The sequence below is a fragment of the Macaca fascicularis genome, chromosome 10 (genome assembly GCF_037993035.2).
Source record: "Macaca fascicularis isolate 582-1 chromosome 10, T2T-MFA8v1.1".
Lineage (NCBI taxonomy): Eukaryota > Metazoa > Chordata > Mammalia > Primates > Cercopithecidae > Macaca > Macaca fascicularis.
This window is the reverse complement of record NC_088384.1, coordinates 88,786,010-89,054,551: the sequence shown is the minus strand read 5'-3', so window position 1 is coordinate 89,054,551 and position 268,542 is coordinate 88,786,010. Positions and strand designations below refer to the sequence as shown.

At 47.4% G+C, this 268,542-nt stretch overlaps 5 protein-coding genes and 2 long non-coding RNA genes across 44 annotated transcripts; 4 read left to right on the top strand and 3 right to left on the bottom strand.

Moving 5' to 3' along the window:
- Positions 1–5,096: 5,096 nt before the first annotated feature.
- On the bottom strand, positions 5,097–104,099 carry EFCAB8 (EF-hand calcium binding domain 8). The gene is made up of 26 exons (XM_015457927.4): positions 104,053–104,099; positions 99,696–99,861; positions 90,689–90,807; positions 87,836–87,939; positions 79,931–80,066; positions 76,155–76,260; positions 73,193–73,277; positions 72,233–72,357; positions 69,148–69,221; positions 67,169–67,299; positions 59,476–59,543; positions 59,129–59,280; positions 57,722–57,859; positions 56,215–56,325; positions 54,135–54,362; positions 52,970–53,040; positions 48,380–48,584; positions 47,310–47,522; positions 45,662–45,799; positions 35,801–36,019; positions 35,084–35,242; positions 22,557–22,725; positions 8,319–8,448; positions 6,895–7,099; positions 6,716–6,814; positions 5,097–5,797 (listed from the first exon to the last, which is right to left on the bottom strand). The coding sequence occupies exons 1-26, from the start codon at positions 104,092–104,094 to the stop codon at positions 5,324–5,326; spliced, it is 3,867 nt and encodes a 1,288-aa protein (XP_015313413.3). The 5' UTR covers positions 104,095–104,099; the 3' UTR covers positions 5,097–5,323.
- Positions 5,936–7,705, top strand: LOC141407912 (uncharacterized). Its single transcript, XR_012419258.1, has 2 exons — positions 5,936–6,070; positions 7,225–7,705. It is a non-coding gene; the product is annotated as an uncharacterized lncRNA (long non-coding RNA).
- On the top strand, positions 95,540–96,171 carry LOC102132133 (small ribosomal subunit protein eS12-like). Its single transcript, XM_065522992.2, has 2 exons — positions 95,540–95,703; positions 95,840–96,171. The coding sequence occupies exons 1-2, from the start codon at positions 95,573–95,575 to the stop codon at positions 96,105–96,107; spliced, it is 399 nt and encodes a 132-aa protein (XP_065379064.1). The 5' UTR covers positions 95,540–95,572; the 3' UTR covers positions 96,108–96,171.
- A 14,541-nt stretch (positions 104,100–118,640) lies between the features above and the next one.
- MAPRE1 (microtubule associated protein RP/EB family member 1) lies at positions 118,641–151,801 on the bottom strand. Of its 3 annotated transcripts, none has more exons than XM_045362749.3 (7): positions 151,726–151,801; positions 145,041–145,164; positions 135,448–135,593; positions 131,841–132,048; positions 128,883–129,004; positions 122,591–122,743; positions 118,641–120,367 (listed from the first exon to the last, which is right to left on the bottom strand). In XM_045362749.3, exons 2-7 carry the CDS (start codon positions 145,159–145,161, stop codon positions 120,311–120,313), a joined length of 807 nt encoding a protein of 268 aa, XP_045218684.1. In that variant the 5' UTR covers positions 145,162–145,164; positions 151,726–151,801; the 3' UTR covers positions 118,641–120,310. The 3 variants fall into 3 exon arrangements, with proteins under 3 accessions (XP_045218684.1, XP_015313112.1, XP_045218686.1); XM_015457626.4 differs by lacking the exon at positions 151,726–151,801 and adding an exon at positions 151,455–151,532; XM_045362751.3 differs by lacking the exon at positions 145,041–145,164.
- A 10,560-nt stretch (positions 151,802–162,361) lies between these two features.
- DNMT3B (DNA methyltransferase 3 beta) lies at positions 162,362–211,135 on the bottom strand. 7 transcript variants are annotated; one of them, XM_045362745.2, is made up of 23 exons: positions 211,028–211,135; positions 192,663–192,810; positions 191,724–191,785; positions 188,152–188,253; positions 185,881–186,006; positions 184,841–185,062; positions 183,791–183,949; positions 180,625–180,732; positions 179,563–179,707; positions 178,726–178,785; positions 176,802–176,927; positions 176,632–176,676; positions 175,461–175,540; positions 175,034–175,146; positions 173,718–173,901; positions 173,031–173,115; positions 171,409–171,554; positions 170,788–170,878; positions 170,282–170,430; positions 169,257–169,342; positions 166,343–166,412; positions 165,421–165,539; positions 162,362–163,974 (listed from the first exon to the last, which is right to left on the bottom strand). In XM_045362745.2, exons 2-23 carry the CDS (start codon positions 192,802–192,804, stop codon positions 163,833–163,835), a joined length of 2,562 nt encoding a protein of 853 aa, XP_045218680.2. In that variant the 5' UTR covers positions 192,805–192,810; positions 211,028–211,135; the 3' UTR covers positions 162,362–163,832. The 7 variants fall into 7 exon arrangements, 5 of the variants coding, with proteins under 5 accessions (XP_045218680.2, XP_045218681.2, XP_045218682.2 ...); XM_045362746.2 differs by lacking the exon at positions 178,726–178,785; XM_045362747.2 differs by lacking the exons at positions 165,421–165,539; positions 166,343–166,412.
- A 12,458-nt stretch (positions 211,136–223,593) lies between these two features.
- On the top strand, positions 223,594–229,548 carry LOC141407911 (uncharacterized). The gene is made up of 3 exons (XR_012419257.1): positions 223,594–223,699; positions 226,032–226,122; positions 229,415–229,548. It is a non-coding gene; the product is annotated as an uncharacterized lncRNA (long non-coding RNA).
- Positions 229,549–230,029: 481 nt separating this feature from the next.
- Positions 230,030–268,207, top strand: COMMD7 (COMM domain containing 7). 30 transcript variants are annotated; one of them, XR_012419255.1, is made up of 11 exons: positions 230,030–230,197; positions 245,242–245,295; positions 245,391–245,493; positions 261,155–261,251; positions 264,258–264,314; positions 264,398–264,435; positions 266,006–266,096; positions 266,408–266,457; positions 266,843–266,891; positions 267,279–267,346; positions 267,445–268,207. XR_012419255.1 is itself a non-coding variant. In XM_074005033.1 (10 exons), exons 1-10 carry the CDS (start codon positions 230,114–230,116, stop codon positions 267,448–267,450), a joined length of 597 nt encoding a protein of 198 aa, XP_073861134.1. In that variant the 5' UTR covers positions 230,030–230,113; the 3' UTR covers positions 267,451–268,207. The 30 variants fall into 30 exon arrangements, 15 of the variants coding, with proteins under 15 accessions (XP_073861134.1, XP_073861133.1, XP_065379059.1 ...); XR_012419248.1 differs by having other exon boundaries at positions 261,131–261,251; XR_012419243.1 differs by lacking the exon at positions 261,155–261,251 and having other exon boundaries at positions 245,245–245,295; positions 266,991–267,346.
- The last annotated feature ends 335 nt before the right edge of the window (positions 268,208–268,542 follow it).

Here is a 268,542-nt window from a genome sequence, read left to right as displayed (position 1 = left end):
CTGCTTTGCCCAACCTGGTTTTGTCCTCATGGCGCAAATAGCACCGGGCAGGGATAGGATGTATTAGGGTCAACTGACCCCTTCAAGCGTGGGTCACAGAATGTTATTGTAATGGGCCTGGGTGCACTGAGGGGAGGTTTGAGGAGTCCCAGAATCGGGGGACTGGGGACAGGTTGGCCTATCCTGGTCCACGCTGTCCAGCCAGGTGGCTCCATGTCAGGATCATGGGTCTCTGAAGGAAACCCTGAATCACCCTCCAGGTCAGGGTTATGCAGAGGCCTCTAAGAAAATTCCCCGAAGCCTGGTAGCTATCACCCCTGTCTCCCCGACTCCCCAGCCCCAGTGTCCTTCCCCCGTGTCCTTCCTCTGGGCAGAGGAGGGGCCAGCCCTAGGCCTGGTCTCAGGCCTTTTCACCAGTTTATCCACACACCTCCCCACTTCCTGAGTTCTCCACCTGAGATGCTGTGCAGAGCACGATGTAATGGAAGGATCGAGGGCTTTAGCTCAGAAAACCCTGGGTTCGAATCCTAGCTCTACCAGTTTCTAGTTGTGAAACCTTACTGCTCGTTGAGCCTCAGTTTGCCCTGTTGTCAAATGGGGCAAACGCCTAAGAAGACTGTTGTCCAGCTCAAGTGAGCTCATGGGCAGGAGAGGGTTTTGGAAATAGAGTCTGGACTGGTGAGAAGCATCTCACTTATCCCCCTCGAGAGAGCCCACGGCCACCCCAGGCCCTGCCTGTCCTGCCTTTCCTTTCCAATCCCAGCTGCACCCCTGCCCGGGCCCACAACTCACTTTCCAAACCTGCACAGACTACACCAGGGCTCCGTGACGGAGGGGCAGGACCCTGAGGCGCTGGCAACTAGGCCTGGGCACATCAGCTGGGCACCTTGGTAAAATGAGGCTGATTTCTGGGATCAGCCAATGAGACTTTGGCAGGGACACTCCCCTCCCACCTCGAGTGGTGGCGAAGGTCACCAAGCCCTTCGCAGGCTGGGCTAAACTGGACAGACACCAGGACAGGACAGTCAGGAGGGACCAGGGGTCCTTCCTTCCCAGGGAGCAAGGCCAGAGCCTAGGACAGGCCCCAAAGCCAACTCCACTGGACATAGCTTTGTGGGGGCTGAGTTATCTGGGACAGCCCAGCAGTTACACTCAAAGCAGCTGAGCCTGGCCAGCGTTCAAACACCGATTCCCCCACTTCCTGGCGTGATCGTGGGCAAGCGACTTCACCTCTCTGAGCCTCTGTTTCTTTCTCTGCAAAATGAGGTAATATCAGCACCCACCTCATGGAATGCTGTGAGGATTAAATGCACTTTTAGTATCTGATTCGGGGCCTGACACTTGGAACGTGTCTAATAAAGGTTATCTCTCACTTCCTTCAACTTTGGGAAAGAAGGAATGCTGGAAATTCCATCCTTTTGCAGAAGGGAAAAAGAGTTCAAGCCCACTCCTTCTGGGATAAGTCAACGAGGGAAATCCGGTGAGGGTGGAAGAGAGGGATCGAGCACAGCCACCCCATTCCGTGCCTGGCTCGGAAACGCCAGTCCCTGGGTCAGTGGGGAGGTGGCAGGTAACTTAGAGTTCATCATTGGTTTGCGGGACTCTAGCTGAAATTTTCTGGGAGAACAACTGGGATTTAAGAGGACAGCATCAGTTACAAAGCTGAAAGAAAGTTCTAGAAACTAGGAAAATCATCCGGGCCTGGTGGCTCATGCCTATAATCCCAGCCCCTTGGGAGGCCAAGGTGGGTGGGTCACCAGAGGTCAGGGGTTCAACACCAGCCTGGCCCACATGGTGAAACCCCATCTCTACTAAAAATACAAAAATTAGCCTGGCATGGTGCTGCATGCCTGTAATCCCAGTTACTTGGGAGGCTGAAGCAGGAGAATCACTTGAACATGGGAGGCGGAGGTTGTAGTGAGCCGAGATCGCACCACTGCCCTCCAGCCTGGGCAAGAGTGAGACTCTATCTCAAAAGTAAAAAAAAGAAAAAAGAAACTGGGAAAATCTTCAGTGTAGCCACACTCTCTTCCGCTCCCCAACCTCGGGGGCTGTTATGGGTTGACCTATGTCCTCCAAAAAGATACGTTGAAGCCCTCAGGCCCAGTAACCCAGAATGTGGCCTGATTTGGAAATAGGGTCGTTGCAGAAGTCATCAGTTAAGATGAAGTCATACTAGAGTAGGGCAGGCCCTTAATCCTATATGCCTGGTGTCCTTATGAGAAGACATTGTGGTCGGGCGCAGTGGCTCATGCCTGTAATCCCAGCACTTTGGGAGTCTGAGGCAGGAGGATCCCTTGAGCCCAGGAGTTTGAGACCAGCCGGGGCAACACAGCAAGATCTAGTATCTACAAAAATATTCATTTATTTTTTTATTTTTTTGAGACAGAGTCTTGCTCTGTTGCCCAGGCTGGAGTGCAGTGGCACAACCTAGGCTCACTGCAACCTCTGCCTCCCAGATTCAAGCAATTCTCCTGTCTCAGCCTCCCGAGTGACTGGGATTACAGGCATGCACTACCACGCCCAACTAATTATTGTATTTTTAGTAGAGACGGGGTTTCGCCATATTGGCCAGGCTGGTCTCAAACTCCTGACCTCAGGTGATCCACCCACCTCAGCCTCCCAGAGTGCTGGGATTACAGGCATGAGCCACTGTGCTCGGCCTCTACAAAAAATTCTAAAAAGTAGCCAGGCATAGTGGTGTGCACCTGTGATCTCAGCTATTTGGGAGGCTGAGGTGGAAGGATCTCTAGAGCCTGGGGGGTTGAGGCTGCAGTAAGCTATGATCATCATACCACTCTACTCCACCTTGGTGACAGAGTGAGACCCTGGCTCAAAGGAAAAAGAGAAGAAGAGGAGGGAGGAAAGAAGAAGAAGAAAGAAGAAAGAAGAAGAAAGGGGAGGAGGAGGGGAAGGGGGAGGAGGAGGAAAAGGGGGAGGAGGAGGAAAAGGGGGAGGAGCAGGGGAAGGGGGAGAAGGAGGGGGTAGGAGGGGGGAGAAGAAGGAGAAGAGGAAGAAGAGGAAGAAGAAGAAGAAGAAGGAGGAGAAGGGGGGGAGAAGGAAGGAAGGGAAGAAGGGAGGGAGGGAGGGTGGGAGGGAGGAAGGGAGGGAGGGCGGGAAAGAGAGAAAGAGGGAGGGACGGATCATGGAGACCCATGACAGAGATGGCCGTGTGACAATGGAGGCAGAGTGAGGAGGGGGATGGGGAATGCATCTCTAAGCCAAGTAACACCAAGCAGGGATTACCAGCAAACACCAGAAGCTGGAAGAGGCAAGGAAGGGTCCTCCCCCACCAGGTTTAAGGTGCCCTGTTGACACCTTGATTTTGGGCTTCTGGCCTCCAGAACTGTGAAAAAATTAATGTCTGGTGCTTGAAGGCCCCTGTGTGTGGTGCTCTGTTACCAACTTCCAGGGGCATCCAGGAGCCCTAGGATGCAAAGGCAGAGGTCTAAAATGAGAAGCCCCTTCCCAGGGGAGGTGGTATGAGGGGAAGGCCACGGCAGGCACTGCGTGGGGTCTGCGTGGCCTGGGTAGGGCCCCTTAACCTGTGCTCCCAACCCGGAGTGCAAAGGTGTCTGATCCCCAGCACCTCCTCCTAGGGACACAGGCCATGATCCTCTGTGGCCCAGACAGCAGCCTCTCCTCAGCCCCAGACAGACGCCTTTTTCAGCTCCGCCGTAAGGAAGAGTTTTCTAGATTAGAAGGCACTTAATAGGTGTTTGCTGTGAAAATGAAAATCAACAAGGGCTGCTGGGCGGGTTTACTGGGAAGCTACTGACACGTAAGCTGCAGCCTCTTCCAAGCCGGCACCTTGACCTCCAGCCTCCAGAGCTGAGACAATAAGTTTCTGTTGTTTTAAGACATCAAGTATGGTACTTTTGTTCCAGCAGCACTAGGAAACGGATAGACAGTAATTGGGATACAACCTGCAGATGGATTTTGGCCTCAAAAATGCCTGGCTCCTGGGTGCCCCTGACTCCTTAATGCAAGAAACAAGCGGGGAGGGCTCAGATCATAGTTTCTTCACACAGGAGAGGATGCAGTGATCCCAGGAAGGAGGCACAGGTGACCCAGAAACTCCCAGCAGACCGGGCGCGGTGGCTCACGCCTGTAATTCCAGCACTTTGGGAGGCCAAAGTGGGCGGATCATTTGGGATCAGGAGTTCAAGACCAGCCTGGCCAACATGGCCAAACCCTGTCTCTACTGAAAATACAAAAATCAGCTGGGCGTGGTGGCATGTGCCTGTAATCCCAGCTACTCGAGAGGCTGAGACAGGAGAATCACTCGAACCTGGGAGGCAGAGGTTGCAGTGAGCCGAGATCGCGCCACTGCACTCCAGCCTGGGTGACAGAGTGAGACTCCTTCTCAGAAACAACGAAAAGAACCAAAACACCTCCCAGCAGAGTGGCGGCGGGCAGCCCGTGTTTCCACCGCTGTGAAGTGTAAAGGGAGAAGGAAGGAGAAAGAGAGAGATGAGAAAGGACACAGGTGCCCCTCAGGGCTGAGCCTCGGACTGGGCAGGAGGGTCTGTGGGGACACTGGGACAGACAGATCCCCCAAGAACCCCAAGCCTATAGCCCACCTCCTCCTTGCTCAGCAGCAGCGGGCAGCCCCGGCTCCCTTCAGGCCGCAGGTGACGTGTCCAGAAGACCCCACATGCCCCAGAATGGGGTCTCCAGCTGCCGAGAGGGCTGACGGCCCAGCAGAGGTCTGGACAGGTGACTCTGGGCCAGAGGGGAAGGACATATGGGACTCCACAGCCAGACAGCGGCAGAGCCACGAGGGGTGCTGCCCACCGTGCTTCCAGCCCTCTCTGCACACAGGACAGAAAAGGGTGCTTGGGATGGAGTGTTTGATGATGAGGGAAGACTGACAGACAGCAGGGGCAGAAGACAAACAGCCATGACCCTCACCAGATGGCTGCCAGGCCTCACTCTTGCAATGAGGCTGAACCAAGTTTCCAAGGCAACCAGCCACGCCCAGGTGTCCTTGGAGAGGGACTCTCCTCTCTGCCTCTGCCAGGGCCAGGGGATGTGAACGGTCTCAGATAAGGAGGGACCTAAGGGGGTAAGGAACACACAGCCCGACCTCATCGCCTGTGGACGCCCACAGCTGAGAACATTTATTTTCTGCCCCAGGGCTCTGTGCGGGGCCAGAGAGAAGATAAGATTAGGAGACAGGTGGACTTCCCCAGAGAGGCAAGTGGGGCGGCCGGGGGAAGGGCCACATCCTCTGGGTCTGGTAGGGAATAAGCCAGGGACATGCAGGCCCGCCATGGGCCTGGTGGCCCTGCTGCTGGACTAGAGAAGATGGCAGAGCACCTCAGAACCTGACGTGGGAGCCCTCCTTCACAGAGGACATGAAGGTGGCCTTCAGAGGCCTTGGGGGCCGCTCGAGGGAGGAGACAATGTGCTTGGGGGTTGCTGACCTCTGCAGGGTGGACTTGGACACCGGGGATGGGACTGAGGGGGTGGAATGGGCTGTGGAGGCCGACTGGGGCCGCAGCAAGAAAGAGAACTGGGGCCTCAGGAAGGCAGGCAAGCTGGAGTCCAGCAGCCTGCAGGCTGAGGCGGTGACAGATAACAAGGAAGATGGGGAGGAGGTGGCTGCAGGCGTGCTGTCCATGGTATCCAGCACAGCCTGCTCCCTGCTGGGCACCAGGTCCTTCTGGACATCGTGGGCTACCAGGCGGATGTGCTGGTCCTGCTGGTCTGGGCTCCTGCTGGTCAGGAAGTCGGGCTGCTGGGTGGGCATCAGATCATTGAAGTGCAGGCTTTGGTAGACCTGAGGCGAGATCTGCAGGGAACAGAGTGGGGAGCGGGAACGGGGCACCAGGTGGAGCCAGGGACACCCAGGATCAGGTGCCCTGAGGTCTTCCCATGCCAAGAAGGCATGTCCAGAGGACCGTGGTTGCCACTAACCACCATTGTCTGCAGACCTATGCATCCACCCTGCACCAGGCCAGGCACCCAGCCCTGCTCTCCACCCAATTATGGTGCTTCTGACGACCCTGTGAGCTGGCGAGGAGACTGTCCGCTTCTGCGAATGAGGCCTCGAGCTGGACGCTGGGTAAGGCCCAGGTGCAAAGAGCTCCTTGGAACAATCCATCTCACACCAGCCTCTCCCCAGCCCGGGACAGGGGGGCCCTGCAGAGACATGGCCTTCAGTGTTATCTCCCATGGCAGATAAGGACAGGGAGGCTGGGAGAGGCTGGGATCTCAAATCTGGAGCTCTAATCTGCTCTTTCGAACATCCCCTGCTCCTTTCTGTCCCCAATGGAGAGCCACTCCTTCCATTTACCCTGTCTCTTACTACGGGCCTGGCACGACACCCTGGTCTGCTGTTTGAGCACCACGGTAGTGGGGACACAGGTGGGAAATATGCTAACCAGCAAATGGACAGCCACAGACCATAGGAAATGCTTGGAGGCTATAGACAGGGGCCCTGCCCAAGGGGGACCTTGTCCCACAGGCCCTTGAGGCTTGTTCTCAAGGACAAAAGCTGCGCCAGTGACCTCAGCCAGGGCATTGGCAAACAAACCAGACACATCAGTCTCATCCCAGAACTGTCTATGGCCCAGAATCCTGTTAAAGGACAAATGCTCCCGTCTACCCCCACTGAAGGGCTGTGTGGGCACAAGGGTGGCTGCCGGTGGACATGGGATTCCCTGGCCCCTGACCCAGCCTCCTGGGGAGCTGCCCCATCCCGCCTCACCTGCTGCTTCATCCAGCCGTACGGCACCCTCATGGACAGGAACCTGGTATTCCGCAAGCGTTCCTTGGGCTTATACGCCGCTCCCAAGACTTTGCTCACCTGCAGGAGCCACGCCCAAGAGTGAAGCCTGCGAGTTGGGGGTCCCCGCACCCCTCCCTGTGCTCCCCTCCCAGCCTTACCTGCTTGTCCCTGGACTCCCACTTGCTCCAGCTGTCCTCAATGTCTTCCAGGGGGCGCTCTCCGGCCCATGGGGACATCAGGGCCATCTTCTGCAGCCTGGCCCAAGCTTCTGTCTCCTTATCTGCCTTCCCATGCAGGAGGGCCATCAGCGCCGCCTGCTCTCGCCGCTGGTATATCAGGGCCTCAGCCAGATCCCGCTGCTCCCTAGTGTGGGAGGCTTTTCTTCACAAGATGTCCCCCCACCACAAGGCAGGGTGACCCTCCCAGAAACCCTGAAAGGCTCTCCCTTCCTGGGCCTGATCCTTTCCAAACTTCCATCCCTCCCCCAGGGCAAATTCCCAGAGCCCACCACTGAGCAAGTATGGAATTTGCAAATCCTGGATCGATGCAGCTGGCCCAGCAAGTCCTGCCACTCTCCCACCACTCTGTCCTCTCCACCATGCAGACCTGACACCCCGTCTGGCTTTATCTGGACCTCCCCTTGTGGACTATTCAAACATGTCTGCCCCCTGCCCCAGGGAAACCCTGCCTTTGCCTTGTTTGATGTCCCTCCACAGCACTGTGAAGATGTATGCCTTGATGGCAGCACTGGAGCCACAAAGATTCTGTGGGTACCTGACAGACTCCTACTTAAATGTCAAAACCCAACTCCAAAATCACCTCTCCTATGCAGCCTTCCTTACTTGATCCACTCAATCACGTAGATTGTCCTCCGAGCCATCCCTGTTCCTAATACTCTCATTACTTATCACATAAAACTGCAGCCATGAGTCTGCATGTCCACCTCCCCGAGTAAACTGTGAGTTCTCTGAAGCAGGACTGTGTCTGGTGTCTTGTATCTCTAGAACCTAGCACAAGGTTTGGCAGTCAGTAGGATCTCAATACACATTTTCTTGAATGAACCAGAATTACTGGAGACTTGGTCAGGAATAAGGATGGAGTGGATGGAGTGGGTTGGAGATGAAACTGCAGGGGGAGGAACAAGTAGCCAGCAGCCTGATGTTCCCTGCAAATCAGGGAAATAACACAAATGTCCACTCAGGATCAGGGCCTTGGGCCTGAGCACTCCTCTGCCAGGGACCTCTGGCCATGCAGCAATGACCTCTGCAGGGAAGTCAGCTCTAGCAAATCTGGGCCTGGCTGGGGGACAGGGCCCCATCCAAGCACTTGGGTTTTTGTATTTTCCCCTTTCACCGCTCAACCTTTCAGCTGAGCTGGGCTAAAACAGGGCCTGGGCTCTCCAGCCATAGCTGCCACTGTGGACTAGAGTTGCCTGCAACTCTCAAACCTCTGGCCTTCTGAGGGTCCTCCTCACCCATGTCTAGCTCTACCCAACCCAGGCAGAGGCTTCCTGGGACCTGGGAAGACTCACAGCCTCTCCCTCCTCAGGCCAGAGAAGATCAAGCAGGCTGTGCTCACTCACTGCAGTTCCAGATGGAAGGCCTTCTGGGTGGTGCCAGTGGAGCTGCCCTCTTCCTCTAAGCTTGCTCTGTTTTCATGAGGACCATCACGGGCATCCTGTAGTCTTTTCCACACACTCAGGCCAAATGTTCCTGTGATTTGATCAGACACTGCTCAGAACCACAACTGGCATACTCCCCTCCTCCAAGCCCTCTGCCCCTTATCCTCTACCTTCAGGGGTCAGCTAGTAACCCCTACCCTCAGCCCCCACACCCACTCAAATGTTGAGTGCCCACCATATGCCAAGCATATGTACTCCACAAATATGTGGATGAGCCAGACAGAAGCCCTAGGACACACTCGGAGCTCAGGCCTAAAGCATCCTGCCCCACATGTGAACTGAGATGGGGAGAGTACTATGGCAGTGACTGAATGATCCTCAGTTGGGCTTCAGGTAGCTTGTGTGTAAAATGGCAATGGCATAAAACGGTCAGACACCCATCAGATATGAGATTGGGGATGGTGGGGGAAGGAATGGGGCTGGAGTAAAAAGTAGATAGTGAAAACAGAATTAAGTCCTGCTCCTGGGCAGAGAATAGTGAGTAGCAGGCCATTCTCCTGCTGCAGGATTTTTAAAGTTAAGAAAAATAAACAGATAGGTACAAAATCATTAAAAACAAAAAAAAATCACTGGAGAGCAATAGAAGCAGAGGGCCAGGTGAACTAAAATGACAGAAAGGGACAAGTTTTTCCAAGAAAAGCTCGGAGTGGGAGCTGCTTTCTTGTCTCGGGGGCGCTCCTGAGTCTACACACAGGCTTAACGAGAATCAGACTTGGCTTAGAGAGACAGAGACCAGCAGAGCTTCTGACATCCACTGTGGCTGGCATGATTAATAAATCTCGCCTGAATGCACAGCTGTTTTTCTTGTTAGGACATTTGCTGAGCACCAGGGAGGCTGGGGTTGTAGGTGCTGGTATAGAAAAGCAGAATGAGATCATTGGGAAACAGAGTCCCACTGAAGGAGGAGCCTGAAACAGACACAGATTTCATCCTTGAGACAACTGAACACAGAGGCAAACTGAGTCCTCCTAAAGCTGCTACTCAGCCCCAACCCAGTTCAATCCCCAACTTGATGGAGATGCTCAGCCCTATACAGAGGAAAGAGCAAATGCTCTGGGGGAAATAATATCAACTAAAGTCTTTACAGTCCATTTATACAAGCCCAGAAAAGTTTTGGATTTTTATTTTATTTTATTTTGTATATATGACATTTGAAAAGGCAAATAAAACCAATAATCAAGAGAAGAAATAGGCATTAGAAGTGGACCCTCCAGAAGATTCAGACATTGGAGTTAGCAGATTAAAACTTTAAATAACTGTTACAAATAATGTTAAATAAAATTAAAGAAAATTGAATAAAATGGTGGAAAAGAAGAATTGCAATCTATAGAAAAGAATCAAATGGACATTCTAAAACTAAAAAAAAAATCTAGCCAGGCGCGGTGGCTCAAGCCTGTAATCCTAGCACTTTGGGAGGCCGAGACGGGCGGATCACGAGGTCAGGAGATTGAGACCATCCTGGCTAACACAGTGAAACCCTGTCTCTACTAAAAAATACAAAAAACTGGCCAGGCGAGGTGGCGGGCGCCTGTAGTCCCAGCTACTCGGGAGGCTGAGGCAGGAGAATGGCGTAAACCTGGGAGGCGGAGCTTGCAGTGAGCTGAGATCCAGCCACTGCACTCCAGCCTCGGCGACAGAGCGAGACTCTGTCTCAAAAAACAAAACAAAACAAAACCAAAAAAATCTAAAATTAAGAACTAATTCAATAGATTTAATAGCAAGCTGCATACAGAAGAGGATAGGGTTCGTGAACTGGAAGGCAGGTCAGCAAAAAAACAGTGTGGAATTCAGAGCTTGAAAAAAAAAATGAAAAAAAAAAAAAAAAGGCATGAGAGACCTACGAGACAAAGTCAAATAGTCTAGCACACATATAGTTAGTACCCCCACAATGAGAGGAGAGAGAATAATGCAGAAGTAATAGTGAAGAGATAATATCTGAATGCTTTTCAAAACTGATGAAAGACATCAACCTCTAGATTTAAAAGATCAGTGAACTCCAAGCAGAATAAATACAAACACTACCACACTTAGGCATATCATAGTCAAACTGCTGAAAACCAAAAGCAGCCAGAGGAAAAAAAGACAAATTACCTTCAAAGAAGCAACTTGCAACTGACTTTTCAACAGAAAATATGAACACCAGAAGACCATTGAATCCGTATGTTAAATGCTGAAAGAAAAGAAACTGCCAGCTGAGAATTCTATACCCAGTAAAATAGTCTTAAATTTTATGGCAAAATAAAGATATTTTCATTGATTGGAAAATTTGATCTGAAAATTATCAATCTGAGAATTTATTAGTGGCAGATAACACTATAAGAAATAGGAAGTTCTTCAGACTAAAGGAAAACAATTGCAGACAGAATCCTAGAATTTCAAGATTGAAGAGCACCAGAAATGGTAAATATGTCAGTAACCATAAAAGGAAATTGACTGCTGAAAGAAATAATAATAACAATGTCTTATAGGAAGACACAACATATGTAGAAATAAAATATATAATAATAACATAAACATGGGGGGGATGTAAGATTCTTGCACAGGGAGTAGCACTAGGTCAAGAATACATATAATGTCTAAGGTAATCACTAAAAGAACAGTACAAAAGATACCATTTAAAGAGCAAACAGAGCACACAAAACAACAATTTTTAAAATATTTGATTAACCCAAAAGAAATAAGAAAAGGAAGAAAAAAGAAACCAAGGATAGGATAAACAGAAAAAAATAAATAGCAAGATGATACACTTCAAACCAACTATGTAAGTAATTGCTGATATTTAAATGAACTAAATATTCAATTAAAAGGTAAAGATTTTCAGGATGAAAAAAATAAGACTCAATTATACACTGTTTAAAAGAGGCACACAAATATAAGAACAGAGATGGGCTGAAAGGGTTCTTTTTAACGAAAAACAGAGAAACAGCATTTTCTCTCCCTTACATGGGCAGGCAGCATTTGCACATGTGAGGCAGGGCCTTTATTCCAGTTGGGTTGGAGGCCACCTATACCTTCGCTCAGGACATGGAACAGAAGATATATGCTTGCTGTTTGGAGGTGGGGAAGGCTCCCAGCCCCCTTCTCAAGCCCTTCTTGGGGTTTCCTCAAGAATAGAACATTTGCTAATCCAAACAGGATGGACTCTCGAATACTGAGAGAGCATGTTTTTTACATCATTTGTTTTATTTTTTTTTTTTTTATTTTTATTTTTTGAGACAGGGTCTTGTTCTATTCCCCAGGCTGGAGTACACCAGCACAGTCATAACTCACTGCAGCCTCGAACTCCTGGGCTCTGGCGATCCTCCTGCCTCAGCCTCCTGAGTCACCGGGACTACAGGTGCGCACTTCCATGCCCAGCTAAGTTTTAAATTTTTTGTAGAGACAGGGTCTCACGTTGTTGCCCATGCTGGTCTCAAACTCCTGTGCTTATGTGATCTTCCCACCTTGGTCTCCCAGAGTACTGGGATTACAGGTGTGAGCCACTGAGCCCAGCAGGGATCACTTGTTATAAATGCACTTGGAGGAGCCATTCTGTTTTTCACTTGTGTTCTTGTCTCTAATGGCCCGCTAGGGTAAGATCCAGGTTTGGCTTTAGGGAAAGGGAGGGGCCTGCCTTAGGCAAAATCATATGGCTCTATCTCCACTTACCAGAAAAATGCTGCATTTTTGAGGCAAAACCAAGAAAACCAAAGTAAAATGGTATTTTGAATTCCCATTGGCCACTCTACTCATGGGAGGATAGATGTCCAGGACCAAGAAAGTTTTAGGCACTCAAGGGTTCCTGGCCATAACACAATAAAGTTCCATTAAGGAGTAAAATAGAATTCAACAATATATTAAAAGAATAATACATCTTGACTAAGTGGGGTTTACTCCAGGAATGCAGGTTTGAATTCAAAATTCAAAAAATGTAATTTACCACATCAACAGGATAAAGGACAAAAGCTATATGATTATCACAGTAGAAGCAGAAAAAACATTTGACAGAATTCAACACCTATTTACGATTTTTTTTTAACTCTCTTGGCTAACTGGAAATAGACAAAACATCCTCTCTATACAACAATCAATTGAAGATAGATCATAGACCTAAATTAAAAGCCAAAATCTCTAGTTTCTAGAGGGAAATCTAAGAGAATATCTTTGTAATTTTAATGTAAGCAAAAATTTCTTAGAGAACAAAAACATCTACTTTCTGATTTTAAAATATATTACAAAGCTACAGTAATCAAGACAGTGTGGTACCGGCATAAAAACAGACATATAAACCAATGGAATAGAATACAAAGCCTCGGCCGGGCGCAGTGGCTCAAGCCTCTAATCCCAGCACTTTGGGAGGCCAAGGCAGGCAGATCATGAGGTCAGGAGATCGAGACCATCCTGGCTAACACGGTGAAACCTTGTCTCTACTAAAAATAAAAATAAAAAAAATAGCCAGGTGTGGTGGCAGGCACCTGTAGTCCCAGCTACTCGGGAGGCTGAGGCAGGAGAATGGTGTGAACCTGTGAGACGGAGCTTGCAGTGAACCAAGATCGCCACTGCACTCTAGCCTGGACGACAGAGCAAGACTCTGTCTCAAAAAAAATAAAATTAAATTAAAAAATAAAGCCTCACATATGTAGCCAAATGATATTCAACAAAAGTGCCAAGACCACTCAATTGGGAAAGACAGTCTCTACAACAAATGGTGCTGGGAAAACCAAATTGCCACATGCAAAAGAGTAAAACTGGACCCTTTTTACACCATATACAAAAATGAACTCAAAATGAATTAAATACCTAAACATAATACCCAAAATTGTAAAAACTCCTAGAAAAAAATATGGAAGGAAAGCTTCATAACATTGGATTAGGCCAATGATATGACACTAAAAAACAGGCAATGAAAGCAAAAATAGACATTAAATGTGAAAACTTCTGTGTTTCAAAAAACATAATCAGGCTGGGTGTGGTGGCTCACACCTATAATCCCAGCACTTTGAAAGGTCAAGGCAGGTCGATCACCTAAGGTCAGCAGTTCAAGACCAGCCTGGACAAAATGATGAAACCCCGTCTCTACTAAACATATAAAATTAGATGGGTGTGGTGGTGGGTGCCTGTAATCCCAGCTACTCGGGAGGCTGAGGCAGGAGAATTGCTTGAACCAGGGAGGTGAAGGTTGCAGTGAGCTGAGATCGCACCATTGCACTCCAGCCTGGGTAACAACAGCGAACCTCCATTTCAAAACAAACAAACAAACAAACAAATAAAAACCACAATCAACAACGAACCCAATGAAAAAGAAGCTTACAGGATGGGAGAAAGTATTTGAAAATCATATCCCTGATAAGAGGTTAATATCCATAATATATAAATAACTCCTACAACTTAAAAACAACACCCAATTTTAAAATGGGCAAAAACTTTAATAAGTGCAAGAAAATATTTCAACATCATTAGTCACTAGAGGAATGCAAATTAAAATCATTAATAAGATACCACTATAAACCTAGTAGGATGACTATTTTTAACAGTTTCATTGAAGTATAACTGACATGCAATAACCGGTTTCTATTTAATATGTACATATCCATCACCTGCAAAAGTTTCTTCCTGCTTCTTTGAGCTCTCACCCTTCCAACCCTCATCAGCCCCTAATCCCCAAACAACCAGTTATCTGCTGTCACACTATAAATTTGTTTGCATTTCCTAAAATTTTATATAAATAGATGCAGATGTAAATGGTTGGGAAAAAATAAATCATACAATATGTACAGGTTTTTGTTTGGCTTCTCTCACTAAGCATAATTATTTTGAAATCCAACCACATTATATAATGAATCAATTCTTCATTCTGTTTTATTGCTGAGTGATATTCCATAAACCATAGTTTATAACTCAACTATTGATGGACATTTGAATTGTTTCTAGTTTGGGGCTGTTACAAAAAAATACCGCTGGCCGGGCGCGGTGGCTCACACCTGTAATCCCAGCACTGTGGGAGGCCGAGACGGGCAGATCATCAGGTCAGGAGATCGAGACCATCCTGGCTAACACAGTGAAACCCCGTCTCTACTAAAAAATACAAAAAACTAGCCGGGCGAGGTGGCGGGCGCCTGTAGCCCAGCTACTTGGGAGGCTGAGGCAGGAGAATGGTGTAAACTCAGGAGGCGGAGCTTGCAGTGAGCTGAGATCCGGCCACTGTACTCCAGCCTGGGCGACAGAGCGAGACTCCGTCTCAAAAATAAATAAATAAATAAATAAATAAAATAAAAAATACTGCTGTGAACATTTATGTATGTAGTCTTTACCCGGGCATATGCTTTCATAGAAGTGGAACAGCTGACTCATATCATAGGGGCACATTTAACTTTATTAAGAAACTGCCAAAACGCTTTCCAAAGCAGTTGTACCATTATACGTTCCCATTAGCCATGCAGGAGAGTTTCAGCTCCTTCATATACCATCTTAGTATGATCAATATTGTTTAATTTCAGCCATTCTAATAAGATAAATGGTATCTTTAGCGGTTTTAATTAGTATGTCTCTTCTAATGAATAAATATTGAGCATTGCTTTCCATGCTTCTATATATTTTCTTTGGTGAATGACAGAGCAGGAGCACCGTCATCGCGGACAAACACCACCACTTTAAGTTCCAGCTCCCTTTCTAGCCTCATGCATTTCAAGGAAATCACTTCTAACTACAAGCAGACAGAAAGAGCAGACAGTAAAACACTGATAAGACACCTCCGGCACAGAGAGAGGTCAGGGGAAAGTCTCTTGGGTAACTGCTAAACTTCACCCTCATACAATGGGCCCCAGTAAAACAGTAGGCCTTAATAAGCACATTCCTTTCCCTTCAGGTGCACTAAGATAGGGAAGCTAAAAGCAGAGGGGATATGCCTGCAGCTGCAGAAAGATGTATGGGAACAGACACACAACTCTCCCTCCCAGATAAGCACAACAAAAAGACACAGAAGCAGTCCAAGCCTCTGATAAACTCTCCCACCCTGAATCCTTAAAAACTCTTAGTCTGTAAGAGAGTGTGGCTCTAACCTAACTCAGCCAGCTGCCCCTCTCAGGTTTATTTAAAATAAACCTGTCCCTGCTGACTGTCGAGCTGTCCTTCGTGTTTCCTCTTTAATTATTACAGTGAAGTTTCTTCAAATTTGTGGTCTATCCAAACCTTTTTCTAATGTTTTTATTGTATTATTTGTTTCCTTATTGAGTTCTGAAAGTTCATATATTCTAAATAGGAGCTTTATCAGATATAGGATTTGCAAATATCTTCTCCCAGTCTGTGGTTTATCTTTCTGTTCTCTTAACAATGTCTTTTGAAGAGCAGAAGTTTTTAAGTTTGATAAACTGTTACTAACTTGATATTTTATTAATTGTGCTCTACTGGTGTTGCATCCAAACAATCTCTGCCTAAACCAAGGTCACAAAGGTTTTCTCCCATGATTTCTTCTAGAAGTTTTAGTTTTAACTTTTGCCTTTAGTTCTATGATCCATTTTGAATTGTTTTTGTTTGTTTTGTTTTTTTGAGATAGAGTCTTGCTTTGTCGCCCAGGCTGTAGTGCAGTGGTGTGATCTTGGCTCACTGCAGCCTCCACCTCCCAGGTTCAAGCAATTCTCATGCTTCAGCCTCCTGGGTAGCTGGGACTGCAGGCCGGCACCACCATGCCTGGCTAATTTTTTGTATGTTTAGCAGATGGGGTCTTCTCATGTTGGTCAGGCTGGTCTCGAACTCCTGGCCTCAAGTGATCTTCCCACCTCAGCCTCCCAAAGTGCTTGGATTACAGGCATGAACCACCATGCACAGCCCATTTTGAGCTGCTTTTTGTATGTGGTGTGAAGTGTGGATCCAAGTTCGTTGCTTTAAGTCTGTCTTTTCTCCACTGAATTGCCTTTGCACCTTTGTCGGAAACAGATGTCCGTATATGTATGGGTGTATCTCTGGACTTTCTGTGCCATTCCATTGATCTATTTGTCTGTCTCTATGCCATTACCACACTGTCTTGATTACCATGGCTTCACAATAAGTCTTGAAATCAGGCAATGTTAGCGCTTCATCTTAGTTTCCTTTGCCAAAGCTATTTTGACTGGTTTATATAAATTTTAGAATCACTGTGTCAATTTCTACAAAAATTCTTCTGGGGTATTGATTGGTATTTCAGTTAACCTACAAATTAATTTGGAAATAATTTTATTCTTAATCAGAGAGTCTTCTACCCATTAACAGTAAATCTTCTACACTTTGTCTCAGCAATATTTTGTAGTACTTTTCTGTGTACTTACATATCTTGGTATTTCATGTTTTATGTTATCGTAAATGTATCTTTTACTTCCATTTCTGACTGTTCATTGCTAGTATATAGAAATACAATTGATTTTTTATACTGATTTTGTATCCTGCAACCTTGTTAAACTCCTTACTAACTCTTTTTAGTAAAATCCACTGGATTTTCTACATAGACAATTAGTCAACTACAAATAAAAAGTTTTATTTCTTCCTTTCCAATCTGAATGCCTTTTTTTTTCCTTCTCTAACTGCCCTCTACACTTCTAGTCTAACTTTGAATCGAAGTGGCATGTCTTATTCCTGGTCAGGGCAAAGTACTCAGCCTTTCACCATTAGGTGTGAAGTTAGTTTTAGGTTTTTTCACAGATGCACTTCCTCAGGTTGAGGAAGTTTTTTTCTATTTTGCTAAATGTTTTTATCAGAAATGGATGTTGAATTTTGTCAAATGACTTTATTATAACAAGATAATCACATAGTTTTTCACTTTAAGTTTATTAATATAATAAATTATATTGATTTTCAAATATTAAACCAACCTTGTATATCTGGGGTAAACCCTATTTGATTATGATATATTACCCTTCTTATATATTGCTGGATTTTATCTGCAAAAGTTTTGTTAAGATATTTTGCATTTATGCTTATGAGGGATATTAATCAATTGTTTCTTTCTTTCTTTCTTTCCTTTTCTTTTTCACTTTCTTCTTATAATGTCTTAGTCAGGTTTTGGTACCAAGTTGCCTCATGAGTTGGGAAGTATTGTATCCTTTTCAACTTTCTGGAACAGTTTCTGTAGAACTTATATTATTTCTCCTTCAAATATTTGGTAAAATTCACCAGGGAAGCCATTTAGGCCTGGAGATATCTTTGTGAAGAGCGTTTTAAACTACAAATTTAATTTCTTTGATATAAGGCTATTTGGGTTATCTGCTTCTTCTTGTGTAAGCTTTAGTAGTTTGTGTCTTTCAAGGAGTTTATTTCATGTAAGTTGCCAAATTTATTGTATAAAGTTGTTTATAGTATTTCATTGTTATCCTTTTAACATCGGTAGAATCAGCAGTGATGTCATCCCACTTATTCCTGATATTGGTAATTTGTGTCTTCTGTCTCTTTTTCCTGCCCAGTCTAGCTGGAGGTTTATCAATTTAATTGATCTTTTCAAAGAACCAGCTTCTGGCTTCATTGATTTTCCCTATTATTTTTTACTTTTCTGTTTCATCGATTTCCATTCTAATCTTTATTATTTCCTTTCTTCTATTTACTTTGGGTTCAACTTGCTCTTTCTTTCTTTCCTTCTTCTTTCCTTCTTTCTTTCTTTCTTTTCTTTCTTTCATTGAGATGGGGTCTCGTTATGTTGCCCAGGCTGGTCTTGAACTCCTGGGTTCAAATGATCCCCCCACCTGCCTCCCAAAGTCGTGAGCCACTGCACCAGGCCTCTTTCTAGTTTCTTAATGTGGAAGTTGAGGCTAGTGATTTGAACTTTTTTCCTTCTAGTATAGGAATTTAGTGTTATAAATTTCCCCCTTACTACTGTTTTTTGTGGCATCTCATAAATTTTGAAATGTTATATTTTCATTTTCATTCAGTTCAAAATGTTTTCTAATTTCCCTCTGGATTTCTTTTTTGGCCCATGGGTTATTTAGAAGTGTGTCATTTATCTTCCAAATATTTAGGGATATTTCAAAGATATTTCTGTTTTTGATTTATAATTCAGTTTCATTGGGATCAGAGAACATACTCTGTATGGCATAAATCCTTTTGAAATTATTGAGATTTGTTTTGTGGCCCAGAATATGGTCTGTTTGAATTAATGTTCTGTGTGCACTTAAAAATAATGTTGGCCAGGCGCGGTGGCTCACGCCTGTAATCCCAGCACTTTGGGAGGCCGAGGCGGGCGGATCATGAGGTCGAGAGATCGAGACCATTCTGGCCAACATGGTGAAATCCTATCTCTACTAAAATTCCAAAAAAAAAATTTATCTGGGTGTGGTGGCGCTCACCTGTAGTCCTAGCAACTCAGGCGGCTGAGGCAAGAGAATGGCGTGAACCTGGGAGGCGGAGGTTGCAGTGAGCTGAGATTGCGCCACTGCACTCCAGCCTGGCGACAGAGCGAGACTCCGTCTCAAAATAATAATAATAATAATAATAATAATGTTTATTTTGTTTATGAATGGAGTGATCTATAAATGTCAATTAAGTAAAATTGTTTGATAGTGTTATTCAAGTATTCTATATCATTAATGATTTTCTGTAGAGTTGTCTTATAAATTATTGAGAGAAGAGTATTGAAATATCATGCTATAATTATAGATTATTAAAATTTAAAATAATAACAGATCAAACACCAAATGTTGATGAAGACGCAGAGGTAGAAATGCAAAACAGTTTGGTCGTTTCTCATAAAGTTTCAATACACTTAACCATACAACCCAGTCGTTCTGCTTCTAAATACTTACCCAACAGAAATGAAAACAATGTTTAAAACAGCTTCATTCATAATCACCCAAAACTGACAATGACCCAAATGTCCTATAACTGGTGAATGGGTTAACAAACTATGACAGAGCCATACAGTGGAATAATACTCAGCAATAAAAAGAACAAACTACTGAAACATTCAACGACACAGATGAATCTAAAATTGATTATGCTAAGTGAAAGTTAGAATTTCACTCAGCTACATGTGTATGTTTCCATTTATGATAATCTGGAAAAGGCAAAACTATAGAGACAAAACAGATCAATGGCTGCCAGGGGTTAGGAGAAGGAAATAGAGTTTATTATGAGGAGACATGAGGTCGCTTTTTGGGGTAATGTCTATATCTTGATTGTGATACTAATTACACAATTCTATGCATTCATGAAACCTCATAGAACTATATACTTTTAAAACGTGCTTTTATCGGATGTAAATTACACTTCAAAAATCTGATTTTTAAAACAATCAAGCTTCTAAAAAAAACACTAGATATTATATTTAGGGGATAGTCAAAGACGTCTTTGAAAGATACAAAAAATGGGTGACATCAGCAAGATGGTAGAATAGGAAGATCCAGCACCTCCTTCCCCTTATGGAGACACTGACTGAACAACAGTACATGGACCAGAAACCAGGACCATTCATCCCAGATGAATGCAAAACAAACAAACAAACACACACACACACACACCAGCTGCACTGAAGCCAGTAGGAAAATTCATGGTGCTCACTTGTAATCCCTCCTCCTGGCTCAGTGAAGCAGATTGGGAAGGAACCCCCAGCTTCCAGCTTCTCCCTGGGAGGGAAAGACTGAGATGTACATCTAACATGCAGACTTTTCAGAGGGCTGCATGATGAACCAGTTTCTGTCTTGCCTGAATCTAAGCACTGACAGGAAGGGGCACCAGACTGGGCTACTAAGAACAAAGGTGACAATTTAGACTAGCATACACTCACTATCAGAGTCCCTCCTGCCGCTCTGAGGAATGAGTAGGGAAAATAACCCAACTTCCAGCTTCTCCCTGAGGAAGCAGATTTGGAGCATATATATCCAGTGTTAGCCTTTGTTAGCCTTTGAGGGGTACCCAAGAGACTGGTTTCTGTCTTGCCTCAGACTATTGAAAGACCTAGCATATTCTAGAGGCCTGGGGGAAGCTTGTAGCAGCTCTAGAGAACTTGCAGTACTCCAAACAGACACCAGAGGGAGCAAGAGATAATGGACTCCTAAAAAAAATAAACTTATGCACGTAAATTGCAAATTTACTGCCGCTAAAGAAATTGAGGTATATGAATTATTTGACAAAGAATTCTAAGTAACCATGATAAAAATGCTCAACAAGCTCAGAAACAATACATGAACAAAATGAGAATACTAGTGAGGACCCAGAAAATATAGAAAAGAACCAAACAGAGGCCAGCCATGGTGGCCCACAACTATAATCCCAACACTTTGGGAAGCTTAGGCGGGCGGATCACTTGAGCTCAGGAATTCAAGGCCAGCCTGGGCAACATGGTGAAACCCTGTCTCTACAAACAATAAAAAAAATTAGCCAGGCGTGATGGCATGCACCTGTAGTCCCAGCTACTCAGGAGGCTGAGGTGGGAAGATCACTTGAGGCTGGGAGGTCAAGGCTTCAGTGAGCTGAATTCGTGCCACTGCACTCAAGCCTGGGTGGCAGAGCAAGACCCCATCTCGAAGAAAGAAAAAAAAAAAAATTCCAGAGCTAAAGATGAAAAATAAAATAATTGAATTCAAAGGTCATCTACAGTAGACTTGATCAAGCAGAAGGAAAAATCAGCAGACTTGAAGATATCCAGTCAAAGAAGCAAAAAGAAAAAAGAATTTTAAAGAGTAAAGAAAGCCTAAGGGATTTATGAGACATCGTCAAATGGACAATATATGCATTATGTAGTACCAGAAGGAGGAGAGAGAGAGAGAGAAAGGGACAAAAAGCTTATTTTAGTAAATAATGGCTGAAAATGTTTCAAATCTTAAAAAGGAAAAGAAACCTATATTTAAGAAGCTCAAGGGATTCCAACTAGGATAAAGTCAAAGTAATCCACAAGGAGACACATTATAAAAAGAACAAAAACTCGGCCAGGTGCAGTGCTGTAATCCCAGCACTTTGGGAGGCTGAGGCAGGCAGATCACGAGATCAGGAGAGCGAGACCATCCTGGCGAACACAGTGAAACCCCATCTCTACTACAAATACAAAAAATTAGCCGGGCGTGGTGGTGGGCGCCTGTAGGCCCAGCTAGTCAGGAGGCTGAGGCAGGAGAATGGCATGAATCCAGGAGGTAGAGCTTGCAGTAAGCCGAGATCACACCACTGTATTCCAGCCTAGGTGACACAGTGAGACTCTGTCACAAAAAAATAAATAAATAAATAATAAAAATAAAAAATAAAAAATAACAAAAACAAAAAAATCTCATCCAAAAATACTATATCCAGGAAAGTTGTCCTTTAAAAATGAAGGAAATATAAAACTTTTCCCAGATAAATAAAAACAAGAGGAGTTCATCACCATTAGACCTGCCTTTAAATAAATGCTAAAGGGACCCCTTCAAGTTGAAACAAAAGAATGCTAGGCAGGAACATGAAAGCATATGAAAATACAAAACTTTCTGATAAATGTACTTAGAAAAATACAGAATGCTGTAATACTGTAATGGTGGTACATAAGTCACCTTTAATTCTTTTTTTTTTTTCTTTTTTTAGACGGAGTCTCACTCTGTTGCCCAGGCTGGAGTGCAGTGGCATGATCTCGGCTCACTGCAACCTCTGCCTACCAGGTTCAAATGATTCTCCTGCCTCAGCCTCTCAAGTAGCTGGGATTACAGGAATGCACCACCATGCCCAGCTAATTTTTGTATTTTTAGTAGAGACAGGGCACTACAAAAAAAAAAAAAGGAAGACAGCACAGGAGGAAAAGGGGACAAAAAAGTGTTGGGATTAGAGGAGTGAGTCATCACACCTGGCCCTAATTGTTTCTTGACATGAACGGTGGCTATGTGGGGATGTGTTTACTTTGTCAAAATTCACCAAGCTGAACCCTTCGGGTTTGTATGGGGTTTTTTTTATATATACAATGCAACAATTAAGTTTATTTTTTAAAAGAGAAAGGAATATGCCTTATCAGATATATGATTTGCAAAATATACATAGGTGAATAATATTGGGTGAATGGGTGAATAGATGGAAGGACCATTTGCTGAACGGACAATTGGGCAGACTGTAATATTATTTAAGCAAAGGCATTTGCTGTGGCCTGAGAGTCCCTCCCCACAGAGTACAAAGTTCATACCAGCTTATGTTCAGACAGGGACAGAGAAAAGAAGGGCCATGGGCATGGCTGAGCTTCAGCAGGACCCATACCAATGGCATCACCGGAGAGTTTCCAAGCCTTGACGTCCCGGTCCTGGCCAGCGCTGATAACCAACTGGAAGTTGTCCACATACAGGATGTCTGCCACACTATCCAAATGGCCCTTCCAGGTAATCAGGAGCGTGGGGGGAACCAGGGAAATGGTATGGCCAGCCACAACCTATAGGGGACAGTACAGGAGAAACACTTACACCAAGACCACTACACAGGCTAATCAGAAGGCACCTAAGACTGCAGGCTGCAGAGCCCAGCTGGAAGGGCCCTGGGACACTGGCTAGGGTTCTAGTTTTAGATGTGTTCCACATGAACTTACTTGTGACCTTACATAGGTCCCGACACTTCTCTAGCCCTCAGTGGCCCCTTAGGTAAAACCATAAAAAGCACTTGCATATGACCACATTGTTTACCAAGTGCCTGTATACATATTATTCCATTTGAACCTCACGACCTTATAGGAAATATATAATTCTCACTGACTTACAGAGGAGAAAAGTGAGAGTCAGACATGTTCAATGACTAGACCAAGCCCACATAGCTAGAAAGTGATGGGGCCAGGGCAAGAGCCTCAGTCTTCTGAAGCTTTTTAGTTGGGCATTGGGAGATGAATAGAATGAGCAATGGGGTGATAAATCACATTACAGTGAGAGAATAAAACTACTGAACTGGAAAATTAGTGAAAATGACCATTTTTAAATAAAACAAGATTAATAAAGGGGGACTTATTCGACCATATTCAAGTATGGAAAGTCAGAAAAATAAACTTTAAATTTTAAACAAAGCAATGGAAGACAATAGAAAGCTCAGAAACCAACCCGAATGTACGTAAAACTTTGGTATATAGTAAGAGTGGTAACAGAAAACATGACGCAATAAACAGTAGTGGGATACCTGATGAACTATAAGAGAAACCTATGTTGTTATCTTTTATCCTACAACAAAATAAATACTAGATGCATTGAAGATTTTATTTTCAATGAAATCATAAAACACCTACAAAAGAATGAATCAATGTTTATCTTTTCTCTAAGAAAGTGATAGGCAAATGAAAATATCACAATGGGAACAAAAACAGACTTGAACACCAAAAAATATATTGTAATTTTTAAATCATCATAAATAAAATTAACAAGCAAGTGACAAATTTGGGGGGATATTTATAATCCATATGATAGACAATGAGTTAATATTTTCAAATATTTTTATTGCTTTTTTTTTTTTTAGAGATGGGGTCTCACTATGTTGCCCAGGCTGGTCTCGAACTCTTAGGCTCAAGCGATCCATCCACCTTGGCCTCCCAGAGAGCTGGGATTACAGGCATGATCCACCATGCCCAGCCTAATATATTTTTAACTAATTATACAACATTTATAAAAGATAGTTACCACAATGGAAAAGTAGGCAAAGGACATGAAGAGACAATTCACAAAGTTATACAAAGCCGACAGAATAAGAAAAGATGTCAATATCAATAATAAACAAAGGCATCTTAATTAAAATCAAAAGAAACCATTTGCACCTAAAAATCAACTAAAAATGTTTTGCTCACTTAGGACATTTATTTATTGAATGTCTTCTGTAAGAAAGACACTCTGATAGATCTAGAGGATCCTCAGACGAATACTACTAATAAATTCTTTAGGTTGTCAAAGATAAAACAAAACAGGCTAATGAAATGCAAAACTGTATAAACCTTCTGGAGTGCAATTTTGTAGCATACATGAAAGGCCTTAAAATGGCTTATGTTCTTTTACATACTCTCTCCTTGGGACAAATTACTAGATGTGCAAATAAACAACTATAAACAACAAAAAAAAAGGTTTGTGAAAAAGAATATTTGCACCATCATTTTTACAGATATCTAAACACAACTATATTGAACATAATTCACATATAATTTACCAATTTAAAGTGCTCATTCAATGGTTTTTGGTATATTCAGAGTTGTGCAACCACCACCACATTCTATTTTAGACCATTTCATCACCCCAGAAAGAAATTCTTTACCCAGGAGTCACCAGCCAATTCCCCCAACTCCCTCCCCCAGCCTCAGGAAACCACTAATCTACTTTCTAACTCTATAGAAAGTATAATGTGGACATTCTGGACATGTCATTTAAGCGGAATCACACAATATGTGGTATTTTGTGGTTGGCTTCTTTCACTTAGCATAGTATTTTCAAGGTTCATCCATGTTGTTGCATGCATCAGTACTTTATTCTTTATTATTAAATAACATTCCATTGTATCACTATACCACACTTTATCCATTTGGAAGTTGACATTTGGGTTGTTTCCACTTCTGTATTATTATAAATAATGCTACTATAAACATTCAAGTACAAGATTTTATGTGAACATGTTTTCATCTCTCTTGGGTATACACTTGGGAGTGGAACTGTTTGATCATATGGTAACTCTACACTTAATTTTTGAGGAACTGCCAGACTGTTCTCCAAAGTGACTGCAGCGTTCTACTTTTTTTTTTTTTTTTTTTTTTTAATGGAATTTGGAGTTTTGCTCTTGTTGCCCAGACTGGAGTGCAATGGTGTGATCTCTGCTCACTGCAACCTCCACCTCCCAGGTTCAAGCGATTCTCCTGCCTCAGCCTCCCAAGTAGCTGGGATTACAGGCACCTGTCACCATGCCCTACTAATTTTTGTATTGTTAGTAGAGACGGGGTTCCACCATGTTGGCTAGGCTGGTCTCAAACTCCTGACCTCATGATCCACCCGCCTCAGCCTCCCAAAGTGCTGGGATTACAGGCGTGAGCCACCGTGCCTGGCCAGCTTTCTACATTCTATCCAGCAATGTGTAAGAGTCCCAGTTTGTCCACATCCCAGCCAACCATTGCTATTATCTATAGTTATCCTGGCAAGTGTAAAGTGGGATCCCATTATAGTTTTGATATGCATTTCCCTGATAGCTAATGATGTTTAGCACCATTTAATATACTTATTAGCCATTTGTACATCTTCTTTGAAGAAATGTTTATTTAGATCCTTTACCCATATTTTAATTCGGTTATTTATCTTTTTTATCAAGTTGCAAGAGTTCTTTATATATTCTGGACACTAGTCCCTTATCAGATACATGATTTGCAAGTATTTTCTCTAAGGTTATCTTTTCACTTTCTTGATGGTATCCTTTGCACTCCAAAAGTTTTTAATTTTGACAAAGTCCAATTTATCTGTTTTTGTCTTTTGTAGCTTGTTTTTGCTGTCATATCTAAGATACACTGTCTAAGGTCACAAATACTTTGCACTTATTTTTTATTTTCTTCTAAAAGTCTTACAATTTCAGCTCTTACATTTAGGTCTATGATCCATTTGGAGTTATTTTTTTGTGTGTGTTATGAAGTAGGAGTCTAACTTCATTCTTCTAATACAGATAAAGTTATCCCTATTGTCCCAGCAGGACATTTTTTTTAAAATATATTATTTCTCCCCATTTGATTGTCTCAGCATTCTTGTCAAAAATCAATTGATCATAAACGTGAGAATTTATTTTTTAACTCTAAATTCTATTCCATTTATTTATACGTCTTTCTTTATGCCAGTATCACATTGTCTTCATTACTTAACTTCATATTCAGTTTTGAACTTGGGAATTGTGAATCCTTCAACTCTGTTCTTTCTTAAGATTTTTTTTATTACTAACTAGATCCTACTATCTCCAAAAAAGAAGGAAGGAAGGAAGGAAGGAAGGAAGGAAGGAAGGAAGGAAGGAAGGAAGGAAGGAAGGAAGGAAGGGAGGGAGGGAGGGAGGGAGGGAGGAAGGGGAGGGAAGGAGGAAGGCAGGCAGGCACAGTGGCTCATACCTGTAATCCTAGCACTTTGGGAGGCTGAGGCGAGTGGATCACCTGAGGTCAGGAGTTCAAGACTAGCCTGGCCAACATGGCAAAACCCCGTCTCTACTGAAAATACAAAAATTAGCCAGGCATGGTGGCAGGCACCTGTAATCCCAGCTACTCGGGAGGTTGAGGCAGGAGAATCGCTTGAATCTGGGAGGTGGAGGTTGCAGTGAACCAAGATGGTGCCACTGCACTCCAGCCTGGGTACCACAGCAAGACTTTGTCAAAGAAAAGAAAGAGAGAGAGAGAAGGAAAGAAGGAATGAGAGAAAGAAAAAGAGAGAGAGAGAGAAGGAAGGGAGGGAGGAAGGGAAGGGGGTAAGGAGGGAGGGAGGGAGAGAGGGAAGGAAGGAAGAAAAAAAGAAAAGAAAGCCAGCCGGCCGGGCGAGGTGGCTCATGCCTGCAATTCAAGCACTTTGAGAGGCCAAGGTGGGCGGACCACGAGGTCAGGAGTTCCAGAGCAGCCTGATCAATACAGTGAAACCCATCTCTACTAAAAATACAAAAAAATTAGTCAGGCACGGTGGCACACGCCTGTAGTCCCAGCTACTCCGGAGGCTGAGGCAGAAGAATCATTTGAACCTGGGAGGCGGAGGTTGCAGTGAGCTGAGATTGCGCCACTGCACTCCAGCTTGGGCAACAGAGTGAGACTGTCAAAAAGAAAGGAAGAGAGAGAGAGAGGAAGGAAGGAAGGAAGGAAGGAAGGAAGGAAGGAAGGAAGGAAGGAAGGAAGGAAGGAAGGAAGGAAGGAAGGGAGGGAGGGAGGGAGGGAGGGAGGGAGGGAGGGAGGGAGGGAGGGAGGGAAGAAGGGAGGGAGGGAAGGAGGGAAGGAGGGAAGAGAGAGAAAGAAAAAAGAAAAGAAAGGAAAAGAAGGAAGGGAGACAGAGAAAAGAAAGAAGGGAGAGAGAGAAAGAAGAAAAGAAAGAAAGAGAAAGAAAGAGAAAGAAAGAAAAGAAAGAAAGAAAGAAAGAAAGAAAGAAAGAAAGAAAGAAAGAAAGAAAGAAAGAAAGAAAGAGGAAGAGGAAAAGGAAAAGAAAAGAAGAGAAAGTAGCTGGGATTTTGATATAAATTGCATTAAATCAATTTGGGGAATATGCTATGTTAACAACATCCAGTCTTCCAGTCAATGAACATGAGATATATTTCAATTTATTTGGGTATTCTTTTATGTCTTTCAATAATGTTATACAATTTTTAGGGATCAAGTTTTGCACTACTTTTCCAAATTTATTCCTAAATTTTTTTGATGCGATTATAAGTGAAATTTTTATTCATTTTCAGATTGTTTATTGCTAGTGTATATAAATATATTGATTTTGTATATTTACCATATCAAGCAACCCTACTGAATTTATTAGTTTTAATAGTTTTTAATAAATTCTTTAGGATTTCTAGATAAAAGATCATATCATCTGCAGATAGAGATAGTTAATTTCTTCCTCCCCAATATAGATATCTTTTATTTCATTTCCTTGCCTAACTGACTTCCCAGTAAAATGTTAAATTGGGGTGACAAGAGTAAGCATTCTTGTTTTATTTCCGATTTTACAGGAAAGTATTTAATATTTCAATATGAAGTTTTATGCTACCTGTGAGTTTTCATAGATGGCTTTTATCAGGTTGAAGGAGTTTCTATTTCTAGTTTATTGGGTGTTTTAATCAGAAAACGGTGTTCAATTTTGTTAAATGCTCTTTCTGCATCTATTGGCATAATCATATGGCTTTTGTTTTTTATTCAGTAAATATGGTGTATTACATTAATTTGTTTCAGATATTAAGCCAACTTTGCATTCCTGGGATAAATCTTACTTGGTCATGGTGTATAATCATTTTCATATGTTGCTGGCTTCAATTTGCTAGTATTTTGAAGATTTTTGTATCTATATTCATAAAAATATTAGGTCTGTAGTTTTATTTTCCTGTGATACCTTTATCTGGTTTTGGTGTCAAGGTAATACTGGCCTCATAGAGAACTCTTTTGGAAGAGTTTGTGAGCAATTGACATTAATTCTTTAGCCAGGCACAGTGGCTCACGCCTGTAATCCCAGCACTTTGGGAGGCCGAGGTGGACAGATCACGAGGTTGGGAGTTCAAGACCAGCCTAGCCAACATAGTGAAACGCTGTCTCTACTAAAAATACAAAAATTAGCCAGGCATGGTGGTGCATGCCTGTAATCCCAGCTACTCAGGAGGCCGAGGCAGGAGAATCACTTGAACCTGGGAGGCAGAGGTTGCAGTGAGCCAAGATCACACCATTGTACTCCAACCTGGGCAATAGAGTGAGACTCTGTCTCAAAAAAAAAAAAAAAAAAAAAAAAAAAAATTCTTTAAATATTTGGTAGAATTTACCAGTGAAACCATCTGAATGTGGACTTCTCTTCGTGGGAAATTTTATTACTAATCCAATCTCCTTACTTATTACATTCAGATTTTTTATATCTTCAGATTTTCTATTTTTTCTTAAGTCAACTTTAGTAGTTTGTGTCTTTCTACGGTTTTGTCCATTTTCTTTTTTGATAATGAAAAGTTAGAAACCATATTAATGTACAAAAATAAGATAACAAGCTAAATAAGTGATAACCTCATAAAATGAAAATTTGTAATTCCATGAGATGAAATATTATTTAATCAATAGAAAGTGTGGTTTTCAGCTGGGTGCAGTGGCTCATGCCTACAATACCAGCAGTTTGGGAGTCCGAGGTAGGCGGATCACCTGAGGTCTGGAGTTCGAGACCAGCCTGACTAACATGGAGAAACCCTGTCTCTACTAAAAATACAAAATTAGCCAGGCATGTGGTAGTAACTAAAATAAAATAAAATACTTAAGGGTAAATTTAACCAAGGAGTTAAAAGATCTGTACACAGGAAACTAAAACATTTTTAAAAACTAAGAAAACACAAATAAATGGAAAGCTATCTTGTGTTGATAAATTAGAAGAATATTATTAAAATATTCATAGTACCCAAAGCAATCTGCAGATTCAGTGCCATCCCTATCAAAATTCCAATGTCATTTCTTATAGAAATAAAATAATCCTTAAATTCACATGCAACCATAAAAGGCCCTGGCTAGCCAATACAATTTTGAGCAAAAAGAACAAAGCTAAAGACATCCAGGCCGGGCGCGGTGGCTCAAGCCTGTAATCCCAGCACTTTGGGAGGCCGAGACGGGCGGATCACAAGGTCAGGAGATTGAGACCATCCTGGCTAACACGGTGAAACCCCGTCTCTACTTAAAAAAATACAAAAAACTAGCCGGGCGAGGTGGCGGGCGCCTGTAGTCCCAGCTACTTGGGAGGCTGAGGCAGGAGAATGGCGTGAACCCGGGAGGCGGAGCTTGCAGTGAGCTGAGATCCGACCACTGCACTCCAGCCTGGGTGACAGAGCGAGACTCCGTCTCAAAAAAAAAAAAAAAAAAAAAAAAAGACATCCAGTCCCTGATTTCAAAATATATTATAAAGCTAATATAATCAGAACAATATGGTGCTGACATAAAAATAGACACATCAACTAATGTAACAGGATAGAAAACCCAGAAATAAACCCATGCATTAATAGTCAATTGATTTTTGACAGAGTTGTTAATAATACATAATGAGGAAAAGACAGTCTTTTCAATAAACTGTACTAGGAAAATTGGATCCTTATCTCACACAGTATAAAAAATCAACTTAAAATGGATTAAAGTCTTAAATATAAGATCTGAGACTGTAAAACAACTACAAGAATACCTAGAGGAAAAGCTCCATGACATTGATCTAAGCAATGGTTATTTAGCTATGACCCCAAAAGCACAGGTAATAAAAGCAAAAATAGGGGCGACGGCTCACACCTATAATCCCAGCACTTTGGGAGGCCGAGGCAGGTGGATTGCCTGAGGTCAAGAGTTCAACACCAGCCTGGTCAACATGGTGAAATCCTGTCTCTAGCAAAAAAATACAAAAATAGCTAGGCATGGTGGCACACGCCTATAATCCCAGCTACTTAGGTGGTTGAGGTAGGAGACTTGCTTGAACTTGGGAGACAGAGATTGCAGTGAGCTGAGATTGCACCACTGCACTCCAGCCTGGGTGACAGAGCAAGACTCCACCTCACAAACATAAAAAATAAAAATATAAATAAATAAATAAATGCAAAAATAGACAAATGGGATTTTAGACAAAATACAAAGCTTTTGGACAGAAAGGAAACAATGAACAAAGTGAAGAGATAACCCATAGAGGGACAGAAAATGTATGTAAATCATACATCTGATAAGGGAGTAACATCTACAATAAATAAGAAACTCAAACAACTCAATAGCCAGAAAATGAATAACCCAATTAGGAAATGGACAAAGTGGGCCGGGCACACTCACTCTTGTAATCTCAGCACTTTGGGAGGCCAAGATGGGCAGATCATCTGAGGTCAGGAGTTCAAGACCAGCCTGACCAACATGGAGAAACCCCATCTCTACTAAAAATACAAAATTAGCTGGGAGTGGTGGCACATGCCTGTAATTCCAGCTACTTGGGAAGGCTGAGATAGGAGAATCGCTTGAACCTGGGAGGCGGAGGTTGTGATGAGCCAAGATCGCGCCATTGCATTCCAGTCTGGGCAATAAGAGCAAAACTCCATCTCAAAATAAAATAACATAAAATAGGCAAAGTGGCCAGGCGCAGTGGCTCACGCCTGTAATCCCAGCAGTTTGGGAGGCCGAGGCAGGCGGATCACTTGAGGTCAGGAGTTCGGGACCAGCCTGACCAACAAGGTGACACCTCATCTCTATCGAAAAATACAAAATTAGCCGGGTGTGGTAGCTTGTGCCTGTAAAGGAAAAAGGAAAGGAAAAGAAAGGAAAGTAAAGGAAGGAAAGGGGCAAAGCATCCGAAGAGACATTTCTCAAAAGAAGACATTCAAATGGCCAACAGGTTCAAGAAAAAAAATGCTGAGTACCACTAATCATTAGGAAAAACAAATTAAACCACAATGAGATATCATCTTACATCTGTTAGATTAGATGTTATCAAAAAGACAAGAAATAAGTGTTGGTGAGGATGCAGAAAGAAGAAAACCCTTGTACAATGCTGGAGGGAATGTAAATTAGTACAACCACTGTATTGGTCTGTTCTCATGCTGCTAATAAAGACATACCTGAGACTAGGTAATTTATAAAGTAAAGAGGTTTAATGGACTCACAGTTCCACATGGCTGGAGAGGCCTCACAATCATGGCAGAAGGTGAAAGAGGAGCAAAGGCACCTCTTACATGGCAGTAGGCAAGAGAGCATGAGCAGGGGAACTGCCCTTTATAAAACCATCTTTTCTTATGAGACTTATTCACTACCATGAGAATGGCATAGGGTGGCCCACAATTCCATTACCTCCCACCAGGTCCCTCCCACAAAACATGGGGATTATGAGAGCTGCAATTCAAGATGAGATTTGTGTGGGGATACAACAAAGCCAAATCAACCACTATGATAAATAGTATGGGGTTTCCTTAAAAAACTAAAATTAGAACTAAACGACTATATTCCACTTCTGGGTATATATCCAAAAGAGATCAATATGTCATATCAGTATGTCAAAAAAAATACCTGCACTCCCATGTTCATTGCAGCACTTTTCACAATAGCCAAGATATGGAATCAACCCAAGGGGCCATCAATGGATGAATGGATAATGAAAATGTGGTGTATATATTTAACGGAATACTATTCAGCCTTAAAAGAGAAAAAAATCCTGCCATTTGGGACAACATAGATAAATCTGGAAGATATTATACTAAGTGAAATAAGCCAGGCATGAAAGAAAAATACTGCATGATCGTATTTATATATGGAATCATAAAAAGTCAAACTCATGGAAGTAGAAAGGGCCGGGCATGGTGGCTCACACCTGTAATCCCAGCACTTTGGGACGCCAAGGCAGAGGATTCCTTGAGCCCAGGAGTTCAAGACCAGCCTGGGCAACATAGTGAGACCTCATCTCTACAAAAAAAAAAAAAAAAAAAATTTTTATTTGATTTGGTTTGATTGATTTTTTGAGACAGACTCACTTTGTTGCCCAGGCTGGAGTGCAGTGGCACAACCTCAGCTCACTGCAACCTCCGCCTGTCAGGTTCAAGAGATTTCATGCCTCAGCCTCTGGAGTAGCTGGGATTATAGGCACGCACCACCATGCCCGGCTAATTTTGTATTTTCAGTAGAGACAGGATTTCACCATGTGGGCCAGGGTGGTCTTGAACTCCTGACCTTAGGTGATCCTCCCGCCTCGGCCTCCCAAAGTACTGGGATTACAGGCATGAGCCACTGCGTCTGGCCAAAAAGAGGTCTTTAAAAAGAAGTAGAAAGGAGAATGATGGTTACCAGAGGCTTAGAGGGTGGGGTGGGGAATGAGGGAGAGAGAAGGGGAAGTTACTGGTCAAAGGGGTTCCAAGTTTCAGTCAGACAAGAGGAGTAAGTTTTGAGATCTACTGCACAGCACAGTGACTATAGCCAATAATATATTGCATACTTCAACATAACTAAAAGGGTAAATTTTAAATCTCTCACCATAAAAATTGTAAGTGAGGTGGTAGATATGTTAACTGGCTTGATTTAATCATTCCACATGTGTACACAGATCAAAACAGCACACTGCACCTCAGAAATGTACACAATTATGATGTATCTATTTGAAACAATATTAATAAAATTTTCAAAGAAAAAAGATTATTTGATGGCATAGGAAATTCCAGTTACATACAACATAATCCCAATTGTTTAAAATATATCATTATAAAGCTAAGAGCAGATGATCAGGAACACAGATTCTGCAGTCAGACAGACTTAGGTTTAGTCTCAGGTCTACACTGGTTGCTACTGGAGCTTAGATGAGCCTCTCAGCTCTTCAGTTTCATTACTTCCTCATCTGAAAAATATCATCTTCCTCATGAGTCATTATGGAGATTAATGAATGCATATATAACCTACCTATCACCATCCCTGGAACATTGCAAGCAGTAAATAAATATTATTATTATAATGATTGTATCCACATTATAAATTCTTCACATACTGATGCTGTGGGTAATCAGTTCCCAAGAGATCTGAATATAATGACATTCTCTTCATACTAAAATGAACTGGCCATAACATACTCACGCAAAGATTCAGGTAGGAATAGTCTTACCTGCCTTTAAGAGGGCTACCAAAACTGCAAATGCATGTAACCCTTTTACTTAGCAATCCCACTTGCAAGAACATCTCTTACAGAAATGCCTTCACATATGTGAAATAACATTCACTATTCACTTTTGTGTAAGATTTTTTTAAAGACAAATGTACCTTAAAATGGGATAGTGTGCTGCTATGCAAAGATCTCCAAGATACATCATACAGCAAGAAAAGCAAGACGAGTACCAGTATAAGTGAGATGATACCTTCAGTGGAAAATAACTTTACACATTGTGTTTGCATAAGTAAATACTGGAGGAATAACAAAAATCAACACATGTGGTTACTTCAGGGAGCATGAACTGTTTGGGGGAACAGGAATGGGACTTAGACTCTTCGCTGTAAGTCTTTTTATGTTACCTGACTTTTTAAAACTTTCATTGATGTATAATATACACATAGAAAATTGTACATAAGTATAGCACTGAATTTTTTTTTTTGAAACAGATTCTCACTCTGTCGCCCAGGCTGGAAGGCAATAGAACAATCTTGGCTCACTGCAACCTCTGCCTCCCGGGTTCAAGCAATTCTTGTGCCTCAGCCTCCCAAGTAGCTGGGATTACAGGCATGCACCACTACACCCAGTTGATTTTTGTATTTTTAGTAGAGATGGGGTTTCAACATGTTAGCCAGGCTGGTCTTGAACTCCTGACCTCAGATGATCCACCAGCCTTGGCCTCCCAAAGTGCTGGGATTACAGGAGCAAGCCACCACGCCTGGCCCACCACTGAATAAATTTTTAGAAACTGAACACAACTGCATGATCAGGCCTGTTAATGAAGCAGAACATTGCCAACCTCCCCAGAAGTCCCCTTCATGATTACTTCCAGCCTCTCCACTTCCCCAACAAAAACAATCATTTCTAATACGTATTCTTCTGTGTCTGACTTCTTTTGCCTAAATCGTTTGAAGAGTTCTCCATTTTGTAGTGAGTAAATTCATTTCTGGTGCCAGATATTACACTGTAATTTATTTGTAATTTATTTTCCAGTCTACGGTGATGGGCATTTGGGTTGTTTCTAATGTGGCACTATTACAAATACTAACCCTTTTTTTTTTTTTTTTTGAGATGAAGTCTTGCTGTGTTGGCCAGGCCGGAGTGCAATGGTGCAATCTCAGCTCACTACAACCTCTGCCTTCTGGGTTCAAGCGATTCTCCTGCCTCAGCCTCCTGAGTAGCTGGGATTAAGGCGCGCACCACCACACCTGGCTAATTTTTATATTTTCACCATGTTGGTCAGGCTGGTCTCAAATTCCTGACCTGGTGATCCACCTGCCTTGGCCTCCCAAAGTGCTGGGGTTACAGGTGTGGGCCACTGTTCCTGGCCACGAATACTAATTCTATCAATATTTTTGCTCTTATCTTTTAGTAAGCGTATTTTTCTTGGGTTTGAGTTAGTCTATGGTCCTAGCTCATTTGTGGGGCTCAAAGGCACTTTCCTGAGCAACCCTCCAGTAATAATCCTCCTACCTCTTTATCCTCCAAGGGAATGTAGTGCGGGAAGCTGGTCCCAAGCTGCTGAGGAATTAATAACCGGAACTTGTTGTATGCTTCAGAGACAACCTTGGCCACATTGGATTGGAATGGCTGTTTATCAATCAACATGCAGTAATCCTTGATGTCCCAGATCTAGACACAACATGTGGGTTAGTGGCCTCACACCCCTTGACCCAGAACCCAACTCACTCTGTGGGCTCCTCCCAGAACATTCCTCTTCATTTGGTGGGGGTGGGGGGTAGTTCTTACATCTCTGAGATGCCTCACCACTAGGGCCAGAAAGGGCCTTAGGGATCTTCTAGGCCAGACTCATGGATTAGCAGGCAGGAAGGGTGTGACCAGCTCAAGGACAGCACACCCCTGCCTCATGTCTTGCCACAAGGCACAAAATCAGCTCCTGAGACAGCTGATCCTAGATTAGCCACACGACTGGGGGATGAGGGAGTTGGAGAAGACAGTGATGGAGCATGGAATTCTCCGGGGAAGGCTTTTTGAACCAAGTCCCTGTCACTGAGCTTAGCAGAGCAGGAGAGGACTCCTAAGGTAACCCACCCTCCTCCCTGCATTGTTTTACAAATGGAACCAGTACCCAGAGGGAGTAGGAACTAGGCAAGGGCCACGTGCAGCGAAGAGGTGGTTGGACACTTGGCTGGCACCAGCTCCTCAATCTTCCTGCCAGTTCTTCCTCACCTTGATGCATCCTTTACAATCCCCCGTGATGAGGATCCAGTCATTTTTATCAGTGGCCATGGCACCCACAACAACATTTTCATTGTCTAGGTCCACAGGGAACTTCCCCAGCAGGCCTCCGCTCCCGTGGAGGGACCAGGCGTAGATGTAGCCATCCATGCAGCTGCTCAGCAGGGCAGCCGTGTATGGCAGGCGAGGCCTGGTCTGCAGGAAGATTATCTGAGGAAGACAGGAGGGCCCAGCTCAGCAGGGCTGTGAGCAAGTGTCACATGGTGCTGAGGGATCCCAGCGAGTCACCACACCCACCTGGTCCCCCAATTTCCTAGATGCCCAGTGAAAGTGGTGATGGTGGTCCCACCCTTCCTACCCGGCTGGTGACAAGGAACATCATACTGGACTATGAACTACTAGAGGGCAGGGATTTTGTGTCTTTTTTGTTCACTACTTTGTCCTTAGTAACCACAATGGTGCCTGACACATAATACATGATCAATAAATGTTTATCAAATGAAGGCTTACAAGTTTGATTCGACATAGGCTCAGACAAGATTTTCACAACCTGTAACTCAATTCAAAGTGATTTGGGGAAGGAACTCATTCCCCTTCATGTACATCTATAGTGAAATACCCATATTTTCCAGCCAATCATCAAGAAAGCATTTTAAACAAATTCTTGTTCAAGACTTGTTTTGATCATATGCCTTTTGCTAATTCCCCACTCTGCTCACTTTTCCCTTACATGTCACTCCTGTGGCTCATGTGGGGGCCACAGTGGGAAGTTAGTCTGCATGGCAACCATGAGAAGAACGTTTCTTGCCTGGCACCCAGTAGGAGGCTGAGAGCATAGCCAGGGTGGTAGAGTGAATCAGGCCAGAAAGGGGAAATTGGAAGCTTCCTCACTCCTGCTAACTCAGAACTTTACAGTGTAATAGCTTATGTGTCCCCAAAGCATGTCACCACCAACAACAAAAATCTGGATTATCAAAAATCTCATTGTGGCTCATGCCTGTAATCCTAGCACTGCAGGAGGCTGAGGCGGTTGAATCACTTGAGCACAGGAGATCGAGACAGCCCGGGCAATATAGTGAGACCCTGTCTCTATTTAAAAAAAAAAAAAAGAAGAAGAAGAAGGGGAGGGGTGGGGAGGGAGAAAACAAAAAGAAAAGAAAAAAATCTCAATTATCCTTATTGTCATAGAAATCCGAAACTAGCTGTTCAAACTGCTTCCCACTAGCCCCGATGCCAGGGTCAAAAACCAGAAGTCACTTGTACCCAAAGCTTGATGGCTTCACTGGTGAATTCTACCAAACATTTAAGGAAGAATGAATACCAATCCTTCTCAAACTTTTCCAGAATACTAAAGAGGAGATAACACTTCCTAACTCATTCTATGAGGCCAGCATTACCCTGATATCAAAGTCAGACAAAGACACTATAAGAAAAAAAAAAAAAACTACAGAGAAATATCCCTTATGAACACTGATATTTAAAAATTCTCAAAAAAAATTAGCAAACTGAATTCAGTAGCATATTAAAAGGATTATATACCATAATCAAGTGATATTTATTCCTGGAATGCAAGGATGATTCAACATACAAAACTCAATAAATATAATATACCACTTCACAGAAAAAAGAAAAAACCCACACGATCATCTTAATGCAGAAAACGATTTGACAAAATTAAAAAAATATATGAATAGAAGGAAATTACCTCAACATAATAAAAGCCATATATGAAAAACCCACAATGAACATCATACTCAGTAGTGAAAGACTGAAAGCTCTTCCTCTGGAATTAGGAACACGGCAAGAATGTCCACTTTTGCCGCTTTTATTCAGCAGAGTACTGGAAGCTCTGCCAGAGCAATTAGGTAAAAAAAGAAATAAAAGGCACCCAAACTGGAAAGAAAGAAGTAAAATTATAAGTTTGCAGATGATATTATATGTAGAAAACGCTAAAGCTCCCACACCAAAAAAAAGGGGGCTAATAAATGAATTCAGCAAAATGGCAGGATACAAAGTCAACACATAAAAATCAGTTGCATTGGCCGAGCATGGTGGCTCACGCCTGTAATCTCAGCACTTTGGGAGGCTGAGGTGGGTGGATCACTTGAAGTCAGGAGTTCGAGACCAGCCTGGCCAACATGGTGAAAGCCCATCTCTACCAAAAAATACAAATATTAGCCAGGTGTGGTGGCAGGCGCCTGTAATCCCAGCTACTTGGGAGGCTGAGGCAGGAGAATCGCTTGAACCTGGGAGGCGGAGGTTGCAGTGAGCCGAGATCGTGCCATTGTACTCCAGCCTGGGCGACAGAGCAAGACTATCTAAAAAAAAAAAAAAAAAAAAAAAAAAAAAAAAAAAAAATCTGTTGCATTTCCGTATACTAACAATGAACAATCTGAAAAGGAAATTACAAAAACAATTCCATTTACAATAGTGTCAAAAAAGAGTAAAATACTTGGAAATTAACCAAAAAGGACATTATGCTAAGTGACATAAGCCAGACAAACATATGATTCCACTTACATGAGGTAGTCAAAATCATAAAGACAGAAAGTAGAAAGGGGGTTTCCAGGGGTTGGAGGGAGAGGGGAGTGGAAGTTACTGTTTAATGGGTATAGTTTCAATTTTACAAGATGAAATGAGTTCTGAGAATGGATGGTGGTGATGGTTGCACATTATGAATATATTTACTACCACTGAACCATACACTTAAAAATGGCTTCGATGGTAAATTTTATGTTATGTGCATTTTACTACAAGAAAAATTTTTCAAAAAAAAGAAAAATAGGAATCCCTGAACCAAAAACAAAGGGCAAGTATTTCCCCCATTTTACACAAGTGCTCACTGTACAAAATGTGGGCAGCAAAGACATATGAAAGGAAATTAAAATCACCCACAAAATCCCAGTACCCAGAAATAATCACCATTAAGATTTTAATGTATTTTGGCCAGGCATGGTGGCTCTCGCCTCTAATCCCATCACTTTTGGAGGCCAAGGTGGGTGGATCACCTGAAGTCAGGAGTTCGAGACTAGCCTGGCCAACATGGTGAAACCCTGTCTCTGCTAAAAATACAAACATCAGCTGGGCATGGTGGCGGGTGCCTGTAATCCCAGCTACTCGGGAGGCCGAGGAAGGAGAATCGCTGGAACTTGGGAGGTGGAGGTTGCAGTGAACCAAGATCGCGTCACTGCCCTCCAGCCTGGGCGATGGAGCGAGACTGTCTCCAAAAAAATTTAAATTACATAAATAAAAAAATAGATCTTGGTGAATCCAAAGAAATACACTGCAGCCAGTGGCAGATTTACTGGTGAAGTTCATGAAGCTCAAGGCTAAGTTCAAGTTTAAGTTCAAGGTTCTAGGAAGAATAGAAAGTTCTAGTGACTTTTGTAATTGTCAGATTTGTAAGTTTTGAAATTTGTTTTCACTTTTTTCTCATTCTAAATAAATATTCACTTTTGTACCTAATTTTTTATAATTTTGTGCATTTTTCTTGCAAAAGTTTCAGGCTCCAAAAAACCTAGATAGGCCCCCATATAAAACTATTAAACAGAATGAAGTGGATAGATTATTACATGCTGAGAGGAAACGTTGTCCACCATGAATTGTGAGGTCTGAAAAAAAAAAGCAAACAGCTAAACAATAGTTTCAAATGTTCTCAGTTTTGTCTGAAAAATCAAAACCATAAAAAAAAAAATTTAAGGTGCACACAACTTTCACAGTAGTCATTAACTGTCATTTTAAAGGATATGTTTTACATTTTGTCATAAGCACATTCCAATGATTAAGTATTTTTCTAAAATGTGGTTCCTCATAACTGCACAGAATTCACCAAAGTGAAGCACCACAAAGGCTTCCCATGTCTGAACTGGGGAAAAGCTGAGGCATCCTTCCTAGCCATTCCTTTGCCAGCCCTGGGACGGTGAGAGCAGGTAGGGTGAAGGTGAATGAGTGCCCAGGACTTCGGCAGGAATGGAGAGGGGCGGCCTGCCGAGAGCACAGGGTCAACTGCATGGCCAGCATCCAGCGCTCACAGTGAGGAAAAGTGCAGTCAGAATGGTGGCCCTAGGCAGGACAGAGCCGTGTGGCTGCAAGGGACAGGTAACCAACACTATTCCTTTTGCATTCTGCATCCAGCTCCCTCCAATACATTGTGCTGCTCATTTTGGAAAGAGCTGCTGGACTAAAGGTGAGCATTTCAGTCTCACTCAGCCCAGGAATCCCAGATAGTTTCTCGACCACGGGGGGTTAACGGCCTCCCTGAGGTTCCCTTCAGAAGAAGCCATGGCAGCTACTCACGGGCTAAACTTCATATAACTTGGAGCAATTTTCTGCTGCCTGCCATCTGGTCCTTCCCTACTAGGGAGATGGCCAGGGGCAAGTGCTTCATCTAAAGACTGTCAGGGGCTGGTCGCCATCACTCACGCCTGTAATCCCAACACTTTGGGAGGCTGAGGCAGGAGGATCACTTGAGGCCAGGAGTTCGAGACCAGCCTGGACAACATGGCAAAACCCCGTCTCCACTACAAACACAAAATTAGCTAGGTGCGGTGGCTCACGCCTGTAATCCCAGCACTTTGGAAGGCTGAGGCAGGAGGATCACTTAAGGTCAGGAGTTCAAGACCAGCCTGGACAACATGGTGAAACCCTGTCTCCATTAAAAACACAAAATTAGCCAGGTGTGGTGGCACACGCCTGTAATGCCAGCTACTCAGGAGGTTGAGGCACAAGAATCACTTGAACCCAGGAGATTGAGGTGGCAGTGAGCTGAGATCACACCACTGCACTCCAGCCTGGGCAACAGAGTGAGACTCCATCTCAAAAATAAATAAATAAGTAAAATTAAAAATAAAAACTGTCAGGGACACAGCTGGGCCTGGATCTGCATCCTGGACTCCTTCCTAGTGCTCTTTCTGCCATGCCTCACAGTCTTCCAGGATGGCCAGACAGAAAAAATGGGAAGGAAGACCCAACAGGTAAGATCCCCGCCCACTCCCCGTCAGGTGTCCTTACCCCAGCCCACCCAAGCCTCTCTTCCACTAAGGAAAGGCTGAGATCAGAGGTGACCCAAGAACTCTGGACCCTCTCCAGGGCACCACACTAAAATGCTTCACTCTGCCCACAAGTGCCCCAGACAGAAGGGACCCTGCTGCTCAAGGAGTGGTGCGGGTGGAAGACTGTACACCTTGAAGCCAGGGGTGAGGGTCAGCGTCCAGAGGGGGCACACACACCACACACACACACACACAGCCCTGCCAGCCACAGTGCCTCAAATTTCACCAACAGATGTTCGATCCTTTGCATGTAATTATCTGGCCAAAAATTCAATCAAGATTCATGATACAAATCCTTATTACATGCAGATCACCAAGCCACATAAAAAAACCCAAGGAATTCCCAACAGTGGCAGCACAAAGAGTTAAAAGAACTTGAACTTCAAAAACAAATAGACCTAGAATCAGGCCCTGGCTCTGTCATTTTCTGGCCACAAGAATCTTGGGCAAGTCACTTCACCTCACTGGGCCTATTTCTTCAGCCATAAAATGGGAATAATAATAATAGTACATTCTTTTCAGATGTATTAAACATTCCTTTCACATTCATTCTTTTCAGATGTATTAAACAAAAATCCCTCATAAATAAATAAATAATAATAGTACATACTTCCCAGGGCTGTTTGATGGACAAAATAAAAACAACACATATAGCTGGGCATGGTGGCTTATGACTGTAATCCCAGCACTTTGGGAGGCCAAGGCAGGAGGACTGCTTGAGCCCAGAAGGTCAAGACCAGCCTGGGCAACATAAGGAGACTCCATCTCTGTAAATAATTTTTTTTTTAACCAGCCAGGCACAGTAGCACACACCTGTGGTCCCAGCTATTAATACTCAAAAGGTTGAGATGGGAGAATTGCTTGAGCCTGGGAAGTGGAGGCCACAGTGAGCCGTGATTGTGCCACTGCACTCCAGCCTTGGCAAGAGAGCTGAGACTCTGTCTCGAAAAACAAAAATAACACATGTAAACCGTTAAGTTCATTGTCTGACAGATACTGAGAGCTCAATAAATACTAGTTATCACTGAAACATAATGCAACACAGCAAAAGCTTTCCAGGACTATGTTTCTAATCCTAGGGCTTTATATCTGGAAATAGACAAGAGGTCCAAAATTTATGTACAAGGATGTTCATTGCAATGATTTCTATAGAGGCAAAACCCGGTCACCTAGCCATCCACCAGTGGCAGCGGATGGCTAGACAGACTCTGTGCAGTGTACCCAGAACATGATGTGACTAGTAAAAGGAATGCCATGGCTCTGTAAACCCCATCATGAAGAGATGCCCATGAGGAGTCAGGTGAAAAACAGCAAGTCCTGGAATAATATATGCAATATGATATTATTCGGTGAAGAATATCTATATTTACATATATACCTTCATACATGTATGTACTTGTATATGCACAGAAAAATTCTAGAAGGCTATAACACGTCTTAACGCAATTACCTCTGAAGGCTAAGAAGGGAGCAGCCATTCTTTTACTTTATACACTCGTATAAAGTTTGAATTTTTTTCATAGGTGGTGGTGGTGGTGGTGGTGGTTGTGGTGGTGGTGGTGGTGTTTTGGAGTCAAGTCTCACTGTGTCACCCAGGCTGGAGTGCAGTGGCACAATATCAGCTCACTGCAACCTCCGCCTCCTGGGTTCAATCAATTCTCCTGCCTCTGCCTCCTGACTAGCTGGGGCTACAGGAGCATGCCGCTACCCCTGGCTAATTTTTTGTATTTTAGTAGAGATGGGGCTTCACTGTGTTGCCCAGGCTGGTTTTGAACTCCTGAGCTCAGGCAATCCGCCCACCTCTGCCTTCCAAAGGGCTAGAATTGCAGGCGTGAGCCATCGCACCCGGTCAGGTTTGTTTGTTTAAGAGACAAGGTCTAGCTGTGTTGCCCAGGCTGGAGTGCAGTGGCACAATCACGGCTCACTGCAGTCTTGACCTCGCAGGCTCAAGTGATTCTCCCAACTCAGCCTCCCAAGGAGCTGGGAGCACTGTGCACACTATCAAACTTGGCTCATTTTTTAAATTTTTTGTAGAGATGAGTTCTCATGTTGCCCAGGCTGGTCTAGAACTCCTGGGCTCAAGCAATCCTCCCACCTTGGCCTCCCAAAGGGCTGGGATTACAGGTGTGAGCCACTGCTCTCTGCCTGAATTTTTTTAGTTTTAATTAAGGACATGTATCACTTTCTAATTAGAGGAAGAAAGTATGAGAGACAGACAGACGCAGAGAGAGAGAGAAGTGCTCATTCTCGAACATTCCATGCCAGCTCTCCCATAAGGGCCTTTGCACCTGCTACCTTCTCTGCCTGCATCACCCTCCTTCCAGATAACTGCAGGCCATGTTTCCTCACTTCCTTCAGGCTCTTTGCAGATGCCACCTCCTCTGTGAAGCCCTCCCTGACTAGCCTATTCATAAAACAGCAATGCCATCTCCTCCCATGTCCGTTCTCCCTGCCCTCTTCCCGGCTTTCTTGCCCTCCATTGTCCTCACTCACTCTGTGACATGCCCTTTATTCTATTTGCTGGTTAATTGTCTATCTCGCCCCAACTATAATGACAGCTCCAGAGGTCAGGGGCTAGATGTCTTTCATTCACTGCTCCTTCCCCAGTGCCTGGCATGTAGCGAATGCTAGTGTCCAGACAGCACTAGGTCACCAGCCTGAAAGATCAAGCTTTGAGCCATCTATCTTGACTTCGCAGATTTAAAGGGATGGGACTGTTGGCAATTCTGCTTCCAAGAATCCATCCTCTCGATATACTCACACTAGTGCCCAGAAATGTACATGCAAGAATGTTCAGTGCAGTCCTGCTCCTAAAAGCTAAAAACTGGAACTAACCCACAGACCTATTCATAGAGGACCAGCTTCATAGTTCCTGATACATCCAAGTTATGCAGCAGCGGGCAGTTGTTAAAAAGAATAAGATGGCCGGGTGCAGTGGCTCAAGCCTGTAATCCCAGCACTTTGGGAAACGGAGGCGGGTGGATCACCTGAGGTCAGGAGTTTGAGACCAGCCTGGCCAACATGGTGAAACCCCGTTTCTACTAAAAATACAAAAAGTAGCTGGCATGGTGGCATGTGCCTGTGGTCCCAGCTACTCCGGAGGCTGAGGCAGGAGAATCACTTGAACTCAGGACACGGAGATGCAGTGAGCTGATATTGCACTCCAGCCTGGGTGACAGAGCAAAACTCCATCTTAAAAAAAGAGTAAGGTAACAAAAGAATAAGATGAATCTAAATCCCTCTTATGAAAGTATATCCATGCTATAGACTTATAGAAAAAAACAAATGGCAGGACGTAGCTATCATTTTATATTACTAGTCAAAAAAAAAAAAAGAACAAAGCTAAAGCCAATCTGCTAGCAGCGACTGCTGCTGTTGAGAGTGAGATGGGATAGGGTGAGTGAGACATAGGAGACTTTTATTTTTATTTTTTCATTTACACACACTTCTTTTTTTATTATAAACTAGTATTATTACTTTTAAAAGTTATTTAAAGTATTTTTTTTTAAAGAGAAGGAAGAGGCGGGGTATAATGGTTCACATCTGTAATCCCAACACTTTGGGAGGCTGAGCCAGGAGGATCACTTGAGCCCAGGAGTTCAAGACCAGCATGGGTAGCATAGTGAGACCCCATCTCTACAAAAAAATACAAAAAAAAAAAAATAGCTTGGCATAATGGTGCATGCCTATAGTCCCAGCTACTCACAAGGCTGAGGTGGGAGGATCACTTCAGCCCAGGAGGCTGAGGCTGTAATGAGCTGTGATCACACCATGGCACTCCCGCCTGGGTGACAGTGAGACCCTGTCTCAAGAAAACAAAAAAAAAAAAAGGAGGAGAGAGAAATAATCAGAACCTGGAGGAGAGTGTGTAGCCACTCCTGCTCTCCCTGCCAACACTGCAAAACCCAGCTCTCAGGGCACTGCCCCCTTGTTCTCAAGTCCTGGTCCCTGGAGCTAGATGATGGGGCAGGCCTCCCACACCCTAGCTCAACTATGATTTGTGTCTTCAGGACGGGCAGTCAGTATCAGTGAGGGGTGTCCAGGGTCAGAAAGGGGAAGGTACAAGAGGAAGAACAAAGATGAATCCATACCCAACTCTTGTTAGGTATAAAACACTCTCCCAGTTAACAGGAGGGCATTCTAACTAGAGTCTGGAGATGTCACTTCTCCTACCTCTCTTCCTCTCTGCCCAGAGAGGACACTGCTACCCCCAGTCCAGAGAGAACACTGCTCACCTCCCTAGGCACCCCAACTCCACCTCCTGGGGAACTGATATGGTTTGGCTGTGTCTGCACTCAAATCTCAACTTGAACTGTGTCTCCCAGAATTCCCCCGTGTTGTGGGAGGGAACAAGAGGGAGGGAACTGAATCATGGGGGCTGGTCTTTCCCATGCCATTCTCATGAGAGTGAGTAAGTCTCACGAGATCTGATGGGTTTATCAGGGGTTTCTGCTTTTGCGTCTTCTCGTTTTCTCTTGCTTCTGCCATGTAAGAAGCACCTTTCGCCTCCCGCCATCATTGTGAGGTCTCCCTAGCCATGTGGAACTGTAAGTCCAGTTAAACCTCTTTTTCTTCCCAGTCTTGGGTATGTCTTTATCAGCTGCATGAAAACAAATTAATACAGGAGCTCTCCCCAGACACTGCAGCCCTGGCTCCAGTATCCCAAGCGGCTCCATCCTCTCCAAGACGCCTTCTGGGCACTGGGGAGAATCAGGCCAGGCCCAGAGCCCAGGCCCCCGAGCCCCATCTTAATGGCCCACTCCCCGGCTCATATCCCACTCCCTGGCTGATCACGGCCAACCTTCTCCACCGAGGCACTGGATTGAAACAACATTTTCTTCTGCAATTCTGCTTTTCTTGTTTCATCCTCTTTGTAAATGGACTGTTTGCTGCGGATCTTGCCTGGCTGCATGGATGTGCCAGCAGCACTGGAAGGTTTCTGGAAAGAAAGATGGGCACCCAAGTCACCATGAGGGCGTTTCCCTTCCCCATGGGGGACCAGAGACCAGAGGAAGATGACAAAAGAGCGGCCCTCCCGAGGCCCCGCAGTAGGCACACTGCCCTGGAAAAAGCAGCACTCAGTGGATCCCGGGAAACCTCCACTTTAAGTTCCCAGCAGTTCTGCTAGAGCAAAATTGGGGCAGAGACTTGAGTTTGCCTTTGGGGAAGACCCTTCCTTTGTCCTGGAAGAGACCATCCTGGTTAAAAATGAGGATAAAGGTCGGGCATGGTGGTTCACACCTGTAATCCCACCACTTTGGGAGGCCGAGGCGGGCAGATAATTTCAGGCCAGGAGTTTGAGACCAGCCTGGCCAACATGGCGAACCCTGTCTCCAATCAAAATACAAAAAATTTAGCCAGGCATGGTTGTGCACACCTGTAATCCCAGCTACTAGGGAGACTGAGGCAGGATAATCGCTTGAACCTGGGAGACAGAGGTTGCGCTAAGCAAAGATCACACCACTGTACTCCAGCCTGGGCGACAGGGTGAGACTCCATCTCAAAAATAAAAAATAAAAATAAAAATAAGGATAGAGGGGCAAATATACCTATACACCCATTTCCCTAGAAGATTTGAAAGCAGTGGTCTAACCTCTGATAACTCAAAGATGGTATGAGCGTCTTATGGTCAAGTGTACACATCTTACGGCAAAATTATATCCCAGCAGACCATGTTGGATCTAGGTCTAGACTGCCTTATGCCTAGCAATTATTGTGTGTTTGGGGAAGGTGGTGTTTCTCACTCAAGCCTCAGCTCCTAGGAATGGAAATCAGACTTTGACTGCAAGAACAATCTCACTGGTTCCTCCTGCCCCATACAAGAGATTATTGCACTGATTGTTGGAATGCTGTACTCACTGCTGAAAGTTCAAAGGCGAGCCATCCCCTACAAGTAGGGAAAGAGTAACTCCTCCTTCTCTTTCTCCCTATTCGCCGCAAAATAGAACTGTCAGTCATTCTTGGAAGGGCTGGTCCTGGGGCAGAGATGAGGCTCAGAGGAGGAGGAAAGTGGTTTGTCTGTATCTGGGTCTCAGACTCTTGCAGCCTGGTCTCCGAGCAGGTGAGGCCCCCATGGCTCCCTCTGCCCCTGGGCCAAGGTCAGGTGACTTGCGCTTGAGGACTGAGAATGCAGTCCAGGATCTAACTTCCAATTTTAGGTTTCCAGGGTTGTGTTCTCTTTGGGTTCTGCCTTTCAGCTTTCAGACTTTTAGGCCTGGTATTAGCCATGCCCTGGAAAGGGACCTAGCCCCAGCTCCGGGTTAGACACAGTGGGACTAAAACCAGAGGGTGCCCTGCCCAGGCCCACAATGTTCGAAACAAGTGAGTTTAGGGACCTAAAGGCACTCTGGAAAAAGTACATCCCAATAAGAAAATACACACACAGCAGGTGTGTGAATGCTGGCAGCTGGAAAGTGAGGGTAGCCTTCTGGTTGGGCTCTTGCTCCCACCTTCCGGGACTCAGGCCTGACTGGCTCCTTGTCTCTCCAGCGCCTCATCACTGGGGGAGCCGACACCAGGCTCCGCCTCAGGTTGGTATTGGCCGCAGACTTGGGGCTGAGACTGCAGAGCTTCCTGGGGGTCTTGTATGCCCACTTCTCCCGCTCCACACAGGGTCTGATGGGCCCGTGGCTCTCAGGCAGGCAGTTGTTCACATCTTTCACCTGTACCAAGGAGAAAGCAGCCCCTAAGGCATTGCAATGTCCTAGAGGTAAATTCTGGGCTGCCCCAGATCAATGCCAACACCACAGGGCCCTCCGGCCCCCCAGGGCTTGCTTCCCAGAAACCTAGCCCCCTTAAAAGCATCAGACCAGAGCTTCTAACCCCATTCCTGGCCAGCTGCAATGCCCTGAGTACCCACAGGCAAGACACTGCTCCCATGAGGAACTCAGTCTCCTCATCTGTAAAATGGACAGTAGTTTCCAAATATTTTTGAGGCTTTCTTTAATCTCAAGGGAAGCTCCTCCGAAGCATAAAATAGACAAAAAGCTGACCTATTCTGGGGGAAACCCCAACAACCAGAGCCCCCCTGCAGTAGCTCCGAAGCATCTCTCTCCAACACATTTGGAAAACCACTGGATGAGGCGGCCCCTAAGGTCCCTTCCTGCTTTGATCTGCTGAGATATGGGAATTTGGAGACTGTATAGGTTTCCTAAGTCCCTACTGGGGAGCCCAGAGTGGTAATGTGTAGTAGCAATGGGAAAGGAGTGAGTAATCTACTAAAGATGGCAGGACCAGCACTGCCAGCCTCTGAAGTCAGACTGCCTGGGTTTGGATCTACTCCTTGGCTGTGTGACCTTAGGCAAGGTGCTTAACCTCCCTGTGCCTCCACTTTCTCATCTGTCCAATGAGGATAATTACAGAAACTAACCACCTACGTAACCAAGCTCCCCACCCCCTCCAGAACAAGTTGCCGTTATTCCTCCTGCTTCCCAGGGTGCTCCCCACCTTCCCTGCCCCACAGGATTCTGGTTCACAGCTGAGAGAAGGGTGGGAGGAGAGTGTGCTTCTGTTAACATACCCTCTTGGGCTGCAAGGGCAAGGGACTCCTAGAGGCATTGAAGTTGAAGATGGGCTTGAGTGTGCCGGTGTTCCAGAAGAGGATGTCCCCACTGTAGGAGGAGGTCCCGAGGAACTGGTTCTGGTACTTGGCCATGCTCAGGATGTCCTCCGTGTGGTAGGTCTGCCAGTGGTAGCATAAGAGCACCGGCTTGGTCTTGTGGAACCTGTGCACATGGCCAGAGGCAGGAGGGCTGAGAGCTCAGCCTTTAATGCTCCATCCACTGGGGAAGCACTGGAGCCTTGAGGATTCTGGGAGCCGACTCAGAGGAGGATACTCCTAGGTGTCAGGGCTAGGCTGAGGCCATGCCCCATTGACCTCATTTACTAAGCGCTTACTACGTGCCTTCTGCAAAGGCCCTGTCGTAGGGGCTTTACATAAACTAATCCTACGGATAATGAATGCGTAACACACCCCCAGTCAGACAACTAGGTAAGGATTAAGGTTTAAAGGGGGGGGAACAGTGGCCTTACAGGGGTCTCTAAAAAGAAAGGGATCTTGAACATAGTGTTCCTTCTGCCTGGAATACTCATCCTATCCTAAAGACTTCACAGAGACCCTTCCTTCTCACGCTTCAGATTGCACTCCAGCCACCACACCTTCACCGAGACTTTCCTGACCACCGCCCCCAAGAAGAAATCAGGTTTCCACGCATTCAACCCTCATAGAAACTCCTACTTTTCCATGGCACTTAATATACTTTATAATTATAAATGAAAGTATTAATATTTGATTAGTACCTGCCTTCTTGATATAGACTGAACATTCATATTCTCCAAAAATTTATGTTAAAACCTAATCCTCAATGTGAGAATATTCACAGGTGTGGCCTTTGGAAGGTTATTAGGATAGATGGGCAAAACCCTCACAAATGGAATCAGTGCCTTCATAAAAGAGGTCCTAAGCTAGGCATGGCGGCTCATGCCTATAATCCCAGCACTTTGAGGGGCCAAGGAAGGAGAATTGTTTGAGGCCAGGAGTTCAAGACCAGCCTGGGCAACAGAGCAAGACCACATCTCTACAAAAAAAAATTTTAATTAGCCAGGCATAGTGACACACACTTGTAGTCCTAGCTATTCAGGAGGCTGAGGCAGAAGGATCACTTGAGCCCAGGAGTTCAAGGCTGCAGTGAGCTGTAATTATGCCACTGCACTCCAGCCTGGGCAATAGAGCAAGATCCTGTCTCTCAAAAAAATAAAACAAAAATAAGAGGCTCAAAGAGATCCCTTGTCCTCTTTACCATGTAAGAAAATGGCCATCTATGAACCAGGAAGTGGCCCTCAGCAGTCACTGAATTTGCCAGTGCTTTGATCTAAGAATTTCCTTCAGAACTGTAAGAAATAATTTTCTGTTGTTATACGCCACCTACTCTATGGTATTCTGTTATAACAGCCTGAGTGAATGAAGACAGAAAATGGTAACAAATACCTAAAAATGTCAGAAGTGGTTTTAGAACCAGGTAATGTCAGCTAGGCAGGGTGGCTCACGCCTGTAATCCCAGCACTTTGGGAACTGAGACAGGTGGATCACTTGAGGCCAGGAGTTCAAGACCAGCTTGGCCAACATGACGAAACCCTGTCTCTACTAAAAATACAAAAAATTAGCCAGCTGTGGTGGCACACACTTATAATCCCAGCTACCTGGGAGGCTGAAGCACGAGAATCACTTGAACCTGGGAGGTGGAGGTTGTAGTGAGCCAAGACTGCACTACTGCACTCCAGCCTGGGCCATAAAGCAAGACTCTGTCTTTAAAAAAAAAAAAAAAAAAAGTAGGTAATAGGTAGAGGATGGAAGGTCCATGCTAGAAAAAGCCTGCATTGCTATGCATAGACCATTAAGGGTGATTTCAGTGAGGGCCTAGAAAGAAAAGAGGACAGATGCAGAGAAAGCCTCAGTATTCTTAAGAGAATACCTAAGTAATCCTGAACAGAATTTTGGTAGAAATATGGATGTTAAAGACCATTCTGGTGAAGTCTTGACAGAAATGAGAAACGTTATTGGAAACTAGAGGAAAGGTCCTACTTGTTACAAAATGGCAAAGAACTTGGCTGAATCATATTTGTGTTCTAGTGTTTTGAGGCAGGTAGAACTTGCAAGATAAGAAATTGGATATTTCACTGAGGAAATTTCTATGTAACATAATGAAGGAGTTGCCTGGTTCCTCCTGACAACTTATAATAAAATGCAACAAGAGAGAAATGGTTTAAAAACCAAACTGTTAATCAAAAAGGAAGCAGAATCCAGGAGCACATGCCTGTAACCCAGTACTTTGGGAGGCCAAGACAGGAGGATTGCTTGAAGCCAGGAGTTTAAGACCACCTTGGGTAACATAGCAAGACCCCATATCTATAAAAAAAATTTTTTTAATTAGCCAGGCATGGTGGTATGTGCCTGTAGTCCTAGCTACCCTGGAGGCTGGGGTGGGAGGAGCTGAGGCTGCTGTGAGCTATAACTGCATGACTACACTCCAGCCTGGGTGACAGGGTGAGACCCCATGTCTTTAAAAAAAAAAAAAAAAAAAAAAAAGGAAGCAGAACTTAAAAGATTCATCCTATCCATATAGAAAGGAATGAGAAAGCCTGTTCAGGACAGAACATTGATATGGTTTGGCTCTGTGTCCCCACCCAAACCTCATCTTGAATTGTAATCCCTATATGTCGAGGGAGGGACCTGGTAGGAGGTGAATGGATCATGGGGGCAGTTTCCCTCATGCTGTTCTCGTGATAGTGAGTGAGTTCTCACAAGATCTGATGGTTTAAAAGTGGCAGTTTCCCTTGCAGTCTCTCCTGCCACCATGTAAAATGTGCCTTGCTTCCCCTTCACTATGATTGTAAGTCTCCTGAGGCCCCCTCCTAGCCATGCAGAACTGTGAGTCAATTAAACCTTTTTTCTTCATAAATTACCCAGTCTCAGGCATTCTTTATAGCAGTGTGAAAACAAACTAATACAATCATTAAAGACATAGCCAAGCACTGTTTGATGAGATTAGTATGGATCAGCCAACCCAACAGAAGCCAGTGCTGTTCTCCAAGACAATGAAAGAATGACCCTGAAGGCAATTCAGAAATCGTTAGGACTGTCCCTCCCATCACCAGAGAGTACAAGGGCCCTGGGGGCAGAATGGTTTCAAGGGAATGGCCACCAGTGCCCATGGGACCACAGTACACTTTACCATCATCGCCTAACTTCACAGGCTCCATTCTTCATGCTCCTTGACCACTCTAGGTGTGGCTCCTGTGGACCATGGTACAGCATGGGTTGCACTCAGCAGAGCTGGGAGGACATGGCTGCCTCCACTACCTAGATTTCAAAGGACAGGGCCTCCCAGCAGAGCCACAGCCTTGGAATTGCAGCCCCACAGGGCCAGGGGGCTCATGCGGGGAAGTGCCACAGGGGCAGGGCCCAGGCATAGAGCCACCAGGGGGGCAAGGCTCCCCAAATCTGTAGGTGTAGGGCTGCCCAGAGTCTTAGGGTTCTGATCACCTGCCTGGCAAAGCTGCAGGGGCAGAACTGCCACCCCAGCAGTCCTGAAGGGCAGGGCAGCAAGCCGAAGAGGATTATCTTTGAGATTTAAGGTCTACTAGTATTTGCCCCGATGGATTTTTGACTTGCTCAGGACCTGTCCCTCCTTTCTCCTTTCCTCTCTCTCCCTTGTATCTATCCTATGCCTGTCCCACCATTCTATTTTGGAAGTACGTAGCATGTTAGTATCACAGGTTCACAGCTAGAGGGGAATCCGCTTCAGAATGAATTGTACCTTGAGACTCACCCATATTTTATTTAGGTGATATTTAGATGATATTTTGGACTTAGACGTTAAAGTTGATACTGGAACAAATTAAGACTTTGGGGGCTACTGGGATGAAATGAATATATTTTGCATGAGAGAAGGACATGAATTTTGGGAAGTCAGGGATGGAATGCCAGAGATTGAATTTTGGTCCCAAAATTCATATACTGAAACCTAATCCCCAAGGTGAGCATATTTGGAGGTGGGGCCTTGGGAGGTGATGAGGTCATGAAAATGGAGCCCTCATGAATGGGATTAGTGCCCTTATAAAGGACACCCCAGAGAGATTTCTTACCCCTTCCACCATGTAAGCTTACAGTAAGAAGACAGCTGTCTATGAATCAGGAAGTGGGCCCTCACCAGGCAGCAAATCTGCTGGCACCTTGTCTGGAACTTCCCCATCTCCAGAACTCTGATAAATAAATTTATGTTGTTTATAAGCAACTCAGTCTATGATATTCTGTTACAGCAGCCCGAATGGACTAAGACATTCCCCCACTGAACTAGATACTCCAAGAGGATAAAGACTCCAACATTCTTGTTTATACCCATCCCAGGCACCTAGCAAAAGGCCAAGAATATATTAGCCTCAATGAATAATGAATGAATGGATGGATGAGCAGATGAAGCAACAGTCATTAACCACCACTAACTTCCTGCATGGTGTTCCAACCACCAGGAAAGCTCGGAATGGAGGAACCCATCTGAAGAGAGAACACGCAGCTACTGGGACCTACTCACCATGCATGCTTTCTACTCACAGAAAATGCGTGATTCTCTTACTCCATCCTGTCACATAGAACACTTTGTTCATATGGATAATCCCACTAATCTGTTGAAAATGAAAGAAAACAGAATTAGAAAACTTCTCAGAGAAAATGGCTCTGGGCCCTAAATGCCTTCCTAAAGGTGCCAGCAAGAAGTCAAACCTCTCAATGATGATGAGAATCGCCTACAGTTGATACCACCATGTATTTTTCATCATGCGCTCACATCCTATTCCCTCATTTGATGGACTTAGGGTAGGCAGATAGGATAGGCATCCACGTCCATTTTTCAGAGAGAATAGCTGGGAAATGGGCAAGTGACCTGGCTAAGGTCAAGTCATTACTGAGTGATAGGATCTGGAGCAGTACTCAACCCCTGGCGTCTTGGCTAAGTACACTTTCTTTTCTTTTCTTTTCTTTTTTTTTAAGATGGAGTTTCACTCTTGCAGCCCAGGCTGGAGTGCAATGGCGCGATCTCGGCTCACTGCAGCCTCCACCTCCCAGTTTGTCCTGCCGCAGCTTCCTGAGTAGCTGGGATTACAGGCAGCCACCACCACGCCTGGCTAATTTTTTTTTTTTTTTGTATTTTTAGTAGAGATGGGGGTTTCACCATATTAGCCAGGCTGGTCTCGAACTCCTGGCTTCAGGTGATCCCCCTGCCTCGACCTCCCAAAGTGCTGAGATTACAGGCATGAGCCACTGCCTGGCCAGCTAAGTACACATTCTGAGTTGGTTAAAGGTCTGTGTCACAAAAGTTAGGGTGGAAATGCTGGCTTTGTCCTATGCCACTCCCATGGACCGGCCCTATAATAATACTGTCAGGCATTTCCCAAATACGGGTGACCATGGGTGGCTGTGAATTAACTGATGCCACTGCTAGAAATGCAATCCAAAGCTCCAGTATGAGGAATGAGAAGTGCTAGCAAATTTAAAGAGCAACAGTAGCTAACCTTAGTGGAAACCCATTAGTCCAGGCACTGTTAGCTGTCTTCATTTCATGCCTGAGACACAGAGGCTCCGGGAGGTTTGAAGCCAGGCCACCTGACTATGATGAACACCCTTTCAGAGAGGTCCAAAAATAGTGCATCCCAGGGTCACAAGAGCTGTGCTTTGCTTCCCAAGAGGCTGTCCCTGGCTCTAGTTAACAAGCAAGACTGACCTCCAGCTGGTCCGGATTGGGAAAGGTCAACAGGCATTTGCCAATGTTGTAGTTCCACATCTTCATTGTGCCATCCCGCAAACCTGTGAGCAGGCACCGCTCTGACTCATCCAGGGCCATGGCGGTCAGCTCCACGTGCTGGCCCCCAGACACAGAGAACTCCATCGTCTTCCTGCCCGTCACAACCTCCCACACACTCACGATGCCGCGCAGGCAGCCACTCACCACCTGTGGAGAGCACACAGCTGGGGGCTGCTGGAGAGGCTGGGGACTCCACTCCCAAGGGTGGTCTCTAGCCTGCCTTGGCCCCTCCCCTCCACCCACTGAAAAAACGGACGTTCAGGGCCCCCTGCTATAGCATAAGCCACTCTTGACAACAGGACCTCCTCTGCCCTGTATCACAGGGCAGTGCAAACTGGAACATTTGGTGAAGACCTGTTAACTCAGAAATGGCACTTACCAGGATCTAGCCAAAGAAAATAATCCCTATGTGGAAAAGACATTACTGAAGCAACATTAATCGTGACCACCCCGTCAAAAAAATAAGAAATAAACTAACTGCTCCTAAGTAGGGAAATGTTGAGAATAAGGATGGTCATGCCACTCAATGAAACATTTTGCCACCATGACCATTGTTATAATGCAAGAATAGCAGGTGAGGCCGGGTGCAGTGGCTCATGCCTGTAATCCTAAAACTTTAGGAGGCCGAGGTGGGTGGATCACTTGAGGTCAGAAGTTTGAGACCAGCCTGGCCAACATGCTGAAACCCTGTCTCTACTAAAAATACAAAAATTAGCCGGGGGTGGTGGTGCATGCCTGTAAGCCCAGCTACTTGGGGGGCTGAGGCAGGAGAATCACTTGAACCCAGGAGGCAGAGGTTGCAGTGAGCCGAGATCCCACTGCACTCCAGCCTGGGCAACAGAGCAAGACCCTGGCAAAAAAAAAAAAAAAAAGTAGCCGGTGAGGTGGTTTTGGACCAACCCTCCCTAATGAGAACATCTAGAAAAGCTGAAAAATTTTTTTTTTTTTTTTTTTTGAGACGGAGTCTCGCTCTGTCGCCCAGGCTGGAGTGCAGTGGCCGGATCTCAGCTCACTGCAAGCTCCGCCTCCCGGGTTTACGCCATTCTCATGCCTCAGCCTCCCAAGTAGCTGGGACTACAGGCGCCCGCCACCTCGCCCGGCTAGTTTTTTGTATTTTTTTTTAGTAGAGATAGGGTTTCACCGTGTTAGCCAGGGTGGGTTTCACCATGTTAGCCAGGGTGGTCTCGATCCCCTGACCTTGTGATCTGCCCGTCTTGGCCTCCCAAAGTGCTGGGATTACAGGCTTGAGCCACCGCGCCCGGCCTTTTTTTTTTTTAATTCTAAAGAAACTTTTTTAAGGTACTGAAGAGCCTAAGCCCTAAGGCAGTGAGAGATGGTGGTGGCAGGAGCCAGGATGGGAGAGAAGCCCAGAATGGGGGGCTCCAAGCTTGTACACCCAATGCAGCGCCCCTGTCCAGAGCCTGGGCCAGACAAGAGGCCCCAGTGGGTGGGAGTGAGCAGAGGGCCTCAGGCAGCAGCCCCTCCTGTCCTCACACCTCAGAAGCAACTCCTCATGCCCAGCTGCCCTGTCCAACCCAGAGACTCCACGCAGGACCAAGGTGCTGCCTGCGCCTGGGCCTCCCTCCCTTCCTACAATGAATAAAGCCAAGTTATGGCTTCCCTGGAAAGAGATGCCCAAGAACAGCACCCACTCTGGGAACCTAGGAAAGCGCCCCACAACTAGCCCTCCGTCTCACACTCCATGGAAAGAAGGCCCGGTCCAGAGCCGACCCAAGGCGCTCTGCCAAGGGCATGAGGCTCAGGAGAGTTAGGCGAGCCCATGGCTAATGGATGGAGCTCCGAGCTGATCCCACGCCAGCCCATCTGCAGAGCTGCTTTCTGTGTCTATCCCACCGCCCCAGCACCACCATCAAGGCTGTAAGAGTTCCCAGTGTGCCATGGGAGCTGACTACAGACCCAGGCACACAGGGAGGTCTGGTCCTCTCCTGTGTCACCTGGTGTTCCTACCAGCCTCAGAGGCGAGCCCTGGGCCACTCACCTGCTTAAAGATCTTGCTGTAGAGGACAGCACACAGGGGTGAGCAATGAGTGGTCCTCTTCCTTGCTTTGATAGGCCCCTGGGCCTCTAAGTACCCTTTTAGGATCCCAATCTGTAGGTGAGGAAAGGGCAGAGAGCTCGTCTGTCAGAAGGGCTCTGCTCACAATGATGGGCCGCCGGGAAAACCTTCCAATAAATCACAACATCAAGACATCCTGACTACACGCAGGCCTGATTCCAGCAGACTCCAGGTTCCTCAGCAGGCCTGCAGATACCCCCACCCTACTCCGTGGCTCCCGCTCCCCGGGACTGAGCCTCCCAAACCCTAGTGTTCCTAGAACCCCAAATTCCAAGTCCAAGGTCCCTTTCACCTTATAACTTCTGAGAAGCTGAAGCCTCGATCAGATGTTCCCTCCGGGAAGCCCTCCCTGCCTCCCCGTTGCTAAGGATTCCTCTGTGTTCCAGAAAGCACTTAGCACACAACTCTACCATAACACACAGCACTTTCTACTGAAATTACCTGTTTTTCTTCTACCCTGTGGGTTCCTAGAGAGATGGGACAGTATCTTTGTCATATATTCTCAGTTCACGACAAAAGGCAGGGGGTTGATAAGGTTTGGTGATCTGAAATGAACTTCAAAGGCCTATTTAATTCAACAAATGCTGACCACCTGTCTGGCACTCAGCAAGGAGATAAAGGAACCCATGACCTTCCTTCTCAAGAAAACTGCCGTCTATGGGAGAGCTAGCCAAGTTCATAAGGATGACAAATGTATCACCAGCCAGGGTGGTTCAGCCCACAGAGCATGGGAGGCCTTCGTGGAGCTCAAGCACCGTGGCCCCCACGTCTCCTTTCTGGACTTCTGCTCCCATTTATGGGCTGTGGCTCAGCCTTGCAGCTCCCCAAGCCTCCATCTTATTGTGGGCGCCCTTACCCCCATCCTCCACAGGAAGCCCCTCGTGCTTGTCCCAATCTTTCCTGTCCTCCAGGGTCAGTACAGACCTCGCAGGGGTTCCAGCTGAGTCCTGAGTCACAGATGGCCTTCCTCTCTGTGACTCAGTTTCCCCCAGGGTCTCTCCTGCAGAGACGCTGCTCAGATGTGGCCCCTGTTTCCCAGAGTTCATGACTTAGCAGGAAAAACAGTCATGTAATAGTGACAGGACAGAGTTATGAGGCTCGTGACTGAGAGAAGGAACGGGGCCAAGAAAACATGGAAGAAGGGCTCCTAACAGGCCTGAGGTTCAGGGTGGCTCCCAGAGGAAGAAGCTGAGTGGGGACAGAGCAGACAGCAGCAGCAGCTGCAGAGACAGTGACAGGCTGGAGGCCTAGAAACAGGATTTCAGGAAATCCCAAGACATGGCCCCTCACAGGCCAGGCCACAGAGTCCAGCCACTTCAGCAGTCCCAGGAGGGACAGGACGCGGCCACCCCTTGGGTGTCTCATGGGATTCAGACCCTGGCCCTCTACCTGTGGCCTCGACCCCACTCCCTCCTGGGACAGCACTCACTGAGTAGGTGCTGCAGATGAGGGTATTGTCCTTCTCGAAGAAGTAGGCACTGGTGATGGGGCAGTTTCCCAGGGCAAAAAACTTCCCGCAGAAGGACTGGAGGCATATGTAGTCCAGCATGTCCCACACACGAATATTCTGGGGGATGGGAAATAGGCAAGAGGCTGAGCATGGGTGCTCGGGATGTAGCTGGCTCCTGAAGCCTTGGGGGTGCCTCCGGCGGACAAGCCCAGGGCACATCGTCCGTCCAAGCACTTCCAACACACACACATGGTGTTGGCACCGTCACACCCAGCAGCAGAGAGGCTACTCTTGTGCTCAGATAACCCAAGCACACAGTGAGTGAGGGCCGGGCACAGCTCCACCCCCCAGCCTGCCCCCAGGCCTCCACCCTGCTGGAGCAGCTGAATTCACTGGCTGGGCACAAAAGCCAAGCCAGGCAGCACATGCTGGCCCCAGGCCCTCCCTTGCTGCCACTCCAGCCTGGGACACAGTCCGACAGTGGCTACCAACATAGTTGCCACAGTGACCTGCCTGTCCCCAGAGGAGCCCCTCCCATTCCTCCCAGGTGAAGGAACCTTCCCTAGAGGGCCCCACAGAAGTCCTTCCAAGACCCTCACTTCTTGGAGGCATCCTCTGCCCGTGGCTGACTGGGGACCTCAGGGAGCCCGTCCCTGTCCCCATGCCCCCAGACTCAGACCCTTCATCAGAGGCGATGATCCCAGCTCCCAGGGCTTCTGGGAAAATTCCAGACAGGAGGGTGTGTGGATATGTTGGAGAGGGTGGTCTGGGTGACCCTGAGGGCCCTGACAATTCATCTCCAGAGTCCCAGAAAACATAACCTGTCCCCTAAAGGAGGGCCCCAAGCACTGCAGGACCACAGCCCAGCAGACTGGGCAGTATCCTGAGCCTACAGCTGCAGAGGAGCACAGTGGCAGGTCCCGAGTGGGAGCCCTGGCATGTGGGAAAGGCCAAGCCCGGCCCTGATGACCAGGCAGCTGAGGAGGGGTCACTAGAGCAGCTGAGAGGTGAAGATCGAGGGCAGGGCAGCACAGGCAAACGGCTGCCATGCATTGCACAACTCCCCTGCGCCGGATGCTGCACTGCTGTTTTGCTGCTGGTTCTCTAAACTACTCAACAGCCCATTCTTTGGATGGGGAGACTGAGGCTCAGAAAAGGGAAGGACTTGCCAGGGTCACAAAGTAAGAAGCCAGGCTGTGCTACCTAGGAACCCAGCTCTGGGGACATGCTCAGAGGCTCATGGCCACCCTCGTCTTCCTTCCACCTGAGGCCCCCTCCTAGGCCTTTGGCCAGATGTGGGGCTGTGGGCAGGGAGGTCATGCCATTCCTCTGGCTAATGTGTTTCCCTGAGGAACAGAAGGAGTCGGGCGGACTGTCGGGGCAGACCTTGTCCTTGGAGACACTGATGAGGATGCTGCTGTTCCTGCTGTCCACGAGGATGTGTGTCACTGAGGTCTGGTGTCCCTTCATCAGCCACACGGGCCTCTTTGAGACAAAGGGGTTCCACAGGCGGATGAAGGCATCGTAGCCACCAGTCACTGGGGTCAAGACGTGGGTGTCAATCCCAGGGGCCTCCACTGGGGACCTTCACCCACTGGTGAAGGTGGTGCCCAGAAGTGGGGACAAGAGCAGCAGGACCAGAAGCTGCGCAGCCCTCTCCTGAGCTCTGGTGGTCCCCCCATCCCCAGCAGCCCTCCCTCCAGCAGCTTCTGGGTGACATGAAGATGACTTACCCAGGAAGTTCCTCTCTGGGCAGTAATCAAAGCAAAGAATCCCTTTCCTTACATGCAGCACTGACAACCTACAATATCAAAGGAGTGAGGGCTGCAGGGCCGGGAGCAGTGGCCCTAAGAGAGCCTCTGAGACTGACCCTGGGGTGGGAGGAGCTGGAGGCAGAGCCTCCCAGGAGGTCTAGGGAGGAGTCACTACCTCTCCATTCTAGGAGAGGAGCAGCCCCAGAGACCACCCAGCATTCCCTCTGCCGCCAGGTCAGGGCTCAGCACCACAGGAAAAGCAGCAGCCTGGTCCCGACCCCAAACCAACAGCCCACAGGGCAGATGCCACTTTCCAGGTATAGACGGCTCCCAGGCAGGAGCTACTCCTGACATTTGTGAAGCATCTGGCATCATGCCAAGGGCAAGTTTGATTTTCACATCAACTGTACTGGGACAGGCATCTTCCCATCCATGATACAAATCAAGAAAAAAGCCGGGGAGGGCCACACTTGCCTTCCCCTAGCCTTCTCTCTGAAGCAGGCCATAGAACACTGATTCCACTGGTGCCCACTCTATACCTATACCTGGGGGAAAGGAATGTCCCTTTTTTTTTTTTTTTTTTTTGAGACAGAGTCTCATTCTGTCGCCCAGGCTGGAGTGCAGTAGTGCAATCTTGGCTCACTGCAACCTCCGCCTCCCAGGTTCAAGTGATTCTCCTCCCTCAGCCTCCCGAGTGGCTGGGACTACAGGTATCTGCCAGCACGCCTGGCTAATTTTTGTATTTTTAGTAGAGACGGGCTTTCACCATGTTGGCCAGGCGGGTCTGGAACTCCTGATCTCAGGTGAGCCGCCCACCATGGCCTCCCAAAGTGCTGGGATTACAGGCACGAGCCACTGAACCCAGCCAGAATGTCCTTATTTCTGAAGACACAGGGACACAGAGAGGGATCTGGACAAAGAGTTTACTGCCATCAGATGGTACTAGTCCAATCATCCTGCATGACTGTCCATTCTTCACCAAACTTCGCATAAAAATACACAGGCGTCCCTGTCTCTCTGTTTTTTTTCCCGGAAGGCTCCCATGTCACATGAAACGTAAATGTGCATGCTTTTCTCTTGTTCATCTGCCTTTTGTTATCAGGGTCTCAGCCATAAACCTTGCAATGGGTGAAGAAAAAATATTACTCCACCCACACAGGGGTCAGGATTCAGACCTAGGGTGGACACGGCAGGAGGTGACAGGAAGTTCAGTAAGCAGTGATCCAGGAGAGCAGAGGCTCATCAGGGCCAGGTGAGGCTCAGAGGGCCAGAGAGGCCCAGACAGGAGTTCCAGGAAGCCCAGGGCCCCGCAGCCCTCACAGGCCTGAGAGCCCCAGATGCTCTGTGCCTATGCCCATGCCCATGCCTCTCATCCACAACATCCTGCCCCGCCCCTTCCTTCTTCTACACTCTTCAAAACCCCATTCTGGCCGGGCACAGTGGCTCACACCTATAATCCCAGCACTTTGGGAGGCCAAGGCGGCCGGATCACCTGAGGTCAGAAGTTCCAGACCAGCCTGACCAACATGGTAAAACCTCATCTCTACTAAAAATACAAAAATTAGCCAGGCATGCTGGTATGTGCCTGTAATCCCAGCTACTCGGGAGGCTGAGGCAGGAGAATCGCTTGGACCTGGGAGGTGGAGATTGCAGTGAGCCAAGATTGCACCACTGCACTCCAGCCTGGGCGACAGAGAAAGACTCAGTACCCCCTGCCCCCACCCCGCAAAAAAAAACAAAAACAAAACAAAAAACAAAACAAAACAAAACTCTATTCAGGTGTGGTGGCTCACACCTGTAATTCCAGCACTTTAGGAGGCCGAGGGAGGAGGACTGCTTGAGCCCAGGAGTTCAAGACCAGCCTGAGCAACATAGTAAGCGCACGCCTCTACAAAAAATAAATTAGCTGGGCTTGGTGGCACGCACCTGTAGTCCCAAATACTTGCAAGGCTGAGGTGGGAGGATTGCTAGAACCCAGGAGGTTGAGGCTGCAGTAAGCTATGATCATGCCACTGCACTCCAGCCTGGGGGACAGGGCAAGAACCTGTCCACGAAAAACACAAAAAGACTCCATTCAGGCCAGACACGGTGGCTCATGCCTGTAATCCCAGCACTTTGGCAGGCCGAGGCAGGAGCATCCCTTGAGGTCAGGAGTTCAAGACCAGCCTGGGCAACACAGCCAGATCCCAACTATACAAAAAAATTAAAAATTAGCTGGGCGTGATGGTACACCTGCAGTCCCAGCTACTTATGAAGGTGAGGCAGGAGGATCGCTTGAGCCTGGGAGTTTGAGGTTACAGTGAGCTCCAGCCTGGGTGACAAAACAAGACCCTGCCTCAGGAAAAAAAAAAACCCAAAAACTCCATTCAAAGGCATCTGTAATAGGGCCCCCGGCCCCCCGACACAGCATGCCCTCCACTGAACTGACCCCTCACCCGGCTCCTCCACCACTCCCGGGGGACCTAAGCCAGGTGCCTGGGCGTCAACCTGGACATCATGGCTCCCATTATCCAGCCTGGCCCCAAGTCCTCCTTACCCATTTCCCTCCGCTCCCATGACCGCTGCTAGCCCAGGCCCCTGACTTTGCCGTATCAGCCTCCCAGCCAGTTCCTTCATCTCCAGCCTTGCTCCCCTTTAAATCATCTCTCCAGAGCCACAAGGATTCCTCTAAAAATCAAAGCTTCAAAGAGAACAGATGGCAGTACACACATTTCATTTATTGCCAAACAAGATATTCCTCCCTCCACAAGTAAATGTGCTGCCAAAAAATGTTCTGGAAAAATGGTCACTAGAATGTTAGTAGAAATTATTTCAGGCCGATTCACATATTCATCAACAAAGATTTCCTGGCTCCTACTCCCGCCAGGATTACCAGGGGCACAGACATGAGGCTTCTGCCACAGGGGGTTTTCCTTCTAGAGGGAAACAGCAGGAGTAAGTGGACACACCAAAGGGAGACGGACATTTACAAATCATGGCAAGTCCTGCAAGGGACATAAGCACATGGCTTTGACGGAGGACAACAGAAGGAGGCTCACTTCTGCCGGCCTCTCTGAGTAGGGTCCAGGGCTGCGGAGACCTGAAGGGTGAGAAGGAGTCGGCCCCAGGGAGCCCAGGGGAGGGGTGAGGCTTCAGTTGGAGGGAGCAGCCTGTGCAAGGCTGGTGTGGTGGGCACCAGGTGGGCCAGGAGGAGAGGGCATGAGAGGACATGGGAGAGGCGGGCAGGGCCGGATCCACAGCCCTGGCCAGGAGCCACCGAAGGCTCCATACAGGGCCCTGGCTGGATCAGATCTGTCAATGGCTGCGGGTCAGGGAACGTGGCCTGAGGGGACGCAGCGAGGCTGCTAAGAGGGCCACGGCAAGCAGTTCAGGTGGGATATGACGGTGGCTTCAACTAGGTGGTGGTGGCAGAAGTGAAGGAAGAGGGGACAGTGGGGGAGACTTCGGGGGTCAGTCCACACACTCAGCACCAGCTCCTGCCACCACACCCGCTCCATCAGATTTGCTCCTGGCTCGAACCATCTGAGAACTCGGGTGAGGCTGGCTGCAGGGAAGCCAGACCCTCAGGCCCACGCTGCCTTGGAGGCTGAGGCTGACTCCATAGGCAGAGGTTGGGGTGCCAATGCCAGGCCCCACCCGCAGAGGCTAAGAAGATGGCATTGCCAAAACGGGAGACCAGCAAGTGGTCAATGGTGCCACCTGCCGGCCTGTACATTGCACTGCATGCAGCCAAGAATGCATGGGTGTGCCACCACTCTCAGCTAATTTTTAAATTTTTTGTATAGATGGGATCTTGCTGTGTTGCCCAGGCCGGTCTTGAACTCCTGGCCTCAAGGGATCCTCCTGCCTTGGCCTCCCTAAGTGCTAGGATTACAGGCGTGAGCCACCGTGTCTGGCCCAAATGGAGTCTTTTGTCTTTTCTGAAGACAGGGTCTTAAGAGCTCTATCACCCAGGCTGAAGGAAGGGAGCATGTGTCTCTGTGTTTGTGTAAATATATTCTCTACCCTACCCCAAAAATACATCCCCAATCCCTTCATCCTATAACACAGCCCAGCTCCAGACCACCATCCTATACAGCCTCAACTATTGCAGTGGCCTCTTCACTGGCGTCCCCACTGCCACCTCTGCCCATGGACACTCTACCTGCAACATACAAGTCAGACCACACTAGTTCTCTGCCCAAAACCATCCCAGAACTGCACTTATATCTACTTCTGAATATTGTAAGAAGATACTCTGAGGTACTTAGGGAAATATTAATGTGGACTAACTACTAAGTGATATGAAAGAATTAATACTATTTTATCTCTTTTTGTGTGTGTTTGAAACTTTTTATAATGAAAATATTAATTTAAAATTAATTAATTTAAAAAACAAGGCTGGGCGCAGTGGCTCACGCCTGTAATCCCAGCACTTTGGGAGGCCAAGGCTGGTGAATCACAAGATCAAGAGATCAAGACCACCCCAAATGGTGAAACCCCGTCTCTACTAAATATACAAATATTAGCCGGGCATGATGGCACGTGCTTGTAATCCCAGCTACTCAGGAGGCTGAGGCAGGAGAATCTCTTGAACCCGGGAGGTGGAGATTGCAGTGAGCTGAGATCACACCACCGCACTGCAGCCTGGGTGTCGCAGCAAGACTCTGTCTCAATCTGTCAATCAATTACAAGAGCATACCACAGACAGCAGAGCTGTGCAAAGGCCCTGGGGCAGGAGCATGCCTGAGCCTGAAGGAGGCCAGTGGAGCTGAGTGGGCAGGTGGAGGCAGTGAGGTCAGGAAGGCAGCAGGCCCAGCCCACGGAAGCCCTCCTGGCCCTGGTGAGGTGACCCCCTGATATCCTCCTGCCACTGGGACTCAATAAAACAAGATCTGAATGAAACACATATCCACCAAGCTTGTCCAGCTCACGGCCCACGGGCCTCATGCAACCCAGGACAGCTCTGAATGTGGCCCAACACAAATTCATACACTTTCTTATAACATTATGAGATTTTTTTGTGATTTTTATTTAGCTCATCAGCTATTGTTAGTGTTAGTGTATTTTATGTGTGACTCAAGACAATTCTTCTTCCAGTGTGACCCAGGGAAGCCAAAAGATTGGCCACCCCTGCTATACACTAAGTGATATCACCACCAGTGCAGACAGATAGCCTCAGCAAACAACTCCAAGCAAACTCCCACCACAAGGCCCCATTCAAAGCACTGAACCCAAGACTGAAACTTCCCCTTCACATCAGACATTCCCGGAGGCCCCCTTTTCCAGCCTGCAGGGAGGTCCAGGACTTGTCTAGAAATGCACACAGTGCACTATTTGGTTAAAAAGGCCAGGCGCGGTGGCTCACGCCTGTAATCCCAGCACTTTGGGAAGCCGAGGTGGGCAAATCACAAAGTCAAGAGATTGAGACCATCCTGGCCAACATGGTGAAACCCCGTATCTACCAAAAATACAAAAATTAGCTGGGCATGGGGGCACACGCCTGTAGTCCCAGCTACTAAGGAGGCTGAGGCAGGAGAATCGCTTGAACCCAGGAGGCGGAGGTTACAGTGAGCTGAGATTGTGCCACTGCACTCCAGCCTGGTGACAGAGCAAGACTCCGTCTCAAAAACAAAAGAAAAAAAGGCATTGGACATATAATACAGGCCCAAGATAAAACTCCAGCTCAAGTGTCTGCTCTAAGACAGTCACTTCCCCTCCCTAAGCTTCGGGTTTCCCATCTGTAAAATGAGGAGTTGGACTAAATTAGCTTTATCATCTCAGGATTGAAATTTCCCCTGAAAAACAACCAGGACAGAAAGGGACAGACAGGGGTCTAAATGGCCCTCGGTCTCTGCCCCAACCCAACCCTGGCCTCACCCAGTCTTTCCCCAATACAGGCCTCAAATCTCCTGCTGTTCCCCAAAAAAGACTCTCCTGGGGCTCATTCTTCAGACTGTGCAGGAGCAAAATGTCACAGCCCCAAAGGCTCAATGAAAAATCTAGGGGCTGGAGGAAAACTATAGGGGCAAGAGCAACCCAGCAGGAAGACTCCACCAGAGAACATACCTGCCAGTTGATCTACCATAAACTGCACAGTAGAAGCCACACAGTAAAAGAACAGAAGTAGGCCAGGTGCAGTGGCTCACGCCTGTAATCCCAGCACTTTGGGAGGCCGAGGTGGGCCTATCACCTGAGGTCAGGAGTTCGAGACCAGCCTGACCAACATAGAGAAACCCTGTCTCAGGCCAGGTGCAGTGGCTCAAGCCTGTAATCCCAGCACTTTAGGAGGCTGAGACGGGTGGATCACGAGGTCAGGAGATCGAGACCATCCTGCCTCACACGGTGAAACCCCGTCTCTACTAAAAAAATACAAAAAAGTAGCCGGGCGAGGTGGCGGGCGCCTGTAGTCCCAGCTACTTGAGAGGCTGAGGCAGGAGAATGGCGTAAACCCGGGAGGCAGAGCTTGCAGTGAGCTGAGATCCGGCCACTGCACTCCAGCCTGGGCGACAGAGCGAGACTTCGTCTCAAAAAAAAAAAAGAGAAACCCTGTTTCTACTAAAAATGCAAAATTAGCCAGGCATGGTGGTGCATGCCTGTAATCCCAGCTACTTGGGAGGCTGAGGCAGAAGAATCGCTTGAACCCGGGAGGCGGAGGTTGTGGCAAGCCGAGATCGCACCATTGCACTCTAGCCTGGGCAACAAGAGCGAAACTCCATCACAAACAAACAAACAAACAAACAAAACAAAACAGAAGTGGTAGCTTCTGATAACTGTGTCAAGGAATGGGGATTGAATAAAGAGGGGGCCCCTCAGGACTCCAACCTTCTTTATAATGTTTTCATTTTTTACATGGACAATGCATTTAATACATTCTTGTGTGATTAACTGGTTTTTCTTTTGTTTTTTTTTTTTGAGACGGAGTCTTGCTCTGTCGCCCAAGCTGGAGTGCAGTGGCGTAATCTCGGCTCACTGCAAGCTCCGCCTCCTGGGTTCGCGCCATTCTCCTGCCTCAGCCTCCAGAGTCGCTGGGACTACAGGTGCCCACCACCATGCCCAGCTAATTTTTTTTTTTTTTTTTTTTTTGGTATTTTTAGTAGAGATGGGGTTTCACCATGTTAGCCAGGATGGTCTCGATCTCCTGACCTTGTGATCCGCCCGCCTCAGCCTCCCAAAGTGCTGGGATTACAGGCGTGAGCCATCACACCTGGTGATTAACTGGTTTTTCAAAAGAAAAGAAAAAACCGCACTCTGGGGTAGAGGAATCTAGACTGAAGGAAACAGATTGGAACCATCTGCAAAGAACCAACGCTGCCAGTTACTGAACACATACCACAGAGGATTCCCTCACACAACCCTTGAAGAAGTGAGGTACACGCTTTCATACCCTTTCACAGATGAGGGAACTGAGGGTCACAGAGGAGGAAGTAACTCACAGTCATCCCTTCATTCAGAAAACATTTCACTGACTGCCACTCACTCTGTGCTGGCTTCTATGTTGAGCTTTGCATATAGATCGAGAGATAAAAGAGACTACTGTGTTCTCACTGTGCTGCTGGTGGCGATGCTGGAAAAACTAAACTCCAGAGTCCATACACCAACCACCATCTGCCACTGTCAGCCCCCACAGTCCACTCACCACCCCCCTTCCTTCCAACCCCACTGCCTTAGCCAGGAGAGAAGCACTTCTTACTTGGGTTTCTCAGAGGCTTTGGCTGGCAATACTGTCAGCACCAGAGAGGACTTCTCGACAGCTGAACAGGAGACCACCAGGTTCATCTGGGGGATGAACTTGACCTGCTGACACCAGTTGGGATGGAGAGCCTGGGAAGACAGTAGCAATGGTGAGAGACTCCACCCAAGGACAACTTTCCAGGCCCAGCCCCCAGAACACGACCAGGTGTTGGGACTGGAGGCGCCCAGATATCACGGAGTCTAATGCCCTTCTCCTCGCGATCACAAAGTGATGTGGCCCCGCAGTCCTGGCCCAGTTCCTAGGACCAGCACTGGCCATCACTTGTCACTGAAAATGTTTAAGAGCACACAAGCGTAGTTTCATTTTAAATCCTGTCAGTTAGAGGATGGGGAGGGTCAGGCCCATACTAATCATCTCCCGCGAGGGGAGAAAGGATGAATTCGAGTCTGTCCAGGCCACAGTCGAGTTATCCACATGGAGCCACCTCTACAGATGGGCTGTGCTCCTGGCCCACTGCCACCCTCCATGTTTGTCATACAGTGGACTGCTCACGGAAGCACAGAGGGCAAGAGAATGTTCATTTCACTGCAACTTGAGCCACAAAAGATGACACGCAGTCGAAGGGGCTGGCTGGGCTCTGAATTCTCTGGCCCCAGCTCTGTGACTTGGACCAGCGCTTGGCCTCCCAATCTAGAGATTTTCCTCTCCGGGACAAGATTGGAAAAGGCAGGTTGGAGACATTGGTTCATCAAATATTTCTTCAGTGCTTTCTACATGCAAGACCCTGAGCTGGGTTTTACACACACTGTCACCAAGCGTCTGTCACAATGAAGGCACTGAATTTAAGACACTTTGGGAGGCCAAGGTAGCTAGACCAGCCTGGGCAACATAGTGAGGCCCCGTCTCAAAAAAAGAATAAAAAGATTAGCTGGGTGTGGTACTTGTATTCCCAGCTACTCGGGGGCTGAGGTGGGAGGATCAGCCCGGGAGGTCAAGGCAGCAGTGAGCCATGATCACACCACTGCATGCCAGCCAGGGCAACAGAGTAAGGCCCTGACTCAAAAAAAAAAAAAAAAAAAAATAGTGCAGGCCTGTTGGACCACCCAGACCGCCCAGAGTGCGTCATTCATTCATTCATTCATTTGTGCAGCAAACGTATTGGGAGCCCACCAAGTGCAGGGTACTATTTTAGGCACTGGAGACAACCGAGAGCACAAAGTCCCTGCCCTCGAGGAGCCATCGATCTCGTGAAGGTGACAGCATGAGGAATCAATGGTCGGACCACACAAAGCTGGGAGCTGGGAAACACTGCGGTGAAGGGATGAAAGCAGAGGCGGGCACAGGGCTGTCCTAGGATGGCTGGTTGGGACCACAAGAAGTAGATAGGGGGAATACAGGTACCTTCGGGGAGAGCCCTGCAGCCTGAAGGCGCAGCACATGCCGAGGCACAGAGGCGGGAAGGGGCTGAGCGCATTCAGGGAACAGCAGAGGAGCCTGTGCCTCTGCAGGAGAGCAAATGGGGAGAAAGAAGGTTGAAAACAAGCCCAGAGCTTGCAAGCAGGGGCCAGATCACCTCATGTCCTGACAGCCGTGGTAAGGACTTGAGATTATGTTCCAAATGTGATGAGAAGCTACCAGGGTGACTCAACTGTATTTCTAACTCATCATTCCTCTGGCCCTGAATGGAGACAGTGCTGCATGAAGAAAGGAAGTGGGGAACCCAGCTAGAGGCCACTGCAGCCATCCAGGAGCGAGGCAGTGTTGGCCAGGACCAGGGCTTAGCCATGGCGGTGGTGAGAGGGGCATGGCCACACTGAGATGTGGTCTGCAGATGCAGCTGGCAGGATCCAACAGCTGCCACAATCTGTCTCCAGAGACTGAACCCAGGGAGTAAATCTACTTTTTGTATTTATTTTGAGTGGTGTGTGTGTACAGATAATTACCATTGTAACAGGCCAAGGAAAGAAACAACTCACCTTCAGCCGGTAGCTTCTATACAAAGAAGACTTCTCATTTAAGAGTTTCCGCATGGAAACTTTGATCCAGTGATCTGACAGGGGAAAAATCAAGGTCCACATCAGCAGCTTTCCCCCTTTGCTCGGCAAGCAAAGCCTCAAAAACGTCTTAAGTTGGCTTGCAACTCCAGTGCTTCTCAAAAGGCTTTTCCACCCAAACCCTCACTGGCGCCTCACTGTGTCCTGGTGAGCTCAGCGGAGTGCCCCCGCCCCAGGAAAAAGACTCAGGCAGATCAATGCTGCCTCGTAGAGTACCCCTGCCAGTGCATGGCAGAACTAGAACCAGACTTCAGGGCACCTCATGCTTCCTAGGTGCTGCAATCTAAACAAGCTGATTCTTTATTAAGGAGCTCCATCTTTGCTGGAGTGGAAAAGGAATTGAGACTCTAGGCTCTTTTTATTCTGACAAGTCATCACTTGGGAGTTCGCCATCATGCCTCAAACTACATGCACTCCTTGTCCAGAAAGCACAGGTTCCAAAAAGTAGAAGTTCCAGGTATGCATCATAAAATAAGCATGTCTGGGCCAAGCGCAGTGGCTCACACTTGTAATCTCAGCCCTTTAGGAGGCCAAGGTGGGAAGGTCACTTGAGGCCAGGAGTTAAGACACCAGCCTGGCCAGCATAGTGAAACCCTGTCTCTACAAAAATACAAAAATTAGCTGGGCATGGTGGCATACACCTGTAATCCCAGCTACTTAGGAGGCTGAGGTGGGAGAATCACTTGAACTCGAAAGGCGAAGGTGGCAGTGAGCCGAGATCGCATCATTGCACTCCAGCCTGGGCGACAGAGCAAGACTCTGCAAAAAAACAAAACAAAACAAAACAAAAACCAGCCTGGACAACACAGTGAGAACCCATCTCTACAAAAAAATCAAAAAAATTAAAAATTAGCCAGAAGTGGTGGTGGCGTGCTTGTGGTCCCAGCTACTTGGGAGGCTGAGGTGGGAGGATCACTTGAGCCCAAGAGATTAAAGCTGTAGTGAGCTATGATCATATCACTACACTCCAGCAACAGAGTATGACCTTGTCTCAAAATTTAAAAAAAAAAAAAACAAAAAAAACACACACACTTAAACAAAACAAGCCTGTCTAGAGGAATTCAGACACGCCAGGTGCAGCCCTCATGGAGCTTAGCATCTCCCGGCCGCTGAAACCATTCAAGGCCAGCAGTTGATGGATCCTCAGGGAAAGCAAAGCCAATCTGACACAGACGAGTGGAGCCAGCACTGTTAGGGACAAACATGGGTCCTCTGTCAGAGTAGTTTAAGGAGGCAGGTCGCAAATGCTGGAGCAGTCTAGGCTCAGGTTCCCTCCCAGGGATGGAGGAGGGAAGAGGCAGCAAGGATGGATCTGGGGGCTCATGCCAAGCATTGTACTGCTGCAAAGTCACCAGCCCCATCTTGCAAGGGCAGGAGGAAGCTTGCAAAGTAAGTCCCAGGGAGGGGTAGAAAGTTGCCCAAGACTGCCAGAGTGGGGCTGGTCGTGCATGCGCACAGGCAGGAGTCAGCTTTATGATGCGCTGTGGTTTAATCATCAGTTTACCTGCCTGTCTCTCCTACTAGGGCTGTGAAGGAGGGCAGGGAAGAAGTCATAGTCACTGTGCACTTACTAGGTGCCTAACGTTCCACGTTTCTTATACCAAAGCTATCAATGAAGTAGGGCCATCCCTATTTGAATAAGGGAACTGAGGCCAGAGAGGTTAAGCAATTGGCTCCAGGTCACACAGAGCTGGGGTGCATACCTGGGTCTGTCCATCTCCTCCCAAGTTCACATACTGGGCCCACCTCATCTTCATGTTTGTCCCCAGCCTTCAATCAGAACTTGGCATGGAAGGACTCCTGCCTAACATTCCAGTGTCATCTGCCTCCCTCAATATCCCATTCACCATGTGGCTCAAAGACCACCACAACCTCCCATGCTAGTTCCCAGGGTAGTACAGAGTGACTAGGCTCAAGCAGCTAAGTGGGCGGCTCAGGGCAGGGCAGGCCCCCGAGGCCGATGAGGCAAGCAGGGTGCCAGCCCACTGCTGTGTCCAGGACAGGATCTGGACACTGCCCCAACAAGCCTGCCAGGGGCCTGTTACCAAGGCCTGGGAACCCCTGGAGTGTCCTGCTTAGTAACTTTGGCTGGAAGAGGGGTCAGTGTCCCTGTATGGGGTCCCTGGTGGCCTGGGCCTCCTGGTGGATGTGAGGCAACCTGGAGAGGCAGCACTGTGCGTGCAAGGCTGGATTCTAGAGGCGCTCCAGTTCAGATGAGTTTCCTAGGCAGCCCTGAGCCGTGTCCTCTGAGGATCTAGCGACCTGGGCAGAACAGCTCCAGTGACTTCCTCCTGCGTTTAATCAGTGTGGGATGCAGCCCAGCAAAAGGCTAAAAGCACAGACTCCAAGGCAGGCGGCTGGACTTCAGACTTAGCCCCCGCTCACCGGGCAGGGGTGTGTGCAGGTGACCTCACCCTTTCTGCCTCTTATGGGCTGCAGCAGCGGCTCCTCCCTCCTGACAGTAGGGGCAGCTATGGGAGATGATGCACGCAAAGCGCTCAGCAAGGGGTGCTCTAGACTCTAGCAGCTGTGCCCACTCACCCACGCCAGCCAGCCAGTGCCCAGGCTCCACAGAGCCCACATCCAGGACAGCCCCTGCCCACCAAAGGCAGCACTAGAGCCAAGGAGAGCACATGCCTCCTCACCACCATCCGAGGAAGTTAGCATCAGCGCTGTCAACCAGGATCAGAGTGGATGAGGGACTTCCCCAGGGTCCCACCACTGGCATTGTGCTGGAGTGAGAAGCGTCCTGCACCCCCAGACCATACCCGCACAGCCTCCCATCCTCAGAGAGGCCGACCCCTCCCCAGCCCCCGTGGTCTTCTGCTGTCCCCCATCGCCTCTCCCTTTGTGCTGAGCTGCATGCATCCTGCGCTCAGAAGCAGATGCCTTCCCAGAGGCTCCAGAGCAGAGGCAGGGAGTGGGGGGCTCAGGGACCAGGATGGGCTCAGCACCCACGTCTAGGCCATGCCCAGGCCTCCGCCCCCTTCCCCAGCATCTTAGCTACCCCACTTGGAGGCCCTGGGGAGAATACGGGGGTTGAACAGCCCACTGGTCACGTTTTCGGAGGTGAAGACAATGACATTGCCTTTGGCGTCCCCATAGCAGAATACACCTCTATGATAGTCAGACCTGCAGAAAGATGGAGAGAAGAGGCTGTGTGGGCCGGGCGCGGTGGCTCACACCTGTAATCCCAGCACTCTGGGAGGCCAAGGCAGCTTAATCACCTGAGGTCAGAAGTTCGAGACCAGCCTGGCCAACATGGTGAAACCTCATCTCTACTAAAAATACAAAAATTAGCCAAACATGGTGGCAGGCACCTGCAATCCCAGCTACTCGGGAGGTAGAGGCTGTAGTGAGCTGAGATGGTGCCACTGCACTCCAGCCTGAGAGACAGAGCAAGACTCTGAGTCAAAAAAAAAAAGAAAAAAAAAAAAAGAGGCTGTGGAGCCTCCACTCCCTCCCTTGCCCCCCAATAGCCTCCCTTCTCCTTGGAAGCAAGGGCAGTTCCAACAAGACTTTCTGGCCTTGCCCAGACACCTGAGGAGCCAACAAACACAGGCAGACCAGGTCCAGCCCATCACTGAACCAGAATTCAATTTTTTTTTTCAACCAAAATAAATGAATCCCTAGTCCTCCAGCTGCCCTTTGTTAAGTCACCCCTCCCGATAGACTGTGATGTCCCCGGACTCCTCAGCCACAGCCAGACAAGCCTCTGCTGGGATTTGATGGCTGTCTTGAGTGGGGAAGTGACAATGACTCCAAGCTCTGAGTGACCATGAGAGTTGACTCTGAGAGAGAAGCAGCCTGGAGGGAGGAAGACACAGGGGCCTTGGAGCCAGAGGGGAGATCTTTCCAGATCTTTCCAAGGAGGCTTTCTGGGGGCCCCAACCCTAGTCAGTGATGTGGCTGCTGCAGGAGGCCTGGGCCTCCTGGTTCATGTGGGGAACACCCAGTGGAGACTCACCAGTAGTCCATGACCAGGGCACAGCTGTCCAGATCAATAAAGGTGAAGGCCGGGACACATTTGCGGTCACTAATATCAAAGAAATCTGGGGGAAAGACAGAAGGCCACATGAAGCCCACAGCCGTGCCTGAGAGGTCTTCAGTCACGGTGAGCAGCCTCATTGCTCTCCCAAGGAATCTCTGGCCCCTTCAGCCCTTTTTCCCCCATGGTAACCACAGACAGCTATTTACAGAGTAAACCCACCCACTGGGAACCCCACTGAAAACCCCTAAAGGCTTCCAACTGCAGCTGGAATAAAATCCCAGGCTGGGTATGGTGGCTCACACCTGTGATCCCAGCACTCAGCGAGGCTAAGGCAAGAGAATTGCTTGAGCCCAGGAGTTTGAAACTGCAGTGAGCAGTGATTGTACCACTGCACTAAAGCCTGGGTGACAGAGCAAGACCCTGTCTCAATTTAAAAAAAAAAAAATTCTGACTCCTTCCAACAGATCAAGCCTCATTTTCAGCCTCTGATGAGCAACAGCCTCGCCATCGTGCTGTCTCCTGCATCTGAATGGCAGCCTGTCGCCCTCCTCTGCCTCTCTATATGGCCGGCCACCCCAGAGGGCTGTGGGTCACAAGAGGAGCGCTGGCTGGACTGGGCTGGGACCACAAAGGGCAGGGATCACACTGGTGGCACTTCCACCCCTGCTTCTGGCCTTGTCTGAGTGCCTCCGAGCAGGTGACAGCTGCTCCATCAGGACAGCAGTGATGACATAATTATCTCTAAAATGGGGTTCTAGGCTGGGTGCAATGGCTTACACCTGTAATGCCAGCACTGTGGGAGGCTGAGGCGGGTGAACCACCTGAGGTCAGGAGATGGAGACCAGCCTGGCCAACATGGTGAAACTCTGTCTCTACTAAAAATACAAAAATCAGCCAGGTGTGGTGGTGTGCGCCTGTATACCCAGACACCTGATGAGCCCACAAACACAGGCCCAGCAGACCAGGTCCAACCCATCATCAAACCAGAATTCAATATTTTTTTTTCAACCAAAATAAATGAATCCCTAGTCCAGCTACTCAGGAGGCTGAGGCAGGAGAATCACTTGAACCCAGCAGGCAGAGGTTGCAGTGAGCCGAGATTGCACCACTGCACTCCAGCCTGGGCGACAGAGTGAGACCGTCTCAAAAAAATAAAAAATAAATGGGGTTCTAATGCCAAATTCTCAGGGTTGTCTGAGGATAAAGGGTGAGAATGTCTGGGACAGCACCGGGTCCCCAGGAAACAGGTGTTGCAATGGAAAGCCCAGGCAGGTCACAGATAGATTAATCTAGCCCTTGCTGATGGCTGACCACTTTCTCTGTATCACACAATTTAGCCTCATAATGATGTCAGTGTTAATTAACTGCCCACTATGTGCCAGGCACTATGCCCACAGCTTCACACACCTAACTACTAAGCCACACTCACCCTCAAGTCATGTATCATTGGCCCCATTTTACCTCTGCGTAAAGTGAGGCACTGGGAGGTCAAGTAATTGCTCAAAGGCAGACATCTACAGAGCAGTGGGACCAGGCTCTGAACCCAGGTCCTTTTTATTCCAAAGTCCCTGTTTATTCCAGAACAGCCACGCTCTCTCCTCCCATTCAGCCTTGCATTGCCAGCTGTCATTTCATGTATTAATTTCTCTTCCTGACCACCTTACGGGTCTGCTCAGTCAGAGGCCTCATTCGTCATCTATCCATTCAATAGTCATCGAGTATCCAGAAGGTACCAGGCACTGAGACACTGAGTTGAGCAGAACAGATGCAGTCCCTGACCTCATGGAGCTTCCAGTTTGGAGGAGGAGACATGCACTAAACAGAAGCACACTAATACATGTGAGATGACACTGAAAGGAGGACCTTGAAGGGAAGAGATACAATCTCATGCGGTCTTTTTAAGAGGATCTTGGAATAGAGAGTCAGGGAGGGATTCCTGGAGGAAGTAACTTCTAAGATGAGAACCAAAAGAAAAGCAGAGGCTGTCGGGGCAGAGAGAGGGGCAGGAGGGATGGCAGGGCACAGAGACCGAGGATCCCGCCTCCATCCTAAGAACACTGGGGTAGGGTGAAGACTTTCTGCAGAGGGTACTGTAAATGCACATCCTGCCTTTGGGGGCATGAGGGAAGCACGGCATGCAGTAGAGGCTTTTTTTTTTTTTTTTTTTAACTGAGTCTCTCTCTGTCGCCCACACTGGAGTGCAGTGGTGTGATCTCAGCTTACTGCAACCTCCACCTCCCAGGTTCAAGCGATTCTCCTGCCTCAGCCTCCCGAGTAGCTGGGATTACAGGCGTGTGCCACCACACCCAGGTAACTTTTGTATTTTCTGTTTTGTTTTCTTCTGTTTTTGAGACAGAGTCTCACTCTGTCACCCAGGCTGGAGTGCAGTGGCAGGATCTCAGCTCACTGCAAGCTCCGCCTCCTGGTTTCACGCCATTCTCCTACCTCAGCCTCCCGAGTAGCTGGGACTATAGGTGCCCGCCACCAAGCCCGGCTAATTTTTTGTACTTTTGGTAGGGACAGGGTTTCACCACGTTGGCCAGGCTGGTCTTGAACTCCTGACCTCAGGTGATCCGCCTCCCAAAGTGCTGGTATTACAGGAGTGAACCACCACACCTAACCAGGAGAGGCTATTTAAGTGAGAGTGAAGGGGGCCTGGACTAGGAGTGGCAAGAGGCAGGAGGTAGAATCAGGACCGGAGCTAGACCAGTTATGGCCTCTGGCTTGTAAATTTCGGTCTGTTCAACATCACTGTATTCATTCGAGCATTCACAGACCACCCCCTGCCTGCTTGGCACTAAGGCCTCTCCACCTGGCAATCCTCCTATGGGGCTCTGATTCATGTTCACAGTTGCTCAGCTAACAGACTTCTCCCAGGCACAAATGCATGGCTCCCAGTGGCTGAGAGCAGGGCTGGGGAGCCCCCAGGGGGACTCACCTATCTTTTGCTTGGTAGACGCCACTGCAATGAGGTTCATATTGTGCAGACATACCATGTCAACGACCCACATCGGCTGGTTGTAGAGCTGCTGGGTCTGGTTAAGCTGGCCAGAGGAAGAGCAGAGGAGATGGGCTGGGAAGCATACTCAGTCCAGCACAGCTCCCCGTGAACCTCTCCTGCTACACGAGGCCCTGGAGCCACCACAGACCTAGCAGGGAGCCCAGCACTACCACTAAGACTAGTGGTGGGGGCCTTGGATAAACAGATAAACTCCCTGGCCTCCCTGGGTCTCAGTTTCCGTATCTGTAAAACGGGCTTGAAGAACACCTTCTTTACAACCCCTTTCTGGAGCAGTCTCACAGTTCTATAAAAGTCTTGGCAGCAGTGAGCCGTGAACACACCACTGCACTCACGCCTAGGCAAGAGTGAGACCTTGTCCCCCCACCCAAAAAAAACCAAAGTCTTGAATATGCATAGATCATGATCCACGGATCTGTTTCCAAGATATTTCTATGAGTGTGTTTGCATCTACTCAAAGGGGACGCTGCAGCTGCTGTTAGAGCAACAGGCCAGAAGCCACCTGGAAAGCAGAGCTGATATCAACCCATACCATGGACACCACCCAGACATTAAGAACAAGGGAGCTGTGCACATGCCAATAAAGAGCTGCCAAGAGATATGATTAAGTAACAAATCAAGGTAAAAAGCAACATTATAATATGCCTCCATTATCACATTTAAAAAGAAAAGGGCACAGTGGCTCATGCCTGTAATCTCAGTACTTTCAGAGGCCAAGGCGGGAGGATCACTTGAGCCCAGGAGTTCAAGACCAGCCTGGGCAACATAGGAAGACCCCATCCCTACAAAATTAACAAAAAAGGCTGGGCGCAGTGGCTCACACCTGTAATCTCAGCACTTTGGGAGGCCGGGGTGGGCAGATCACTAGGTCAGGAGTTCGAGACCAGCCTGGCCAATGTTGAAACCCTGTCTCTACTAAAAATACAAAAATTAGTTGGCCGTGGTGGTGCTCGCCTGTAATCCCAGCTACTTGGGAGGCTGAGGCAGAAGAATCACTTGAACCTGGGAGGCAGAGGCTGCAGTGAGCCGAGATCACGCCACTGCACTCCAGTCTGGGTGACAGAGCAAAACTCCGTCTCAAAAAAAAAAAAAGAAAGAAAGAAAGAAAGAACAAGAAAAAATTAGCTGGGCATGGTGGTGCATGCCTGTAGTCCCAGCTACTTGGGAGGCTGAGGTGGGAAGATCCCTTGACCCCAGGAGGTTAAGGTTGCAGTGAGCCATGATTGCACCACTACACTCCAGCCTGGGTGACAGAGCAAGACCCAGTCTCAAAAAAAAAAAAAAAAAAAAAAGAAAGAAAAGAAAAGGCGGGTATGCAGAGAGGATAGCCATGGAAGAGCACTCCAAAACTGGTCATAGCATTTGCCTGCAGGGAGAGGAAGTAGGAACTGAGGGAAGGAAGACTGACTTCCCCTGTCTGCCCCTCCATAGGTATGAATCCTGTTTTCCATCTGCAGGTGTCACCTGGTCAAAGTGGCTTATGAACCAAGGATTTGTTCTGCAAAGTTGCGAGGAATGAATGGAATAATTAAAGCATTGAGGGTGGTGCCCGGCACTCAGTAGGAGCTCAGCACCGGTGCCTCCTGCACTCGTGTAGCATGTACACACAGACAATGTGAGCTGGCACTCCGGGCAGGGAAAGCCACGAGCAGAGTCAGGTCAGCAGAAATGAGCTGCTGTGTCCTGGGGAAGGGGGAGGCCAGCCCACTCAGTTTAGAGCTGGAGAGGAACCAGAGATGAGGTAGGTGTGGCCACCTAAGGAATCTGTATTTTACTCTCTTTTTTTTTTTTTGAGACAGAGTCTTGCTCTGTCGCCCAGGCTGGAGTGCAGTGGCGCCATCTCCGCTCACTGGAACCTCTGCCTCCCAGGTTCAAGCGATTCCCATGTCTCAGCCTCCCGAGTAGCTGAGCTTACAGGTGTGTGCCACTATGTCTGGCTAATTTTTGTATTTTTAGCAAAGACAGGGTTTCACCATGGTGGCCAGGCTGGTCTCGAGCTCCTGACCTCAAGTGATCTGCCTGCCTTGGCCTCCCAAAGTGCTGGGATTACAGGCATGAGCCTCCGTGTGTGGTGCTGTATTTTACTCTTTGAATGACACCACAGACTCTGAACTGAAGAAAGCAGAAAGAAGTATGATCTGAAAAGCTGGAAGGAAGGAGCAGGGAGGAGCATAAACCAATTCCTCTACATGGATAATCAGAAGGAATAGGGAAGGCAGGGGCAGAGAGGAGCCTGTCCCATCAGAACTCAGAGAGCACCAAGGCTCCCCAGGTGGTTCTGGTGGTGAAGACAGTGGACAAGAACCCTCCTGAGCCCCTCTCTCCTGCCCAGGGCTGGGGTCTAACTCACACACACCCGTAGCTTGGTAACTCCCACCCCTGCCCCGCAGTGTTCAGCGAAACCAAAAGCCCTAGGGAATTTCAGTGACCTGTGCCCAAGATCACACAGCTCTTGAGGGGAGCTCAGGCCCCGCCTCCAACTTGAGGTCTTTCCATCTTCATGACAGTGGGTGTGTGGTCCTGAGAGGCCTACTCCTGCCAGAGCAGCCCCTCCAGGAAGAATCCAGGTCTGCTGGGCCTTCCCAGAGAGCCTTCCTCTGTCCCCTTCAGCCTCTGGAGGTGCTTCGGTGACCATGTAGCAGTCACAAGCAGGAGCTCTGGCTGCAACACACCCTGCCCCAGTCCACACACAGAAAGAGAAGGTGGAGGGCTATGGAAGCCACAGCCTCAGGATGGTAATCGTGACTCCCGCTTGGTGCACCCAGGAGAGCCACGGGTCCCCCACGGACCTTAGTTTCACCCAGGTCTCTTCTTCCCCAAAGGATGAGCCCTGATGCAACTGTGAATCACTCTGCAGTTACACAGGCTCAGAAAGCCCTTCATCTGGGGGCTGTGTTCTCAATCAACCTTTCTGTAGAGCCCTGGAGAACAATGTTTTCTTTGTCTGCTGGAGGATTCTGGACTGGCCTGGTGACCAAGTACACAGCGGGTTCTCCTGAGTGTATTCTCATTTACTACTCTCAGCCAGCAGCTGGCAGTACAAAGACAATATATCCAGCGGGGACTTGCAGTGTGCCCTGCCCTGCCCCAAGCACTACACATGTATTATGTCATCGCGTGTTCCCAAAAGCACTGTGAAGAAGCACTGTAACTAGCCCCATTTGACAGATGGGGAAACTGAGGCATGGGGCATCTATAGTACCTTGTCCAGGTCACAGAGCTGGCAGGTGGTACAGTCAGGACTCTAACCCTGGGAGTTGGGCTCCAGAGCCCATGCTCACAACCACTATGATTTCCCGCCTGGTCCAGGCAAAAGGCCTGAACTGGTAGGACGTGGTGACAGCATGGGAGCGGCTGACCCGTAGCACAGGAGTCTTGGGGGTGACGATGCCATTCACTGAGATGGGGATGCAAGAGAAGGAAACCTGGTGGGCCGGGCTAGCAAAAGGGACATGCTGTTTGGGCTAATGGGTTTGAGGGGTCTGTGAGACACCACATGGAATGGACATCCAGGTGGAATCCCGCTTAGCAGAAGGGAAATGTGTGGCTCCCACAGGACCCAGGTGCTGTGACTGCGAGTCCAGGCTGCTTAGACCATGAATCTGCCTGGCTCCAGGTCACCTTCACCATGGGGGTGCTAAGGCAGAGGCTCTCCAATGACCCATGTGTGTACCATGTATACGGGCCCCACTCACCCTAAAGGAGCTGATCAGCGAGAAGGCCTCAGACCAGAACTGCAGGATGCCATCTTTGGTGACAGTCAGGAAACACCCGATCTTCTTGAACCGGTGGATTAAAAACACCACCTTCACCACCTCACAGCCATGGTTCCTGTGGAAGGCGATGAGAGAGAGAAGAGCCCAAGAAAAAACAGCTCAGGGAGGGGGCACCTGCAGCAGAACAGAGAGCCACCGAGGAGGAGGGGCAAAAGCTGGCGGAGCGTCACGCACACGCACGCACACATGCGCACATGCATGCACGCACACGCACGCACGCACACGCGCACGCCAGAAAACCAGAGCTGGCTCCTCCAAGCGGGTTTCTACTGGATCATCAGCAGTGGCCAAAAGAAAAAGGGCCTCACGTAGAAGCTGATATGAGGCGGGGCTCCAGAAGCGAGAAGCAGCAGGTTTATCCTGCGAGTAGCCAGCCAGCCTCCTTGCGACGTGATGGGACAGAGGAGACAGAACGGAGGTTGTTCGCAAAGCTCTTTTCATAGGAAAAGCTGGCCAGAGGGTGAGCAGAGTGGAGCCTGAGGCTGAAAACTGAGCAACAGCACTTTCTTGCAACTGCTCTAGTGCTCTGGGGTAGAGGGGGGAACAGAACCGAAGGATAAAATCAAAGTGGACAAGGAGCAGTGGGGAATTAGGGCCCCACGCACCAAACCCTACAGCCAACAGCTCCTGGGGCAGGCCTGGCCTCGCAGGAGGCCACCCTTGAGCCTTCGCACAGGCTTTGATGCTCCCCTCTGGGGGTTGCTCCCCAGCACCCAAGTGGGCTAAGCCAGCTATCTGGCCATCAAGAGTCCCTGCCATTCCAGCTTCCCAACATGGCATGGCACACACTCTCCTACTTGATCTGCCCAATCTTTGGGCCCTGGCAGAGCAGGTGATATTACCTTCTCCTACTGAGGCCCAGGGGATAATCATTTGCCTGGAGTTATGTTCTATTTACCAGTAGGGCTGGAACTAGAACCCAGGCACTGTGACCCCTCCTCCAGGGCCCTTTCCAAATCCAGTGGGCCTGGTCTGACCCTGGCTTAAGGATAACCCACGCCACTGTGAAAATTCAACTGCCATTACCATCTCTGCAGAAGAGCAAGGGAAACGTGTCTGGACACGGTTCTCCTCTCTCCTGTCCTCAGCCCATGGCTCTGGGCAGATTGTGATGAATATTCTCAGTTGCCCTCTCGTCTCTTCCAACCCTGACACTTGTCAGGGCCAAAGACGGTGCAGAATGGGATGATAGGTGACAGCTAGGAAAAGGGAAGACAGCCCTACGGGCATCTCAGGGAGGACTTGGTTTCCTCACCTGCATGACGACAGTACCTGCACCTCCTAGGGCTGGGATCAGATGGGAGGCTGCATTTGGTGCACCCGACCCAGGCTCAGTAAAGGTAAGCCAACTTTTTAAAGTTACTCTTTCATGAAGGTAATTAAATATTACTCCTTTATTTTCCCCACCAAGTTGGAAAGCTCTCCGGGTTTGCAGGTTGAACAAACAAATAGGAGAAAATAGGAACAAGCCTCTTGATATTTTGTTTCAGGACTTTTAAACACCCTTGAGATCTAAATGGCCCAAAGAAATAGAAAGACCTAGCCGGGCAGGGGGGGGTCACGCCTGTAATCCCTGCACTTTGGAAGGCTGAGGCTAGTGGATCACTTGAGGTCAGGGCTTCAAGATCAGCCTGGCCAACATGGTGACATCCCGTCTCTACTAAAAATACAAAAACTAGGACAGCACAGTGGCTTACGCCTGTAACCACAGCACTTTGGGAGGCTGAGGCGGGCAGATCATGAGGTCAGGAGATTGAGACCATCCTGGCTAACACAGTGAAACCCCATCTCTACTCTACTGAAAATACAAAAAATTATTTTTGTATTTTTTGTATTTTGTGGTGGCGGGCGCCTGTAGTCCCAGCTACTCAGGAGCCTGAGACAGGAGAATGGTATGAACCCGGGAGGCGGAGCTTGCAGTTAGCCGAGATCAAGCCACTGCACTCCAGCCTGGGCAACAGAGCAAGATTCCGTTTCCAAAAACAACAACAACAAATTAGCCAGGTGTGGTGGCGGCCACCTGTAGTCCCAGTTACTCGGGAGGCTGAGGCAAGAGAAGTACTTGAACCCAGGAAGCAGAGGTTGCAGTGACCGGAGATGATGCCACTGCACTCTAGCCTGGGCCACAGAGCAAGACCTTGTCTCAAAAAAAAAAAAAAAAATCCCAAAAAAATAAATACAATAAAATGGAAATGGTTTACACAGCATCTTGCTACCTGGGGAATGCAAGCAAGAGATACTCACAAGCCGGGAGCCTCTTTACCCCAGGACTGATTCTGGAACTGTGTGAGGTGCTGCTGGGTTCTATCAACACTTGGACAGTTGCTATGAACAGCTATCAAGTGTCCAACAAGGAAATGCTGGCTTTCCAGTTTCAAAGTGAATGAACAATATTCTGTCTGGAGGGCTGCTACTTGGAGCAAAGAAGGTAGAAACTGATCAGCCTCAGTGGGCTGAATTGCATTTGCATGCTATTTTTCTTCTTCTTTTTTTTTTTTTTGAGACAGAGTTTTCACTCTTGTTGCCCAGGCTGGAGTGCGTTGGTACAACCTCGGCTCACTGCAACCTCTGCCTCCCAAGTAGCTGGGTTCAAGCGATTCTCCTGTCTCAGCCTCGAGAGTAGCTGGGATTACAGGCACATGCCACCACGCCTGGCTAATTTTTGTCTTTTTAGTAGAGACAGGGTTTCATCACATTGGTCAGGCTGGTCTCAAACTCCTGACCTCAGGTGATCCGCCCACCTTGGCCTCCCAAAGTGCTGGGATTGCAGGCGTGAGCCACCACACCCGGCCTTGCGTGCTGTTTTTCTAACAGTGATGGAAGAATTGAATAGTGGTGGAAGCTCCTGTGTTTGGGATTTTACTGACTCACAGGCAGTGACCAATGGCCTGGCCATGCACTCAGGCAAGAGGGCCAGGGAAACCTGGCCTGTTGAAGGGATGCCCCATGGAGCACGGCCCTGTGGAGATTTGAGGGGTGCATTAAAGCTGAACAAGTCAATGCCCCTCAGAAGAACTCCCAGGTTCAGAAGCTGACTAGAATTGACAAGCAGAGATCCCCATGTGCTCCCATGAGGTGGCCACCTGGTTCCATAAAATGAGTAACTAGTGGGGAGCTGCAGAGTGTGGAGATGGGCTGAATCTAGACATGTTCCTCTTGCACTCCGTCAGGCAGATAATGCCAGGAAGAAGACAGAGACTGCCAATGACCATGAGACACAGTCCCTCTGGGAAGGTCCTGAAACACAGCAGACAGCTGAGACTGATGCTGGTAGCCCTGGAGGGCTACAAATGAGTCTGGACAGGAAGAGACACTAACTCTGGAGTGGGCTTTGCTCAGAGCGCCATAAAAACACAGAGCAGAAGATGTCAGATGGGTTTGAGGGCCGACCGTCATTTCTTCAGACCAAGAAACAAACTCTTGAGCTCTTAATGTCCAACAATGGCAGAGAACCCCATTGCTGGTAGAAAGCACAACAGGCAATCGAAACACTGGTTGCCTAAAACGGAGGGGACGGATGCATGAAGGCGCTGGCTTACCCACCCTCAAGAGTGTGCGCTCACCTTCAGCAGGAGTGGGATCAAAGGGGTGTCCTCACTAGATTTTCTGTTTTTTTGGTTGATGTGGGAAGAAAACTGGGGAGGATGCTGGTATGACTATGCAGTTGTGCCAAGGGAGGAATATACTTGTAAAATGACTACTTTTTTCTTTCCTGCCCAAATTGTCAGAGGCAATTCCATCTGAATGCCAAAGCAACTCCATCTTGAATAATAGCTGGTTAAAATAAGGCTGAGACCTACAGGGCTGCATTCCTAGGAGGTCAGGCATTCTAGGTCACAGGATAAGATGGGAGGTTGGCACAAGGTACAGATCATAAAGACCTGGCTGATAAAACAGCATGCGTTATTAAAGAAACCAGTCAAAACCCACCAAAACCAAGATGCCAATGAAAGTGACCTCGGGTCATCCTCACTGCTCATTATATGCTAATTATAATTCATTTGCATGCTAAAAGACACTCCCACCAGCACTATGATAATTTACAAACGCCATGGCAACATCAGTAAGTTACTGCTACATGGTCTAAAAAAGGGAGAAACCCTCAGTTCTGGAAATTGTCCACCCCTTTCCCAAAATCTCATGAATAATCCACCCCTTGTTTAGCATATAATCAAGAAGTAACCATAAAAATAGCCAACCAGTAGTCCTTGGGGCTGCTCTGCCTATGGAGTAGCCACTCTTTTATTCCTTTACTTTCTTAATAAACTTGCTTTCACTTTACGGACTCGCCTTGAATTCTTTCATGCATGAGGCCCAAGAATCCTCTCTTGGGGTCTGGATCGGAACCCCTTTCCAGTAACATTTTTTTTCTCCCCTACCTGTTGGTCCAGTGGTCCTAGGGTCCAATTACAAGTGTTGGAAGCAGGGATAATTTCTTTTTTTTTTTTTTGAGTCTCGCTCTGTCACCCAGGCTGGAGTGCAGTGGCACCATCTCAGCTCACTGCACCTCTGCCTCCCGGGTTTAAGCGATTCTTCTGCCTCAGCCTCCTGAGTAGCTGGGATTACAGGCTTGTGACACCACACCCAGCTAATTTTTGTATTTTTAGTAGAGACAGGGTTTCACCATGTTGGCCAGGATGGTCTCAAACTCCTGACCTCAGGTGACCCACCGACCTCGGCCTCGCAAAGTGCTAGGATTACAGGTGTGAGCCACCATGCTTCGGCAGGGATAATTTCTAAGCAAGAAACAGTCACCATGTTTTAAAATGTTGTGAGAATTCCCTAAAGGCCTGATGGGGGTGGATTGTGCCTTCATCCCATCTGGCAAAATGGGGGTTAAAAATAAATACAGCTATATTGCCTCGTGGTAAAAATGGCTCATGAGTTTGCAACTCGTGTAACCATATTCTCTATAAATGGGAATGGACTGAGGGGAGGCACTCGCTAGACTAGCATTGCTACCAGCGATCCAGATGGGCAGTGGCTGAACCTGATGTCCCTTGCAAAGGTGGAAACGTTTGGGTAAAAATAAATGACAAATGGAGAAAAGGAGGAATACTAGCTGAGGGTAAAGATGAACAAATGGATTAAATGGAGAGAAATCCAGTATTACACCAACAACTCGAAGGAGTTCTCAGAGCAAGAGATGACTGGCTGGGTGCAGTGGCTCACACCTGTAATCCCAGCACTTTGGGAGACCTGAGGTCAGGAGTTTGATATCAGCCTGGTCAACATGGTGAAACCCCGTCTCTACTAAAAATATAGAAATTAGCCAGGTATAGTGGCAGGTGCCTGTAATCCCAGCTACTCGGGAGGCTGAGGCAGGAGAATCACTTGAAACCGGGAGGCAGAAGTTGCCGTGAGCTGAGACCATGCCACTGCATTCCATCCTGAGCAACAAGAGCAAAACTCTGTCTCAAAAAAAAAAAAAAAGAAAAAAGAAAAGAAAAGAGAGATGGCATTGATTCCATATGCCTTAGAGGTTTATTTGCCAAGCAACTCCAGCTTTTGGAACCTGACAAGATTGAAAGGAAGCCTGCAAACCTGAGTGGCCTCAGCTTGGGAGCCATATAGTATGACGGACGGGATGAATTATTAATGACTGAATGGGACTCTAGTAATGTGGCAGTATCTTTTGAGTTGTGTATTCTTTTGCTATAAGGGAGCTGTGTTCTCTGTGTTCAAAAACCAGGAGTGGGGGCCTGTGGTATTTTATATATATATGTTTTTGTCGATAGTTCCTGGCTCATAACTCCCACAGCCCCAGAGAGAGTCCTGCCCTATGCCCTGGGGGAAGGAATGATGATGTCATGAAGCTTCCACTAAAAACCCCCGAGGACTGGGTTCCGAGAGCTTCCCTTGACTGAACACACGGAGAGTCCTGAAGCTTGTGCATCCCTCTCTCCATATCTCGCCCTACACATCTGTTCATCAGTATTCTTCGCAATATTCTTTATAATAAACCAGTAAATGTTAAAAAAAATAGTTATGAAATCTCTCATCATTCATATTTATTGGTTATTTCTCAATTAAATCCCAACCAAAATTTTAAGTTATTGCTGGGTTCAGTGGCTCACACCTATCATCCTCGCAGTTTGGGAGGCCAAGGTAGGCAGATTACTTGAGGTCACGAGTTCGCAACCAGCCCGGCCAACACGGTGAAATCCCGTCTCTACTAAAAATACAAAAAAATTAGCCAGGCATGGTGGTGGGCGCTTGTAATCCCAGCTACTTAGGAGGCTGAGGTGGGAGAATCGCTTGAACCCGGGAGGCGGAGGTTGCAGTGAGCCAAGATCGCGCCATTGCACTCCAGCCTGGGTGACAGAGCAAGACTCTGTCTCAAAAAAAAAAAAAAAAAGTTACCCTGTGGTGACTTTCATTCAAGCCGCCTTCTCTATTAAATCCCAGGCTGCCTGAGGGCCGGGGCTGCCTTCCAGCTCTTGGTCTTCCCTGTGGCCTGGTCTAGGTCTGGTCCTCTTAGCACAGACCCACCCACAGCTCCCTCCTGACCTGGTCACAAATGTAGGCTGCCACACCTTGTACCTCAGGACCCAGCTCCCCACCCGGCCACCTGCCCCAGGCAGCAGTGCTCCAGGTCAGACTGCAGGAAGGGAGCCAGTGACCTGGGCGGCCCGGACCCAGCAGGTCAGAGCCCCCACAGTGCTTCTCATGCTTAGGGAGTCCGGGGGAGGAACACACAGTGGGGCAGATTGAGCCCTGGCACAGACAGAAGAGGTTGAGGGGGTTTTAGACATGCTACCCCTAAATAGGGCACCGCAGCATACTGAGTCTGTTAAACTGAAGGAATTTGAGAAGCAGTATGTTCAGGAAGGACCGTTTGACCTTCCCCTGAAGCCGGTCATAAGACTCATGTGAGGGGTACCCAAAGACACAGGGACAGGGACAAGAATCTGAACTAACTGCCTTGCTGTTTCTGCCATGTATTATCCTTGGCTCATGGCCCCTCTGTCCTATCTTATTTTTTCACAGCTTTCCACCCTCCATTGAACCTAGCATGAAAAGCCTCAGGTTATCTATTTCTTAGGGTCTTCATTTCCTATGGAGTTTCCCAAGTCATGTAAAACTTATATTAAATAAACTTGTATGCTCATCCTTGTGACTCTATCTTCTCTTACAGAGGTCCCTGCCAATGAACCTCAGATGGGTAGAAGGAAAAGACAGTTTTCCTCCCCTGCAAAGCCAGGGTGCAGTGGGCACAGTGGGTGGAGGAGCCACGAGGAGGAGGAGTCAGCAGGGGGGTCAGGCGGAAGCCAAGGCAGGGCAGTGCCACCAGCTCCAGGAGTAACAGAGGGACCTGCTCCCACGGCCAGCCACACTGAGGCCTCCAGGGCCTGACTGGGGGCTTGAGGAGCAATTCCCTCCCTGTCGCCTGGGAAGAGACTCCTATTCCTCCCTGTGCTGGCCAACTGTGCCACCTGTGCCCCTATGATGAAACTGCCGGACCCACTCCGCACTGACCAGCATAGGAAGCAGGTGAAGCAATGCTGTATACTGGAGAATAGGGGCTGAGAGGGCCAAACACAGCAGCCCCGCCACTTTCTACCTATTGGCCTGGGGCCAGCCATTTGACCTCTCCAGACCTCAGTGGCCTCATCTATAAAATGTGGACAAATCACCTACCTTAGTCCTAACACTTACAGGGCTGTGAGGTTGAAATGAGCCAAAGGACATCAGGCAGCAGGCTGATGCCAATCCCTGGTCAGCACCAGCGAGGTCATGGATTGAGGGAGGGGCTTGCTGCAGGCTGGCACCAGCACTTGTCCAGTCACCCCACCCACCAAGGCCCAGGAAGAGGCTCCTTACAGGGGGACGACCCTCATGGGAAGGTAGAAGTGCAGGCGGTACTGGCTCTTTTGCATGTCCTCTTTTCCCTGGAACTCACGCATCATGTAATCCACATACTTTTGCTGCCTCAGAAAGAAAGCACAAGGGAGGCAGGGTGTTGGCAAAATGGTCTCGGCCTTCGGTTTCAAGAACCCAAGCCTGATTCCCAGGGTCCCCCCTGCCACCTCATCTCTCCCAGGCCCTTCCAACGGGGAGCTTTCTGGTGGCTGCTTCCTAAGTACTGGCCAATGCAGGTGGCCAAGCAAGAGACCTGCTCTTTCTGTTAGTTTGTCACTCAGGCTGGAGTGCAGTGGTGTGATCACAGTTCACTACTCAGCCTCCCAAAGTGCTGGGATTATAAGCATGAGCCACCATACCTGGCCCTTTTTTTTTCTCTCTCTCTCTCTTTTGGGACAGGGTCTTGCTCTGTCACCCAGGCTGGAGTGCAATGGTGTGATCACAGCCTACTGCAGCCTCAATCTCCCAGGCTCAAGTGATCCTCCCACCTCAGCCTCCTGAGTAGCTGGGACCACAGATGCATGCCACAATTCCCAGCTAATTATTGTATTTTTTGTAGAGACGGGGTTTCACCATGTTGCCCAGGCTGGTCTTGAACTCCTGGGCTCAAGTGCTCTGCCAAAGTTCTGGGATTAAAGGTGTGAGCCACCACGCCTGGACAGCAGACCTGTTCTTGAATCCTGAGTATGGGAAGAGCCTACTCGCAGCATTCATGGAAAGAGCACAACAGCGCCTCCCTAGCCGTCCTGAAGCGCTAAGTGCATCCTCAGATCACCTCCACAACTGCCATTGCCCTGGGAGCTCTTAATTCACTCTCCCCTATGGGTAATAAGACTCAGGCCCCTGTAAGGATATGCGATGGTCATGCTCAAACATCAAGTTAACAGCAGGGAGCACCCACAACCAGGGCCACTGGCGCAACTCCAGACTCCATTCCGCTGCCCAGCTGCTGGAAAACATGGCCAAGGCCCAAAGCAGCCACCATATGAAGCTATAACGAGAAATGGGGGGTTGTAGAGAAGGACAACTGGGTAAAGCCCTGAGAATGCCGGGAATGTGAGGGGGTTAAATTACTTTTTATTCTTTTTCTTTTAGTTGGTCTCATTAGTTCTAAAGGAAATGTTTATTACAGAACATTAAGAGAAATAAAAACAGCCAAGTGTGGTGGCTCACACTGGTAATCCCAACACTTTGGGAGGCCAAGGAGGGTGGATTACCTGAGGTCAGGAGTTCGAGACCAGCTTGGCCAACATGGTGAAACCCTGTCTCTACTAAAAATACAAAAATTAGCCGGGCATGGTGGCGGGCACCTGTAATCCCAACTACTCGGGAGGCCAAGGCAGGAGAATTGCTTGAACCCGGGAGGCAGAAGTTGCAGTGAGCCAAGGTCGTGCCATTGCACTCCAGCCTGGGCGACAGAGCAAGATTCTGTCTCCAAAAAAAAAAAAAAAGAGAGAGAGAGAGAAATAAAAACAAGAAAATTAAGAAGAATAAAACCTATAATGTATACCTACGCTGAGGAGAGCTATGAGACGGCAATTAACACCAGGACTCTCAAGGCACGCTCCCTGGTTTGAACACTGGCTCCAGTGCTGATGAGTCTGAAACCTTGGGCAAACTCTTAACTTTCCCATACCTCAATTTCCCAATCTGTCAAATGGAGGTAAGTTTTTTTTTTTTTTTTCCTGAGACATGGTCTCACTTTGTCACCCAGGCTGGAGTATAGTGGTGCAATCTCAGCTTACTGCAACCTCAATCTCCCAGGCTCAAACGATCCTCCCAGCTCAGCTCCCGAAGTAGCTGGGACTATAGGCGTGCACCAGGACACCCGGCTAATTTTTGGTATTTTTTGTAGGGACAGGGTTTTACCATGTTACCCAGGCTGGTCATGAACTCCTGAGCTCAAGCGATCCACCCACCTCGGCCTCCCAAAGTGCTGGGATTACAGGTATGAGCCACTGCGCCCGGCCAAAATAGAGGTAAGTAATAGCTCCTATGAGGTTTCAGTAAAATAATACATAGGGAGTTTAGCACAGTGCTTGGTGTAAATGCTAGTTATCATTGTCATCTTTGCTATATCAATTTGTCAGACTATCCTTGGTACTTTTCTGTATGCTTAAAAAGCTATATAGGCCGGGCACGGTGGCTCACGCCTGTAATCCCAGCACTTTGGGAGGCCAAGGTGGCGGATCACAAGGTCAGAAGATCGAGACCACAGTGAAACCCCGTCTCTACTAAAAATACAAAAAATTAGCCGGACGCGGTTGCCGGCGCCTATAGTCCCAGCTACTCAGGAGGCTGAGGCAGGAGAATGGTGAGCGAGACTCCATCTCAAAAAAAAAAAAGCTATATATTCCCATTGTCGAACGTTTAGAACCAGAAAAACATGAAAGCATTATTATTACGCTGCTGTAAAAGCCTGACATTTTTGGATGTAACAGCCACAAGTTGGCCTCTTCCTGAGTGACAGTGAAGGGTCATGAGATGGTCGTGGTACCAGCTTGAATCCCTCAAGTCAAATGGGAGGCTGGTGGGCAGCACAGCCGCGTGGCAGGTAGGGTCACTGCTGCAACTCAGTAGGTCTCACATAGGGGCCAATGACACTTGTCCCTGGGGAATGAGCTGCCAGGAACTCAGCTCACACAGGTCTTAGGAGGGACCTCTCCACTGGGCAAGTCCCCCAGCTGGGGCCGGAATCCACAGGGAGGCTTTCCTACATCATGATGGCCTCCCATCTTCAGCCCACCAACTGGTCAAGGACTGGACCCTCCAGCCTCCCTCCAGCACCTGAGGAAGCAGGGGCACCCTTCTCACCCAGGTGACAAAGCCTTCACAGTCTGAGTCCACCTTCAAAAACAGCTCCTTTAGCATCTCATTCGACACACAGCTTAGAACCTTCTTCATGGCCTTGATGAAGGCGTCCATGCCCAGGGCTTCAAAGAGAGAAGAGAGAGCATCATCCCCTTCCTCACAAGTCCCTCGGCCCATCACTGCCACGGAGTTCTCGAGTGTCTCAGTGCTGAGAGGCACACACTGAAGAACACATTTACAGCCAGGCATGGTGGCTCACGCTTATAATTCCAGCACTTTGGGAGACTGAGGCGGGTGGATCACTTGAGGTCAGGAGTTCAAGACCAGCCTGACCAATATGGTGAAAACCTGTCTCTACTAAAAATACAAAAATAAATTGGCTGGGCATGGTGGCGGGTGCCTGTAATCCCAGCTGCTCGGGAGGCTGAGGCAGGAGAATCCCTTGAACTCGGGAGGCAGAGGTTGCAGTGAGCTAGGTTCGCGCCACTGCACTCCAGCTTGAGCAACAAGAGCGAAAACTCTGTTTCCAAAAAAGAAAAAAAAACACCATGTTTACCAGGTGCGCTCGGTTGAAGGCAGTCTTGGTGCTGCCACCCCTACCGTCCTCAGCTGGGCCACTGCAGGGGGCACAGAAGGGAGATGGCTCCAGCCAGATACGGGGCCCTTAGAAGGCTGCCTCCTCCAGCCCCTCAAAACTCAAATCCAGCCCCTCTCTTGGACCTGTCTCCCTTCCTCACATCTCAGCATCCACCCCAGCCACCCCAGCCTAGGCCAATTCCGGAAGCTTCTGTCCTCACATGGTTATCTTTTGCATCTTATCTGCTCAACATTCAACCACCCCACAAATCCTGGCTGAACATGCACCATATGGGAGCACTGTGCTGGTCCCACAGCAGTGCAGGGAAGGGAGGCACTAAAAAAGATCAATTCCCATTTCCATACAATTAACAAAGACGAAGGATTGAGACAAAGATAACTCTGCAAAGAAAAGGAGAACCAGGCCAGGCACGGTGGCTCATGCCTGTAATCCCAGCACTTTGGGAGGCAGAGGTGGGAAGATACCTGAGGCTAGGAGTTCAAGACCAGCCTGGCCAACATGGCAAAATCCTGTCTCTACTAAAAAATACAAAAAAAAAAAAAAATTAGCCAGGCATGGTGGCACACGCCTATAATCCCAGCTACTTGGGAGGCTGAGGCAGGAGCATCACTTGAATCCAGGAGGCAGAGGTTACAGTGAGCCAAGATCGCACCAATGCACTCCAGCCTGGACAACAGAGCCAGATTCTGTCTCAAATAAAAAGAAACAAAATAAATAAATAAATATCTAAATATTTTAAAAAACAAAAATTAGCCAGGTTTGGTGGCATGTGCCTGTAATCCCAGCTACTTGGGAGGCTGAGGCACAAGAATCACTTGAACACAGGAGGCAGAGGTTGCAGTAAGCCGAGATTGCACCACTGCACTCCAGCCTGAGCGACGGAGTGGGACTGTCTCAAAAAAAGAAAAAGGAAAAAGAAAAGTAGAAGCAAGGCCAGGCACAGTGGTTCATGTCTATAATCCCAGTGCTTTGGGAGGCTGAGGTACGAGGATCACTTGAGATCAGGAGTTTGAGACCAGGCTGGGAAACATAAGGAGACCCAATCTACAAAAAAATTTTTTTAACTAGCCAGGTGTAGTGGCGTGAGCCTGTAGACCCAGCTGGTCGGGAGACTGAGGTGGGAGGATGGCTTGAACCTAGGAGGCAGAGGCTGAAGTTGGCCATGATCTCGCCACTGTACTCCAGCCTAGGTAATGGAGACAGACCCTGTCTCTAAAAAGTAAATAAAATAAAGGCCGGATGCAAGGGTTCACACCTATAATCCCAATACTTTGGGAGGCTGAAGTGGGCAGAAGGCTTGAGCCCAGGAGTTTGAGACCAGACTGGGCAACACGGTGAAACCCCATCTTCACAAAAAATGCAAAAATTAGCCAGGCATGGTGGCACATGCCTGTAGTCCCAACTACTGGGGAGGTTGAGCTGGGAGGATTGCTTGAGCCTGGGAGGTGGAGGTTGCAGTGAGCAGAGATTTCACCACTGCACTCCAGCCTGGATAAAAGAGTGAGACCCAGTCTCAATAAATAAATTAATTAAATAAAAATGAAGAAAAGCAGCAGAATGAAAGTATATAATGGCAACAAATAGACATTAATAAATTCAGACATCTAGGAGAGAGGTGAACTGCATCTTTTTTTTTTTTTTTTTTGACAGAGTCTTGCTCTGTTGCCCAAGTTGGAGTACAGTGGCACAATCTCAGCTCATTGCAACCTCTGCCTCCTGGGTTCAAGCGATTTCTGGCTAATTTTTGTATTTTTAGTAGAGATGAGGTTTCACCATGTTGGCCAGGCTGCTCTCAAACTCCTGACCTCAAGTGATCCACCCTCTTTAGCCTCCCAAAGTGCTGGGATTACAGGCATGAGCCCACCACGCCTGGCCAAACTGTATCTTTTAAAAGTAATTATCAAAATATAAACTTTGACTGAAGGAAAATATGGGGAGAAGAAAGGAGGAGCAGGCAAGGATAGAAAATTCTCCACATGCTGGGTCTATAAGAGGATCTGTCTGCAAATGGGTCAATAACCCCGTCTACAACTTTTTTTTTTTAAATAATCACGGTCTTTAAAAAGTGCTTCTGGGCTGGGCACAGTGGCTCACACCTGTAATCCCAGCACTTTGGGAGGCCGAGGCAGGCAGATCACGAGGTCAAGAGATTGAGACCATCCTGGCCAACATCCTCAGAATTCAGGGGACTCCTTCCATAGGGAAGCCTTCCTAGGGTCTATCTAAGGAGGCCACCCCCACCATTGCCCAGCTCCATGGTTCTTGCTGACATTCTTTATCAGCTGACACACTCGCTTTCATTGTTTTGTGTTTTTTGTTTTTAGTGGTGTTTTTTTGTTTTGTTTTGCTTTGTTTTGTTTTGTTTTTTGAGATGGAGTTTTACTCTTGTTGCCAAGGCTGGAGTGCAATGGCATGATCCCGGCTCACTGCAACCTCCACCTCCTGGGTTCAAGCAATTCTCCCTGCCTTGGCCTGCTGAGTAGCTGGGACTCCAGGTGTGCACCACCACACCCAGCTAATTTTTGTATTTTTAGTAGAGATGGGGTTTCGCCATGTTGGCCAGGCTGGTCTCGAACTCCTGACCACAGACGATCCGCCCACCTTGGCCTCCCAAAGTGCTGGGATTACAGGCATGAGCCACTGCGCCCGGCCTTGTTTTTTTTTTGAGACGGAGTCTCGCTCTGTTGCCCAGGCTGGAATGCAGTGGCACGATCTTGGCTTACTACAACCTCCACCTCCTGGGTTCAAGCGATTCTCCTGCCTCAGCCTCCCAAGTAAGTAGAACTATGGGCATCCGCCACCATGCCCAGCTAATTTATGTATTTTTAGTAGATACAGGGTTTCGCCATGTTGGCCAGGCTGGTCTTGAACCCCTGACCTCTCGATCCACCCGCCTCAGCTCTCTGGGATCCCAAAGTGCTGGGATTACAGGCGTGAGCCACCGCGCCCAGCTCGCTTTCACTGTTGTCTGTCTGTCTTCTATCTCCCACTCCAGCCTGAGAGCTCTGGGATGGCAGAGATGATGAGCCTGTTTCCCCAGGGCTGGGTCCTGGCTTCAACAAACACTGGTCCCCTGAGGGTTTCTGTGGGCACTGCACTAAGATGTGCTAGCGATGGCACTTCATGCCAGGCATTGTTCTCTGTGCCTTATGCACACGGACTACCTATATAAGGAAGTAAATGTGTCACAGAGAGGTGTGGTCGCTTGCCCAAGGTCACACAGCTGGTAAGTGGTAGCACCAGATACTAACCCCAGCAATCTGGCTCCAGAACTCATGCTCTTAACCCCATTCTATGCTCCTTATAAAACACCCAGCACAATGATACAACAGTAATTATTATTATCTTTGTTGCTGGATCAAGGAATAAATGGAAAGCCTGACGAAATCATGCCTTGCTAAAAGAGGGACCCATCTTGCTTATCTGGAGTTACAGCCAAGGTGCTTAAGCACTTAATGGTCCTTCCAGGTAGAAGACAGATGTCAGGGGACAGGCCATGAGCCCTGCAGCCTCCTTCCAGACAGAGCTGGGAGTCAAACTGCCTCTATGTGCTTTCAAAACCTTCTGGGGAGACTGAAAGGCACTCCTTCCTCTTTAAGAACCACTGACTTCCCTCAAAGATCTGGATTCAACCTGGACTGAAGCTAGGAAAAGGGAACTTACAGAACAGGAAGAAGGACACTAGCGTGTCCCCTCTTCCCTCCAAGGCACACACTGACAGTTGGGGAGCCTAAGACACGGTATGGAGCCCGTACTCATAATCCACCTCCTTAAAAGACTTTTGAAAGAGAAAAATTATCCTATTTTCCTTTATCCTACATCAACAAAAGGTGAATTTTCCTTTCTCCCATTTAAAGTCACAGTTGTTTTTTTAAAATGAGAAAGGGTTTTTTACATTGATATGAAAATATCTGCAAGATACATTCAGTAAAAAGCAAGAGGTAAAACTTGTTAAAATTAATTTTTTAAAAAAGCAAGGAATACAGCATAGCAAGACACCATCTCTACAAAAAATAAAAATGAAAAAAGTAGCTGGATGTGGTAGCATGCACCTGTAGTCCTAGCTACTCTGGAGGCTGAGTCAGGAGGATTGCTTGAGCCCAGGAGGTCGAGGCTTCAGTGAACTATCATCACACCACTACACGCCAGCCTGGGCCACAAAGCAAAAGCCTATCTCTAAAAGAAATTTAAAAGAATAAAAATGTAGCTCTTTCCCTGCCGCCGCAGAGTCGTGCAGAGGCGGAGGCTTCGGTGCGTTCAACATTCCGCTTCACCCGTAACCCACCGCCATGGCCGAGGAAGGCATTGCTGCTGGAGGTGTAATAGACATTAATACTGCCTTACAAGAGGTGCTGAAGACCGCCCTCATCCACGATGGCCTAGCACGTGGAATTCGCGAAGCTGCCAAAGCCTTAGACAAGTACGTGTATCAGTCTCAATACTGTGGGTTCTTGCAACCGGAACAAAACTGCCACCCAAGGGAAGAAGGCGTGGAGTTCATGGTGTTAGCGCAAAAGTTCTGAATGGCATCCATCCTACAGGAAACCTAGGAAAAGGCGCCAAGCCCATCTTTGTGTGCTTGCAACCAACTGTGATGAGCCTATGTATGTCAAGTTGGTGGAGGCCCTTTGTGCTGAACACCAGATCAACCTAATTAAGGTTGATGACAATAAGAAACTAGGAGAATGGGTAGGCCTCTGTAAAACTGACAGAGAGGGGAAACCCCGTAAAGTGGTTGGTTGCAGTTGTGTAGTAGTTAAGGACTATGGAAAGGAGTCTCAGGCCAAGGATGTTATCGAAGAGTACTTCAAATGCAAGGAATGAATAAATAAATCTTTGGCTCACAAAAAAAGAAAAAAAAAACAATAAAAATTTTAAAAAATAAAAAGCAAAGAGTAGAACAGTGTGAACAGTAGGGTGCCACTTCATATAAAAAAGGGAGGAAACTGACGACTGGACACTAACATTTAAAAGAAGTAGAGAGGGCTGGGCGTGATGGCTCACACCTGTAATCCCAGCACTCTGGGAGGCCGAGACAGGTGGATCACCTGAGGTCAGGAGTTCAAGACCAGCCTGACCAACACAGTGAAACCCTGTCTCTACTGAAAATACAAAAATTAGCCGGTGGTGCGTGCCTGTAGTCCCTGCTACTCAGGAGGCTGAGACAGGAGAATCACTTGAACCTGGGAGGTAGAGGCTGCAGTAAGCCGAGATCGTGCCACTGTACTCTAGCCTTGGTGACACAGTGAGACTCCATTTCAGGAAAAAAAAAAAAAAAAGAAGTAGAGAGAAATGACTAAAGGTACTTCTGTATTTCTAAAGGTCACTGGAGGCTGGGTGCATTGGCTCACGCTTGTAATCCCAACACTTTGGGAGGCAGAGGCAGAAGGATTGATTGAAGCCAAGAGTTTAAGACCAGCCTGGGCAACATAGCAAGACCCCATCTCTACCAAAAAGTTTTTAAAAATTACCCAGGCATTGTGGCACATGCCTCTAATCCCAGTTACTCCAGAGTCTGAGGCAGGAGGGTCACTTGAGCCCAGGAGTTCAAGGCTGCAGTGAGTTATGATCACACCACTCCACTCCAGCCTGGGCAACCAAGCGAGACACTGTCCCTAAAAAATTAAAAATAAAGATCACAGGAAACAGAAAACAGTAATCACTTAAAGGGATATACCTGGGCACATGGGTGGTGGGGGAGAAAGACATTTTCTCTGTGTATCTAAAAGGTACCATGAAAAAAAGTACCTTTTGGATCTTGAACCGTTTGGGTACATTGAACTGTGTGGATATATTACCTATTCAAAACAAACACAAACACAATAAAAACAATGGCCAAAGTCAGTACCAGCGGGGTCCTCCCAGACACAGTGGTGGCAATTCCTGGCTGCAAACAATGATATTGAAGACCACCGCCCAGGAACCCCCCTATCTTCAGACCAGACACAAATTGTCCCTCCTAGGTCTCACTTTACTTATTTGTAAACTGAGATTTCTTATCTTTTCCTGCCCACATCACAGTGTGGTTGTAAATCTAAAAAAAAAATTCACAGGGCAGGTAAATAGGACCCTGGCATGGTCTAGTGGATATGAGGAAAGATGCCTTTAAGTATTCCTATTATTTGACTTACAGGAGTATTATCTCAGGGGAAAAATCAAGCTCTAAACAGAAAAAAGGCTTGATGCACAAAGGATATCTTTACAACATTAAACTCAATAAAACCTACATGTCTGAAAATAGGGGAATAGCTTAGCCAGTGAAACAACTGCCTCCATTAGTAATGATGACTTGGAAGATTATGTAGCAATATGGAAAATTCCTTAGGATATTAGCATTAAGTGAAAAATAGTCTGAAATTACACATATAGTATGATTAAAGACATATGAAACACGCAGAGCCATCTGTGGTAGAGAGACTTAAGCAGCCCCCATACTGTGTGCCTCCTGGTGCTCAATCCCTCCTTTGATCCCCTCCCCTGAAGTGTAATGGGACCTGTGACTTGCTTCTAACCAACAGAATATGGCACAGGTGACAGGGTGTGCAGGACTATGTGCATGTGATTACATGATTTGTTATATAAGATTACAACACCTGGCCGGGTGCAGCGGCTCACGCCTATAATCCTAGCACTTTGGGAGGCCGAGGCGGGCGGATCACCTGAGGTCGGGAGTTCGAGACCAGCCTGACCAACATGGAGAAACCCTGTCTTTACCAAAAATACAAAACATAGCTGGGCGTGGTGGCACATACCAGTAATCCCAGCTACTTGGGAGGCTAAGGCAGGAGAATCGTTTGAACCAGAGGCGGAGGTTGCGGTGAGCCAAGATCGTGCCATTGTACTCCAGCTTGGGCAACAAGAACGAAACACCATCTCAAAAAAAAAAAAAAAAAGAGAGATTGCAACACCCATCTTGCTGGAGTTTTTCTCCCTGTTGTTGGCTTGAGCCTTGCAAGCAGCTCTGCTGGCGAATCCTGCATGGCCAGGAACTGTGGGCAGCCTCTAGAAGCTGAAGGTAGCCTCCTGCCAACAGTCAGGAAGAAACAGAAGCCCTCAGTCACACAGCAGCAAGGAATTGAATTCTGCCAACAACCTGAGTGAGTTTGGAAGTGGTTCCTTCCCCAGTCAAGCCTGAGATGATTCCACAGCCCCAGCCGACAACTTTTTTTTTTTTTTTTAGATGGAGTCTCACTCTGTGGTCTAGACTGGAGTATAGTGGCGTGATCTTGGCTCACTGCAACCTCTGCTTCCCAGGTTCAAGCAATTCTCTTGCCTCAGCCTCCCAAGTAGCTGGAATTAGAGGCCCGTGCCACCACGCCCAGCTAATTTTTGTATTTTTAGTAGAGACAGGGTTTCACCATGTTGGCCAGGCTGCTCTTGAACTTCTGACCTTAAGTGATCTGCCCACCTTGGCCTCTCAAAAGTGCTGGGATTAGAGGCATGAGCCATTGTACCCGGCCCCAGCCAACAACTTGATTGCAGCCTTATGAGAGCCTGAACAGAGAAGCCAGCTAAGCCATGCCCAGACTCCTGCCCCAACAGAACTGTGAAGTGATAAACGTGCATTGGTTTAAGCCACTAAGATTTTGGTACTGTCACACAGCAATAGACAATAAACCATACATATGAAACTGGAAGAAAATACATACATCGCAATGCTAACAGTGGTTACATTTGGGTATTTGGACTAGGGATATTTTTTAAAATTTTCTAGATCCCAAATAGCCTCCAATATGCTTGCAATACCTACATAATGCTTGAAAGTTTTACAGGAGAAACTAGATGCAAAGATGCTGATCAGGGCTGGGCATGGTGGCTCACACCTGTAATCCCAGCACTTTGGGAGGCCAAGGCAGGAGGCACTGCTTGAGTCCAGGAGTTTGAGACCAGCCTGGGCAACGTAGCAAGACCTTGTCTCTACAATTATTATTTTTTTAATTAGCCAGACATGGTGGCATGTGCCTGTAGTTTCAGCTACTCCGGGGGCCAAGGTAGGAGGATCACTTGAGCCCAGTAGTTCCAGACGAGCCTGGACCACTTATTAGGTTGGTGCAAAAGCAATTGCGATTTCTGCCATTACTTTTAATAGCAAAACTGCAATTACTTTTCACCAACCTAACAGCAAGCCCTTGTTTCTAAAAAAAAAAAAAATTTAATTAGCCAGGAGTGGTGGCATGTGCCTGTAGTCCCAGCTACTCTGGGAGCTGAGACGGAAGAATCGCTTGAGCATGGGAGGTGGAGGCTGCTGTGGTGATCATAACACTGCACTCCAGCCTGGGCGACAGAGCAATATCCTATCTCAAAAACAAAAACAAAATGCTTATCATGTCTGAACCCTCCACATACCCCAGGTACTGGGTCCTGCCCTGTTGCAGAACTCACACAAAAACCGAGCCTACAGAGAGGCCTTACCTCCAGTCGAGTTGATGTCCTCCTCAAACATTTTCTCTATCTTGGCCAGGTGTACCTCAGTAAACAGCTGGGACCCAGGCTGGAGGTCGGGCACCTGGCTAAGGGTGATGGATGGTGTTGGGGAGCTAACAGCCTCCTTGTTCTGGAAGCCATGTGGGACAGACAGCTGGAACGAATATAACAAGAACCAGGGACTGAATGTTTCAATTTCCTGAGCCAAACATTTTCAGCACATGATTTAAAGAGAGACTCTTTGAGAAAGAACAAGGTAAGTAGTGTTATGATGTTACTGACAGAAACACATAATTCTTTTTTATTATTATTATACTTTAAGTTCTAGGGTATATGTGCACAACATGCAGGTTTGTTACATAGGTATACATGTGCCATGTTGGTGTGCTGCACCCATTAACTCATCATTTAGATTAGGTATATATCCTAATGCTATCCCTCCCCCTTCCCCCCACCTCACGACAGGCCCTGGTGTGTGATGTTCCCCACCCTGTGTCCAAGTGTTCTCATTGTTCAATTCCCACCTATGAGTGAGAACATGCGGTGTTTGGTTTTCTGTCCTTGTGGTAGTTTGCTCAGAATGATGGTTTCCGGCTTCATCCATGTCCCTACAAAGGACATGAACTTATCCTTTTTTATGGCTGCATAGTATTCCATGGAGAAACACATAATTCTTAACCATTTTTAGACCTAAGAAGATAAAGAAAAATCTAGACTCTCCTGACTTTGGAGAGGGAACCATTGCTCCCCTTTTACAGATGCCACACGTGAGGCTCAAGGAGGATACAGCCAAGTCCTACCTTACACATAACGGTGTTCATTTATAAGGGACCTCAGTTCAGTAACTATATCACTTCAAATCTTCAGTGGTCAGAATTCAGGACCCCAGGGGGCTGGGCGCGGTGGCTCACACCTGTAATCCCAGCACTTTGGGAAGCCGAGGAGGGCGGATCATTTGAGGTCAGGAGTTTGAGACCAGCCTGACCAACATGGTAGAAACCCCATCTCTACTAAAAATACAAAAACATTAGCCGGGTGTGGTGGCGTGTGCCTGTAGTCCCCGCTACTCAGGAGGCTGAGGCAGGAGAATCACTTGAACCCAGGAGATGGAGGTTGCAGTGAGCTGAGATTGTGCCACTGCATTCCAGCCTGGGCAACAGAGCAAGACTCCTTCTCAAAAAAAAAAAGACCCCAAGGAATCCAGCTCCATCTTCCTTAATTTGACCTGGTCCTGACCAGTCCAGATGTCCCATCTGGGTCAGATAAGCTCACCTGCCCCAGCCCTGGCCTTGCTACCAACACACCAATGCTCAAACAGACCCCTCCACTGGGGGTTCTCCCTTACTTCCCCCTTCTACTCATCCTTCTCAGATCCCCCCCAAAAGCCTTCCCCACCCCTCTAGGCCTCATGATGCTTCCTCTCATCACCCCTCTGTGAGACTCATACAGATACTTAGCATAATGTGTCAGGTCACCAAAGCTCAGGCCATCAAAGGCTGCCTCCCCTAAGGCTCCAAACGTGGACAATTAGATGGCCTGAGTGGCAGGCAGGCAGTGCTGCTCACTGAGACACATTGCTTTGGGCCCTGGGAAGTTGAGAAGACTTTAGTCCAAAAAGACAAGAGACAAGAGATTGAATTGCTCACTCTCCCCACCTTAGCCCCAACTAAAGAGCAAATGTGCTCGTCCTCCTGTGACCTTTCATTCATTTGCCAAGGGTCTACACACATTGACTGAGTGCCAGGCACTGTGGATACAGCACTGTGGATACACTGTGAACACCCTGAGGGTCCCTGCCTCCATGGAGCCCAACACAGGAGCACGTGAAAGCTCTCACCACCCACCCAGGTCCCAAATTAGAAATCTCAGTACCACCTTCAGCTCTTCCCTCTTCCTCCTATGCATTCTACTGTCCCTCCAGTTAATTATTCCTGGGATCCACCACCTACATATAAGCCTCCTCTCCCACACCCCTGCTCGCCTCAAACTCTAGTCTTTTGCTGGGACAAGTACAATGACCACCACTAACTGAGACCAGAGTTCGGCCTTCTCTTCCCATCCACCTCCCAACACTGGCACCAATCATCTTTCTAGGCAGCAATTTTTTTTTTTTTGAGACGGAGTCTTGCTCTGTCGCCCAGGCTGGAGTGCGGTGGTGCAATCTCCACTCACTGCAAGCTCCGCCTCCCGGGTTCACGCCATTCTCCTGCCTCAGCCTCCCCAGCAGCTGGGACTACAGGCACCCGCCACCGCGCCCGGCTAATTTTTGTATTTTTAGTAGAGACGGGGTTTCACCGTGTTAGCCAGGATGGTCTCGATCTCCTGACCTCGTGATCCGCCCATCTCGGCCTCCCAAAGTGCTGGGATTACAGGCATGAGCCACCGCACCCGGCTTTTTTTTTTTTTTTTTAACAGAGTCTCACTCTGTCACCCAGCTAGAGTATGGCATGATCTCGGCTCACTGCAACCTCTGCCTCCTGGGTTCAAGTGATTCTCCTGTCTCAGCCTCTCAAGTAGCTGGGACTACAGGCATAAGCCACCACACCCAGCTAATTTCTTGTATTTTTAGTAGAGTCAGGGTTTCGCCATGTTGACCAGGCTGGCCTCGAACTCCTGACCTCAGGTGATCCTCCAGCCTCAGCCTCCCAAAGTGCTGGGATTACAGGCATGGGCCACCACACCTGGCTTCTAGGCAGCAAATCTGATCAATGATTTTACCCTGACTCTGACACTCTTCACCCCAACTCCTGAGTGTAGCATTCAAAACACTTCCTAACCAGCTCTGATCTATCTTTCTAGTTTCAAGCATGTACCATGTTCCAGGCACACCACCTGCTCCCACCATCCCCAAGCCCAGTAAGCATTCCGTGCTTACTCACATTGTCTCCCATATACAATCCAGCCCGTCTCCCTCAGAGGTGAACCCCTACCCACTCTTCAGACTCTCGATCAAATAGAACCTCCCCACCAGGAGCTCTTCCATAACTTTCAGATGACGGTCATCACTGCCGCCACCTCCATATTCCCAGGTCTTTGTTCATATCTGCCCCTCAAGGCATAGTAAGTGTGCATGTCTGTCCATACATGTAGGCAGCAAGCCATGAGGGGAAGCACACGGCTACAGAGCCCCAGAGCTCTGGGTTGGAATTCTGTCTGGCTCCCCCACTTACAGGCTATTTTAACTTAGGCATATCACGTCATTCTCTGAGCCACAGGTTTCCTCATCTGCAAAACAGAGAGCCACAGTCCCTACCTTGCAGGGTTGTGGTTGAGACCTAAATGACACCTGAATACATGTGAAGCCCTAGTAAACTGTAATTACACAATAAATGACAGCTCTTGTTATTACTCCTTGTCTCATAGTGAGCTCTTCAAAGGCAAGGGCATGTTTAACTTAATCTTAATCTAATTTGTATTAATTATCTCTATATTCCCCAGCCCCAAGCACATAACAGACAATACAAACCTGGCTTGATAAAAACTCTTACAGCCCATCCCACCATTATCACAACCTGCTGGACAAAATTAAGTAGAGAAGTGGAGTCCATGTACAGACTGTATATCAGGGGGCTCGGGTGTGTTGCATTTGACTCATGTAGCTTTTTTGTTTTGTTTTTTTAGAGACAGGGTCTCACTTTGTTGCCCAGGATAAGTGCAATGGCGAGATCATAGCTGACTGCAGCCTTGACCTCCCAGGCTCAAGCAATCCTCCCACCTCAGCCTCTGGAGTAGCTGGGACCACAGGCATGTGCCACTATGTAATTTTTTACTTTTTGTAGAGATGGGGGTTTTACTATGTTGCCCAGGCAGGTCTAAACTCCTGGGCTCAGCGATCCTCCTGCTTTTGGCCCACAAAGTACTGGGATTACAGGTGTTAGCCACCATACCCAGTTTCAGGCAGCCCTTTAAAAGTACACTTAGGTCAGGTGTAGTGGCTCATGCCTGTAATCCTAGCACTTTGGAAGGCAGAGGCAGGCGGTTCATGAGGTCAGGAGTTCGAGACCAGCCTGGCCAACATCGTGAAACCCTGTCTCTGCTAAAAATACAAAAATTACACCTGTAATCCTAGCTACTCAGGAGGCTGAGGCAGGAGAATTGCTTGAACCCGGGAAGCGGAGGTTGCAGTGAGCCGAGATGGTGCAACTGCACTCTAGCCTGGGCGACAGAGCAAGACTCTGTCTCAAAAAAACAACAAAAAAAGTACACTTAAGTTACCTGCCCGGTAAACGTCTGAGTATGCAACCCCCTCCCCAATGCAGAAACCACTGTACTTCCATGCTGGTAAGTGAGGTTTTGGGTGACTCTGGAATGCCCCACCCTTTATTAGTTCAGATAATTGTCTTACCTTTTGGAGTTGAGGGATCTCTGCTAAGTCTTCAGAAGACATTAGTCTTGACCTAGAATAGGGAATCATAGTCAACTTAACTCCAGTCGTTGTAAGGACCCCGTGGAAGGTTGACTTAGCCAGGTCACAAAAAGGTGGAAAAGATGTCAAGGTCAAGGGAGAGGGTGGCTGCCCCTTGCCCATGGACACTCCCAGCAAGCATTTGATGAGCATCCCTTTTCCCAGAGATTTCTCCAGCAAAAAGCTTTTGCCAAGCTTGCATCTGAGCCTTTCTTCCCCTGATAGAGAGGAGTTGTCCTGCAGAAGCCATGGGGTTTCACAAGTTTCTTTACTCCTGACTTAATGCCAGAGGCTTTCTAAAGGGGATCACACTTTCTACAGAAGTAGAAGAATCTTAGGAGGCCATGTGGTAGTACAAGTACAATAAACAGATTAGAAAAATGAGGGCCCCTCATTTCCGCTGCATATACCCTCCCCACCTGCCTTCCAGTGCCCTTGCAAGTCAGGACTTCGGGAGAGCAGACAGAACAGAGCTCTTCTCTGGGAATATAAAGGGAACGTTTCTATTGGGTCAGCAAGGCCTCCATATGAGACAGATGACAGAGTTTTGTTAGGGTCATTGGAGCACCAATCCACCTTGTCAGCAAGTCCCACCAGGCAAGAGTCCAGAAGGCACTCTAGGATGGCAGGGGGACAGCCAAGAAATAGTTAAGCCCAGGACATGCACAGGAGACAGACCAAGTGAGCCAGCTTGGCTTGACCTGAAGGGCCCTGGGGGCAGAAGGGAGGGAGAAATCATGGGAGAGAAGAAAAAAAAAATTGGCAGCAGAAAGTAGAATCTTGAATACCTGGCCAGTCTGAATAAAATGAAGGGCAACTATGAAAGTTCACCAGCAGCCAGGTGCAGTGACTCACAGCTGTACTCCCAGCACTTTGGGAGGCCAAGGCAGAAGGATCACCTGAGGTCAGGAGTTCAAATGAGACCAGCCTGTCCAACATGGTGAAACCCTGTCTCTACTAAAAATACAAAAAATTAGCCAGGTGTGGTGGCAGGTTCCTATAATCCCAGCTACTTGGGAGGCTGAGGCAGGAGGATTGCTTGAACCTGGGAGGCAGAGGTTGCAGCGAGCCAAGATCAAGCCATTGTACTCCAGCATGGGCGACAAGAGTAAGACTCTGTCTCAAAAAAATAAAATTCATCAGCACAAGCTGGAGGGAGAAGACTGAACGGTACCCAAGAATGCTCTAATCTAGCAGTGTCTTGGCACCAGCTCACACCTAAGGACCAAAGGAGAGAGGACAGCCTAAAGGAAGGAGATTTGGAAGCCAAGAACCAAGTTAACAGAAATGCCAGAACCACTTCCAAAAAAAAGGAGCAAGGAGGGAAAGTGGTTTAATGCATGTGATACTAGGCTGTCCAGTTAGGAATTAAAAAACAGGCCAAGGCAGGAGGATCACTTGCATCCAGGAGTTTGAGACCAGACTGGGCAACACTGAGACCCCATTTCTACAAAAAATCCAAAATTAGCCAGGTGTGGTGGCACACACCTACATGCCCAGCTACTCAGGAGGCTGAGGTGGGAGAACTGCTTAAGCCCAGGAGGTTGAGGCTGCAGAGAGCTGAGATCGTACCACTACACTCCAGCCTAGATGACAGAGTGAGACCCTGTCTCAAAAAAAAAAAAAGAAAAAGAAATAATAAAAACGAATACCTGGAAATCTGGGGACTGAAACTTGAGGAGTGGCTACAGAAAGAGGGAGAAACACACAAGACAGCTAGGAGCATGGGATGCTACAAAGTGAGCTAAGGTGATAAGGGAAAGAAACGGCCATTGAAAAAGGCAATTAAGAGGTTACCAGTGAAAAAGCTGAAGTGTATGTAAAGTCCATTTCTGTTAAGAATATATGCATGTACATGTTGGCACATGCATAAAAAAAGAGCCTGGAGACATATACTCCAAAATTAATGGCAGTCATCTCTGGCAGGTGAGATTATGGAAGATGTTTATAGCCTAAATCATGCAATTGATTTTTATTTTAATTAAAAAAGGGTTCATGGCAATCTTTTGAGATGGGGTCTTGCTATGTTGCCCAAGCTGGTTTTGCACTCCTGGGCTCAGCTGATCGTCCCACCTCAGCCTCCCAAGTAGCTGAGACAACAGGCACGTGCCACCACACCAGGCTCATGGCAATCTTTAAAATGTGTTTCAATGGCTGGGCGCAGTGGCTCATACCTGTAATCCTAGCACTTTGGGAGGCTGAGGTGGGCAGATCACCTGAGATTGAGAGTTCAAGAACCAGCCTGACCAACATGGAGAAACCCCGTCTCTACTAAACATACAAAATTAGCTGGGTGTGGTGGTGGATGCCTGTAATCCCAGCTACTTGGGAGGCTGAGGCAGGAGAACCGCTTGAACCAGGAGGCAGAGGTTGCGGTGAGATCGCACCATTGCACTCCAGCCTGGGCAACAAGAACACAACTCCGTCTCAAAAAAATAAAATAAAATGTGTTTCAGTGGAGTGGGTAGGGGTAGTAATTTAAATGACTCCTTTGTGAAAGGCCACTGTTGAAGAGTGATTGCTGCAGCATCATTCATAGGAGCAAAAACCAAAAGTGAACCATTATAGAGAAGTGAATGAATCAGTGCACCTGCACCTAGGACATCACCCAAACATCAGAAGGATGAATCTGACCTCCAGCAGCTAAGAGATTTCCATGAAGTACTAATAAGAAAAGCAAGATGCAGGCCAGGCACAGTGGCTCACATCTATGCCAACACTTTGGGAGGCCAAGGCAGGAAGATCGCTTGAGTCCAGGAGTTTGGGACCAGCATGGGCAACATGGTGAAACCCCATCTGTACAAAACATACAAAAAATTAGCTGGGTACGGTGGCACTCACCTGTAGTCCCAGCTACCCAAGACAGTGAGGTGGGAGGATTACCTGCATCCAGGAGTTCGAGGCTGCAGTGGACTGTAATCACAACACTGCACTCTGGGGCCTGGGTGACAGAATGAGACCTTGTCTCAAAAAAAAAAAAAAAAGATGCAGAAAAGGTGCATAGTATGATGCCAATTTTTATAGAATGAAAAAATAGGCCGGGCACAATGGCTTACGTCTGTAATCCCAGCTACTTGGGAGACTGAGGCACAAGAATCACTTGAACCCAGGAGGTGGAGGTTGCAGTGAGTTAAGATTGTGCCATTATGCTCCAGCCTATGCGAAAGAGTAAGACTCCATCTCAAAAAAAAAAAAAAAAGTTACCACCATCAGCGATGGGGCCACTCTGATCCAATACATGGAGGGCACATTGCTTCAGTAGTATTACTGCCAAAAAAATACATCTGAATCTAATCATAAGGAAACAGACAAACCCAAATTACAGGATATTCTACAAAATAACTTTTTTTTTTTTTTTTTTGAGTCTCTGTCACACGGGCTAGAGTGCAGTAGCTCAATCTTGGCTCACTGCAACCTCCACTTCCCAGGTTCTGATGATTCTTATGCTTCAGCCTCCTCAGTAGCTGGGATTATAGGCGCCCGTCACCACACCCAGCTAACTTTTGTATTTTTAGTAGAGACAGGGTTTCTCCATGTTGGCCAGGCTGGTCTCGAACTCCTTGGCCTCAAGTGCTTTCCGCCCGCCTTAGTTTCCCAAAGTGCTGGGATTACAGGTGTGAGTCACCACACCTGGCCAAAATAAAATGCCATGTAAACCAAAGAAAGGCTAAGGAACTGTTAGAGATGAAAGGTGACTCGAGACCCAACAACTGGCAGGGCGCGGTGGCTCCCGCCTATAATCCCAGCACTTTGGAGGCTGAGGCTGGCGGATCACGAGGTCAGGAGATCGAGACCATCCTGGCTAACACGGTGAAACCCCATCTCTACTAAAAATACAAAAAATTAGCCGGGCGTGGTGATGGGCACCTGTAGTCCCAGCTACTCAGGAGGCCGAGGCAGGAGAATGGTGTGAACCTGGGAGGCGCAGCTTGCAGTGAGCCGAGATCGCGCCACTGCACTCCAGCCTGGGCAAAAGAGCGAGACTCCATCTCAAAAAAATAAAATAAAAAATAAAATAAAACAAAAGAGAGACCCAACAACTAAAGGCAATGCACTATTCTGAATTGAATCCCAGATTGGGAAAAAACAAAAATGCTGCAAGAACTGTTATTCTCGGTGAAATTATGTAAAATTTGAACGTGGACTCTACATTATATTAATGTTTTCTGCTTTTGATAACAGTATTGTGGTTATGAGAATGTCCTTGTTCTCAGGAAATGTACACTTAAAAGTATTTAGGAGTAAAAGGGCATGATGTCTGTAATTCTCAAATGGTTTAACAAATACATAGGCCGGGCACGGTGGCGCAAGCCTATAATCCCAGCACTTTGGGAGGCCGAGACGGGAGGATCACGAGGTCAGAAGATCGAGACCATCCTGGCTAATACGGTGAAACCCCGTCTCTACTAAAAAAAAAAAAAAAATACAAAAAACTAGCCAGGCGAGGTGGCGGGCGCCTGTAGTCCCAGCTACTCGGGAGGCTGAGGCAGGAGAATGGCATAAACCCGGGAGGCGGAGCTTGCAGTGAGCTGAGATCCAGCCACTGCACTCCAGCCTGGGCGACAGAGGAAGACTGTCTCAAAAAACAAAAACAAAAACAAAAAAACAAATACATGTATAATAACACAAATGCAGCAAAATGTTCAGTTAGTCTAGACAAAGGGAAGTTCTTTGTAGTAGTCTTACATTTATATATATATATATATATATATATATATATATATATATATTTTTTTTTTTTTTTTTTTTTTTTTTTTTTGAGACGGAGTCTCGCTCTGTCACCCAGGCTGGAGTGCAATGACGCGATCTCGGCTCACTGCAAGCTCCGCCTCCCAGGTTCACGCCATTCTCCTGCCTCAGCCTCCTGAGTAGCTGGGACTACAGGCGCCTGCCACCGTGCCCGGCTAATTTTTTGTATTTTTAGTAGAGACGGGGTTTCACCGTGTTAGCCAGGATGGTCTCGATCTCCTGACCTTGTGATCCGCCCGCCTCAACCTCCCAAAGTGCTGGGATTACAGGCGTGAGCCACCGCGCCCGGCCCCACTATTTATATATTTTTAATTATTTCAAAACTAAACGTTTTGTAAGAGAAATGTCTTTCACCAGGAGAAAGTGGTTCTATGTATGTTCATGAACAGAGGTAAAATGCCAAGTGGAAAAAAAAAATGCTGGTTGCTGGCAAGAGAGACCACCCAAAGAAAAGGGCAGGAGTAAGAGGGGAGAGGCCAAGACAAGTACCATTCCTCCAACTCGGAAGGGAAGGCTGAGATATAAAACTCGGTTGATATTCAGAATTGGAGAACAGGTCAGATCAGAAGTCACACCCATCTGCCTCAATCTGTTCCCTAAAGTTGACCTGTCCGGAGCTTATGGAAGAGGGGCAGGGCAAGGCAAGTGGGGAGAGTATCACCTGGAACAGGGATGAGAATTCAGAGCAGCCACTAGGGGAACATGCTAGGGATTAAAGGGGAATGAGTGGTTTGTAGGAATTTGTAGAGGCAGATGACTTAAGGATACGCGCATTGAAAGCCGGTCAGGACACAGGTAAGAGCTGCTCTCCAGCCTTGGAGCTCAGGCAGAGGTCTTCAGCAGAGGTATCCAATCTTTTGGAGTGCAACTTTGACCCAACACCCTCACTCACCCTGACTCAATTTGATCTCCCCGGTTAATCTTGCTGGCAAAGTGCTATCACTTTCCAACTCCCATCTCAACAAAGACATCGGCAGCTGTTCCCAGTCCAAGACAGCTCCTTTATGAAGTCGAGATGGAACTCTGGGTCTGCTGGTCACATTTAGAACCAGGGAAATGAGACAGAATTCCATATGAAGAACATAAATGAAGCATCAGAACCCAGCCCACAAACCATAATCACAGAACCATTTTTCATCCAATTTCTTTTATTGAAGAAGTTGAACTTACAGAAGACAGTGAAAGGAGCTACAGCACAAACAGGACAAACACAGATACAAAATAATACATAAAACAAGTAGCAGGAAACTGGAAGATGCCAGGGAGTCCTCTTAAAAAGCAGGGTTCACCAAAACCAAAAGACCAACTGGCTCCAGGACAGTGAAAGGCACAGTGCCTCCTCTGCCCTCTGCGTAAGCTCCAATTCTTTGAAAATAAGAAGGAGACAAGAGCGTTATGCGTGAAATGGGGGACTTACAAATCCAGACTTCAGGGCAGGCCAAGACTTGATGCAGCCACTGCAATCTTGATCCATGGCGCAATTCAGCAGACAAGTTGGTGAAAGGTAATTGTCTCCAGAGATTTCAACCAGGGATGTGGATTCCAGATGTTAAAAGACACCCAGCTAAGTCACATTTCACGTGGAAGTGGACGTTTTCAAATGCTACATGACCACCAAACAAAACATTCTCCCTGGGCCTTCACCTCTCAGAGAACACCAACATACAAAAACAAAAGTCTGTTCTCATTTCATCAATAATGGAGACAAAGGATTTTGTCAAGAGTAGAATTTTAAGAGTGGATGAATTAAAAAGTCAAAAAAAGGTGCAAAGGTCCTATAAATCAGGGTTTATTAGACTAGATATTAATAAATTAGAAGGGATTTTTTTAAAAAAAAAAAAGGCTGATGGCCCTAAATATGAGTTTCCCATTGTTTCTTAGCTTAGTATATTCATTTTCCAATACAATGTTAGCAATTCTTACAGCAGTTCCTGCCATTTTTCTAATAACACACATTAATCAAATGGTATATATTTTTCACTATAACCAATCTTCACTGATTAACACATTTATCAGTATTTTAATATGGCCTAAAATATGCTAAATTCTGTCACAATAAATGTTTTTCCCTCCCTGGTGAGAAATATGAGTAAAAAAAGGAAAATACAAAGATGCATTCCACTTTTTAGTTAAGGAAAAGTTCAGAAAACTCCCACCTTTTTACAAAAGAATGAAAATATGATCCTAAGTAACTCGGGTTAGAAAAACAGTAACAGGGCCAGGCACAAATGCCTATAATCCCAGTACTTTCGGAGGCTGAGGCAGGATGATCACTTGAGCCCAGGAGTTTGAGATCAGTCTGGGCAACATAGTGAGACCATGTCACTATTAAAAAAAAAAAAATTAAAAAGAGAAAAAAGCAGTAACAATAAAATAAGTGGGAAGGAGGACATTTAGAAGAAAAATCTCCTCGATAAACCTCTGCACAAAAATAATTTGGAAAAAAGTTAGAAGTCCTACCTGAGATTACTTCAGGCATCACTTGCTAATGCTAAAGAAATTCTGACTGGAAAGGAGCAACTCAGGGGGCCAAGAGCCACACTAACAAATGCAATCACCTGCCCTAGAGAAGGTGCTTCCTCACACTCCCACTTAGCTGCAATGCCAATACCGTCCTTTCAAGCCTCAATCCTACGATTTTAAGATATCAAAACTTGTATCCTTCTTCAGCTCTATGTAATTAGTCAAAAATTTCAAGATGCAACTCTATAGCCAAAAAGAGAGCCTTTTTCTTTTTCAAACAAAAATAAACACGAGAGAAGTCACTGACTGCTAAAACTAGCAGGGACCCTCAAGATTGGTATCACAGGATCACACCTTCACCTGGCAGTAGGTTGAGGTCAGTAACTCAGCTCACATGACATTTAAAACCACACAACACTACCCGACAGAATTACAGGTTCAGATGCCAATGGTTTCAAAAAAACATGATTCAGGCTGGGCGTGGTGGTTCATGCCTGTAATCCCAGCACTTTGGGAGGCCGAGGCAGGTGGATCACGAGGTAGGAGTTTGAGACCAGCCTGACCAACATGGTGAAACCCCGTTTCTACTAAAAATACAAAAATTAGCCGGGCATGGTGGTGGCATGCACCTGTAATCCCAGTTACTCAGGAGGCTGAGGCAGGAGAGTCACTTGAACTTGGGAGACGGTGGCTGCAGTAAGCCGAGATAGCACCACTGCACTCCAGCCTGGGCGACAACAGCAACACTCCGTCTCAAAAAGAAAAAAAAAAAAAAAAAGATTCAACAAAAAGGCAGATTCTCATGTGTTCAGCACCTACTTTAAAAAAAAAAAAAAAAAGGCACTTCTTGGCCAGGAACGGTGGAGGACTGCTTGAGTCCAGGAGTTTGAGACCAGCCTAGGGAACATAGCCAGACCTTGTCTCTACAAAAATAAAAAAAATAGCTGAGCAGTTCCAGCTGCTTGGGAGGCTGAGGTGGGAGAATCACTTGAGCCCGGGAAGTCGAGGCTGCAGTGAGCCGTGATCATGCCACTGCACTCCAGCCTGGATGACAGAGCGAGACCCTGCCTGGAAAACAACAACAACAAAAAGCACTTCTTAATGACTGGGGAAAATATTAAATATTAGGTTAGAGAGTTAAAGACTCTTAGAAATTTTAAAGAATAAATGTATTTCACTCAACACTGAATCTTAAAATTATTACTTCTTCGGACCAGGAACGGTGGCTCAGGCCTGTAATCCCAGCACTTTGGGAGGCCAAGGAGGGCAGATCACTTGAGCTCAGGAGTTGGAGACCAGCCTGGACAGCATAGTGAAACCCCATCCCCACCAAAAAAAAAAGAAATTACTTCCTCTCTCAGCCTTCAAAATTGAGGAGGGAGGGACAAATTGGGGTATCCCATAGCTGCCTGCAAAAAATACAATAGCTTATTCCATTCTCCCAAGCAGGATTTAAAATTTCAAAGTGAAAACAGCAGTCATATATAATTATACATGCTTAACTCTCTCACATTTTGTAGAAAAACACACAAAACACCCAAAAACAAAAACAAGAATGTATCAGGTTAGAAAACTTAAGTTGAATGCCAAAACTTAAGTTGAATGCCAAAACTTAAGTTGAATGCCAAAATCCAGATGACCTTGAAGTTTTGCTGGATCTTAAAATCACTAGAACGACTTCAAAATATATAAACAGGCCCCATTATGAAAAATATGAATATGAACACGATAAATAAGCGAGAGAAAAGGAAAACTCGTCACTGAGATAAACCATGACAGGTCCTGGGTAAAATACATTTAGATGATTCGGGGATGGAGGTACTAGAATTAGCAAGGCCCTCCCTGCAGCTTGCAACCTGTGGGGAAAAAGCCAGACAGGTGGTAGGCCACTTGTATTATCCCTCCGGTCAAAGCCTCCTCTTTCAGAGTCAAAACCAAAAGTAGTTGAGACACTGTGCTTTTCTATCAAAATCACCCTTCACTGGTGAAAATTAGCTTCCACTGGCAACATTTGCTGGGAACTAGGCACTCTCCCACTCTTTCTTGTTCCAGTATCCTACTGATTTTTACAGACCTCAGTAACTTTTTCTGAACCAGGACTCAACTCTTCACTGAGCCAATGAAAAGCCATGCTCTGCAGACTTCAGACGCAGGGCCTAGCAGAGGACTCTGGTCTTAACTCCTGGTCCATGGCATTCCACTTACAGCACTGTCTCCCTCATTTATTTCAGCAAAGGTCAGAGGTGGGTGCCAACCCCACACCCCCTTCATATGTTCAGTCTACCCACTTGTATGCTTGACCTTGGACTTCACTTCGATACTCTGCATTGCAATTTGTGAATCATCCATTAAGGCTAAATCTTAAAAACTAATCTCTGTCTCCACTGGAGACATAGTAACTAGTAAGAGCCACAAATCCAGCTTTTTAAGATTTACCCTGATAGACCGACTCTCACCCAACAAAAGCTTCCCACATCCCACTCTACCACCAAAACAGAAAGTAAATGAAAGGCTCAGTAGATGGAATAAATTGCTCTTCCTCCTCTGCCTCATACCTACACCCAGCCTCACCAACAATCTCCTCAGACTGCAAAAAGACACTCAAAGTAAACCAGGAAAAACCTAAGGTAGAAATTTTTAAAAAGTAAATAAGGCAAGACAAATAGAATTCCAAACTGCCTTTATATATATATATATATTTTATCTTTTAAATACAGACAGGGTCTCTTGCTATGTTGCCCAGGCTAGTTTTAAACTCCTGGGCTCAAGCAGTCCTCCTGCACTGGCCTCCCAAAGTGCTGGGATTACAGGCATGAGCCCCGACACCCAGCCCCAAACTGCTGATAGGTCATTTTACAATTATAAATTATCTCTTAATGCCACTTACAAAGTTCTAGGCATTGGTGGGTAACCTGGTTTGCTTTCAAATGGTCACAGGACAAAGAACTGCCTCTCCTCACACTCAGAAACATGTCTATGAAGGCTATTTCCATTTCACATTTCAGAACCTGAGAGCCTCTAATACAAGGAAACGAGAGTTAAATTTTGATACACACACACACACACACACATCCCTCTCAAGATTTAAGGTTCTAGATTGAGGAGCCTAGAAATTTGACTCTAAGGCTTGACCTGCTCACCTAGATAACCAAATTAATGAAGCTGCCGGATACAACCTCAGTAGAGTACAGAGAAAGCTTCTGTACTCCAGGGACTAAGGTAACATTACTTTCCAAATCAGATTAAGCCAAAGGGGAAACAGATAGACCTTCACAAGTTACAGCTACATAACAATTTGAGCCAGGCACAGTGACTCACACCTGTAATCCCAGCATTTTAGGAGGCAGAGATGGATGAATTGTTTGAGCCCGAGGTTCAAGACCAGCCTGCAATATAGCAAACCCCGTCTTTACAAAAAAATACAAAAATACTGGCCAGGCGTGGTGGCTCACACCTGTAATCCCAGCACTTTGGGAGGCCGAGGCAGGTGGATCACCTGAGGTCAGGAGTTCCAGACCAGCCTGGCTAACATGGCAAAACCCCGTCTCTACTAAAAATACAAAAATTACCTGGGCGTGGTGGTGGGCGCCTGTAATCCCAGCTACTCTCAGGGCGGAGGCAGGAGACTCGCTTGAACCCAGGAGGCGGAGGTTGCAGTGAGCCAAAATGGCGCCACTGTACTCCAACCCTGGCAACAAGAACGAAACTCTATGTCTCAAAAAAAAAAAATACAAAAACACAAAAAAATTAGACAGCCAGGCATGGTGTGCACTACAGTCTCAGCTACTAGGGAGGCTGGGGTGGGAGGATAGCTTGAGCCCAGGAAGTTGAGGCTGCCATGAGCCATGACTGTGCCACTGCACTCCAGCCTTGGTGACAGGAGACCCTGTCTCAAAAAACAAAACAAAAAAAACGATACATAATTTGGCTGAAGTCATCTAGGTTAATGGTTCTAACTAAAGTCAAGTTCAATGTAAAAGTACAGAATCCCTTCAGGCTTTTAGAGAAAACTGAACATTCTGTTATACCCTTGCATGTGAAAATGAAGAGAAAAAAAGCAGCAAGCGTCATGAAGATACAGAAATAAATATGAATTCATCTGGTTTTGACATTTTACAAACTAAATGTGTGAATTCAAAAGTACGATATCAAGCCAGGAGTGGTGGCTCACACCTGTAATCCCAGCAAAGTGCTGGGAGGCCAAGACAGGTGGATCACTTGAGGCCAAGAGTTCGAGACTAGCTTGGCAAAACCTCACCTCTACTGAAAATACAACAATTAGTCAGATGTGGTGGCACAGGCCTGTAATTCCAGCTACTCGGGAGGCTGAGGCATGGGAACTGCTTCATCCCGGGAGGTGGAGGTTGCAGTGAGCCAAGATCATGCCACTGCACTCCAGCCTGGGTGACAGAGCAAGATTCTGTCTCAAAAAAAAAAAAAAAAAAAGGCATATTACAACGGTGCCAGACCAGAAAAATGACGGGTGGTTCATAACCCTGATCACAGACTGAGGTTCAGCTTGTTTCAAAGCAATGTTCTCTGTTGTCAAAAGTCATATTTGGGTCACCCACATGCTTGCAAGCTAATCTGATTAGGCTGATCAGGCCTAAAGCTTGGATTTTTATTTGCGGACTTTGCAATGAACTATGGTCAACGTCGCAAAAGGAGTCCTTTATACTCAATCTTCTGAAACAATCCTTAAAAGAAAAACTATAGAGGATCACCTTGGCTAGAGCAAAAGAAAAATGTTTCCTTTTCAAAACGCTTCACATTCTAGAGAGCAAACCTTGAAGAAAATATGGGTTTTTTAATCAATGAATCTGAGACACTGAATCTTCATTTAAAAGAAAACAAAAACAGGATAAATGTAACCGCCTGAAGACAGAAGAGAGTTCTACTTGTCCATACTACCATGCTGAAAAGGAAATACTAAAAGAACATGTTACTTATTTTATAAAATACCCAAAACCTGTCTGAAGGAATGCCCTTCCGAATTCTCAGGATACAAAAGCCCTGTCCTAAGCTTTTTCTAATCTATAAACAGAATTTCAGACTGGATCCGAAGAACTTGTGCCATAAATAATGTCTCTTGTCTGTACAGAGCTTTCTAGCTTTGTAGTTGTTTTTTCTTTTTTTTCTTCTTCTGTCCATCAGCTCCTTCTAATTCCAACAAGTACCCAGTGAGGGAGGCGCTTCAGCCAAAATCATCATCTCTGTCTTGTAGGTAAGAACAAGAGAAGTCAAACAGCTCAACACTCACAAAGCAGGAGAGACCTGCAAGAGGACTCAAGTCTGATGTTCCCCTTGCCAGAATTATTATTTAAAATTGCAGACATATAGATAAGGCCCAAATTAAAATGCAGGTTTTCTTTTTTTTTTTTTTTTTTGAGATGGAGTCTCGCTCTGTCGCCCAGGCTGGAGTGCAGTGGCATGATCTCGGCTCACTGCAAGCTCCGCCTCCCGGGTTCACGCCATTCTCCCGCCTCAGCCTCCCAAGTAGCTGAGACTACAGGCGCCTGCCACCACGCCCGGCTAGTTTTTTGTATTTTTAGTAGAGACGGGGTTTCACCATGTTAGCCAGGATAGTCTCGATCTCCTGCCCTCGTAATCCACCCGCCTCGGCCTCCCAAAGTGCTGGGATTACAGGATTGAGCCACCGCGCCCGGCCTTAAAATGCAGGTTTTCAACCTCCCAACTAAGAATCTAAGGTGATGAACTTTTATAAATACATTATGTCAAACAAGTTCCCCATGTGATTCTGAAGCCCATCAGTTTGAGAATCACCAGAACGAACAATGATCCAAATCCAGCCAGAGAACCCATGTGTTTACCTATCCTTCATGAAACACAGAACCTGCCCAGCAAACCAAGCAGCAAAGACTGTATGTGCTTCAAATTCAAGAGCCAGGTCAATGCACTTGGTCAGATACCCACAGTATCGGCTTCTCTCCTTACCAAGGTAACTTCTCAGTTGACAGTAGCCAACAGTATCTTCACAAACTCCTTGCACTCCTGGAAGGTATCTTCTTGTAGATGACCAATACATATGATGTCAAATTCCTTCTGAAGGTACTTAACACTTTAAGGAAGGTATCACAGCATTAACTATGGGTGCAGCCCTTGTCAAGATCAGCAGGTTAGGTTTATAGAGCATCCATAACCATGACTCTACATATCCTACAACACACTACCTCTGCCCATTTAACTTTATTTCTGACTGAAAATGGCAAGTCTCCTTTTGAACTCATTTCTAATGGCACAGAATTTTACAAGGGAGAAAAAAAATAGTGACAATTTTAGATTATTTTATAGATTGAGATCATGTTAACTGCCTTTGAAACAATTTCAGGGCTGGGTGCAATGGCTCACACCTGTAATCCCAGCACTTTAGGAGGCCAAAGTGGGAGGATCACTTGAGCCCAGGAGTTCAAGACCAGCTTGGGCAACATAAGGGGACCCCATCCTACAAAAAACACAAAGTTTAGCTGGGCATGGTGGTGCGCGCCTCTGGCCCCACTACTCACAAGGCTGAGGTGGGAGAATTGCTTGAACCCAAGAGGTCAAGGCTGCAGTGAGCCAAGATCATGCCACTGTACTCCAGACTGGGCAACAGAGGAAGACCCTGTCTCAAAAAAGAAAGGAAGAAAGAACTACACCTTCAGAAAAAACACACACAAAAAAATCACCCCACAGTCATCTGCCAAGCACTGTCCTGCTATATTTCTTAGGAGGAAATGCCCTGAAAAGGCTTCACAGCAGATAGGCCAGGCCTTGGACTTCCGAGAGAAAAAACCTCTTATAGCAATGGGAATTTAAAAAGCAGGAGGCTCTGCAACATAATGTAAATGAAGAGAAAATAAGTCAGCTTAGAAATAAGCACATCTGGCCAAGCACAATGGCTTACGCCTGTAATCCCAGCACTTTGGGAGGCCAAGGTGGGTGGATCATGAGGTCAGGAGTTCAAGACCAGCCTGGCCAAGATGGTGAAACCCCGTCTCTACTAAAAATACAAAAAAATTAGCCGGGCATGGTGGCGGGTGCCTATAATCCCAGCTACTTGGGAGGCTGAGGCAGAGAACTGTTTGAACTCAGGAGGTGGAGGCTGCAATGAGCCGAGATCATGCCACTGCACTCCAGCCTGGGTGACAGAGCAAGACTCCATCTCAAAAAAAAAAAAAGAAGAAGAAATAAGCACATCTGAAAAATCAGTAAAGGATGTGAAAAGATCAGTCCTCACTGAAGAAAGAAGCACTAGTTTCTCATGACTTGAACCTAACAGCATATACCCAGGGCAAGACAAATTTCAGAAGACATGATACTCTTGAAATACAGAATTTTATTTAGAAACTGTTTAAAGTAGAAAAAAACCCTGTCAAGAAAGACCAGGTGGAAAATGGGTTCCTAATAAAATGGAATTTTAGGGCAACAAAAGTCTAAAAGGCCACAAAAGAGAAACAGCACCACTGCCATCTGAACCATGGCTAGTTACTCGCATTTTTTGGCATTGTTAATCACTGAATCTGGGTTTCCTCTGAACTCCACACAGCATGCACTACACAACAATTTTATCAGAACATACTTGCTTTCTACACACATTTCAGGACAAGCTACCACCAGAAACAAATCAATACAAATACATCAGGGGCTGAACAATCTCAGTAGTGGGTGAGACACATTTTGCAGAATCCTGCCAAACAAAGGAACTGAGTAGGCTGTGGGCAAATGAGGGAGAGTTAAGGAATGAAATATTTTAAATATTAATAATTAATTCAGACACGGTACTGTACTTTCTGCAAAAGAAAATTAACATTTAGTAACACACTAATGAATTTTATCTCCAAAGAGATTAGTGCACTGGCAAAGTATTCGGATTACAGTGGAGAGCTGTGGACAGCAGATACCGAAAACACCCCAGCCTGGCAGATCCCAAGGTAACGAGATGGCCTTCATTGACCACTCCCTTTGCCAGAGGTCCAGAAAGAACTTGCAGCATGACCACCTGCCTGCTGCACTTCCAACTCTAAGCAGCAAACTTTAAGGAGCCAAAGAGGAGTCCCCAGTGGACAAGGGGAGCAGAGAAGAGAAATGTGGTAAATGTAAACCTAAAAGACAGTAAAATGGGATACAATCCCCATTCAAATCCCAGAGATGTGGGTAAGTCCCCAAAAGTAGTTGTTAGATTAAAAAACTGGGCACACCTCACTTCCCCAAAAACATAATACATAGAAATTTCGGGGATAACTGGAAAAATAGAGAAATTCTCAATGAAAACCGAGCTCTTCAACTCGAACATCTCAGGGTTGAAACACATCCTCTATTATCCAGGCAACGATGCCTCTTGCTTTTTAGCAGGGATGCAATTGGTCAATGACACCAAATAACTTTACAGGGCAACTTTTTAAATGTTCCTTTTAGACCAAAGCCTAGGCCTATGAGGATTCAAGCAGCCCTGTAAGACCTGTGACAGCAGGTTCCAAAGGTTCCAAGGTCTGGCCCTTCCTTCCCAGACACAATGTCAAACGCAAAGTCTCCTGTCGTGTTACATTTTATATTTTGAAATATGGAAGCATATTTTAAATACTCTTAAGGCATTTATTTATTACAACATTCTCTGATTTCACATTAGCTTAAAATTCAATTCAGTCTTTCCATTTCTCCACTGAGGTCACCGCCTCAGCATATTACACAACACCTTCTCCCGCACTCAGTGTGACACGCATCCACACGGTCAGCCCCATGGTCAGCCTCTTTGTTTCCCAGGTGAACCAACTAGATGTTAATACTGCTCTGCTACAAGGTAAAAGCTCCTAACTCAAACTTATTGGAAAAGGAGTGAAACGTCTGCAAAGTGCACTTTAAGAAGAGGTACTTTTTGCTTATGAAAAGAAACCAGTGAGTCCTCTAAGGATAACAAAAGGGAGTATTTTACAGTTAAGCACATGATTTGGAGTGAAGAATTCTGATGTTGCTCTGCTGGTCCAGGCTGTTAATACTCTTCTTGCTCCTCCTGTGGGCCCCCTTCATCAGGTATCACAAAGCCTTCCTGAAATAGGAAAATGAGAGGGGAAAGCCACTGAAAGATCCATTTCTACTGTGAGTTCACTTTCCTCATACTTAAAGCCTCTCAAAGACAATGGTTCTTCCTGGTTCTACACAGGCCAGGTGACTGCTATTTTATTTCTTGAGTAGTAGAATTGCATCTCACCAAAGACAAAAACTGAGCACCATCAAATTTACCCTCAAACTTTTGAAAGTGATGGATATGTACATTGTCTTCATTATGGTGGTAATTTTACCTATGTCATCAAAGGTACATTTTAAATATGTGCAATTTATTATGTCAGTTATACTTCAATAGAACTGTTTTTTGTCGGGCACGGTGGCTCACGCCTATAATCCCAGCACTTTGGGAGGCCGAGGCGGGCGGATCACGAGGTCAGGAGATCGAGACCATCCTGGCTAACACAGTGAAACCCCATCTCTACTAAAAATACAAAAAATTAGCCAGGCATGGTGGCCGGCCCCTGTAGTCCCAGCTACTCCGGAGGCTGAGACAGGAGGAGATAGGAGAATGACGTGAACCCAGGAGGCAGAGCTTGCAGTGAGCCGAGATCGCGTCACTGCACTCCAGCCTGGGCAACAGAACAAGACTCCGTCTCAAAAACAAACAAACAAACAAACAAACAGTTTTTTAAAAAAGAAGGCCAGGTGTGATGGCTCATGCCTGTAATCCCAGCACTTTGGAAGGCCAAGGCTTGAGCCCAGGAATTCAAGACCAGCCTGGGTAACACAGTGAGACAATGTCTCAAAAAAAAAAAAAAAAAAACTAGCCAGGCCTGGTGGGCCATGCCTGTAGTCCCAGCTACGCAGGTGGCCAAGGCAAAAGGATTGCTTGACCCAGGTCAAAGCTGTACTGAGCCATGATCGCACCACCAGGCACTCCAGCCTGGGCAATAAAGTGAGACCCCCATTTCTAAAAAAAAAAAATAAAATTTACCCTCAAATATCCCTGAAGTCCCCTGTAAAGTTCAGTACTCTAACATCTTCTCTCAATACACTGTCTATACAGCCAGCTTTCCTTTTATGCCTTCCTTTTGTTGTACTTAGGAGTCATGCTTTACCCAAAATATTCACAACAGCAAGACTGACTCAACATCAGTGGCAGAAAAATTGAGTGCACAAGGAAAGAGGAGATTCATGGCTCCCACCTCATTCTCACTCCAGGGCATTCTGGCATGGACTCAGAGCAGGAAATTATTATACTATTCTGCTGTAAAATCAGACTTCTCTTTCAACCATTACCTTATTTCTATTAACTAAATCTCTATAGCTGAACTTGCTTAAGATGTGGCTCCACTAAAATAATACTCAGACTAAACCAAGGACCCCTATATCTTCATTGTCTTTTTTTCATTACATAGCACAGAGCAAGCTCTAAATTAAAGATTTATTCAGCAGATTATCAACTTTTCAGTCATCTGTCTTAATCCCCTGAAATTTCACAAGATACGTCTCAAGGACAGTGATAGTAACAGCATTATTACCACCTTGTATTTGCATAGTGCTACACATACTACCAATAGTTTGTAGTTTGATCCTACAGACCTTGCCAGGCACACAGAATTACAAACATGACCACTAAACAGTGGACACAGCCAGATAACAAATCCTAAATCTAGAAAAAAAAAAGAGTCTTCCCTGATCAACTAACATGTCGTGATTAATATCAACAGATTTGACTGTGCAATAAACATGGATCCAAAGAAACTTGATCATAGAGTACTTTGAGGGAGTGGGAACCAGGCAAATTCCTAGGAGGGAGGACAAAGGCATGCCCAGACATGATGTGATATGAGGGCACGCTGTGAAAAAGGGAGCATGTGCCTGCTTCTCCGGGCATGCCCCAGGCGCTGATAAAATGGAGGCAGCACCTGAAGCTGAAGGATCCAAGCAATATGAGGTGGGGTGGGGTGGGGACAGGGGTTGCTTCTGGCTAAGAGCAGTTTGTGGCACTCATCACCTATCAGTGGCCGCATACTACAGAGGCTGGACAAGCCAGCCACCTCCTTGCCCTATTCCTTCTTCAAAAGCTCATAGATCTCAGGCAGAAGCTAAAGCTGGGTAGAGGTGCCCTCTGGCTGACTTTGAGGGGTCAAAGATGAAGTCTTTTGATGACTGCAACACTGGAATACGACAAGCGTCAGCACAGAGTTCACCAACCAAACTATGTAAAATGGAAAGAAAATATCCTCATGTCAACACATACATCTGTGGCATACAGAATGTCTACAATCCTCTGCAATACAGGGTCGTTTTCCCCCTCATTCTCCTGGCAAATCAATTCAATGTTCCGTAGCTTTCCGAAGTAGAAATCCCTCTCTTTCTCCAAGTCTTCAACAGTAAGTTTCAATACGTTGACCTGCACAAGACATTAAAAAAGGGTGAGATGCCTGGCATTAGTATGGCAATAAAATATCAGGCAGACTTCTAACCCAAAAGGAGATGTGGTCTTTGATCAAACCCCAACATTGACAAAAACCACATCAGTTTAACGTCAATTTTCTTCAGCCTCAGATAAACAACATGGATTTGTTTATGGCAACCTTGACGATAACAGCTCCCAGAAAGGGCAGACTACACCTTGAAACATGCAGAAGCTTCTCAGGGACTAAAAAAGGATTAAGGAGAAAGAACTAGGGAAGTTTGAGACAATTACAGCCTGGCAAGGTAGCTGACAATCATAAACTGAGTCCTTACAAAAGGACTGGACAATCGAGTCCAGGTCTGACTGCACAAGGGGATCAATAGAAAGGACCCTGGAAAGGGCTCAATGGAACTCTTTGGAAGCCCAATGGAAAGTGCTCTGACCCTCCATTAGCCCCACTGAGGGTCTCTGATTCCCATTAAGAGGCTATGAAGAAATCAGTCTCAGTGCTTAGGCCAGGACTCTATATAGTCAAGACTAATAAAAGTTATAACACTCACAGTCCCGTGTGTACTTTAACCATGGTGCATCTTCATTCCAGTGTACTGTATTCACATCTATGACAAATGAATTCCATTTAACTCTCAACGAATGCAAGTTGCCTGGCATATCCTTCAGCATAAAACCCTCATAAAGGCTGGGTGCAGTGGCTCAAGCCTGTAATCCCAGCACTTCGGGAGGCCAAGACGGGCAGATCACGAGGTCAGGAGATCGAGACCATCCTGGCTAACACGGTGAAACCCCGTCTCTACTAAAAAATACAAAAAAAAACTAGCCAGGCGAGGTGGCAGGCGCCTGTGGTCCCAGCTACTAGGGAGGCTGAGGCAGGAGAATGGTGTAAACTCGGGAGGCGGAGCTTGCAGTGAGCTGAGATCCGGCCACTGCACTCCAGCCTGGGCAACGTAGCGAGACTCCGTTTCAAAAAAAAACAAAAAAACAAAAAAAAACCCTCATAAAAACCTGTATTTACAGGTCATGGCCACAGAGCAGCATGGAAAGTAAAGCAATGAAATCAAAGGTACAGCTACTGAGAACAACCTCGGCAGAAGGGAATTCTACAAGCCAGAAGGGACCAGAGAAGTCATCTAGTCCAGCCTTCCGAACTTACAGCCACAAAAATAGAAGCATGTCAGGTGGAGTGGTGCACACCTAGTCTCAGCTACTCTGGAGGCTGAGTCAAGAGGATTGCTTGAGTTAAAAGCCAGTTGTGACAACATAGCAAGACTCCATCTTTTTAAAAAATAAATAATAAAAATTTAAGAACAGAAATAAACAGCTTATCTAGCTTCCCCACAGCCTGATGAAGACACCAAACACAACAGAGGAGACCAAGTCTCAACCCAGGAAGACAGGACCCTCTTTATAACCTACAGTCAAAAGGCATCCAGATATGAGGAGCAGGCGACACCACCAGGACAATTTTATCAAAGCGAACTTCAAAGTTCATCATCAAAGTCTTGTCAGACCAAACCAGAATCACAGTTCTAGACAGCCTTTCACGATTCCTTTACCAGCCACAGAAATCAAAAATAACTGAAAGTTTCAATAAAGTACTAGAGGGGCCAGGTGCAGTGGCTCACATCTGTAATCTCAAAGCTTTGGGAGGTCGAGGTGAGAGGATCCCTTGAGGCCAGGAACTCGAGACCAGCCTGGGCAACATGGCAAAACCTGTCTCTACAAAAAAAAATCTAAAAAATTAGCCAGGTAGGGTGGTGTATGCCAATAGTACCAGCTATTTAAGAGGTTGAGGCGGGAAAATCATTTGAGCCCAGGAGTTCAAGGCTGCAGTGAGCTATAAATGCACCATTACACTCTAGTCTGGGAGACACAGCAAGACCCTGTCTCATTCATTCATTCATTCACTCACTCATTCATACATACATACATACATACATACATACATACATACAGTACAGCTACTGCCTGGTGGCCAGCAAAGCGAAATCATCCATTTTCCCTCACTGTCCCCGCCTCTGCTTTTGCTGCAGTTTGTTGCCTTTCCTGAAACCAACAGTCCCAAAGAGCAGTTGATCAGCCCCAGCAGGAAGCAGACTCAGAGCTACAGCTCCACAATCCAAAAGGCAGGGAAGGGGTCTTCTATAATCACATGCCTGGTGGCATTAATGACCAAGGAGGAAAGGAAGTCAAAAGAGTTTATGAAAAGGAATGCTGGCCAAGCACAGTGGCTCACGCCTGTAATCTCAGCACTTTAGGAGGCCAAGGCAGGCGGATCAGGAGGTCAAGAGATTGAGACCATCCTGGCCAACATGGTGAATCCCTATCTCTATAAAAATATAAAAATTAGCTGGGCGTGGTGGTGCGCACCTGTAGTCCCAGCTACTCAGGAAGTTGAGGCAGGGGAATCACTTGAACCTGGGAGGCGGAGGTTGCAGTGAGCCCAGATCACACCACGAAAAAAAAAAAAAAAAAAAAAAGGAATGCTAGCTTGGTAACCACCTATACACCAACGTTTCACTAGTGCTACCCTCTCAAACCCTTTAAAACCTTCTCTGTCCAACAAATTATCAAGGCCAAACCAGATACCCAGCCTTCTGGGTCCCACCTATAAAGGCCAAAGTAGCATTTGTCCATGATATTGCTCATAAACTATACACACATAATAAACACTAAATCACTCAAAAATATATACTAAGACACTGGCTTTCATGTGGCACTCCTTTTAAGTTTGTATTAATGAGGTTATTAAAAATCTGTGGCTTGGCCAGGTGCAGTGGCTCCCATCTGTAATCCCAGCACCTTGGGAGGCCAACAAGGGCATATCACCTGAGGTCAGAAGCTCGAGACCGGCCTGGCCAACATGGTGAAACCCTGTCTCTATTAAGAATACAAAAATTAGGCCAGGCGCGGTGGCTCAAGCCTGTAATCCCAGCACTTTGGGAGGCCGAGACGGGCAGATCACGAGGTCAGGAGATCGAGACCATCCTGGCTAACACGGTGAAACCCTGTCTCTACTAAAAAATACAAAAAAACTAGCCGGGTGAGGTGGCAGGCACCTGTAGTCCCAGCTACTCAGGAGGCTGAGGCAGGAGAATGGTGTGAACCCGGGAGGCGGAGCTTGCAGTGAGCTGAGATCCAGCCACAGCACTCCAGCCTGGGTGACAGAGCGAGACTCCGTCTCAAAAAAAAAAAAAAAGAATACAAAAATTAGCTGGGCGTGGAGGCAAGCACCTGTAATCCCAGCTACTTGGGAGGCTGGGACAGGAGTATCGCTTGAACCTGAGAGGCAGAGGTTGCAGTGAGCCGAGCTCACACCACTGCACTCCAGTCTGTGTGACAGAGCAAGACTCCATCTCCGAAAGACAAAAAAAAAAAAAAAAAATCTGTGGCTAGTAATTAAGGTCACTCTTAGAACCTTATCTTGAAGTAAAGCAACAGTTATAACCTAAGAAGCCCAAGTCAGTGTTTCAGGCCTGCACTGGCCACAGTAGCCATCAACCACATGTGTCTAGATAAACACTTAAACTTGACCAGTGCCACTGAGATGAGCTACAAGTATCACACACACACCTGATTTCAAAGATGTAACAGAGTCTTGAAATGTACAACAGCTCATTGATAATCATTTATATTTGATTATATGCTAGAGTATTATTTTTTACATATTAGATGATGTATTGATAAAATTAATTTTACCTGTTTCTTTTATATTCATTTTAGTGTAGCTACTAGACAGTGTAAATCAGGTAGCTCACACTTCTGACTCACCTTTTACTTTTTCATTGGACAGCACTGCTTTGGACTAAAATCAATTAAATTTCTCCAGGACGACTTAAGAATGTAGAATCTTTGCAGATCTCCCAAGGATACGAATACCACAAGGTAGTCTGTGCAGATACACTGTTTTTCCCATAGCCTGATAAACCCATGTGGCTCCAGTTTTCGTACTTACAAAGGGCTCCAAATGCAAACACTTTCAGGGAGGCCTGATAATGTCAATGAGCCAAGAGGGTTAGTAACAGGCATGGGAAGGACTCTGACAACCTGGAGACAAATCCTTTATATTTAAACAATAAACAAACAAACAAACAAACAAACAAAACTCTGTGCAGACCAAACACAGTACTTCTATGTCAGGGTTGAACCACCTGGGTATGAGCATTTGATCCCAGCCTTCCAGGATCAACAAAGCACCTGGTTAGTGACCTTCAGCCTCTGCAACCTTAGCCTCTCAACGTTCCCCAGCACCGACAGACATACAACAGAGTTACAAGTCACTTCAAGACCACAACCCCTCCCAACAACAACTGTTAAAGTTCTACAACACCAACCATCCAAAGCAGCTAATTCTGGTCACCCTCTCAGGGAAGGAAGCCTCCTCAGACCCCAGTCACACTCTCCCCCGTAAGAGCTGTGGTCTTTGCCTTCTGTAACCCTCATCTGGGACTTGACCACAGGCAGGCACCAAGTCCATCTTCTCCAACTGTATTAAACCCGTCTAGGTCTAGGTCAGATCTCCCATGCCTTGGTATTCTCATCAACGCTTAGCAGCAATTTGCCCAGAGTAATTACCTGGTGAGTACTTACAGTTTCCAAAGGTGGGTGCAAGGAAGAGAAACATCTATATACCTTTGATAAATCAAATAACCTCTTCCTCAATTCCCCATTCAGCACAGACTGACGGATCTAGGTTCTGGAGACAGGTATACCTGGGTTCAAATCCTAGCTCAGGTTATTTAACCTCTCCGAGCCTCACTATCCTTATGTGTAAAACCTCACAGGGTTGCTGCGAAAGTGAAATTAAGTGCTTACACTGTGCATGACGAAAGCACTTTTAAAATGTTAGCTACAGCCAGGCACTGTGGCTCAGGCTCACGCCTGTAATCCTGGCACTTTGGGAGGCCAAGGTGGGTGGATCACGAGGCCAGGAGATCAAGACCATCCTGGCTAAGACAGTGAAACGCTGTCTCTACTAAAAATACAAAAAATTAGCCAGGCGCGGTGGTGCACGCCTGTAGTCCCAGCTACTCGGGAGGCTGAGGCAGAAGAATCCCTTGAACCTGGGAGGCGGAGGTTGCAGTTAGCTGAGATCGCGCCACTGCACTCCAGCCCGGGCAACACAGCTAGACTCCGTCTCAATAAAAGAAAAGAAAAAATAAAAAAGTGAAACATAATCTTTGGGCAGGTTCTCACTGTCCTGATCTCTCAGGAGTTCAAGTGTGCGTCATGAGAGGTTCTGCATTAGAGATCAATTCCCTCAAGTTTTAGGACTTGGCTTTTAGAAAAGTAAAAGGATTCAATCCCAAACTCACTGGAATCACAGAGCACTCCAGATTTTTTCAATGGAGCCAGGCGTGGTGACTCACACCTGTAACTCCAGCACTTTGGGAGGCTGAGGCAGGAGGATTACTTGAGCTCAGGAGTTAGAGACCAGCCTTGGCAACAATAGTGAGACCCTATCTCTATTTTATTAAAACAAAACTTTTTTAATAAAATAAAATTTAAAAAATAGAATAAAAAGAATCATCTGAAAGCAAGCAAACAAAGCAACTACAAGGATTAGTGGGAAAATGTCTAAAATTCTAAAACTTGTTTTGATCCACAGAGACCTCTGACAGGTGGCTTAAGGACATTTACTCCTGAAGAAGACATTTCAAATCACCCAGTTACTAAGAATAGAACTAGAAGAGCAACAGGCATTTCATACCAGTTCCACTCTCAATTCCAATCTCCAGTGACCCCAGTCCGGGACTCAGCAGAGAGACTGCAGAATTCTTTTTACTAAATTATTCAAAAAGGAGACCTCCTTTATCTTTCATTCTCCGAATCCCAGGTCCCTGGCAGCATTCCAGAAACATTCAACGGGATTCTATTCTAAGCACTGGTTTCCGAGCACAGGCTTCTGCCACACTAAGAGAGCCCAGGCATGCCTGATCCCTCCCTTACATCTCCACACTCATGCTCCCCACACACAGCACCTAAGGCTCACATGTGTCACATGCTCTGGCAAGCAAACAAGGCAGCTGTTCATCTAAGAACACGGACAAGGCACCCCAGCCACTGCAAGGATCCTATCCCCCGAGGTGACTCACGTGCTAAACACAGGGGTGCCCACCTGCTGCATCAACTCAGCTGCCTCGTCATCCCCGTTGCCCACACCAGGGTTCTTTCGCACCACACCAGGGCCCGCCTTAGGAGCCGCAGCAGTTCTCTGTGTTGACATGGGCCTCTGGGGAGCTGAAAAAGAGAGCACAGGTTTTTGAAAAGGAGTAATTTCAGACCAAACAAACAAAAAATCCACAAGACAACATGGAGAAGCTGTGACCAACTGCCTTCCACAGGTGTTCAGTGAAGGGAACCAATGCTAGCGAGACCCAGCATGCAAGACCACACTCCCACATTTGCCTGAGTGGTTTCTATCCTGGCAGCAGAGTTAAGTACCAATTTCAGTCATGATGTTTCATGCCGGGAATAAGTCCTTCAGTGAGGTCTTTTCTCCACTGCGGTGAACAGGACTAGCATCTGAAAGGGGTACAGTCATTCCGGTGCATAGAGATGATCCACCTTAACCCAGCTCTGACCAAATCCACAAACAGGTTGTTTCATGTTGGTTACAACAGCTAAGATTTAGTTAACACATCTACAAACCAAATCCAGCTTCGTAGAGCAAAGGCAAACTTCACGCCAGGCATGAGCACACAGTCCTGGCTGCTGCCAGGTGCCCACTGCTCCCCATCTGGAAAGTTAGGTCCCTCCTAACTCCTCACCTCCAACTCCTTGGACTGGAAGAGGGAGGGAATCCATAAGAGCAGGAGAGCCTGCTCTTCCCATGAATTGCTTTAAAATCTTTCTCTCTGCTTACCTTTTAGAAGGAGTTTAGGAAGGTGAGGAGAGAAAAGCATCACACTGACTAGTATTTACAGACGTCTCTCAGTATTTACAGCCAAAAGCAGACAAAGACAAGAAAAAAGGAGTAAAGCAGCCAACCTATCTACAAGTAAAAATCAAGAATGGGCTAAACCTCAAGGTATAGATATCATTGATGATTCACTTACTTAGCAATTATTTTGTAAAGTTTGCATATTACATGCCAGGTTTGGAAATATCTCATCTTCCTAACACCCCAAACTATAATCACAAGGCCTTTCACCCACAGTAACAGGCATTTCCTCTGGATGACTCTCTCTAGCACGTTTATCCCAAAGACTAAATGCTTAATGCACGTCTCCACTCAACTGGTAGCAGCATCTGAAATATGAAATGCACAGGGTTATCTATGCAGTTTCCCATTCTAAACAGCTAAAGAATAAAAAGTACTCAATATCTAGAGAAATGGGAACCCTCATATACTGCTGATGGGAATGGAAACAGCTCAGCCACTTTGGAAAACAGGTAGTTCCGCAAAAGGTTAAATACAGAGTTAACACATGGCACAGCAATTCTGCTCCCAGAGTATATACCTTTGAGTCTGTAACTGAGAGAACTCAAAACGTATGTCCACACAGAAGCTGCACATGAACATTCATAGCAGCATTATCCCCATTTGCCATAAAGTGGGAAACAACGCAAATGACCATGAACTGCTGAATAAAATGAGGTACAGGCATGCAATGGAATATTATTCCACAATAGAAAAGAATGAAGGAATGATACATGCTAGGTCATGGATGAACCTTGAAAACAGCAGGCTGAGCAAAAGAAGCCATACACAAAAGACCACATACTCTATGATTCTATGTATAGCAGAACTTCAGAATTTGCAAATCCAGAGACAGAAAGCAAGTGGTTGCTTAGGGCTGGAGGGCGGGCGAAAAGCTGGGGAAAGTGGAAAGTGACAACTATTAACTACGCACAACGTTCCTTTTTTTAAATTTTTTTTTCTTAAGACAGAGTCTCTCTCTCTCTCGCCCAGGCTGCGATGTAGTGGTGCGATCTTGGCTCACTGCAACCTCCACCACTGGGGTTCAAGCAATTCTCCTGCCTCAGCCTCCTGAGTAGCTGGGATTACAGACATGCGCCACCATGCCCAGCTAATATTTGTATTTTAGTAGAGACGGGTTTTCACCATGTTGGCCAGACTGGTCTTGAAACTCCTGACCTCAAGTGATCTGCCTGCCTCAGCCTCCGAAAGCGCTGGGATTACAGGCATGAGCCACTGCGCCCAGCACAAGGTTTCTTTTTGGAGTGATGAAAATGTTCTAAAATTGATTGTGGTGATAGTTACACAACTCTTGAGATATATTAAAAACCGTTTAACTTTATACTCTAAATATAAAAGTGTAATTATATGGCATGCGAACTGTCTCTCCATAAAGCTATTTAGAAAGCACTCAGCCTACCCTCTCTATCAGATGAACCAGCCTCTCTCAAGGTATTATGAAACCTTAATTATCTACCCTGTCCCACAATATACACATTCTATACTACTGTAAACACATCCTGGGAAAGCTATCAAGCCCATACCCTTCTGAGAAGGTATGTAAAATGAGCCTCTCCCTACCCCCTCGACTCTGCTAGCACCATGGCAAGCCAAAGTCACCTAACAGCTATAGTTCTAGGGCAGGTAGGGAAGCCGTGAGTATACATAGGAAGCTGGTCTACAGACAGAATAACACAGACAGCCAAGAGCAGTCCCTGAGAGACCTACACAGCTCCTTCAAGGAGTTCAGCTCTGGTATAACTTCCCATCCTAGGGCTCTGTGAAAATGCCCTTGTTTTGGAATGAACAAATGCTCTCTTACATGAGCTGGCCTGATGGATTTCTAGAGCTTTGGCAAAACTGCATACAGTAACTTGTTCAAGTTTCAAAAACCCTCTGGGGCAAGTATTAAAATTCCCATTTTACAGAGGAAGAAACTGTGGGGCAGAGTTGAAGTTGCTTACACAGGGCTACAGATACCTAAGGACAAACACAGTTATCTGCCTGATGCCAGAATCCATGCCCGGGCCACATACCTGGGATTATACTTCTTAAGATCCTTAAGCCTACGGCTACTGAAAAAATTCTAGTTGAATGCTGAATGAATATCTAGAACGCTATCTTTTGGAAACGTTTTGGGGTTGTTTTTTTTACCTGCACTGCTAGAACTGAGAGGTTTCTTCGGTTTATTCAGAGCTGGAGCAACAAGGGAAGGAGCCACCGCAGTTTCTTGACCTTGTCTGGCAGCCACAGGGTCATAGTCTTTTCCATCATAGTTTGCATCAAAAAACTTCTTGAACCACTGAACGAATTCAAAATTGTCCTGAAACTTTCCTTTTACTAATTTGTCCACAGGAATTATCTGCAGAGAAAAACAACTGTTTAGCCCAAAAGAAGAGGCTTTTGGCAAGCATCAAACTAGTCCATGCATCAATTCATTATAAAGCTCTGCCAAAAGGAGAAAAAAATATTTTAGAGACCTTAGGGCTAAGTAAGCCCCTAAATTTATAAAGCAAGTTTTATGCAGTTTGCCTTCAAGAGTACCTACACTTACCAACCCCTCCCCACTCTCTCAAATTTATGAAAAGGAATCAGAAACAAAAAAGGAACAAGTATCATATAAGTCACATATACACATCCAAGCACATCCTAAGACATGATACAAGTGTCATCATGCTATAAAGAGTAGGTCTGCCATATAACTTGCATGGCCACAGTGCCTATCACAAAGCATGAAATCCACTGCATAGGCCAGGCACAGTGGCTCATGCCTGTAATCCCAGCACTTTGGGAGGCCAAAGCAGGCAGATTGCTTAAGCCCAGGAGTTTGAGACCAGCCTAGGCAACATGGTGACACCTCAACTCTACCAAAAATACAAAAAAATTAGCCAGGTGTGGTGGCATGCGCTTATGGTCCCAGCTCCTTGGGAGGCTGAAACTGGACTGCTTGAGCCCAGGAGACAGAGACTGCAGTGAGCCGAGACTGTGCCACTGCACTCCAGCCTGGGTGACAGAGACAGAGAGAGACCCCATTGAAAAAAAAGGGAAGACCTCTCTTTCCCTAAGCGGCCTGAGGTAATCTGTGAAAATGGTTCGCTCTTCACTTGACCCGGAGAAACCTATGAAATCATGCAAATCAAGAGGTTCCAATCTTCGTGTTCACTTTAAGAACACTCGTGAAACTGCCCAGGCCATCAAGGGTATGCATATTCAAAAAGCCACGAAGTATCTGAAAGATGTCACTTTACAGAAACAGTGCGTACCATTCCAACGTTACAATGGTGGAGTTGGCAGGTGTGCCCAGGCCAAGCAGTGGGGCTGGACACAAGGTCGGTGGCCCAAAGAGTGCTGAATTTTTGCTGCACATGCTTAAAAATGCAGAGAGTAATACTGAACTTAAGGGTTTAGATGTAGATTCTCTGGTCACCGAGCATATCCAAGTGAACAAAGCACCTAAGATGCGCCGACGGATCTACAGAGCTCATGGTCGGATTAACCCATACATGAGCTCTCCCTGCCACACTGAGATGATCCTTGCTGAAAAGGAATAGATTGTTCCTAAACCAGAAGAGGACGTTGCCCAGAAGAAAAAGATATCCCAGAAGAAACTGAAGAAACAAAAACTTACGGCACGGGAGTAAATTCAGCATTAAAATAAATGTAATTAAAAGGAAGAAAAATCCATTGCACAAATCAACCAAAGGCATCTACAATGAACCGTGTTCAAGAAAACTCTGGGCTGGGCGTGGTGGCTCACACCTGTAATCTCAACACTATGGGAGGCCGAGGCGGGTGGATCACTTGAAGTCAGGAGTTCGAGACCAGCCTGGCCAATACGGTGAAACCCTGTCTCTACTAAAAATACAAAAATTAGCCAAGTGTGGTGGTGGGCGCCTGTAATCCCAGGTACTCAAGAGGATGAGGCACGAGAATTGCTTGAACCCGGGAAGTGGAGGCTGCAGTGAGCTGAGATTGTGCCACTGCATTCCAGCCTGGGCAATAGAGTAAGACTGTCTCAAAAAAAGAAAATAAAAGAAAAAACAATAATTCTAACCTGAAAATAGATCAAGATGCAGAATCAGTCTCAGGATAAATTTTTACAAAATGATATGATTTCCAAGTTAATTCCAAATCCTATTAAAACATGCTTGCTGGGTGCAGGGCTATGTACCTACAATCCTAGCTATCTTGAGGGCTGTTTGAGTCCAGGAATTTAGACCAGCACTGGCAACACAACAAGACCTCATCTCAAAAAACAAAAACACCAAAAAAAAACCCCACAAAAAACAATAATAATAAATATACATAAGGACCCTGTAAGTATTTTTACTATACAAGAATACTGTGTTTTCAAGTATTCAAATCACTGAAGTGTTGGCTACAGCTTAACTTTTTAATCTTTTTTAGAGATGGGGTCTTGCTCTGTTGCCCAGGCTGGAGTCTCGTGGTGCAATCATAGCTCACTGCTGCCTCAAACTCCTGAGTCCAAGTGATGATCCTGCCTCAACCTCCAGAGTAGCTAGGACTACAGGCATGAGCCACCATGCCTGGCTTTTAACTATCTTTTAATCTCCAAAGATTCCAGTTGCAATGTATTATAAAAAGAATATATGCAATTATATATACACCCCCCCTGACAAATATAATTTTTAAAAATTACTTTGCACGATACTGAAGCATTCACAAATAATACCTCTGTACTCATTTCAATAACCCAGAAATACATAGCATGGGACAGAATTAGATATAAAACAAAACTGGCCATGCTAACCGTTGAGGTACACGAGGGATCATTACACTATTTACTATTTATTATTTATACACTATTATTACTTTTATATACTTTAGACATTTTCCATATTCAAAAAATAAAATACAATTCCATAAAAATGAATGCAAAATTACTGTATATAAGCTATATCTATTTAAACTATGCCTGGAAACTAAGTGATATTCTTATACTATAAATGCCTATTTTATATATTGTAGAGACAGAACTAAAATTTAAAAAAAAACCTGATTTCAAAATACATAAAAACCAGACACACCAGCAAGATAACTGGGGGTGTTACTACCTTTGCCAAAGGAAAAAAAAAAAAGTTATCCCCCCAAAAATGACTTAAAAGGATAAACCCTTCACAAGGGTGGGGGAAGGGACAAACTACTTAATCTATTATCTACTAAAACAGAGGTAATGTTTGTGCTAAACCATGCCCGGTGGACCATGTTTCTGTTACCCTCAAAAAACTTTGGGGGCAGAAAGGAGTTTTCCAGCACCCACCACAGAGCCTCCTTGTATCCTTCTGTAAAAAGCAAGTATTTCTAGAATCTTCTCCACCTCAGCCTCCAAAGTGGTGGGATTACGGGTGTGAGTCACCGTGGCTGGCCTTCTCTATTGGAACTATTCTACATACAGTATGCTTTTACAGAAGTAAATCCAGATTAAGAGAGTTAGATTTCAGACTACTAGAGATTACACAGTAATTTTTTTTAAATAAAAATCACCGTACAAATTTACAGGCTGATTCCTCTAAACAGTTACTAACTTCACAGACAATGAAGAAAGAAACAAGAAACGGGCATAGGGGCAAGAAGGTAGAGGGAAACTGCTCCCAGTAAATTCTACGTTAACTGAGAAAAGTTAACTAGATAAATTAAGAATAAAAAGAAAATGTCCAAAGTCATAAGCTAGCATCTATATCCTTAGTAATGATCATTAATTAAGGAACATTAACCACAGTAAAAGATAACATTTACTTACTTTGTCAACACCCATTCTCTTAAAACCCGCTTGTAGTATTTTGAAGTTCTGGATGTACTCGTGTTCTAGCTTAGCCTGGAATTTCACTTTCTTCAAGGCAATGGAGCCAGGGAACAGCATGTCCATAAACTGACAATAGGCAGCCCCTGAATGAACAGCAACAGAAAAATACAATTAAAGAAGCAGGGTGAACTTCTTCCCAGACCCACTTAAACCAAATACAATTTTAAAAGCTGTGAAGTAGATCTACAAAAACCAAAAGCTTCACTGATTTCATGTGAAGTCAATTTTTAAAATCTATAACAAGACTGTGGTTTTCACCCCATATATTCTACAACGTACTTGCAACCCAGACGTCTGTAACAAGGAGAAAAGGAATGTTTCTACAAAATGTTAAAACTCCTGTTCTTTATTGGTAATCATCATGACAATAAAATGACCACTAGAAAGATAAATGAATGCCCAAAATACAGAAAAGATAACAGAAGTGACATTTTCTGATTTTTCACAAAGATATACCCTCCTCTTCATGAGGGGATTTCCAAGATCCATCCTTGATCTAGTTTAAAAAACTTTTTTTTCCCCTAAGATGTCTGTCTCCCTGGGCTTTTTACATCTCTAAATACATTTAACCTATCATTTCTTTTCTTCTTTTTTGTTGAAACAGGGTCTCACTGTCGCCCAGGCTGGAGTGCAGTGGTACAATCTCAGCTCACTGCAACTTCCTCCAAGGCTCAAGTGATCCTCCCACCTCAGCCTCTGGAGTAGCTGGGACTATAGGCTCGTGTGACATACGCCCAATTAGTTTTTTATTCTTTTTGTAGAGCACCCGGCCAACCCGTCATTTAATTAACAAAGCTGAATAGAAGACATTTTTGTGTTCCTCTATTAAATTTTTTGGTTTTGTTTTGTTTTTTTGAGATAGAGTCTTGCTCCGCCACCAAACTGGGGTGCAGTGGCACAATCTCGGCTCACCGCAACCTCCACCTCCTGAGTTCAAGCAATTCTCCCGCCTCAGCCTCCCGAGTAGCTAGGATTACAGGCATCCGCCACTACGCCCAGCTAATTTTTTGTATTTTCAGTAAAGACAGAGTTTCACCATGTTGGCCAGGCTGGTCTCGAACTCCTGATCTTGTGATTCACCTGCCTCGGCCTCCCAAAGTGCTGGGATTACAGATGTGAGCCACCGCGCCCAAATTTTTTTTTTTTTTTTTTTAAAGACTTACCATGGCCAAGCGCAGTGGCTCACACCTGTAATCCCAGCACTTTGGGAGGCCACAGCGGGCATATCACCTGAGGTCAGAAGTTCGAGACCAGCCTGACCAACATGGTGAAACCCAGTCTCTAGTAAAAATACAAAATTAGCCGGCTGTGGTGGCGCATGCCTGTGCCCGTAATCCCAGCTACTCGGACGGCTGTGGAAGGAGAATCGCTTGAACCTGGGAGGTGGAGGTTGCGGTGAGCCGAGATCATGCCATTGCACTTCAGCCTGGGCAACAAGAGTGAAACTCTGGGCCAGGCGCGGTGGCTCACACCTGTAATCCCAGCACCTTGGGAGGCCGAGGCGGGCAGATCACCTAAGGTCAGGAGTTCGAGACCAGCCTGACCAACATGGAGAAACTCCGTCTCTACTAAAAATATAAAATTAGCCAGGCATGGTGGTGCATGCCTATAATCCCAGCTACTTGGGAGGCTGAGGCAGGAGAATCGCTTGAACCTGGGAGGTGGAAGTCGTGGTGAGCCGAGATTGCACCATTGCACTCCAACCTGGGCAACAAGAGCAAAACTCTGTCTCTGGAAAAAAAAAAAAGAAAGAAAGAAAAAAAAAAATTATCCAGGCATGGTGGTGGCACATGCCTATAGTCCTAGCTACTCAGAAAGCTGAGGTGGAAGGATCACCTGAGCCTGAGAGGTTGAGGCTGCAGTAAGCCATGATCAGGCCACTACACTGTCTCAAAAAAAAGAAAAAAGAGCAAAACTCAGGCTCAAAAGTAAATAAAGACTATGATAAGGCCAGGCACAGTGGTTTATGCCTGTAATCTCAGCACTTTGGAAGCAGGTGGATCGCTTGAGTCCAGGAGTTTGAGACCAGCCTGGGCAACATGGTGAAACCCTGTCTCTACAAAAAATACCAAAATTAGCTTGGGGTGTTGGCATGCCCTTTTCATTCCAGTTACTCAGGAGGCTGAGGTGGGAGGATCACTTCAGCCCAGGAGGTTGAGACTGCAGTGAGCCATGATCGCATCACTGCACTCTGGCCTGGGGGACAGAGAGAGACCTCGTCCCCCAAAAAAAAAAAAGAGACTGCTATAATAAATTATTGTAATATTTCATCCCATTTCATTCCTTCCCCCATTTGCCCATTTTTTTTTCCAAAAAGTGTTTTATTAGTACTTAAACTTTTTGGAAGATTATTTCTCTAATGCCTACAAACTGAACTCTCCTAAATCAGAGCAGGCTTCACTGTGTACTTTACTGCCCTTCCAAAGTTAATTTGCCAACGGAACAAGCTTGGGAAGCTAAACCAGTGGCTAAACAGTAAGTGATCTGCAGAATTCAAGACTGCCATAAAATGCATCTTCAACTTACTTGAGGTCAGGCCAAACCAGTTCTCTGCTGGTTCCAGCATTCAGTTACCATTATTTTCGGAAATTCAACATAAAGACAGCAGGGGTACTTCAGTGACCAGAGTGACATTTTTAGTAGAAAGGATCTTCAGAAGGTTAAGGCCTTGATTTTTGAGGTGACTGATTTATTTACTCATCCAACAAAAGTACACTGAGGGCATTTTTTTGCTTTCTTATTTTTTTTGAAATGGAATTTCGCTCTTGTTGCCCAGGCTGGGGTGCAATGGTACGATCTTGGCTCACTGCAACCTCCACCTCCCAGGTTCAAGCAATTCTCCTGCCTCAGCCTCCCGAGTAGCTGCGATACAGGCATGCGCCACCCTGCCTGGCTAATTTTGTATTTTTAGTAGAGATGGGGCTTCTCCATGTTCGACAGGCTGGTCTCAAACTTCCGACCTTGGGTGGTCTGAGTGCCTCGGCCTCCCAAAGTGCTGGGATAACAGGCGTGAGCTACCGCGCCCGGACAAACCAACTTTTTTTTAAAAACCCAAACAGAAGACAATCTATTAAGCAACTATATCCACAGTGCTATTTTACCCAGTACTATTTTATGCAATTAAAAAAAAAAAATTGGCCAAGTACAGTGGCTCACACCTGTAATTCCAACACTTTGGAAGGCCAGGGTGGGCAGATCACCTGACGTAAGGAGATTGAGACCAGCCTGACCAACATGGTGAAACCCCACCTCTATTAAAAATACAAAAAAATTGGCCAGGCGTGGTGGCATATGCCTGTAGTCCCAGCTGCTCGGGAACCTGAGGCAGGAGAATCACTTGAACCCGGGAGGTGGAGGTTGCAGTGAGCCAAGATCGCACCATTCATTGCACTCCAGTCTGGGAGACAGAGCAAGACTCCACCTCAAAAAAAAAAAAAAGGGTAACGATTTATACATGAAACTGGTTACCAAAACTGCACAGGAGTTTAAAAAAAAAAAAAGCTCAACGACTTATGAATGAAATTGGTTACCAAAATTGTATAGGAATAAAAAAAACAAAAATTCCCCTATTTCTAAAAAGAGAATCAATTACATCAATATTGGCATCCAGTCCTCCTGACAGACTTTTATGCGAGTATGATTCTCTTCATATTTCTTTTTCTCTTTTAGAGACAGGGTTTTGTCATGTTGCCCAGGCTGGTCTCAAACTCCTGGGCTCAGGTGATCCTCTCATTTCAGCCTCCCAAAGTGCTGGATTACAGACGTGAGCTACCACAAGACCTAACTATTCATAACCAGAAGAAAATGAGCTTCCTATCTTCTGTTTTGTTTTGCTTTAAGTAAAGCAAGGGAAAAATCAAGGAGGTGCTTGAAGACTTAGGCAAAGGCGCGGTGGCTCACACCTGTAATCCCAGCATTTTGGGAGGCCGAGGCAGGCGGATCACAAGGTCAGGAGATCGAGACCATCCTGGCTAACACGGTGAAACCCCATCTCTACTAAAAATACAAAAAAATTAGCCAGGTGTGGTGGTTGGTGCCTGCAGTCCCAGCTACTCCGGAGGCTGATGCAGGAGAATGGTATGAACCCGGGGGGCAGAGCTTGTAGTGAGCGGAGATCTCGCCACTGCACTCCAGCCTGGGTGACAGAGCGAGACTCTGCCTCAAAAAAAAAAAGTCTGAAGAAATACTTCCTTGATCAGAAGTGTGACTTGATAAAACTAGTACCTCAGAAAGGCTCCAGACTTACTCAATATAAAAGGGAAGGTGGGGGCTGGGAACTTAAGAGGGAACTTAGTGTTCGTTCCTTCAGTAAGGAGGCCACTGCCAGCAGCGGTGAGCAATCTGAAAAGGGGCTGGATCTAGAAGATCCTTCAGAAGACAAATAAAACTGTGAATTAGCCTCAAAAGATGCTTCTCAGGCCTGGGACACTGGAAGAAAAGGTGGAATCATTGCTCCAAATGGAGTACCTGGAAAAAGGAGCAAGCCTGAGAAGAAAACAAAGCTGGGATTTTAAGTAATGACAGGCAGGGCAAAAGTATCCCATAAACAGAAACATCAGACCAGATCTGAGCTGAGGGAGGCCTGGTCAGGGGTGTGATAACACACTCTCAGAGCAGGAGGACCATGGCATTAGCAGTGCAGCAGAAACAAGATCGCCAAGCTGTCTTACATGAACTCAAGGGCTGTCAGGGCCCCACATTAAGCTGAGGAGAAAGGAACCTCCCATTTGCCTGGGAACATCAACACCTTTGCTGCGAAGGAACCCATAAAGGAGGCCAGGCTGGAGGGAGAAGACAAAGAGAAGGGGAAAGCCAAATACATGCAGTGAGGCCCTCTACATGTGCAGAGGACCAAGCTGTGCCCTTGAGAAAATGCAGAGGGGCTTGAATATGGAATGCAACACACGAACAATTCACAAAAGCAACCTGTACTCCTTTTCTGACAAAAGCAAGCTCTCATAAAAATCATTCTCTTTGACCAGGATTTTCCTCATGATGACTATCTTTCCAAAATACTTGATAACTACCTCTCCAAACTACGGAGACTACAGAATGTATTAATGAATCTTGAAACAACCTGCCAACTCTTCACTGAAAGCTATCCTTGCCTAATCTCCCTCTACCATATCCAAGCAAAGGCTCAGCTCACTGTTGGGGGTACGGGAGCCCATTGTCAACAAAATTTGGCCACTTCAAGGCAGCCGGCTGATTAACACAGGACCTCAGCACTTTGCCCTCTCAAGGAAGAAACTTATTCCTACTTTGTAAAGCTGTGTTTGGTGGAGAACTCTGGTCCGCTAGATCCTCTGCGCAACAGAGCTAGGAGGGATCTGGCACCAGCGTCAAAAGCACCTGGAATTCTCCTTGGGCCTCAGTAAGCACAAGGAGTTGAGGAGCCTCACTTTCTCTGACTCCAATCCCCTGGCAGCGGGCCTTCTTCAGAGAGACAATGTTTGTGTCTCATCCTGTCTGCTCTCGTACTGGAAGCAAGACCTCATTTTCTAAACACCAACGTGAAACACAATGCAACCAACTACATACTCCAAGAGACATCCTATACAGCTTTCTTTTTTTTTTCTTTTGAGATGGAGTCTTGCTTTTTCACCCAGGTTGGAGTGCAGTGGCACAATCTTGGTTCACTGCAACCTCCATCTCCTGGGTTTATGTAATTCTCCTGCCTCAGCCTCCCAAGTAGCTGGGATTACAGGCATGCGCCACCACGCCTAGCTAATTTTTGTATTTTTAGTAGAGATAGAGTTTCACCATATTGGTCAGGCTGGTCTTGAACTCCCAACCTCAAGTGATCCACCCACCTCAGCCTCCCAAAGTGCTGGGATTACAGGCGTGAGCCACCACGCCCGGCCTCTATATGGCTTTCAAGAAGACTAGTTAAGAACGAGCAAGTTTGTTTACAAATCACAGTTAAGTGTCCTGCACTTACCCTTGCCTACTGGGAAAAAGCACTTTATCTGGGAAAAGTAGCAGACATCAGCCAAAACTGACATACCACCCAGACGCAGTGGCTCACACCTGTCTAGGACTTTGAGAGGCCGAGGTGGGCGGATTACAACGTCAGGAGTTTGAGACCAGCCTGACCAACATGGTGAAGCCCCGTCTCCACTGAAAATACAAAAATTACAGGTGGTGCGCACCCGTAATCCCAGCCACTCAGGAGGCTGAGGCAGAAGAATCCCTTGAACCTGGGAGGCGGAAATTGCAGTCAGCCAAGATCACTCCACTGTACAGCAGCCTGGGTGACAAAGCGAGACTCAGTCTCCAAAAGAAAAAAAAGTAACTGACAAACCTCACAGATTTTATAGTGAAACAGAATCACTGTAACTATATGTAATTTACATTTGTAATTTACATTTGTTTAATCCCCTCCAAATGTTTCTCTAAAAGATATAACATATATGCACCAGGATGTATGTGGGCTGTGTGCTCAGAAAGATCTGGTTCAAAACCAGGTTCTGTAATACATAAGCTGTGCCATATATTACAGGGTCAGTCTCCTCATCTGTAAAAGGAGGATGTGCCCCCACCAAATGACCTGCACTCATTTGCAGGGTCTGGCACACAATCAGTATCTGAGAGCTGTTATTATAGGTGATTCTCACACTGGCCAACAAGTAGGCCAGGTATCGCTGCCCCAGTTCACAGATGAAGAACTAAAACATTAAGGGTCTTGTCAAAAGTCACATGGCTCAGAGCAGACTGAAGCCTCTTTATGCCCAGTCCTGTCTGCAACAGCTCCCTGCCTGAATGAGATAAACCTAGAGCCCGATCAGCACATACACAACTTATCTAAACATTCAAGATCACATTTTTCAATTAACTAAGTGAAAGAGACTTTGGAATATATTTACAGAAGGAGGTAAATTTTAGACAGAATTGCTGGTGAAAAAGTTGGCTCCAGTGAAAACTAGGATGACCTCATACCCACATTAGTCACAGATCACAGGTCAAACAAGTGCTTTAAAAGCCTCACACAAATGGGGATAGGGAAATAAATAATGAGGAAACCAATAGAAAATGGTGGGGGGGACACAGCACAGATCTAAGGCTAACAACCTGTTGTCTATGATCAACAAAGTAATTAATGCTGAATAAACACAACTCTTGGGCACCATGTGTTACTCTACAGCTTCACACGTAGTCTCCATCTGACCATCTGTAAAATCAAGATTAAATACACCTCACCAAGGAAATAACAAGACAAGCCAATGAAACTAAGACCGAGACCAGGACCCCAGCTATAAAATAAGGGCAGAAGCTGAACTCAAAAAAATAAATAAATAAAAAATTCTATAAGCAATGGCAATTTTTTTTTTTAGACGGAGTCTCGCTCTGTCACCCAGGCTGGAGTGCAGTGGCGCCATCTCGGCTCACTGCAACCTCCACCTCCCAGGTTCAAGTGATTCTCCTGCCTCAGCCTCCCAGGTAGCTGGACTACAGGTATGTGCCACCACACCCGGCTAATTTTTTGTATTTTTAGTAGAGACGGTGTCTCACTATGTTGATCAGGCTAGTCTCAAACTCCTGACCTCATGATCCACCCGCCTTGGCCTCCCAACGTGCTGAGATTACAGGCGTGAGCCACCGCACCCAGCCAAGCAAAGGCAATAATTTAAGATCGATCCAGGGCAGGCACAGTGGCTCAGGAATAGTGAGTGAATAGTAGCCAGCTTGAATAGTGGAATTATAAGTTGGTTTTTTTTTTGTTTTTTTTTTGGATACAGAGTTTCACTCTTGTTGCCCAGGCTGGAGTGCAATGGTGTGATCTCGGCTCATCGCAACCTCTGCCTCCCGGGTCCCGGTTCAAGCAGTTCTCCTGCCTCAGCCTCCTGAGTAGCTGGGATTACAGGCATGCGCCACCACACCCAGCTAATTTTTGTATTTTTAGTAGAGATGGGGTTTCACCATGTTGGCCAGGATGGTCTCAATCTCCTGACCTCGTGATCCGCCCGCCTCGGCCTCCCAAAGTACTGGGATTACAGGCGTGAGCCACCGCACCGGCATAAGGCATTTTTTATTTTCTTCTTTCTAGTTTCCCACGTCATACAATTAGCATATATAGAAAGAGACCATATTTTTGCTCTTGCTTTAAATCATTACTTCTTTCTTGTTTTTTTGAGACAGTCTCGCTCTTATCACCCAGGATGAGTACAGTGGCATGATCTTTGCTCACTGTAATCTCCGCCGCCCGGGTTCAAGCGATTCTCCTGCCTCAGCCTCCAGAGTAGCTGGGATTACAGGCGCCTGCCACCATCCCTGGCTAATTTTTTTTGTAGTTTTAGTAGAGACAGGGTTTCACCATGTTGACCAGGTTGGTCTTGAACTCCTGACCTCAGGTGATCTGCCTGCCTCGGCCTTCCAAAATGTTAGGATTACAAGTGTGAGCCACCACACCCAGTCTTTAAATCATTATATCTTTGTCAAATTGTTGTTAAACAGTAGTTCCATAAAATTGTGGCTGAAATGACACTTGCCTGACTTTGATCTTGTGCTTCTTGGCAATAAGAAATGCCACTGATGAACTAACATAAAACTAGAACAGTTTTACGTTAGTAGTTAGTACAGACAGTAGTTAGTACAATTACTGTCCTCAAATAAAACATGAAATCTGGATGCACAATAATAGACACCAAGAAGTCGGGGCTGAGCTCCAGGCCTCAGAATGCAGTCTCTAGAGCAGAAGATGGTGGATCTGCAAGCGAGAGCATACTCTTTATTTAAGTTTAGTTCTGGCCAGGCACGGTGGCTCATGCCTGTAATCCCAGCACTTTGGGAGACTGAGGCAGGCAGATCATTTGAGGTCAGGAGTTCGACCTCATGGTGAAACCCCGTCTCCACCAAAAATACAAAAAAATTAGCAGGGTGTGGTGGTGCGCAACTGTAGTCCCAGGTACTCGGGAGGCTAAAGTAGAAGAATCGCTTGAACTTGGGAGGCGAAGGTTGCAGTGAGCCAAGATTGCACCACTGCACTCCAGCCTGGGTAACAGAGCCAGACCCCATCTCAAAAATAAAATAATAAACAATAAAAAAAGGCAGGGCACGGCGGTTCATGCCTGTAATCCCAGCACTTTGGGAGGCTGAGGCGGGTGGATCACGAGGTCAGGAGATCGAGACCATCCTGACTAACATGGTGAAACCCCATCTCTACTAAAAAAAAAAAACACAAAAAAATTAGCCAGGTGTGGTGGCGGGCGCCTGTAGTACCAGCTACTTGGGAGACTGAGGCAGGAGAATGGCGAGAACCTGGGAACCAGAGCTTGCAGTGAGCCAAGATCACGCCACTGCACTCCAGCCTGGGCGACAGAGCAAGTCTCCGTATCACAAAAAAAAAAAAAAAAAAAAAGTATAGTTTCTTTTTGAAGCAGAAGCAAAGACAGAGCTGAGAGGAAGAAACAGGGTGGCCCTAACAAAGACCCTGAACCTCTCTGTGTGGCTTTGCAGTCAGATACAGGCCTTCACATTCCTGAAAAACCTACAGGCTTTCCTAGAAAAATGATCTAGATGATTTGTCTTACCTGAGCACAACTGCTCGATCTTTGTCAGATTCAACTGCAGAGACTCATTGATCCAAGCCAGCATGTCATGTCGACTTAGGTTATCACTGGTCACTGACGTTGAGTATACGTTCACTGCCATCTTCTAAAGCATGGGAGGAAAAAAGAAGGGCCCATGTTACAGTAGGCATGCCAGTAAGGGCAAGTGTTTCCTAGAGAGTCACCAAGAGCAAACCTGCAGGAACACTCAATTTTACTTTTATTTTTATTTTTTTTGAGACAGAATCACACTCTTTTGTTGCCCAGGCTGGAGCACAGTGGCGCGACCTCGGCTCACTGTAACCTCCTGAGTTCAAGTGATTTTCCTGCCTCAGCCTCCCGAGTAGCTGGGATTACAGGTGTGCACCACCACACCCAGCTAATCTTTGTATTTTTAGTAGGGATGGTGTTTCTCCATGTTAGCCAGGCTGGTCTTGAACTACTGGCCTCAGATGATCCGCTCACCTTGGCCTCCCAAAGTTCTGGGATTACAGGTGTGAGCCACCACGCCCAACCTAGGAACACTGAATTTTTCAGCCTCACCTTCTTCCCCAAGAGGCCAAACGAAACCTGGCCACAGAACCTGGATTTCCGCATACAAACACGACCTGAAATGAACTGTGCAACACTAGTCGGCCTAAAATTGAGGCCCCATTTTAATGTGATTAATATACAATTCTAAACTACAAGAGGCATTAAATAAGGGGATGAGTAAGTGCTTTTTTTTTTTTTTTTTTTGAGACGGAGTCTCGCTCTGTCGCCCAGGCTGGAGTGCAGTGGCGCGATCTCGGCTCACTGCAAGCTCCGCCTCCTGGGTTTACGCCATTCTCCTGCCTCAGCCTCCGGAGTAGCTGGGACTACAGGCGCCCGCCACCGCGCCCGGCTAATTTTTTGTATTTTTTTTTAGTAGAGACGGGGTTTCACCGTGGTCTCGATCTCCTGACCTTGTGATCCACCCGCCTCGGCCTCCCAAAGTGCTGGGATTACAGGCGTGAGCCACCGCGCCCGGCCTGAGTAAGTGCTTTATGATGGGAGGCAGATGCACAAACGAGAATGCTTTCCGTTTAGAAAACATCAACCCAAGCTTACCTATTAAGCTATCAAAATGGGCCGGGCGCGGTGGCTCACCCCTGTAATCCCAGCACTTTTGGACGCTGAGGCGGGTGGATCACGAGGTCAGGAGATCGAGACCATCCTGGCTAACACGGTGAAACTCCATCTCTACTAAAAATACAAAAAATTAGCCAGGCGTGGTGGCAGGCGCCTGTAGTCCCAGCTACTCTGGAGGCTAAGGCAGGAGAATGGCATGAACTCGGGAGGCGGAGATTGCGGTGAGCTGAGATTGCGCCACTGCACTCCAGCCTGGGCGACAGAGTGAGACTCCATCTCAAAAAAAAAAAAAGATATCAAAATGTTTACAATTTTCTTCAGATTTTTTTTTTGCTTGTTTTTGAGATGGAGTCTTGCTCTGTTGCCCAGATTGGAGTACAATGGCACAATCTCAGCTCACTGCAACCTCCGCCTCCCAGGTTCAAGTGATTCTCCTGCCTCAGCCTCTCAAGTACCTAGGATTACAAGCGCATGCCACCACGCCCGGCTAATTTTTTGTATGTTTAGTAGAGACAGGATTCCAGCATGTTGGCCACACTGGTCTCGAACTCGTGACCTCAGGTGATCCACCCACCTCGGTCTCCCAAAGCACTGAGATTACAGGCATGAGCCACCACGCCTGGCCCAATTTTTATTAATTCCTGTTTATAGTTTTCACTACTTCCCAAATTTTCCTTAAAGACTATACTAGGCCAGGCACACTGGCACATACATGCCTGTAATCCCAGCACTTTGGGACGCTGAGGTAGGAGGATCACCTGAGTCCAAGAGGTTGAGGCTGCAGTGAGCCATGTTCACAGGACTGCACTGCAGCCTGGGCGACACAGTGAGATCCTATCTCAAAAAAATAAATAAATAAAATAAATAATTTCATAATTGAAAAAGCAAATCAGCTTTTCAACACCTAGATATAAAAAAAGCAGTATCAAATGACCTTACAAGTGAAGAATCCTTGTAGTTAATTCTCTGCAGAGCTACCTGGGGATGGTAGGGCATCTGAGGGCCTAAGTGCCAGAAGCTTCACAGACACTTGTTTAACCCTGACAGCCCTCTGCAAGGTTCACTTCATGTTCCTCATTTTACAGGTGAGGACAAGAGAGGCCCTCGGGGTTGGCAGGCAAGCCTGCCCAGCCCCAGCCTCCACATTCTCTTCCCTCCCTTTCCTGCTAGGCTTTCAAATTCAAAACAATAAACACACAGCAATGAGTCTAATTTTCAAATGCTAGTAAACGTGGGTGTTATTGTCTATGAGCACCAGTTTAGTCAACCCTCACTCATTCTACAAATGTCTACCAGCTCTACCACGTGCTAGGCACTGTTCTAGGGATCAGGAAACAGAGAAGCAAGAGACAAGGTGCCTGTCCACAGGGAGTTCACATTCTAGTGGTGCAAAGTCTGATACTGACCAAATACACCAACAAACATCATTTCATACCAACCACTTATGCAACGGGGTTTAGGGAATGTGGTCAGAGGAAGCCTCTCTGAGGTGAACAGGTGAGCTTAAGGATCAGAAGGAAGTAGCTACATGAAGCTGTAGAGATAGGGCATTCCAGCCCAGCCAGCAACAGGAAGAGCAGAACCTGAGGTGGGAACAGAAGTCAAGAGGCCAGACCATGAACGGGCTCTGCAGACTATGGGAAGGAATTAGGATTTTATTCTATTAAGAAATCCACTGTCGGATTTGTTTTTGAGGTAGGGTGTCACTCTGTCATCCAGGCTGGAGTGCAATGGCACAATCACGGCTCACCGCAGCCCTGACTCCCCAGGCTCAAGCCATCCTCCTGACTCAGCTTTCCAAGTAGCTGGGACTACAGATGGTCACCACCAAGCCCAGCTAATTTTTCAATTTTTTTGTAGAGACCAGGTCTCATTTTGTGGCCCAGGCTCAAGCGATCCTCCGCCTCAGCCTCCCAAGGTGCTGGGATTACAGGCATGAGCCACCACACTCAGGCACTTTCAGGTTTTAAGTGGGGTAGAATCTTCTCTCATTACAGTTTGAAAAAGATCACACTGACTGCTAGTAGAGAACAGACAGCAGGGAGGGAAGACTCAAGATAAAAGCAGGCTAATCCAGATTTAAATCAAATCCCTGGGCAGTCACCATGAGGACACACAATAAAATACCAGATATTTCATAGTGACCTAGACACTTACAATTTTCTTCATTTCATAAGACAGCAACACTACCAGTGGGGAGGGGCAGGGGAAAGATGCAGAGCAATTTGGAACAACCCTGAGATCCTAGCCCTTTGCTCTCTTCTGGTACTTCGTTCCCTCCACCTAGTGACTAGTATAGAGTTGGTCTTTCCACATCGGTCTCCTGCACTAAGCTGCTGCAAGGCCTCCTGAGTCACCAAGCTACAGAATGTGACAGCCAGAAGAGGCAAATCCATCCATCCAGTCCCCTTTTAATGGGGTGACTGAGGTCTGTAGAGGTCAATAACTTGTCAGGTCTGCGTCCCCTCACATCCCCCAGGCACTTCATAGTTAGTGTCTCGCACATAGCAAGCACTCACTACTTGCTTTCAGGTTGGCAGAACAGTGTCAAAGAAAAATGTATCTATATAAACTTGTCAGAAAGCAAATCATCAACAGTCTTACACTCCCCAAATCAGCTGATAAAACCATGTTATGCAAGACACCAACACAATTTAGTTACTGACTCCACTGGGAAATTAATCCCTATGTTTCCAGAGCAACTCATTCGAACCTTTATGACAGGAATTGCCACAATGAATTGTTACTATCTTGTTATTTCTGAACCATTCTGGAACCAGATTTGGGCCAGGAGGCAATCCACTCGATGCAAATAGCTGAGGATTTCAAGCCAGGAGGACATGGGTTTGAATGTGAGGCAGTCACTCATTAGCTGTGTGATCTTAGGCAAGTTAAACTTAAACTCAATGTACCTCAGTTACAAGTTAAAGCCACCTATCTGAAAAGGGTCAAAGAAGGGTTTAAATTAGATAAGGTATATAAAATATTTGGCATGGCATCTAATTTAAGAGGCATTAAACAAACAAGATGTAGGGTAGGGACCTTGTCTCATTCATCCTCCTATCTCCAGTGCCAAAAACAGTGCGCCTGAGACCTGCCAGCACTATCTCGCATGGAGATGCACTGCAACAGTCTTCAAATGTGTCTGTGTCAATCTGTTCTTACACAGCAAACCAGAGAGAATGTTCTGAATCACAAATCAGAGCAAGAGTCTCCCTTGTTTAAAAATCCCTGAATGAACAAAATACCGTGTGCAAAATCAGGTACCAAGCAGAGACATTCAAACAAAAAAACATGGTCCCAGCTGAGCACTTGTAATCTATTAAAGCAACATTCCTATATATACTGTACTGAGTGCATCATGCTGCCATAAACTCTAAGCAGCTGGTAAAGCCACGTCTGTCTCCTGACCACACCCCAGCTCAAAAAACGTTAATGGCCTTTCATCATCATATAATTTAAAACTTTCATTAGCAGTACATTAATACCTGGTCCCACGTGCTCCACCAATGCTGCAACCACTAAATACATGGATTAGGCACGATGTGGATGTGCAATAAACATCCACGGACTCAATCAATTAATTGGCTCCTCCTGACAGTCAAAACAGAGCTCCAGCTCATCCTTCCTTCACAATTCCATCACTGGCAGCCACGGAAGACCCATGACTACCACGCAAATCTCACCCTTACAAGGCTTCCTGATCCAGGTTTCCACCACCATGAAAAAGCTCCCTCAAGCCTACCCAGGGATCTCTCTTCCTTCAGCCGCTCTCCTAGCAAGATCCCAAATCTATACGAATTCAACGCTGGCTCTACAGCACTCTATTACTTTCAAGGCACCACACTGAGCCCTATGCAAAGACAGGGAAGAGATGCCACCAGAAAGGAGCCATGTGACCCTGGGCAAGTCACTTAATCTTCCTGCACCACAAACGGCTCATCCTGTAAAATGGGTAAAACAGCACCTCTGCACAAAGTGGTGGTGAGGATTAAACGAGAATCTACATGAAAACACTTAAGCAAAAGGTGCATCACGTCCTAAGCTTCCCTATGTGCCTAAAACTGTGCTTGGCACTTTGACACACCACCACAAAGGGCACATCTGGATCTGTAGCTCTGGACCTTAGGAAGAAAGTGTAATAAAGACGTTAAGAGCCTAGACACTTAAGTCTCAGGCGTGGGTTCAGCCACTTGCTGGGCTGCATAAGACACCCCACCTCTCAGAGTCTCAGACCCCTCATTTGTAAAATGAAAGTAATTTCTCTTGCCGGAGGCGGTGGCTCACGCCTGTAATACCAACACTGTAGAGGCCGAAGTGGGCAGATCACTTGAGGTCAGGAGTTCGAGAACAGCCTGGCCAACATGGTGAAACCTCGTCTCTACTAAAAATACAAAAATTAGCCGGACGTGGTGGCGCACGCCTGTAATCCCAACTACTCCGGAGGCTGAGACACCAGAATCGCTTGAACCCGGTAGGCGGAGGTTGCACTGAGCCGAGATGGCGCCACTGCACGCCCGGGCGACAGAATAAAACTCCGCTTCAAAAAAAAAAAAAAGAGGAAGAAAATAATCTCTCTTAAAGACAGTATTAAAAGACACAAAGCCACATGGAGCACTTAACATAGTGCCTGACACAGAACAAGTGCCCAACTAACAAAGAGCCGCTATTATCATTACTACTGTTAGTGACATGCCATCAGAGAAGTGGATGCCCGGCCTAGCATAACCTCCCTCAATGAGCCTCAGGATCCTCATCCCCAAAATGGGGCAGAGGTCAAGCTCTGCCCTGCAGCATCCGAGGACAACTGTGAAGCAGGGACTGAACTAGCACTGTTGATACCATCCTGTTATATTGTCCTCCTGTTCATCACAATGTGGATTCCTGGAGAGCAAATCTTTGCTCCCGGGAAAACAGCCAGGGTTTATTTAGCTCGGTGCCCAACACCTAGTGGGCACTCAATAAACACACTGAATAAAGCAGGGAGTCCAAGAGCTGGCTTGCTTTTTGCCATACATCGCGCTAAGAGTTTAATGTGGATAGTATTACTGTCCTCGTTTTACTGATGAGGAAGCTGAGGTCCAGAGCGGTTAAAGCACCTGTCTAAAGTCACACCGCACGGAACCCAACCAAGGTCTGAATCCACCACCCGATCTTCCGGTCCTCAAGCGACACGGCCTCCTACAATGTGGGTCCCAAGAGCTCCCAGGACGGCCCACCACGCCCACACCCTCCCAGGGCCCAACCACCCCAGGACCTCCAGCCGCGGCAGCGCAGGGACCACACCTCAGCGGCGGCCCAGAACCCCCACACCACGGAGCAGCAGCCCCCACTTCCGGCCCGAGACCCCGCCCCCCTGAGCACAGCGCAGAGCGCGCCCCCAGGACCAGCCCGCGCGCGCCGGGTCACGGCCCCGCCCTTCCCCCACCCGGCTCGCAAAGCACCGCCGTGTGGAACTGGCCAGGCGCCGCCCGTAGGGCCTACCCGCGCACGCCCGGCTTTGGCCCACGCGGGCGCCCCCACAGCCGCACTCCCCCGGGCCCGCTGGCCGGCTCACCGGCTCTCAGAAGAACCGCGTCCACTACCCGCAACCGGCTCCGGTTCCGTCTTCGTCTCGTTCAAACCGCCAGACCCCGCCCGCCCGCCCGCGCGATGACCTCACACGCACCCCCCCTCCCGTTACGCGCCGACGTAAAGGCTCGTCATCCTCCGCCGGCTCCTTTTATAGAGAGAGACTCAGCCGCGCGCCGGGGGCGGAGCTCGGCCTCTGATCGACAGAACGGGAGCCGAGAAGCGGGGCCCCGACCGCCGGGGCGACTGCGGCACGTGGTCGGCCGCAGCCAATGAGATCCCGCCTCGGCCCGGTGTGACTCTTTCGGTGACAAAATCCCTATGGCAGTAGCCAAAAAGAAAATTGCTGTTACAATTAATTTTTTTTTTCTTAGAGATGTATGGAGGTCTCGCTCTGGTGCCCAGGGTGGTCTCGAACTCTTGGCCTCAAGCGATCCTCCTGCCTTAGCCTCCCAAAGCGCTGGGATAACAGGCGTGAGCCACCGCGCCCAGCCTTACAATTAATTTCTGTAAGAATGGGTTACTGAATAATAACGATACCTGACAGACACTTTGGGGAAAGGCTTAGAAGTCAACGTTCTGGGCCGGATGCGGTGGCTCACGCCTTTAATCCTAGCACTTTTGGGGGCCCAGGTGGGAGAATCACCTGAGGTCAGGAGTTCGAGACCAGCCTGGCCAACATGGTGAACCCCCATCTCTACTAAAAATCAAAACTTAGGCCGGGCGCGGTGGCTCAAGCCTGTAATCCCAGCACTTTGGGAGGCCGAGACGGGCGGATCACGTGGTCAGGAGATTGAGCCCATCCTGGCTAACACGGTGAAACCCCATCTCTACTAAAAAATACATAAAACTAGCTGGCGGGCGCCTGTAGGCCCAGCTACTCGGGAGGCTGAGGCAGGAGAATGGCGTAAACCCGGGAGGCGGAGCTTGCAGTGAGCTGAGATCCAGCCACTGCACCCCAGCCTGGGCAACAGAGCAAGACTCCATCTCAAAAAAAAAAAAAAAATCTAAACTTAGCCAGGCGTGGTGGCACGCGCCTGTAATCCCAGCTACTTGGGAAGCTAAGGCAGGAGAATCACTTGAACCTGGGAGACAGAGGTGGCAGTGAGGTGAGACTGTACCCACCGCACTCCAGCCTGGGCGACAGAGCAAGACTCTGTCCCCAAAAAAAAAAAAAAAGTCAACGTTCTGTGATGCCCCCCTCAACATCTGTAATATCATGTGGCATATTTTCTTAGTACCATAAGAAGGCATCTTGTACCTTTACTGTCTGTCTTCTGTGAAGTCCACAGAAGCAAGAGCCTCCTCAGTCCTGTTCCAGGTTGTTTCCCAGTTCCTATACATACATTCTCTCTTGCCCGTTCCTTTTTTTTTTTTTTTTTTTTTAAGAGATGGGGTCTTGCCATGTTGCCCAGGCTGGACTGGTCTCTTGGGCTCAAGAGATCCACCTGCATCGGCCTCTCAAAGTGCCGCGATAACAGGCGTGAGCTACCACACCTGGCCCTTACATTCTCAAGAGAGCCTTGGCTGAAGGAGGAACTGGGCCAGGCGTGGTGGCTCACGCCTGTAATCCCAACACTTTGGGAGGCCAAGGCAGATGAATTACCCGAGGTCAGGAGTTGGAGACCAGCCTGGCCAACATGGCGAAACCCCATCTCTACTAAAAATGCAAAGCTTAGCTGGGCATGGTGGTGGACACCTGTAATCCCAGCTACTTGGGAGGCTGAGGCAGGAGAATCACTTGAACTTGGGAGGCGGAGGTTGCAGTGAGACTTTGTCTAAAAAAAAAAAAAAGAAGAAAAAAAAGAGGAACTGCACCACTTTACAGCAGAAAGAAACTGAGGAACAAAGAGGCTAATTGACTCGCCCAGTATCAGAGGTAGATCCCGATTTCAAGCTGATTTTTTTTTTGGTCTGGGTATCATTTATTCAAGTATTCAACAAATATTTTCTCTAACCAATCAGGCCCTGATGAAAAAAAACAGACACAATCTGATCATGGTAGTGTGTGCCTATAGTTCCAGTTACTGGGAAGGCTGGGGCGGGAGGATTGCTTGAGCCCAGGACTTCAAGGCTGCAGTGAGCAAAGATCACGCCACTGCACTCCAGCCTGGAAAACAGAGTGAAACTCCGTCTCTAAAAGATAAAAACGAAAACTAGACACAACTTCTGACCTCTTAAAGTTTCCAGACTGGCAGGGGAGGCAAAGGGGACACAATTAATGACACAAATCCCTGCTAAATTAGAAATCAGGCTCAATGCTAGGCAGGGACATTATGTGGTGGGCTGATGGTACTTCCACTGTGTGGAGCAGGAGCCTAGAGGTCCCTCTATACCAAATCTCACCCAGTTAGTTGCTGAAGCCCAGGAAGACATTCAGGGAAGAATGGGTAGGGAAGCTGGGGCAGGAGCTGTTTATCAACAGGTCTAGAGGCATTTCAATACTTCGGTCACGAGTACTGCTCCAAGAGCACATCACAAGAGACATGACCTCTCCTAGGTAGTGTGGAAAGGCTTCCCAGAAATGACACTTACCATGAAAGATGAGGAGTTACTCTGGCAAAAGAGTTTGAGCAAAAAAAAAGACAAGAAAGGCCAGGCACGGTGGCTCACACCTGTAATTCCAGCACTTTGGAAGGCCGAGGCGGGCGGATCACGAGGTCAGGAGTTTGATACCAGCCTGGCCAACATGGCGAAACCCCGTCTCTACTAAAAATACAAAAATTAGCTGGGCATGGTGGCGGACCAGTGACTCGGGAGGCTCAGGCAGAACTGCTTGAACCCAGAAAGCGGAAGTTGCAGTGAGCCAAGATGGTACCATTGCACTCCAGCCTGGGTGAGAGAGTGAGACTCAAAAAAAAAAAAAGAAGAAGAAGAAGAAAGAAAGAGGCAACAATAAAGAGCCATGTAACAAATGATTATGGCAACAGTAGTAATATGAACATTATGGTAAGCTGGTATCAAGCATAGATAATCAACTAAAGATATTTATAAGTGCTTTGATGCAACATCTGTTACCTGTATTTTATTTATATTCTTTTTTTGTTTTTTTGTTTTTTTGTTTTGAGACAGAGACACTCTGTCACCCAGGCTGGAGTGGAATTGTGTGATCTCGGCTCACTGCAAGCTCCGCCTCCTGGGTTTAAGCCATTCTCCTGCTTCAGCCTCCTGAGTAGCTGGAATTATGCCCAGCTAATTTTTGTATTTTTAGTAGAGACAGGGTTTCACCATGTTGGCCAGGCTGGTCTCGAGCTCCTGACCTCGTGATCCACCCGCCTCAGCCTCCCAAAGTGCTGGGATTACAGGCGTGAGCTACCGCACCCAGCCGACATTAACTTTTCATTAGGCTAAATAATAAATAGCAAAGCCAGTATGTCTGGGTTCAAATTCTGACTCTGCTGAAAGTTAGAATTAAATGGGATATGTATAAAGTTCTCAGACTGCCCCTAGCACATAGCATGTGCTCAATAAATGCGATTTCTGAGTCCTTTCGCCTAATGTCAGTTATTAAATTATGTCAATTAATGGGTATCAGCATTACCTGCAGGTCATTTTGGTCTAAAGTGAGGACATTACTATGGGGGATGAGATCAGTGTAGAAAACCCAATCAGGAAAAGCCTCTAGGCCGGGCACAGTGGCACTATGGCTCTGTAATCCCAACACTTTGGGAGGCCAAGGTGGGCGGATCACTTGAGGTCAAGAGTTCGAGACCAGCCTGGCCAATATGGTGAAACCCCATCTCCACTAAAAATACAAAAATTAGCAGGGCATGGTGGCATGCACCTGTAATCCCAGCTACTCAGGAGGCTAAGCAGGAGAATTGCTTGAACCAGGGAGGCAGAGGTTGCAGTGAGCTGAGATCACACCACTGCACTCCAGCCTGGGCGACAGAGTGCCACCCTGTCTCCGGGGATGGGGGTGGGTGGGAAGCCAGTCTAGAAAGTTTGGACCTAATTCTAGAGACACAGGAAGTTACAGGAGGTAACTCTGTATTTTAGAGGAGCAAGGCCCTCTAAAGTACAACTCGTCTACCCTCCCAAGACAGCTCCCAAAAAAAATGACATCGGGCCAGGTAACCTGCTAGCATCCACTCTCCTCACTGAGGAAAAAGCTGGCCAGGGTTATCTGGGTCAGATTAAGCCTTGACAGCAAAAGGTCAGAGGTTAAAAAGAAAAAAGAATCTTCATTCTGTAAGAGAAATGGCTCTGGAGATGTAATATGTATCTTAAAACAACTGTTTTAATTAATATGTGAAGCAATCTCATTATCACAGATAGAAATTATGACTCTCCTCTCCAAAAACAAAACAAACAAAATAATTGTACTTCAAGGCCTGAGTTTTACAAATGTATGACAACTTTATTGAACTAAATAATGATGTTGGGAGATCACAGCTGCTTTGAGAATCTCACAAACTCATGGAGGAGAAGACTACAAAAATAAGAAGTTACAGGCTAGGTGTGGTGGCTCATGCCTGTAATCCCAGCACTTTGGGAGGCCAAGGAGAGACAGCATGGCAAGATTCAACCTCTGCAAAAAAAATGTTAAAATTAGCCAAGCGTGGTGACATGTACCTGCAGTCCCAGCTACTCTGGAGGCTCAGGTGGGAGGATCAATGGATCCTGGGAGGTCGAGGCTGCAGTGAGCCTGTGATCACCACACTGCATTCCAGCCTAGGCAACAGAGCAAGACCCTGTCTAAAAGAAAAAAAATAAATAGAAATTATCATACAGAGTGCTCTGTGGTGAGATAGATTCTTCTTGTTTTTTGTTTTGTTTTGTTTTGTTTTTGAGACAGTGTTTTTCGCTCTGTTGCCCAGGCTGGAGTGCAATGGTGTGATCTCGGCTCACTGCAACCTCTGCCTCCTGAGTTCAAGCAATTCTCCTGCTTCAGCCTCCCAAGTAGCTGGGATTACAGGCCTACACTACCATGCCTGGCTAATTTTTGTATTTTCAGTAGAGACAGGTAGTAGTAGCCTGTTGGCCAGGCTAGTCTCAAACTCCTGACTTCAAATGATCTGCCCACCTCAGCCTCCCAAAGTGCTGAGATTATAGGTGTGAGCCACAGTGCCCAGCCAATTCTTCTTCTTCTTCTTTTTTTTTTTTTTTGAGATGGAGTTTCACTCTTGTTGCCCAGGCTGGAGTGCAATGGTGTGATCCCGGCTCACTGCAACCTCTGCCTTCCAGGTTCAAGCAATTCTCTTGCCTCAGCCTCCCAAGTAGCTGGGATCACAGGCATGTGCCAGCACAACCGGCTAATTTTGTATTTTTAGTAGAGATGAGTTTTCATCATGTTGGCCAGGCTGGTCTTGTACTCCTGACCTCAGGTGAGCTGCCCACCTCAGCCTCACAAAGTGCTGGGATTACAGGTGTGAGCCACTGCACCCGGCCCAATTATTATATCTATACATAGGGAAGAAGGATTCAGATTAGAGAAGAGCTCCTAATTCTGCTCAGAATAGGTGCAAGGAAATTTTCATGGAAGAGGCAAGAACTGGAGGACCAGCCTGGAAAGGGCAGAAGGCTGTTCCAGGCAGAGAACAGCATGTGCACTGTTCTGTTTGCATATTTCACAATTAATTAGGAGCCTTAAAAATAAAAACAGGCCGGGCATGGTGGCTCACGCCTGTAATCCTAGCACTTTGGGAGGCTGAGGTGGGCAGATCACCTGAGATCAGGAGTTCGAGACCAGCCTGACCAACATGGAGACACCCCGTCTCTACTAAAAGTACATTAGCTGGGTGCGGTGGCTCACGCCTGTAATCCCAGCACTTTGGGAGGCCAAGGCGGGTGAATCACTCGAGGTCAGTAGTTCCAGACCAGCCTGGCTAACATGGTGAAACCCCATCTCTACTAAAAATAGAAAAATTAGCCAGGCATGGTGGCAGTCACCTGTAATCCCAGCTAATTGGGAGGCTGAGGCAGGAGAATCACTTGAACCCAGGAGGCAGAGGTTGCAGTGAGCCGAGATCAGAAAAATGGTATTAATATATAGAGAAGATAACAAAGGAAATGTGGCAATATGTTAATATCTGGGGAATTTGGGTGATGAGTATTTAGGAATTCTTTCTACTATTCTTGCAAGTTTTCCGTAAGTCCAAAACTACCTATTTTTAGTAATTTTTTTAGAGACAGAGTCTTGCTCTGTCACCCAGGCTGGAGTCAATGGCAGGAACACAGCTCGCTGCAACCTCAAACTCATAAGCTCAAGCAATCCTCCCACCTCAGCCTCCCAAGTAGCCAGGACTACAGGTGTGTGCCATCACACCTGGCCTAAATATTTTTTAATTAAAAGTTGGCTTTTTGTTGTTGTTGTTGCTTTTTTTTTTTTTTTTTTTTTTTTTGAGACAGAGTCTCACTCTGTCACCCAGGCTGGAGTGCAGTGGCGAGATCTTGGCTCACTGCAAGCTCTGCCTCCTGGGTTCACGCCATTCTCCTGCCTCAGCCTCACCAGTAGCTGGGACTATAGGCACCCGCTACCACGCCCGGCTAATTTTCTGTATTTTTAGTACAGAAGGGGTTTCACCGTGTTAGCCGGGATGGTCTCGATCTCCTGACCTCGTGATCCGCCCGTCTCGGCCTCCCAAAGTGCTGGGATTACAGGAGTGAGCCACCGCACCTGGACAACTTTATTGATTTTTAAAAACTTTTAATTATGCCAGGCACGGTGGCTCACGCCTGTAATCCCAGCACTTTGGGAGGCCGAGACGGGCGGATCACGAGGTCAGGAGATCGAGACCATCCCGGCTAACACGGTGAAACCCCGTCTCTACTAAAAAAAAATACAAAAAACTAGCCGGGCGAGGTGGCGGGCGCCTGTAGTCTCAGCTACTCGGGAGGTTGAGGCAGGAGAATGGCATAAACCCGGGAGGCGGAGCTTGCAGTGAGCTGAGATCTGGCCACTGCACTCCAGCCTGGGCGACAGAGCGAGATTCCGTCTCAAAAAAAAAAAAAGAAAAAAAAAAATCAATAAAGTTACACAAAAAGAAGAAAGAAAGGGGGGAAGTAGGCAGGATAAAAGGAAGGGAAGGAAGCTAGGAAGGAAGGCAAAACGCTACAAAGGGCAGCAGGTAATTTCAAGCTCCAGCAAAACAACAAACAAGAACAAAGATGCCTGTGGGACCGAAGAGAAAAAGTAGACTGGCTTCCCAGAGCAGATTCCAATGCACAACTCCTTTTGCTACTAGCTGGGTGACCTTGGGTATGTGATGAGACCTCTTTGGAGTCAGTTCTCTTACAATCATGGTAATCAGGCCTCACAGGGTTGCCAGAATTCTCTAACAGTAATAAAAAAGCATTTTTGGGTCATTTGTCACTGTCATTTACTCAGCATTTACTCAGTCCCCTTCCCATGTGCCTCACATGTACTGAATTGTTTGATCCACACATCAGTTCTGTGAGGTTGATATTATCCATTTTATAGTTGGGTAAACAAGCCCCAAGGAGACTCTGGAACACACCCAAGGTCACAAAATAGCAGGGAAGTGGAGACAGGATGGGAACCCTAGCAAGGAGCATTGGGATCCCAACAGGATGTGGGGGGCGGTGAGGGGCACAAGTTCCACACCCGATGCCACTGTTGCTACAGTTGACGCCCGTCAGCCTAGCTGCTGACAACATCTGGGGAAATATTACTCTACCTTTTAAAAAAGTATGACTATTATTATTGTTTGAGGCAGGGTCTCACTGTTGCCCAGACAGGAATGCAGAGGCACAATCTCCGCTCACTGCAACCTCCACCTCCTGAGGTCAAGTGGTCCTCCCACCTCAGTCTCCCGAGTAGCTGGACTACAGGGGCGTGCCACCATACCTGGCTAATTTTTCAATTTTTTTGTAGAAAGGGGGTGTGAAACTCTGTCCATGCTGCCCAGGCTGGTCTCAAATCCTGAACTCTGCTTACTTCAGCCTCCCAAAGTGCTGGGATTGCAAGGTGTGAGCCGTAATGCCTGGCCTAAGGCTATTACTACTGATAAGCATTGCATGTTACTATCACTACCTGCATCCAGTCTTCATTGTCATTAGCACTGCATTAATTAATGGGTCCCATTTTACAATAATGTCATCTCATATATGTGGAGAGTTTATTGCCTGCCAGGTGTCAGGCAAAGCATTTTACCTAGATCTGGCCTTTGAACTTCGGTCACCCTATGAAGCAGGTAGGATTTATTATTTCCATTTTATTTGTTGTTGTTGAGATAGGGCCTCTGTTGCCCAAGCTGGCGTGCAGTAGTGCGATCTCAGCTCACAGCAACAACCTCCATTTCCCGGGTTCAAGAGATTCTCCCACCTCAGCCACACGGAGTAGCTGGGACTACAAGTGCATGCCACCATGCCCAGCTAATTTTTGTATTTTTTGGTAGAGATGGGGTTTCACCATGTTGACCAGGCTGGTATCTCTACCTTTTAGGTGAGAGATGAAAAACCCCAAGAGGTTAAGTCATCTGCTTGCTCCAAGTGACACGGTGACACGCCAGACCCCAGACACAAATCCAGGCAAACCCAAAGACTGCTTCAGCAAAGGCCTACGTGGGATTCAAACTCCAACCTCTTTCCCCAGATCAGAACATTCACTGCCTTCTCCCCTTGCCTCGGAACCTGGGATCACCAGCCTAACCCCATCTTGAGAAAACACAAGAATTACCCCCACACTCCCTCTGAGCCCCTCCCCCACCTTGACAAGCAGGCCAGGATGCCAAGGACTCCTCACCTGGAGGGCTCGCCCATCTTTCTTGGGGTTTCGAGGCCGGGGCTGTTTATCTGGCTTCATCCTGTCCTGGTATTTGGTGCAGCACTGTACACAAGATGGCTTAATTGGGTGGCCCAGGTCTCTGGGGTCTCAACACCTGGGGAGGCAGGGGAGGTTGTGTGGGCCTAGCTTGCTAATTGCCATCTCACCATGGCAACCTGCATGTGGGCTGTTGTAGTCCTGAAGCTCCTTTCTAATAACATGTTCATCCTTCCACTCTGGAAGCTTCTTCCATCCCCAAACGCTGGGCCAGGCCCTTTAGAAACCTGACCTTATTTAAGAGATGGTAGTGATTATAGCCCAACTCACACATGGCCTGGGAGGCTCAGAGGTGCTAGGTCTGACATGTTCAGTGGATGAACCCCAGGTGCATCATGCTATTCTGTCTCTAATATGATAATTAACCAGTATTAATCCTTTTCCCTGACCAAAGGCTGGAGATGAGTGTGGCCCGATGAGCTCTGGGCTTGGGACTCCTGCCTAGGGAAGTAAATCCCAGTAAAATGGGATTACTGGAGTCACAATATTAGGCTTAGAAGGGCAACCGACATCGTGAGTGCTCATTGAAGGGCAGGATTTTAGTTGGGGGCACGCTGAGAATCACTCCACCCAAAAGGCAGAGGACACGGGCTAGACTGGGACCACAGGGCTACTCCCAGTTAGCCCCCTTACGGAAGGTTGTTGACCTGCAGCACGGCAACTTGGGAGCTGTGGAATAAGGTATAGAATCCCACGGAAGCATATGAACTGTGAGAATCATTAGGATCTTTTGCTAGAGGTGATAATCACCTTGATCAGTTCCCCAAGATCTGGGGCAGACTCCAGCCCTTGTATTTAGGCAAGGGGAATGTGCCGGGGAAAAGACATATACAACATTTTCTCTTCCACTTGCCCTGGGAAAAAACGATCCTGGGCCCTTAAAAATGTCCTGTAGCTACATGCCTACAACTGCACACGTCTGGAAACAGGTGTCCCACACATGGAGCTTTTAAACGAATTCAGACACTCAAGCCACATTTGGGAACCGTGACTTAGATGCCCATTCACTGGTCTGGTGTGGTCCCTTGATAGCAGCATCAAATTCCTAGGGTCAGGCTGGGTGTGGTGGTGCTCGCCTGTGGTCCCAGCTACTTGGAGGCTGACAGAGGAGGATCACTTGAGCCTGGGGAGTCCAGGCTGCAATAAGCAGTAATTGTGCCACTGCGCGACTGAAAATTCCTATGGTCCACTCATAGAGTCAGAAACTCTGGAGGTTGGGCCAGCAATCACAGCCCTGACAAGCCCTCCAGGGGATGCAGATGTGCTGGATTCTTTTTTTTTTTTTTGGAGACGGAGTCTTGCTCTGTTGCCCAGGCTGAAGTGCAGTGGCACTATCTCAGCTCACTGCAAGCTCCGCCTCCTGGGTTCAGAGCTTAGCTGGGACTACAAGGTGCCTGCCACCACGCCTGGCTAATTTTGTGTATTTTTAGTAGAGACAGGGTTTCCAGGGTTAGCCAGAATGGTCTCGATCTCCTGACCTTGTGATCTGCCTGCCTAGGCCTCCCAAAGTGCTGAGATTACAGGCATGAGCCACCGCGCCTGGCCTGTATTCTTGGGGTTTTTTTGTACAGATGGGGTTTTGCCATGTTGCCAAGGCTGGTCTTGAACTCCTGGGCTCAAAAGATCTGCCCACCCTGGCTAGGATTACAGGTGAGCCAATGCTGCAGAACCAGTGCACCACACTGTAAGCTCGCTCCAGTCAGCTTGCGGTCAACATTGCGTTTGAATAAATGAATGAATGAATCACCTACTTCCAAACTCTCACCCTTACATGTTAGCCAGGCCCTCCCCCATGTCCCATCCATCTGACCTGCAGAAGAAAAGGGACATCAGACAGTTATAGACAAATACTGATTTTAATTAAACATAAGGTAAACTCTAGGCATCCGTCATCTTTCAGCCTAAAAATTAGCAAAAACTGTTGAAACAAGGCACAGTTTTTTTCCCCATATTTGTTACGTCGTGGCTCCAGGTACAAAAAAAGTTTTAATGAAAACGTTAAACATAAAAATAGAAGTTTGAGATTTTTAAAAAAGTGTATAAAAAGCCCCACAAAACTTGTCAACGTTGTTCCTTATTCTACAAAATAGCACCAGTAAGAAGAGTAAGAGGTGTTAAAAACCATTACGACAGCATTTCTGAAATGCAGCTTGTCTGAACTCCCATTCTCCCTAAAAATGACTTATCATGGAATAAAAAAGGATTTAAAAATCTCCAGAGGGAGCACCGAGCTTTGACTGCAGTTTTCTCTGTCATCTCTTAAGATGAGGGGAAGGTGTGAGAAATGTACGTCTGTCCCTGACTGCTGTCACTGCTTCTGAGTTTAGTAAAAAGATGAGAAATGAGGGTAGCAGACTTCTCATCTGGGGACCTGTGCCTGTGGGGGGTAGGTCTCTTGGAGAGGGAATGGGTTTGAGGGGGTGGCTTATCTGAGCTCCTTCCTTCACACTCCTCTCCTAAGGAAGAGGGAGACACGGAGGAGCCATACTTGTCTACAAAATATATGGCAGCTTATGTTATAGAACTCAGCACACCCCTTCCTGAGCTCCCCAGAGGGTTCTATTGCAGTCACTGGGAGGGATTGAGCTAAGAGTGGCCCCTGCCCTTGGGTTTGTGGGGGGAAAAGATAGCCCTGAATGTGATGATGATGTCATCCCTGCTGAAATCATCATCGTTGTGGAAAATACTCTAATAGGTCCCGTGCAGACTCCAGCCCTTGTATTTAGGCAAGGGGAATGTGCCGGGGAAAAGACATATACAACATTTTCTCTTTTGCTTGCCCTGGGAAAAAACGATCCTGGGCCCTTAAAAATGTCCCGTAGCTACATGCCTACAACTGCACACGTCTGTAAACACAGAGCAGCAGCCAGTTTTCAAAAATTAAACTCTTGCAATAACTGTCTTGGATGATTTTTCAGCATTAACCTGAGTATTGGAGAGCTGTCGGCACTGTGGTTTTGGTATCATAGCCATTGTTTCTCTGAGTGGTAGACCCAGGAAGGAAAAAAAAAAAAAAAAGCCACGTTGCTACCTACTTCAAGTTTTAAAGTTTTAGGAGAAGAAAAAATGAGCACCATGTTAGGCTGCTCCAAGCAGCCAGGTCTGAATTGTGCACAAGGAGGCGGCACCTCGGCCTCCCCCTGCAAGAGAGTCAGGTGGCTCTGCCCCCACTGAGCAGGAGGGAACTGAGGTACACGGTATGCCCCACACAGCTAAGGAAGAGCAGGGCCTGGGGATGCCTTCAGGAATCACACCTCCTGGGTCCTGGCTCTGCCACACACCCCAGTGGGCTTGGGGCCTGGCTGGAACTATTCACATGCAAAGTAGTCCTTCAGAGGGGCGAAGAGGTGTCGGATGACAGGCACGCTCCAGGACCTTCCCAGCAGCTTCTGGCGGGCACCGCGGCCCATGTTGGACACGTCTGTGTAGTGCACAGGAAAGCCAAAGATCCTGGGGGTACCGGAGTAAAAAGACAGCGAGTCAGAAGTGCCTCCAGGATGCTGACAGCCTCAACCAGCCAGGTCTCACTCCTTCTGCCCTCACCATCCCTCAGTCCCATCAGTAAGGTCCCCAGGACCTAAATTCAGAGCCCTTAATTCAGAACACTTGCTCACAAATTGCTCACAAATCAAAGTCCCCCGTTTTGTGCAGGCCTAACACCATACTCTTGGCATAGAGTTGGTGCTCAGAGGACCTTCCTTGAATAAATGCATGCATACCAAATTAGCCAGCCAGCAATGTCTCCATCTTCAAAACACTATGATGGGAGAAGTTAAGCAACTTCCTTAATAAGGAACAAGGTCACTGAAAAACAGCCTAGATTTTCAGTCATCACAGGCTCAGGCAATTTACAGCTCAGCAACCACAGTTTTCCTTCCCTATTCAAACCCAGCTGCTGGATGAAGGACTGAGCTAGACGACTTCAGGCAGATGGCATCAAATATACCAAAAGCTTCCTCTATAGGATTCTACCAGGCCTGGAAAGAGGGCACAGAGGCTGAACCTCAGTATTACTCAGGTACACAATCCAATACTAAGAGTCATCCCAACAGACCAATGGTTGCGTGGGTTATTCAGAAACATGCCAAAGATGTGATACCTCAGGCCTGTGTCTTGCTTGGCTTTAGCGTCTACACAATGTCAGCCATCTGCACCAACCATTTTAGGTATGGGTCCATACAGAATAATCTACAGCATAAATACTAATCAGAAGTTACTTTTATACTCTGTTATATAACTGTTGGTAAGTCAAAGAAGAAAGTAAACGAGTTGTAGAAGTGAAATATTTGGAATGAAAACACTCTGTATCAAAGCCTTCAGAATACAGAACACATGTAAAGAGGAATGTTCAAAACCTTAATTACATCACTATAGCAAATAATGATTTTTAAAAAATAGGAGAAGCAAAATGAACAAACAGAGGAGTGAAAGAAAAAACAGAACTGAAATCCAAGAGATGGTTATTTGCATCAAAACAGACAAACTTAGCCCAAAGAAAGGGAAGGAGAGGATAAACTGTGGCTAAGAAGGAATCATTTATAGAATGAGCAAACTGAAGTCTTCAAGAATGGCATGTCTGTGGAGTTTTCTTTCACTGGCTTCTCATACATCGTAGTGTCCCAGCGTGTTGGGACAGGCAGATGTCAGGGCAGTGCAGCCAACAGACAGATGGTGCGGCCTAATGACCTCATGTCTCAGATTCCTCACCACCACCACACCCCCTCCGCCATTTTTGTCAGGAAATAAGGGCGAACTATGAAAAGGTATTATTACTCCTCGCCCCAGTAACACCAAAGGGCAGTGAGGCCATCAAGAATGAAGGTAAGCACCTGCCCATGTCTGCCCATTTGTGTTTTGATCTGCACAGTTTCCCTCTCCAAGTGCAGCCTTGCTCACCTTTCGAGCTCAGTGCACCACAAAACATCTTCTTTGCCATTCATGACAACAGGGAAAAGTTGGTTTTTCCCCTGTTTGATCGAGTTCGACTTGGTGGTTATTGTCTGTACTTTCTTTAACTGGAGAACAAAACGACATCATGGAGTGAGCACAGAATGAAGGGACCTGGGTGGGGTCGAGGCTAAAAAGTACCTGGGAAAGATGGAGGGGAGAGCGCAGGCGCGGCAGAAGAGTGGCAGGGCTGGGAGAAAAAAGTACCTGGGAAAGATGGAAGGGAGAGGGCAGGCGCGGGAGAGGAATGGCAGGGCTGGGAGCGGAAAGCAGAGTTGGAGGGACAAGAACATTTTGTGCTTCCCACAAATGCCAAGACGTTAACAGGAAGGACCAGCCTCAGAGAAAATGAGATAAACAAAAAAGTGACCATGAATGAGATCACGTGGGGGGGCCAAGAAGACACCAGAGTTCCTGATCAAGCAAGATTAAGTAAAAAGTAAAAACCACCCAGATACAGAGAATGCTCAACTGGAGTTTAGAAAATGGATCTTAGCTTGATGCAAACATTGAGATTTAGGTTTATGGAGGTCTTCATATTCTATGACTTGACAGCAAATTCATTTTTTGGCAAAAGGATTAATGATTCCTTTCTCCCTGAGGGCCAGCTGAAATTCTCTGTGTCTTTATGTATCCAGTACTAAAATTAGAAAGATTAGTTGCCTTTCCTCGTAGTGATTACTTATCACGAATGTCTCCTGGTCTCTGTATTTGAGGATGGCACAGAACAATTGTGTGGGAGAAAGAAGCCCAACACCAGGAAGTCACGTGGGGGGAGGTGTAGGAACCAATCAGACACCAAGGTCATCTCCCAAGTCCCCACTTGGAGGTCACCAAGTACATTTTTCCAGAGGGCCACAGCTCGTCTTACCTTGGCTATCCTATTGTATTCCAAGCAGTCCTGCAGCTCGAGTTTATCATTCTTTGATGCTATCACGGGCCTGGGAACAGCCAAAACCCATTACTTTTTACTAGCTGTAGAGGGTCCTCTGCTAGGCACAAGGTGGGAGTGAGGGCATATGTTGCAGAGATGTGCCCTAGCGGTGAACTTGCTACAAATAAATGATGAAAACGATCCTGGCATGAGCACAAGCCTGTGTGCCAAAGCCAAGGATGGGCTACCCCAAAGGGGACAGCCCAGCATCCAGGAGGTAATGTTCCCCTGCCTGGACTTCAAAGTTAGGTTCCCATTGAGCAGGAACACTGCACGGGAGTGGGGCAGGAGAAACCTCAGGTCCCAGCTCCACCGCTCACTGAGTGAGCTTGAGCAAGTCACACTACCCTTTTGGGCTTCCTGTCTATTTTAAAGTGAGGAGCTTGGAATAGATTTTTGTGGGTCTACCTGATGCAATTATCACATCACACCCACGGTTTGGTGGCTCACTGCTGGGGATACAGCCTCAGGAGGCTTTAAAAGTGAATAGCAACCGGCTGCAGTGGTCCCTACCCTTAATCCCAGCAATTTGGGAGTTCAAAGCAGGAGGATCGCTTAAGCCTAGGAGTTGGAGGCTGCGGTGAGTCACGATGACAACACTGCACTCCAGCCTGGGAGACAGACCCTATCTCTTAAGGTTAAAAAAAAAAAAAAAGACTAAGCACCGCTTTAACTTTCACCCTTGAAAAGTATTTAGCAAATGCAGAGAGAGGCAAACAGATGACTAAGAAGGGTGAGGGCCAGAACTGAAAGTAGCTGAGCAGCTCCAGAGCAGAAACTGGGGCAAGAGGACTGGACGCAGGGACGGCCATAGTAACCTGTGTTAGGAATGTCAAGGCCAAACAACTCAGATATGAGAATGGGAACCGTGCCTACAAGAGGGGCTAAGGAAATCACAACACATACTTCCCCTAGACTTGACCTCACCTGCCAGGCTTCAAATGCCACCTCTATCCCCACTCCTACCTCCGCCATGGACCCAAGGGAGCTGAGGGCCCAGAAGAAAAGGACACTGCACAGCCCCACCTTGTGCTGACTGTAAGATTAAGCTCTAAACAAGCCACATGACTTGGGTCTGTCCCCTAAATGATGCTTGGTGTGCCCCCCATCGTATCAGCTTGCAGAGCTTAGTCACAGCGTTAGATCTGCGTCAGGCCTCACTGATCCTTCCACCTCACAGCCTACACATCCAATACATCAGCAAATGTCCTACCCTCCAGATATGCTGAATCTGACCCCTCCTTGCTAAGTCACAGGATTGCTGTGCTGCAAACTCCAGGGGCCACCACTCACACTGTGTTCTTTATGGATGGCACCTCCTGGGGCACAACATCATCATCAGTGATCTCTCCTTCTTTGAGCAGTCTGGTCACCTCGCTCTCTCCCCATTCCCGACTACATCCTGCTGTTGTCTACAATCCACCCAGAAACTACCGTGTACTTAAGACACAATTCATCTCATCTGGAACTTCCCATGTCAAAGTGATTTCAGCGGTACCACATTAAGGCCCAAGTTACTTGGCCCTTCTCTCCCAGGCACCCCACATAGGGTGCTCTGAGCTAGTCTGGGGATGTTTCCCATCATCCCAGACCCTCTTCCTTCCACCTGCAGTACTCTAATAACTGCATGGGTCCATCCCTTCACTTAGGGCCCTCGCTAGAATGAGAAGCCTTCCCTTCCAATGCCCATCCACCAGCAATAAACCCCAAATCATTGTCTTCTCTCCCTCCCCCTTCAGCATGTCACTATCATGAAAGCCGAGATAGACATGATGTATTTAACCATGAAAATGGCAACAGTGTAACAGTGCCGGCCTACTGGGAGCTCAAATGTTGAAGGCATTAACCCATTTAATTCCAGACACAGAAATGGTATCCTAAGATTGGCTGCCTAACCAAGTACACGGGCAAGGTGGTCAACAAAAATCCTCCAAGCTACCCCAGGACCCTAACCTCTGTCCACACTTCACTAAGGATCAGTTTCCACGCCTCCTTCTACAGGAGAATGTTTTAAGCTCAACTCATTTGCAAGTCTGGGATGTCACATTACCATCACATTTTACATCTCAATTAGCAAGTTCTTCTCCTTGAAACCACATATAGAGGAGATAATTAATCCTCAGCAAGGCTGCTTTGTGGCTTTCAGCGTGTCTGAAGAAGACTGCTGTTTTTAGTATATAACAAAATATGAAATGCTCCTGGTAATGAGAATGTGAGGGACATAGTCTTCGGGCTTTTGTTTGTCATAGCAGCTCTGCCACCTGGTTGGTCACCATGAGCCTGGCCAAGATCGCTTCATCTCCGGGGCAGGAGGAAAGGCACCGCTAACAACAATCTACTTCCATTTCCAGTCGGCTGTCCCTACAGCAATGGGGAGGAGAAGTGAAGGGCAGGAGCATCAACAAGCTCAAGTCTTGAGAGATCCCTGGCAGGAAGGAGGTACACAGTCTGGCTACAGCACATGGGACTTTTATTTTTCTTTATATTTTTGTAGAGACGGGGTCTCACTTTGTTGCCCACGCTAGTCTAGAACTCCTGGGCTCAAGCGATCCTCCAGCCTCGGCCTCCCAAAGTGCTGGGATTACAGGCGTGAGCCACCACGCCCAGCCACCTGGGACTTTGAAGGTCGGGTCCATCGGCAGCTTACAACAGGTAAGAGTGGAACTCCTAAGGAGATTCCCAGGTACTTGCTGAACATCTTAACAGGGATCAACCCGGAAGACCACAGGTGGTCTGAAACCCTAACTGTTTCTCAGCAGAGCCAGATCTTTCTAGGAAGGCTTGAACGTCAGAGCTTGTTATCACATATTTAACTTGGCTGTTACCTGTCCCACTAAGAGCCCTTTGTTACCTGTTCATCCCAGGTAGGTTGCCCCAAAAGTATCGGGCCCTGTGAGCAGCAGAAACTTTGATGGCATCAATCATCACTGGATTACACTGCAGGGACAAAGAAGGTTGCTGTTAGGAGCCCATTATTAGAGTTCCAGTGTCAACCAGACCTTTGCAGGTGACAGGGCTATTCCCTGACTACAGAAGAGGCACAGATCCTTCAAAACAAAGAAAAGACCAACTGCCATCAGGAGGCTGGCTAGAGGACATGGTGAACGCCCTCATACTATGCTAATGGTAGGTAAAGAGATAAGGTCAAACCTGTAGATTCTGAGATGGCATCCCCTGGGACACGCCAGATTATTACAAAATATGATACACAGGCTCAAGTGATCCTCCAACTTCAGCCTCCTGAAATGCTAGGAGTGCAGACATGAGCCACCGTGCCTGGTCTAAAGCAGTTTTCATATCAAAAATGAGTAGAAAATTGAGTCAAATCTCATGAGTCCTTAACAGCAGATGATGGTTTCATCATTTCTGACTGCAAAGAGTTGAGCTGAGATTAGAGATCAATTATTTTCCTTGTATTGGCCGGGCATGGTGGCTCACAGCTCTATCTCTAATTCCAACACGTTGGGAGGTGGGCGGATCGCTTGAGTCCAGGAGTTCAAGACTAGGGTGTGCAACATACCAAGACCCCGTCTCTACCAAAAATACAAAAACTGCTGGGCATGGTGGTATGCTCCTGTAGTCCCAGCTACTTGGGAGGCTGAGGTAGGAGGATTGCCTGAGCCCAGCTGTTTGAGGCTACAGTGAGCTGTAATCATGCCACTGTACTTCAGCCTGGGTGACAGAGCAAGACCCCATCTCAAAAAAAAATATTTTCCATGTACTAAGAGAACCCACTGAATCCCTCACTATTGGATCTAGCCAGACCAAGGACAGGAAAGTCATTCCCAACGTTGGCAACACCCACCAATCATCACTGCCAGCAGCGCTTTCCCTGCCCAGGCTGTGTGTGACAATCAGGTCCCCAGATTCCCTCACCTCCAGGAACCGTGAGATGTCCCTCTTGTCGCCAACCTTCATGGCTACAACATTCTCAAACATCCAGAAGAACGGCCGGTCATCACCCTCCTTGGGGCGTGAGTAATTCAGCAGGTGGTAAAATTCAAAGAAGAGCCGGCCTGTACCCTCTGTGCCCAGAAAAGATGACAGTGCAGGGTTCATTTGAAACCTCCAGCCCAACCTACTGCATCCCCTGAGACCAACAGGTTCCCAATGGCCTCCTGAGTTAAGGCCGATGCCTACCAGTCTATGTCCACCTGAATGACAGCAGGGACACAGGCAGCGGCAGGGCACTATTTACTAGGGTATTTCCCTTGTGGGCTGAGGATTTACTACGGAGCGTAGGCAGCACCAACAGTCCCCTGACGCTGCCAGTAACTTGGCCAGAAGCAAAGGGCTCCTTCTCAGGCCACTCCACCTGGGCCAGTGGTCAGGGGTCAGGTGACATAGGCTCTCCAGGGACTGCCAGAGAGAAGGATGCTCACCATACAGGCCTTTCCTGGCTGGATTCACATTTGAGAGATCGTTGCATGGGCTTCCGCCAATCACCAAGTCAAATGGGCCCCATTCTTCAATCTGAGAGAGACAGAGTCAGGATGAGGGTGTGGACAGAGAGAAAGAGAGCTGGTCCCACTTCTAGAATCTTGCTTGGGGCTGGACAAAGTGGCTCACACCTGTAATCCCAGGGAGGCTGAAGTGGGGGGGTGGATCACCTGAAGTCAGGAGTTTGAGACCAGCCTGGCCAACATGGAGAAACCCCACCTCTACTAGAAATATAAAAATTAGCCCAGCATGGTGGCAGGTGCCTGTAATCCCAGCACTTTGGGAGGCTGAGGCAGGAGAATCGCTTAAACCCAGGAGGCAGAGGTTACAGTGAGCTGAGATCATGCCACTGCACTCCAGAGTGAGACTGTCTCCAGAAAAAAATAGAATCTTGCTTGGTCACCAACTCCACTTCCGACCCTAACCTAAGGCTTAAGATTCCCACAAGATTTCAATTATTTTTTCTAGGGTCTCAGGGATGGGGCCTACATGCAGGTTTCAGGATGTGGAGGACTGGGGGAAACAGAAAGAGATAAGGCCCACAAGGTACAGACTGCCCTCACATTTTTCTTTGTGATGTTCCTCACGTCGTTCACGTATTTGATATTCCCCTCGTGCTTCACGGTTCCAACAGCGATGGACTCTTCACACACTTCAGAGGCGACGTACTTTCCTACCTTTATGCCCAGCTCTTTGAGGACTAGGTAGCCTGTGGGGGCCAGGGAGACACAGAAGCATAAATGATGCTGAGCACATCATTTCCTCCGCTCCCTGCTATGGTAAAACAAACAATTCCTCATGACTGCGTCACATGCATTCAATCCAGCAAAGGCTGTAAATGCACCACACATATTGGCTGTGCAAACTCAGTATAGCAAGAAAAGAAGAGAACCAAAACCAGAGATAGCAGTACTTGTTGCCTAATTTATCTCCAATTATACTTATGCATGTGGAATGAAAATCAATTTCAAGATAACTGCACATAAAAAATAGTGTAACAGCTAAGATGTATGTCCTTTTAAAATGACCAAGACTGCCTGGGCACGGTGGCTCATGCCTCTAATCCCAGCGGTTTGGGATGCCAAGGTGGGCAGATCACTTGAGGTCAGGAATTCGAAACCAACCTGACCAACATGGAGAAACCCCATCTCTACTAAAAATATAAAAATTAGGCCGGGCGCGGTGGCTCAAGCCTGTAATCCTAGCACTTTGGGAGGCCGAGACGGGCGGATCACGAGGTCAGGAGATCGAGACCATCCTGGCTAACACGGTGAAACCCCGTCTCTACTAAAAATACAAGAAAATTAGCCGGGCGAGGTGGCAGGCGCCTATAGTCCCAGCTACTCGGGAGGCTGAGGCAGGAGAATGGCATGAACCCGGGGGGGCGGAGCTTGCAGTGAGCCGAGATCGCGCCACTGCACTCCAGCCTGGGGCACAGAGCAAGACTCCGTCTCAAAAAAAAAAAAAAAATATATATATATATATATATAAAAAAATTAGCTGGGCGTGGCCGGGCGCGGTGGCTCAAGCCTGTAATCCCAGCACTTTGGGAGGCCGAGACGGGCGGATCACGAGGTCAGGAGATCGAGACCATCCTGGCTAACACGGTGAAACCCCGTCTCTACTAAAAAATACAAAAAAAAAATTAGCCGGGCGCGGTGGTGGGCGCCTGTAGTCCCAGCTACTCGGGAGGCTGAGGCAGGAGAATGGCGTAAACCCGGGAGGCGGAGCTTGCAGTGAGCTGAGATCCGGCCACTGCACTCCAGCCTGGGCGACAGAGCAAGACTCCGTCTCAAAAAAAAAAAAAAAAAAAAAAAAATTAGCTGGGCGTGGTGGCGGGCACCTGTAATCCCAGCTCCTCTGGCAGCTGAGGCAAGAGAATCACTTGAACCTGGGAGGTGGAGGCTGCAGTGAGCACAGATCATGTCATTGCACTCCAATCTGGGTGACAAAGGGAGACTCTTATCTCAAAAAAATAAATAAATGAAATAAAATTCAATGACCAAGACTGCAAGGTGGCTGAGAAGGTGGAGAGAAACAAGGAGACAGGGATTTTTTCAGAGCTGGTGACCCCCAGCGATATTTCTTGCCACTGATGTCAGACACCCTAACCATGCCTTCTGACTCCCTGGCTACCCCCTTGTGACAGGACAGCAGAGCATCTCCAGGAATACCCCAAACTCACCTGTTGCGATGCCATCAAACAATGACAGGACTCGAATGGGCCGCCTTCGGGCTGCGGGAATGGCAGGGTACAGCTTGGGGGCTTCCTGCCAGGTAAGGAAGGAGGTCATGCTGGTGAAGGCACAGGGGAAAGACTCAAGCTCTGAGGGAGGGGCAGGCTGACTCTGCTCAGAGGGCTTCAAACCTTGCCATAGGCACTGCAAAAAGCCCACTGAAGCCTTGATGGGGATTGGGGAGACAGTGTGTACCACGGGAGCCTGCATTTGGCAAGGAATGGTAAATTTATCCTTGGACATGAGCCAGATATATATGCACAGATGCACACATGAAAAGGTATCACCCCAGATAGGAAAGACCTAGGGCCTGCCTCTAAGAACTAGAAAATTCATTTCTACTATTTCCTTCCCTCTCAGCTCTGCTAACTCAGAAGGCTACAACCATTTCTTCATCGGGTCCCTGAAAAGCCATATACTGAGAAGCCGGCAAGGAGGGAGTGAACCCTGGCACGGGTGAAAACCGTGCAGAGGAGCTGTCAATTTGCCAGGTCTGTCAGCCGTTGAGGCTCCGAGAGGTTCCACTTGTACAATGTGTGTTTACTTCTATTACTCTCTCTCTGAGAATTCCAGAGCGTTCCAACACCCTGTGCCCCTGGGATCTGTGGTGGTAGAGGCGGGAGCCTGTGGCTTACGTATTCAAGCCCCGTGTCACTGGTGAAGAAGGCCTGCAGGCGCACGTTCCAGTCCTTCCGGCGCCGCAGGACGCCGTGACAGCGCTGCGGGAGACACATGTAGCAGCTCCAGGGCTCCTGAAGCTTGGCCTCGGCCGCTGTGCCTGTGCCCACCAGCACCTCCAGGCACTCCACACAGAAGCACCTGGACCCAGTGGCAGGGAGAAGGCATGCCTTTGTCATCGAGTTGGTCTCCTGTGCCACCCCCTTACCACTTCCACAGGGAAATGCCCACCCCCTCCTGAAAGCTTAACAGCATAGCCTGCAGGGCCCTGTGCAGTACGGGCTTCCCTGACGTCTTCCTTGGATACCCCAACCCCCTTAATCAGAAATGCTCTCCCAACAACCTACTTCATTCCATGGACACTTTGGATTACAGGCCAACTGGCAAACCAGGGAGTTAGCCTTCCCTGATGCCCTTCTCATCCCCTTCCCTCATGCTCTTGGCCTATTAAGAGCACTTCTAGCTGGGTGCGGTGGCTCACACCTATAACCCTGGGGCTTTGGGAGGCTGAGGCAGGAGAATGGCTTGAGCCCAGGGATTTGAGACCAGCGTAGGCAGCATTTACTACACTTTTTATTTATTACAAAAAAATAGGCCAAGCATGGTGGATCACGCCTGTAATCCCAGAACCTTGGGAGTGCTGGGATTTGAGAGGCTGAGGCAGGTGGATTACCTGAAGTCAGGAGTTCAAGACAAGCCTGGTCAACATGGTGAAACCCTGTTTCTACTAAAAACACAAAAATTACCTGGGCGTGGTGTTGCACACTTAAAATTCCAGCTACTTGGGAGGCTGAGGCATGAGAATTGCTTGTACCCTGGAGGCAGAGGTTGCAGTGAGCCAAGATTGTGCCACTGCACTCCAGCGTGGGTGACAGAGCAAGACTCCACCACAAAAAAAAAAAAAAGAAGAACAACTAGCTGGGTGTGGTGGCATGTGCCTATAATCAAGCTGCTCAGGAGGCTGAGGTGGGAGGATTGCTTGAGCACAGGAATTGGAGGCTGCAGTGAACTATGATCACGTCACTGTACACCCTGGGCAACAGAGCGAGACCCTGTCTCAAAAAAAAGAGCCCTTTCCTACACATGAGCTCTACCCCAATTAAGCTACAACCACGGCCACCACAAAACATAAACCTGTATGCTGCTTCCAGGGCAAATTAGCTCCCTCTTCCCATGCCTAGGATTCCATTCAACAGGCAGCTGTCTGCAGACTGCAGGAACCTAGGAGCCTTGGGGGCCCACCCACATCCTGCCCACAGGGCCCAGTGCTCACCGGCAGCAGCTCGTGTTGCTACAAAGCAGCAGCTCTCGGCCCTCGCAGCACACGGTGCAGTAAGACTGATAGCCATCGTCGTCATACATGTAAAACAGCTCAAGGAAGCGATCCTGGCAGCCAGAGAGAAACACCAGTGAAATCGGAGACCAGAGAAGGCCAGGCCCTGCCAGCTTGCTGGTGGAGGCCCTACGATACAGCCGCAGAACACACTGCTGGTGGCTTGGTGTCCTTTAAAAGGACAACTGGCTGTGACCTGTGTGCCTCTGGCCTCTACGACAGCTCTCCCCCGTCCCGCCCCAGAGGCAGAGTGCAAGGCAGCTAGGATGAGTGGGCTTCACTGAGGCTCCACACAGGTGCTGCTCGGAAGGACAGGGGAGCTGGAGGAGGCGAGGGCAGGAAGGTCCGGAGCAGCAGGAGGACTTACCCGGCATGTCTGACAGAGGCCCCCCTCAAACAGAGGGTGGAAGGACACGGGGTTTTTCCTGCCACAAGACAAACAGCCGTCTGTAAGAAAAACAGGGTTGGGGCTTGTGGCAATTGAGGCCCTGACACCAGTTGCTGAAGCCTGGGCCTCTCAGTTCCTAAGATTTTCCTCCAGGCCAGCTGCTTGCCAAGGACTCTTCGTGCCTCAGGCCATGCCTCACAGCTTCTACCTTTCAGCAATGCTTCCAGGTGGCATCCCTACTTCACAGATGGGGAACATCAAGATGGGCAAGGGGCTGCCCCAGGAGGATGATGTCAGGCAGAACGCTGAGCAGAGGGACCTCTCTGGTGTGACAGTCCTTGAGAAGCTTTAATTACTGGGACATCGAGGATTTTGTGGTGACTCCAATTGGCTTGTTGTCTCATGATAGGACTTGCCCACGCCCACACCCTAAAAACAGCAAATGGCTGTAATCTCAGAATCCGGGTCCTTTAACCAGTAGACAACCCTGCCTTCCCTTCATATCACCAGACCAGCAAGGAGTTGCATCCCTGGCTGGGTAGATAGGACCTTTATAAAACCCATGACCAAGCATCGCTACCTAGCCAGATGGGTGAGTGAGTCTTGGGGAATAGGATTTCTAAACCGAAGCTCTTCCCCGGGTTCTCTGGGTCAGGGATGTGGTGTTTTCCTATTCAACACGGAGTAACTGGGGGTTAAGGAAGCAAGGGAAACTTCATCCTCACACATTCTGTATTCCATGAGGTATATTCTGGCCAGAGTATCCAATCCAGTGGCAATCCCCAGCCAGGACAAGCAGACTATTTAACCTGACAGTAGGCAAGTGAGTAAAAGCTAGTTAGTTGCCGTTCTTTGGGAAGTTCATGATACCACTAACCTTGGTTTTAGGTTATGGTTCTCCCGGCCAAAATGGCCTGGCTTCCCTTCTTCCTCACCATACCCTTCCTGTCCCTTTCTCTTAAGGGGCACAAGTGGGCAATTCATTCCATAAACTAGCAACTAAGATGCAGGGACTAGAAATAGGCCTTGGCCTGAGGTCAAGGAACAGAGCTCTGGGTTAAACCCTGACAGGGCGGATGAGCCAGGACGAGGAAGGCATAGAGCCCTAGCCAGGGTGTGAAGGGGATGACTGGGAGGGAGAGAGCATTACCTTCCAGGCTGCTCTTGTTGTTGGCAACATCTGAAGCCATTTGTTCTATTGAGAAAAGAATAAGAAGGCATGGGATGAGGTCAGGGAGCCGGGTACGGATCAATTCCTGGTCTGCAGCATCCTCCTCCCATCTGCCCCATGATCCCAGGTAGCGGGTCCCCAACAATCACCTCGGCTCTGATCTTCATCCCCTCGGTCTTTGCCGTTGTTATAGCAATTTGTCTTGAGGCGCTTGGGTGCGGGGCAGTAGTCAGAGGTGGCTGAGTCGTCAGCTGTGCGTCTTCGAGTCTTGTTCTCTGTGAAAGGTAATTAGACTGCAGCCGTGGCTTGGTAGGAGGGTCCAGAGAGAATGTGGGCCCAGGACAAGACCATGCTATGCCTGGGTACCAGCTGCAATTGGGGCATGACAGGGGGTCCACACTGAATGTATATGGCCCCTTGATGGGCAACTCACAACAGGAGCTCATTCAAAACCCCTTGCACCCAGGATTCTTAACACATGCTTACAAGGTTTTAAATGGCCACAACTAGGAGGTAAAGATGACTCAGCTCAGAGAGCAAAGCTCAATTCAAAGCTAAAAGCCTGACACACCTATGTCTGTGATATCTGACATGCTGGGCAGTAGGCATAGGGGTGGCTACTGAGAACTTGAAACTGGTGAGGAAATGAATTCTGTATATAATGTTAATTAAAACACTGACAAGCAAGTCAACTAGGACTAGCCTAGACCAATGAGTCTACTTTCTCAAATGCGTGTTTTATGAATTTAGTTAATGTGTTTAAACATCTACATCTGTATTTAGTTATCAATCTGTATATACTTATACAATCTGTATATACTTATACAGATCAAGTATTTTCATTGCAAATTTAGCATCAAAATTGAGATCTGTAAAATATGTACTATGTAAAATATATAAAATAAGTGAAATTTTGAAAACAGCACTATAAATGTAGACTATCTCAGTTTTTATAATAGCTGTTAACATTTTGGAAATTTAGTGCTAAAAAAATCATGATTTGTATTAATTTTACTCGTTCCTTTCTTGTTGCCCAGGCTGGAGTGCAATGGTGTAGATCTTGGCTCACTGCAACCTCCGCCTCCTGGGTTCAAGCAATTCTCCTGCCTCAGCCTCTTACAGGCATGCAGCACCACATCTGGCTAATTTTTGTATATTAATAGATATAGGGTTTTGCCACGTTGGCCAGGCTGGTGAACTCCCGACCTCAAGGGATCTGCCTGCCTCAGCCTCCCAAAGTGCTGGAATTACAGGCATGAGCCACTGCACCAGCCTCCTTTTTTCTTTCTTTCTTTTTTTTTTTTTCTTTTTTGAGACAGGTTCTCAGGGTGTCACCTAGGCTGGAATGCACTGGCATGATCTTAGCAAACTGCAGCCTCAACCTCCTGGGCTCAAGTGATCTTCCCACCCCAGCCTCCACAGGCACACACTATCTCACACAGCTAATTTTGTATTTCTTGTAGAAACAGGGTTTCACCATGTTGCCCAGGCTGGTCTTGGAACTCCTGAGCTTAAGCAATCTGCCCACCTCAGCGTCCCAAAATGCTGGGAAATCCAAGAGATGGTTATTTGCATCCCAAAGTGCTGGGATTACAGGCATGAGCCACCAAGCCCAGTACCTCTTAATTTTCAGTGAGGCTACTAGAAAAAATTTTAATTACATAATATGGCTCCCATTCTATAAATGAGATTTTGTAAAACCCATTTGTCTTTCTATACGGAAAATCTTAATGAACGTGGTTAAATTTGACTCTGACCCTAGGAAAGAAAATTGTACAGCCATTAAAAATCATAAGGACCCTTTCGTGACAAAATGACAGACAGTGCTTACAGTATTAATATTAATAAAGGGGAAAGCAGGAATCCAACTAGTGTTCAGAAAAATCTGGAAGGATGTGCAACCCAATATTAACCTGGAGGGTATTTGTGAGGGTGGGATGTGAAGGGAGAGTGGGGAGTTCAGATAGACTCTTCAAGAAATTTGATTCTTTTCCAGTGACCATTTTATATGCAAAGAAATCAGAAGAAAGTGCATAGAAAACAGGGAACAGTCAAAAGACGGGAAGGAAATACCGTATTTCCTTGATTCTAATTTCCTACTGCCTGCACGACGCACCTTCGACTTATTAACCACTTTTGAGGCGGAAACAAAACAAAACAGAAAAAACATTACATTAAATGTATGGACTGTTTTCTTTCTTGAGACAAGGTCTTGCTCTGTCGCCCAGGCTTGAATGCAGTGGTGCAATCTCGGTGCACTGCAACCTCTGCCTCCTGGACTCAAGACAATTCTCCCACCTCAGCCTCCCGGGTAGCTGTGACCACAGGCACATGCCAAGCACACCAGGCTAATTTTTCTATTTTTCACCATGTTGTCCTGGCTGGTCTCGATCTACTCGCCTCAAGCGATCTGCCCGCCTCAGCCTCCCAAAGTGCTGGGATTACAGGCGTGAGCCACTATGCCTGGCCTTTAAATGTATAGATTGTAAGACAAGTCCTGGATTTCTAGAAACCAGAGTTATCTTATAATGGGAGAAATATGGTACTGGTCAAAATGTTAGCAAGTGGCATATGGTTCTTCTTTAACACTTTCCAATTTTCTCGAATGAGCATAGCTTAACTATATTTTTCCTTTAATAAAAAAGGTGCTAGTCAACACTGCATCCTGACTTCAAGACAGATGTCAGATTCAATACAAATTATATGCACATGACCATCAGCAAGAAAGTGGCCAGGGAAGCCAGATAGGGCTGACACAGCCTTCGTATGCCTGCAATTTTTCCAACATTCAGAGTTGAGCCCAGCTGCTAGAAAGCTGGGTGGGCGTGGGGCAGCAGGGGTGGCTGACTCTCCCAAGAAGTGGTCCCACCAGCAGAGGCAGCAGGTGCTGCCATGGGGACTCATTCCCACCTGGTTGCGTGTTGTTGGGTTTGAGGCCCTCGATCCCAGTGGGCTTGAAGCCCCCGTGGGCCCACTCCAACATGGGCTTCAGCTGGTCCTCCAATGAGTCTCCAGGGCTGCTGGGGAAGGTCTTGCCAGCTCGCACCCTAGCTTTCTGCAAAGGCAGAGTCTGTGATGAATGGCGGGTGGGGAGGGGGTGCTCGCCAGGCCACACCCAGGGAGTCCCCCAGCCAGGGCCTACATTCCCCTTCACACTAGGCCCTTTCATAGCCAGACAGCTGTCCTGGGCTGCGGTATGTGTCAGAGGAAGGAGGGGCCTGTGCAGGGAGAGGCCTCGGAAGGGGGGTTGTGGTTAAATCTTTTCATGCAGGCACCAAATAGGATCTCTTCCCCCTAGAGAATGTGAGTGGTCACCTCCCTCTCAAAAGGCAGATAGATCAGAATTAACTCTACCACCAAGATACAGAAGCCCCAGTCAGCACTACCTCATCTCCTCTGCATCTTATATAAGAAAGCACTAGATTTCTTGTTTCATCTCCCTAAAGATGGGGACGTTAACTTGTGTCCAACATGAAGGACCATGAGGATTTCAGTGTCTAATGAAGCCTTTGGCAATGAGAAGAGGCTGGCTCTTAAATGCTGAACAAAGGTGGGCAAAAAAAATCAACGTGAAGGGAGAAACAGGGTGTAATGGTTCGTAGGGGATAAGATAGCCCACAGACAGAAGGCAGCCGGCCTCCACTGCCATCTTGCCGTGAACTCTACCCCTCATAAGGTGGCTCTGAGGTCTCTGGAAAAGCACATTCACTGATATGAATATTGCACCCCTAACTGCCCGTGCTCTTTCCTTCTGATTCAGTTAGTGGTCCCAATAAATGGCAGCTGGGATGTCTCAGATTCCTTTGTCGGATGCCCAATCCGGTGGCCATCATGTTATGTTGGCATTTACCTCCTCCCTGGCCAACCTGTCCCCTCCAAACCACCCTTGGCAACACTGAGCTAGGTTTCCGTGGGTCTCTTCCTTCATCCCTGCTCTCAGGGCCTAGCCCTCATTCCCTCATCCCATGTTACCTCCAGAGCATGGTACATGGCTTTTCGATAGGAGACGAGCTTATTGAAGGTGGCCAAATTAAAGTGCTGGCTGAACAGCCCCAGTGCCACCAGTTTGTCTGCAGAGACCTAAAAGAGAAAGACATCATCAACATCCACCTACAGGTGTGTCCCAGGTGCCATGTCTATCACAATGTTGCCCATCAGATGCAGAAGATTTTCATACACTTTAACCAAGAACCCATTCCTGGGGATCAAGTCCACAGATATCCATTTAAAAGGAAGGAAAGGAAAAAGCAGAAAACTAGAAATGACAGAGTCTCAACACACAGATACCCAGAAACTTGTTAGTTATGACACTCCCACTGTGGAAAAGGAGGATACTCTGAATGAAGGCAATGAGGCGAACCCTGTGTTTGTATCCATTTTACAAGCAAGTGTCCCTGGTGTGGAACCCTGACGCTCAGTCCTAATATTCTCTGTGGATGCTCCGGCATCAGGGGTTTGTACATATTCCTTCTTTCCTAAGCATGGTAATTGTTTACTCTTTACCCTTTTATTAAAATGAGTTCAAAAGCTGGGCGCGGTGGCTCAAGCCTGTAAACCCAGCACTTTGGGAGGCCGAGATGGGCGGATCACGAGGTCAGGAGATGGAGACCATCCTGGCTAATACGGTGAAACTCCGTCTCTACTAAAAAAAAAAAAAAAATACAAAAAACTAGCCAGGCGAGGTGGTGGGCGCCTGTAGTCCCAGCTACTCAGGAGGCTGAGGCAGGAGAATGGTGTAAACCCGGGAGGCGGAGCTTGCGTGAGCTGAGATCCGGCCACTGCACTCCAGCCTGGGGGACAGAGCGAGACTCCGTCTCAAAAAAATAAAAAAAATAAAATGAGTTCACCTAATGAATGTGTTTAGAAAACAGTGCTTGACACAGTTAGCACCTTTCACTTATTGTGATTATTTAACTTTAGTTCTTGTGATTTAATCCATATTCCACAAGTCTCCTGATGTACCAAGTCCCCAGACCAAGCATGAAATGACTGAGTTGCCAGTGAGAGAGAAAATGGCTATTCAGGGATGCTAATCAGAACTGAAAGGCCAGACGTAGTGGCTCAGGCCTATATTCCCAGCACTCTGGGAGTGGGAGTTGGAAGGATCGCTTGAGCCCAGGAGTTCAACTAGCCTGGACAACAGAGCAAGACCCCATCTTTACAAAAAATTTTAAGAACCACAGTGGTGTGCACCTGCAGTCTCAGCTGCTCTAAGGAAGGATTGCTTGAGCCCAGGTGACTGAGGCTGCAATGAGCCATGACAGTGCCACTGCACTGCAGCCTGAGTGACAGTGAGGACCTCATGTCTCAAAAAAAAAGAACTGAAAGACACAGGGAATGTTCTATTCTCCACAGAGAGTGCTCACACTCATGCAAACCTCCATTTTATGTGGGCGTGTGACCACCACCCGGGAGAAAATACCCGGGGGCTCTGGTAGGGTTAAAAAAAACCGCTCCAACACAAGTGCTAGTTCCAGCGCCCAATGGCTCCAATGCAACCCAAACAGCGCACACATGCTGAGCAGGCACTCGCCCAGGCCAGAGCCAGGTCCCATATTGTCATCTCATCCCCTAATGCTGACAGCCCCACACTGCATTGTATTAGCCTCAGACTCTGTCTTGCAAAGTGCGTTTTATGTCTCAATGGGGCAAAGCAATTGCAAACAATCCATCTTCCTTCACTTGACAGAAGTTACTGCTCTCCCGTCCCTGGAAGTAGCTGCCTCACTGCCAGCATGGGCCCAGGACTTGTCCTTCTGCTCCCTCTGCTGGTCACAGCAGCCAACTGCATGCAGAGTCTCTTCTACAAGGGAGACTCCAGACCCAATATATTATTGTAACCCTTGGGAAACTTGAATTCACTCATGGCAAATGGCCCCTGGTCGCTCAATTTGTGGGAAAAACAGAATCTCTGCTTGAGGCTATACATGCACTCTGATGAACAGAATCACAATATGTATTACATATGCAGTTGCAGTCCTCATATAAATGTCATGTTGAAAAACATCACAATATTCACGTGGTAAATAGTGGCATTTGACTTATGTCTGGGAGAGGATTAAGGTACAGTCCTTCCTTCAATCCTGCCTGGCTTGCTGGTGCTGCAACTCCAACTTGCCCAATGACCTTAGGCACCTAACTTAGCCTCTCTCAGGGCTCTGAGGGTGGGACTGATATTTACTTCTAAGAGACCATCACAGGAAAGTTCTGTCTGATTAAAATCTTTGTTGAGGCCAGGCGTGGTGGCTTCTGCCTGTAATCCCAGCACAGGAGGCTGAGGCGGATGGATCATCTGAGGTCAGGAGTTGGAGACCACCCTGGCCAACATGGTGAAACCCAATCTCTACTAAAAATGTAAATATTAGCAGGGCATGGTGGCGGGTGCCTGTAACCCCAGCTACTCAGGAGGCTGAGGTAGGAGAATTGTTTGAACCTGGGAGGCGGAGGTTGCAATGAGCCAAGATCACACCACTGCACTCCAGCCTGGGCAACGGAGCAAGACTCCATCCCCCCCAAAAAAAAAAAAATCTTTGTTGAAAGAGTGTAAAAATCAAAACAGCCTAGTTATGCCCAACATAGTTCTTCCCCAGATAAATTTAATTACCAAGAAAGATTTTAAATGGCTAATATCAATCATGAAGAGACTCTGAAATAACCAATTCTACTAAAAACCCTTTTCATAACTGACACCAGGTGACCCTAAACCCAACTGCAGGCCACCTAAGGATGCCTTTCTCTCCCCATGGCTAAATGACAAGAGGCCATGGCCATGCCTCTGGTCTCTTCCAGGCTTCTCCACTGAACACTTTCGGGTACCTGCTCACATGGCCACTCCTGGCCCCTCAGAGTCCGCACTGGTGGTTCTGCCCCCAAAAGATAAATGTAAGAAATAACATAAAATCAACTGCCCATGGATCCAGAACTTTCTAGCACTTTTGTCCCCTGTATAAGTAGACCCATAAGACACTAAAAATCTGCTGTAGCTGGTTAACACAGGAAGTTTTGTCCTTCCTCCCAGACAGTGTGAAGATACAGGCTCGTGCATCTGCAGAAGGCAATCCCAGGCCTTTGTCTTCAAAGGAAGGAAGGAAGGCACAGCCTCAGGCCTGCAAAGCCCCTTGCCCTTCCCCGGACTCACCTCGGAAAACTTGCCATCGCCAAACCACTGGACCCACCGCATGCCAGACATAGCCTGTCGCTTAGAGGTGGCCTTCCAAGACACCACCATGGCAGGCCACCAGGAGAAGCCCTTGATCTTTCCCCACACGAGGTCCCCTATTCCAAACTCCTTCCCATCCTGGAATAAAAGCCACATGAAGAAATCCCAGTGAGGAGAGGCCATCCTGTCCACTCCACTGTCCCTGAGGGCAACAAAAAGCTTGCCATAAAATACAAGATGTAGCCAGACACTGTGGCTCATGCCTGTAATTCTCAGTACTTTGGGAGACCGAGGCGGGAGGATCGCTTGAGGCCAGGAGTTGGAGACTAGCCCAGGCAACATAGCAAGACTCCATTTCCACAAAAGAATTTATAAAGTAACTGGGCTTTGTGGTGCATGCCTGTAGTCCTACCTACTAAGGAGGCTGAGATAGGAGGATCGCTTGAGGCCAGGAGTTTGAGAGTAGCCTGGGCCCCATAGTGAGATCCCTTCTATACAAGGTAAAATGTAGGAATGGACATAGAAAAAAGGGATCCTAACACATAAATACATACATGTGTAAGTAGTCTTCATGTAGCAATGCTTGAATAAAAGCATAAACAACCTCAATTGGTTAATTAAGCTATGATCCAGACCACTGAATTTATTATACAGACATGAACCTCAGGCAACTGTAGTTCTTAATAGAAGAAAAAGGTATAATATGTACAATATATACAGTATGTACAATCTGATGAACAGAATCACAATATGTATTACGCATGCAGTTGCAGTCCTTATATAAATGTCATGTTGAGAAAAATCACAGTATTCACGTGGTAAATACTGGCATTTGACTTATGTCTGGGAGAGGATTAAGGTAAAGAAAGGACTGTGGTGCATATGGAAGATATTCAGAATTCAAACATGTCAATTATTACAATTACAAAAATTCTAACAACTATTGTCACTCTATGTTACCAACAGTAGCAGGTAACTGGTTTTTCCCCATGTTCAGTCACCCTGGGCAAGAGCCCCTCTCAGCCATACCTGATACTCTGAACTGTCTCCATCTCCACTGTCTGCCTCCACCTGCGGGGACTCCATGCCCTCCTGCTGGCTGTCATGGGCTAGGCGGGCATAGGGGGTACTGCTGCTCTGGGGCGTCACACGTGTGTCCTCTGTGTCATCTGTGAGGTCGATGGTAAGGTAAGAGCTGGCAGGGGACGGACATGGCGTTCCTGCCGATGCTGTTGCCCGCCGTCTCAGGGACTGTGGACAGAAGGACACATAGTTTGGGCCACAGCAAAGGATGTTGGGGACCAACGGCACCCCCATATGCCTCCTAGGCAAAAAGAAAGAGGAAAGACCGAAGTTAAAGAGAACAGAGACTGCTGCAGAAACTTTTCCAGGAACATGTATCCCTTAAGAGGTGGGAGAAGGTCATTATAACTGTCCCAGCGACAGAGACAGAAAGATGACGAAGGCACAAATGATGGGTAATGACGAGGGACTCTTAGAGCCAAGCTCGGAGCAGGTCACTGGTTTCTTTGAGTGTTTACTGTGCATGTGACTATTCTTACAACGAGAGTGAAGTGTTGCCATACCCCCTAGGGTTGCCTCAAGACAGGTGAAGACATTAGGGAGAAGACAGTCCTGGAAGTCAGTGGTTTCTACCTTGTTTCCAAGTTAGAGAAAGAATCAAGTCAACAGGGAAAACTTCCATTCCCAACAGAGGGTCATCTGAGATCAGATCAGGAGAGAAGCCAACAGGCTTACAGGAAGCTTACCCAGGAAAGAAAAGAAAAAGCAAGAACCTGAAAAGCAGTGTGAAAAAAGGACACAGATTATCCACCAGTCACAGACAGTAGTGCAGTGAGTGAGGTCAGTGCATCTGAGATCAGACCAGGAGAGAAGCCAACAGGCTTACGGGAAGCTTACCCAGGAGAGAAAAGAAAAAGCAAGAACCTGAAAAGCAGTGCAAAAAAAGGACACAGATTATCCACCAGCCACAGACAGTAGTGCAGTGAGTGAGGCATATCTCCCAGTTAGAGACTGGGGGCAGGGGTCTGGGCATCTGGGGAACCAACCCTGGTAGCCGGGAACTCCACGGGAGACTCGTCCACATGGTTGCGGCCCTGCCGGCCTCGGGTGGAACGTGGGGAAGGCCTGTGCCTCTCCCGGCTGGAGACACTGTTGTTATTTCGAGTTCGGACCTGGAAGCAAGAGAGGACATGCGCTGGGCCTTAGGTGACTGGAGGCTTGGGGTCTGGCGGGGCCAGGAGGATTAGGCCTTGAGGTGGCCAAGGAGACCTGGTAGCCAGCTTCAGGACAACTGGAAATGAAAAGGTGATAAGGAGGGACTCTGGACTGAGTCCAGCCAGAATTCCCCAGTTCTTAGAATAGAGGTGGTAGGGTGGCCAGCTAGGCTGCCTGACAATTCCCAACAGGTCCTGCTCTGCCTGTCACAGCAGACAGACTTGGCCACCTGAAATGGCACCTGCCAATTGGGATTGAAAAATAAAAATCTGGCCAAGCGCAGTGGCTCATGCCTGTAATCCCAGCACTTTGGGAGGCCAAGGCAGGCAGATCACTTGAGGTCAGAAATTGGAGATCATCCTGGATAAAATGGTGAAACCCCATCTCTACTAAAAATACAAAAATTAGCCAGGCGTGGTTGTGAGTGCCTGTAGTCACAGTTACTCAGGAGACTGAGGCAGGAGAATCACTTGGACCAGGGAGGTGGAGGCTGCAGTGAGCTGATATCACATCACTGCACTCCAGCCTGGGTAATAGTGAGACTGCAGCTCAAAAAAAGAAAAAAAAGAAAAAAACAGAAAGAAAGAAAAATTCATGTTCACTCTAAAACTTTTATGTCAAAGAAGCATAAAGCCAATTACTGGGTTCAGGAAGGCACCAGATCATCAAGGTGGAAGAGAATTCCTTAGGCACTATGTTCATTGTCAAAAATGGCATGAATTTGGTTGTTGCAGAACCTGTGTTCAAATTCTGCATAGAAGAGTTGATGTTTAACCTCGAGTTAGTTGCTGGAATCTTCTCTCATCTCCACAAAGGGGATGATACAGCCCATATCCTGGGAAGGAAGACTGTAACCCACACCTGGGATAGTAACTGTCAGTCTGGTCTCTAAAGGGTTAGGTGACCATAAGCAATAACTGCCTTCCCATTGCCAGACCTCAAAACTTTGAGCCACAAAATCCACCCACAAAAGTGGTGGACTCCCTAGGTCATTAGCAGCTGAGCTGTCCACCCTGAAAACTCTTATCACTCTTGGGCACCTCCAAGAGTGTCACAAGAAAGAACTTAAAAACCACCTGAAAGAAATGGCACATACTGAAAACCTTCCAGCTGGGCACAGTGGCTCATGCTCGAAATCTCAGCACTTTGGGAGGCCAAGGTGGGTGGATCATCTGAGGTCAAGAGTTCGAGACCAGCCTGGCCAACATGGTGAAACTTCATCTCTACTAAAAATAGAAAAATCAGCCAGGCATGGTGGTAGGTGCCTGTAATCCCAGCTACTTGGGAGACTGAGGCAGGAGAATCGCTTGAACCCAGGAGGCAGAGGTTGCAGTGAGCTAAGATCACGCCATCTCACTCCAGCCTGAGCAACAGAGCGAGACTCTATCTTAAAAAAAAGAAGAAAAAAAAAAAAAGAGAAAGAAAAAAGAAAACTTTCCAACAACAGTCCCAGAGCCTTGCCTATATTTTCTAGTTTCTTTTTTTTTTTTTCCTCAGCTCACTACAAGCTCCGCCTCCCAGTTTCCTGGGACTATACAGGCGCCTGCCACCATGCTCGGCTGATTTTTTATGTTTTTAGTAGAGCCAGGATGGTCTTGATCTTCTGACCTTGTGATCCGCCCGCCTTGGCCTCCCAAAGTGCTGGGATTACAGGCACGCCTGGCTATATTTTCTAGTTTCAAAACATTTGGTTGCCACTTTCTCTCTTAAAAGCTCCCCTCGGCCGGGCGCGGTGGCTCAAGCCTGTAATTCCAGCACTTTGGGAGGCCGAGGCGGGCGGATCACAAGGTCAGGAGATCGAGACCACAGTGAAACCCCGTCTCTACTAAAAATACAAAAAATTAGCCGGGCGCGGTGGCGGGCGCCTGTAGTCCCAGCTACTCAGGAGGCTGAGGCAGGAGAATGGCGGGAACCCGGGAGGCGGGGCTTGCAGTGAGCCGAGATCGCGCCACTGCACTCCAGCCTGGGCAACAGCGTGAGACTCTGTCTCAAAAAAAAAAAAAAAAAAAAAAAAAAACCTCCCTTAAGGAGATGGAAGATACTTTTGTTATGCTATGTCAACTGGTGGCTACGAGAGTTTGGCTCAGGGTGTGACTACTTACAGCTGGGCTTTCTGACCGAGTCCTGGTTTCCCGGAAGAGCTTTGGCATCACTGGGGTGTCAGAGCCATCCCCATCTTCCCCGTCGCCATCGCCTGTCAAGTCCTGTATAAGGAAACACGATGAACATGAAGAAGGCCCCAGGGTATCAGCAAGTCAAAGAAACAAGGCAACTGCAATATGCAAGACTGACTGCCTGTGTCTCGCAGGGAGACCGGGTCACTTATCACAACACACCGCATATGGGTGCAGACATAGGCCAACCACGAGAGATGCCCCGGAAGCAATGCCATGAAACCTGCACCATGCCATCAAGGCTTCCTCGTGTAGGTCTCACACCTCACACCAAAACCCAACATAAGCCAAACACAAACGCTGAAGCAGTGAGCAGCTAGGTCTGGCTGGAGTGCTAAGTACTTGCCTTCCCTCACCAACTATGTGGCTTTGAGTCCATTTCTCTCATTTTAAAATTGGAATAACAGTACTTCCCTCACAGCACAACAGGGTTACATCAAGATTCAAATAATATGCCAAGTGTGGTGGCTCATACCTATAATCCCAACACTTTGGGAGGCTGGGGCAGACTGAGGTCGCCTGAGGTCAGAAGTTTGAGACCAGTCTGGCCAAGATGGTGAAACCCCGTCTCTACTAAGAACACAAAAATTAGGCCGGGCGTGTAATCCCAGCACTTTGGGAGGCCGAGACGGGTGGATCACCTGAGGTCAGGAGTTCAAGACCAGCCTGGCCAATATAGCGAAACCCTGTCTCCACTAAAGATAGAAAAATTAGCAGGGCATGGTGGCGTGTGCCTGTAATTCCAGCTACTCATACTACTCATACTCAGGAGGCTGAGGCAGGAGAATCGCTTAAACCTGGGAGGTGGAGGCTGCAGCGAGCCAAGATCGTGACATTGCACTCCAGTGAGACTCTGTCTCAAAACAAAACAAAACAAACAAACAAAAAGAAATGTGTGGCCAAGAGATTTCCCTACTGTTACTGGTAACTAGCTATCAGAAACAAAACAGCAGTGCTGAGCCTCTGATCCTGCAGCTGCCCTAACTCCTCCCAGGGCTTGGATTCCTCACCTTCTCAGTCCCCTCAGTAGGTTGGCCACCACTGAGAATGGAAGCTGAGGGTCAGTTTTCATTGCTCAGGACTTTTTTGACTGACACTGGCTCTGAGCAAAACCAACCCAACTGATAAACTCTACTACGAATAATTAGGAAACAGACGGTGTCAGTAAAGGAAGGAACACAAAACATGATGGGAAAGATCCAATCTTGAAAAAGTAAATGAAGTAGAAAGCTTGATAATGTAGCAAGTCTTAAAAGATATAATTGTTTGAAATTCATTAAAATAAGCTTAGACAAGTTTTTTTCCAGCTTGTAAAAAAATTCCTAGAGCCCACATAATCCTGACATCAAAACTACAGATAGATTTAAAGAAATAAAATCGGCCGGGTGCGGTGGCTCACACTTGTAATCCCAGCACTTTGGGAGGTAGGGACAGGTGGATCACTTGAGGCCAGGAGTTCGAGACCAACCTGGTCAACATGGTGAAACCCCGTCTCTACTAAAAATAGAAAAAAATTGGCTGGGTATGGTGGTACACTGCCTGTAGTCCCAGCTACTCAGGAGCCTGAGGCAGGGGAATCCCTTGAGCCTGGGAGGCGGGAGGTTGCAGTGAGCAGAGATCATGCCACTGCACTCCAGCCCGGGCAACAGACTGGAGTGCAACAAAAATAAATGAATAAAAAAAAAATCCTATACCCATTTCATTCATGAATACACGAATAAAATCAACTTCAAAATGCACCATGACCAAGTTGGACTCATTCCAGGAATAAAAAGACAGTTTGCTGGCCAGGCGCGGTGGCTCAAGCCTGTAATCCCAGCACTTTGGGAGGCCGAGACGGGTGGATCACGAGGTCAGGAGATCGAGACCATCCTGACTAACACGGTGAAACCCCGTTTCTACTAAAAAATACAAAAAACTAGCCGGGCGAAGTGGCGGGCGCCTGTAGTCTCAGCTACTTGGGAGGCTGAGGCAGGAGAATGGCGTGAACCCGGGAGGCGGAGCTTGCAGTGAGCTGAGATCCGGCCACTGCACTCCAGCTTGGGCGACAGAGCGAGACTCCGTCTCAAAAAAAAAAAAAAAAAAAAAAAAAAAAGGACAGTTTGCTATACAGTAGTCTCCCCTTATCCAGGGAGGATACATTCAAGACCCCCCATGGCTGCCTGACACCTTGGAACATGGAACCCTATATGTGCTGTGTTTTTGTCTATATCTACATACCTAGGATAAAGTTTAATTTATAAATTAGGCACAGATTAACAATAATAAAATAGAGCAATTACAATATACTGTTAATAAAAGCCATATGAATGTGGTTTCTCTCTCATACTCTATTCAGGGTTTATCTGTCCTTCCACGGTTTATGACTTGGTGTCTTCCCTCCTCTGCACTTTTATGAATGTAGGTTATATCAGACATCATCTTCTGGAGGAGTCTGGTTTCACTGCAGTTTTGGATGGTTTCCTTTCTCAATCAACTTCAACTCTTCTGAAAATGTAGCAGCAGCTTTTTCATTGGCAAATGCAGCCTCCCCAGTCATTTTTATAGTTTTCAGTAGAAACCTATTCTTGAATCTATGTAACCATCCCTTACTTGAAGTAAATGATTTGGTGTCAGGAGATGCCTTGCTATCTATCAGCTCAATGCTTCCTGGCACAAAGCACTGCTGTCAATCAGAACACATTTCTGTTCATGTCTTCCACCTACAAACTTAATGCCTTTCCCATCTTAGCTACACACTTATCACACAACATGGCTCTAACTTTTGCAGTTTGAGGTGCAACAGTAAAACTAGCATGAATTTATTTTTCCTTCTTCTTCATTTCACGGCTGGAAGATTTTTTCTTACCACGATCTAACAACTTCAGCATATGACGTCTTTCCTTATTGAGAACTTTCACTTTTTCACTGAAAGGAAACACTTCGTGGCTTCTCTTTGGCATAACTGAATTGCCAGCATCATCACTCCTGCACTTTGGGGCCATTATTAAGTAAAACAAGCATTACTTGAACACAAGCACTGTGATACTGCCACTGATCTGATCACGGAGATGGCTACTAGTGACTAACGGGCAGGTGGCACCTAAGCATCATGATGTTGGACAAAGACAGGACTGATCCTGGGCAGGACAGAGCAGGACAGTGCGAGATTCCATCATGCTACCAGAATGGCACTCAATTTAAAATGTATAAATTGCTTATTTCTGGGATTTACCATTTAATATTTTCCATTTAATACTTTCCGACGGCAGCTGACTGCAAGCAACTGAAATCGTGGAAAGCAAAATGACAAATAAGAGGGGACTACCATATGAGAGATTTCTCAATGTAACTGATAGTCCAGATTGAAAAAACAATGCCAAATATATGCAGAAAGCATCTAGCTCGACAACCCTCCATGCATTTGCAGATGCCAGTTTTTATGGGCCTCAGGTTGCCCATGTGATGAAAGCCAACGACAACGTCACTGAGCCCTGAAAAAGGGAGAGCGGAGACCATACCTGCGTGTAGCTTAGCAGACTGGACACCTCCCTCTTGGAGAGTCGCGAGCTTGATCTTCGGCCTGTAGAGGAAACAGCCAGGAGTCTGTTTTGAGGGGGCAGGCACCAGCCCAGGGAACGGCCTTGCTGATACGGGCTGCTCTCCGTGGCGTGGCCTGGGATCTCCCCTACACTATTGTCAGCCACAGGGGTTTGCTCTCAGTCCCTCGGTATCGTTCATCTTCTCCACTGATTTTATTCCTAAGACAACAGAGCCCTGGGCCAGGCACGTGACAGGACCCAAAACAACACTGAAGTTACCAAGAAGGGGAGCCCTCCGATTCCTTCCAGCAGGGTGCTGCCCATCCAGGGACCACTAACTACATTTCCAGGAACAATTCACTGCCTGCCGTGTCAGCCACTTCTCAAGTGCTCCCATGTCGAGTGTGGCTATTGTGGGGAACAATGCAGAAATAGAACCCTTTCACGCCCGCAGGAAGTTCCATGGGATGGCACAGCTGAGAGGACAATGCAGGGCTTTCCAGCCCAGCTGGGGCGGAATCCCAAGTGAGCTGGCTGGAGCTGCTCAGGGCAGGGTGGAAAGGAAGCACACTCCAGACCTCCCCTCCCAACCCCAGCCCACCTCTGAGTGGGGAGAGGGTCCCACTGCAGAAGAGCTCTCCGAGGGCCCATGCTGTCATGACTGGCGGAGAACAGGGAACCATCAACCCTGTGTCACGCTCAGAGTCCCAGTTGAGATGACAGTCTCAAAGGGGAGGCCAAGGGCTGCGGGCAGGCGTGAAGGGCTCAGCCCTGCATCCCTCCTTGCTGGAGCTCTCTTCCCTCCCAGGGAATTGTGGTGGAGGTTGTCAGAGACTCTCCCCAAAGCCTCCAGTGGTCTGCAGTGACCGCTCAATGTGTCAGCGCCTGACACCACCCCAGTCCCCACTGCCCAGCCACCTCTGATCTCCGGGGTGCGGATGGCCTCCAGGATCGGGGGCGAGTCGGAGGACTGGTCGCTGCAGGCCCCATTGACGAGGATCGAGTCTTCCCTCCCGCCGGCGTCCTCCTCTCCGTTGAGATGCCTGGTGTCTCCCTTCATGCTTTCCTGTGGGAGAAGCCAGAACGGGTGGGGTGGAAGGGAAGCAGGGACACGAGAGGGGCAGTGTTCCCCCAGACGCCCCGCCATGGGCTCTATGTTCCCAGGCCAAGGCCCCAGGATGCATTCTTAGGGTGATGCTCTTCCCCAAGCACCCCACCCAGGCTGCCCCCCATAGCCTCCCCCTCACCAAGCTCGGAGGCTCAGGACTTGGTTCCATGTGGACAGGTTGTCCCGAAGGCTCAGACGCCAGCACCCAGGACAGAGGCGGGGGCCAGGGCTGGGGTCTTAGGCTCAGCCTGCTCTGTGCAATTAGCCAGCCCCTTCAAACAATGCCATTTAGGACCTGCCTGCCCCGGCCTGTCTGCCGCCAGCCTCTGTCCCCTCTGGCCCTGGCCCCCTCTCCCTGCTCAGCCTCTGCAGGGGCTCAGGAAGCCAGTGCATTATTTTCCCTCCTGACCCCTTTGTTTGCTCTCTCCCTTCCCCTCAATCTCCAGGTCCTCTTCCCACCCACCCCCTCCTCCCCCACAGAACCGCTTCTCTCCTCTCCATGGCAGCACAAGCCCCGCCTCACCCCATCCTCCAGGGCCCATTGGTCTGCCGGCCTGTCGCTCACTCCCTTACTCCCTCACCAGCTGGGGCTCAGAGTCCCAAGTTCCCAAGGAGGGAAGGATGAAGGAGGCACAGGCAGAAAGCCTGGGGGGAGTTAACTGGAGGGGGACTCCCCAGATCCGTTGCAGGTTCACCCTCACCTCTGGGACTCGGCCTCCCCACTGCTGCCCCTCCTGGTCAGGTAAATCAGCTAACACATAGGGCCAGGGCCAGGGCCACACTGATGGGTTGGCAGGCTGTGTGACCTCTGGGCTGGCCCATTGCCTGCAACGTTGTGGGCACACAGATTTTGTTGGATGCAAGAACCTGTATGTATCTCCCTCTAGGGAGACTGGGGAGCTCACCTTCTAGAAAAAGAAAACTGACACACAGACTAGGTTATTCTCCAAGGTCATATAGCCCATCTAAGAGGTGGGGCCAGGATTAGATAGAGAACAAGTAAAAAACTCCAGTGCACAAATGCCATCTGAAACCGAGTTTTCCAAGTCACTTGCCTTTGCTGTTTGTTCCACCTTTGGTTGGCAAAAATATTACAAAAGCCTAGGGACAATATGAGACCTCCAGGCCCCCATCCCTGAGCCACAAACAGCTCCAGGTCACTCACACCACACCCTTGTGTCCTGGAACCGTGCCTGGGAAAACCTTCCCCAAAAAGCTGCTGCCCATATGCACGGGGTCTCCCAGCCTCTGGGCTCCATCGTGGAGACATACCAGCGCCTGCCAGACAACCCGTGCTAGCCTCGCAGTTTATCTTCTATCCATCCATCCATCCATCCATCCATCCATCCATCCATCCATCTATCTTAGAGACAGGGTCTCACTCAGTCACCCAGGCTGGAGTGCAGTGGTGTGATCACGGCTCCCTGCAGGCTAGAACTCCCAGGGCTTGAGTGATCCTCCAGCTGGGCCCACAGGTGTGTGCCACCATGTGCGGCTAATTTTCTGTAGAAACAGAGCCTGGCTACATTGCCCAGGCTGGCCTCAAACTCCTGACCTCATGGGATCCTCCTACCTCGGCATCTCAAACCAGGGTACCTTCTAGAAGCCACACCTTGTATTGCTGGCTCCGAGCTGCACTGGCGCCACTGGCACTGCCCACCAGGGGGCGCCGTGGAGCCCAGTCTGATGTGCCCAGTGGCGGCAGAGGTGCAATTTGTGGTGGGTGCACCTGCCCATTGCATGGGGCAACTGGACCTCTGCTGCTACTCCCCATGTGGCCCAGAAGCCACACAGGCTACAGTACCATCACCTGAGAGCTGGTCGGAATAACTGTTGGAACTGGGAGCTGCTGAAGAAATCTCAGGCACTAAGCTAGATGTCCTGAAGCAGGATTTTCTTTTTTTTTTTTTGAGACGGAGTCTCCCTGTCGCCAGGCTGGAGTGCAGTGGTGCAATCTCGGCTCACTGCAACCTCTGTTGAGAGTTCAAGCGATTCTCCTGCCTCAGCCTCCTGAGTAGCTGGGATTACAGGCATGAGCCACCACACCCAGCTAATTTTTGTATTTTTAGTAGAGACGGGGTTTCACCATGTTGGCCAGGATGGTCTCGATCTCTTGTCCTCGTGATCTGCCCACCTCAGCCTCCCAAAGTGCTGGGATTACGGGCATGAGCCACTGCGCCCAGCCTGAAGCAGGATTTTCACAAGACATTTTAACACACACAAGTCATGCCTGGGTGATTAATATGCATATTAAAGCAGCATTGTTCAGATTATAAATATGTGTGCTGAAACACAGCACATAGGCTTTCTGTGTCTCACATGATCCAGGATGTGTGCCAGCACATGTCAAGGAATTTCCCCCAACCCCCAAGGACAGGGGATATGCCTGAGTCAGACCAATCAGCTGCTTCTCAGCCCTTTTTCTCCCAAGCCCTGACCCGGAAGAACAGGCTGGCTGACCTATGGCCAGTTCCTACGAGATGAAGCGACCAGAATCCCAGGGAAGCTGCTGGAGTATCCTTTCAGAATAATCATTACTTTCAAGCATTTCACCTCAGGCCAAACCAGCCAACTAAGTAACCTAGTGGGCCTGGCATAGAGTAGGAGGTGGGGCTCCCTGGTGTACCTGGTGTCTCCAGGAGGGTCCACCACCCCAAAGTGCTCTGGGGGGAAGACACACAGGGTTTGTTTGTGGCCAGGAGCTGGTGGCAAACCAGAGGCCTGGACTAAAGGATGTGACCTCCTTCGCCTTCATCCAGGACCCAGGGTTCTAATGTGTGCTGGGTTTCGCAGGCAACATTGAAACCCAGTCCTCAGACAGCCCCTAACTGGGTCAACAAGAAGCCAGACAGGAGTCTCACCTCCTAGACAGACCCAGGTTGACAATGATTAACCACCCTGGGACTTCCCCCAGGGCCTCAGCAGTGCCAACTAGTCACCAGCCTACCCGACGTGTGGGCAGCACGCCTTCTAAAACCCGTATCTCAACATTCAGGAAAAGTCTCAAGCCCCTAGAACAAGACCTGTGGGTACTGGAGAGAGAGTCCAGGAAGAAAACCCACAATAAATGGCACCAGCTACCTGGGTGCCCCCCAGGAGCAAGCTGAGCACTTAAATACACTTTCTTCTCGTTGCATAATTCAATGTGATTTCATTTAAAATTCCTTCTGTTTTTATCACGACCCTACGTTTGTAGTGAAATTAACCACCCTCATTGCCTTATAGCCACAGCTGTGTAGACAGCATACACCAACTTCAGAACCTGCACCCGTGACTAAAAGATGCCCAGCTCAGCCGGGCACAGTGGCTGAAGCCTGTAATCCCAGCACTTTGGGAAGCCGAGACAGGCGGATCACGAGGTCAGGAGATCGAGACCATCCTGGCTAACACGGTGAAACCCTGTCTCTACTAAAAAATACAAAAAACTAGCCAGGCGAGGTGGCGGGCGCCTGTAGTCCCAGCTACTCGGGAGGCTGAGGCAGGAGAATGGCGTAAACCCGGGAGGCCGAGCTTGCAGTGAGCTGAGATCTGGCCACTGCACTCCAGCCCTCCAGCCCCGGCAACAGACTCCGTCTCAAAAAATAAAAAAAAAAAAAAAAGATGCCCAGCTCAGTTCCTCCCCCACCCCGCTTTAGTCTACACGCAGGCCAAGACAATCTAGCCTTGAGGCATGTGCTGCTGTGTTCTCTTAGCCTGGAAGCCCTCCCGACTCCCTACACCTCCTGCTTCCTTTCTCAGACCTCAACACCCACAGCTCAAAATCCAGGAATAAAAGCTTCTCTCCCAGGCCTTTCCTCCCACATACATAAATACATAAGAATCCCCCCTAATAATAAGGTCATCTTTTTTTCAGTGCTTACTATTTGTCAGGCACTGTTTTGGCTTTACCCATCTTAACTCATTTAATCTTTAAATGTGGTGAGTACTGTTATTCCTGTTTTGCAGACGGAGAAACCCGAGACAAAGACTGACATACTACCTCCTTGATCAATATACAGGGAAGGTAAATAACATACAAATTTAACTACATGTTCTTAGAATCAGGACAAGAGAAATTAAATTAGCATCAGGTGTGTACTGGTGGATACGAATCTCTCCCACCTCTTTCTACGTATCTCACTGACTTCATGATTCAAGGCTGGCATTTCCAGATAACATGGCCCCCATCACAAGCCAACTGCTTTATCTAACATGACCTATCCAGAGTGGCGGACATGCTGGATTTAGAACTGCGCCATCCCACTCTGCCACTGTAACATCAAGTAGCTAACAGTTCCCAGGGCCCTACTCACTATAGGCTGAACACTGTCTCTACCACCATGGATTTTTATTTCTTTTCTTTTTTAAGATCACGTCTCACTCTGTCACCTGGGCTGGAGTGCAGTGGGGTGATCTCAGCTCACTGCAACCTCCACCTCCCCGGTTCAAGCAATTCTCCCGCCTCAGCCTCCTGAGTAGCTGGGATTACAGGCTTGCACCACCATGCCTGGCTAATTTTTGTATTTTCAGTAGAGACGGGGTTTCGCCATGTTGGCCAGGCTGGTCTCAAACTCCTGACCTCAGGTGATCCACCCGCCTTACCCTGGGATTACAGGTGTAAGCTGCCGCACCGAGCCTGTCTGCCACCTCTTTTAACTAAACCCCACCCCATCCTGCGGCAGGTCTTATTATCCCCCTGCCTTCAACAGGCTCGGATGAGTTAAGTCACACAGAGAAGAGGCAGTGCCAAATCTCATGCCCAGGCAGTCCAAGGCACGTGCCTGGAACTGTCATAACCGAGACAGACAAGAATTACAGAAGTTAGGAACAATGCATCACCCATTCCAGGGATGAAGGGAGCTTCGTGGCTGGGACATGATACACCAGCTGAGAGTTTCCCTTCACAGGAGGTGGCTGCCTAACCTTGTGATGAGAGGTGAACTCTGACCCTTTCCCAGAGGCTGGGGTCCAGCGTGTGATTCGGGGTGGGCAGCAGCACTGGGTGGGCCCACCCACAAGGTTCTCCCCCAGGGGCCTTCCTCATTAGTGCAGCAGGGTGCCTGTGCCCCGACTGAACCAGGTCAGATGTACTCAAATGCAATGTGGCAGACAGAGGGGTAGGTGGCACCCCCAATTAGACTCAAGAGGAGGCTCAGGGACTCGCCCCAACCCAGCAATAATGCTGAGAACTGATGTCACTCATTTCCTCCAGGCTGACACCAGCAGCAGAGCTGTTTCACAGCACTTCGTAAATGTTAATTGCATTAATTAAACCTCACAATGCAGGAAGGGGGGTCACTTTGGTATCTGCCCCAACCCCGGGGTGCAGTAAAAAATTAAAAACTAAAATCCTTCATTCAGTGGAGAGTATCAATTTAAAGAAAAAATAAATAAAAATTCCACCTCCACAGCCTATGTTAGAGAAATCTAGGGCCAGGTGTGGTAGCTCAAGCCTGTAATCCCAGCACTTTGGGAGGCCGAGGCGGGCGGATCACTTGAGGCCAGGAGTTCAAGACCAGCCTGATTAACATGGTGAAACCCCGTCTCTACTAAAAACACACAAAAAAAATTAGCTGGGCGTGGTGGCAGGCGCATGTAATCCCAGCTACTCAGGAGGCTGGGCAGGAGAATCACTTGAACCCGGGAGGTGGAGATTGCAGTGAGCAGGTTGCAGTGACGTTGAGATCGTGCCACTATACTCCAGCCTGGGCAACAAGGGGGAGACTCCATTTCAAAAAAGAAAAGAAAAAAGCAAAGAAAACAAAAAAGACAAGACAAGACATGGGAGACCCCAAAAAGACGGGAGGATGGGAAGCAGCAAGGGTTGAAAAACCACCTATCAGGTACAACGTTCAGTATTTGGGTAATGGATATACCAGAAGCCCAATCCCCACCAGTAAGTAATATACCCATGCAACAAACAAGCACATGTACTCCTTGAATCTAAAAAAGAAAAAAAAAGGCCGGGTGCAGTGGCTCAGGCCCGTAATCCCAGCACTTTGGGAGGCCAAGGTGGGCGGATCACAGGGTCAGGAGATTGAGACCATCCCTGCTAACACAGTGAAACCCCATCTCTACTAAAAATACAAAAAATTAGCTGGGCGTGGTGGCACACACCTGTAGTCCCAGCTACTCGGGAGGCTGAGGCAGGAGAATGGCGTGAACCCAGGAGGCAGAGCTTGCAGTAAGCGAGATCATGCCACTGCACTCCAGCCTGGGTGACACAGCGAGACTCCATCTCAAAAAAAAAAAAAAGAAAAAAAAGACACCATAAAACAATGCAGTAAGTAGGCTGTAAAAGTTAAGCCGAGGGAGGGACACCACACCTAGGTGAAGTAGAGAGGGGGAAGGATCCAGGCAGCAGGGACAGCACATCCAAAGGAAAGGGGGCCAGACACAGGCTGTCCACACCGGTGGCAGCAGAACACATGACAGAACACAAGGTCCCAGTACTGTGTTTTTGTCTGATAAGGAACTTACCCTAAATTCCAGAAAACATCAGATTTACAGGAAAGCAGTAAAAAAAAAAAAACGCTGTTGGGCACAGTGGCTCATGCCTGTAATCCCACCACTTTAGAAGGTCGAGGCTTCAGCTTGGGCTCAGGAGTTGAACGCCAGCCTGGGCAACACAGCAAGACCTCTTCTCTATTAAAATATTTTTTTAAATTAGCTGAATGTGTTGGCATGCCCCTGTCGTCCTAGCTACTCGCCTGTAGTCCCAGGTCCTCAGAAGGTGATGGGGAACGATCACCTAAGCCTCGGAGGTTGAGGGTGCGGTAAGCTATCGTCACGCCATGCACTCTAGGCCCTGTTCTCAAAAAAAAAAAAAACCCAATATTTTTCTCAAACCCCAGTTTTATAATCTGTGAAATAAAGTAACCCACCTGATTCACTGGGAAGTTGGTACCAAGGACACCTACATAGATGACACCTGAAGTCACTTATTCTCAGGTGCCATCTTGCTGCCCACCCCAGCACCACCCCACAAGGCCAATCAAGAAGTATCCACCCCATCACCCTCCACAATTCGGGATGCATTTGGGGAATTGCTCAATGCCTCTAGCTCATGAGTACATGTACCATTGTCATCCTACAGTAGAAGCTGGGCCCTTGGCAGAGTAAGCAGAATTATCAGAAGAGTGTGTACATACAAAAAAATTAACCAGGCGTAGTGGCACACACCTATAGTCCCAGTTACTCGGGAGGCTGAGGCAGGAGAATCGCTTGAACCCGGGAAGCGGAGGTCGCAGTGAGTCACTGCTCTCCAGCCTGGGCAACAGTACAGGCTCCGTCTCAAAAAAAAAAAGTGTGTGTCCAAACAGGGAAAAACCAGACAAGTGGCTATCTGCAGGCTGTTCATGACACCAAAATACACTCAGATGTTTGTCAGTGCATTGGAATAAAATCATGTCATTACCTTTTAGATAAGTAACAGGAAAAAAAAACCTGGGACCATAAAGATCTGAAAAGATATGACAGTAACTTTAGAGTCTAAAAAACACAAGCACCCAGCCCCTTCCCCTATATCCACTTCGAGAACCCCTTGAAGGGTGTGGCAGCCCCAGGGAGTGGTCAATGGTAATTCAGAGAATGAGGGGCAGCATAGGAGCAGAATCCTAGGCACTGCCATGCCCAATTCCTGTGGCCACCTACCCCTTGGCAAAATCAGAGCCTAGGACCCTCTGTCCCCTCCCAAGAGGGCAAAGGAGGTCAATGTTCTGGAAAGAGACCCCCTCAACCTTAGCCCGTCCCTCACAGTGGGCTGCACCTGTGGCTTCAACTAAGAACGTCTTAAATCTTGAGTCTACATATCTACACAGTATTTAGTCATCTTAAGCCTAAACACCTACACAGCAGGGATACTGGTTCAGTCTTTGGGATAGTAATCTTGACTGTGTCATCTAAAATGCCTAACATCTATATCCTGCTACACAGGATTCTACTGCTCAGAAACCACCCAGTTCAAAGCTCTCGAGCAGGCCTCTGTGCAAGGGGGTCGCTGCAGTCCTGTTTGTCACAGCAAACACTGCAATCAAATCAGTCAAGAGGACTGGTTAACTAAATTACCTACTTCCACAATAGGGGGCAAAGAGTGCAGTACTTATTGTTAGACAAAGTTATGTAAAGTGAAAACAAAAAACCTGCATAATACAATATCAATTATTAATGTTTAAGCCATTTACCTCCAGCATTTCTTCTCTAACTCTAAAAATTCATACTCAGAAGGAAGGTTTGGGGTAACTACCTTAAGCCCATGTAACTTTTTTCTTTTTTGAGACAGGTTCGCTCTTGTTTCCCAGGCTGGAGTGCAATGGTGCAATCTCGACTCACTGCAACCTCCACCTCCCGGGTTCAAGCGATTCTCCTGCCTCAACCTCCATAGTAGCTGGGATTACAGGAATGAGCCACCACACCTGGTTAATTTTGCATTTTTAGTAGAGACGGGGTTTCTCCATGTTAGCCAGGCTGGTCTTGAATTCCCGACCTCAGGTGATCCACCCGCCTCAGCCTCCCAAAGTGCTGGGATTACAGGCACGAGCCACCATGCCCGGCAAGCCTATGTAACTTTTATAATCAGAAAACACGTAACTCGCCTAAGAAACACTTATTTGAATTAGTCCATTCAGGTTTCATCAACATAATTATTTGATTATTTGTATATGGTATGAGGTAAGGACCTAATTATTTTTGCCCACAAGTAGAGCCAGACACCTATGAATACATCCCAACTCTACCTCTTATTTGAACTTCCAATATATATGTAGTATGTTTGGAGGCTCAGTTTTCTGTTTGGTATTTATCCTTTGCCATTCTTTTTTTTTTTTTTTTTTTGAGATGGAGTCTTGTTCTGTTGCCCAGGCTGGAGTGCAATGGCATGACCTCGGGTCACTGCAACCTCCACCTCCTGGGTTCAAGCGATTCTCCTGCCTCAGCTTCCTTGGGATTACAGGCGCATGCCACCACGCCCGGCTAATTTTTATATTTTTAGTAGAGATGGGGTTTCACCACGCTGGCCAGGCTGGTCTTGAACTCCCGACCTCAGGCAATCCGCCCGCCTCAGCCTCCCAAAGTGCGGGGATTACAAGTGTGAGCCACTGCTCTAGGCCATTGCTACTATTTGTAATCACTAAGACTGCTAGAGCAAGCCTGCAAGCCTTATTGAAAAGTTCTTTTTCTCCCTTTAGTTTGTGGTCTCTCATTTCCTGTTCTCTTCTGCTCTCTAGATTTCTTTAAGGGAGCTTAGTTCTTCTACCCACAGATAAAGGCACAGCATTTTTAGTTGTTTCAACATGGACAGACTTTCAAATAAATTATTTCTATCATAACCAGAAAATAAGTCCTTGTACATTATGTATTGAAAAGATAAAAATTAAAAAAAAAAAAAAAAAAGATAAAAATCACAACACAAAGAAAAGCTAGGCATGTTATATTCATATCAAAAAAAAAAAGATGCCAGGTACAGTGGCTTATGCCTGTAATCCCAGCAATGTCGGGAAGCCTAGGCAGGAGGATTGCTTGAGCCCAGGAGTTCAAGATCAGCCTAGGCAACAAAGTGAGACCCCAACACTACAAAAAAAAAAAAAAAAAAAATTTAGGCTGGGCACAGTGGTTCATGCCTGTAATCCCAGCACTTTGGGAGGCCTAGGTGGGTGGATCACCTGAAGTCAGGAGTTCGAGACCAGCCTGACCAACATGGAGAAACCCCCGTCTCCACTAAAAATACAAAATTAGCCGGGCGTGGTGGCACATGCCTGTAATCCCAGCTACTTGGGAGGCTGAGGTAGGAACATCACTTGAACCCAGGAGGCGGAGGTTGCAGTGAGCCAAGATTACACCATTGCACTCCAGCCTGGGCAACAAAGAGCGAAACTCCGTCTCAAAAAAAAAAAAAAAAAAATGTAAGGCCAAGTACGGTGTCTCAAGCCTGTAATTCCAGCACTTTGTGAGGCCGAGGTGGGCAGATCGTTTGAGGTCAGGAGTTCGAGACCAGCCTGGCCAACGTGGTGAAACCCCATCTCTATTAAAATAAAAAATACGAAAACTAGGCCGGGCATGGTGGCTTACGCCTATAATCCCATCACTTTGGGAGACCGAGGTAGGCAAATCACCTGAGGTCGGGAGTTGAAGACCAGCCTGATCGACATGGAGAAACCCCGTCTCTACTAAAAAAAATTAGCCGGGCATGGTGGCACATGCCTGTAATCCCAGCTACTTGGGAGACTGAGGCAGGAGAATCACTTGAACCTGGGAGGCAGAGGTTGCAGTAAGCTGAGATCACGCCATTGCACTTCAGCCTGGGCAGCAAGAGCGAAAAACTATCTCAGAAGAAAAAAGAAAAAAAAAAAAAAATCACAAAAAACTAGCCTGATGAGGTGGCGGGCACCTGTAATTCCAGCTACGCAGGAGGCTGATGCAGAAGAATCGTTTGAACCCAGGAGTTGGAGGTTGCAGTGAGCTGAGATCACACCATTGCACTCTAGCCTGAGTGACAAAGCAAGACTGTCTCACAAAAAAAATTTTTTTTTAATTAACTAGGTATAGTGGTACACAAGTGCCTGTAGTTGAAGCTACTGGGAAGTGAGGGCTGCGGTGGGAGGACCACTGGAGCATTGGAGTTGAGGTTACAGTGAGCTGTGACTGCAGTACTGAACTCCAGAGACCCTGTCTCAAAAAAATTTTTTTAAAGTAAGAAATAACTGCTAGTGCATGTCACAACACAAATAAGTCTCAAATATCTCACACTAAGTAAAACAACCCAGACTCAAAGGGCTATATAATGTATGGCTCCCACTTGAATCCAGGAGGCGGAAGTTCCAGCGTGCCAGATCATGCCACTGTACTCCAGCCTGGGCGACAGTGAGATGCTGTCTCAAAAATAATAATAATAATAATGTATGATTCCATTTATATGACATTCTGGAAAAAGCAGTACTGCAAGGACAGAAAACAAATCTCAAAAAGGAAAAAAAATATCAAAATAAGGCCTACAGATAAGGGAACTGCATATATACAAATGGCTTTAAAAGAAGCCCATGATCTAACATAAAAACCACTTTTCAAAAACTGTCCACAATTACCTCGTGGGGGCTCAGATCTGCCCGCCTCAACAGTCAAGAAGCAGGCCTGCAAAACAGTCAGCTGCACCCACAGAAAGCACTAGAGCGTCTTAACCCAGCACATCTTGTGTGTCCTGCCAGTTCTGTGGACTCAGTCAGGTGCCGGCAGAGGTTTTGGAAAATAAATCTGCAACAGTGTTTTAACACAGTTCTACTCCTTGCTAGTTGTGTGGTCATAGTAACAGTCATATCTAGTACTGAGCAGTTCCCCTAATTCAGCATCCTGCTTACAGCTCAGCATGTAACATCCTAGGGCAACATGAGGACAGATGAGGTTTGCAAATTCACCCAAAGACTTGGGAAAGCCAGTGCCTAAGCTTGAGGCTCTTCCTCAAGTGCCATCGTCAGGTTAGGGCTTCCTTACCCATGGTGCCGAACAACTCCGAGTCAGAGAAAATGGCTTGCCTGGAACATAATGAACACTTAAGTCTTCATCACAACCACCTTTTCACAAAAGAGGGGGTGCCTGTAGCTGGCTCAGTGGGACCCTAGTTAGTGCCTCCCCATTCCCATCTCCAGAGCCTCCTGTATCCATTCAGATATGAGTTCTACTAGGCTTCAGGAAGCCTGATAGTAATTAGGAATCAAAGGCAGACAAGGGACCAGGCACGGTGGCTCACACCTATAATCCCAGCACTTGGGGATTACACTTGAGCCTAGGAATTTGAGACCAGCCTGGGCAACACAGCAAGAGACTCTCCATTAAAAATCACTTTAAAATTAGCTGGGCACAGTGGCTCACACCTGTAATCCCAGCACTTTGAGAAGCTGAGGTGGGTGGATCACCTGAGGTGGGGAATTCGAGACCAGTCTGACCAACATGGAGAAACACCATCTCTACTAAAAAAAACAAAATTAGCCAGGAATGGTGGTACATGCCTGTAATCCCAGCTACTCAGGATGCCGAGGCAGGAGAATCACTTGAACCTGGCAGGCGGGGGTTGCGGTGAACTGAGATCCCGCCATTGCACTCTAGCCTGGACAACAAGAGCGAAACTCCATCTCCAAAAAAAAAAAAAATTTAAATTAGCCAAGCCTGGTGGCTCTCACCTATAGCTACTCAGGAGGTGACTGAGGTGGGAGGATGGCTCGACCCAGGAGTTCAAGGCTGCAGTGAGCTGTGATTGCACCACTGCACTCCAGCCTAAGCAACACAGTGAGCCATGTTGCCATGCTGCCAGGGCCCATCACTGTACTGGCTGCAGGGAACACCCTACAAACGCATCAGTACTTCTGCAGGAGAGTTAGACCCTTGACTCCCAAGTCCCCTCCCTCAGCCTGCTGCTCCAGAGACAACCACTCTTCTTCAGCCACACAGGCTGAGGCTCTGGTCAAGAACACAAGACAGCTGGGCGCAGAGGCTCACACCTGTAGTCCCAGCACTTTGGGAGACCGAGGCAGGACTGCTTGAGCCCAGGGGTTTGAGACCAGCTGGGGCAACACAGTGAGACTTTAATGTTTCTACAAAAAAATTTTAAAATTAGATGGGCATGGGCTGGGTGCCGTGGCTCACGCCTGTAATCCCAGCACTTTGGGAGGCCGAGGGTGGATAACGAGGTCAGGAGATTGAGACCATCCTGGCTACGGTGAAACCCTATCTCTACTAAAAACACAAAAAGTTAGCTGGGCATGGTGGCGGGGGCCTGTAGTCCCAGCTACTCAGTAGGCTGAGGCAGGAGAATGGCGTGAACCCAGGAGGTGAAGCTTGCAGTGAGCTGAGATCGTGACACTGTACTCCAGCCTGGGCAACAGACTCTGTCTCAAAAAAAAAAAAAAAAAAAAAAAATTAGATGGGCATGGTGGCACGTGGCTAAGGTCCCAGCTACTCAGGAGACTGAAGTGGGAGGATCCTGGAATAAGCCCAGGGGTTCAAGGCTGCAGTGAGCTATGATCGCACCACTGCACTCCAGCCTGGGTGACAATGCAAGAATTGTCTCAAAAGAAATAATTAAAAAAAAAAAAAAACACACACAAGAGGTTACAGACTGGGACAAGTGGAGGAACAGATGCCAGACTGAGACCTCGCCAGTCCCCTGGCCCTGTAGCCAGACCTCTAGGGCAGGTACTGGAAAACAGAGTATCCCTTAATATTGGAGGGAACACGAGGGAACACTAAACCCTGCAATATTCTCAGGCAGATAAATGATGTTGTAGCCATAAAACAAGACAAAGACACCATTAAAAATTGAATTTGGGCCAGGCACGGTGGCTCACGCCTATAATCCCAGCTCTATGGGAGGGAGGCTGAGGTGGGCAGTTCACCTGAGGTCAGGAGTTCGAGACCAGCCTGACCAACATGGAGAAACCCCGTCTCTACTAAAAAAAATAAAAAATTAGCCGGGCGTGGTGGCGCACGCCTATAGTCCCAGCTACTTGGGAGGCTGATGCAGGAGTATCACTTGAACCCAGGAGGTGGAAGTTGCAGTGAGCCAAGATCACGCCATTGCACTCCAGCCTGGGCGACAAGAGTGAAACTCCATCTCAAAAAATAAAAATAATAAAATAAAAATTGAATTTGGGTGTGTTGGCTCATGTCCATAATCCCAGCACTTTGGGAGGCTGAGGAAGATAGATTGCTTGAGCCCAGGAGACTAGCTTGGGCAATGAGGTGAAACCCCATCTTTACAAAACATACAAAAATTGGCCAGGCATGGTGGCACATGCCTGTAGTCCCAGCTACTCGGGAGGTTGAAGCATAAGAATTGCTTGAACCCTTGGCCGGGCGCGGTGGCTCAAGCCTGTAATCCCAGCACTTTGGGAGGCCGAGACGGGCGGATCACGAGGTCAGGAGATCGAGACCATCCTGGCTAACACGGTGAAACCCCGTCTCTACTAAGAAATACAAAAAACTAGCCGGGCGAGGTGGCAGGCGCCTGTAGTCCCAGCTACTCGGGAGGCTGAGGCCGGAGAATGGCGTGAACCCAGGAGGCGGAGCTTGCAGTGAGCTGAGATCCGGCCACTGCACTCCAGCCTGGGCTACAGAGCGAGACTCCGTCTCAAAAAAAAAAAAAAAAAAAAGGATTGCTTGAACCCAGGAGACAGAGGTTGCAGTGAGCCGAAATCGTGCCACTGTGCTCCAGCCTGGGCAACAGAGCGAGTCTGTCTCAAAATATAAATAAGTAAATAAAAAATAAACTAGAGCAGAGGTCATACCTGTACTATTTTGTTTGAAAGAATGAAAATATCTGAGTGAAAAGTGACTTAGAGGCCATATATGGTAGCTCACACCTGTAATCCCAAGCCTTCGGAAGGCTGAGACAGAAGGATCCTAGAACACAGGCTTTCAAGGCTAGCCTTGGCAACATAGCGAGACCACGTCCTTATAAAAAAAAAATGTAAGCATATCTATATATATGTGTGTGTGTATATATACAGATACATATACATATACACACACACACACACACACAATTTTTTTTTTGCTTTTTTTTTTTTTTTTTTTGAGACAGGGTCTTGCTCTGTCACCCAGGCTGGAGAACAGTGGCAGGATCTCGGCTCACTGCAACCTCTGCCTCCTAGGTTCAAGCAATTCTCGTGCCTCAGCCTCCGAGTAGCAAGGATTACAGGCACGCACAACCACGCCTGGCTACTTTTTGTATTTTTTGTAGAGTCACGGTTTCGCCATGTTGGCCAGGCTGGTCTTGAACTCCTGGCCTTAAGTGATCCGCCAGCCTCAGTCTCCCAGTGTGCTGGGATTATGGGTGAGGCACCACACCCAGCCTAAATATATATATATATTTTAAAAGCATGGCTGGGCCCAGTGGCTCACGCCTGTAATCTACGTGGCGACCATCCTGGTGAACACAGTGAAACCCTGTGTCAAAAAAAAAAAAAAACAAAAAAAAAAACCTGTGTCTACTTAAAATACAAAAAAAATAGCCGGGCGTGGTGGCAGGCACCTGTAGTCCCAGGACTCGGGAGGCTGAGGCAGGAGAATGGCGTGCAACCGGGGGGTGGAGCTTGCAGTGAGTGGAGTTCGTGCCACTGCACTCCAGTCTGGGCGACAGAGTAAGGCTCGTATCAAAAAAAAAAAAAAAAAATTAAAAAATGTAAATAAGTAAATAAATAAAAAGCAGCCGGGTGTAACAGCTCACACCTGTAATCCCAACATTTTGGGAAGCCGAAAAGGGTGAATCACTTGAGGTCAGGAGTTTGAGACCAGCCTTGCCTACATGATGAAACCCCATTTCAACTGAAAATACAAAAACTAGCCAGGCGTGGTGGTGTGCGCCTGTAATTCCAGCTACTCGGAAGATTGAGGCAGGAGAATGGCTTGAACCCGGGAGGCGGAGGTTGCAGTGGGCCAAGATCATAACACCGCACTCCAGCCTAGGTGGCAACGTGAGACTGGCTCAAAAATAAAAAGAGAGAAAGGAAATGCTCACCACCAAGATGTAATCTTCCTGTATCTTCCAGAGCCTCAGTTCTATCACCCATAAAAGGGTCCCAGTGAGAATATGAGCCCCCCCAACAAAAGGGGAGATATGTCTGCTCAGTCTCTGTTTACAAAGAGAGTGGCCTGCACATGAAATGAAATCCACACTTCACCAGTCCTGGTCCACCATGAAACTGGAAATCATTCTGAAAATTCATGATTTAAAAGAAAAAAACTCCACTCAATTAGTAGTATGTGCCTGAGCTAAGGACTGGTGCTTGGAGACAGCACAACCTTGTACTTCTGAAAAATTTCACATTTAGCTGAAACTGGAAAAGGCGTCTGAGTCTGGAGGTGAGGCAGCTGGCATGACTTGGTCTAGGAAAAGGAATCCCAAGGTAAGTTTTCCCTTTAGAACTCGCCCAAGCCCCCACTGGAAGCAGGTCCATGGGGCTGCAATAATGAGGGAGGACAGGCGCCTCTGGATCACAGGCCCCACGTGGCTGGAGGAAGGGAAGGAAGCAGCCTCCCCAACCCCACCTCCCTTGCTCCTCCCTTAGACCCCTGCAGCTCCCAGATACCGTCTTCCCCTCCCCCCATCCTCTGCAAGGGGTGGGGGTTATGTCTACAACTTTAAGAGCAGGATGCCACTGGCCCCGGCCCTTGTCCCTTTGTCTCAGCACTCTCCACCCCAATGGCAAAAGGTAAAGGATCTCACTTAGTTCTGCAATTACACCTTTGCAGTAGGCCCCCATGCTTGGCCGGGAGGGCTTTAAAAACGGCCCCAACCCATAAAACAAAACCAAGACTCCCTTCAAAAGGGAACAAAGGCGGTTCTTCCTGCCAACTCCTTAATCGTGGACAATGATTGGGAAAAGCTTTCAGAGTTGAGAAAGAAACTGACCACCTTCGTGAAGGCAGGAAAAGGAGAGGCTGGCAGGGGTGCCTTTCTCCATCCCCAAATCTCAGGAATGGCCACCCTAAAACGAGAGGCTATTGGTTATTAAGTACAGACATCAACACTCATCATGTGCTGACCCTACACAGGCACTATCCCACTGTGTCTTTACCCAGGCCCAATGTGGTAGAGGCTATTACACATAAACATCTGAGGAAGATCAAGGGCTGAAAAGGTTAATTCACGCATAAGACTGGTTTCATCCTTACACAACCCTATCAGTAGGACTGTTGCTAATTCAGATGTAATAATGAAGGCACGGAGAGCAATGAACTTGGTGAGACAGGGTTTAAACACATGCTGAAGAACTAAGACTTATGCTTCCCTAGGGAAGGAAGCTTGCTTAGCCTGTGTGCTAGCTAGTGATTCCAACAATGGCAAACATGTATTGAGTGCTTACTGTATACCAACCCTATAAACTAAGTACCATCATCTCAACTCTGGAAAAATCAAGTCCGCACCTGGCGTTTCCAAAGTGGGTTAACAAGAAGCCCCAGCAGGCCTGGTAGAGGAGATAATAGCTGTCTCCCAAAAACTGCCCCCCATTCGCCAAAACCCACCGCATCCAGAACTCAGGAGGCAGCTCAAAGTTCATACTCTGTCCTTAATTCCCTTTAAACACTTCCCAGCTTCGGGGGAGGGTGGAAACACGGGGGCCCAGCGAGCCTCTCTCCTAGACCAGGGAGAAAAAGGGAGCAGGGAAGGCTGGAGGCGCTGGCAAGAACTAGGCTCAGAACTCCATCCACAGGTGAGATCCTCCAGCGGGGAGCCAGGGCCCAAGGGCAGCGCAGTCTTACAGCTTGTTAGGTCTTTCTCTGCTTCCACTTGCTCCCCGGTAAAGTGGGGCTCAATAACCCCTCCCCATGCAACCACGAGCCGGGAAGCTTATCTTCCAGGAGCTTGTGCTAGAGGTTTTGTGGCCTCAGTGTGCGAGTCTGGGAAGTGGGGCCAGCCGCACCCAGGAGATAGGCTAAGAATGGAATGTAAGACCCCAGGGTAGGCGGCGTGGCCGGGGCAGGGAGGTGCAGTCCCTCCGGCCGGCTCCTCCCGAGCCAGATGTGCACAGGGAGAGGGCGCCCCGCTGCGCCCCGCGCTTGGTGGCTCAGCTCGGGAGCACCCCGGGAGGTCGCCCTCTGCCTCCATCCCCTACACGCGTGCACACCCCAGCCCGCCCGAGTCTAAGCCCACACTCACGAGCTCTTTCCTAAAGTTGGGGTCGGGGGAAGGGACAGCGCCTCGCCTGAAGCCCCACATCCCAGTTGCAAGAGGCGGACGCCCACCTGCATGGCAGAAACCCCTCCTCACCTCCTCCGCTCCTTAACTTATCCCAAGGCCGAGGCCAAGTGAGTACACCCCCTGCCCATGAGCAAAGCCCCTGTTCATGCTCTCGACGGACACCTCCTCCCCCTCGAGTCTGGACCCCGGGAAGCCAGCGTGTCCCCCTCCCTGAAAGCAAGCTTCTCTCCTCTTCGGGCTCCTGGAGGCAGCAGACGCGTCCCTTCCTCTCGTATCTCCGGTCCCGTCAGATGTATGTCCCCCGCGTCCCACCCGCGGACCCCGTTCCACCCCAAGCAGGGTCCGTGGGCGTTTCCTCACCCCGCCAACCCAGCCCGGCGGGAGCCCCTCCTCGGGAGGTCCTGGAGAGGTTCTCTCCCCGGCAGCTTAGGAAGCCCCCCGCCGTCCCCTCCCCTAGCAGCCCTCGAAGCCGGCGGCTGCCGAGCCTCCCCGGGGCCCCGGGGCGCTCACCTGCCGCAGGGCTGGCTCGGGCGCGGCTGGGCGGCGGAGCCGCGGGTCGGGGCTAGCTGGCGGGAGGCCGGCGGGCGGCCGTGCAGGGCGCTGGGCTCGCGAATCTCCGGCGCCGATCGCCGAGCTAGGTTTACTTGGGCCACTTAACCCCAGCGCTGCCGGCCGGGCGCGGCCGCCCGCTCGCCCGACCGCCAGGTAGCCGGTCCTGTCCGTCGGGGGGCGCTCGGAGCGTCCACGCGGGCTGCGGCCGCGGAGCCGGGAGCGGCTGTTGCGAGGAAGCGGCGCGGGCCGGACGGGGCAGCGGGAGTGGGTGGGGAGGGGGCGGTGCCGACTCCCCTTGTAGCCCCGGCCCGGCCCTCGCCCCGCCCCCGCCCAGGGGCGCCCCCGCCGCAGCCACTCAGATCTCGGCCCGGGCGCGGGGGGACCGGGGGGCGGGGACGAGGGAAATTTGAAATCGCTCGGAGCCTCCCCTCCGCCCCTCTCTGCGGGCTCCGCCCCCTGGCCCCCTGCCCCCGCCAACCCCGGGCCAGTAAAATCACCCTGGGGGACCCTAAGCGGGAGGGGTGGGGTCAGACGTCCAAAACCAGACTCCTTCTGGAGCCTCTTTTCCCGGGCTCCCTTCAACCCGAACGGAGACACGCACAGGCCTGGAGGCGGGGGCTCAGAGAGGGCAGGGCCCCCACTTCGTCACACAGCACCAGAGTCTCCGCTTTAACCCCCACCTCCAGCCGCAGTGCCACCGGGGCGCCGCGGTGCCCCTGCCTGTCATCCTGCTTTGGACCCTCTGCCTCGCCCTTCCTCCCTTCCTTCCACCCAGCCCGGCCTTTGTCAGCCATCTTGAAGGGAGGGGAGGACAGGGGAGGGGAAAGACCAGCGGGTCTCTGGCTACCTGGGTTCCAGACCCTGCAGGCATGGACAGACTGAGGGAGAAGCAGCCTTCAGCAGGTCTCCCCACCTCTGCCCTGAGATGACCGTTGAACCACTGGAAAACAGCGCTTCCTAAAATTTATCTGACCTGGGACTTACATATTTGCTTGTTTACCTTCTTGTGGTCTGTCTTCACGCAGTAAACTAAGGACAGGATCTCAGTAGATGCTCAATAAATATGTGTTGAATGAATGAATGAACAAATGAATGATCTATATCGCCTACAAGCCCCCATAGGAGCCTCCCCTGCCTACCCTTCAAGGAATCTACTACCTTAACCCCTCTCTGTCTTCACTCCAACTTCTCTGCTGCTCCTCAATACACCAAGCGTTTCCTTGTGACGGTAGCTTTGACCTCACTGTTCCCTACAACTGGACATTCCTTGCCCAGATCGTTGCAGGACCAGATTCTCACCCCTCAGTTTTCTCCCACAAGGTCACTTTCTGGAGAGGCTTTTACCGATTACTCCACATGAAGTCTTCCCTGTCCATCACTCCTATCCTATTTCATTCTGTTCCTAGCACTTACCGCGATCTGAAATTGTTTTACATATCTGTTTTCCTGTTTACATCCCCCGACACACACACACACACACACACACACACACACACACAGAGACACCATGGGAGCAGAAACCACATCTGTGTGCTATAGTGGATGGGGGATGCATCAGAAAGGAGCTCAATACAAGTTTGTTGAATGAATGGGCATGGGTTTCCTGCCTTCTGGGCTCTGGCTGCCTTACTCCACAGCTTTCTCCCTGTATCTCTTACCAGGTGAGTAAATGAGTGAAGGGTTAATTCTTTGGATGCTGCAAAAGTGTCTATACTTACTGGATCTCATTCTACCTAAGAGCTTGGGGAGAGGCTAGGGAGATACCAGAGAGAAATGGGCTCAGTTCAGCGCCCTGCCTGGCGCCCAGCAGGGCCTCTTGTGAATGAACAGCAGGACTCCTTGGCTTTATGGCACAAACATACAAATTGGTGTCCAGTCCATTGGTGCAGGAAGAACGGGGTCTCTGGAGAGAGGGCCTGTAGCTTGCCTCCACCATCTGGGGCATATCTTTTTTTTTTTTTTTGAGACAGAGTCTCGATCTATCACCCAGGCTGGAGTGCAATGGTGAAATGGCACGATCTCCACTCACTGAAACCTCTGCCTCCCGGGTTCAATCTCCTGCCTCAGCCTCCCAAGTAGCTTGGATTACAGGTGCCCGCCACTACGCCTGGCTAACTTTTTGTATTTTTAGTAGAGACGGGGTTTCACCATGTTGGCCAGGCTGGTCTTGAACTCCTGACCTTGTGATTCGCCTGCCTCAGCCTCCCGAAGTGCTGGGATTACAGGCGTGAGCCACCATGCCCAGCCTGGGGCATATCATTATGGGAAAGAAAACATCATACATAAACAGGTCTGAAGCTGGGCATGGTGGCTCACGCCTGTAATCCCAGCACTTCAGGAGGCTGAGGCAGGCGAATCACAACGTCAGGAGTTCGAGACCAGCCTGGCCAACATGGTGAAACCCTGTCTCTACTAAAAATACAAAAAATTAGCAGGGCCTAGTGGCGGGCGCCTGTAATCTCAGCTACTTGGGAGGCTGAGGCAGGAGAATAGCTTGAACCTGGGATGCAGAGGTTGCAGTGAGCCGAATCACTCCACTGCACTCCAGCCTGGGCAACAGAGCAAGACTCCATTTCAAAAAAATAAAAATTAAAATTAAAATTAAAAATTAAAAAAAGATCTATGGGGAGGGTTCCTGGGCCTTTGTGTCTGAACCCTAACCTAGGGTTTCCCAAAGTGCTGGGATTACAGGCGTGAGCCACCGCGCCCAGCCAAAGGGCTGGATTTTCTTGGACCACCTAAACCCAGGAAGAAAAAGTAGAAGGTTGGGTGAGCAGGTGGTCTCAGTCCCGTCATTTGGGAAGAAGCACGAATGTTGGGAGAATGGGTAGAAAAATGGCCTGATATCTCCCCAGGGCACAGAACTTCTTTACAATTTTTTAATTTTTTTTTTTGATACAGAGTCTGCCACCCAGGCTGGACTGCAGTGGTGTTAGCTCACTGCAACTTCCGCCTCCCAGGTTCAAGCAATTCTCCTGCCTCAGCCTCCTGAGTAGCTGGGATTATAGGCATGTGCCACCACACCTGGCTAATTTTCATGTGTGTTTTTGTTTGTTTTTTGTTTTTAACTAGAGACAGGTTTTCATCATGTTGGCCAGGCTGGTCTGGAACTCCTGACCTCATGATCCACCTGCCTTTATCTCCCAAAGTGATGGGATTACAGGCCACTGCCATCCAGCCTTTCTTTACAGTTTTTAAAGTGCATTGATCAAATTCACCATCTCATCTAAGCCTCGCTGCCACCCATGAGGATGTGAGGCAAGGAGAACTGGGGGCCCATTTCAGATGAGACTGAGGCCCAGAGAAGGAAGGGATTACACAGAGTGAGTCAGCTGTGTGATCAAACCTTGACTGAGCACCTACTGTATGGTCACCTTGCAGTGTTTACTTAAAATTGTATTTTAGCAGATCATAATTATTATAATCATGAAGGTGAGGAATATTCATTAAGGGGATACAAATTCTGTGATTACAGACCATTTGTTTCATCACCTAAAGCAACAACACATAGATAAGAGAGTGTCCTTGCTCTTAGGAAATGAACACTGAATTATTTAGAAGAGGCAGCTGGGCATGGTGACTCATGCCTCTAATTCCAGAACTTTGAGAGGCCAAGGCAGGAGGACCCTTTGAGTTAAGTTCAAAAGCAGCCTGGGCAACAAAGTGTTGCCCATCTTTACTAAAGATCAAAAAAATTAGCCAGGCATGGTAGCCTGTGCCTGTAGTCCCAGCTACTCGGGAGACTAAGGTGGGAGGATCCCTTGAGCCTGGAAGATCAAGGCTACAACTGAGCCATGATCCTGCCACTGCACTACAGCCTGGGCGACAGAGCAAGACCCTGTCTCGAAGAAAAACAAAAACAAAAACAAAAAAGGCACAATGTCACCAATTGACCCTTAAATAATTCAGAAAAATAATATATATATGTATCAGTCAGGGAGATTGTTAAAGCAAAGAGGACAAAATATGAACCAAATAGGGAATGTGGTTTAAAAGACATTCAGGAGTTCCTTAACTAGTCTTACAACTCTTCTATAAATTAGAGATTATATTAAATAAAAATTTATTCTTCAAAAAATTAAGGGTCAGGCACAGTGACTCCTGCCTGGAATCCTAGCACTTTGAGAGGCCAAGGTGGGAGTATCACTTGAGCCCAAAAGTTTGAGACCAGCCTGGACAACACAGTGTGACCCCATCTCTAAAATAAAATAACATTGTAGGCCGGGCGCGGTGGCTCAAGCCTGTAATCCCAGCACTTTGGGAGGCCGAGACGGGCGGATCATGAGGTCAGGAGATCGAGACCATCCTGGCTAATACAGTGAAACCCCGTCTCTACTAAAAAATACAAAAAACTAGCCGGGCGAAGTGGCGGGTGCCTGTAGTCCCAGCTACTCGGGAGGCTGAGGCAGGAGAATGGCGTGAACCCGGGAGGCGGAGCTTGCAGTGAGCTGAGATCCGGCCACTGCACTCCAGCCTGGGTGACAGAGCAAGACTCCGTCTCAAAAAAATAAAATAAAATAAAATAAAATAACATTGTAAAGAAAAGCCACGTGTACATATCTACATCCTAGACACTCTTTTTTTTTTTTTTTTTTGAGACGGAGTCTCACGCTGTTGCCCAGGCTGGAGTGCAGTGGCGCGATCTCGGCTCACTGCAAGCTCCGCCTCCCGGGTTCCCGCCATTCTCCTGCCTCAGCCTCCTGAGTAGCTGGGACTACAGGCGCCCGCCACCGCGCCCGGCTAATTTTTTGTATTTTTAGTAGAGACGGGGTTTCACTGTGGTCTCAATCTCCTGACCTTGTGATCCGCCCGCCTCGGCCTCCCAAAGTGCTGGGATTACAGGCTTGAGCCACCGCGCCCGGCCTCATCCTAGACACTCTTATGCTAATAAATCAACACACTGATGGGCTGACACCCATGTTATAGTTAACTTACATTTCTGTTAAATTATACTATCACCTTTCAGTTCTTAGAGCAGCTACAGGTTTTTAATAACAAATATAGAGTGCTTAGCACAGTGCCTGCTGCATAATAGACACTTACTGTATGGTAGAAATTTTTGTGAGCATGCGTTATTACCTATTTATGCCACAATTTCTTCATCTTTATTTTTATTTTATTTTATTTTATTTTTTTGAGAAGAAGTATCACTCTGTTGCCCAGGCTGGAATGTAGTGGTGCGATCTTGGCTCACTGCAACCTCTGCCTCCCAGGTTCAAGCGATTCTTCCTCCTCAGCCTCCCATGTAGCTAGAATTGCAGGCGCCAGCCATCATACCGGACTAATTTTCGTCTTTTTAGTGGAGACGGGGTTTCACCATGTTGGCCAGGCTGGTCTCGAACTCCTGACCCTAAATGATCCTCCCGCCTCAGACTACCTCAGCACATCTTTAAATGGAGATAATTTTACCTACTTCCTAGGATTGTCCTGAGAATTATGAGTTAATACATGTAAGGCATTTTGAACAGTGCCTACCACATGGGAAATACCATAAAAATGCTTGTTAAATAATATATATAATAATAATTTTTTTTTTTTTTTTTGAGATGGAGTTTTGCTCTTGTTGCCCAGGCTGGAGTGCAATGGTGCAATCTCAGTTCGCTGCAACCTCCGCCTCCCGGGTTCAAGCGATTCTCCTGCCTCAGCCTCTTGAGCAGCTGGGATTACCGGCATGTGCCACCATGCCTGGCTAATTTTACATTATTATTATTATTTTTTTTAGTAGAGGTGGGATTTCTCCATGTTGGCCAGGCTAGTCTCAGACTCCCGATTTCAGGTGATCTGCCTGCTTCGGCCTCCCAAAGTGTTGGGATTATAAGCGTGGGCCACCGCACCCGGCCTATATTATTATTATTAATGAGTATATGCTGCACTGCTTTCCTGGCTGCCTCAGCTCTTGGCAGGTGCAGGGATAAATGTTCTCCTTCCATCCTCAGTGTCTGCCAAATAGTCCTGTCTGTCCCTGCGTCTCCCAGCCTCTCAGGCAAGCCCAGTCCACCTCTAGTGTCTAGTATCTACTGCCCCTCCTTACAGTCAAGGAAAATGAGGTTCAGAAAAGTGAAGTGGTTTGCCTGAGGGCTACAGCTGGCAGAGCTAGGACTAGATCCTCCACTCCACCCCCATCTCCCTGTGACCCCCACTCTGTGTGTGCTATGCTAAGGAGTTCGAGCCTCAAGCATCTCCCTTGTCTAATTGGAATAATAATAATAATAATAGCCATGCCTACTTCCCAGAATGACTGTGGGGATTCGCACAGCCCATGTATGTGAAAGAACCCCATTGTAAGGTATTCAGTCCTAATGGTAGTGCCATTAGAGGCCACGTTCATTTGCAAAGTGGGTTCCTCACCTTTCATTTTCAACAGGAACAGCCAGACTCCTTTTCTCCTTTTTTTAAACCCCAAAATGGGTCATTGAAATATTTTCCTTAAATGTACCTGGCTAGACAAGTACACAGAGCCTGGCCAGGTCATATTCATTATTTATTAGTATTATTATTATTGAGAGTGTTGCTCTGTCACCCAGGCTGGCCTGCAGTGGCGCAATCTCAGCTCACTGCAACTCCGCCTCCCAGGTTCAAGCGATTCTCCTGCCTCAGCCTCCCAAGTAGCTAGGACTACAGGCACCTGCCACCATTCCCGGCTAATTTTTGTATTTTTCAGTAGAGACGAGATTTCCCCATGTTGGCCCTGGCTGGATCCATGCACCTCGGCCTCCCAAAGTGCTGGGATTAGAGGCGTGAGCCACCGCACCCAGCCATTCATTAGTTATTATTAAATAAGCAATTTCATAATAGCTACTGAGAGCCTACCATGTGCTCAGGCACTTGAGCTAAACATTTTATGTGTATTACACTTTGACTCTCACAGCACCCTTATGAAGTAAGAAGGAGTCTAATCTCCATTTCACACACGGGAAAAACAAGGCCCAAAGGGGATTGGGATGGAGGGAGGTCATCCATCTCTCTCTATCCCCTGCAGAACCAGCACGGAATTTCCTTCCCTGTTTCTGTCATTGGTGGAGGAGGGGTGTGCATATTTCTTTAATTTTTTTTGAGATGGAGTTACGCTTTTGTTGCCCAGACTGGAGTGCAATGGCATGATCTCAGCTCACCTCAACCTCCACCTCCCAGGTTCAAGTGATTCTCCTGCCTCAGTCTCCCAAGTAGCTGGGATTACAGGCATGCACCACCAAGCCTGGCTAATTTTGAATTTTTAGCAGAGACAGCATTTCTCTATGTTGGTCTGGCTGGTCTCAAACTCCCGACCTCAGGTGATCCGCCCGCCTTGGCCTCCCAAAGTGTTGGGATTATAGGCGTGAGCCACCGCACCTGGCCAGGCTGTGCACATTTATTGAATTATTGAATTCACTGAGCTCTGTGCCAGGCACTGTGGTAAGGAATAAAGCTGAGAAGAAAAACACAAAGTCCTTTTACTGCCCTCTCAGAGCTTACAACTAGGTAGGGGAAACAGACATTCATCAAATTTATCTCACAAATAGTTGTAAGATTACAGTTGTACTTTTTTTTCTGAGACAGAATCTCATTCTGTCCCCTAGGCTGGAGTGCAGTGGTTTGGTCTTGGCTCACCGTAACCTCTGCCTCCCGGGTTCAAGTGATTCTCCTGCCTCAGCCTCCCGAGTAGCTGGGATTGCAGACATGTCACCACTCCTGGCTAATTTTCTATTTTTAGTAGAGATGGGGTTTCTCCATGTTGATCAGGCTGGGCCAAACTCCTGACCTTGTGATCCTCCCGCCTCGGCCTCCCAAAGTGCTGGGATTACAGGCGTGAGCCACCACGCCCGGCCTACAATGGTATTAAATGCTATGATGAGAACAGGGTATTATAAAATGAAAATTAATTAGGTCATGGGGCCTGAGAAAACTTTACTGAAGAAGTAAGTCACGTTTTGGGAGGCCGAGGCGGCAGATCACTTGAGGTCAGGAGTTCAAGACAAGCCTAGCCAACATGGTGAAACCCTGTCTCTACAAAAATACAAAAATTAGCTGGGCATGACAGTGGGTGCCTGTAATCCTAGTTACTTGGGAGGCTGAAGTGGGAGAATTGCTTGAACTTGGGAAGCAGAGGTTGCAGTGAGCCAAGATTGTGCCACTGCACTCCAGCCTGGGCGACAGCAAAATGCCATCTCAAAAAAAAAAAAAAAAATTAGCAGGACATGGTGGCATGCTCCTGTAATCCCTGCTGAGGCAGGAGAATCACTTGAACCTGGGAGGCAGAGTTTGCAGTGAGCCAAGATCCTGCCACTGCACTCCAGCCTGGGTGACAGAGTGAGACAGTCTCAAAAAAAAAAAAAAAAAAAAAAGAAAGAAAAGAAAAAGAAAAGAAGTAATGCTCATGCAGAGATATGATGGGATGCAGTGGTTAAGTAAGCAGCAGGCTAAGGGGTGAGGGAAATGTGTTCTGGGATTTGGGAACAGCACTTGCTCTGGTCCTGAGGCACAAGGAGCATGGCTTGGACAAGGAATGGAGGGGAGGCCCATGTGACTAGAGCACACCGCTGGAGAGGAAGGCAGACTCTGGTGAAGAAGACAGGAATCAGAGCATCCACACCTTCAGCAATTGGAGCCTTTGCAGGGTTTTCAGTGACATGATCAGGTCAGAGTAAAATGATCAGGTCAGAGCCACCATGCCTGGCACAGTGGTAGTTAATAGAAGACCAGATGCCAGGCATGGTGGCTCAGGCCTGTAATCCTAGAACTCTGGGAAGCCGAGCGGGAATATAATTTGAGCCCAGGAGTTCAAGAACAGCCTGAGCAACATAGTGAGACCTCATCAGAAAAAAAGAAGAAGAAGAAGAAAACGGGAAATCCCTCCTTCATTCTGCAACAGTCTCTATGTCTGTGGATACTGTTTTATCCCCGTTTCTCCAGACAAGACATCAAATGAATGAAAGCTTGTTAGTTATCATAGTAGTAGCTATTATTATTGGATGCTGCACAGTGGCCCTCGTGAGAAGAGGATTCACTGCAAATCAAAGTCTGTGATTTGTCTTTGTGGCTTTTGACGTGGGGTCCAGAACTGAATCCACTGATTTCTTTTTCCATCCTGGCCCTTGAAAGAGATGCCATGCCTCACTCTGTTGAACATCACCTGTTTTTGCCCCTTGGAGAATACCCCATAGCCCGCTCCGAATTTGATGTTGTTCATGAAATGAAGTAACATTGACTTTATTTTGTTGTTGTTGTGTGTATTTTATTTATTTATTTATTTATTTTTGAGACGAAGTCTCACTGTATAGCCCAGGCTGGAGTGCAGTGGCGCGATCTCGGCTCACTGCAACCTCCACCTCCTGGATTCAAGCGATTCTCCTGCCTCAGCCTCCTGAGTAGCTGGGATCACAGGTGCCCACCACCACACCTCGCTAATTTTTGTATTTTTTAGTAGAGACGGGGTTTCACCATGTTGACCAGGCTGGTCTTGAACTCCTGACCTCAGGTGATCTGCCTGCCTCAGCCTCCCAAAGTGCTGGGAATATAGGCATGAGCCACCGCGCTTGGTCACATTGACTTTAATTCATTCACACTTTGAGCTTCCTGAGAGCAGGGACCACATCTACCCCCACATTAGGTAATAAGTAAATGTTTGTTTCCCTGAAACCCTGACTCATCATTATCTCACCCCTCACCCTCAGACAAAACAGCAAGTTTTCCTGGACCTGGGTTCCTTTATTTTTGGAAGCTCAGGCTTGACTTCTGAGGAGGATAAGATGGTTAAGGTGAAAAGATCAGCGGCCTAGGTTCTGTTCTCATTCTCCTATTAACCTGCTGTGTGACCTCAGACAGGTGTCTTCCCTTCTCTGGGCATCTGCTTCCTTCACTGTCAAATGGGGCAGATGGTATAGCATGGAATGAAGCCCAAAACCTTAGTGTCATTCTTGACTCATCTCTCTGCTTCCTGGATTCTACTTCCTGGATTTGCTCTGGGTCCAGACTCAGCCTGCTCTATCGTTTTGAGATAAACATAGAGGGGATGGGTTCTTCTTGTCCAAACCTGTTCTTATATCCTCTGGTCAGGGCCCTCAGCCTCCAAGCTTCACGAAGTCCATATACACAGCATGCTGATAACCCTGGCTGCAGGCCAGGAAATGATTACCGAGTTATGCTGACCTGCAGAGTAGAGGGAGAAGGTAGGGGTGACATGCCCAAGACCCCAGGGCTTCCCCCTCAATCGCTCCTTTCCTAAGGCTGGACAGAGGCTAACTACTCAGTCGGCTTACCTTCCCTCCACCAGATGGGTTTATCTGCATTACACTTGTTGACAGCCCCCTACTCTCCTTCCTAGCATTTTTCTCCTTTGCAATGTCTTTCAGTGACTCTTCATATAAGGTAAGCCTCCCTCATTAGATTCTGAGCAACGTAAATGCAGACCAGTCATCTATCTTATTCACTGCTGTGTCCCTGACACCAAACAGGGCTTGGCACATAGTAGATGCTCAAAAAATACCTACTACTGGAATGAAAGAAGAGACTCCTCCATCTTTCAGATGATGAAAATAGTCCAGAAAAGAAAGTTCTAGAGGTCATTCCCCCAAGATTACACCCCAGATTGTGTTCTCAGCACCCAGCAGTGATATGCATTGCTGGCCTAAAGCAGGGCAGGCCAGGCATTCACTTTATAATGGTTCTGCAGAGAAAAACAAAGCGGGACAATAGAGATCCAGGCCTCATTTTCTCAGGCAAAGTGATTCCTACCATGAATTTGAAATGAGGGGTGAGATTCCCAAAAGGTAGAGACATTATCACCCACACCCTCAAAGTAGGAACTGCCAAAGAGCTCTTTAAAAAGCAAATTTCTGGAGGGGCAGCTTAAATGTCCACTGGAGCTTAGGCCAGAGGGTCTTAAAAAGGCTTAAACTCTACCCCAGAAATCCTGCTATTGGAAGGAAGATTTTTGAACTGGTAAACAAGTTCATCACCATGTCCTAGATAGAAATTGGAGAACTGGAACTGTCCTGTAAGTCCAACAAGAGAAATTGATCTACATTAATTTACCTGTGTAAGGATGAAAAACTAGAAGTGAAATTAACTCATCTCCCTCTGGTTTCCAGCATGCTCAGAGCCAATTTAGAAATTAATCAGTAATCTCTACATTACCACATGCGTTGGCTCATTTTTTCCCTGAACCATTTTATCCACTTTTACCTTGAGTACTTTGAACATGTATTTAAGAACAAAGACATTTTCTCATAACCAAATTACATTTATCAAGTTCAGGAAATTGAACATTGATACAATATTATTATCTAATCTACAGTGGGTGTTCGGACTTCAATTGTCACAATAATGTATTTTTTTTTAAATTGTGGCTTTAATAAAATTTACCATTTTAACTATTTCTTCTTATTTCTTTGAGGACAAGGTCTCACTATGTTGCCCAGGCCTAGAACTCCTAGACTCGAGGGATCCTCCTGCTTCAGCCTATCAGATAGCTGGGACTGCAGGCAAGAGCCACCATGCCTACCTCCCATCTTAACTATTTCTAAGTGCAGAGTTCAGTAGTGTTAAGTAGGTTTATTTTGTGCCAATGATGTCTTTTGTAGCAATTGTTGACCTCCATCCAGAATTACACATTGCATTGTTATCTTGTCTTTTTTAGTTTATTTTAATCTAGGGCAATTCTCCAGCCTTCCTTTGTCAATGACTTTCATGACATGGATGTCAAGAGTCTAGGTCAACTGTATTTTTACATTTTTGTTATGTGTGTTTTTTTTTTTTTGAGACGGAATTTCACTCTTGTTGCCCAGGCTGGAGTGCAATGGCGTGATCTCAGCTCACTGCCACCTCTGCCTCCCGGGTTCAAGAGATTCTCCTTCCTTAGCCTCCCGAGTAGGTGGGATTACAGGCGCCTGCCACCACGACAGGATAATATTTGTACTTTTAGTACAGATGGGGTTTCACTGTGTTGGCCAGGCTGGTCTTTAACTCCTGACCTCAGAAGATCTGCCAACCTCAGCCTCCCAAAGTGCTGAGATTACAGGCGTGTACCACTGTGCCCGGCCCAATTTTTCTCTCTCTTTTTTTTAACCTCAAAATGTTCCTAGTATTTTCTTCTAGTTTTTGGTAGAAAGAGGATCTAGAGCTTGTCCTTTCTGTTAAAATTGTCCCTTGGGCAACATGGGCGATCCTTGCTGCCATGGAAATGTTCTGCATCTTGACTGTATCAACGACAATATCCTGGTGATGACACTGTGGGATCTGTGCATCGAGGGAAACCGGGTAAAGGCTACAAGGAATGTCTCTGTATTATTTCTCAAAACTGTATGTGAATCTACGATGATCTCAAAATTAAAAGTTTAATTTTTAAAAAAATGCCCTTTCGCATTTCAGAGTGCGAAGGGTTAGACCTTTTTCCTAGGGAAAACCTGGCCCCTTGGTGAAACTCCCAGCAGGAATCCTCCCCGCCTGAGAAACTACTTCTTAATGAACTTCTTTCACTTGCAGGGGCGGGGGAGGGGAAAGGGAGTGAGTACTTCGTCGCCCTCCACAGGGACATTTTAAAGTGAATGAAGGGAGCAGGGTCCCTCATTAACGCTGAAATGGGGGCAGGTGGTTCTCTAGAAGAGAGGCCTGGCTCTGGCCTGCATTTCCTGCTACAAAGTTATCGCATTAAAGGTAATCACTGCTCCTTCCTTCCTCTAAGATTGGATTGTGAAGGAGAACATTGGAAAGACTTTTTTATCTATTGCCTTTGTTAGCTACAAAGTTCTTAATGAGAAAGAAAAGTCAGAAAAATCTAAATAGGCAACCACAAGGATTAGTTACGGGCATTTTATTCTTGCTCTGTAGAATATTATGCAGCATTTTTGGATGATGTTTAGGTAGCATTTTATCATTGAAGGCAAAAATGAGATTTGAGATCTGGAGGCTACTTTTAGAGGACTTGGATGTCTCCTCCTTGGGATGTAGGGGATATGGGTTGGAAGATGGGCAGGGCCCGGACCCGGAGCCTCATCAGGGAACTTCACCAGGTGCCTATTCAGGCAGAAATGCTAATTTCTGGGTGTTTTCAGAGAGATGGTTCATGGTTAATGGTTTTGTTTCTGCTTACCTTGAAAAGTCATCCATCCTTGTTATATTAAAAAAAAATTGATACATAATATTTGTACATAGTTATGGGGTACACAGGATATTTTGTTACTTTCATAGAACGTGTAATAATCAAGTCAGGAAATTTAGGGTATCCATCACCTGAAGTATTTATCATTTCTTTTCTTCCTCTTTTGTTTTTTTTACTGAGACAGAGTCTCACTCTGTCACCCAGGCTGGAGTGCAGTGGCGCAATCTCAGCTGACAGGAACCCCTGCCTCCTGGGTTCAAGCAATTCTCCTGCCTCAGCCTCCTGAGTAGCTAGGATTACAGGTGCCCGCCAGCACGCCTGGCTAATTTTTGTATTTTTAGTAAAGACGGTTTTTCACCATGTTGACCAGGCTGGTCTTGAACTCCTGACCTCAGGTGGCCTCCCAAAGTGCTGGGATTACAGGCATGAGCCACCGCACCCGGCCTTTTTTTTTTTTCCTTGAGATGAAGTCTTGCTCTGTCACCCAGGCTGGAGTGCAACGGCGCGATCTTGGCTCACTGTAACACCCTTCTCCTGGGTTCAAGCTATTCTCCTGCCTCAACCTCCTGAGTAGCTGGGATTACAGGTGCCTGCCACCATGCCTGGCTTATTTTTGTATTTTTAGTTGAGATGGGGTTTCACCATTTTGGCCAGGCTGGTCTCGAACTCCTGACCTCAGGTGATCCACTCGCCTAGGCCTCCCAAAGTTCTAGGATTACAGGTGTGAGCCACCGCCCCTGGCCCTTGTTCATTCTCTCTTTTTTTTTTTTTTTTTTTTTTTGAGATAGAGTTTTGCTCATGTTGCCCAGGCTGGAGTGCAATGGCACGATCTCGGATCACCGCAACCTCTGGCTCCCGGGTTCAAGCAACTCTCCTACCTCAGTCTCCCGAGTAACTGGGATTACAGGCATGCACCACCAGGCCTGGCTAATTTTTTGTGTTTTTAATGTAGACAGTGTTTTTCCATATAGGTCAGGCTGGTCTAGAACTTCTGACCTCAGGTGATCTGCCCGCCTTGGCCTCCCAAAGTGCTGGGATTATAAGCGTGAGCCACCATGCCCAGCCTATTCATTCTTTGTAACTACTTTTTGTGGTATCCGTTAGACCTCCTCACCTCCACTCCATCCCCATGATATTTAGAGCCCAGAAAGACTGAACATAGTATCCCTTGCCTTCCTAGAAATTTTTCCTAAAGAAATAATCAGATGTAGAAAAGGATTGTGTACAGGAATGTTTACTGTCATATTCTTTTTATAAGATTGAAAACCTGAAATATTAATAACACCAAGCAGTTACTGAGCTGTTACCATGGTCCAGTTGCTGTGCTAAATGCTTTCTAAGCATTGTCTTGTTTCATCTTTTCGAGAAGGTTATATTATCATCTCCATTTTATAAATAAATAAAGAAATAGAAGCACTGAAAGGTTAGTCATTTGCCTGAGACAAAATAATTAGTAAGTAGAGGAGACAGATGTGTAAATGACAGCAATAACACATTATGGTAAACATTAAAATAGAAATAATGGTTCATTCCTGGTTTTCAGCACACACAAAAAAGAAAAAATAATATGAGCAACAATCAGTAGACAATGCAAAGTACTATTATCATTATACACAGTGTGTATTCAAGTGCTTAAAATAAAGCACTGCACAAAGTGAGCACTTAAAATGGTTGTTATTATTTGCACCTCAAACTTTTTTTTTTTTTTTCCCAGACGGAGTCTCCCTCTGTCGCCCAGGCTGGAGTGCAGTGGCTCGATCTCAGCTCACTTCAAGCTCCGCCTCCCGGGTTCAGGCCATTCTCCTGCCTCAGCCTCCCGATTAGCTGGGACTACAGGGGCCTGTCACCACGCCTGGCTAAATTTTTGTATTTTTTTTTTTTTATTAGAGATGGAGTTTCACTGTGTTAACCAGGATGGTCTCAATCCCCTGACCTCGTGATCCGCCCACCTCGACCTCCCAATGTACTGCGATTACAGGTATGAGCCACCGTGCCCAGCCTATTTGCACTTCAAACTTTAATGCGCCCACATATAACTTAGGAATCTTGTTAAAATTCAGATCCTGAATCAGTAGGTCTAGTAGACCTGAGATTCGGTATTTTATTTTATTTATTTATTTATTTATTTATTTTGAGACCAAGCCTCACTGTCACCCAGGCTTGTGTGCACTGGAGTGATCTCAGTTCACTGCAACCTCCGCCTCCCAAGTTCAAGTGATTCTCCTGCCTCAGCCTCTGGAATAGCTGGGATTACAGGCATGTACCACTGCCAGGCTAATTTTTTCATTTTTAGTAGAGACAGGATTTCTCCACGTTGGCCAGGTTGGTCTTGAACTCCCGACCTCAGGTGATCTGCCTGCCTTAGCCTCCCAAAGTGCTGGAATGAGATTCAGCATTTCTTTTTTCTTTTTCTTTCTTTCTTTCCTTTCTTTCCTTTCTTTCCTTTCTTTCCTTTCTTTCCTTTCTTTCCTTTCTTTCCTTTCTTTCCTTTCTTTCTTTCTTTCTTTCTTTCTTTCTTTCTTTCTTTCTTTCTTTCTTTCTGTCTTTCTTTCTGTCTTTCTTTCTGTCTTTCTTTCTGTCTTTCTTTCTTTCTTTCTTTCTTTCTTTTTGAGATATAGTCTCACTCTGTCACCAGGCTGGAGTGCAGTAGCCCGATCTTGGCTCACTGCAACTTCCCCCTCCCGGGTTCAAGCTATTCTCCTGCCTCAGCCTCCCTAGTAGCTGGGACTACAGGTACCCGCTACCACTCCCAGCTAATTTTTGTATTTTTAGTAGAGACGGGGTTTCACCATGTTGGCCAGGATGGTCTCAATCTCTTGACCTCATGATCCGCCAGCCTCAAGCCTTCCAAAGTGCTGGGATTACAGCACTTTTGTTTTTTTTACTGAGACGGAGTCTCACTCGGGCTGGGTGCGGTGGCTCTCTCTAAGGTGAGAGCCACCGCAACCAGCCTGAGTTTCAGCATTTCTAACAAGCTTCCAGGTAAAGCCTGCACTGCTGGTCCAAGGACCACACGTGGAGTACAAGGGATTATTAAATAACTTGGTGAAATGGGAGAGTCCTGTGTATGTAAAACGAAAACAAATCACACGCCAGGCGTGGTGGCTCACGCCTGTAATCCCAGCACTTTGGGAGGCTGAGGCGGGCAGATCACGAGGTCAGGAGATCGAGACCATCCTGGCTAATATGGTGAAACCCATCTCTACTAAAAATACAAAAAATTAGCCGGGCGTAGCGGTGGGCGCCTGTAGTCCCAGCTACTCGGGAGGCTGAGGCAGGAGAATGGCGTGAACTGACAGGCGGAGCTTGCAGTGAGCTGAGATCGCTCCACTGCAGTCCAGCCTGGGCGACTGAGCGAGACTCCATCTCGGAAAAAAAAAAAAAGAGAGTCTCACTCTGTTGCTCAGGCTGGAGTGCAGTGGTGCAATTTTGGCTCACTGCAATCTCTGCCTACTGGGTTCAATAGATTTTCCTGCCTCAGCCTCCAGAGTAGCTCGGATTACAGGCATGAACCACCATGCCTGGCTAATTTTTCTATTTTCAGTAGAACCCGGGTTTCACTATGTTGGCCAGGCTTGTCTTGAACTCCTGACCTCAGGTGATCCACCCACCTCAGCCTCCCAAAGTGCTAGGATTACAGGCGTGAGCCACTGCACCCAGCCCAGATCTTCTTTTTTAACAAGGTTAAAAATGTTTAAAAATAAAAATTCCAGGCCAGGTGCAGTGGTTCATGCCTGTAATGCCAACACTCTGGGAGGCTGACACAGGTGGATCACTTGAGGTCAGGAGTTTGAGACCAGCCTGGCCAACGTGGTGAAAACCCATCTTTAGTAAAAAGACAAAAGTTGAGCCAGGTGCAGTGGCTCACGTCTGTAATCCTAGCACTTTGGGAGGCTGAGGCGGGCAGATCAGCTGAGGTGGGGAGTTCGAGACCAGCCTGACCAATATGGAGAAACCCCGTCTTTCCTAAAAATACAAAATTAGCTGGGCGTGGTGGCGCATGCCTATAACCCCAGCTACTCGGGAGGCTGAGGCAGGAGAATCGCTTGAACCCGGGAGGCAGAAGTTGCAGTGAGCCGAGATCACGCCATTGCACTCCAGCCTGGGCAAAAAGTGTGAAACTCTGTCTCAAAAAAAAAAAAAAAAAAAAAAAAAAGACAAAAGTTAGCTGGGGGTGGTGGTAGCCACCTGTATTCCCAGCTATTCGGGAGACTGAGGCAGGAGAATCACTAGAACCCGGGAAGCAGAAGTTGCAGTGAGCTGAGATTGTGCCACTGCATTCCAGCCTGGGTGATAGAGCCAGAATCTATCTAAAAAAAATATATATATATATATTCTTGCACAGTGAGTAGGGCCTCTGAGTTCACTCCCTGTCTGTTTGTAACCCAAAGGTTTATTATCTTCCAGGTACTCCAAACTCTGACTGTGTCCTGTACACATTCTTAAAGCTCCTTCTACTTTTTGGCATCCCTTAATGCTTTCACACACATGGGCGTCTGCCTCCCTGGGTCAATTCTGACTTCTCAGAGGCCAGGCACTGCATCTGGTTCATCTGGTTGTGTCACTGTGGGATCCCAACCGCCTATCACGTCATGGTATCTGCCTCACAGCCGACTTTTTTTTGCGGGGTCGGGTAGTGGGGAGATGTGGTCTTGCTCTGTCGCCCAGGCTGGAGTGCAGTGGCGCCATCTGGGCTCACTGCAGCCTCAATCTCAAGATCTCAAGTGATCCTCTTGCCTCAGCCTCCGAATAGCTGGGACCACAGCCATGTGCCACTGAATATTTGTTGAATGATATAATGACTGAAGGGGATGGGCTTGGCCTTTGGGTAGAACACATTTTGTTTATACTTTTACAGAAGGGATTTTCAGGAAAGGGTAGAGGAGAGGAGGAGGGCTGGTGAGGAGGGCCAGCCAAACCTCCCACATTTCCCTGCTCCAGGTTTCTCCGCATTACCTCCTTACCCTCAAGGCTGGACTTACCGGCTAGGTGAAGCCTGTAGGCTTGGCGTTCAGTTCCTAGATTCTGGGTAGCATGCCTCTATTTTCTCATGTTTCCAATGGGGATCAGGCTAATATTCACCTGGGAACTGTGAGGAGCCCCTGGGAAGAGAGGGCAAGGGGGTTAAAGTGTTTGAGGGGCTGCAGTGATGATCATGGTCTCAATAACCTCCCCTCACCCACCTGACCACTACCCTCCTTGCCCTGCACAGTCAAAGCCCTCGCACTATTTTGAGTAAACTTTGGTGACTCCGTTTTTCCACTCCACAGGGTCTCAAAGTGTGGTCCCTGGGTGCTTGTTGGAAGTGCAAATTCTCAGGCTCCACCCTGGCCTTTCGAATCAGATCCTCTGGGGGCGGGGCCCGGCAATACCAGGTGATGCTAGGGGTGATGCTGATACCCATCCAAGGTTGAGACCTACTGTTCTACTCTGATGTCAGCTCTCCGAGGGACACCGTGGCCTGCTTTGTTCCCTTCCCTGTCTCCAGTGTCTGGCATCGTGTAGGCGTGTCATAAATATCTGTGGAGTGCATAATAACAGTGATGATAATAGCAGCTGGTCATTGATTGAAGACCTCTTGTGCGACGGTCTCTGCGTTAAACATTTCTGGAGGCTTAACTCATTTAAGGAGCTACCCCAGCCATCATTTTCACAGATGGTGAAACTGAGGTCCAGGGAGGCCAAGCGCCGTACCCAAAGGTCACTCAGCGGGAGAGCTGGCAGGAAACCTCGCGTCTGCCCGCGCCGCCCCCGCCCTTCCCCAGAGCCCGGTGGCCGCGTGTGTCCGCGGCCCTGCGAGGGCGCCCCGGCTCCGGACTTCCCCCGGCGGCCGGGGGAGGAGCGCGCGGCGGCGGCCGTGGCGAAAGTGCGGTTGTGGATGCGCCGAGAGGCCGGCGGCGGCGGCGGCGGCGGAGGAGGAAGCTGAGCAGGGCGGCGGCGGCGGAACCTGCGGGACTGGGGCGCGCGCCATGGGTCGCCTGCACTGCACTGAGGACCCAGTGCCCGAGGCCGTGGGCGGCGACATGCAGCAGCTGAACCAGTTGGGCGCGCAGGTGGGCTCAGCGGCCGGGCGTGGGGCACGCGGCCCAGGTGATTCCGGGAGCGGGGCCTGGGGGCAGGGGAAGTCCGGGGGTGCGCCGGAGTTGGGAGAGACTAGACACAGCGGCGTCTGGTGGGCGTTTGGGTTGTGTGAGGTGGGTTCGAGGCGAGGCTAAGGGGAGCTGGGGTCTGAGGAGAGTGTGGGGAGCCGAGGGATCTCCGGGGGCCTTAGGCCCAGCGGAGGGTTCCGAAAGTCCTTGTGGGGTCTCAGATATGGGACTACGGAACTTTTGCGGGGTCCTGGGGCCGAGGAGAGCTTTTGGGGTCCTAGAAGAGGGACGGAGGGAAGTCTAGATGAGGCTGAAGGAGTTTGGGGAACTGAAGAAACAGACTAAGGGCGTGAGGAGTAGTTTTGGGGAGCAGTGGGGTCCAAAGGGAGATAGATGTTTGGCAGGGAGTCCAAGGAAGCCTAGGGGGAGTGGGAGCGCCCGAGAATCCGAGGGGGCCCGGGGAAGCTCGGCCTGGGCTGCCGTCTTACATCTCAGTGTGACATGAGTGTCAGTAATAGCCAGGCCCCACTGGGGCTCTGTGGGCCTGAGGGGCTGGGGCTGGGTCTGGGGCAAGGCTGATGGCACCTTAACCACCCAGTTAAGGAGAGTCCCTGGGATTCACATGGAAAGAAACCCTATACACTGTGTACAGTGGGGGTCCCCATCCTTGATAGTAGGGGAGCTAGCAAAGGGCTAGCAAAGCCCTTTTCTCCGCATTCAGGCTGCAGGTCCCAACCAAGGCAGCCTCGGACGTCCTGCTTCTGTGCTGGTTGGCATGCCCTTTCATACCACCAAGGCTGCTGAAATACATAGGTGAAAATGACACTTCTCACCCCCACTGGGAAGATACATCTATTTCCCCACTAGGTTGTCACATCCCAGGAGGTAGGGCCCCTCTCTTTCATCTCCATACCCCCCACAACTTCCCACACAGTCGTGCTGTTTGCGAGATAAAAACCAAATTTACAACTTATAATGACAGGAAGGTTCTAAGCTTGAGCTATGCAATAGAAAAAAATTGCAAGCCACATTTCTAACTTTGCATTTTGTAGTAGCCACGTTTAAAAATTAAATAGAAATGGAAATTAATTTTTGTTTGTTTGTTTGAGACAGAGTCTCATTCTGTTGCCCAGGCTGGAGTGCAGTGGCATGATCTCGGCTCACTGCAACCTCTGCCTCCCAGGTTCAACAGTTACCTGTCTCAGCCTCCGGAGTAACTGGGACTACAGACACAAGCCACCACGCCCGGCTAATTTTTGTATTTTTAGTAGAGATGGGGTTTCACCATGTTGACCAGGCTGGTCTTGAACACCTGACCTCAGGTGATCTGCCCACCTCAGCCTCCCAAGGGTGTTGGGATTACAGGCGTGAGCCACCATGGCTGACCCTGATTTCATCCTGTGCAAGCATCCTAGAGTTTATTTACATAAACGTACTACACACTAGGATATATGATATAGCCCAGTGCTCCTAGGCTACAAACCTATATAGCATGTAACTGCGAGCCGAGATTGCACCACTGCATTCCAGTCTGGGCAATGGAGCAAGACTCACTCTCAAAAAAAAAAAACTTTCTAGTTGGGTGTGGTGGCGAGCTACCACAGTAGTCCCAACTACTTGGGAAGCTGAGACAGGAGGATTACTTGAGCCCAGGATTTCAAGGCTGTAGTACACGATGATTCCACCTGTGACTAGCCTTTGCACTCCAGCCTGGGCAGCATAGTGAGACCCCATTTCTAAAAAATTTTTTTTTCTTTTTTTGATAAGTTTACTTTAGCTTACTGTCACTTTTTTTTTTTTTTTTTTGTAGACGGAGTCTTCCTCTGTCACCCAGGCTGGAGTGCAGTGGCATGATCTTGGCTCACTGCAACCTTCACCTCCCGGGTGACTCAGACTCCCAAGTAGCTGGTACTAGAGGTGTGCACCACCTTGCCTGGCTAATTTTTGTAGTTTTAGTAGAGACAGGGTTTCACCACGTTGGCCAGGCTGGTCACAAACTCCTGATCTCAAGTGATCTGCCTGCCTCAACCTCCCAAAGTGCTGGGATTACAGGCGTGAGCCACTGCAACTGGCCAACTGTAACTTTTTTTTTTTTTTTTTTTTTTTTTTGAGACGGAGTCTTGCTCTGTCGCCCAGGCTGGAGTGCAGTGGCGCAATCTCTGCTCACTGCAAGCTCTGCCTCCTGGGTTAACGCTATTCTCCTGCCTCAGCCTCCCGAGTAGCTGGGACTACAGGTGCCCGCCACCAGGACCAGATAATTTTTTGTATTTTTAGTAGAGACAGGGTTTCACTGTGTTAGCCAGGATGGTCTCAATCTCCTGACCTCGAGATCCACCTGCCTCGACCTCCCAAAGTGCTGGGATTACAGGCATAAGCTACCGCACCTGGCCCCAACTGTAACTTTTTACTTCATGAACAATTTTTTTTTTTTTTTTTTTTTTTTGAGGTAGGGTCTTGCTCTGTCACCCATGCTCACTGCAGCCTCGACCTCCTGGGCTCAAGCAATCTTCCCACCTCAGCCTCCCAAATTGCTGGGACTATAGGTACATGCCACCGCACCTGGCTAATTTTTGTATTTTTTGTAGAGACAGAGTTTTGCCATGTTGCCCAGGCTGGTTTTGTTAAACTTTTTGGAACTTTTGTAGTAACACATAGCTTTTTTTTTTTTTGAGAGTTTCACCATGTTGGTCAGGCTGGTCTTGAACTCCTAACCTTGAATGATCCACCAGCCTTGGCCCCCCAAAGTGCTGGGATTACAGGAGTGAGTCACTGGGCCTGGCCTGAAAATGTTTTTGTGGTTTTTTTTGTTTTTTTTTTTTTTTTTGAGACGAAGTCTCGCTCTGTCACCCAGGCTGGAGTGCAGTGGCCGGATCTCAGCTCACTGCAAGCTCCGCCTCCCGGGTTCACGCCATTCTCCTGCCTCAGCCTCCCGAGTAGCTGGGACTACAGGCGCCCGCCACCTTGCCCGGCTAGTTTTTTGTATTTTTTAGTAGAGATGGGGTTTCATCGTGTTAGGATGGTCTCGATCTCCTGACCTCGTGATCCGCCTGTCTCGGCCTCCCAAAGTGCTGGGATTACAGGCTTGAGCCACTGTGCCTGGCCTTAATACATAGCTTAAAACACAAACATGGCTGGACGCAGATTGCTGTGACAATCACTAGGTAACAGGGATCTTTCAGCTCCATTATAATGTTATGAGACCATCATTTTATATGTGGTTCATCGTTGATCAAAATGCCATGCTTTAATCCACAATATCAAAATATTTTTCAATATCTAACCCATATATAAATATCAATGACATATTTTACTTTTTGGTACGAAGTTTTCTAAATCTGGTGTTTTACACTTACAGCACACCTTAAAGTAGATTAGCCCTTTTCTTTTTAAAGACAGTCTCGCTTTGTCACCCAGCCTAGAGTGCAGGAGTGTGATCTCGGCTCACTGAAACCTCCGCCTACGGGGTTCAAGTGATTGTCATGCCTCAGCCACTCAAGGAGCTGAGATTACAGGCATGCACCACCATGCCCGGCTAATTTTTTCTTGTATTTTTAGTAGAGATGGTGTTTCACCATGTTGGTCAGGGTAGTCTCGAACTTCTGACCTCGAGTGATCCACCCGCCTTGGCCCCCCAAAGTGCTGGGATTACAGGAGTGAGCCACCACCCCTGGCCAGATTAGCCCTTTTTAAATGCTTATGTGGCAAGTGGCCACTGGACAATAGGGATCTAAGTGCTTTTATGTATGTTAACTCATTGAGTCCTTGCAATCACTCTTATAGGTAGTTGCTATTATTATTATTTTAAATTGAGACAAGGTCTCCCTATGTTGTCTAGGCTTGTCTTGAACTCATGGTCTCTGGTGATCCATCTTGGCCTCCCAAAGTGATGGAATTACAGGCATGAGCCACTGCACCCAGCCACTTATTATTATTCACATTTTACAGATGAAGAAACTGAATCACAGAGCAGTTACATGAACATAGCTATTACATGATATTAATATATTGAGCATGCATCATGTGTCCAGGCACCATTTTAAATGTTTTATACATAACAACAAAAAGGAAGGCACTATTATTATTCCCATTTTACAGTTAAGAAAGATGGTTCAGAGAAATAAATTGATCTGTTTAAAGTCATGTAGACAGGAGTTCAAGACTAGCCTAGGCAACATAGCAAGACTCCATCTCTACAATAAGATAAAAAATTAGCCAGGCGTGGTGGCACACACCTGTACTCCCAGCTACTCCAGAGGCATAGGTGGGAGGATCACTTGAGTCAGAAATTGGAGGCTGCAGTTAGCTATGATTATGCCACTGCACTCCAGCCCAGAGAACAGACCAGACCATGTCTCAAATAAATAAATAAATAAAATCATGCAGAAAGCCAGGCAAGATGGCTCATGCCTATAATCTCAGCACTTTGGGAGGCAGAGGTGGGGGGATCACTTGAGGCCAGGAGTTCAAGACTAGCCTGGGCAACATAACAAGACCCCATTTCTACAAAAACATTTTTCTTTCTTTGAGACGACGTCTCACTATTGCCCAGGCTGTAGTGCAGTGGTGCAATCTCGGTTCACTGCAACCTCTGCCTCCCAGGTTCAAGTGATTCTCCTGCCTCAGCCTCCCACGTAGCTGGGACTACAGGCATGTACCACCATGCCCGGCCCATTTTTCTATTTTTAGTAGAGATGGGGTTTCACCATGTTGCCTAGGCTGGTCTCGAACTCCTGACCTCGTAACCCGCCCACCTTGGCCTCCCAAAGTGCTGGGATTACAGGCGTGAGCCACTGTGCCTGGCCAGCGGTTTTGAAAATTAGCTGAGTGGTGGTGTGTGCCTGTAGTTCTAGCTACTTAAGTGATTAAGGCAGGAGAATCCTTTAAGCCCGAAAGTTTGAGGCTGCAGTGAGCTATGACCATGGCATTGCACTCCAGCCTGGGTGAGAAAATGAGACCCTGTCTCAAGAAAATAAATAAATACTGTCAGGCAGCCAGGAAGTGATGGAGCCAGGAATTTAGGATCATGTGTTTGGCTTCAAAGCCTGTGGAGGTAGCTTAGCTTTTCCTTGTTAATGTATCAGTATTCTCTGGAAGATATCCATTTGGAGAATAAAAAAAGATTCTGCTACTAACAAAGTTTTTTGTTTTTTTTTTTAAGATACTGGATTGTATGATCTGTAAAATTACCTCCAGCTTGGTATTCATAGAAAATACAACCACTTCCTTTGAGATCAGCACTTGACTCATTTTCTTTTTCTTTTTTTTTTTTTTTAAGACAGGCTCTCACTCTGTCTCAAGGCTGGAGAGCAGTGGCACAATAATGGCTCACTGCAGTCTTGAACTCCTGGGCTCAAGCAGTCCTCCTGCCTCAGCCTGTTGAGTAGCTGGAACCACAGGCATGTGCCACCACACCAGGCTGATTTTTTATTTTTTTAATTTTTTATAGCAACGGGATCGCTGTATGTTGCCTAGGTTGATCTGGGCCTCCTGGCCTTAAGGGATCCTCCCACCTCATCCTCCCAAAGTGCTGGGGTTATAGGTGTGAGCTATAGTCAACACCCAGAGTTGACTTCTTTTCTTTTCTTTCTTTCTTTTTTTTAAATTTGAGACAGGGTCTCATTCTGTCACCCAGGCTGGAGTGCAGCCTCGACCTCCCAGGCTCAAGTGATCCTCCTACCTTGGCCTTTCTACTAGCTGGGACTATAGGCATGTGCCACCATGTCTGGCTAATTTTCTTTTTTTTTTTTTGAGACGGAATCTTGCTCTGTTGCCCAGGCTAGAGTGCAATGGCACAATCTCGGCTCACTGCAACCTCTTTCTCCCAGGTTCAAGCAGTTCTCCTGCCTCAGCCTCCTGAGTAGGAGATTACAGGCGCCTGCCCCCATGCCTGGCTAAATTTTTTTGTATTTTTAGTAGAGACAGGGTTTCACCGTGTTGGTCAGGCTGGTCTCAAACTCCTGACCTTAGGTAATCCACCTGTCTCAGCCTCCCAAAGTGCTGGGATTACAGGCATGAGCCATGGCGCCCAGCTCTGGCTAATTTTTGTATTTTTTGAAGAAATGGGATTTTGCCATGTTGCCCAGACTGGTCTAGAACTTCCAGGCTCAAGCGATATACCCACTTTGGCTTCCCAAAGTGCTGGGATTACAGGTGTGAGTCATCATCCCTAGGAATTGACTCATTTTCTAACCTTGAAACATACTCTAAACCTTTACCTTTACTGTTTTTGTTTTTGTTTTTGTTTTTGAGTCAGAGTCTCACTCTGTTGCCCATGCTGGAGTGTAGTGGCGCAACCTCAGCTCACTGCAACCTCCACCTCCCGGGTTCAAGCAATTCTCCTACCTCAGCCTCCCGAGTAGCTGGGATTACAGGCATGTGCCACTATGCCTGGCTGATTTTCTTGTATTTTTAGTAGAGACAGAGTTTCACTATGTTAGCCAGGATGGTCTCGATATCCTGACCTCATGATCTGCCCTCCTCAGCCTCCCAAAGTGGCTGGGATTACAGGCGTGAGCCACTGCGCCCTGCTACCTGTATTGTTAGTACAGAAACCTTTCTCCTGATAAGCTATTTACTTGAGTCATTTGGGCCATTTCTCTGTCTTTTGTTGGATAATCGGACTTCGCCAAGTACCCACTCTATTAGCTGAATTCGTTTTGAATTCTGAAGTGTAGGCCTCAAGGAGTAAAGGAATCGTTGTGTGAACCTCCTCATTACCATTTATTGCTCATTAAGTGGGTGTTTACCTGAATGCCTACCATAAACCAAATAGCCACTAAACCTGGTGGGACTTAGGAATATTTGATGGTCAAGGCCTTTTGTCCTGGGGAAGTTGTGATCTTCTACAACAGGTCATAAGATGAAGAAGCAGATAGTACCAAAATGCACATGATAGATGTGCCCTCTGATGCCCGTGGCCAGTCCTAGGTAATGTGGAGTCTGATAATAGGCAGGATTTTAAGTTAATCATTTTAGAATGAGAGTAAACTCAGAAAAGTATAAAAGAGAAGACAAGCAAGTGGCCCACAATCCTCTCACCAAGCTGGAAATGAAAGTAATAGACAGGAAATTCAAACAGTATACAAAGACATCAAAGTGAAATAAGCTGGATATGGTGCAGCATGTCTGTAATCCCAGAGCAACCCAGGAGGCTGAGGCAGGAGCCTAGGAGTTGGAAGCTGCAGTGAGCTATGATGATCACCCCACTGTACTCCAGCCTGAGTGAAAGAGTGAGACCCCCATCTCTTAAAAATCAAATGTTTATTTTTCTTATCTCTAGAAATCATTTTAATAGTTTCTTACCGCCGGGCGCAGTGGCTCACGCCTGTAATACAACCACTTTGGAAAGCCGAGGCAGGTGGATCACTTGAGGCCAGCAGTCTAAGACCAGCCTGGCCAAATGGTGAAACCCTGTCTCCACTAAAAATACAAAAATTAGCTGGGCATTGTGGTGCATGCTTATAATCCCAGCTACTCAGGAGGCTGAGGCAGGATAATCACTTGTACTCAGGAGGTAGAGGTTGCAGTGAGCCATGATCACACCACTGCACTCCAGCCTGGGTGACACAGAGAGACTGTGTCTCAAAAAACAAACAAAAAATAGTTTCTTACTGATTTTTATAGAAAAAAGTCTTAATTTGCCAGCATATTTATGGGTATCCTTTAAATTTTTTTTTTTTTTTTTTTTTGAGATAGCGTCTTGCTCTTTGCCCAGGCTAGAGTACAATGGCGCAATCTTGGCTCACTGCAACCTCTGCCTCCCAGGTTCAAGCAGTTCTCCTGCCTCAGCCTCCCAAGTAGCTGGGATTACAGGCACCTACCACCATGCCCAGCTAATTTTTTGTGTTTTTAGTAGAATGGGGTTTCACCATGTTTGCCAGGCTGGTCTTGAACTCCTGACCTCAGGTGATCCACCTTCCTCAGACTCCCAAAGTGCTAGGATTACAGGCGTAAGCCTCCATGCCTGGCCATGTTTTCTTATTTTTCTTTTTTTTTTTGAGATGGAGTCTCATTCTGTTGCCCAAACTGGACTGCAATGGCGCAATCTCGGCTCACTGCAAACTTTGCCTCCTGGGTTCAAGCGATTCTCCTGCCTCAGCCTCCCGAGTAGCTGGGACTACAGGTGCTTGCCACCACACCTGGCTAATTTTTGTATTTTTAGTAGACATGGGGTTTCACTATGTTGGCCAGGATGGTCTTGAACTCCTGACCTCAGGTGATCTGCCATCCTCGGCCTCCCAAAGTGCTGGGATTACAGGCATGAGCCACTGTGCCTGGTCTTATTTTTATTTTTTAGACATGAGGTCTCACTATGTTGTCTGTGGTGACCTTGAACATCTGGGCTCAAGTGGTCCTCCGACATCTGGCTTTGAATTTGTGTGTGTGTGTATATATATATATATATATATATATATATATATATATATAGAAAATGGATCTTGCTTGTTTGTTTGTTTGTTTTTTGGTTTGTTTTGAGACGGAGTCTCGCTCAGTCGCCCAGGCTGGAGTGGAGTGGCGTGGCATGATCTGGGCTCACTGCAACCTCCACCTCCCAGGTTCAAGCAATTCTCTGCCTCAGCCTCCCAAGTAACTGGGATTACAGGCACGTGCCACCATGCCGGGCTAATTTTTGTATTTTTAGCGAAGGCAGGTTTCAACATCTTGGCCAGGCTGGTCTTGAACGCCTGACCTTGTGATCCACCCACCTCGGCCTCCCAAAGTGCTGGGATTACAAGCGTAAGCCACGGCACTTGTTTTTTTTTTTTTGTGAGACGGAGTGTTGCTCTGTTGCCCAGGCTGGAGTGCAGTGGCCGGATCTCAGCTCACTGCAAGCTCCGCCTCCCGGGTTCCCGCCATTCTCCTGCCTCAGCCTCCCGAGTAGCTGGGACTACAGGCGCCTGCCACCTCCCCCGGCTAGTTTTTTGTATTTTTTAGTAGAGACAGGGTTTCACCGTGTTAGCCAGGATGGTCTCAATCTCCTGACCTCGTGATCCGCCCGTCTCGGCCCCCCAAAGTGCTGGGATTACAGGCTTGAGCCACTGCGCCCGGCCTTTTTTGTTTTGTTTTATTTTATTTATTTATTTATTTTTTTTGAGAAGGAGTTTAACTCGTCACCCAGGCTGGAGTGCAATGGTGCAATCTCGGGTCACTGCAACCTCTGCCTCCCAGGTTCAAGCAATTCTCCTGCCTCAGCCTCCCGAGTAGCTGGGATTACAAACACACACCACCACGCCCGGCTAATTTTTTTTTTTTTTTTTGAGATGGAGTCTTGCCCTGTCGCCCAGGCTGGAGTGCAATGGTGCAGTCTCGACTCAATTCAACCTCCACCTCCCAGGTTCAAGCAATTCTCCTGCCTCAGCCTCCCAAGTGGCTGGGATTGTAGGCGCGTGCCACCACACTTGGCTAATTTTTTGTATCTTTAGTCGAGATGGGGTTTCACCATGTTAGTCAGGCTGGTCTCAAACTCCTGACCTCAGGTGATCTGCCTGCCTCGGCCTCCCAAAGTGCTGGGATTACAGGTGTGAGCCACCGGGCCAGGCCAATTTTTTTTTTTTTTTGAGATGGAGTCTCGTTCTGTGGCCCAGGCTGGAGTGCAGTGGCACGATCTCGGCTAACTGCACAGGCGTCCGCCATTACGCCCGGCTAATATTTTGTATTTTTTAGTAGAGACGGGGTTTCACTGTGTTAGCCAGGAGGGTCTCGATCTCCTGACCTCGTGACGCACCCGCCTTGGCCTCCCAGAGTGCTGGGATTACAGGCGTGAGCCACCGCGCCCAGCCTATTTTTGAATTTTTACTAGAGATGGGGTTTTGCCAAGTTTTCCAGGCTGTTCTCAAACTCATGACCTCGGGTAATCCCCCCCTCCCCTCAACCTCCCAAAGTACTGGGATTACAGGCATGAGCCACATTGCTTGGCCTGTTTTATTGTTTGTTTGTTTGTTTTTAAACTGAACAATGTATCTTATTTTCCCCCTTGAATACAAACAGGTCTGCATTCTTTTGGTTTTTTTTTTTTTTTGAGATGAAGTCTCACTCTCTTGCCCAGGCTGAAGTGCAGTGGTGCAGTCTCAGCTCACTGCAGCCTCCACCTCCCAGGTTCAAGTAATTCTGCTGGGACTATAGGCGCCTGCCACCATGCCCAGCTAATTTTTGTATTTTTAGTAGAGACGGGGTTTCACCGTGTTGGCCAGGCTGGTCTCAAACTCCTGACCTCAGGTGACCCGCCCGCCTCAGCGTCACAGAGTTCTGGGATTACAGGCGTGAGCCACTGCGTCTGGCCTTCTTTTTTCTTTTTTAATTTAAATGCATTATGATTTGTAGAGATGGGCTCTCACTATGTTGCCTGAACATAATGCTTGTCTCCTGCGCTCAAGCGATCCTCCTGCCTCAGCCTCCCAAAGTGTTGGCATTACAGGCATGAGCCACTGTGACTTGCCAAAACATTTACGTTTTGGAACATACCTGAAGGATATACTTTATGGAATGGAATTACTAGGTCCAGGGGTATAATCATTTAAAAATTAGATGCTGGTTGGGTGTGGTCGGTCATACCTATAATCCCAGTTCTTAGGGAGGGTGAGGCAGGAGGATTGCTTGAGTTCAGGAGCTCCCGATGAGCTGGGACAACATTGTGAGACCCTGTCTCTACAAAATATAAAAAAGTTAGCCCAGTGTGGATGTGGTGGCATGTGCCTGTAATCTCAGCTACTCAGGAGACTGAGGTGGGAGGATTGCTTTCAGCCCAACAGGTTGGAGGTTCCAGTGAGCCATGATTGCGCCACTACTCCAGTCTGGGTGACAGAGCCACACTCTGCCTCAAAAAAATACAACTTAGATGCACGTTGCGAAATTGCCCTCTAGAAAGGTCACCCCAGTGTATCCTTTCATCAGTCATGCAGGAGCCTGTCTGCTTTCTTGTACTTTCACCAGCACTGGTGTCCTAGTCAAACTTTTGGGTTTGCAGATCTGATAAGTGAAAAATAGCATCTTCTGGTTTTACTGATTTGCATTTCTCTAATCTGGAATGACCTTGTGCATCTCTTCCTAAGTTTACTGGGGAGAATCCTTAAGATTTTGAGACGCATGCATAGATAGTCATGGGTGGGTGAGCATTCCAGAGGGAGGCACCTATACAATTGCAAAGGCAAAGCATGGGGGGAGTGTTTAGGAAAGATTTATTCAGCAAATACTTACTGTGCAGTTACAACATTTAAGTTGCTGTGAAGCTGCAATGCCGTATAAGGAACCTTCTCTTCTAAGACATGTTTGTGTTCCTTATCAGGGTTGAAAATTCTAGGTGGCCCCAGGTGAGTTTTTAGAGAGCAGCCTCAGAAGTTGAGAATCTGGGTAGCTCCCTTTCTTGTTGGGAGTGTCATGGTTTCTTGGCAGGGCTTTGGAGGATAAGGAGGGTTTGGGAAGGAAGAGATAGGGATGAGGGATCAATAACACATTCTTGCACTGTCGCTCAGGCTGGATTGTAGTGGCGCAATCATAGTTCGCTGCAGCCTCAAGCTCCTGGGCTCAAGCAATCCTTCCATCTTAGCCTCCAGAGTAGCTAGAACTGCAGGTGCATACCACCACACCTGGCTACTATATTTTTTATTTTTATTTTTTGAACTAGGATCTTGTTCTGTCACCCAGGCTGGAGTTCAGTGGTATGATCATAACTCACTGCAGCTTGGAACTCCCGGGCTCGAGCAATCCTCCTGCCTCAGCCTCCTGAGTAGCTAGGACTACAGGAGCATGCCACCTTGTCTGGCTAATTTTTAAATTTTTTTGTGCAGACAGGTTCTCGCTATATTGCCCAAGCTATTCTCAAACTCCTGGCCTCAAGTGATCCTCTCACCTTGGCTTCCCAGAGTGCTGCGATTGTAGGCATGAGCCAGCACCCCAGTTTCATTTTCTTTTAAAATAGAATACATTTTCGAATAAAATAATGCAGAGCCCTGACAGATGTGTAGAGTTTAATGTGTCACAGCAGAAGGGATAGGTGCATTTAACATACTACACATACAACTTTGGGGGTTTTAAGCTGAAGTATCTGCCTGTAATCTTTTTTTATATATTGCTTCTAGAAGGTGGATCAAATGGTATAGTGACTCTAATTATGGCTCTAATTGTAGCTATCATTTGTTTAGCTTCCAGCCTGGCTCTGTGCTAGAGGCTCTGCATGTGTCACTGTTAGTATTGGAAGCTGTATATTACTACCTTTGTTTTCCTCATGAGGACTGGGACACAGAGTCTAAATGACTTGACCAAATTCACAAGAGTAGTCAATGGAGAACACTGATTCAACTGGGTCTTTTAAACCCTGGCATCCAGGTTTTCCCCACTATGCCATACACACTGGGTTTGTTGATGTTGTTTGAAACGGAGTCTCGCTCTGTCACCCAGGCTGGAGTGCAATGGCACGATCTCAGCTCACTGCAGCCTACGCCTCCCAGGTTCAAGCCATTCTTCTGCCTCAGCCTCCCGAGTAGCTGGGATTACAGGCGCGCACTACCATGACTAGCTAATTTTTGTATTCTTAATAGAGACGGGGTTTTACATTTTGGCCAGGCTGGTCTTGAACTCCCAACCTCAAATGATCCACCCACCTTGGCCTCTCAAAGTGCTGGGATTACATGCGTGAGCCACCATGCCCAGCCTATACACACTGTTCACAGGGAGGGACATGAGAAAGTAATGATCTGTGTCTCAGTCAGCTCAGGCTGCCATAACAAAATACCTGGGCAGCTGGTATTTTGTTAAGGCAAAATACCATAGACTGGTTGGCTCCAACAACAGACTTTCTTTTCTTTTCTTTCTTTCTTTCTTTTTTTTTTTTTTTTGAGACGGAGTCTCGATCTGTCATCCAGGCTGGTGTGCAGTGGCATGATCATGGCTCACTGCAACCTCTGCCTCCTGGGTTCAAGTGATTTTCCTGTCGCAGCCTCCCGAGTAGCTGGGATTACAGGTACACACCACCACATCCAGCTAATTTTTTTTGTTTGTTTTAGTTTTTCTTAGTGGAGATGGGGCTTCACCATGCTGTCCAGGCTGGTCTCAAACTCCTGACCTTGTGATCTGCTTGCTTCAGCCTCCTAAAGTGCTAGGATTACAGGCATGAGCCACTATACCCAGCCCAGACATTTATTTCTAACAGTTTTGCTTGTGCAGAAGTACAAGATCAAGTGCCAGCCAATGTGATTCCTGGCTTGTAGATAGCTGTCTCCTTCCTTTTTTTTTTTTTTTTTAAGAGATGGGGTCTTTGGGTGGGCGTAGTGGGTCATGCCTGTAATCCCAGCACTTTGGAAGGCCGAGGCAGGCGGATCAGGAGGTCGGGAGATCGAGACCATCCTGCCTAACATGGTGAAACCCCGTCTCTACTAAAAATACGAAAAATTAGCCGGGCGCGGTGGCGGGTGCCTGTAGTCCCAGCTACTTGGGAGGCTGAGGCAGGAGAATGGTGTGAACCCGGTAGGTGGAGCTTGCAGTGAGCCAAGATTGTGCCACTGCACTCCAGCATGGGCGACAGAGCAAGACTCTGTCTCAAGAAAAAAAAAAAAAGAAAAGAGATGGGGTCTTGCTATATTGCCCAGGCAGATCTCAAACTCACAGCCTCAAGCAATCCTCCCATCTTGGCCTCCCAAAATGCTGGGATTACAGGCGTGAGCCACTGCACCTGGCCTCTTCCTCTTGTAAGGCCCCAGCCCTAGGCTGGGCACGGTGGGTCATGCCTATAATCCCAGCACTTTGCGGGGATGAGGCAGGTGGATCACTTGAGGTGAGGAGTTCGAGACCAGCCTGGCCAATATGGTGAAACCTGTCTCTACTAAAAGTACAAAAATTATCTAGGTGTGGTGGCAGGCACCTGTAGTCCCAGCTGCTCGGGAGGCTGAGGCAGGAGAATTGCTTGAACTCGGGAGGTGGAGGTTGCAGTGAGCCGACATCACACCACTGCACTCCAGCCTGGGCAACAGAGTGAGACTCTATCTAAAAAATAAAATAAAATCAAAATAAGGGCCCCCAGCCCTATGGGATGATGGTCTCTATGACCTCATTTAACCGTTATCATCTCATCTAAAAGGCCCTGTCTTCAAATATTGTCACAACAGAAGTTAGGGCTTCAATATATGAATTTGGTGAAGACACAAACATTCAGTTCCTAACAGCACAGTACCAGTAAAGAGAAAAGATTAAGACACACAAAACTGTAAGAGTCTGTTCTAGGTGCATAATAAAGTGTTACAATTTATTGTTGTCTTACACAAGTAATGAGATGTTTATGGGTGGGGGGAACCCAAGAAAATATGATGCCAGGTGCATGGCTTATGCCTGTAATTCCAGCACTTTGGGAGGCTCAGGTGGGTAGATTGCTTGAGCCCAGGAGTTGGAGACAATCCTGGGCAACAAAGTGAGATCCTGTCTTTACATTAAAAAAAGTAATTAGCCAGGTGTGGTGGCATATGCCTGTAGTCCCAGCTACTCTGGAGGCTGAGGTGGGAGGATCGCTTGAGCCCAGGAGGCAGAGGTTGCAGTGAGCCGAGATTGCATCACTGCATTCCAACCTGGGCAACAGAGAGACCCTATCTCAGGGAAACAAAAAAAAAAAAAAAGAAAAGAAAAGAAAATATGGATAGGTAAAACAGAAGAAAACAAAAATCATCCAAAGTGGTAACCGCTTTTAATTTTCTGGTGATTTTCCCTTTGTGCATGCGTGTGTGTATGTCTGTCTGTGTGTGTCTGTGTCCTAGAGATATATGTGTGCTTCTGAGTGCGTATGCTCACAGTCTCTCAATACATGTTTCCCAAGTATCCCAATAAACGTGTTTTTCAGATGATGTAGTGACACACGTATATTGACACGGTGGTGGGATTGTGAACATTTGTAACTAGGATGATCAGAACAGGCATAACACCTGGCTGTTAACTGTTCTTCCCTCTCAAGTCTCTGCAGTTGCCTGGGGTGGGGCATGCTGACCCAGCAGTAGAAATTGTACTGATGTTCTGTCTTGTTTCCTTCACAGCAGTTCTCAGCCCTGACAGAGGTGCTTTTCCACTTCCTAACTGAGCCAAAAGAGGTAAATAGAACATTCCATGTTAGGAAGAGTGGGTCCGTGGTCCCCGAGATGCTTAAAAAGTGAAGGCCCAGGTTTTCACTGTTCCCTCACTGCAGGTGGAAAGGTTTCTGGCTCAGCTCTCTGAATTTGCCACCACCAATCGTATCAGTCTCAGCTCCCTCAGAAGCATTGTGAAAAGCCTCCTCCTGGTTCCAAATGGTGAGTAACCTCTCTTAGCAGCTGTGGCCAGAGACATTAACTTGACATTCCTTTAGTCCATGGAGTCATTGAAGCATGCTCTGTGGACTGAGCCAGAGTGTTCGGTAATGAGCCAGATGTGTGTGGGACTCAGTCTCTCGAGGGAGCCCGTGTAACAGGTGAACATAGTATAGTGGAATAGCAGTGCCCTGTGGCGCAGCGCAACTCAAAAGTTCAGTCTGTATCCTGGGTTCCATTCCGAGAATGTCCTCTTGTCCTGTCTCTAATAAGGACAGAAATTGCGCGGTGGCTCACGCCTGTAATCCCAGCACTTTGGGAGGCCGAGGCGGGCGGATCACAAGGTCAGGAGATCGAGACCACGGTGAAACCCCGTCTCTACTAAAAATACAAAAAATTAGCCGGGCGCGGTTGTGGGCGCCTGTAGTCCCAGCTACTCGGGAGGCTGAGGCAGGAGAATGGCGTGAACCCGGGAGGCGGAGCTTGCAGTGAGCCGAGATCGCGCCACTGCACTCCAGCCTGGGCGACAGAGCAAGACTCTGTCTCAAAAAAAAAAAAAAAAAAAAAAAAAAAAAGGACAGAAATTGAGAATAAGCACTTGGAAACTTTTATAGCAGCTCGACAACGTCCCTTGAATCTAGTATTTTTATTTTTATTTTTTTTTGATATGGAGTCTCTCTCTGTCACCAGGCTGAAGTGCAGTGGTGCAATCTTGGCTTACTGCAACCTCTGCCATCCAGGTTCAAGTGATTCTCCTACCTCAGCCTCCCAAGTAGCTGGGATTACAGGCACGTGCCACCACGCCCAGCTAATTTTTGTATTTTTAGTAGAGACCATGTTGGCCAGGATGGTCGTGATCTCTTGACCTTGTGATCTGCTCGCCTCAGCCTCCCAAAGTGCTGGGATTACAGGCGTGAACCACTGCGCCCAGCCTGAATCTAATAATTTTTTTAAATGGAGCATTTTTTCTGTTTTTGATAGGGTCTTGCTCTGTTGCCCAAGCTGGAATACAGTGGTGCAGTCATAGCTCACTTCAGCCTCAAACTCCTAGGTTCAAGTGATCCTCCTGCCTCAACCCCCCAAGTAGCTGGGATCACAGGTGGACACCACCCTTCCTGGCTAATGATTTTTGTGTATAGAGATAGAGTCTCTCTATGTTACTCAGGCTAGTCTCAAACTCCTAGGTCAAGTTGTCCTCCTGCCTTATGGATTCCCAAAGTGCTGGGATTACAGGTATAAGCCACCATGCCCAGCTTCAGTTCAAGTGTATTAGAAGTTGGGGGTTTAATTTGTTTGCTTCTGTTCGGCACCTTCCTATGTCTTAGTGAAGTTTCTTCCTTTTGCCCTGTATTGTGCTCCTGAGGTTCGGGGGGCTTGAACCAGAACATTCCAGAGATTTTCAACTGTGAAATTTTCTGAGCCTCGTTTTTATGTGATTCTTGCCTTCTTTTTTTTTTTTTTTTTTTTTTGAGATGGAATTTCAATCTTGTTGCCCAGGCTGCGGTGCAATGGCACGGTCTTGGCTCACCGCAACCTCCGCTTCCTGGGTTCAAGTGGTTCTCCTGCCTCAGCCTCCCAAGTAGCTGGGATTACAGGTACCCACCACCACATCCAGCTAATTTTTTGTATTTTTAGTAGAGACGGGTTTCACCATGTTGGACAGGCTGGTCTCGAACTCCTGACCTTAGGTGATCCACCCACCTCGGCCTCCCAAAGTGGTAGGATTACAGGAGTGAGTCACTGCACCTGGCCATGAGGTCTTTTTTTTGTTTGTTTTTTTGAGATGGAGTCTTGCTCTGTCGCCTAGGCTGGAGTGCAGTGGCGGAATCTTTACTCACTGCAACCTCCACCTCCCGGGTTCAAGTGCTTCTCCTGCCTGAGCCTCCCGAGTAGCTGGGATTTACAGGTACAGGCAAGTGCCACCAAGCCTGGCTAATTTTTGTATTTTTAGTAGAGATGGGGTTTCACTATGTTGGCCAGGCTGGTCTTGAACTCCTGACCTCGTGATCTGCCCGCCTTGGCTTCCCAAAGTGCTGGGATTACAGACGTGAGCCATTGCACTCAGCCAAAGTCTTTTTATATAGGAATACTTTTTTTTTTTTTTTTTTTTTTTTTTGAGACAGGCTTTTGCTCTGTTGCCCACACTGGAATGCAGTGGCATGATCTCAGCTTACTGCAACCTGCGCCTCCCAAGCTTAAGTGATCCTCCCATGTCAGCCTCCAGAGTAGCTGGGACTACAGGCGTGCACCACCACACCCGGCTATTTTTGGTAGTATTATTATTATTATTTGTAGAGATGGGGTTTTGCCATGCTGGCCAGGCTGGTTTAAAATTCCTGAGCTCAAGTGATCTGCCCGCCTCAGTCTCCCAAAGTGTTAGAATTACAGGTGTGAGCCATTGCACCAGGAGGAATAAATTTTCATTTTAAACTTTCAAAAACAGTACAGAGCTATAGAGAGTGAAAAGTAAAAATCCCCTTTTACTCTCTTCCTACTCTCGTCCCTAGAAATAATCACAATATAATTTTGGACTATAGCCTTTTATATTTTTATGTACACTAATGAACATATACATTTATGTAGCTTTGTTTTCATAAATGGTAGCAAACCGTAAAACGTGTCCTGGAACTCACATTTTTTTCATTATACCTGGTGACATCACCTTCATTCTTTAGGTGGCTGTAATATCCCATAGACTGAATATATCTCCTTTTAATCTATTTCCTGTTGTTGGATATTTCCGTTGTTCTCACATCTCACCCTTACAAACACCACCACAGTGAACATCGTTACAACCTCTTCTTACTCACAAATGTGAGTATTTCGAGACCAGCCTCACCAACACGGTACCTAAAGTGCAGAACCACAAGCCTTTTTTTTTTTTTTTTTTTTTTTTTTTTTCCTGAGACAATCTCATTCTGTCACCCAGGCTAGAATGCAGTGGTGCGATCTCGGCTCGCTGCAACCTCCACCTCCCGGGTTCAAGTGATTCTTCTACCTCAGCCTTCTGAGTAGCTGGGATTACAGGTGCCTACCACCATGCCTGGCTAATTTTTGTAGTTTTAGTAGAGACCAAGTTTCACCATGTTGGCCAGGTTGGTCTTGAACTCCTGACCTCAGGTGATCTGCCGGCCACGCCTTCCAAAGCGCTGGGATTACAGGCATGAGCCACCATGCCCATCCAGAACCATAAGTCATTATTCTCATTCTCTAGCCTTCATCTTTGGAAATGGGTTTATCTGAGGGCTGAGACCTGTCTACCAAATACCTGCTATGGGCACTAATTTTTCGGGAGACCTCTGTCTAGTGTCCCTGTCCCCAGTCTTTCCTGTCTTCCTCATCTATGCTCCCCACCACACTGTACACTGTATCCTTTTTTTTGTTGTTTGTTTTTTGGAGACAGAGTTTTGCTCTTGTCACTCAGACTGGAGTACAGTGGCAAGATCTCGAATCTTGGCTCACTGCAACCTCCATCTCCCAGGTTCAAACAATTCTTCTGCCTCAGTCTCCTGAGTAGCTGGAACTACAGGCATGCACCACCACGCCTGGCTAATTTTTCGTATTTGTATTTGTATTATTTATTATTTCTTTTCTTTTTTTTTTTTTTTTTGAGACAGAGTCTCGCTCTGTCGCCCAGGCTGGAGTGCAGTGGCCGGATCTCACCTCACTGCAAGCTCCGCCTCCCGGGTTCACGCCATTCTCCTGCCTCAGCCTCCCGAGTAGCTGGGACTACAGGCACCCGCCACCTTGCCCGGCTAGTTTTTTATGTATTTTTAGTAGAGACAGGGTTTCACCGTGTTAGCCAGGATGGTCTCAATCTTCTGACCTTGTGATCCGCCCATCTCGGCCTCCCAAAGTGCTGGGATTACAGGCTTGAGCCACCGTGCCCGGCCTATTTTCTTTTTTTTGAGATGGATTCTCACTCTCTCACCCAGGCTGGAGTGCAGTAGTGTGATCTTGGCTCACTGCAACCTCCACCTCCTGGGTTCAAGCGATTTTCCTGCCTCAGCCTCCCAAATAGCTGGGAGTACAGATGTGCGCCACCACACTCAGCTAATTTTTTTTTTTTTTTTTTGAGACAAAGTCTTGCTCTGTCGCCCAGGCTGGAGTGCAGTGGCATGATTTCGGCTCACTGCAAACCTCCGTTTCCTGGGTTCAAGCAATTCTCTTGCCTCAGCCTCCTGAGTAGCTGGCATTACAGGCGCCCACCAACAGGCCTGGCTTTTTTTTTTTTTTTTTTGTATTTTTAGTAGAGACGACGTTTCTCCATGTTGGCCAGGCTGGTCTCGAACTCCTGACCTCAGGTAATCCGCCCGCCTTGGCCTCCCAAAGTGCTGGGATTACAGGCGTGAGCCACCCTGCCCAGCAATTTTTTGTACTTTTAGTAGAGCTGGGGTTTCACCATGTTGGCCTGGCTGGTCTCGAACTCCTGACCTGAGGTGATCTGCCTGCCTTGGCCTCCCAAAGTCCTGAGATTATAGGTGTGAGCCACCGTGCCCTGCCTATTAAAAATAAATAGAGTCAGGGTCTTCCTGTTGCCCAGTCTGATCTCCATCTATCCTAGGCTCAAGCGATCCTCCCGCCTCGGATTCTAAAAGTGCTGGGATTACAGGCATGAGCCACCACACCTGGCCCCCCACTGGATCCTGTTAGATTGCCTTCAGCTGTTCCCAGTCCTTGAGCTCCACCCCTGTGCTGTCTCAGAAAGCCTTCCCAAATTGCTTGAGTTCACAGTGACCTCCCCTTCCAGCATCTGAGATATGCTTTTTATCTGTAGCTATCATTTTGGTCAGTACTCATTTACAGGTTTCTGTTGTTCCTGCTGTTTTGTTTGTATCTGATGTATCTGTCTCATGGCTCTAATAGATAGTTCCTCAAAGTCAGGGGCTAGTCTTGTTCTTTCCTAAGCCATGGTTAGAAGCAAGGTAATGGCATAAAGCAGGTGCTCAGTACATGCAGAGCGAATTGAATATGATTTAGGAGATGCTGTGACCGTCACAGGGGACGTTGAGTCTATATTTTCCTTCTTTTTTTGCAAGGGGACAAGGTCTCACGCGGACTGATCAGCATAACTCACTGCAACCTCCACCTCCAGGGCTTAAGTGATTCTTCTACTTCAGCCTCCTGAGTAGCTGGGACTACAGATGCCCCAACACACCTGGCTAATTTTTGTATTTTTTGTAGAGACGAGGTTTTACCATGTTGCCCTGGCTGGTCTTGATTCTTGAGCTCAAGCAGTCTGCCTGCTTTGGCCTCCCAAAACGCTGGTATTACAGGCATGAACCACCATGCCTGGCCTAGTTTATATTTTTCTCTTTTTCTGAGATGGAGTTTCGCTCTTGTCTCCCAGGCTGGAGTGCAGTGGCTCAGTCTCGGCTCACTGCAACCTCTGCCTCTCGAGTTCAAGCAATTTTCCTGCCTCAGCCTCCTGAGTAGCTGGGATTACAGGCATGTGCCACCATGCCCGGCTAATTTTTGTATTTTTAGTACAGACGGGGTTTCACCATGTTGGCCAGGCTGGTCTCAAACTCCTGATCTCAGGTGATCTGCCCACCTTAGCCTCCCAAAGTGCTGGGATTGCAGGTGTGAGCCACTGTGCCTGGCCTATAGTAGGTCATTTTCTATAGATATAGAGGAAATTGAGGAACTCAGCATACCAATGAAGAGATGGGCTTTTCAGGCTCACTCTGATTTGAGTTTTGGTCCCATCACTGAATGTAGCCATTTGGTCCTGGACAATTCAGCCTTGTAGAACCTCAGTTTCTTATCTGAAAAGTAGAATAATAATAGCAGCTTATTGTGGTGTTAGGAATGAATGGACAAATGCCTGTAAAGTACTTAACACAGTGTTTGCTCAACTGTAACCTTTGTTTTGTTGGGACTTTTGTTGAGCCAGGGTCTTGCTCTGTTGCCCAGGCTGGTCTTGAAGTCCTGTCTTAACCTCCCAAGTAGCTGGGATTATAGGCGTGTTACTGTGCCCAGCTGTTATGGCCTTTATTTATTGATAGAGCAGCTAGTGATCAGTCCTATTCCTTTATGTTAAATTATGGGATAAAACTTTTACCTAATAATGAGGATGTGAATGTATGTCTGGGCTAGTTAATGTCCCAAAGCCTTCTAAGTTTTATTTTATTTTATTTTATTTTATTTTTTTGAGATGGAGTTTTGCTCTTGTTGCCCACACTGGAGTGCAGTGGCACCATCTTGGCTCACTACAACCTCCGCCTCACAGGTTCAAGCGATTCTCCTGTCTTAGCCTCCTGAGTAGCTGGGATTACAGGCACTCGCTACCATGCCTGGCTAATTTTTTATATTTTTATTAGAGATGGGGTTTCACCTTGTTGACCAAGCTGGTCTCGAACTCCTGACCTCAGGTGATCCACCCCGCCTTGTCCTCCCAAAGTGCTGCGATTACAGGTGTAAGCCACTGCCCCCGGCCTTCCTGGCCCCTTCTTATCGTTTGTCCTTGTGCATTCCTTCTTTCTAGTCCCAAAGGCTGCCATCCCAGAACAGTTTCTTAGCCCTGCATGTCTAGTTGTGGCAGTTACATCTCCACCTCCATTCTCCCATCCAGACTCCAGTTTGCCCTGGAGCACACTTACTACAGCACAGCTTGGATCATGCTGCTCCTCTCAACTGTTTACCTTGCGTAATGAAGTCTGTAGGCCTCAGTTTGGTATTCAAGGCCTTTCCTAATCTAATCTGCAATGTAAGAGCCTCCAGGCCCTCATCACTGTCCTTTCCCTTTAGCCTGGTCCTGCCTGTGCAACAAGCTGTTATTGTAGAAGTACAGTTTGTTAGAGCTGAAGTGGCCCCAAGAAACCACCAGATCAGTCTTCCTCAAATTGGTGTGTCCAGAGTCCGAAATACTCTCCCCCCAACCCCAGCCTTGGAACCCTGGAGATTCAAGCACACATTGACACATCTCAGGTTCTGAAAAGTCTTGCAGTAAAGAAACCTGCTTAACCAGTATCTGTGAAGCATAGTTAATGATGGAACTTTTTGGTTTCTTTTTTTCTTTTTGGCAGGTGGAGAGTCAAGTAAAAACTTTGTAAAGTACTGATCTTTTTTTGGCATTTTGTTTTATTTTATTTTATTTATTTATTTGAGACAGAGTCTCGCTTGTTGCCCAGGCTGGAATGCAATGGCACAGTCTGTGCTCACTGCAACCTCTGCCTCCTGAGTTTAAGCGATTCTCCTGTCTCAGCCTCCCAAGTAGCTGGGATCACAGGCCCATGCCGTCACGCCCAGCTAATTTTTTGTATTTTAGTAGAGACGGAGTTTCACTGTGTTGCCCAGGCTGGTCCCGAAATCCTGAGCTCAGGCAGTCCATCCACCTTGGCCTCTCAAAGTGCTGTGATTACAGGCGTGAGCCACCGCGTCTGGCCCCTTTTTATTTTATTGATTTATTTTATTTATTTATTTATTTATTTTTTGAGACGGAGTCTCCCTCTGTCACCCAGGCTGAAGGGCAGTGGCCGGATCTCAGCTCACTACAAGCTCCTCCTTCCGGGTTTACACCATTCTCCTGCCTCAGCCTCCTGAGTAGCTGGGACTACAGGCGCCCGCCACCTTACCTGGCTAGTTTTTTGTATTTTTTAGTACAAAAAACCGTGTTAGCCAGGATGGTCTTGATCTCCTGACCTCGTGATCTGCCTGTCTCGGCCTCCCAAAGTGCTGGGATTACAGGCTTGAGCCACTGCGCCCGGCCTATTGATTTATTTTTTTGAGACAGTCTTGCTCTGTCACCGAGGCTCGAGTGCAGTGGTACAATCTTGGCTCTCTGCAACCTCCACCTCCTAGGTTCAAGCGATTCTCCTGCCACAGCCTCCTGAGTAGCTGGGATTACAAGCACACACCACTACACCAGGCTAATTTTTTTTTTTTTTTTTTTTTTTTTTTTTGGTAGAGAGGAGGTTTTACTATATCGGCCGGGGTGGTCTCAAACTCCTGACCTCAGGTGATCCACTTACCTCAGCCTCCCAAAGTGCTGAGGTTACAAGCATGAGTTACTGCGCCTGGCCTTTTTGCCTTTTTTAAGAAATGTTTTTCTTGTACTATTTAGTATATAATTCTTTAAAACACCTGACTTCAGCCAGGCACAATGACTCATGCCTGTAATACCAGCACTGTGGGAAGTCAAAGGGGGAGAATCTCTTGAGGCCAGTAGTTGGAGAACAGCCTGGGCAACGTAGTGAGACCCTACCTCTACAAAAAATGGAAAAACAATGGCCAGGTATGGTGACTCATGCCTGTAATCCCAGCACTTTGGGAGGCTGAGGCAGGCGGATCACTTGAGGTCAGAAGTTTGAGACCAGCCTGGCCAACATGACAAAACCCTATCTCTACTAAAAATACAAAAATGAGCCGGGCGTGATGGCACATGCCTGTAACCCCAGCTACTTGGGAGGATGAGGCATGAAAATTGCTTGAACCTGGGAGGCAGAGGTTGCAGTGAGCCAAGATTACACCATGCACTCCTACCTGGGTGACAGTGAGACTCTGTCTAATAAAAAAAATATTAACTGGGCATGGTGGTGCGCACCTGCAGTCCCAACTACTTGCCTGTAGTCTCAGCTACTTCAGACACTGAGACAGGAAGATCCCTTGAGCCCAGGAGTCCAGGCTGCAGTGAGCCATGATTGCACCACTGCCCTCCAGTTTGCACAACAGAGGAAGACCCTGTCTCTAAAAAACAAACCAAAGAAAACCCTTCAAAAGTGACTAACCCATGGCCAGATTGATTCATGTGGACCCCACCCATGGCTTCTCACTGCTCTCTGAACTGGATTACTTTAGTTTAGTTTAGTTTTAGAGATGTGGGGGTCTTGCTGTGTTGGTTGGGCTGGTCTCAACTCCTGGCCTCAAGCAATCCTCCCACTTCAGCCTGCTGAGTAGCTGGGATTACAGGTGTGGGCAACATGCCCAGTGCAAACTGGATTATGTTAAAGGCAGTATCAGACATATCATTTTATTCCTGAATACTTAGTTATCTATCTCTAAAAAAAAAAGGAATTTCCCCCTTATCAAACTACAATGCCATTATCATATCTAAAAGGAAAATACAAGGTCAGTATTAATTTCCCCATTGTCTCCTGTATTTTGTTTGTTTGGAGTGAGTTCCCATCAGGATCTCGATAGGATTCCAGTCCAGCACGTGGCTGCTGGGTGGCCCTCCTGTGCTTGCTTACTCACCAAGGATTTAATAGCTCGGAGACCTAATGGTACCTGAGAACTAATAGTAGACTTATACTTTTATTACAAGGATAAAGATAATAAATGTAACAAGGTGCTCACTTCTCTAAGTGGTAGCGCACTGCTGCTAATGTTATGATTGTCATTTTTATTAGGTGTTATCTCCTAGCTGAGATTACAGATAACTTGGCAGTAGGGTCACTATTTAAGCCTGTTTTTAATTAATTAATTAATTTATTTTTGATTAATTAATTTTTTTTGAGACAGAGTCTCGCTCTGTCACCCAGGTTGGAGTACAGTGGCGTGATCACAGCTCACTGCAGCCTTGACTCCCTAAGCTCCATCGAGCCTCCAACCTAAGCCTCCCAAGTAGCTGGGACCACAGGTGCGTGCCATCACTCCTGGCTGATTTTTGTATTTTTGGTAGAGACAGGGTTTTGCCATGTTTCCTAGGCTGGTCTTGAACTCCTGAGTTCAAGCAGTCACCTGCCTCAGCCTCCCAAAGTGCTGGGATATAGGCATGAGCCACCACGCCTGGCCGCCTGTTTTTTTATTTTATTTTATTCTTTTTGTTTGTTTGTTTTTTTAAGACTGGGTCTGGCTGTGTTGCCCAGGTTGGATCGCAGTGGCACAGTCTCTGCTAACTGTAGCCTTGACTTCCTGAGTTTCAGTGAGCCTCCCACCTCAGCCTCCCACGCAGCTGGGACCACAAGCGCATGCCACCGCTCCCAGCTAATTTTTGTATTTTTGATAGGGTTTTGCCGTGTTTCCTAGGCTGGTCTTGAACTCCTGAGTTCAAGCAGTCCACCTGCCTCAGCCTCCCAAAGTGCTGGGATATAGGCATGAGCCACCATGCCTGGCTGCCTGTTTTTTTTATTATTTATGTTTTGTTTTGTTTTGTTTTGAGACTGGGTCTGGCTGTGTTGCCCAGGCTGGAGTGCAGTGGCACAATCTCTGCTTACTGTAGCCTCGACCTCGCCACCCTGCTTGGCTGCCTATTTTTATTTCATTTATTTATTTATTTTTATTTACTTATTTTTTTGAGATGGAGTCCCACTCTGTTGCCCGGGCTGTAGTGCAGTGGCGTGATCTCGGCTCACTGCAACCTCTGCCTCTCGGATTCAAGAGATTCTGCCACCTCGGCCTCCTGAGTAGCTGAGATTACAGGCATGTGCCACCACACCTGGCTAATTCTTTTTGTTGTTGTTTTGTGTTTTTTTTGAGATGGAATCTCGCTCTATTGCCTAGGCTGGAGTACAGTGGTGCGATCTCGGCTCACTGCAACCTCCACCTGCCGGGTTCAAGCGATTATTCTACTTCAGCCGCCTGAGTAGCTGGGACTACAACCATGCACCACCATGCCTGGCTAATTTTTGTATTTTTAGTAGAGACGAGGTTTCACCATATTGGCCAGGCTGGCCTCAAACTCCTGACCTCGTGATCACCCACCTTAGCCTCCCAAAGTGCTGGGACTACGTGAGCCACCGTGCCTGGCCTTAATTTTTTGTATTATTAGCAGAGACGGAGTTTCACCATATTGGCCAGGCTGGTCTCGAACTCCTCACCTTGGGTGATCCACTTGCCTTGGCCTTCCAAAGTGCTGAGATTACAACCACCATGCCTGGCCCTATTTTTATTTTGATACTTAGCAAGATATCTGGCCCCTGTGGGTGATCCATAACTGATTTTTATTTTATTTTATTTTATTTTTATAAAAAGGAGGTAACTCCCCTTCCCCACTCCCCAGTGAGTTCTTTGTAGCCACACACACAAAAAAGAATAATCAGCAATGAAGTGTAGTCATAAGTGGTATTTAATCAAACGTTGAACTAAATTCCCCAGGACTGCCAGCCCCATGCGCCACCCTACTATTTTTCTCCATGTCACTTTCCCCCTTCTTTCTTTTTTTGTTTTGGCGGGAGGGCAGTTTTATTATTATTTCTTTTTTGAGACAGAGTCATACTGTATTGCCCAGGCTAGAGTGCAATGGCATGATCTCGGCTCACTGCAACCTCTGCCTCCTGGGTTCAAGCGATTCTCCTGCCTCGGCCTCCAGAGTAGCTGGGATTACAGGCGCTCACCACCATGCTTGGCTAATTTTTGTATTTTAGTAGAGATGGGGTTTCACCATGTTGGCCAGGCTGGTCTTGAACTCCTGACCTTGAGATCTACCTGCCTTGGCCTCCGAAAGTGCTGGGATTACAGGCGTGAGCCACTGTGCCTAGCCTCCCCCTTCTCATACCCTGTGTGGCTTATGTGTTACGTTATTGCTGTGGTCTTTCTCCTGCCAGTAGAATGGAAGCCTCATAAGGGCAGAGATTGTTGTCTGTTCAGTTCATTGATGTTTCCCAGCATCTCTGTGAGCCTTACAGGGTGGCTTCAGCTGGACAGCCTTCGGGGTCAGTAATGACTGGATGAAAGCAGCTCTCCATCCTCTCCCATCTGCTTCCTTCTCCGGGAGTTTTCACCAAGCCTGTGTCCATTCCTTGGGCTCCCATTTGTACACTGAATAAGAACAATGTTTGCTGTTTTTCCACCTGTCTTGGCAAAGCTGAAATCCTCGCCCTCACTTCCATTTGTTTTGTCCTTCATATTGTTTGACAGCTTTGAGGGTTTAGCTAAGGCAACAGTTCTGGTAAAAATTGGTGCCTGTTGCTGGGTGCGTTGGCGCACGCCTGTAGTCCCAGCACTTTAGGAGGCCGAGGTGAGTGGATCACCTGAGGTCAGGAGTTCACAAAGAGGCCGGGCATGGTGGCTCACACCTTAATCCTAGCACTGTGGGAGGCTGAGGTGGGCGGATCATGAGGTCAGGAGATCAAGACCATCCTAGTCTCTACGAAAAATGCAAAAAATTAGCTGGGCGTGGTGGCATGCACCTATAGTCCCAACTACTTGGGAGGGTGAGGCAGGAGAATCACTTGAATCTGGGAGGCATAGGTTGCAGTGAGCCAAGATTGTGCCACTGCACTCTGGTCGGGGGAGAAAAGAGTAAGACTCCATGTCTCAAAAAAAAAAAAGAAAAAAAGGACCATCTCAAAGTTATCTGTGTTTGAAGAAGAATTTTTTTTTTTTTTTTTTTTTTGAGACGGAGTCTTGCTCTGTCTCCCAGGCTGGAGTGCAGTGGCCGGATCTCAGCTCACTGCAAGCTCCTCCTCCCGGGTTCACGCCATTCTCCTGCCTCAGCCTCCCGAGTAGCTGGGACTACAGGCACCCGCCACCTCGCCCGGCTATTTTTTTTTGTATTTTTTTAGTAGAGACGATGTTTCACGGTGTTAGCCAGGATGGTCTCAATCTCCTGACCTCGTGATCCGCCCGTCTCGGCCTCCCAAAGTGCTGGGATTACAGGCGTGAGCCACCGCGCCCGGCCCTTTTTTTTTTTTTTTGAGACAGAATCTTGCTCTGCCGCCCAGGCTGGAGTGCAGCAGTGGCACAATCTCGGCTCACTGCAAGCTCCACCTCCCGGGTTCACGCCATTCTCCTGCCTCAGCCTCCCGAGTAGCTGGGACGATAGGTGCCCACCACCACACCCGGCTAATTTTTTGTGTTTTCAGTAGAGTTGGGGTTTCACCGTGCTAGCCAGGATGGTCTCGATCTCCTGACCTCGTGATCCACTTGCCTCGGCCTCCCAAAGTGCTGGGATTATAGGTGTGAGCCACCGTGCCCGGCCCAGAAGGATGTTCTTAAATTTCCCCATGTATCATGTTCTGCTGACTGCAGTGTTGGAGTTTACACAATTTTCTTTCTTTTTTTTTTTTTTAAGCTCTGGGGTACACATGCAGGGTGTGCAGGTTTGTTACATAGTATGCCATGGTGGTTTGCTGCACCCGTCAACCCATCACCTAGGGTTTCTTTTCTTTTTTTTTTTTTGAGACGGAATCTCGCTCTGTCACCAGGCTGGAGTGCAGTGGCGAGATCTCGGCTCACTTAAACCTCTGCCTCCTGGGTTCAAGCGATTCTCCTACCTCAGCCTCGCTAGTAGCTGGGACTACAGACACGTGCCACCATGCCCAGCTAATTTTTATACTTTTTGGTAGATATGGAGTTTCACCACGTTGTCCAGGATGGTCTCGATCTCTTGACCTCGTGTTCCACCTGTCTCGGCCTCCCAAAGTGCTGGGATTACAGGTGTGAGCCACCTTGCCCGGCCCATCACCTAGGTATTAAGCCCATCATGGATTAACTACTTTTCCTAATCCTATCCCTCCCCCCACCCCATCCTCCAAGAGGCCCCAACACAGTTTTCATTCTGTCTGGCATAGGGTCAAAGGTTGAAGGTCTGTCTTGTGGCTGGTATTTGCCTAGGACAAAGGAATCACCAAAGGAAAAAGCTGAAAAAGAGGTTAAGCACTTGAGACCTAGCATGATGCCAATCCATGTTTCAGGTCTGGCCTCTGCCCTCCCGAGGTAACTTCAAGATGGAGAGCTTGCTCTTCGGTCCCTGCAGCTTTGTTGCCTTCATTGTCAACAACTGTCAAGGCATTGCCTGGTACCGCAGCACCAAGATAGCTTCTGAGAATGGCCTGGTGTTAGAAAGAACTTGGTGTGGGGACCCTCTGGCCTATAAGCCACTTGGCTTTGTTTCCTTTTTTTTTTTTTAGACAGAGTCTCACTCTGTCGCCCAGGCTGGAGTGCAGTGGTGTGATCTCGGCTCACTGTAACCTTTGCCTCCCGGGTTCAAGTGATTCTCCTGCCTCAGCCTCCCAAGTAGCTGGGACTACAGGTGTGTGCCACCATGCCCAGCTAATTTTTGTATTTTTAGTGGAGACAGGGTTTCACCGTGTTGACGAGGCTGGTCTCAAACTCCTGACCTCATGTGATCCACCCGCCTCAGCCTCCCAAAGTGCTGGGATTACAGGCGTGAGCCACCATGCCGGGCCAAAGTAACACTTATTTTTATTTATTTATTTTTAGAGATAGAGTCTTGCTCTGTCACCCAGGCTGGAGTGCAGTGGTGCCATCATGGCTCACTGTAGCCTCAAACTCCTGGGCTCAAGCGATCATCCTATCTTAGCCTCCTGAGCAGCTGGATTACAGGTGTGCACCACCACACCCAAGTAATTTTTTATTATTTTTTTGTGGAGGCAGGGTTTTGCTATGATGCCCAGGCTAGTCTCAAATTCCTAGCCTCAAGCAGTCCTCTCATCTCAGCTTCCCAAAGTGCTGGGATTATAGGTGCCTTTCCTTTTTTTCTTGACATTATATTATACAGATTGGTCCATCAAGAGCTACTGAGCTACCTCTTTTTTTTTTTTTTTTTTTTTAATGAGGTCTCACTCTGTTGCATAGGCTGGAATGCAGTGATGCAATTATGGTTTACTATAGCCTCAACCTCCTGGGCTCAAGCCATCCTTCCACCTCAGCCTCCTGAGTAGCTGGGACCACAGGTCCATGCCACTATACCTTGCTAATTTTTTTTATTTTGTAGAATAGGGTCTTCCTGTGTTGCCCAGACTGGTCTTGAACCCCTGGGCTCAAGTATCCTCCCACCTCAGCCTCCCAAAGTGCTGGAATGACAGCACTTGGCCTTACATAATTTTTTAAAAGCCTGGATAGCATTCCATTGTAAGGATTCTTGCCTTCAACATGTTTTTATTGAGTGCCAACCAATAAACTTTGCCAGGCATTTCTCTCGGAGCTTGGGACACAGCAGTAGGCAAAATGAGCCTAGTCTTTGTTCTTATCAAGCTGATGTTCTAGTGGAAAACTTGATAATAAATATATAACATAAAGTTGGGTAGTTATAAATGCAATGCAGAATATTCCACAGCATTATAGGAGTATGAGTAAAGGGCAGTGCTATTTAAAATACAATGAAGCTGGGCTTGGCAGCTCATGCCTATAATCCCAGCATTTAGAGAGGCTGAGGTAGGAGTATTGCTTCAGTGCAGGAGTTCGAGGCTGGCAAGATAGTGAGACTCTATCTCTAGAAAAAATATTAAAAATTAGGCAAGCATGGTGGGGCGTGCCTCTAGTCCCAGCTACTTAGGAGCCTGAGGTGGGAGGATCCATTAAGCCCAGGAGGTCAAGGCTGTAGTGAGCCATAATTACACCACTGCAGTCCAGCCTGGGTAAAATCTTATTTTAAATAAGATTAAAAAAAAAAAGAAAAAATGTAAAATAGAGTGGTCAGGGATCCTTTCTGAGGAGGTAAGAGTCAGGCACAACCCTGAATGAAGCGAAGGGATGAGCTGTGTGCAGAGAACGGCAAGGGCAAATGGCGGGGGTTAGAAAGCTGCTTGGCATATTCTAAAAATAGCAGAGTAAGCAAGGGAGAGAGCCTAGGGGTTCTAAGAGGAGGCCAGAGCATGCAGGGTATTGTACAACCTTTGGATTTTACTGTGAGTGAAATAGGAGATAGTAGAGGGCTTTGAGCAGAAAAAAAGACATGGTCTGACCTGAGTTTTTGTTTGTTGTTTTTGTTGTTGTTTGCTTGTTTGTTTTTGAGACGGAGTCTCGCTCTGTTGCCCAGGCTTGAGTGCAGTGGCAAGATCTCGGCTCACAGCAACCTCTACCTCCCGGGCTCAGATGATTCTCCTGCCTCAGCCTCCCAGCTAATTGTGTAACAGGTACCCAGCCTGTTTTTTTGTTTTGTTTTGTTTTGTTTTTTCTATTTTTTTTTTTTTGGGGACAGAGTCTTGCTCTGTCGCCAGGCTGTGATGCAGTGGCGCCATCTCGGCTCACTGCAACCTCTGCCTCCTGGGTTCAAGCGATTCTCCTGCCTCAGCCTCCCAAGTAGCTGGGAATACAGGCGTGTGCCACCATGCCCGGCTAATTTTTGTATTTTTAGTAGAGATGGGGTTTTGCCATGTTGGCCAGGCTAGTCTCGAACTACTGACCTCAAGTGATCCACCTACCTCGGCCTCCCAAAGTGCTGGGATTATAGGCGTGAGCCACTGTGCCTGGTCTCTCCATGACCTTTCGTCCCTACTATCCACATTGCTAAAGAGCTTCCCTTGTATATCTCAGTGTGCTTTTGGGTGCAGCTTGGTTGGGTGAATTCTTGGCAGTACAATTCTTGACTATCTGGATTTGACAGATTTTCTCCCAAAAATGCTTAATCTTTCGTGGTAAATAAAGTTAAAATAATAGCTGAGCATGGTGGCTCCTGTCTGTAATCCCAGCACTTTGGGAGGCCAAGGTGGGTGGATTGCTTGAGTTCAGGAGTTTGAGACCAGTTTTGGCAACTTGGCAAGACCCTGTCCCTACAAAAATTAAAAAAATTAGCTGGGCGTTGTAATCCCAGCTGTGTGGGAGGCTGAGGTGGGAGGATTGCTTGAGCACCCCGCCGGGCAGGGGGAGGTGAGCTGAGATTGCCCAACTGTACTTCAGCCTGGGCGATAGAGTGAAACCCCATCTCACTGTCTCAAAAAAAAAAAAAAAAAAAAAAAAATTACAATAATAAAGCCCAGTGTTTTGGGATTGTCAAATAAAGTATTGGATTTGAATTCAGTATAAACCAAGAAGTTATATTCATGGTAGTTATGAGTTAATTGGATTGGCTGGGAAGTAGCCACCTTCTCAGAGGGCCTTTATGGCTACGGTTTCCTGGGGTCTTGCCTTTTTTATTCTGTGTGGCTTCCTTGCTCACTCTGATTTTGGAGATAAAAGATTTCCTCCCTTTGTTTATATGGTTGATATTACCGGTACAACAGCCTTTAGGATTGTTTTTCTGGAGTGAGGTGGGGGTGGGGACTTGGGTTTAGGGTATAGGTTCAGGGCCTTCCCTTGATGGTGCTGGGCATCTTCCTATTCTTTAATTAGTCATTTTCTGGTGAACTAAAAAGTGGAAAATTTGAGAGTGGTTGCCAAATTCTGACTGGAGATGTAGCCTGCAGGTTAAACATTGAGAAGCCCAGATTGCTGGCTTTGTTTTCAGGAATTGGAGCCTAGCAAAACAAGGCGGCCACCACAGGGGAGTGTTCCTAGGGCTTCTGAGAAGTTTTGACAGCCCCTCTGGAAGTGACTTGTGAATTGTAGAGGTTAGTCTGTTTGGTCAATCTTGGTGTACTGCGTGAAAGCTAATTTCCTAGGATAACGCCATCCGATAGAACTTTCTCTGCAGATGTAAATGTCTGTAATCTTCAGTGTTCAATACAATGGTCCCTGGCCTTGTGTGATCGTTTGACACAGGAAATAGCTAGTGAGACTGAGGAATGGAATTTTAAATTTTATTTAATTAAAATTTGTGGCCGGGCGCGGTGGCTCAAGCCTGTAATCCCAGCACTTTGGGAGGCTGAGACGGGCGGATCACGAGATCAGGAGATCGAGACCATCCTGGCTAACACGGTGAAACCCTGTCTCTACTAAAAAATACAAAAAACTAGCCAGGCGAGGTGGCGGGCACCTGTAGTCCCAGCTACTCGGGAGGCTGAGGCAGGAGAATGGCATAAACCCGGGAGGCGGAGCTTGCAGTGAGCTGAGATCCGGCCACTGCACCCCAGCCTGGGTGACAGAGCGAGACTCCGTCTCAAAAAAAAAAAAAAAAAAAAAAACTTTGCATAACCACATGCAATAGTGGCTACATAATGCATTGTGGGGCTCTAGGTGGTTGCCCCCTGTGCCCAACCTGACATTACGCTCCCCTGCCTTTTGCTCCAGGAATTCATAGCCTTACTCATTGCTCAGACCAGTTGTTCCAACCCCAAGACCGTGAAGTCTTTTCTGTTGTCTCTGACTTCTCTCACACTTGCTGGAGGGATAAATAATTGTGTTGTACAATTAAAAAAAAAAAATGCGCCGGGCATGGTGGCTCTCACCCCTTTAATCCTAGCATTTTGGGAGGCCGAGGTGGGCAGATCACTTGAGGTTAGTAGTTCGAGACCAGCCTGGTCAACATGGTAAAACCCAGTCTCTACTAAAGACACAAAAATTGGTTGGGTGTGGTGGTGCACGCCTGTAGTCCCAGCTGTTCAGGAGGCTGAGGCATGAAAATCACTTGAACCCAGGAGGTACAGGTTGCAGTGAGCCAAGATTGCACCACTGCACTCCAGCCTGGGCGACAGAGCGAGACTTCATTTCAAAAAAATAAATATATTTTTAAAATAAAATAAATAAATTGGCCGGGCGCGGTGGCTCAAGCCTGTAATCCCAGCACTTTGGGAGGCCGAGGCGGGCGGATCACAAGGTCAGGAGATCGAGACCACAGTGAAACCCCGTCTCTACTAAAAATACAAAAAATTAGCCGGGCGCGGTGGCGGGCGCCGGTAGTCCTAGCTACTCAGGAGGCTGAGGCAGGAGAATGGCGTGAACCCGGGAGGCGGAGCTTGCAGTGAGCCGAGATCGCACCACTGCACTCCAGCCTGGGCAACAGCGTGAGACTCCGTCTCAAAAAATAAATAAATAAATAAAATAAAAAAAAATAAAATAAATAAATTTAAAAATGTACTGTCTTTCTTGTTTTCTGGTCATTTCGGATGCTCTTTCCCCGTGGCTGGATTGAGATCTTCTTGGAGCTGGCCAGTCTTTGAGTGTTCCTTTTGTCCTTTAGGTCACATACGTTGTGCCCATTAAATACTTGTTGCTGACTAATTCACTGGTCTGCCTTTCTAACTGATTTCTCCCCTGCCTCCCAGGTGCTTTGAAGAAGAGCCTCACAGCCAAGCAGGTCCAGGCGGATTTTATAACTCTGGGTAGGTCATTGGCCAAGGTTGCTCAGGGTGACTGGCTTCTGAGGCTTTTTATTATGTTAATATCTCCTTCTGTTCTCTTGTAGGCCTTAGTGAGGAGAAAGCCACTTACTTTTCTGAAAAGGTATAATTCCTCTTCATCAAGGTTAATTAAGATCCCCTGCTTTTTTTTTTTTTTTTTTTTAAAGGTAGTCGCTTTCTGTCCAGGCTGGAGTGCAGTGGCGTGATCTCGGCTCACCACAACCTCTGCCTCTCGAGTTCAAGTGATTCTCCTGCCTCAGCCTCCTGAGTAGCTGGGACTACAGGCACATGCCACCATGCCCGGCTAATTTTTTGTATTTTTAGTAGAGATGAGGTTTCACTGTGTGTTAGTCAGGATGGTCTCGAACTCTTGACCTCGTGATCCACTCACCTCTGCCTCCCAAAGTGCTGGGATTACAGGCGTGAGCCACCGTGCTTGGCCTCTTTTCTTTTTTCTTTTATTTTCTTCTTTTCGAGACAGAGTTTCGCTCTTGTTGTCCAGGCTGGAGTGCAATGGCACAATCTCGGCTCACTGCAACCTCCACCTCCTGGGTTCAAGCAGTTCTCCTGCCCCAGCCTCCCAAGTAGCTGGGATTACAGGCATGTGCCACCATGCCTGGCTAATTTTGTATTTTTTTTTTTTTTTTTTAGAGACAGAGTCTCACTCTGTCGCCCAGGCTGGAGTACAGTGGCGCGATCTGGGCTCACTGCAAGCTCTGCCTCCGGGTTCACACCATTCTCCTGCCTCAGCCTCCCGAGTGGGACTACAGGTGCCTGCCACCACACCCAGCTAATTTTTTGTATTTTTAGTGGAGACGGGGTTTCACCGTGTTAGCCAGGATGGTCTCTATCTCCTGACGTTGTGATCCACCCGCCTCAGCCTCCCAAAGTGCTGGGATTATAGGCATGAGCCACCGCACCCGGCCAAATTGTGTATTTTTAGTAGAGACGGGGTTTCACCATATTGGCCAGGCTGTCCTTGAACTTCCAACCTCAGGTGATCCACCCTCCTCGGCCTCCCAAAGTGCTGGGATTACAGGCGTGAACCACCACGCCCAGCCCCTTGCTTTTATATCACGAAGAGAGAAAACAACGGAAAATGCCAAGTAAGCCGAAACCATCCATCAGTATTATCATTTCCCCAGCCTAAGGTTTTCATTTGGCTTCAAGCGAGTGTCATACGCACAGCATTAACCAGCGCTATTCAGTGCATCTCTAATCATTTTTCCTGATTTGACCTAGTCAAAAATCTGCCCATTTTCACGGATCAGGAGAAGACTTACTTGTAAAAATATACCTCCTACTTTCTCCAGTTTACTGCTCTCAGATGTCACTGTGACAAAAAGAAAAATAACAAGTGACTGGTTGAGAACTTACCCTGAAGACCCCAATTTTGCAATTGTCTAGTAGAAGCCATGTGGGGGCCAGTATGATGGCAGCACAGTTTTTATTCCAAGATGGATTAAATCTTGGAATGAAAAATACAACATTAATGTTGTGGTCTGCCACTCTGTACCCTCCTCCATCCCTAGGTATGTGCATATAGGTTGAGCCCTTGGTTCTGCACCCTCCCCACTATCTGTGTCAATGCTAAATATTGCAGTGTTGGGGCAGGATGGAGAAGGGGAGATTCTTCCTCTTGTAATTGACTTTGGCTTTTGCTTTTGTTCCAGTGGAAGCAGAATGCTCCCACCCTTGCTCAGTGGGCCATTGGTCAGACTCTGATGATTAACCAGCTCATAGATATGGAGTGGAAATTTGGAGGTAACTAGTTACAACCAGTCCTGGGTTATTTGGGTGGTACAGGGTCGGGGTGCAGAGGCTGTGACACAGCCACTGTGGGGAAGGCACTGTTGAGGCAGCACCTGCTGTTTTGTATTCTGCCCACATTCAGTAGCTGTTTCAATTCATGGCTCTGGATGAGTTGACTTTCCAGAAGTACGCCTTGCTGCCCTCATACTTGCCCCCACATGGCTTCTGCTGGACAACTGCAAAACTGGGGTCTTCAGGGTCAGTCCTCAATCAGTCACTTGTTATTTTTCTCTCTCTCTTTTTTTTTTTTTTTTTTGTCACAGTGACATCTGGGAGCAGTGAATTGGAGAAAGTGGGAAGTATATTTTTACAAGTAAGTCTTCTCCTGATCCTTGAAAATGGGTAGATTTTTGACTTGGTTAAAAATTATCAAGTCTACATTGGGTTAAATATCCATCCATTTAAATATCCATTTAAATGGATGTTTTACTGAAGTACCTTACATATCTATCTCAGAGCAGTGTGGCCAGCTACAGATGTGGTCACTAACATGCCTACTTTCAGATGAATAGATCCTAGTATGATTCATTGACATGTGATTGTTCCTGTAATCATGGGAATTGTTAGAATTTTCAGTGGTGGATGATCCATACTGCTCCTGTAGGACTCTCAGGTTGGAAGCTTAATTAAGTCAAAGGGTTTTAATTTATTTGCCCAGTTGTCATTTTAATTTAAATTATTTCTTTTTCTTTTATCAGCTAAAGTTGGTGGTTAAGAAAGGAAATCAAACCGAAAATGTGTATATAGGTGAGTCTGAATTCCCTCTTGAACCTCTTCACCTTTTCCATGTTCTCTGCAGTCAGGGGCTGGTGACACTCACCACAAATCATGTCTTCTATAAAACAGTCATTGCCAGCTGTGGAGTAGCTGTTCCACTGCCTTTCCTCTCCTAAAAGATGGCACAAGGAGTGTTAGAAAGCCATTGGCAGGTTGGAGCCCCCACAGTTGAAGAGCCGTTTTGAAAAAGGGAAAGGGAGGGAACAGAATGTCTGGGATTGAAGAAGAAGGTTGACGAGCAAGAAGCTCTTGCCGTAGAAGTCCCATTGAACATCCCGAATGATACCCTTTCATCTCTTTGTGCTGTGGAGCTGTGCCATTTGAACACTCACTCCCGTTTTTTTTCCTATGGAGCAGAGAACCTTCTGCATTCAAGTCTCTCAGTTCTTTATTATGATCAATTACCCATCAAGAACTGCTTAGAGGTACTAAGCCAAAAAAGAAAAAAAAAATCCTCTGCGTGGAAATTAATTTTCTTGGATGATTCTGTGGATTTATCTGAAGCTGAATTTTCTCTCCCCAGAATTAACCTTGCCTCAGTTCTACAGCTTCCTGCACGAGATGGAGCGAGTCAGAACCAGCATGGAGTGTTTCTGCTGATTTCTGTCCCTGCATCTCCCCTGGCCCCGTTCCCTGCCCTCCTCCCTTCCCTGGGTGACTGCTCTGAGAGGCACTTCACTCACAGACCTGTGGGATGCTCCATGGGGCCCTGCTGGCTTCTTAGGAGCCCAGGTGCAAAGGGTTTCTGAAAAACAACAGGATTAAGTACTTAAAGAGCCCAACACAATTACCCCGTAAACTCTGTGTTAGGGCAACCTCCACCACCTATCTGTCTTCCAGGACACATTTTAGATACTGTGACAGGCCACTGCATCTCAGATTCAGGGGAGAAAGTAAATTGTCACCTCCCCTTCAAAGTTCCAGAGTAAACAAATGGTGCCATCATTCAAGATAACATGCTAATCACCCTCCTCCCAAAAAGCAAGAGCTTGTTTATGGCTGAGGAATCAGTGGATTGTCTGAATGACGTGTACAGAGCCCCCATGGATTTCTGCACACTCTGGGTCTGTGCTGGTGGAACATTGCCAGTCAGTTTTTAATGAGGCACCTGTGTGTAAATACATGCTTGGTTTTCTCTGCAGAGAACTGAGGCTAAACTCTGTCCCCACTTCTGGTTTTGCCCTGTCATGTTGTAACGAGGCAGGCCTTTTGAGGCCATTTTAGTTTGAGCTCAAGCCAACCACCTCTGTTGGTTAGATGATGAATAAAAAGGTTCTGAAGCAAAAGTCTGGATCCAGTTGTCTTTCTACTGCATGGATTAAAGAGTGGTGTACCTTGCAGAGAGCTAGTGCTTGCTCTTGTCTTTAAAAATTATCTCCCTGAGGCCGGGCGCGGTGGCTCAAGCCTGTAATCCCAGCACTTTGGGAGGCCGAGACGGGCGGATCACAAGGTCAGGAGATCGAGACCATCCTGGCTAACACGGCGAAACCCCGTCTCTACTAAAAACACAAAAAATTAGCCGGGCGAGGTGGCGGCGCCTGTGGTCCCAGCTACTCGGGAGGCTGAGGCAGGAGAATGGCGGGAACCCGGGAGGCGGAGCTTGCAGTGAGCTGAGATCTGG

What these genes read in the sequence shown, in the direction of transcription:
- LOC102132133 (XM_065522992.2), top strand. Translation starts at nt 95,573, where the DNA reads ATGGCCGAGGAAGGCATTGCTGCTGGAGGTGTAATAGACATTAATACT. An exon ending in GCTGCCAAAGCCTTAGACAA is followed by an intron (nt 95,704 to 95,839) that starts GTACGTGTATCA and finishes ACCTAGGAAAAG; the next exon opens with GCGCCAAGCCCATCTTTGTG.
- EFCAB8 (XM_015457927.4), bottom strand. Translation starts at nt 104,094, where the DNA reads ATGTCTTCTGAAGACTTAGCAGAGATCCCTCAACTCCAAAAG. An exon ending in AAAGCCTCTGAGAAACCCAA is followed by an intron (nt 59,544 to 67,168) that starts GTAAGAAGTGCT and finishes TTGATATTGTAG; the next exon opens with GTTGTCAGTGCTGCATGTAA. An exon ending in TGCCCTTGCAGCCCAAGAGG is followed by an intron (nt 47,523 to 48,379) that starts GTATGTTAACAG and finishes TCCTTGGTACAG; the next exon opens with GTGAAAGATGTGAACAACTG.
- MAPRE1 (XM_045362749.3), bottom strand. Translation starts at nt 145,161, where the DNA reads ATGGCAGTGAACGTATACTCAACGTCAGTGACCAGTGATAACCTAAGT. An exon ending in TCTCAGTTCTAGCAGTGCAG is followed by an intron (nt 129,005 to 131,840) that starts GTAAAAAAAACA and finishes TCTCTTTTTCAG; the next exon opens with CTCCCCAGAGGCCCATGTCA. An exon ending in ACATTCTGTATGCCACAGAT is followed by an intron (nt 120,368 to 122,590) that starts GTATGTGTTGAC and finishes TTCCTATTTCAG; the next exon opens with GAAGGCTTTGTGATACCTGA.
- DNMT3B (XM_045362745.2), bottom strand. Translation starts at nt 192,804, where the DNA reads ATGAAGGGAGACACCAGGCATCTCAACGGAGAGGAGGACGCCGGCGGG. An exon ending in GCGATGGCAAGTTTTCCGAG is followed by an intron (nt 180,733 to 183,790) that starts GTGAGTCCGGGG and finishes TTTCTCTTTTAG; the next exon opens with GTCTCTGCAGACAAACTGGT. An exon ending in GGATGAAGATCAGAGCCGAG is followed by an intron (nt 176,677 to 176,801) that starts GTGATTGTTGGG and finishes TTTTCTCAATAG; the next exon opens with AACAAATGGCTTCAGATGTT.
- COMMD7 (XM_015457916.3), top strand. Translation starts at nt 230,114, where the DNA reads ATGGGTCGCCTGCACTGCACTGAGGACCCAGTGCCCGAGGCCGTGGGC. An exon ending in TCCTAACTGAGCCAAAAGAG is followed by an intron (nt 245,296 to 245,360) that starts GTAAATAGAACA and finishes TAAAAAGTGAAG; the next exon opens with GCCCAGGTTTTCACTGTTCC. An exon ending in GGCGGATTTTATAACTCTGG is followed by an intron (nt 264,315 to 264,397) that starts GTAGGTCATTGG and finishes GTTCTCTTGTAG; the next exon opens with GCCTTAGTGAGGAGAAAGCC.